Below are 288,358 nucleotides of genomic sequence, written 5' to 3'. Positions count from 1 at the left end.
TTGTGCCTGATATGTAGTCTACCTAAACTCTTGATGTATAGCATTAGAGGAACTGTCATCCTACCTCTGTGTTTAAAACTTGCATGTATCAATGAATGTGTATTTCAGGTTTCTTTTCACTTAGTGACAGAGAGCTGTCATCCTGTTTGTACACTAAGGAATTAGATTTTAAGACCCCTTTACTGGTTGCAGCCGGCCATCACAAGGTCTTGTGCATCTGCTAGTGTGGTCAGTATTCTCTGTATTCACCCAACCTTTGAACTGTGAGTAATTGGTGGTCTAAAGCCTTGTAGTCTAGGGGTGTTCATGTATGTCTGGAGTTAAGCATAGTAGACATGGTTATCTCACTTGAACAAGTGTCATTCCTTCCATTCATCCATTTCCAACATTAAGTTGAGTTTGTAATGTTCCTGAGAATCTCCGAGCTACAACCTAGGAGAGTTTATTGGGGTGATAACAATAATTGGCAGCGTTGCTGGGGAGAGGAGATTGAACCTCAGCATCCATGGGAGAACGACACAGATCCAACTTTGATGATAGACAAAGTCTAGACACATTTCTTGTTGTAATCATCTATCTGGCGACTCTACTGGAGAACCAACCTAGTGGCGACTCCACATTACAGTTCTGGCTCAGTTTTTGAGGCATACCCGGAGAAATCCTCAGAAATCACCAACTGACCCAGTGCCTAACCCTGAGAATATCACTAAGTGAGGGAAACCATCACAGAAAGGAGCATCAGGATCAGGTAAGCCTAAGAAAACTTATGCATCTCTAAAAGAGAAGGTTATAGCTGAGGACATACAGTTGAAGATTTGGAGCCTAGCATTGTTAGTAAAGAAATACCTTCCGAGATTCATAAAGCTCCTTGTTCAATCAGTTCCCCTTTGGATCTTACTCCAAGGAAAGCCTCCCATACAGTCCATCATATTCCTTTGTGTCTGTCATCTATTTCATTACTTCCTACCATTCAATCTACCAATATCCTTCCACCTACCCCAGTCATGGCAGGCCAACAAGCTCCCACAAAGATGGAAATAATCATAGCTGCTAGGTATGGACCCCTGGTCTTACCTGTTCCTTTGAATGCCATGCCTATAGGAGAATATCAGAAATATATGCCCAAATTTACTGGTACAAAGGGAGTAATAGCTGAAGAACACCTTGAGGCTTTTTATATTTATGCTGATAACTTAGATATCAGTGAAGATGATGTGTGGATGAGAGTGTTTGTCTAGAGCCTTGATGGAGAGGCTAGAAAATGGTTCAGAGAATTTCCCCACAGGTCCATAGCAGACATTGAAGCATTGGATGATGCATTCCTAAAGCAATGGGGGGATAGGAAAGATTTACTCTATTACCATACAGAGTTTGGAAACCTGAAGAGGGAGAATGGGGAATCATTGCTTGATTTTAACAAAAGATTCAATCATATGTATAGTAAGATACCAGCTGAAGTAAAGCCTACCCCCACCTCTGCCAAGCTCACTTATGCTAATGCTTTTGACTCTGACTTTTTCCTACTTTTGAGAGAAAGAAGATGTGCCACTCTAGCTGATATGCAAGATGCAGCACTGGAGGTGGAATCAAATGTCATGGCTACAGAGAAGCTTAAAAGTCATGCTGATAGAAGAAGGCAGAGAGGTGAGGCTTCCTCTTCCTCTCCTTCATCTTCAGAACCTAAATTAGATAAGATGACTAAAATGATAGAGTCATTAGCTGCTGAGATATCTAAGCTAAAATTTGAGCAAAGCTCTGGAAAAGCCAGGATACCAAACACATTCTCTCCAAGAAATCCAAATCCATTCAGAAGAGAAAATGAACAATTACAAATCATTCAAAGGGGTAAAGAAGCAAATGAAGAACAGAGAGTTAAGGCTCCTTTCCAAAATGTAGTCATGGAAGAGGAGCAGTTTGAAGAAGAGGATGAAATCCATTGCATGGAAGACAAAGGTAGTGATGCCTTTTTGACGTTGACTTCATATGAAGAATCATTACTACAGGACCAAACTAGTCAAGAGTGGGACAGAGAGGCTGTTCTGCGGACTGGTGAACAACAAAGATATAAGCTGAGGTCAAAAGCAAACAATGTCAAGGAGAATCCTGCCCAAAAAGCTGATTTCCAAACAGAGCAACAAAATATCAGATAGAAGAAGCCAGCGTCTGATCCAGTCATCCTCAAAGCACCAGCACAAGAGGTAAGAGGTCCTGATAAGTCCCCTCCCCCTTTCAATTTTGAGTAAGAAGTCCAGAAGTTAAAAATATTTGTAACTCTGATAAAACTAGCAAAGAGTGAAGTTTTTAGAAAGCCTATCCTTGATGCCCTTGAGCTGAAAGCCACACAAACCTCCACCGACTGTGTCAATTTGCAAGGTGATAAGCCTGCAGTTGTGCTTAGCCCAATGACTAAACCTACCAATGATAATTCCCCATCATTTTATGTCTCCTTGATCATTCATGACAAAATCCTCCATAATTGCCTGCTAGACACAAGGGCCAACCACAATTTGATGCCTAAAGCTGTGATGGAAGAGTTAGACCTTGATATCACTAGACCATATCATGACTTATTCTCATTTGATTCAAGAACGGTAAAATGCCTAGGATTAATCAAAGACCTTGCCATCACCCTCACTTAGTTGCCCATGAAGAGCATGATTATGGATATTGTGGTAGCAGATGTCCCTCCCAAGTTTGACATGCTATTGTCCAAAGGGTGGATTAAGATATTAGGTGGGACACTAAAAAATGATTTATCTTATGCCACTATCCTAGTCTTTGGAGGGGAAAGAAGGAGATTGTATAGAGAAGCATATCTAGCCTACATCATCAGTGATGAGAGGAATCCTTCGAACCATCCCATATATGCTATGGACATTGATTTTGGAGCTTGTATTCTCCAAATTGAAGAATCCCAGAAGGCCTCAATGTAGATCAAGAAACCAGTGAATTAGGCCAAGGGAGAGCAAGGAAGTCAGGTTTGGGAAATTTTCTTTGATGGAGCATGCTCCAGGGAAACTGTAGGAGTAGAGGTGGTGTTGATATCTCCAAAACAAGAAAGCACACATTTGTCTTTTAAGCTGGCCTTTAAAGTTACCAATAATATAGCAAAGTATGAAGCTCTGATATTGAGTCTCAGTGCAGCTAAAGACAAAGGAATTAGAAACATAAAGGTGTTTGGAGATGCTGATCTTATCATTCAGCAAGTGAATAAAACATTTCAAGCAAAGCACCCAAGGCTAAAAGCATACAAAGATGAGGTATGGAGACTTAAAGATTCTTTTGATAATTTTTGTATCTCATATATCCCTATAGTAAAAAATCAGCTTGTTGATTCCCTTACGGTGTCTGCTAGCATGTTTATCCCTCCCATGCCTCTCAGACTAGTTTATGAAGTTGAAATGAAATACAGACCATCCTTGCCTGATAATGTCCAGCATTGGAAAGTCTTTGAAGAAGATGATGAAGTGAATAGTTTTCTACAAGTCATTGATGAATTTTCTGAAATGCAAATTGACCAAGAAAATGAAGCCTTGGAAGAAAATCCCCAATCCCAGTTTAGAGAACAGAATTGGTAAAGATAGCATTGTCCAACTGTCTGGCAATCATATACCTAAGGGTCTAGTTCCTTTAGAAAAGTTGTTTGACCAAAATGATGTGCCTTAGAAGGCTTCCCAAAAAGAAGACCAATCTGCAGTCTGTAAGCATAATATAGGGAATTCAGATCATCCAGAATATATAAATCTGTCCACCCATTTATCTGCTGTGCTGCCCAAAGTTCTGAATACTGCAATTTGATTAAGAAATTTGCTGATGTCTTTGCCTGGGAATATAGTGACCTGAAAACTTATGACAAAAAGATCATTCAGCATAAAATCCCTTTAGAGAAAGACACTATCCCTTTTAAGCAGAAGCTGAGACCAATAAAGCCTTTGCTTCTTCCTTTGATTGAAAAGGAAATTAAGAAGTTACTGGCTACCAAAATCATAGTCCCTCTCAGATATTCAAAATGGGTAGCCAATTTTGTAGTGGTGAGGAAGAAAAGTGGAGAAATTAGCTATGTGTTGATTTCAGAAACTTTAATAAATGCTCTAAAAAAGACAACTATCCTCTACCCAAGAAGGAGCACTTATTGAAGAAGGTTTCAGGGGCCAAAGTGATGTCTTTCCTGGATGGATTTTCAGGGTATAATCAGGTTTCTGTACATCCAGATGACTAAGAGAAGACTGCATTCACCACTCCTTGGGGCACTTTTATGTATTCCAAGATGCCTTTTGGACTGATGAATGCTGGAGCGACCTTCCAGAGAGCTATGGATATAGCATTTGTGGGGGAGAAGGATAAGTTTGTCCTTGTTTACCTTGATGATATAACAATATACTCCAGCAGCCATCAAGACCATTTGCAGCATTTGAAAAAGGTGTTCCTGAAGTGCAGGAGGTTTGGGATTTTAGTCAATCCTAAAAAGTCACAGTTTGCTTTAGAAGAAGGAAAGCTATTAGGTCATGTTGTTTCTACTGCAAGTGTCAGAATTGACCCAGAAAGAGTAAGAGCAATACAGACTTTGTCTATCCTGAGACCAAAGAAGGATATCCATTCTTTTCTCGGCAAGATAAATTTTGTAAGGAGGTTTATTCCTAATTTTTTAGAACTTTTGAAACACATTACCTCCATGTTGAGAAAGGGGTCTGAAGTCAAATGGACTGATGCAACAAGAAGATCCTTTGAGTCCATTAAGAAAGCTATTATGGAAGCTCCCACTTTAAGAAGTCCATATTACAACAAGGAGTTCCATATATTTTCATTTGCCTCTGAAGACACCCTTGCAGTAGTTTTATTGCAAGCAGATGAAGAAGGCTGAGAGCATCCAGTGGCCTTTTTTAGAAAAACATTAAGGGATGCTGAGCTGAAGTATGATATCATTGAAAATCAGGCTTATGCTCTTGTCAAGTCTTTGAAAGCTTTCAAAATTTACATTCTGCATTCCAAGATAATTGCATATGTACCAGCTGCTTCAATAAAATATGTTCTAACGCAACCTGATGTTGATGGAAGAAGGGCTAAATGGATTGCAAAGCTTATTGAATTTAACATAGAACTGAAGCCCACTAAGCTTGTCAGAGGTCAGGGTCTTGCCAGATTAATGGTTGAAGATAATTGCAGGATGCTGGATGTAAATCTCATGGGCATGATTTTAGATAATGGTCAGGCAGAAGAAGAAACAGCTGAACCAGGAAAAAATCTGTCATTGGCAGAAAATCTAGCTTCTTGTGATTGGTACTATGCAATAGCTCAATTTTTGCTGAAGCTAGAATTTCCTCCAGGCCTTAGTTCAAGCCAAGCCAAAACTATTAAACTTAGGGCAGCTAGATATTGCATCCATCAAAATCTGCTCTACTAGAGGGACCCCTCTGGAATTCTTTTGAGGTGTCTGGACAAAGAACAATCCATAGAAGTGATGCAGCAGTTCCATTCTAGCATATGTGGAGGACACCATTATTGGAAAACTACAGCCCACAAAATCCTTAGAGCTGGGTATTATTGGCCCACCTTGTTTGCTGATGTCTTTTCATTTGTTAAATCTTGTGACAGCTGCCAAAGATTTGAAGGGAAATAGCAATTGAAGTCCCTTCCCTTAAAACCCATACATTCCAGTGGCCAACACAGATGGATCTTAGTAGCCATTGTTTACTTCACTAAGTGGATTGAAGCAATCCCTTCCAGAAAGGCTGATCATCATGTAGTCATGAGGTTATTGACAGAGAATATCTTCACCAGATTTGGTTGTCCACATAAATTGATCACAGACAATGCAGCAGCCTTCAGGGCAAAATAATTGGTGGACATGTGTGACTCAATGGGCATTAAGCTGGTTCGTTCCACCTCATATTACCCTCACAGCAATGGTCTAGCAGAATCTTTCAACAAAAGCCTGATAAGGATAATTAAAAATATATTGGAAGACAACAAAAAGAATTGGGATTATAAGCTCAAATATGCACTGTGGACTGACAGAGTTGTTGACACCTAATCCTTTGCGATTGGGTGAATTTGTGAAAATAGTTAAATTAGGAATGTGAACAGTCATCAGAAGATGAACTGAGCAGTCACATCATTTGTATATAACAATAGCTACCTAATGAAATAAATCGAATCAGTTTTCTGCCAAAGTGGAGTTACTCCTAGCCTGACATGGTATCAGAGCCAACTCCCTGTTTACCCTTTATGTCTTTGTAACTCCTGATCTGCTCCATTGCTCTCTCTATAATTCTATCTGTCATACCTACGTTCCGTCTGCCACACTTGCGCTACCCTGACATATTCTATTTATGATTTTTTTTGTGCCCTGTTCATTTGAATGCGCTCAGAATCCAAAACCGTTTCATATTCTCTGCAAACTCATCTCTGTCCATAACGTGCTACCTTTCCAGCACTGCCTCTGCTACAAACTCACTATTGAAACGTTGAATGATGGTAACACGTTGTGCTCCTCCCTTGGTTTGGCACCTTGTGTGTCATGCTTCCTGGTGCTATGTTGTTGGCTCCGTAATCAGTGAGCTTTGATGTTATCGACCGCTCAATGGATCCTGATAGCCAGTTGTATTTTCATCCAGTGGCGTTGTTGAAAGAGTAATTGCAATCATAGAGACATGTCAAGTAGTTTCCAGAGGCAATAGTCCCAAGCATCAGTTATGCTTGTCGAGCTGAGCTCTGTATTCTAATACAGTCCAGGAACCTTCTGTTTTATAATCTCTGCGGGAGCTACAGTCTTGCTTATTGCTTGTCCCATTGCTTTCAATACAATTTCTGGTGCCTTTTTTTGTTGAATGTTGAATGATCCATCGCTTCCTTAGTTGTCTAGTTGCACAATACCCTGCTGGATATGAACCAGAGACCTTCTACGTAATGGTGTGGCTGCTCTTGTTGTTGGGAAAAGTATCCAATTCGGAATGCCCCTATCCCACTCTAAGAGGTGATAGTGCCTTAGCAACAAACAAGGAAAGCTATCTGAGTATTCTTCTTTATGAGATGCAAATAGAGAAAGAAGGATGTAACTAACCAGTGTCTTCCGCTAGTTTGTCGATCCAATCACTCTCTCTTTCGTTCGTTTCCCGCTGCCTGCTCTTTCACTGGTCCAGCTTCACCCAGTTCCTGCAAGATCACAAGAGAGGAAAACTACACAAAAGATATAGATTCACATTCATAACTAGTTTAGGATCAGATATAAACTAAATATGCAAATATAACAAAACATCATTGAAATACAAGCATATAGGAGAAACTCAAGTAGCTTTATTGATATGATAACAAGGTTCAAGAGGAGATACAACCAAATGAGTCCCGATCCAGCATCTACCTCCCAGCAAAGGAATCCCTTCCTCTCCTCCAACAAAGCATAATCACCCAATGTACTAATCTCAATCTCAAACCAACAACAATTCTCTGCAAAGTACAAAATTCCAGCCTCCTAAACCTCTGGGTGAGAGATCCATATATAGATGTAAGCAGAGAGGATGGGTCATCTTATGTTTTGACTTGTGGCTTCTCTCTGTCAGTTCTTGCTTCCACTTGGAGGTTGAGAACCTCTTACTCATCACTAGTCGAATTCATTGAGGCAAGTGTCATTGAGGAAGATTCTGGAAGCTTCCAGGGTCTTTCCACCTCATTGAATGAACTTGCCATTTGTCATTTCCCACTCAGCGCACCCTGGTAGTGCTTCTACCTACGTTGCAGTGCACCTAGCCAGTGTAATCTCTGCATTTCAGCGCAGACAGCTAGTGGAGCCTCTGAATTGATCCTGAATTGACTGTTTCTGAGTGGTTTTTGGTGGAGAACTTCTGGGAGAAGCTGTCTTTGGTTGACCTTGTTCCTTTAGGGGTAGGAACAACTCATTTAGGGACTTTGGATCCCTTGGATTATGGACATTTCATGCTCAATGCTGTAAGGCACAAAAATATCTATAACAGTTGCCCCCTAAAGTATGAGGCCGTTTATCGGGTGAAATGCTTTATTAGGAGGATCCGAAGTTCTTCCAATGCTGGGAGGAGACCTGTAATAAGATACAATACAATACATTATTTTTCATACTGCTTTCATGATCTGGCTGAGGCGGGCGTTCCCATGCTTAGCTTTATAAATTCACTTTTCTGTACATAGAACAGACAATCGTCTGATGGTAGACTGATGATTTTGATGAAATCATCATCCTTTTGGCAGGATGATTATCTGCTGTAATGTTGTACATGTCAATGTCTTTATTTTTCCTGAATATATATCACAGCCCGGATGGATGAAACTAGATCCGGGGTCTTCAATCTCGTTTGATCTTCACTCTAAGTACAACTCAATCCATGTGAGAAATGTTTTGAAGTCGAACATGGAAAGACGTCGCTTGATTACCAATCAATGATGTAAACTGTTAACAAGCGCGAGAGGAATCACCGATAATGATAATGACCCTCAAGGTACTGCAGTACAATTCACGTGGTGTGAATAAAGGACTTGGCGTCGAACACCACGCAAAATCTTTCGGTCGAAGGTCATTGATGTATACCTGTCGCCGGAAGTGAGAAACTTGCCATTGAGGCATGCAAGCTTCAAAGTACTGAAGGGGGTGTTCCTAGATCAACTTCTTGGATAATGAGCTGATGTCGAAAAGAAGCGATCCGTCAAAGGAGGGCCTTAATGTATCCCACATCAGTGACACGGAACGGAGCAAATGATTTTGATGGAGGTGAAAACGATCTGATGATATATGGTTCAGGGTGGCGGTCATGAAAGAATGAAGGATAATGTATGGTAGTGGATGGGACACGGTTGACTTCTCTGGATGACTTCTCTTGAACATGTCGGCGACACTTATGTGATGGATTGGTAGCATTTACCCCAAAGGTGGATGGTATGGTGAGACCATGGTGATGTGACCGGTGAATGAAACAACCCAACCCGACTCTGGCACGGAGTGGAAGTGTCATGTTCAAGAGCGACTTGCTACCAATAAAGTTCTTTGAGTTTCTTCCCAATTTTTCCCCAGTCATTGCTGACCAGTACCTCTTTATTTTTGTCAAGCTTGAGGAGGATAACATATGCTTGTTCTATAATTTTCCCTTCGGGCAAACCCATCGCTAAGTTTTAACGAGCCTAGCGATAGTGAAACTCGTTCTCGTCTAAAGACAAGTTTGTCGCTATTAATGCTTTTTAACGAGTCTAACGACAAAGATAACTCGGTCCTTTTCAATTTTAGAGAGTCTGAAAAGGTACGTAAAGATAACTCCAAAGTTCCTTTTTCGTCATCTAATCCCTTAAGTCCGAAAAAGTATAAAACAATACAGAAGGGATGAGTTTTCGATAGTTTTAACGAACCGAACAAAACAAGCGCTCGATCTTTTTGTGCAATAATCCCTCAGGTCCAAAAAGATTAAAATCTAGAGGAGGGATAGTACTTCCGGTCGCTTTAATGAGCTAGAAGGCCAAAACTCGGCAATCTTTTCATATTTTATGAGTCAGATGAAAAGAGCTTAAAGAAGACTCGTCTTTTGAGGAACGAGTGATAAAACAGATTAGCAGCTGATTCCAGGTAAGGGTTGGAATTTTCAAATCACGGCAGTGTCACAAGGATGGCTAGTGAAATCACTCTTCGCAGCTGTTCCTCAAAATGGGTAAACAATCAAATGGAGGTGAATGATCGGCCAAATGAAAAGTGGAGGTGACAGTGCAAACATGACCAAGGCTTTAATGGCTGATAATTTACATTCACAGTGGTTATTTACCGGAGGGTAGTTCATTTTTTAACGAGCTTAAACGCAGAAAAACACTGCTCGGTCTTATGTTTATTTTTTAACGAGCATGAACTATGTGCTAAAACTGCTCGATTATCCAGTCATATGATAAGAATGTCTCATGTAAGATTCCATTTTTTATTGGGCTTGCACCTAACAAAGCTATGCCCCGCATCCTTTCGTTATGCAAGTTCGGAAACGACTAATCCTACGAGTTTAAAGGGTTAGACCTACAGGTTTAAAGGGAGGACCTAAAAATTTAAAAAATAAATAGCCGCCCCTCGCTTGCACTTCAAAAGGTTTGCATGCCCCCAGGTATAAAATAGAGTTTCGAGGTCTCCCTCTATTTGAGCTGACAAAACATTTGTTTTATCAGGAAGGGTCACCCTTTATTCGAGCTGACAAAACATTTGTTTTATCAGGAAGGGTACTACCTCTTACAGGCTACCCAAAGATTGTCTTATTCACACAGCAAACAAAACACTTCTTCGGCGATGTCCATCGAGATGAACAAAGGTGAGTGACTCTGTTCTGTCAAACACATAACTTTGACAAAAGAATCTTATTCTAGAACAACCCCTCTTCCAATCACGGACGGGGTACGGACTAGTCATATTCTCCCGCGGAAACCTACCCTATACCCAAAGTTTTCCTGCCGAAGCAGACCAGGACGCATGCCCCCTGGGTTCCAGTCATATCCCTCCGAATTACTCGCGCTCATCGGGAGGACGGACCGTGGGTTGAGACATTTCTTGCGTGAAGAGACCATTTAGGGATGGTATATGACTATTTGCGATGCGTGATCTGGGAAATGAAAGCTGGTCCACGAGCTTGACCACTATTCCTTCGTGTGGAAAACACATTACTCTAAAGAGTGAGGAGACGATGGCTCCCATGCAATATATATAGTCTCGTCCAAGGAGTAGGTTATAATCCAAGGGTCCTTGAACGACCATCACGTTCATTTGAACGGTCTTCCCTCTCAATGTTATGGGCACATTGGGGAGGATCCTTAAAGGTCGACTGGTTCCTTTATCAAAGCCTGTCAGATTTCTCATTTCAGGCAAAAGCGCTGGCGAACCAAGCACTTTCCAAGCAATAGAGGAAAGGATACTCACAGATGCCCCCTCATCAATGATGGTGCCAGCCATGACCATTCTGTATATTTGGATGATAATTCTGAATGGTATGCTTGCTGGCAAACGGGGTCTGCCTAGTTGGTTCCAGTCGAAGGAGACAACTAGGTTGCTTGGTGGTGGGACCGAGTAGACGGCCAGGTATCGCTCTGACGAACTTCCTTCCTGCGATAAAGGAATGGGGGGATTTCCCCCGTGCTCGTCGGAGTCTGTGTTGATGAAGAGAATTTGGATGGTGTCATCTTTATCCTCTTCAGTGACTGTATCATTCGAAGATAAATCCTCTAAAGGCAAGACCGGGTCAACTGCCGCCTCGACCTTTTGATTGTCGTCAGGTATGGATTCAGCTGGTTCATCTTCAATGACCAGTGCTTCAACTGACCACTTGAGTGGGCTAGCTGGATTTTCAACTAACGAAGGACTCGGCAAGAGTTTTTTATATCTAGGAGGAAGTCGTAACGGTGAAACCAGACGATCATCCAAAACTCTTTTCGCTTCGTCTAAGAAGGGACAACGGTGGATGGCGTGGTTGCCTTCGCACAGTCTACAGGGTGGTCTAGCTCTCCCTTTTTGTCCAAGGACTTCACTTTCGCTAGTTGACAGTATGCATTCAACATGGCTATCAGAGGTTGATGCCACCAGATTGTGCAAACGGGGAGACCAGTCCCTTAGTATCCGAGGGATGCAGGGACAATCTCTGTGGAAGTGGTCTCCCTTGCATATGACACATGGCGATTTAGGCCTAGTCAGTGCTGTGTGTGGATTTTTGTCAGACGACACTTGTTTGCCCCCAGTCGCTTTTGGCTCCTTCTTCTTCTTCTCTTTCTTCTTCTTTTCCTTCTTCTCCTTAGGAACTTGGTTTTTTGTTTTACCAGTTCCGTCAAGCGAAGAGGAAGGAGGAGAGGAAGAATTAGAGGACGTAGAAGGCTGGTGGGTAACTCTGGACTGGTCTAACTGTTGATTCGACTGTTCAAGAATAGTGGTGTTCTGAACGACATTGGTTGAGAAGAGCCAGACCGGCAAGCCAATTGTCAGTCCTGGAAGCGACAATGTGGCCATATGGGGCGCACCAAAATCTCCCCAAGAGGAGAAGGGACTAGGATTTCCACCAAGGGGAATTCCTTGGTTGGTGGGCTCCATTTTCTCAACCTAAAGATCAACGCAGGAAAAAGGGGTGATTGTTCTGTTTAAAATAAATTTTAATGATGCTTAGACACAACTTGCTTTTTCAATTTTAAAGAGTCGAGAAAAAGCTAAAGATGACTCTAGTCGCCTTCGATGTTTTAACGAGCCCGAAGTGACAAATGCTCAGATGGACATTTTCCGTTATAGAGTCTGAAAAAGGCCAAAAGGAACTGCTCTAGAGTTCTAGGTAGAGGGTGTGCCAAACTTTTCGCAAAACCGCAGAATACTTTTTAGGGTACGGGCGGTCAATCTTCCTGAATGCTGTGTTCAGTGCATTGCGATCAGTAGGGCGGCCTGTTATAGACATTTTTGTGCCTTACAACATGAAGCATGAAATGTCCATAATCTAAGGGATCCAAAGTCCCTAAACATGTTGTTCCTACCCCTAGAGGAACAAGGTCAGCAAACCACAGCACTGAATATCAGTTCTCCACCTGAAAACACTCAAAAACAAGCTAATTCTGGATCATGTCAACTGCTCCACTGAGCATCTGCGCTGAATGTCAAGAGCACCACTATCTACCTGGGCTGAATGTCAACTGCAAAGAAGGCTACCTGTGCTGGGCGAGTTGGGACAAGTGGCACAGTCATTCCTCAAGGTGTCAATGCCCAGGAAGCTTCCAAAATGACACTTGGATCAGGGAATTCGACTGGTGATGAGTAAGAGGGTCTAGATCTCCAAGTGGAAGCAAGAACCTCCAAGTGGACTCAAGAACTGAAGAATAACTGAAGTGGGAGAGGACACTAGTCAGCTTCATACCAAGCTCAAGCTGACTCATCCTTTCTCCAAAACTCCTATATATAGAGCTCTCTCATGAGGTCTAGGGAGGCTGGAATCTTGTGAATGTAAGGAAGTGCTGTTGGTTTGAGTATAGAACTATTGGGTGATTTGCTTTGAAGGAGGTGAAGAGGAGATTTATTTCTGCTGGGAGGTGATGCTGGATTGGGCCTCTTATGGTTGTATCACTTCCTGAACTTTACTTCTTCCATTAATAAAGCATTTGAGGTTCTTCTATATGCATGTGTCTCAATGATGTGTTGTTATACTTGTGTATTTGATTTATTCTAATCCTTGAATCAATTATGAATGTATGCTTCTTGTAGTTTCCCTCTCTTGTTATTTTGCAGGATCTTGGTGTAGCTGGGCCAGTGAAAGAGCAAGGAGCTGGGAGCAAGCAGCAAGGAGAGAAGATTGGATCAATCATTAGCGGAAGACATCGGTTAGTGGATCTCTTCCTCCTCTCTCTTACATCTCATAAAGAAGTAATCTCAAATAGCTTTGCTTTGATTGTTGCTGAGGTACTATCACCCTTAGAGTGGGATAGGGTAGTTCCGTATTGGATACTTTTCCCAACAACAAATTGGTGACTCCACTGGGGATCGTATCTTGTTGGTTGTTTGTGTTTTTGCTATTCATTTCATAAACACAGGGAGTACCGAATCGAACTGCATTTGGAAGCTTTCAAATGCAAAGTAGAGGGCAGCTACTCTAGCTCAGTTTCTGGGCCTGTTTATGATTTGAAGAGCTGATCCACAAGGACTCTGAACAGCTCTTAGTGATAGCTTTTCATCCTCCTTTTCATCCCTTAGTGTGTACTTGACTGATAGCTTCTGATTTGGCCAAAAACTGTGAATTTTTGAGCAATCTGTGACCCCGAAACTGAGAAAAACGAAAGTTTATCTCTTCAGTGCAGGCACTGTGAAGGCAGTTTGCATTTCAGCGCAGTTCCCGAAGGGGCTACCTGCGCTGAAGGTCAAACTGCCAGTGTACTACCCGCGCTGAACCAGTTTTGCCTAGTGCTACTGGGGTTCCCTCCTGTTTATTGCCCTGTTTTCACCCTTGTTTTGCAGCCTGTTATCTGTCAATGTACCTATCTGAAACCAACTTTCCTTGCCACTATTCCGCCTCTGTTGTATAAAGAAACTGTATTTGTTCTTTGTGTATTTCTTATATCATTTGCAGTTTCCCATAACGAAAGTGAACTAGTCTTGCTGTGGCCTCTTAGATCTAGACCTGTGATAAGTGTCGTTTTGATCTCAAGAGTTAGTTTGTTTGTTGTTCATAGCTGATTGAGCTTTTGCTTTCGTCATATGGTTTGAATTTATATATTTCTAGTGTCGAAACAAGTAAATCTTAAGGTGTCTTTTGATTTTGGACAAGCTTGTTTGCTTTCACTTGAAATTGAATTCAAAGTTATACAACAGCTTTCTTTTTGTATTACATCAACATTAAGAAAGAGAAAAGAAATACCTGCATTGTGCATGTGCATTTTGATAGTTTGCATGTTGATTTAGGAGAAAGTGCATTAATGTATGCTCTTTGATCTGTGTGAAAAGATGATGTCTTTCTTTTCTCTCAGTAGTTAAGATTTTCATAAGTCGAAAAGATTGAAAAGGCTTGCTTCTCATCTTAGACTGCATTTAAGAATTTGTATCAAAACATCTCGTGGTGAACCTTGAAAGGCAAACTTTAAAAAGATCAACTTAAAATATATTGAATGAACCTAACAATGCTTTGAAACATAACGCAAACACATAGAGGTCTAAGCTAGAGACGTGTTCCGGCGTCGTTAAACGTAGTGACTGTCGATCTCGAAGAAGGTGGGTGATTCCTCCTGAGAGTCGGTGGCACTAATACGGACTTGTGCTCCCACGTACCGTCGCGTATATATTGGGAGACCCCTATAGGCATATATCTTTTATCCATAGGAAGCCGTGTCGGCCGCCCTACTGATCGCAATGCAGTGAACACAGCATTCACGAAGATCGACCACCCGTACCGTAAAACGTATTCTGTGGTTTTGCGAAAGGTTTGGCACACCCTCTGCCTAGATCTCCAGAGCAGTTTCTTTTGGCCTTTTTCAAACTCTATAACTGAAAAAGTCCAACCGAGCATTTGTCACTTCGGGCTCGTTAATACATCGAAGGAGACTAGAGTCATCTTTAGCTTTTTCTCGACTCTTAAAAAGTGAAAAAGCAAGTTGTGTCTAAAAGCGTCTAATAAAATTCATTCAATTCGGAAACACAAATTTCCCCTTTTAATATTTTGGTTGATCGAGTAATCCGCAATCGTGGAAGAAAGTCAATTGAAACCCTGTCGTTCGCGGAGGCTCACGAGTCAACCGTCTTTGTCTCCGGAATTGAAAACAATACGGACAAAGCGAACTCGTTTAACCGGTTCAAAATCTCCTATAAAAGTTAGAACAAGTGTTCCAACTGCATCTGAGGTTCCAGTTACTCCAAACATTTCTGGAAACCCTGCCCCTATAGAAGAAGTTCAACAGCCACAGAAGGACAGTAATACTGATCCTAGTCCGGGGGCAACTACTTGTATAACTGAACCAGTTCCATCTGTAACCGGTCCAGAGAGTTTTGTTCCTCAAACAACTGTCACTGTCGAAGCAACCACTTCTTCGGCACCAGAAATATTTTACAGACCTAACGGTCTTCCTCTTCCACCGGGTTTGATTGCGATAGAGGAAATTGCAGAGGATCTGCAAGCAAGTACTCCAACCCATTTTGGAGTCGAGGTCACTCTATTTCCTTCATCAGAAGTTAATCCACCACAAGTGGAAGTTCTAGTAGAATCGCTAGGCAATCTATTGGATAGACTTAAGATGTCTGAACAACCGTCATCATCTAGGACTATGTCGAACGACACAGTGATAGCAGAAGCCCCTGCTGTCACTCCGACAATGTTTGCCGGCATACCAGCTGTCCCGACTAGCTCACAACAGCTAGAAGGAGTCCACCAAGGGACTATTTCGACAGTATGGTCTGTTCCAGTTTGTTCGTCCGGAGTAATACCCGGCAACTCTTATGTTGAGACTCGCCAAATTGATCCATTTGGAGGTCAGTTTGGGCAATCCAGTCCCCAAGGACAATCAATTCCCTTAAGTTCCGGATTGCTACCGTATGGGGGGCAGTATGCCCTTTCGTTACCCCCTCCGGGAGGGTACCCATACGTGAGTTCACAACAGTATTCAGGTTATACTGGAATTGCATCAAGTAGTTGGGTAACTATGCTACCTCAACAACCAAGGGTTGTATATTCTATGCAACAGTGTGTACCTATGACGAACATCCCAACCACACCGGCTATTGTAACAGTGTCACAAGTTCAAGCAATGCCTGTTGCATGTCAACCTCAGATATCTCAGGTCGTAATGCAACAACCCCTTGAACATGGGTCACAACCACAATCGCCAACTGGTGGGGTGACACAGGTCCAAACGGGTTCAATTACCCCACACCTTGGTCCAACGGTTAGCATAGCACAACAAAACATGGCTTCACAACCATGGCTTGTGCAATACCAACAACCACAATTCCAGCAGGTGTACCAAGGTTCTGAGCAGCAGATCTTTGCTAACAGTGGACAACCGTATATCCAAAATAGTCAAAACCAACCACTTTACAGTGGTCAAGTCCACCAACCGTATCAGTCATACCAACATCAATTACATTATGCTGGTATGCAAAGGCCCACTACTCAAGCGATTCCATCGTACCCTGGTTACGCTTCGCCTAACCTGAATCAACAGTTACCATTCGTGGCAACTTTAGAGTTACCCGATTTACACCGGTTAACCAACGATCCGATTGCTTATGCCCCTTGGTGGCCAACGATTCCTCATAAACTTCCATCTGACATTCCTAAATTCAATGGAAATCTAGGTGAAGACCCATCGAATCACGTGATGACTTTTCATCTGTGGTGTTCATCGAACACCCTAAACGACGATTCAATAAGGCTTCACCTTTTTCAGAGGACATTGACAGGTCCAGCGGCTAAATGGTATATTGAATTGCCAAGAGCCTCTTTCGACAATTTTAGTTCCCTAGCCATGAATTTCTTAACCCATTTTCAATTACCGATAAGGTATGAAACGGGAACGGAAATATTAACCAACTTCAAACAGACAACTGCCACCCATATATCTGATCATATACATGAGTGGCGTCGTCGTCGTAGGATGGTGAAAACATACGTTCCCCATCAGCTATTAGTTGAATGGTTTATAAAGTCGTTACTTCCTGCTATTACGGAAGATGTGTCCAAGAGGGGAGTCGTAACAGAGGAGCAAGTTATCGCTCGTGCACAGTATTTGGACTTAGTTTATACTTAGTCCGGCACGCTTTATGACAAAATACCTGACGCTCCTAGACCGGAATTTTCAATTCCTCCCCCTCCTAAATCAAATAGTGACTCTCATGCCGGTGATGGCGTGATTGGCACAGCAAACGCGAAATCGATAAAGACTTCGTCAAAGAAGGCCCGTAAGAATGCGGATCAAAATGCAAAAGAAGAAATTCTTGCTTCGGAAGTAAATGCCGTATCAGCAGATAAGGGCAAGGAAACCAATCAACCAGGAAGCAAGAAGAAGCAAAACAAAGGGCAGAAGAAGAAACAGGGTGAGTCATCTCCTGGAAAGAATTCCTCAAGCCCTCCTAGGAAGGGAAAACCAAAAAGTCCATGTTTCATATGTGACGAGGATCATTGGACAGCAGACTGTCCATACAAAGCTGAGATAAAAAGATTCTTTAAGAGTCCGAAAAATCCAGCTGTGTTGACTGATCCGTTTCCAAATCCAGGTCAAAATCTGGTTGATAATGGAAATACTTCCCCGTGCCAGGTGCTAAATTTGTCGACCTCCAAGCAGCAGAATGATGCTTTGATTTCGACAAAGAACAAAAATTACGGGAATCCGCAGTTGTCGAACGGCAAGGAAAAAGATCAACCAAGCAGTTCGACGACAACTTCGACAGAAGTTGCGCCACCATTTATTACGGGAAACATTCCAATGATCCACAGAAGGAATCATTCTCTCCAAAATATCGGAGTAATTTTCCTAAAAGACCCCACTTTAATGGGTACTTTGGCCCTACCGCCTCCGAGTAATCTAGCGGAAATGGCCACAGTGGAATATGAAACCTTCTATTTCTAATGGATCTAAAGCTTCGAGGATAGTTCCTATCTCATGTCAACCTCGTTAAAAAATGAAATAAAGAGTCAAGAGGATAGTTCTTTACTGTGTCAAGCTCATTAAAAAATGAAACGATCCCCTGAAGTCTAGGGGGCATGTGCCTCGTTTGCATTATTATGCTGGGGGCATGCAAAATTAAACGAGCAGTTTTAGCATAAAGTTCATGCTCGTTAAAAAATAAACGCAAGATTCGAGCAGTTTTACCACGGAATTTATGCTTGTTAAAAAATAGAAAAGCGAGATCCGAGCAGTTTTAGCACATAGTTCATGCTCGTTAAAAAATAAACATAAGATTGAGCAGTGTTTTGGCGCATTCAAGCTCTTTAAAAAATGAACCCAGTACCGGTAAATAACCACTGTGATCGTAAATTTATCAGCCATAAAAAGCCTTGGTCGTGTTTTGCACCTGCCACCTCCATTCCATTTGGCCGATCGTTCACCTCCATATGATTGTTTACCCATTTTTAGGAACAGCTGCGAAGAGTGATTTCACCTAGCCATCCTTGTGACACTGCCGTGATTGGAAAATTCCAACCTGTACCTGGAATCTGCTGCTATCCCTGTTTATCACTCGTTCCTCAAAAGACGAGTCTTCTTTGAGCTCTTTTCATCTGACTCGTAAAATATGGAAAGTTTGCCGAGTTTTGGCCTTCCAGCTCGTTAAAGTGACCGGAAGAGCTATCCCTCCTCTAGATTTTAATCTTTTTGGACCTGAGGGATTATTGCACAAAAAGGTCGAGCGCTTGTTTTATTCGGCTCGTTAAAGTTATCGAAAATTCATCCCTTCTGTATTGTTTTATACTTTTTCGGACTTAAGGGATTAGATGACGAAAAAGGAATTTTGGAGTTAACTTTCTGTACCTTTTCAGACTCTCTAAAAATGAAAAGGACCGAGTTTTCCTTGTCGTTAGACTCGTTAAAATGATTAAATAGCGACAAACTTGTCTTTAGACGAGAACGAGTTTCCCTATCACTAGGCTCGTTAAAACATAGCGATGGGCTTGCCCGAAGGGCAGGTTATAGAACAAGCATATGTTATCCTCCTCAAGCTTGAAAAAAATAAAGAGGTACTGGTCAGAAATGACTGGGGAAAAATTGGGGGAACCTCAAAGCTTTAATGGTAGCAAGTCGCTCTTGAACATGACACTTTTCCTCCGTATCACATCGGGTTGGGTTGTTTCATTCACCGGTCTCATCACCATGGTCTCGCCAAACCATCCACATTTGGGGTAATGCTACCGATCCGTCGCATCAGTGTCGTTATATGTTCAAGAGATGTTGTTCAGAAAGAGTCAACCGTGTCCCATCCACTGCCATACATTATCCTTCATCCACCCATGATCGCCACCCTGAGTCATATGTCACAGATTGTTTTCACCTCCACTAAAATCATTAGCTCCGTTCCGTGTCACTGATGTGGGATTCATTAAGGCCCTCCTTTGACGGATCACTTCTTGTCGACTTCAGCTCATTATCCAAGAAGTTGATCTAGGAACACGCTCCTCAGTACTTTGAAGCTTGCATGCCTCAATGGCAAGTTTCTCACTTCCGGCGACAGGTATACATCAATGACCTTCGACCAGAAGATTTTGCGTGGTGTTCGACGCCAAGTCCTTTATTCACACCACGTGAATTGTACTGCAGTACCTTGAGGGTCATTATCATTATCGGTGATTCCTCTCGCGCTTGTTAACGGTTTACATCATTGACCGGTAATCAAGCGATGTCTTTCCATGTTCGACTTCAGCGCAATTCTCACATGGATCGACTTATACTTAGAGTGAAGATCGAATGAGTTTGAAGACCCCGGATCTAGTTTCATCCATCCGGGCTGCGATATATATTCAGGAAATATAAAGACATTTGATATGTACATCATTGCAGCAGATGATCATCCTACTCAAAGGATGATAATTTCAGCAGAGAATTATCCGTCTACTATCAGACGATCGTCTGTTCTATGTACCAAAATGAATTTATAAAGCTGAGCATGGGAATGCCCGCCTCAGCTAGATCATGAAAGCAGAATGAAAAATAATGTATTGTATTGTATTTTATTACAGGTCACCTCTCAGCGATTGAATGAACTTCGGATCCTCCTGATAAAGCATTTCACCCGATAAACGACCTCATACTTTAGGGGGCAACTGTTATAGACATTTTTGTGCCTTACAACATGAAGCATGAAATGTCCATAATCTAAGGGATCCAAAGTCCCTAAACATGTTGTTCCTACCCCTAGAGGAACAAGGTCAGCAAACCACAGCACTGAATATCAGTTCTCCACCTGAAAACATTAAAAAACAAGCTAATTCTGGATCATGTCAACTGCTCCACTGAGCATCTGCGCTGAATGTCAAGAGCTCCACTGTCTACCTGCGTTGAATGTCAACTGCAAAGAAGGCTACCTGCGCTGGGCGAGTTGGGACAAGTGGCACAATCATTCCTCAAGGTGTCAATGCCCAGGAAGCTTCCAAAATGACACTTGGATCAGGGAATTTGACTGGTGATGAGTAAGAGGGTCTAGATCTCCAAGTGGAAGCAAGAACCTCCAAGTGGACTCAAGAACTGAAGAATAACTGAAGTGGGAGAGGACACTAGTAAGCTTCATACCAAGCTCAAGCTGACTCATCCTTTCTCCAAAACTCCTATATATAGAGCTCTCTCATGAGGTCTAGGGAGGCTGGAATCTTGTGAATGTAAGGAAGTGCTGTTGGTTTGAGTATAGAACTATTGGGTGATTTGCTTTGAAGGAGGTGAAGAGGAGATTTATTTCTGCTGGGAGGTGATGCTGGATTGGGCCTCTTATGGTTGTATCACTTCCTGAACTTTACTTCTTCCATTAATAAAGCATTTGAGGTTCTTCTATATGCATGTGTCTCAATGATGTGTTGTTATACTTGTGTATTTGATTTATTCTAATCCTTGAATCAATTATGAATGTATGCTTCTTGTAGTTTCCCTCTCTTGTTATTTTGCAGGATCTTGGTGTAGCTGGGCCAGTGAAAGAGCAAGGAGCTGGGAGCAAGCAGCAAGGAGAGAAGATTGGATCAATCATTAGCGGAAGACATCGGTTAGTGGATCTCTTCCTCCTCTCTCTTACATCTCATAAAGAAGTAATCTCAAATAGCTTTGCTTTGATTGTTGCTGAGGTACTATCACCCTTAGAGTGGGATAGGGTCATTCCGTATTGGATACTTTTCCCAACAACACGGCCGACACGGCTTCCTATGGATAAAGGTTATATTCCTATAGGGGTCTCCCAATATATACGCGATGGTACGTGGGAGCACAATCCGTACTGGCACTTATCGTCTCTCAGGAGGAATCACCCAACCATCAGTGAGGCGACCAATGACCAGGTTTTACGACGCCGGAACACGTCTCTAGCCTAGACCTCTATGTTGTGCGTTATGTTACAAAGCGTTGTTAAGTTCATTCAATTTATTTTAGGTTGATCTTTCTTAGAAGTTTGCCTTTTTGGATCACCACGAGATGTATGATACAATTCCTAAATGCAGTCTAAAGATGATAAGCAAGCTTTTATATCTTTTCAACAATGAAAATCCTAGCTACAAGGGGAAAAGAAAGACACCATCTTTTCTCAAAGAGCATAGAGCACACTGTAATGCAATTTTCCCTAAATCAAAGCATGCAAACTATCAAAATGCAAATGCACATATGCATGTATTTGTTTTCGATTTCTTAATATTGATGCCTAAAAAGAAAGCTGTTGTACAAATTTGAATTCGATTTCAAGTGAAAACATAAACAAGTTCCTTTTTCAAAATCAAAAAGACGATTACAACACTTTATGATTTACTTGTTTCGACACTAGAAATGCATAAATTCAAACCAAAAGACAAAAGTAAAAGCTAAATCAACTGTGAACAGCAAACAAACTCACTCCTAAGATCAAAACGACACTTACGACAGGTCTAGATCTAGGGGCGACAGTATGACTAGTTTACTTCTGTAATGGGAAACTGCAAATGATGTAACAAATACACAAAGAAAAAATACAGTTTCTTTATACAAATGAGGTGGAATTGAGGCAAAGAAAAGAGGTTTCAGATAGGTACACTGACTGATAACAGGCTGCAAAAAACAGAGATAAAACTGAGCAAAAGGAAGCAGGGAACCACAGCTGCACAAGGCAAAGACTGATCAGCGCACTCCCAACACAGAGGATTTGACATTCAGTGCAGGTAGCCTTCACGGGACCTGCGTTGAAATGCAGAACCTCTTCACAGAGTCTGCGCTGAAGCAGAAACGAGAGTTGTTTCTGGGTTCTGGGTTACGGTTTGCAGTTTGATCTACAGTTTTTGGCCGGATAAAAGCTATCAATTAGGTACAATTAGGAGGATGATTTATAGGAGGACTAAGATCTATCACAAAGGGCTGTTAGAGCACTTGTGGATCCATTGTTCAGATCATAAATAGGCCCAGTGAGTGGACTAGAGTAGCTGATCTCTACTTTGCATTTGTAAATGGCAAATGCAGTTCGATTCGACACTCTTGAGTTTATGAAATGAATAGCAATAGAAACACAAATAAACTAACAAGATACTTTCCCCAGTGGAGTCGCCATTTTGTTGTTGGGAAAAGTATCCAATTCGGAATGCCCCTATCCCACTCTAAGAGGTGATAGTGCCTTAGCAACAAACAAGGAAAGCTATCTGAGTATTCTTCTTTATGAGATGCAAATAGAGAAAGAAGGATGTAACTAACCGGTGTCTTCCGCTAGTTTGTCGATCCAATCACTCTCTCTTTCGTTCATTTCCCGCTGCCTGCTCTTTCATTGGTCCAGCTTCACCCAGTTCCTGCAAGATCACAAGAGAGGAAAAATACACAAAAGATATAGATTCACATTCATAACTAGTTTAGGATAAGATATAAACTAAATATGCAAATATAACAAAACATCATTGAAATACAAGCATATAGGAGAAACTCAAGTAGCTTTATTGATATGATAACAAGGTTCAAGAGGAGATACAACCAAATGAGTCCCGATCCAGCATCTACCTCCCAGCAAAGGAATCCCTTCCTCTCCTCCAACAAAGCATAAATCACCCAATGTACTAATCTCAATCTCAAACCAACAGCAATTCTCTGCAAAGTACAAAATTCCAGCCTCCTGAACCTCTGGGTGAGAGATCCATATATAGATGTAAGCAGAGAGGATGAGTTAGCTTATGTTTTGACTTGTGGCTTCTCTCTGTCAGTTCTTGCTTCCACTTGGAGGTTGAGAACCTCTTACTCATCACTAGTCGAATTCATTGAGGCAAGTGTCATTGAGGAAGATTCTGGAAGCTTCCAGGGTCTTTCCACCTCGTTGAATGAACTTGCCATTTGTCATTTCCCGCTCAGCGCACCCTGGTAGTGCTTCTACCTGTGTTGCAGTGCACCTAGCCAGTGTAATCTCTGCATTTCAGCGCAGACATCTAGTGGAGCCTCTGAATTGATCCTGAATTGACTGTTTCTGAGTGGTTTTTGGTGGAGAACTTCTGGGAGAAGCTGTCTTTGGTTGACCTTGTTCCTTTAGGGGTAGGAACAACTCATTTAGGGACTTTGGATCCCTTGGATTATGGACATTTCATGCTCAATGCTGTAAGGCACAAAAATGTCTATAACAGCTCTCCGCAGTGGCAGCGTAATATTCGTGTTGTGAGAGGGGCCCGGTCGCAGCATATTCGTGTTGCAATCCGTAGTATTGCAAACTACTAAAAAAAAAAAAAAGGTCGATTGCAACATAACGTTTTGTGGATGTTCTATTAACCGTGCCCGATGTATTTTAATGTCTGTCTCTACTTGCCATACTTCTTTCTTTTAAAAGTCTGGTCAATATATATGTTGAATGACAGATCGTTTTGAGTATTTTGAACTGCGGTATGAACGCTATTTGAATAGTTTAGCACTGTGCGGTTGAATTAGTATTTAAACTACGGCTTTATTAAGTGATATACACCACCTATGAACTGCATTTGAATCGGTCTAGCGAATGGTCTATGGTATATATATTGAATGGTACATATATATTGAATGATATATATATATATATATATATATATATATATATATATATATATATATATATATATATATATATTGAATGGTTTTCATTTGTGCGTGGAGCTCTTGTTTAAAAGAAAATAAAAGGGGAGGTGATATGGAAATATTATATGAGGATATTTTATATTTTTTGGAGACATTTGAGGAAAACATAGTGCATAAAGAATTTGAAATCTTTTTGCCCTTTTGAGTACATTTTCACTGTATATTAGCAGAAGTTTTTTTATCAGCAGAAGTATTTTTTTACAGAATGCATTCAATCATCTCTATGGTAGGAATAGTTCGCACTGGCAAGGAGAACTATCCTGAATGGTCCCAGATGATAAAAAACACCCTCATCTTCAATGAGTTGTGGAAAGGAGTGTGTGTCGGAGAAGCAGACAATGACCCAGTGCAACCTACATCAGAAAAAGAGCTCGTCATTTGGGAAAACAAGAATAGCAAAGCCTATGCATTAATCGCCGCAACTGTAAATGAAGAGGTGAGTCGCCATATTTCATCATATTCAACTGCCTTTGAAGCTTTACAAAAGCTGAAAGAACTCTATGACTCACATTCTGCACTTGAAGTTGTTCAGCTCATGATTAAACTCTTCACTCTTGAACTAAAAAATAATGATCCTCTTGCTCTTGCATCTGAAGTAAAATCTATAATGCATGATATCAAATCCACTAAGGTTGAGCTGGATATCCCTCTTATTTATTTTCTCAAGGCACTCTATCCTACTTACTCCAATTATCTTGAATCTTTACAAGCAAATGGAAATCTTAAAGATATAACCTTTGACTCTCTTGTGAAAAAGTTTGCTGAAAGAGAGAAAGCCTTTGGAAAGAAGACAACCCCTGAATCTTCTGAAGAGACTGTGTGCCTTGCTCATAAAGAAAAGAATCCTGCTCAAGATTCTACAAGAGGAAGAGGTGGACAAAGAGGAAGAGGAAGATACTTCAGAGGCAGGGGGGCATACATTCTCAAGGAGTAAAGGCAGACTTACATTGCATTCACTGCAAAAGAAATGGATCACATGATGCCTCTACATGCAAGCTACCATGGGACAAAATTGAGCAGAAAATAAAGCAATAGAAAGGTAAAACTGATGATACAGACAAAGGTAAAGTACCTGAATCCGCTCACTATATTGAGGCACAATGTAACATTGGAGTAAATGAAGATTTGTTTAATGCTTCACTTGCTTCTTCGAAAAATGATTGGTTGCTTGATTCAGGAGCAACCTGTCATATGACTCATAGAAAAGATTTTTTTGAAGATTTCACTGATAATGTTGATGGAGCAGTATACTTTGCAGATCAGTCAAAAATCAAGCCATCAGGGCTTGGCACAATCAGGCTTAAACTGCCTGGTCTTCCAGACTTTCTTCTAGATCATGTTCTATATCTCCCATAGCTCAAGAGAAACTTGTTGTCCTTGGTCCACATCTGCCAGCAAGGTCACTCCATTCATATGTTTGATGGTAAACTTGAGGTAAGAAAAGCTTCTGACCACTCACTTGTCATGAGGGGAATAGAAGAAGAAAGGCTTCTCAAACTGCAAGGAAACTCTGCTCATGCACAACATCTCTCATATATTTCTCATCATGAAGAAGGTACACTTCCATCAAGTATATTATGGCATGCTAGATTTGGACATTTAAACTATGACAGTCTCCGCTTATTGAAGCAAAATGGTGTTGCTGGTTTGCCTACAATTCCTAGGAAACATAAGCAATGTGATGCTTGCATTCTAGGAAAGCATAGAAAACAGTATTTTCATGATTCACATTCAAGAGCACATAGGAAGCTTGAACTCATTCATTCAGATTTATGTGGTCTAATGCCTGTTCCTTCTGCAAATGGAAATAAATATATCATGACATTTATTGATGATTACACCAGAATGTGTTGGGTTTATTTATTGAAGAACAAATCTGATGCCTTTCAAACATTCAAGAATTTTCATAAATGGATTGAAAATGATGCAAAATATCATATTGGGTCTATTCACACTGATAATGGAAAAGAATATACATCAAATGAATTTGAAAACTATCTTCGCCAACATGGGATCAAACATCAAACAACTGTGCCTTATAATCCCCAACAGAATTGTGTAGCTGAAAGAATGAATAGAACAATATTGAATATGGTACGATCCATGCTTTTCTTCAAAAATGTAAAGATAATGTTTTGGGCTGATGCTGTTCTATGTGCTGCATATATAAAGAATAGATGTCCATCTAATGCTATAAGAAACAAGACTCCTTATGAATTGTGGTATGGACATGTTCCTTCGGTAAAACATCTCAGGATCTTTGGTTCCACCTGTTATGCTTTGATACCAAAGGTACATAGAAACAAACTTGGTGATAGAAGTCATAAGTGTATCTTCCTGGGGTATTCAAACACCTCCAAAGCATACCGCCTCTATGATGAAGTAAATAAAAAGTTTGTTGTATCTAGAGACCTAATTTTTCTTGAATCATCCAAATTTGACAATGTTGTTGAGCGGCAACTTGATCGCTTGGATAGATTCGCAAAAAAAAATCATTCCAAGAATTTGATAATCAGATTCCACATCTTGAAGGGGGGGAATGTTGACACCTAATCCTCTGCGATTGGGTGAATTTGTGAAAATAGTTAAATTAGGAATGTGAACAATCATTAGAAGATGAACTGAGCAGTCACATCATTTGTATATAACAATAGCTACCTAATGAAATAAATCGAATCAGTTTTCTACCAAAGTGGAGTTACTCCTGGCCTGACAAGAGTGACCGCCAAGAAATCCACAGGGAATTCTCCATTCAAGTTGGTATATGGCACTGAAGTTGTATTCCCAATTCAGTTAACCCTCCTTGTGGCAAAATTCTTGCAAGAATAGCAGGATGAGGAAGAAGGCATGGCAAAAAGGATCACTAATTTAGCAGAGGTACTTCAAATCAGATAACAAATGGTTGAAAGGTTAGCAGCACATCAGCAGAGAATCAAGGAAGTTTTTGGTAGAAGGACAAAAACAGATAATTTTCAGGTTGAGGACTTAGTTCTTAAGTGGGATGCACTGAAAGAGAAGAAAGGAAACCATGGGAAGTTTGATGCTTTTTGGACAAGGCATTTTATCATCTCTCAGATCCACGGGAACAATACTTTCATGCTGCAAAGTTTGGAAGGGGAAACATTTTTTGGAGGCCCAGTTAATGGGCGTTTTCTGAAATTTTAAGTTATTTAAGGTCTCTGGCCTTAAATTTGTAAATATGTTGTTTTATCAGGTTAGTGTAGGCTCAGTTAGACTCCATGCCCAATGCAACACTAGGAAATTTTGTTTATTTGGTTTGACAGGCAAGGCATTGGTTTGACGTTCTTGAGACCTCATCGGGAGGATCTCATCCCCAAAAGGAGCCAGTTTTAGCTCTGCTACATATCTTGACATTTAGAGGGCTAAATACAAGCTTGGCCATGTGTTTATGCTCAAAAGAGAGCTCGCAGCAGTCATCTTCCTTCTTCTCCTTCATTCCACTTACCCTCCCTTAACCCCAGTATCTCTACTTTTCCTCCAAACCTCAGCATAAGACCCTGTTTCTTTAAGCCCCAAAGAGCTATGTTTAAAGCCACATAGCACGACCACCACATGACCCTGCGCCTCTGTAACCCACAGTCGCCTTTAAATCGCAGCTGTTGATTTCCGTACCCTGATCCAATGGTCCCCCCACCATAGTCAATGAATAACTTGCCTGTTTGTTCCCCACCGTCTGATCACCTCCGCCACGATCAGACAGCATTCGCTCTTCCCACGCCTGCGAAGTGATAGTCTGTTAACATGCGATCGAGAGCGGTTTCCACTGCCATGCATCGCCCTCCGAGTGGTATCGCATGACGTTGTACGTTTACCACCCAACCCCCGAAAGTGGTGCGAGCAATACCACTTATTACTCGAACCCATTTTCCCACTCGGTAACGCTCGGTCATCTCCGAAGTTTGATGACCGTTGGATCTACCCTCGCGAGATCCAACAGTCCGCGTTCACTCCGCCTCTGTATCTCCCAATACCCTCCACCGAGTGATTCCCGCCGTCCATCTACTCAATCTAATGACCAATCTTGTTCCTCTGTCCAGTTCGTTCACCTGCCATGTAGTATGCGACCTTTGATCATTATGTGCTCCTGAAGGACGAATATAACCAATCTTCGGTACTGATTGCAGTAGTTCCTCAACGACCACATTCAAGAGATAGTAGGGCCGAGAAGAAAAAGGACAGAACTCGATCAGGTAAATGCATTTAACAATAATGGGACTTCATCCCATATGACACTCCACCTACCCGAGAAGGACAGTAGAGCACCTGAGAAGATATAATTTGTTCACTGAAGCAGGAAAATTGCACCAGAGACTCCATCAGATAGTTAAAGCAGTTGGTGGTCTATTATGACCTCCTCATACTTAGAATGGCTGAGTGCCTTTGTATTCAAACTCTATATATACCTAGAATAAGATGTAATCAAGGGTTGATGGTTGTTGTTTTGATGTAAGGTTCAACTTCTGGAGACTGTAACTACTTTGATACTTGCAGCGTCTCATCTTCATTTTTAGCTAATACAAGCTTCTTTTGCGGTTAATTGCTCACTTTCCATTTCTATTCTGTTCCAGGCTATGCTTGATATGTAGTCTACCTGAACTCTTGATGTATAGCATTAGAGGAACTGTCATCCTACCTCTGTGTTTAAATCTTGCATGTATCAATGAATGTGTATTTCAGGTTTCTTTTCACTTAGTGACAGAGAGCTGTCATCCTGTCTGTAAACTAGGGAATTAGATTTGTAGACCCCTTTACTGGTTGCAGCCGGCCATCACAAGGTCTTGTGCATCTGCTGGTGTGGTCAGTATTCTCCGTATTCACCCAACCTCTGAACTGTGAGTAATTGGTGGTCTAAAGCCTTGTAGTCTGGGGGTGTTCACACATGTCTGGAGTTAAGCATAGTAGAAGTGGTTATCTGGCTTGAACAAGCATCGTTCCTTCCATTCATACATTTCCAACATTAATTTGAGTTTGCAATGTTCCCGAGCATCTTCGAGCTACAACCTAGGAGAGTTTCTTGGGGTGATAATAGTGGCCACCTCCATGTGAGATGTTTGCGATGATGCAGAGGTAGGGAACTCCAAGCGAACAACATCAGGTGATTCGAAGGGGCGGAAGAGGAAGCGAACAATCAATGATAGATTGGCATAAATCCATGAATAGACAGAGAACAAAATAGGAGAGAATAGAAGGAAAAAGTGAAGAAAAGATGAAAGAGCCAGTGAAGAAAGATGCAAAAAGGCAGAGAGCCGAGTTGACCTGTAGCATAAGGCAGCATCGAGAAGATAGAAGGCTTAAGAGGTTCAAGCAGTCCCTATGAGGATCTATCGGGAATTGAGTACCATATTGGGCTCCTCCCATTAAATACCATAGAGGTCGAGACTTGGTAAGGAAAAGAGTCTGTGCACTCTAGTGGCTTGGGGAATCCAAGAACCACCCTACTAAGCATCCTCTATTTCAGGAGACTCAAGTTGAGCTCCTCACTATAAATCTCTACTTTAAAGACACAATAAAAGAAGTCCACCACTGAAGCTGAACCAGAGACATAATGTTATGAAACCAACTTAAGAAAATATAGAAAAGATAGATCAACACCTTAGAATTCAGCCTCTTCGAGGGGGCAACCTCCTTTACATTACATAAATGAATAATTCTTGGATGATTCAAATGACAAAACCTCCTTTCTATATATAGGAGTCTAAGGAGTTACAATATAATCCAGCCGATCTAACAATAATAATATAAAGCCACAAAAATAACAATAGAGGGATTCTATGGGGCACAATAATAACAATATGGGGGCACTAGGGGCACAACAATATTAATAAGGGGTATAACTACAATAGTTATGGGGTAATCACTAGTATTATGGGGACCCAACATGCCCCTCTCCTTCAAAAAAGTGTTGTCCTCAACGCTTGAGTAGTTCTAGATACTTCTGCATAAAATTCTCATCCTCCTTGTTAGCACTAGAATCTACCTTAGGCTGAAGGAAGGCAAGACTCAAGGCCACATCAAACCAAGCTTAGCCTCGTAGCTAGCCCTACGAGGACAGGAGAGGGCTCTCTCCGGGTCTATCTTGGCAAAAGGTCTTCAAAGGAGCTGAGATAACTTATAATGGATATTTATTTTAGGCTAGTAAATGGATAGGTAGGTTTGATTTAAAATTTTTTGAGGTTTTGTTGGAGAAAAGGGAAAAAACAAATTTGGGCTCGGGGATGAGACCAGATCTTTGCAGAATTCGAGTTGGGGCAAGGTAGGTAGTAGCTTTAATGCTTTTGATCATATGTATGGATGGATAAGAATGACAAGTAGCTAAAAAGGGAAAGGGGAAACAGGGATCCTCTCCAGACTGGTGAAAACATATAAAACTAAAGAAATTTAAAGGCAGAGCACTGAAATCAATGGATTCAACCTCACTTACTCATTCATTTAGTTTCAGAAGAAAAAGAAGGGAATGACATACATTAAAACATTAAAGAACTTACAAATAACTGAGAGAACACACCATCAAAACTGAAAACCACATGAATCCCAACAGGTGCTACAAAACCTCTCATCTTTCCTTAGCCAAAATGCAGAAGATATGTACAATAGTGTGCCAAAACTTTCCCAATAGTCCAACCCTTGCTACTGACTGAAAATCTACATAATATAGACCATGCCAACCTATCTCCTAGCCTCTAGGGGTCGAGCTCCTCCTTCTAGGAGCAGTTTGAACTAATTCCAAACATAGAGCTGAAAACTAGGCATCCAAACAACCTGCCTCTAAAAGAAGGGAAACTGATTCATTACATTAAATTTTTGCTATTTTGTGAATGAATCATCTAGAATAGGTAAATAAGTGCCAAATTTACATCATATACATAAAATTACATCAAGATAAGTCACATACTACATCAGAAGGTGAAACTGGTGAAAACTGACCGAATTCTTGAGCTAGAAGATGAAAATTTGACCAAAAATCTCTATGCGTCGCGTGCCTGAGCTCTATGCATTGCGCACCTTTCAGCTTGCTTTTGGGTCACTTCCCGACATCCAAATCAAGCTCACAATAGCTGGTTGGAAAGCCCTGAATGTCTGCTATCCTTCCCAAGTGGAATTTCCCAATTTGGAGCTCATTTGCCTCTTCAAAATTTCATTCTCCCACAAGTACTTCCTTCTGATGCAAAAGGTGGCACAAAGGTGATTTTCATGGTGTTTTTGACCCTTTTGATCATCCAGAACTTGATGAAATTCCTTGGCCATACTAGAGCATGCATAAATTACCATGAAAAATACAAAACTATAAAGTTTTCCTCCAGCAAGTGTCCCAATCATAAGCGCGCGCGTCGACGCACTAAGTGTTGGGCTGAAAATTCTGTTTTGCAGCCCAAAAATTTCAAAATGACAAAAATTTCTCCGAATTTGCTCAAATTCAGAGCGAAGACCCTCCATCATGTATCATTCTTAGCCACCGAAGCCTCAGCCAAAATCCGAAGTGGATTAGGCCTCTTTCGCCGTTTTAGTGCTCTGCTCAACCTCCTTTTCAAAATCTTTATTTTTGCTTTGCCGATGTGCATGCGAGCCCAATAGTGATGTTTCATATGATGGAGCATGTCTTTGTCTCTATTGGCCTTCACCAACAACTCCTCCGGATGTCGATTGATTTTCTCAAGCCAAAATTGCCGCTCAAAAGGTGTCAAATCGCCAGGGCTGTTTCGGGCCAACTTTCGGTCTTCACGAATTTGTCACAGCTCTATAAGTGTGTGCTGGTCCTCTAGCTGCTTATTGCGCTGCTCCAAATATTTGATCAGACATTCTGCCTTCAGAAACTTCTCATTCAAGCTATCAATCTCAACCTTCTGCTTATGGATGACCTATTTCGGTTTCAAGCCATGATAGCTCCCATCCACATCACTGAGTGTAACATCAATATCATGGCCTCCTAATGGGCTCTCCTCATGCATCGGCCTCTTGCCTCTGTCCTGAACCTGTACCTGTGCTGAAGAAGAAGGTGAGACCCCTTCCATGCCATGTGGAGATAGTACTCATCGTGTAGCTGCAAATAAGGCCCTGTGGCCTCGTTGGTATGTCACATACACTGGAGCACTAATATGCTCGGTCTCAGGAATGTCAAACTGATGTGAAGGCTCTCCCTCATCATGAACTACCTCGGGAGGCAGCTGTAGCGCTGTGAAGAAGTCACGGGAGATGAAATCCTCCCAAGTAATGCCCTGCTGTGTGAGCTGCTGTACCACAATGATTTTGATCAGCGCGTAATGATATATACTTCTATGCTATTGTGCTGGGGTCTTCCTCTGTACAAGATATGTCATCCTCTCTATATTGTGATACATGAAGTATGGAATGCTCATCATACGTACCCTCGTGAAATGCATCAACAAACGAATATGGTACGTATAGAGGCGCGAGAATCTGCCCTCACAACTGAAATATCGAATAATAAGCTTCATCAAGGGTGAAAACTCATCCTTTAGAAATATGGATGGAAATACCCTGCTTAGCTTCCTTATAAACCCAGGTTTGATGTATGGCTCATAGTAGAATTTATCTAGCTGTTGTCTTTTGTTCCATTCCTCTCCTACATTTGGTATTCCGGTGGCCTAAGCAATGGTTTCTGGTGACAGAATGAAATCTACTCCGGCAAGATTTACATGGCCATCATGTAAGTGTATAACAAATAGACGAGCTAGCTCATGATGATGCTGAGTTTGTGAAATTAGCTCATAATAGTGGTAACATGACTGATAGCGAAAACAATCCATTACAAGCGAGCAAGCATGCAATTGAGCCAAAGAAGTAGGTTCCTCCCTGAGATTCTTACCACTTTTGCCACTTTTATGAGACCTCCGTGGTACATTAATTTCTGCTGTGGAATCACTGTCATACTCCTATTCATAAACTGAATCCATCTCTGACATTGTGCTGAAATCAGACTGTTTGCAAAATGTATGCTGATATAGGTATAGTGAAGGAAAAAATTTCAGTGTATGCTTTACTCCTCAAATGTGTCACATGTGTATCAAAGTATCATAGGAAAGCCACAACGAGAATAGTTTTGTCAAATGAGTTTGCCAAAAAAAAAACAGTGTGAAAATGACAAAGGCCATAATAATGACAACAGTGATGTAATGGCAAAGAGAGGGCGTGAGGCCAAGGTTAATAATGAGCACGAACACCACTGAAAATAGATGACACAGGCATATATTAACCCACACAACCCTAAGAAGTTTTTGGCTTCATTTGCTTCAAACCCTAAGAAGTGAATTTGGAAATCAACATAGGGTTTTACATTTCACACTTTTTTCTCCAGATTCAACACATGATAATCATGTCTAAAATTCACTGAGCAATCATAAAGAACCTACTTGCAAGCAGTTGGAGGCAATTTGGCATGAATCTAGACGAAGGAGCAAAAATTTTTGGCTCTGAATTTGTATGCGTTGCGCACTTACCCAATGCGTAGCGTGCAGTATGTGCGTAGCGCACATGCAATTTTACACAGGCCTATGAAACCCAGTGCATAGCGCACTTTTGGTGCGTAGCGCGCCTGCTCTGTGCGTAGCGCGCACTTCCACTTCAACTCCACAACCTTGAAACGCTTCCACTTTGTCTTCAACACTCTGATTTGGTTTTGCTTTGGGAAACTTGTGAAAATGATTTGTTTTCCATGATTTATATGGGTTATAAAATATCTCATATAAAATATCTCATTAAACCATAACCCACTTTTATAATGTTTGGCTTTTGGAACTTTACCATTTAATGCAATTCTGTCTTTGGCTTTTCACTCTTTTTCTGAATCTTGGACTGATGAAATGTTTTGATTTTTTGCAGAGGTTTTGGCATTTGGCTTTGGAAAACATCAGAGGCTTGTTGTGAAACTTCTTATGGTGAAACAAATACATCAATATTACAAAAACTAAATTTGACAGTTTCCAATTCAAAACAGAGTTTTGAACTAAAAATGTCTTCAAATGTTTTTGGGACTAAAAATATGGAATGGGAAACTTTCAAAACCAACCTCATGGCCTGCGAGCTTTTATCACATGTATCCAAAGACTTGAAACCCTAGACTCTAGGACTAAAGACTCTTTTTAACGAAAATAATCATTTGGGACTGTGATGACATCACCTGAACTTCAGTGATTTTTGAAGAATTTTAATTATCCCTGCAGGTACAAGCATGAGGAAAGACAAGATGACCAGACCCTCTCGTTAGTGAATGGCATGCCCCTAACGAAATGCAATGAAGTGGAATGAGCGAGACACCTAAGAATGATATGAAAAAACGCGAACAGATCTTTGATGGAGGGCTGTAAGGACCGACTCTAACATTTGCTCCAATGGGGATGGTAGCTCCAAAGAGGTGCCAAGAACGACAGATTTCTGGGATAGCTAGACAGTGCCTTTCATCCATTGGGCTATGGAGTCATTATTTCAACAGACAACACAAAATCTTTTGACATATTTATTGACTGAAAACTTAACTGAAGACTGACTGAGACCAACTCTGACTTAAAACTAAACTGACTAAATAAACTGACTTAAAACTGAAATCTTTCTTCAGAATTATAGCCTTCACTTCGGGCCCCAGACTGAAGAAAAGATCACAGCACACACTTGCAGCGAAACTGAAATAAAATGGTATTTACAATGATAATAGAACAACAGAAAAATTCAGAAAATGTACCACTTGAGCAGCCGACCATTGACCGGCCCTCTTGGACAATCTTCCCTGTTCATCTCCTTAAGAAGAAAAGCGTTCTGACCCCGAAATGCTGCAATCTTAAAAGGACCTTTCCAGAGATTTTCAAACTTGTTGTGCTTGCCCTTTTCTTCATTTCTTGCATCCCACCTCAAAACTATCTCATCCAGCTGAAATTTATCTGTTTTAGCTTTTCTGTCATAGATCTTCTTTATGCGTTCCTGTAACTTGAATGTGTTCTGAAAGACTTCCTCCCATGTTTGCTGTAAATGAATCATCTGATTAAGTCTTTGCTGCATAGGATCCTCCTCGCTGCCTGCTTCTTGAAGCAATTTGACTACCGGGACAGCCAGAGATGAAGGAAACATTGTGTCCACTCCATACACCAACTCGAAAGGAGACATCCTAATAGATTTCTTTTGACTCACTCGATCTGCCCAAAGTGCATGTACCAGCTTCTTATGCCAACTTTTCTTGTTCATTTCCAGCATTTTCTTAATGATATTAACCAAAGATTTATTGGAAGACTCCGCCAATCCATTGCCTTGTGGATGATAGGCAGTTGAGTGCCCCAAAGTAATATGATATTTACTACAAATCTCAACCATCCTCTTTGACTTGAAACTACTGCATTATTAATTATTAACTTATTCGGGCAACCAAAATGAGACAAAATATTATTCTCAAGGAATGAAACTATTACCACATTCGTAGCTTGCCTGGTGGGAATTGCTTCGATCCATTTTGTAAAGTAATCCGTTCCTGTGAGGATCCATCTATGTTGACTTGAAGAAGAAGGATGAATTTCACTAATAAAATCCAACCCCCACTGTTGAAAAGGGGCACTCACCTCAATGGGCCTAAGCAGTAAAGGCTGTAATTTTTGTTTCCCTTCAAAAATTTGGCAATTATGATAGCTCTTGACAGCCTTAAACACATCAGCAAACAATGTCGGCCAATAGTATCCAGCCCTCAAAATTTTATTTGCCGTTGTTTTCCAAAAAAGGTGACCGCCACAATCCCCTTTATGGAAATCTTCTATGACCTGCTTTGCTTCTTCTTCCACCAAACAATTTAACAAAATGCCACCAGGATCTTTCCAATAAAGTGCAGAATTTAAAACACAAAACTTAGCAGCCTTCAACTTAAGAGTTCTCGCTTTGTTTCTAGCCATACCAGGTGGTGTAGAAAAATTTTGAAGTACATATATGATATCCGAATACCACGGAGAAAGAACAAACATTTTTGATACCTGAAGTGAAGAAATTTCCTCATTTTCAACAGACAAGGCAGCAATCAGATTTATGTCTAATACGTGTAAATTTGATTCAGCCATCAATTTCACCAATCCCTGACCTTTAACAAGCTTTGCGGGCCTTATCTCCACATCATACTCCAACAAAGCTGCTATCCATTTGCCACACCTTCCCTCCGGGTCGGTCTGAACCAAAACATCTTTGACGACAGCATTAGGAACATAATCTAAAATATGAGAATGCAGAATGTACACACGGAAATCCTTCAGTGCTTTTACAAGTGCAAGGGCTTGTTTCTCGATAATGTTGTATTTCAAAGCAGCATCTCTTATGGTTCGACTGAAGAAAGCAATGGGTCTCTCATGCTCATCTTTTTTCTGCATTAACACAGTGCCATAGTATGCTCCGAAGCAAAAGAAAATAATATAAAATCCTGAGTATAATCCGGGCTGATTAGAACCGGAGCTGAAGAAAGAACCAATTTAACTAAATTGAAAGATTTCACAGCCTCTTCCATCCATGACACTTGGCTGTCCTTCTTAAGCATATTTGTAATCTCCCTAAGATGCTCAGCAAGATTAGGAACAAAACGGCGCAAAAACTTCATCTTACCATTGAACGATTGAATCTCCTCCTTATTCCGGGGCAAGCCAATTTGTTGAATTGCTTCCACACATGCTAGATCAATACGGATGCCATACTTTGAGATAATGTGCCCAAGTAGTTTGCCTTCATCCATGGCAAACAAACTCTTATTAGGATTCAGCGACACACCATATTTTTTGCACTTTTCAAAGGAAATTTTCAAATGAAGCAAGTGTTCATCATCTGATTTGGAAAACACGGTCAAATCATCAAGGTACACCACTAAGAATACATCCTTCTCATTTGCGAAAGCCAAGTCCATTGCCCGTTGAAAAGTAGCACTCGCATTTTTCAACCCGAAAGGCATTTTCGCATAATGAAAGGTTCCCCACGGAGTGGTGAACGCTGTTTTGTCTCGGTCATCTTCATGGACTAAAATTTGGTTATATCCGGAATAACCATCGAGTAGTGACATGCGTGATGCTTCGACTACTCGCTGTGGTATGTGATCCATTTTGGGTAGCGGATAATTATCCTTCAATGAAACTTTGTTGAGATTCCGGAAATCATACACAAACGAATCTCCCCGGTCTTCTTTTGCATAGGCACCAAATTAGATATCCAATCAGAAAAGCGGATGGGAAAAATAATTCCTGATTTGTATAGCCTATTTATCTCCTTCTCAATTGATGGTAGAAATTTTGGATTAAGCCTTCTTAACTTTTGTCTGAAAGGTTTTTGATTAGGCTTAATAGGAATGGTATGCTGAATTATATTTGTATCATATGTCTTCAAATCAGAATAGTCCCAAGCAAACACATTGGCATAAGATGACAAAAAACTGATATATTTGGGTTTTACCTTCGATGGCAATGTTTTGGAGAGCTTTACCATCTTCGGATGCTCGACTGTTCCAAGATTCATGTCTTCAACTCCCTTTTCTGTTGGCTGCAATGTCGGTTTGCGGGCTATGTCATCATGATCAAAGAGCTCCTCTAAAGGTATCAAGCCTTTAGGAATCACATTGTCCTTAAGCTGCAACACTTCCATTTGATTCATTTGGACCTCATCTTTACCATCATCATGCTCTACATCCATTGAAGTATCCTTGAACTTACCTTTGTTTTGCAGAAAACCATTAATTTCCTCATCATCTTGAAAAACTTGCCAATGTCTCTGATTGTCCGGGACAGTTGGACGGTGCTTCACATGGATTTCAAATTTATTGCTTGAGTTCATATGAATCTTCAAATTACTGTTTTCCTTAGCAAGTGCATCTGCAATGCTATTTTGAATACGAGGCACACACGTCAATGTATAATCTAAAAACACCTTCAGGATATCTAGAACAACGTTCTGGTATGCCCGCATCCGAGGATGTTTTGTTTGATATTCGCCTTTAACTTGCTTAATCACCAACTCGGAGTCGCCATATACTTTAATCCTCTTAGCATTCAGCTTTCTTAGAATTTTCAGGCCAGCGATCAAAGCTTCGTACTCAGCTTCATTGTTCGAACAATCAAAAGCAAGCTTGTAAGAACATACCCGCACATTACTAGGCACTTTGTCTGAGGCAGAAAAAGGACTACGTACCCAAATACCAATCCCAACACCGTCATTGCCCACTGCTCCATCAAAATCCATGGTCCACAAACCATCTTCCTCTTCTGCCAAGTGCTGAAATGCTGTTTGTTGTAATTTTTCTGCTTGCTGTCCATTACCTCCAGCTAATTGCTCAATGGTGTTTTGTTGTTCTTGTCATTCTTTCTTCAAAACTTCTCTGAAATTCTCTGCTATTTATAGAATATCATCTGCTACAACTAACTGACTATCAATATCATTGAAACTATCTGAATACAAAACAAAAGACTCTAGATTTGTATGTACATAATTAACTGGATGATTAGTTGGTTTCTCCTTGCTGGTGATCATGTATTTCATTTTCTGTTCCCGGTACAAATTTCTCATTTGGTCAATCACGAGAATCGTTGCATAGGAGAAATCAAGCTGTATTGTTCCTTGCAATTTTTCTCCCCAAGATCTGGAAAAGAGCATACCAAAGCGGGGAGGAATGTCAGCCATGACAACATCCATCAAGACATTCTTTGCGGGGATCTGATCCAAACTTACAACCAAGTCTTTAATAAGCCCAATACATCTCACCCTGCTAGAATCAAATGAGTAGAGATCATGGTATTTCCTGGTGATGTCCAAACCCAACTTCTCCATGATAGCTTTTGGCATAAGATTGTGGGAGGCGCCGGAATCAAACATAGCATTATGCAACACAAACTCATGCACTCTCAAACTGATATAAAAGGGAGGTACTTCAGACTCACCACTCAATGCTGGTCCAAAAATCAATTCCGGTTGATCATCCTCCACACTCACCATATCAGACATTGGGTCAAAATTCAGAATTTTGGAGACTTGACCTCTATAGCTGCTGTTTTTCATGAGCTCAGTCAAAGGAATGGATACCTTCAATTTAGAGTTTTCATTTTCTAAACTAAAAGCAGAAGTCTTGTCCACCTCTTTGGATGGAACATCTTTCTTTTCAGGTTTATCCTTTGATACAATGGGTTGATTTACCTTTTCATCTGCTGGTGGAGGCTTGCTAGTCATAGGATCAGCACTCTCTTTTCCTTTCTTTGGTGCGGCTGGTGTTTCATCTTTGGATGCTGGAACTTCTTTTCTTTTCTGGACTGGATTGATGAGAGCATTTCTGTTTCTAAGTGAATACTGACATTGCTGGGTGGAAAAAGCATGCATATAACCTCTCTGATACTCATCCGACTCTTCCTCGAGAACTGTATCGTTTGCCAAGATAAAATCTGCATCATGTTGTACTGCTAAACTTACTGCATTTTCATCATCTTCAGTGATAAATGTGGGCATATCATCGGGAGTAAAGAAGTGATTTTCTTCCCCAACTACAATATCTTCATCATCTGATTCTTGACCAACAAAATTCTGCTGAGGAGGTGTCTTTACTTGCTGCTGTTGTGCTGCCGTTTCTTGTGCTTGCTGCTCACGCTGTTTGATCCTAAATTGAGGCTGCTACTGGCCATGAAAATTAGGATTCTGAATCTGCTATTCAGGCTTATCAAGGACTAACCTTTCAATCATCTTTTCTACCTTGCGGAGAACTTGGTCTGATGTAGAGGCTTCTTCTTTTATTGAGACTTTCTTCTCGGCTTTCATTCTAGCTCTCTTATCATTCAAATTTTCCTCAACACTAACAACAATTTTTTGCATTTCTTCCAAGGTAGGTGGATCTCTCTCCCTTAATTGATAAGCCATGTCTGGATCAAAACCATCTGGGAACTTAAGCAACACTAATTTTCTAGTTGGTTTTAAATCATATGGAATTGCATTATACACCGCATTAAATCTAATGCAATAGTCTTGGACGAACTCTCCAATATTTCGTTTGATCTTAGTGTATTCAGATTTGATTTGCAGCGGATCTTTCTTTACTTCCCAACGTTCCAGAAACTGTCTCTTCAGATCTTCTAATGTAGGAACACTTCTGGCTGGCAAAGCTCTGAACCATTTCCTTACCTCTCCACCAAAGGTCTGCACGAATAACCTCATAGTCACATTCTCTTCATCAATCTCATGGAGATCGAAGAAATCTGTCATTTTGTCGATATGTTGCTGAGCTGTGATATTATGAGGTGTGCCATCGAACAAAGGAATTTTACTTTGATAATATACGGGCATGTCATTCAAAACTTGAGGCAGAGCGAGAGGTGAAAACCGAGTGGCCATTGCCCTTGGCGGATTTGGTCTGGGGGTTGTTGGAGGAGTGGGTGTAATTGAAGTATGAGGAGTATGAGGAGGTGTATACAGAGGAGAAGCAACGTGGGATGAAGAAGGGGAATTTACTGCAGACTTTTGATATGTAATTATAGGTTGCAGGGGAATAGTGGGAATGAAAGGCAGTTCAGTGGGAACTTTCGAGGCGGAAGCCGTGATAGAAGATCCAATATTTGCAGATGCAGATTCTAGGAAATCAACAAGATTTGAAAACTGAATGTCTCTCTAAAGGTGCCGCAAGATAAAATTTTCAATCAATTTATTGTTTCTTTCAACCTCAAGGGCTGCAACAAAGTCAGGATTTGGAACTAGAGAATCAAGTGCACTTTCGGATTTGGTTTTAAACAACGACAATTCAAACTTCTCGTCAAAATCAAGTTCTTAAAGATACTTAAAAATTGTAGGACATGAATGAGATTTAAACACAGGAGTCACAGAACTCTCTTGACGAAGGAGTCTCAGAATCAAATTGGGATTTTTGTAAACAGGAGGAGGATTAGGATCTGGATTAGCTCTGGTATATCTCTTTGAATCTAGCGTGTTATTTTCAAGAAATCAAAGGAACATAAACAACTTTTTCAGCCTATTAAACTTTAAGCTTATCATCCAGAAGCTTAGAATTTGTAGATGTACTGGGCTATTTCAAGTGTCATGATTACAAGCTAGACCAGAGATTGATTGAAGTAGCGTTTATCTACTTGCGCTAATGCAAAGCAAAAGCGTTTCGAAGGCTACTTGGCTAATCTTCAGGCTCCGTCTGTAGCTTATAAAATAAATCACATCAGCAAGCAAACCATTTTCTCCCCAGTATGGTCGCCACTATGTTAGCACTGGAATCTACCTTAAGCTGAAGGAAGGCGAGACTCAAGGCCACATCAAACCAAGCTTAGCTTCGTAGCTAGCCCTACGAGGACAGGAGAGGGCTCTCTCCGGGTCTATCTCGGCAAAAGGTATTCAAAGGAGCTGAGATAACTTATAATGGATATTGATTTTAGGCTAGTAAATGGATAGGTAGGTTTGATTTAATTTTTTTTGAGGTTTTGTTGGAGAAAAGGGAAAAAACAAATTTGGGCTCGGGGATGAGACCAGATCTTTGCAGAATTCGAGTTGGGGCAAGGTAGGTAGTAGCTTTAATGCTTTTTGATCATATGTATGGATGGATCAGAATGACAAGGAGCTGAAAAGGGCAAGGGGAAATAGGGATCCTCTCCAGACTGGTGAAAACATATAAAACTAAAGAAATTTAAAGGCAGAGCACTGAAATCAATGGATTCAACCTCACTTACTCATTCATTTAGTTTCAGAAGCAAAATAAGGGAATGGCATACATTAAAACATTAAAGAACTTACAAATAACTGAGAGAGAACACCATCAAAACTGAAAACCACATGAATCCCAACAGGTGCTGCAAAACCTCTGATCTTTCCTTAGCCAAAATGCAGAAGATATGTACAATAGTGTGCCAAAACTTTCCCAATAGTCCAACCCTTGCTACTAACTGAAAATATACATAATATAGACCATGCCAACCTATCTCCTAGCCTCTAGGGGTCGAGATCCTCCTTCTAGGAGCAGTTTGAACTAATTCCAAACATAGAGCTGAAAACTAGGCATCCAAACAACCTGCCTCTAAAAGAAGGGAAACTGATTCATTACATTAAATTTTTGCTATTTTGTGAATGAATCATCTAGAATAGGTAAATAAGTGCCAAATTTACATCATATACATAAAATTACATCAAGATAAGTCACATACTACATCAGAAGGTGAAACTGGTGAAAACTGGCCGAATTCCTGAGCTGGAAGATGAAAATTTGACCAAAAATCTCTATGCGCCGCGCGCCTGAGCTCTATGCATCACGCGCCTTTCAGCCTGCTTTTGGGGCACTTCTCGACATTGAAATCAAGCTCACAATAGCTGGTTGGAAAGCCCTGGATGTCTGCTATCCATCCCAAATGCAATTTCCTAATTTGGAGCTCATTTTCCCCTTCAAAATTTCATTCTCCAACAAGTACTTCCTGCTGATGCAAAAGGTGGCAGAAAGGTGATTTTCATGGTGTTTTTGACCCTTTTGATCATCCAGAACCTAATGAAATGCCTTGGCCATACTAGAGCATGGATAACTTACCATGAAAAATTCAAAACTATAAAGTTTTCCTCTAGCAAGTGTCCCAATCATAAGCGCACGAGTCGACGCGCTACGCGTTGGGTTGAAAAATCTGTTTTGCAAGCCAAAAATTTCAAATGAAAAAAATTTCTCTGAATTTTCTCAAATTCAGAGCGAAGACCCTCCATCATGTAGCTCAACCACTGAAGCCTCAGCCAAAATCCGAAGTGGATTAGGCCTCTTTCGCCATTTTAGTGCTCTACTCAACCTCCTTTTCAAAATCTTTATTTTTGCTTTGCTGACGTGCATGCGAGCCCAATAGTGATGTTTCATATGAAGGAGCATGTCTTTGTCTCTATTGGCCTTCTCCAACAACTCCTCCAGATGTCGATTGATTTTCTCAAGCCAAAATTTCCGCTCAAAAGGTGTCAAATCGCCAGGTCTTTTTCGGGCCAACTTTCGGTCTTCACAGATTTGTTGCAGCTCTATAAGTGTGTGCTGGTCCTCTAGCTGCTTATTGCACTGCTCCAAATATTTGATCAGACATTCTACCTTTAGCAACTTCTCATTCAAGCTGTCAATCTCAACCTTCTGCTTATGGATGACCTCTTTCAGTTTCAAGCCAGGATAGCTCCCATCCACATCACTGAGTGTAACATCAATATCATGGCCTCCTAATGGGCTCTCCTCATGCATCGGCCTCTTTCCTCTGTCCTGAACCTGTACCTGTGCTGAAGAAGAAGGCGAGACCCCTTCCATGCCATGTGGAGATAGTAATCATCGTGTAGCTGCAAATAAGGCCTTGTGGCCTTGCTGGTATGTCACATACACTGGAGCACTAATATGCTCGGTCTCAGGAATGTCAAACTGATGTGAAGGCTCTCCCTCATCATGAAGTACCTCGGGAGGTGGCTGTAGTGCTGTGAAGAAGTCACGGGAGATGAAATCCTCCCAAGTAATGCCCTGCTGTGTGAGCTGCTGTACCACAATGATTTTGATCAGCATGTAATGATATATACTTCTATGCTGCTGTGCTGGGGTCTTCCTCTGTACAAGATATGTCATCCTCTCTATATTGCGATACATGAAGTATGGAATGCTCATCATACGTACCCTCGTGAAATGCATCAACAAACGAATATGGTACATATTGAGGCGCGAGAATCTGCCCTCACAACTGAAATATCGAATAATAAGCTTCATAAAGGGTGAAAACTCATCCTTTAGAAATATGAATGGAAATACCCTGCTTAGCTGCCTTATAAACCTAGGTTTGATGTATGGCTCATAGTAGAATTTATCTAGCTGCTGTCTTTTGTTCCATTCCTCTCCTACATTTGGTATTCCAGTGGCCTGAGCAATGGTTTCTGGTGACATAATGAAATCTACTCCGGCAAGATTTAGATGGCCATCATGTAAGTGTAGAACAAATAGACGAGCTAGCTCATGATTATGTTGAGTTTGTGGTCAGCTCACAATAGTGGTAACATGACTGATAGCGAAAACAATCCATTGCAAGCGAGCAAGCATGCAATTGAGCCAAAGAAGTAGGTTCCTCCCTGAGATGCTTACCACTTTTGCCACTTTTATGAGACCTCCGTGGTACATTAATTTCTTCTGTGCAATCACTGTCATACTCCTGTTCATAAACTGAATCCATCTATGACATTGTGCTGAAATCACACTGTTTGCAAAATGTATGCTGATATAGGTATAGTGAAGGCAAAAATTTCAGTGTATGCTTTACTCCTCAAATGTGTCACATGTGTATCAAAGTATCATAGGAAAGCCATAATGAGAATAGTTTTGTCAAATGAGTTTGCCAAAAAAGAAACAGTGTGAAAATGACAAAGGCCGTAATAATGACAGCAGTGATGTAATGGCAAAGAGAGGGCGTGAGGCCAAGGTTAATAATGAGCATGAACACCACTGAAAATAGATGACACAGGCATATATTAACCCACACAGTCCCTAAGAAGTTTTTGGCTTCATTTGCTTCAAACCCTAAGAAGTGAATTTGGAAATCAACATAGGGTTTTACATTTCACACTTTTTTCTCCACATTCAACACACCATAATCATGTCTAAAATTCACTGAGAAATCATAAAGAACCTACTTGCAAGTAGTTGGAGGCAATTTGGCATGAATTTGGATGAAGGAGCAAAATTTTTTGGCTCTGAATTTGTATGCGTCGCACGCTTACCCAATGTGTAGCACGCAGTATGTTCGTAGCGCGCATGCAATTTACACAGGCTTGTGAAGCCTAGTGCGTAGCGCACTTCTGGTGCGTAGCGCGCCTGCTCTGTCCATAGCGCACACTTCCACTTCAACTCCAAAACCTTGAAACGCTTCCACTTTGTCTTCAACACTCTAATTTGGTTTTGCTTTGGAAACTTGTGAAAATGATTTGTTTTCCATGCTTTATATGGGTTATAAAATATCTCATTAAACCATAACCCACTTTTATAATGTTTGGATTTTGGAACTTTACCATTTACTGCAATTTTGTTTTTGGCTTTTCACTCTTTTTCTGAATCTTGGACTGATGAAATGTTTTGATTTTTTGCAGAGGTTTTGGCATTTGGCTTTGGCAAACATCAGAGGCTTGCTGTGAAACTTCTTATGGTGAAACAAATACATCAATATTACAAAAACTAAATTTGACAGTTTCCAATTCAAAACAGAGTTTTGAACTAAAAATGTCTTCAAATGTTTTTGGGACTAAAAATATGGAATGGGAAACTTTCGAAACCAACCTCATGGCCTGAGAGCTTTTATCACATGTATCCAAAGACTTGAAACCCTAGACTCTAGGACTAAAGACTCTTTTTAATGAAAATAATCATTTGGGACCATGATGACGTGACCTGAACTTCAGTGATTTTTGAAGCATTTTAATTAGCCCTACAGGTACAAGCATGAGGAAAGACAAGACGACCAGACCCTCTCGTCAGTCAATGGCATGCCCCTATCGAAATGCAACGAAGTGGAATGAGCGAGACACCTAAGAATGATATGCAAAAAAGCAAACAGATCTTTGACGGAGGGTTGTAAGGACCGACTCTAACACTCCCATGTGGAATCTTCAGCGAATAAGTTCTTCCACTTGATAAGATACTCTGAAATTGATCGATTTCGTAGCTGTCGAGTTCTTGTTTCTATGACTGCTTCCAGTTCCAATATAATTTTTCCTTCCTCGTCAAGTTTTGGCAATATTGTTTGAACTGGGAGATTTTCGCCTATAACCTTCTTTAAACATGAAACATGGAAAATTGGGTGCAATCGAGAAGCTGTAGGAAGCACCAATTTGTATGCCATAGTACCAATCTTTTGCAACACCTTGTACGGACCATAATAATTTGGTGATAATTTATTATCCTTCTTAGGTTGCTTGAGGGACATTTGCTTATATGGTTGTAGCCGTAGGAATACCCAATCACCTACATCAAAACTTCTTTCACTGCGATGTTGATCTACTTGTTGTTTCATTCTATTCTGTTGCCAACACGAGGTTATCCTTTAAGAGTTGGAGGACTTGTTGTTGATGTTCAATGTGATGTTCCACAGCCTGAACCTTAGAATTTTCTCTTAAATATGATGTGATGGATGGTGGTTGATACCCATAAAGTGCCATAAATGGGGTCATTTTTGTTGCTGTATGGAAGGAAGTGTTATACCACCATTCAGCCAGAGGCAACCATTTGACCCATTGTGTTTGTTTATGAGATACAAAGCAACGAAGATATCCTTCCAAACATTTTTTTACTATCTCAGTTTGCCCATCAGATTGAGGATGACAAGATGAGCTCTGAGCTAACTGAGTACCAAGACAAGAAAATAATTCTGTCCAAAAATTTCCAGTGAAAATGGGATCTCTGTCACTTACAATAATCTTTGGGTTTCCATGTAGCTTTTGAATTGTTTCCATAAATGCAGCAGAAACTGTACTGGCTTTAAATGGATGTGATAATGCACAAAAGTGTGCATACTTGGTAAGTCCATCAACTACCACCATGATGACACTCTTTCCCTCAGACTTGGGTAAAACTGTGATAAAATCCATTGAAACCTCTTCCCAACATTGGCTTGGAATGGATAAAGGTTGTAATAGACCTGGTGTCTTAATTGTTTCAACTTTATTTTGTTGGCAAACCAAACATTCTGCCACAAACTTTTGAATATCTGATTTAAGGCCATCCCAAAAAAATTCCTTCTTAACCCTGTGGTAAGTTTTTAAAAATCCTGAGTGCCCTCCTAAGGGAGAAGTGTGCAATTCCATAAGAATATTTTGTTTTAGGTGGGAATTCTTACAGAGGTATAAGCGATCTTTGTACCATAACGAATCATTTTTCCAGCTAAATGTATCAGACGTACTGGAATCTTGTTGTAACTTTTGAATAAGTGCCCACACTTCTTCGTCATTCTTCCATTCCTCCCTTGCTTCATTTATCCAATCTGGTTGGATAATAGAAATGGCGCACAACAATGCTTCCACATCCTCATCCTTTCTTGAGAGTGCATCTGCCACCACATTTTGCTTCCTTTTTTGTAGATGATTTCAAAGTCATAACCCAACATCTTTGTGACCCACTTTTGTTGCTCTTCAGAGGATAATCTTTGTTCTAAAAAGTATTTAAGGCTATCATGATCCGTTTTTACCTTGAAGTGTCTTCCCATTAGGTAGGGTCGCCATTTCTTAAGTGCATGGAGTATTGCCAACATTTCCTTCTCATAAATAGCTTTTCTTAAAAACTTTCCCTTGATTGGACGACTTTCAAAAGCAATGGGTCTTTCATCTTGCATTAGAACAACACCAATTCCATTTCCTGAAGCATCACATTCCACAATAAAGGTTTTTGTGAAGTCCGGTGTAGCTAAGACTGGTGCTTGGCACATTGCCTCTTTAAGATGTTCAAAGGCCTTTGTTGCTTCCGGAGTCCATGAAAATGCATATTTCTTCAATAATGTTGTTAGAGGTGCTGCTATTCTCCCATAATTCTTAACAAACTTGCGATAATACCCTGTCAACCCGAGAAATCCTCGCAGATGCTTTATGGATGTGGGGATTTTCCATTCCTTAATGGCTTTAATTTTGCTAGGGTCTACCTTAACTCCTTCATGAGATACAATATGACCCAGATATTCCACCTCCTGGACTCCAAAGAAACATTTGGATCTTTTTGCATATAATTGTTTCTCCTCCAATAGTTGTAGCACCCTGTCAACATGTTCAACATGATCCTTCCAAGACTTGCTGTAGATTAGTATATCATCAAAAAATACTAACACAAATTTTCTAAGGAATGGTTTGAAAATTGAATTCATCAAACCTTGAAATGTTGAAGGTGCATTGGTAAGGCCAAAAGGCATGACCAAAAATTCATAATGACCCTCATGAGTTCTAAATGCTGTTTTCGGAATGTCTTCAATCTTCATTCTGATTTGATGATATCCTGAACAAAGATCCAACTTGGTGAAGTAAATTGATCCATGCAATTCATCCAGTAATTCATCAATGACAGGAATGGGGAACTTATCTTTAATAGTGAGCTTGTTGAGCTCCCTATAATCCGAACACATGCGCCATGATCCATCCTTCTTGTGCACCAATACTACTGGAGCAGAGAAAGAACTTTGACTCGGTTGAATTATACCAGCCTCTAGAATTTCTGCAACCATACGTTCAATTTCACTCTTTTGGACATATGGATATCTGTACGACCTGATGTTTGGAGGAACACTTCCTGGAATCAGATGAATAGCATGATCATGATCACACATAGGTGGGAGACCTTTGGGAGTCTCAAATACCTTGGAATGATTGTCTAGGACTTTTTGGAGATCTGGAGAAATAGATGATTCCGATGTGGAAACATCTAGCGAACATAATTGTGCAATTACACCTCTTTGCTCCTTTTTTAGAAGCTTTGTCATACCATTAGAGCTGATTATCTTTCTTGGTTTCCCTGCAATACCCCTAATTCAACTTCCTTTCCTTCCGTAGAAAATTTGATGAAAAGTTCTTGAAAATTAAAAGCTATTGTACCCAAGGATTGTAGCCATTGGACTCCTAGTACAACATCGACACCTCCCATTGGAATGGAAAGCATTGGGCTAGTCAATACATATTCTCCCATGGATAGCTTGATATTATGGCACTTTCCAGAGCAATTTATTGTTCCTCCATTTGCAATCATCACTTGACACTCTGGTGCTGGATATAGGAAGCAATTCAATTCTTTTGCTACCTTACAATGAATAAAATTGTGGGTGCTTCCTGAATCAATCAACACTATTACCTTTTTCTTCTTGATTTGTCCTTCTATCTTGATGGTTTGAGGAGTGGTAATTCCCGCCAATGCATTACAAGATATGGTCGGATTTATTTGTTCTTCATCTAGGCTTTTTTCCTGGAGTATATCCTCTTCTTTTGACCTTTCTTGCTCCTTTTCTTCTTCCTCTTCACAATCTATGTAGAATAATTTCTTCTCAGCACACTTATGACCTTTAGTGTATTTGTTATCACAACTGTAACAAAGCCCTTTTGCTCTTTTTTCTTCCAATTGTTGTGGTGTCAACCTTATAGGTTGTGGAAGACTAGGGGCAACAACACTTCCGTCTTTATAGTTGTGAGTGGTATGCTTCCTGGTTGCCATAATTTTGCTTTCCATTTTTCTTGCTAACCTGAATGCCTTCTCTAATGAATCAGGTTCCCAAAGGTGAACATCATGTTGGATATTATCCTTTAAAGACCCTATGAACACATCAATCCTATGCTCCTCTAGAATATCTTTTACCCTTATGTTCAATTTTTGGAACTCCTCAATGTGCTCCATTATTGAACCTTTTGTTTGAGACTTATCAATTGGCTAAAAAAAGTGTTTCTTTTTGTATCGTCATAATGTGCTATCAATTCTTCCGTAAAAATTGCCCAAGTGATAAATTTTTTACGAGAGCAAAGCCATTGATACCATACAAACTGATTTGGTTCCAAATATAAAGTTGCCATATGTACCTTTTGTGTGTTTTGCACATTATTGAGATCAAAGAATTGCTCCATCTGTAATATCCATGTTGCGGGATCCTTGACATCAAACTTCCTCATATTGATTTTTGGAATATGGTGGTTCTTCGATCCAACATTAGAGTCTATGGAATCATGATTAACATTTCTTTTGTTCTCATCATGAGTTTCCTTTACTACCCTTTCACCATTAGTGACCCTTTCTTGTAGCAACTTCTTCAATTCTTCCATGTCTGTCTTCAAATCTATCTTCAAATCGTCCATCTTAGCTTCTACGCCTTTCTTTAAACCATCCATCTTAGCTTCTACATCTTTCTTTAGACCATCCATCTTAGATTCTGTTCCTTTTTGTGCAAGTGACACTTGTTGCACTTGGTCTCGTAATTTTGCTATATCATGTTGCATTTCTTCCTCTTCTTCATAAGTCATGCTAGAGCTTTCAGGTTGCTTACTAGGTGTTTGCATTTTCTTTCCTCGGGGCATCAATTACCGATAATAATGCTTTACTATGCCCTTTGAATTCCTTCAAACCAAGCTTACGTAAAAATAAAAAAAAAAAACTACACACCTTTTTTCACTTTGTAGAAGCCTGATATTGAATCTGATGTATCTCTGTAATTCCGAATCATCCAGTTCTGAAATTGTGCCCTGTAGTAGCCTTCTGTGTCCTCTTTCCAATTCCACTAGTCTGATCCAAATTGGATTCTCCAAGAAAGAGTTATGCACAATCTCCCGCAGTGACCTGATTGTAGACTAGTTCAGTAGAGCGAAATTGTATGAAGTGCCACGTGTCATTGTTTCAACCTTTGACTCTGAAAAATATATACAAGAAAACTAAAGTCCGTCCTCTTTCTGTAACTTCTTGTGAAATTTCAATCCGATGCTCAGAAAGAAAGTTATGACAATTTTCCCCAGGTCACCTGTTTGGAATGTAATTCAGGAGTCTGCAAAAAGACCAACTCAGATCATATCTTTGCAAATATAGTGCGAAAAGCTCTGAAATTCGGACCCAAGGTTCAGCACGATTTCTTCTAAAATGGGTTTTTTTTGTAACTTTTGAAATGTTGCAGAAAAAAAGTTATAGCGAAAATTCCACGATGACTTGTTTGGAGCAGCGAAACCCTAGAATCCAAAGCTCTGATACCAAATGTTATGAAACCAGCTCAAGAAAAGATAGAAAACATAGATCAACGCCTTAGAATTCAGCCTCTTCGAGGGGACAACCTCCTTTACATTACATAAATGAAAAATTATTGGATGATTCAAATGACAAAACCTCCTTTCTATATATAGGAGCCTAAGCAGTCACAATATAATCCAACCGACCTAACAATAATAATATAAAGCCACAAAAATAACAATAGAGGGATTCTATGGGTCACAGTAATAATGATATGGGGGCACTAGGGGCACAAAAATATTAATAATGGGTATAACTAAAATAGTAATGGGGTAATCACTAGTATTATGGGGACCCAACACGTAACCCTGGAGAATAGGGTGAACTCCTTATTAATTTGTTGTGTTCTTGTATTTGCTTACTGTGTTTCTCTTACTGTTTTCCATTTTCCAGTGTCTGTGTATTTTGCAATGTGATCGATCCATTGCCTAAAATAACATAGACACACACCAGCACATGAGTCTGTAATACTTTCATTCATTAATTATTTAACTGAGATCACTCACGAGTGATTTTCAGATCAAGTGGTATCAGAGCTTTAGGTTGTTAAGTTTAGACAAGCTTGTGTTGGTTTAGCTGTTGAATGCTAACTATATCAAAGCTCAAATTAGGAGAAGGAGAGTTGGTCGAAACTAATCCTGAAATTGGGAAAGTCTATCCTCAAAAGACAATGTCAGAGGAAGGTTCTATGGGGCCGACCCTCAATTCATAGATAGTTTCCTAGCCATAAAGTCCATGGTAGAAGAAATGTATAGGGACTTTAGAAAACATACGGATGAATATTCATCAGGCTCTAAACAAGACAAAGGAGAAGATGAGTCTCACTTCCATGACCACTCAAAGGGCAAAGGGAAAGAAGAAAGCTTTCTCACACCTCCTAATAGCCCTGAATACAAAAAGAAAGCATCTTTGATCAAAATAGATGTCAAATTTGATTTACCTATATATGATGAAGATTTGAATGCAGAAAAGCTGGACAATTGGATTAGACAAATTGATGTTTATTTCAGAGTACAGAATATCGATTCAGACAAGAGCAAGATTTAGCTGGCAAGCCTATGCCTTGGAGGCACTACCTTGGTTTGGTGGGAAGGCAGGACCCAAGCTGACATAAAAATACATGGTAAGACTATCTCTATCTAAAGTGAATTTGTTTCTGCAATCAAAAAGTAGTTCTATCCATTGGCCTACATGAAACAAGCCATGATGAGTTGGCAAACTCTTCGACAATTGAAAAGTGTGCAAGGGTACACTCAAGAATTTAGAAAGAGAGCATTGATTCTAGGAATCTCATTAGACTCAGACTTTGTTGAAGTACATTGGTGGTCTACACAGCTACATGAGGCACACTATCCTCATGTTTAATCCCACTAGTATAGATGAGGTATCTATACAAGCTACTCATTTAGAAGCTAGAGGAAACAATGGAAGTCCAGAAGTTGGGGGATCATCCCAACCCATTGCAAGCAAGAATAAGGAGAAAAGAAAGCAGAAATAGAAAGCAAGAAAGGCTAACATTGCACAGAAAAGCAAGGCTTCATGCGCTCATTGTAAAAAGGATGGTCATGATGATGAGCATTGTTGGATTCTACATCCAGAGCTGAGACCTAAGAAGTTTGAGGGCAAGAAGAAGAAGACTGCTACAACTATTCAGAAAGATTTAGGGTCAGACTTAGGAGATGAAACAACCATTGCAGCCACAGGTATATAAGGTAAGAATTCTAAAGCATCTTCTAGTAATTATGCAAAATCTACTATTGATGAAGAAAATGAGAGAAAAAGACATGAGCTTTTCCATATTCGAGTTATTTCCAAACATCAAAAGATTGATACTTTGTTTGATAGTGGCTCACAAGTAAATTTAATTTTTGAAGCAATTGTAAAGAAGTTGGGATTAGTAACTACACCTCACAAGAAATCATACCCATTAGGATGGTTGAATGATAAAGCATAACTGCAAGTGACTAGACAATGCAAACTCAAGTTTTCTTTTGGCTCAACATTTGTAGATGAGGTTGAGTTAGACATAATTCCTTTGGATATATGTGGAATTGTTTTAGGAAGTCTTTACTTGTATGACAGAAAATCTATTTTCTATAGAGCTGAGAACAAGTATCTACTTGTTAAAGATGGAATCAAATACTTTGTAAGAGCTCATAAGCTCAAGAATAATTATACTCTCATAAAATTAGGGCAGATGAAACGAATGATAAATTCATGTAAACAATTCTTATTGATGGTTGTAAGGAAATGAAACCTGATAAAAAAAATGTAATTGAGGGCTGTAATTCTAAACAACAAGATAATTTAGAAAAGGTTGTTTCAGAGTATGATATCTTGTTTCAAGAACCTAAAGGTCTGCCACCCAAAATGGAAATAGTGCATGATATTATTTTGCAGCAAGATGCTCCATTGCCTAACATTGGAATGTACAGGTTGTTCGCTTTAGAGAATGCTGAAATCAAGAAGTAGGTGCAGGAGTTGGTTGAGAAAGGGTTCATCAGACCTAGCACATCACCATGTGGGTCACTAATCGTTTTGGTGAGAAAGAAAGATGGTTCATGGAGAATGTGCGTTGATTACCGAGCACTGAATAAGATAACAATCAAAAATCATTATCCCCTTCCTCGCATAGATGATATTTTAGATCAACTGAAAGAAGTTGTTTATTTTTCTAAGCTAGACTTGCATAGTGGATACCATCAGGTCAGAGTTGCAGAACAAGATGCATGGAAGACTGCTTTCAAAACAAAGTAGGGATTATATGAGTGGCTGGTTATGCCTTTTGGCTTAACTAATGCTCCTGCTACTTTCATGAGGTTAATGAATGATGTACTCAGACCTTTTCTTGATGAATTTATTATTGTATATCTAGATGAAATTTTGATATTTAGCAAAATGTGGGAAAAACATTTAAAGCATGTTAAGCAGACACTAGATGGTTTGAAAAGAGAAAAAATTCATGTTAAACTCTCAAAATGTGAATTTTGCAAAACATCTCTGAATTATTTGGGTCATATAGTAGGGGGTGGTGAATTGAAGATAGATCCCTCTAAGGTGGCAGTCATTGTAAACTGGCCTAAACCAAAATCTGCTACAAAGGTTAGAAGCTTCTTAGGAGTAGCAAAATATTGGAGGAAGTTCATTTCTAACTTTTCCCTAATTGCAGCTCCCTTAAATGCTTTAACAGGATTGAACAAGGTGTTTCAGTGGGGAGGAAAACAACAGAAAGCCTTCGACACCTTGAAAGAAAAGATTAGTACAACACCTGTACTAGCACTGCCTGATCTTCAAAGACCATTTGAGATCCAAACAGATGCCAGTGACTATGCCATGGAAGAAGTGTTGACACATCATGGTAAACCCATATGTTATTATTCTGAGACATTTAATTCTGTAGTAGTTAACTATCCTACATATGATAAAGAATTGTATGCATTAGTACAAAGTGTGAAAAAGTGGAAACGTTACTTAATGGGAAAAGAGACAGTGATACATACTGATCATCAACCACTTCAATATCTACACTCCCAAACTAAGTTGCAGCAATCAAGGCAATATAGATGGATGGGTTTTCTACAATAGTTTCATTTAGTCATCAGATATAAAAAGGGCATACATAATAAAGTTGCAGACATGTTATCTAGACCCGTTATAAATGCATCTACTATACTTAAGCATAATTCTATGTTACATGAGAGCTACATTGAACAATATGCTCAAGATATAGACTTTAAAGATGTATATGCAACTCTAAGTCAAGACAAATGAGTATAAGAATTGGATTATCATGTCAAGGACCGACTCTTATACCATTGTGGGAAGTTATGCATTCCACAAACTGAAAGAGTAAAGATAATTCGAGAAGCACACACTTCTCTAATATTAGGTCACTTTGGGGTAAGTAAAACAATTGCACAGCTGCAAAGATTTTGTTATTGGCCTAAAATGAATGAGACAATTTCTAGATATGTAAGAGGGTGTACTATGTGTGCTAAAAGCAAGCCCAACAATAGAAAACTAGGCTTGTACACTCCATTACCAGTTCCTTCTCACCCTTGGGAAAGTGTTTCCATGGATTTTGTTGGAGGACTATGTTATAGACATTTTTGTGCCTTACAGCATTGAGCATGAAATGTCCATAATATAAGGGATCCAAAGTCCCTAAACATGTTGTTCCTACCCCTAGAGGAACAAGGCTAACTAACCACAGCAATTCACAGAAGTTCTCCACCTGAAACCACTCAAAAACAAGTCAATTCAGGATCATGTCAACTGCTCCACTGAGCATCTGCGCTGAATGTCAACTGCTACACTGGCTACAGGCGTTAAATGTCAACTCCAACACTAGCTACCTGCGCTGAGCGAGTTTGGACAAGTGGCAGACTCATTCCTCAAGGTGTCAATGCTCAGGAAGCTTCCAAAATGACACTTGCCTCAGGGAATTCGACTGGTGATGAGTAAGAGGTTCCAAATCTCCAAGTGGAAGCAAGAACCTCCAAGTGGACTCAAGAACTGAGAGAGGGAGAGGACACTAGTCAGATCTCAAGCTGACTCATCCTATCTCCAAAATAACTATATATAGATCTCTCCTCCATGGGATCTAGAGGTTGGAATTTTGTTATTGCAAAGAATTGCTGTTGGTTTGAGACTGGAAACATTGGGTGCTTAATGCTTTGAAGGGAGCTGAAGAAGGAATTCCATTTTGCTGGGAAGGAGATGCTGGATTGGAGCCCTCTGGGTTGTATCTCTTCCTGAACCTTGTTATCAATCAATAAAGCTATCTTGGTTTTCTCCTATATACTGGTGTATTTGTATGATTGCATTAGTGTATTTGATTTACTTCTAATCCTGAATCATTTTTGAATATGAATATCTGCCTTTGTGTTGTGTTCTTCTCTTGTCGCAAGTAGCTGTTTTCTTGTCACAGGTAGCTGTTCTCTTGTGATCTCGTGGGAATCAAGTAGTTGTTCTCTTGAACAAGCGAGGAGGCAAGTAGCTGTGAACACCCAAAGAGAAGACGATCTATATCGAGGGACAAACGGAAGACAACGGTAAGTCTATCGGTCTCCCCTCTTTCACATTTCATAAAGGAAGAAACCGGAATAGCTGTATCTGTTTGTTGCTAAGGCACTGTCACACCTTAGGTGGATAGGATCGTCCTGCATAGGCATTTTTCCCCACAAAAAATTGGCGACTCCGCTGGGGACAATTTGTTTATTCATTTCATTTGTGTTTCTGTCATTTGTTTACTTCATAGACTTGACAGAAACTATCGAACTGCATCTTTCCCGGATGTAAAGTAGAAAGTTGCTGCTTTGATCCAGTTGTTGGACTTGTCTATGATCTGAAAAATGGACTCACAAATGACTTGATGATCCTTTGTGATAGTCTTTAGTACCCTCTCAAAGCATCCCTCTGTTTATACCTTGCTTATGTTTCTGATTTGGCCTGAAACAGTTGCTTTTTGAGCATTTTGTGACCCAGAACCCAGGAGAAACGAGAGTTTCTCCTTCAGCGCAGACACTGTGAAGGCAGTCTGCATTTCAACACAGGTCCCGTGAAGGTTACCTGCGCTGAATGTCAACTCCACAGTGTTGGACTTGCGCTGAACCAGTTTAGCCTTGTGCAGCTGGGGTTCTCTGCTGTCTGTTGCCCTGTTTTGATCTCTGTTTTTTGCAGCCTTTAACCAGCATAGGTACCAGTCTGATAACTCCTTTTCTTTGCTTAGATTCCGCCTCCTTTTGTACAAAAAGACTGTGAATGTTTTTATGTGTTTGTGGCGTCATTTGCAGTTTTCCTTTGCATGAGTAAAGTAGTCATCCTGTAGCCTTTGATTCAGATCTGATTGATTGTGATCTTAGAAGAGAGTTCATTGGCTGTTTGCAGATTGATTATAGATTTACTTTTGCTTATTGGTTTGAATTTGTCTCTTTTGAAGTGTCAAAACAAGTCTTTATTTCGAAAATCGTTAAGTAGTGTGATCTCTTCTATCTTCTCTGATTTCGAAAAAGTGAACTTGTTTGTATTGATCATTTAAAAGCAAATTCAAAGTTGTACAAAAAGCTTTCTTTGTAGGCATTAACACTAAGAAAGTGGAAAACAAACACCTGCATTGTGCATTTTTCATTTGATAGTTTGCATGATTGGATTTAGGAAAAGTGCATTAGAGTGTGTTGATTTCTCTTTGAGAAAAGATAGTGTCTTTCTTTTCCCTTAGTAGCTAGGATTTTCAAAGTTGAAAAGATAATAAAGCTTGCTTATCATCTTTAGACTGCATTTAGGAATTTGTATCATACATCTCGTGGTGAACCTTGAAAGGCAAACTTTAAAAAGATCAACCTAAAATAAACTGAATGAACCTAACAACGCTTTGTAACATAACGCACAACATAGAGGTCTAGGCTAGAGACGTGTTCCGGCGTCGTTAAGCCTAGTGACTGTCGATCTCGTGGAAGGTGGGTGATACCTCCTGAGGGACGATAGCGCTAGTATGGATTGTGCTCCCACATACCATCGCGTATATATTGGGAGACCCCTATAGGCATATATCTTTTATCCTTAGGAAGCCGTGTTGGCCGCCCTACTGATCGCAATGTAGTGAACACAACATTCACGAAGATCGATCGCCCGTACCTTAAAAAGTATTCTGCGGTTTTGCGAAAAGTTTGGCACACCCTCTGCCTAGAACTCCATAGCAGTTTCTTTTGGCCGTTTTCAGACTCTATAACAGAAAAAGTCCATCCGAGCATTTGTCACTTCGGGCTCGTTAAAACATCGAAGGAGACTAGAGTCATCTTTAGCTTTTTCTCGACTCTTTAAAACTGAAAAAGCAAGTTGTGTCTAAAGCGTCGTTAAAATTTATTTTAAACGGAACAATCACCCTTTAATTCCTGCGTTGATCTTTAGGTTGAAAGATGGAGCACACCAACCAAGGAATTCCCCTTGATGGAAATCCTAGTCCTTTCTCCTCTTGGGGAGATGTTGGTGCGCCCCACATGGCCACATTGTCGCTTCCAGGACTGACAATTGGCCTACCAGTCTGGCTCTTTTCAACCAATGTCGTTCAGAATACCACCATTCCTGAACAGTCGAGTCAACAGTTAGATCAGACAAGAGTTGCCTCCCAGCCTTCCACTTCATCTTCCTCCCCTCCTTCCTCTTCGCTTGATGGAACTGGTCGAACAAAAAATCGGGTTCCTAAGGAGAAGAAGGAGAAGAAGAAGAAAGAAAAGAAGAAGAAGGAGCCTAAGGCAATTGGGGGCAAACAAGTGTCATCTAACAAAAATCCACACATAGCACTCGTAAGGCCTAAATCGCCATGCGTCATATGCAAGTGAGACCACTTCCATAGAGATTTTCCCTGTATCCCCCGGATACTAAGGGACTGGTCCCCCCGTTTGCACAATTCGGTAGCATCAACCTCTGATAGCCATGTCGACTGCTCACCGTCAACTAGTGGGAGTGAAACCCCAGGACAGAGAGGGAAAGCTAAATTTCCCTGCAGATTGTGTGAAGGCGATCATGCCATTCACCGTTGTCCCTTCTTAGACGAGGCAAAAAGAGTTCTGGAAGATCGCCCGATTTTACGAGCGCATCTCCCTCCTGGATATCAAAGACTCCTGCCAAGTCCCTCACTAGTTGAGAACCCGACTGACCTGCCTAGGTGGTCAGCCGAAGCACCTATCATTGAAGATGAACCGTCTGGATCCATGCCTGACGCAAGTCAAAAGGTTGATACGGCAGTTGACCCGGTTTTGCCTGCAGAGGCTCCATCTTCGAATGATAACATCACAGAGGAGAATAAAGACGACACCGTCCAAATTCTCTTCATTAACACTGACTTTGATGAACAAGGGGGCAATGCCACCATTCCTTTATCGTAGGAATGAAGTTCATCGGAGCGATATCCGGCTATCTATTCGGTCCCACCACCAAGCAACCTGGTTGTGTCCTTTGATTGGAACCAACTAGGCAGACTCCGGTTGCTAGCAAGCATACCGTTCAGAATTATCGTTCAAATATACAGAATGGTAATGGCTGGCACTATCATTGATGAGGGGGCATCTGTGAGTATCCTTTCCTCTATTGCTTGGAAAGCGCTTGGTTCACCAACGCTTTTACCTGAAATGAGAAGTCTATCAGGTTTTGATAAAGGAACCAGTCGACCTTTAGGGATCCTCCCCAATGTGCCTATAACATTGAAAGGGAAGACTGTTCAAATGAACGTGATGGTCGTTCAAGGACCCTTGGATTATAACCTACTCCTTGGATGAGACTATATATATTGCATGAGAGCTATAGTCTCCTCACTCTTTAGAGTAATGTGTTTTCCGCATGAAGGAAGAATGGTCAAGCTCGTGGACCAACTTTCGTTTCCCGGATCACGCATCGCAAATAGTCATGTACCATCCGTAAATGGTCTATACACGCAAGAAGTTTCTCAACCCACGGTCCATCCTCCTGATGAGCGCGAGTAATCCGGGAGGATATGACTGGAACCCAGGGTGCATGCGTCCTGGCCTGCTTCGGCAAGAAAACTTTGGGTATAGGGTAGGGTTCCGCGGGAGAATATGACTAGTCCGTACCCCGTCCGTGGTTGGAAGAGGGGTTGTTTTGGAATAAGATTCTCTTGTCAAAGTTATGTGAGAGGGCGGGTATCGTCACTCACCTCTGTCTATTTCGGTAGACATTGCCGAGGAAGTGTTTTGATTGAAAGATTAACGAGACAATCTTTGGGTAACCTGAAAGAGGTAGGCCTCTCCCGGTGAAATGAAAGTTTCGATGGAATTGAAGTAGAGGTAACTTTGAAATCGTACTTTATACCTGGGGGCATTCAAACCTTTTGGAGTGTTAGCAAGGGGCGGCTATTTTTTTTTTTTAATTTTTAGGACCTCTAACCCTTTAAACTCGTAGGATTAGTCGTTTCCAAACTTGCATAAAGAAAGGATCCGGAGCAAAGCTTAGTGAGATGAAGCTCCATAAAAAATAGAATCTTGATGAGACACTCTTATCAAATGAGTGGGTAATCGAGCAGTTTTAGCATAAAGTTCATGCTCGTTAAAAAATAAACGCAAGATCCGAGCAGTTTTAACACGGACTTCATGCTCGTTAAAAAATAAATATAAGCAGTGAGCAAGAGTTTCCTCCAGTGTTTAAGCTCATTTTAAAATAAAAAAATGAACCTACCCGGTAAATAACCACCGTGAATGTAATATCGTCAGCCATTAAAGCCTTGGTCGTGTTTGCACCTGTCACCTCCACTTTTCATTTGGCCGATTGTTCACCTCCATATGATTGTTTACCCATTTTGAGGAATAGCTGCGAAGAGTGATTTCACCTAGCCATCCTTGTGACACTGCCGTGATTGGAAAATTCCAACCTATACCTAGAATCAGCTGCTATCCCTGTTTATCACTCGTTCCTCAAAAGACGAGTCTTCTTTAAGCTCTTTTCAACTGACTCGTAAAATATGAAAAGATTGCCGAGTCTTGGCCTTCCAGCTCGTTAAAGGACAGGAAGAGCTATCTCTCCTCTAGATTTTAATATTTTTGGACCTGAGGGATTATTGCACAAAAAGATCGAGCACTTGTTTTGTTCGACTCGTTAAAATTATCGAAAACTCATCCCTTCTGTATTGTTTTATACTTTTTCAGACTTAAGGGATTAGATGACGAAAAAGGAATTTTGGAGTTAACTTTATGTACCTTTTCAGACTCTCTAAAAATGAAAAGGACCGAGTTATCCTTGTCGTTAGACTCGTTAAATTATTAAATAGCGACAAACTTGTCTTTAGACGAGAACGAGTTTCACTATCGCTAGGCTCGTTAAAACATAGCGATAGGCTTGCCCGAAGGGCAGGTTATAGAACAAGCATATGTTATCCTCCTCAAGCTTGATAAAAATAAAGAGGTACTGGTCAGCAATGACTGGGGAAAAATTGGGAGAAAATCGAGAAAACTTTGATGGTAGCAGGTCGCTCTTGAACATGACACTTTTCCTCCGTACCACAATCGGGTTGGGTTGTCTCATTCACCGGTCACATCACCATGGTCTCGCCATACCATCAATATTTGGGGTAATGCTACCGATCCATCGCATCAGTGTCACCATATGTTCAAGAGAAGTCGTTCAGAAAGAGTCAACCGGGTCCCATCCACTGCCATACATTATCCTTCATCCATTCATGACCGCCACCCTGAATCATATGTCACAGATCGTTTTCACCTCCATTAAAATCATTAGCTCCATTCCGTGTCACTGATGTGGGATTCATCAAGGCCCTCCTTTGACGGATTGCTTCTTGTCGACATCAGCTCATTATCCAAGAAGTTGATCTAGGAACAACCCCGTCAGTATTTTGAAGCTTGCATGCCTCAATGGCAAGTTTCTCACTTCCAGCGACAGGTATACATCAATGACCTTCGACCAGAAGATTTTGTGTGGTGTTCGACGCCAAGTCCTTTATTCACACCATGTGAATTGTACTGCAGTACCTTGAGGGTCATTATCATTATCGGTGATTCCTCTCGCGCTTGTTAACGGTTTACATCATTGACCGGTAATCAAGCGATGTCTTTCCATGTTCGACTTCAGCGCAATTCTCACATGGATCGACTTGTACTTAGAGTGAAGATCGAACGAGTTTGAAGACCTTGGATCTAGTTTCATCCATCCGGGCTGCGATATATATTCAGGAAAAATAAAGACATTTGACATGTAGATCATTGCAGCAGATGATCATCCTACTCAAAGGATGATAATTTCGCCAAAATTATCAGTCTACCATCAGACGATCGTCTGTTCTATGTACAAAAATGAATTTATAAAGATGAGCATGGGAATGCCCGCCTCAGCTAGATCATGAAAGCAGTATGAATCATAATGTATTGTATTGTATCTTATTACAGGTCTCCTCCCAGCAAATGGATGAACTTCGGACCCTCCTGGATAAAGCATTTCGCCCGATAAACGGCCTCATACTTTAGGGGGCAACTGTTATAGACATTTTTGGGCCTTACAGCATTGAGCATGAAATGTCCATAATCTAAGGGATCCAAAGTCCCTAAACATGTTGTTCCTACCCCTAGAGGAACAAGGCTAACTAACCACAGCAATTCACAGAAGTTCTCCACCTGAAACCACTCAAAAACAAGTCAATTCAGGATCATGTCAACTGCTCCACTGAGCATCTGCGCTGAATGTCAACTGCTACACTGGCTACCTGCGTTGAATGTCAACTCCAACACTAGCTACCTATGCTGAGCGAGTTTGGACAAGTGGCAGACTCATTCCTCAAGGTGTCAATGCTCAGGAAGCTTCCAAAATGACACTTGCCTCAGGGAATTCGACTGGTGATGAGTAAGAGGTTCCAAATCTCTAAGTGGAAGCAAGAACCTCCAAGTGGACTCAAGAACTGAGAGAGGGAGAGGACACTAGTCAGATCTCAAGCTGACTCATCCTCTCTCCAAAATAACTATATATAGATCTCTCCTCCATGGGATCTAGAGGCTGGAATTTTGTTATTGCAAAGAATTGCCGTTGGTTTGAGACTGGAAACATTGGGTGCTTAATGCTTTGAAGGGAGATGAAGAAGGAATTCCATTCTGCTGGGAAGGAGATGCTGGATTGGAGCCCTCTGGGTTGTATCTCTTCCTGAACCTTGTTATCAATCAATAAAGCTATCTTGGTTTTCTCCTATATACTGGTGTATTTGTATGATTGCATTAGTGTATTTGATTTACTTCTAATCCTGAATCATTTGTGAATATGAATATCTACCTTTGTGTTGTGTTCTTCTCTTGTCGCAAGTAGCTGTTCTCTTGTCACAGGTAGCTGTTCTCTTGTGATCTCATGGGAATCAAGTAGCTGTTCTCTTGAGCAAGCGAGGAGGCAAGTAGCTGTGAACACCCAAAGAGAAGAGGATCTAGATCGAGGGACAAACGGAAGACAACGGTAAGTCTATCGATCTCCCCTCTTTCACATTTCATAAAGGAAGAAACCGGAATAGCTGTATCTGTTTGTTGCTAAGGCACTGTCACACCTTAGGTGGATAGGATCGTCCTGCATAGGCATTTTTCCCCACAACAGACTACCTAAATCTAGGAAAGGTCATGATTATCTACATGTTGTTGTGGATAGGTTCAGCAAAATGTATATTTTGATACCTTGTAACAAACAGATTATAGCTGAACAAACTGCAAAACTGTTCTTTAAACATGTATGGGTTCATTTTAGATTACCCACTTCCATTATATCTGATCGAGACACCTAATTTGTGGGGAATTTTTGCTCCATTCTGTGGGAACTGATGGACACCAAACTGAAGAAAAGTACAAATTTTCATCCACAAACTGATGGCTAGATAAAAGTAGTTAACAGGACAATGATCCAGTTACTCAGAGGATGTTGCAGCAAGCATCCTAGGCTTTGGGATGAACATTTATGTTATGTGCAACATGCTTACAATAGAGAAAAACATTCTTCTACACAGAGATCTCCTTTTGAGACCTGTTTTGGTTTCACACCAAGGCCTCCTTTGGATTTTGTCTTTGGTAAGGCACCACAGTTGAGGGACACAGTGATGTGGACAGGGCAAGTAGGTTCATTGAACAAATCCAAGAAGTCCACCAGGCAGTACATGAACAACTAGAAAAGAGCCAAGCCAAGCACAAGCTGAGGCATAAAAAGCATCAGATGGATCATAGTTTCCAAGTTGGTGACCAAGTTTGGCTGCATATCAGCAAGGATAGGATGCAAGGTTAAGGTAAAAAGCTAAAGCCTATCAGGTATGGACCCTTCAAGATACTTGAGAAGATTGGTGAGAATGCTTTTCGCCTTTGATTTACCAGCTTACATGCACATCTACTCAGTCATAAATGCAAATTGCTTGAGATTGTTTGAACCTTCACTAATTGAAGATCCCGAAGAGCAAAGTCAATTGTCTTCTATTGATGACCTGCTACTTTAATATCTTAATGAATTGCAGGAAGACACAGTTCTATATAGGAAGGTGAGGACGACATTGTTATAGCTCCAAATCTCACTCCTATGGTGTGTGATGCTGTACTCATGGCCTAGGGCAACCCCTCCTTCCAGACCTGGTCCTAAAATTTAAAAAACAGTGTTTTATCCCTTATACGCGACATTGCCCTGAGTTAAACGCGTGTATACGCAGGTCTGTGTATACCCAACCTGCATGTATGTATTAAAACACTTAAAAAAATATAAAATTCCTTATTTTCGGGCAGAGATTGCGGGTTTTACTTGCTGATCACATGTTAGTGCCTGTGGCCCAACTGTTCCCAACCAACTCCGAACTAAAAAACTAACTTGCGAGAGGTATAAAAAGACCTCAAAGGGAAGGCCAAAGGGAGGAGAGAAGAGAGAGAAAGGTTATTATGCTGAGATTTTTCCGTTGACCAGGTCTGAAGTCCCTTGTGCCTTCTACACTTCCCCCATTTTGTACTGGAAACCTTTGTTTCCTTGTGTGTTGATGTTCATCCACCATTTATGACATCATGGAGAGAGTCATGGAAGGAGTTTGTTAGAGGCTTGAGGCTGGAACGGATCTGGAAGGAAGCTTTGCTTGGAGCCTGCTGAAGGTGACTCAGGTGAAAATATTCCTTTTTTATGTACTTTATTTGTCTATAATAAAAGAAACACATGTCTTGGTTCCCAAAATGAATCTTCTTTATGTTAATGATACTCATGTTTAGTATTAATATGTAAATGGTTGTTTGGATTTCATAACTAACTACCTTTCTTCATAACATGAAGATGGTTTCTTTATAAGTTTTTGTCCATATATTGTTGTGTTCTTTGAATTGGTTGTTTTGCAGGACAAAAGAGAAGAAGGGAACTTTAAGAAGGGTTTGGACCCTAAGGACCTTCTCAAACGTAGGACCAAAGGTACGTACCCTTATCATAGAATTTGCTTATAATAGCATAATGGCTGTGTGAATGCATGTTTCTTTGAATAGAAAACTTTCAGTCTGCTAGGGTTTCAACCCAAAAAGCCCTAGGGGAGCAATTCCCTCCAACAGAATTGGCGACTCCACTGGGGACAACACTCTTGTTGTTCCTAGTTTGGGTATTTTTCAAGCCAATCAGGGCTGAGTTGCCTTGTCTGCTTGCTATTACTGTCTGGTCTGTTCTTGAACTTTAAGCTTTGCTAGTTTCTTCAGTTTGTTTTTTATTTTTCTTGAAGCTTTTCATATACGTTGTTTTTCTTAGTTACAGAGGCGTATGTACGCATGTTTCTTTAAGTGAACCCACGTATACGCAAGTTTCCTTAGTTACAGTAGCGTATACACGCATTCTGTACATAAGTACAGTCACGTATATCTTTCAATTTTCAAGATTTGTAAATATTTGTGTCTCTGAAGGTTTGTCTGGTAGTTTGAGTCAGTCTGAAACAGTCACTTTCCAGTATCAGCCTTTGTTTTTACAGCGAGCATCTTGTTCCGAATTCTCTCTGATTATAAGGAGTATTGGTCTTGTTTTTTGTTGATTGCAAGCATCATCGTTTTTTCTAAAGCACGCAAGATTTCTTGCCAGGAATCTTGGCTGCTCTGATTCATCAGGGTAGGATGATTGATCTCAATCTTTGTGTTAACCTTGTTTTTGGTGACTTTTTGTTTGCTTGACAAAAATCGCTTTTTGTGACCATCCACTTCTTTGTTTCATGAAAGTTGTTGTTTGAAACTTTCTTGGAATTTGTCTTTTTGATCTTTTTGGTTTTCATTGCCAAAGCTTTCATTGCTACTTTTGATTGTTAAGAGCGATTTTAAACACATTTATTTTTGTTGAGTTTTCATCCATTGAGTGGTGTCGATTCGCAAAAGTGTTTGATTGCCTATTCTTCAATCACAAGTTTCAGTGTTGTTGAGAGCATTTTTTGAAAAGACTCTTTTTGTTGTTGCTTTTGAAGAAAATCTTTGTGAAAATCTTAGTTTTGCTTTCTTGAACTTGGTTTTCATTTGGTTTCCTTTTAGTGAGTGAAAGTGCTTTATGTTTGTCTTAGAACTTGTTTTTAGTGTTTAGACGAAATGAATTGTAGCATCTCATATTCCATCTAGACATTTTAAGTGGCAAGATAAAGATTGATAAGCAAGCAACCTTCATTTTTTGCTTTTAGAGTAGTTTTAAATCTTGCATCCGCATATATTTGTTGCATTAGGATAGATTTGCATATATTTTTAGGCATACATAGCTTTGTTAGCTTTTGTGAGTGTGAAGAGTGAATTAAGGAAAAGAAAAGAAAATTTTGTTTTATTAGAATTTCCTCTGAACCCTATAGAAATTGCTCTTCATCGAAAAACGAAAAAGTGCATGTGCATGTAGTTAAGTTTTTATTAATTTCTTTTGCGTCAAAAAACACCACTAGTTTCACTTCCGTTACCTTGTGACTTAAAGAACAACCTAATTTAAATCAAGCGCTAACTAAAATTCACTAGAAATTTTTTTTTTTAGTCAGTTACACCAACAAGTTTAGGATTTTAGGGCCTTGGATTAGGCAAGTGGAGAGTTAACTCTCCAAGGCCATATAAACGTCAAATGTAGGAGTCTGAATAACGAGAGAAAATCCAATAGCGTTAGGAAGACCAGGAAAGCTCCAGATCTGGGAGTTAAGAACGAGGGTCTGCGAAGACAGGGAAGAGAGATACCCCCTCTCCTACTTGTCCGAACTTACCTCACGACTGTTCTGCCTGGCTTCTCCGATGAGTTGGTATCCATAGTTGCTACTCCTAGGGATCTACACAGGTGGCTGCAGAGGGGAATCTCGTGGCACCTGAGGTTGACATTGCATCACTCTCGACAGTACTACTGGAGGGCACCCTTGCGAAGCTTGGGGGCTTGCACCGGCATAGGCTGTTGTTAGGAGGTTAGCGTAACTTCCTCTGATACCTTCGCTGATAGGACTGGGCCCTCATCACCCTAGACTATCTTTGGAAGGCCCCTTAATTTACTTTCTCATATTTTGGTGTCTGATCCTAATCACTCGGAGCGGAAATACTTGAAAGTTGCTTGACTGGCTGTATCTTTAGGGACTTTATAGTGTGTGCTCTGTGCTCTTAGTTGGCCTAGATTTCAATTTTTTGAGTCTTTAGTTAGATCATAACAAAAAATTCAAAGTGGCTGACCGATCTCCTAGACGGTCTCGAAGACTTCGTGGTATTTCACCACCAAGTTTAGAGCCTTCTCCTAGAAGGCATAGAGGTAATACTACTGGTGGGTTTCATCCCACAGCTATTGATGCATCGGGGATTGATCCTCCTCTCAGGGGCATTAGTGGCCAAGCAAGGCCTGGAACTTCTGAACAAGAGAGGGACACTCCAGTCCTTTCTCAAGTTCTATTTCAAGCAGAGAATAGAATAGAGGTAGAAGAACTCTCAGAGTCGTTAGCGGCTCCGAATTCTCCACTACCATCTAGTCATCCAGACGTATTGCAATACGTTGGGACTCCGACGCATAGACCGTCAAGTCCAGGATACGCTACGCGCTTACCATCGATGAGCACTACTGGAAGCATGGCTTCTACAAGTGCTACGACTATGCAAACTCCAACATTAGTGCAAGGAGGAGGAATGATTTCCATCTCCTCTGCTTCCTTGTTTGGATCTTTTGCTAGCACATCTTTAGTTGGGTCTACCTCCATTCCGTCCATGAGTGGAAATGCCCAAACCAATGCTTTTGGTAATGGATTCTTCCCATTTGGCACCTGCTCACAGGGTATTCCATCGGTTCCGTTTAGTGCCGCTACGTCCATGATGGGCGGATCGGCTTCATTCTAGGGTTTTCCTTTCGGAAGTGGTCATATACCACATTCCAACCCGACGATAGGATCCATGCCTTTTTCTTCTGTAGGACAAAGCAACAATCCTTTCCAAGGTTGGAATAACCTTGGGGTTAGTAGCACGGGAACTGGGTATCCGTTTTTCGGCCAATAAGGGAATAGGCCGTACTCCACGTTAGTTCGTTTCAAAGTATTCCTCCCCTAGCTTCGGCTTGGAATCCTTATCAGGGGTTATCAACTCCTTACAATCCTTTAGGAGGAAACTTTGCTGGTTATGGAGGCTATACGGCCGGAGTTGGTCAAACTCCAAATTTTGCTGGATCACCTAGGCTTGCCTTTTGGTTCAGCCGGTTCTATTGGTTACTTCTGGCAGCCTGGTGCCTCCCAAATTCCAGGACAATCTTTTCAGAACTTTGGGAGTTCTACCCAATCTGGGTGGAATCCCCAAGGTCCTCCTAGGCTTCCGTTTCTGGCAACGTTGAACTTGCCAGATCTCACTAAGTTAACAAATGACCCAATCAAGTACAATCCGGCTTGGCCTCCGGTCCCAACCAAACTCCCTTCGGACATTCCAAAATTCGAAGGGAAGAGTGGTGAAGACCCAGGCGACCATGTAACCACATGCCATTTGTGGTGCTCATCTAACTCCCTTATCAATGACTCGATTAGGTTGAGGCTATTTCAGCGCACCTTGACTGGCAATACGGCCAAATGTATATAGAGTTGCTAGGGGGCAGCTTTACATCTTTCGCTGACTTAGCCAATATTTTCTTAAATCATTTCCAGTTGCCTATCCGCTATGATGCCGGAACTGAACTTCTGGCCACTTTTCATTAGTATAAGACAACCCACATTTCTGACCATATTCAGGAATGGAGACGGAGAAAGAGGCTCATTAAAGCCAAAATCCCTCCAGAGTACCATCTCGAGTGGTTTTTGAAATCTTTACAACCCGAGATCTCCAAGGATGTCTCCATGTCTGGGGTCTATTCTGAGGAGCAAGCCATTTTTAGGGCCCAACAATTAGAATTGATCTACTCTCAGTCTGGATCCTACAAAAATACTTTCCAGATTCTCCTGGGTCTAATATTGATGTAGCTAAGTCGAAGCCAGGTCCGCACGCGGATGGTATCGTTGGGTCAGTAGACACAACTACCATGAACTTGTTTAATCAATTGCAGTAGTTGTCCTTAAAAACTGCTTCTAATAACCAAGTCACATCGTCTAATCCCCCAGCTTCCCAAACTTCTTCAATTAATGTCGTCCAATCTGATAACCCCAAAGGAAATCAAAATTCCAATGGGAGAAAGAAAGGACGAGGTAAGGAAAAGAACTAAGATGGGAAGCCTGATGCAAATAAATCTGGCAACAACACTGGTGGTGGTAGAAATGAGCCGAGAAAGAAAGTCAAGTTTCCATGCAAGTTGTGCAGTGGAGACCACTTAACTCATCTCTGCCCTAAGATTGAAGACGCTCAGTGCTTGTTAGGACAACAAGGGATTTCTAGTTCTCAAGCTGTGTTAACTAACCTGTTTCCCCAAGGGCAACAAATTCTTGCTAGCGCGAGTTCAAACCCTGGAACCTCCGCAGGGGGCAACCAGGAAGGGGAAAAATCATTGAATGTTTTCATGATGGGTTCTAACGTCCATGTGACTACTCGGTCACGTGATTATGGTGAAGTCGAAACTTCTAAGGACAAGACTGTTCCCGAAAGTACTGACCTTCATATTGAGTGACCCCCTGTTGAGACTATACCAAGGATACCGAAAGGTTCCGCTAAACGCGCGATGATTAATCCTAATGCTAGGGCTGCCCAAAATTACTCCATTGTGGAGGATCTGGCTCAGAGTCCATGTGCCATGTCTGCTTTAGAGGTTCTCCAGTCGTGTCCTGCTCAGAGGAGTGCTTTACTTTCTGCGATTGGGGCAGTCGATCCAACTAACTCTTTAGTGCTCACTTTTGACATGTTAAATGTCAAAAAGTGACTCCCTCATCATATGGTTTTACAAATAAAGTCTACATATCGGAAAATCAATATTTTTCGCACCGTTATAGATGAAGGAGCTTCCACATGCGTCATGTCGATGCCATGCTGGAAGGCCATTGGATCGCCTTCGGCTGTTCCTTCACCCACCGTCTTGACTGCATTTGATGGTCATTCTCATAAGCCGCATGGGATTATCCCGGCCTTTCCTGTATGTGTTGGAGGGAAGGTCGCAATATCGAAGTAGAGGTCATAGATGCTAACCTAGACTATAATCTCCTATTAGGAAGGAACTGGGTATATGAAATGAACGCCGTTGTTTCGACTCTATTTCGTGTCATTTGCTTTCCTCATGAGGGGAAAATCGTTAAGGTTGATAAATTGGACTATTGTCCAGTCGATCCTCAAGCAAACTCTAAATTTATTGTTCCTTTAGTGGATAACCCTCGCCCGCCTACTGAGAATTTAGGAGTCGGAATGTATTCCTCATTTGATCTTCCCTCTCCTTTCACTAAAATCAATGCCATTTCATCATCTAAGTAGTCCTCTCGAGAAGAGTTCTTCCGAACTCGTTATTTTTCAGACCCTTGGACCTTGCCTTCACCTACGACCACATTAGTTGAAGGACAAGTAAATGGAATGACATCTCCTATATCTGCAGCTGAGCTTAGATATCAGTCTATCGTAGACTCTGCAGACAACCACCCTGCTCCTTTTTCTGAAGAGGAGTTAGATGGTGATGTGGCCCCGGCTTGGAGCCTTGATTCTACCTCTGCCTTGGACTGCGTAGATACAATTTTACCTTCTGAAGAAGAAATCCTCGAAGCAATGATGGGTATAGATCGACCTTGGGAAGACTTACACCATCGTTCGTACTTTCTTCCTCCATTGCAGGAAGTAGAATATAGATTCTCTGAGCTCTTTACTAGTGATGTTTGTACGGTGTCAAACCCTTTGGCTCTAGCACACATTCGTGCCGAAGGAAATATGTCGGTGATTTCAAAAATGATACCTATAAACATCTCTAGGGACCCTAACATCATCGAGAATCTCTTCATCGGAATTGAGTGTTCCCCTGAAGAAATTCAAATTTACACCGACCTATTTAAGGAATTTCGAGATGTATTTGCTTGGTCTTATGAGGAAATGCCTGGCATTGATCCTTCTATAGTTCAGCATGAGATCAAGACGTATGAAAATGCCAAACCGGTTCGTCAAAGGCTTTGGCCGGTTAACCCTAGGAAAGAAGCAACTATCAAAGCTGAAGTTGGGAAGCTGCTAAAGGCGGGTTTTATATACCCTATTCCTCTTACTGATTGGGTTTCTAATCCAGTCCCTGTGGATAAAAAGCAAGGAACAATCCGAGTATGCATCGATTTTAGGGACCTAAACAAGGTTTGTCCGAAAGATAATTACCCCACGCCATTCATTGATCAGATTATCGACGAGTGTGTAGGTAATGAGATTTTTTCCTTCATGGATGGTTTTTCGGGTTATAATCAAATTTCTATCCGTCCTGAAGATCAACATAAGACAACCTTTATATGTCCCTAGGGTACCTTTGCATATAGAAAGATGCCTTTTGGTCTTAAAACTGCTGGAGCCACTTTTCAGCGGGCCATGTCATATGATTTCCACGACATCAAGCATGTCATCGAAGCATACTTGGATGATCTCGCTGCTCGTTCTCGAAAGAGAATTGATCACCCTAGTCATCTTTGATTGGTTTTCGAGCGATGTCGTTTTTATAAAATCCGGTTGAATCCCAACAAGTGCATTTTCGCGGTTACGTCTGGTCAGTTGTTAGGGTTCATCATGTCCAATGAAGGGATTCAGGTTGATCCCTTCAAGGTTGAGGCAATAGTTCAGTTGCCTCCCTTGTCCTCGATTCGTCAACTTCAAAGTCTTCAAGGGAAGGCTAATTTCTTAAGAAGGTTTATAGCAAACTATGCCGAGATCACTAAAGGGTTCATACGTTTGCCACGGAAAGGAGTTCCATTTGTGTGACAACTTTGCGCAGTGGTCGTTTGATGCTTTGAAAAAGGCATTTGTCTCTGCCCCGCTTTTGAGTCCACCGGATTATGGTAGAGACTTCCTTTTATATCTCGCGGCAGCAAAATCAACCATTGGTATGGTTCTCGTTTAGGAGGACGATGCTCTCACCGATCATGTGATTTATTATTTGAGCAGAGGCTTAATAGGTCCTGAACTTCACTATTCTCCGGTTGAGAAGTTGGCCTTGGCAGCTGTCCATGCTGTCTAGCGGCTCTGTCATTATATTCTGCGATGCAAAACTTTTGTCTTAGCGGCAGTCAATCCATTTCAATTTGTCCTCAGTAGGTGAGTGATTGGGGGCAAATATAATTGATGGATAGTCATTTTGCAAGAATTCGATCTCGAGTTCTTGTCTGCCAAGTCTAAGAAATCCATGGTTTTCGCGGAGCTAATTTCTGAGCTACCTTGTGGAGAGGATACTATTTATGAGGAAAGTTTTCCTGACGAACATTTATTCCTCATCTCTTCACTCGACCCTTGGTATGGAGATATCATTCTCTATCTCCAGACTTTGAAGTTTCCCTCTACTTTCTCCAAGGATGAACGTCGAAAATTACGTCACCTGGCTAAAAAATATGTTATCATTGGTGACACATTATACTGTCGAGGGGTTGATTCAATCCTTCGGCGTTGTTTAACCTTAGAGGAGGCAAAGTCAATGCTAAATGACTGCCACAGTGGGGCTTGTGGTGGTCGTCTATCAGGGCTTGCTACAGCCCAGCGCATCTTACGTGCCGCTATTTCTGGCCTTCACTCTTTAAAGACTGTGTGGAAGCGGTTAAACGTTGTCACCCATGTCAAAGTTTTACTCGGAAGATGCGCACACATCCAGCGCCTTTTTTTCCTGTTGTCACCATCGGTCCCTTTACTAAGTGGGGTATTGATTTTACGACTTGCAATCCACCTTCAGTGGTGAATCACAGGTACATTATCGTGGTTGTCGACTACTTTACGAAGTGGGCTGAGGCCATGCCTACTTATAAGAATGATAGTGACACGGCATCATTGTTTCTTTTCAATCAGGTTATCTCACGATTCGGTATCCCGAGAGAGATTGTCACTGGCCATGGCAGTCATTTCCAGAATCAACTGATGTTCGAATTGGCTCTTAAATTGGGCTTCCGCCAAGAGCATTCGTCTCCTTATTATCCTCAGGCCAATGGACAGGTCGAGGCAGTCAATAAAACTCTTAAGATGATACTCCAATGGACAATCGATAAAAATCGGTCCAATTGGCACATTATGTTGTATTCGACTCTTTGGGCATACCGAACCTCCGTCAAAACGGCTACTGGTTTTACACCTTTTCAGTTGGTTTATGGGATGGAATCTATCTTTCTAGTTGAATGTGAAATTCCATCTCTTAAGTTAGCTGTTGAGCTCCTCCCTGAGACTTCGAGTCTCAAAGAGCGCCTAGTTCACTTGGAACATCTCGATGAGCAGCGTCGAGATGCCGCCACGATGAATGAGGCTCATAAGAAAAGGGTTAAAACACAGTATGATAAGTCTGTCCGTCCTCGAGTCTTTTCTGAAGGTGACCTTGTCTTTGTCTATGACAAAGATAAAGACACCTTGGGGGCAGGAAAATTTAAGCCTATGTGGTACAGTCCTTTCATTATTAAACGAGTTTTAGAAAAAGGGTCGTATGAGTTAATCGACTTTGAAGGAAACAAGCTGGCGGAGCCCCGAAATGGGCTCTACTTAAAGAAGTACTTTGCTTAGTTTTGGCCAGGCAATGGCTTCTTTGTACTTTATGTATATTTGTACATATATCGTCGAGAGTTTTTTGATATCAGCACTTTTTGGTCTGCTGTGGCAGGTGTTGATGGATGACTTGATCTATTTTGGGTTTGCCGATGGTGCTAGTCGGCACACTCGGAATCTTGCTTCCGCAGCTTGAGTACTCTATTATCCAACTGGTCAATTGATGGCATCCAGAGGCGTATGTATCGGTCCTGCTTCAAATAATATGGCCGAATATACTGTCGTTATTAATTTATTATCTGAGGAAATCTCTCATGGGATCGACTCGTTGGTAGTGTATCTTGATTCTCAATTGATAGTGTCTCAATTAAATAACATTTATCAGGTACGGGATCCATCTTTATATCGCCAGTATTTAAGGGTGAGGTTGTTGCAAATATCATTTACTTATATTAATTATTTGCACATTCCAAGATCTCATAATTGGTTAGCTGATTCTATCTCTAATCAGACATTAGACTGGCACATCAATCATTCATCATAATAAAATCAAGCATCAAAAAGTCAAACTGTATATATATATATATATATATATATATATATATATATATATATATATATATATATATATATATATATATATCGTAAAGCATCTCGAGTGTACATATGTGTGTCCAAAAATATACAAAATTGGGACTCAAATGCCCATAATCATGTCTGACATATCTAATGCCTCGGCTCAGGATGAGCATCTAAGTATGCAACTATCGCAGTGGCCACGCGCCGAAAAGTGCGAACCCAGTCACGTGGCATGCCAACCACATGACGCTGCATATCCTCAGGAAGGTCCTCTATGACGGCCATTGGTACTCGGTAGCTCAATCTCGCCAAGTGTCGTTGGATGTTGTTTAGAGTTCGTTCTGTATTAGCATCCGCCTCTTCGGCTCCTCGACCGTGCCGTCCATGCCGCGGGAACCCATCTAGTCGTACTGGCCCAACGTCTGGAACATGATCATCATATCAGTCATTTGAATCTCATCAAAAAATATTTTTCAAAATTCATCATTATATTTGAAAAATCCAAAAAAATTATAAAATCAAAAATCTTACCAATCTCGCCCCATGTTGCATTCGGTGGTAACGCTAGATCAGGATCTCCTCGGAAATCTAGCCTAGCATAGGGGTAGTCATCCACGGTGATGATTTTCTGACCCACCAGGTGAAGAAGTCATCGTCGAAGGCAGTCGTTAGGACCTCCCCACCCCCCAGACGTTTCATCAGATCAGCCCACTGGCCCATGCGTGGATCGCGTGGGGTGCTGATGGAAACTGCTACCCTGGGGCGGAGTGCAGGAACCTTCTCAAAAAAGAAAGTACACAAGATAGTCCCATATCCAAAGTTCTTGGTCTGTCCCCTCCAGATAGAAGTGAGCTGGCTCTTCATTTTGGCCAGAAGAGGAGTACACCAGTTGAACACACTAGTGAGACAGTCAACTGCCACGCTCATGTTTAGCCGTGACGCCTGATGCAACGAGGATGATCCGTTCACTCGAGCCATGGTGAACAGGATAATCCTAAGTGATAAACTCACCACACGTGTGATGGAAATCTGGCTCCCAACCTTCTTGGGATGTCCCGGGTAGTAGATCTATACATAGTCCTCTATCGTGAGGCTACTCCGTGTCCTGCCCCGGGAATGTACTACCTCTCCCCTTCGGGAAAGGCCCGTGATAAAATAGATATCCTCCACTTCTACCCTGAGTGGCATTTGATCAATCATAAAGGCTTCCTCCTCGATGTCCCAATAATCGATGAGCATCTCAAGCAGACGCGTGTTCACTTTCATATTTGGAAATTTGAAAAATTTAAGCAAACCACATCCCCGTATTGCTTCTAAAGCTTCTGGACTGTTCATAACTTCATTTTCAACTGCTGCGTGCTCTCTTTCGCGCCACGTGGCAGGCATCCTGAGGAAAAATCGATTTAAAACCATTAGTTTTTGTTTAAAAATAGTTCGCGGCGTATACGCGGGTCCCTGTGCACACAGTCGCGTATAGGGCCCGGTGTACGTGGGTTCAGTATTACCAACCCGTGTATACACCGTGAGGAAATTTTTGACAAAAGTTCAACGGTGAAACATCAATCAAAAATCTTAAAACCTGTCCCAATCAATTGCAAGCTAAGTATAAGAGTTACCTGGAGGATTTTGACGAATTTGAACGGTTGAATCTGGCTGTGGGAAGTTTGCTCCTTTTTCTCCAAAACCTTTGCTCTCAAACTCAAATGGTAAAAATGGTGAATCCAAAATGCTTTTTATAAGTTTTGAAAATGTAATTTTTTTTCAAAATTTTATTTTGTTTGGCCTCATGTGACTTTTAACTTGGGAGCTTGGAATGTCGAGAATGGTTTTTTTTTCAGGAAATTTTGGACGTTTTTCAGTTTCGAGACGGTTCCATGACTGCTGACCCGTCATGGCAGGTATCATTTTCTCACTGGCATATAGGTTTGGGACACCATATTTTCCTTTGCATTATGCATACTAGCCTCCATTTTCCGATACATCTGCCATAGGGTCGATCCCATCGTGTTATGGTTCGTAAGCCATTTTCACTCGCCGATTCTTTAAATCATGACACGATGGTAGAGCCATCCTTTACATGGGCATCGTAGTTAGCACCTCACTGAAATTTGTTGCCCATGCTGCTCCATTGAGTAGGCTCGGGAGTCCTCTGTAGTCCCGCCATGACTTATGCATTGAAGACTCATTCCTCTTAGCTTCTCCACTTTGTTCTGGCCTTATACCCTAGAGGCTCCTTTGTGTTGAGTTGTACTACTGCATTGCATGTTGACCACTTGCACCTTTTGGCCTAGAGCTGGCTTCACTTGGACTCGTGTTTAAGCCAACTTTTGACCATGACGACTACAAAATCAACCTTGCATACCTTTGACTTATGCAGCTTAACACACCTTGACCCATGGAAGGAACACACCTTTGAGTGTCACTGACCAGTTTTCACCTCCCTGCATTGAGCATAGGAATGTTCCATTCCCAGGAACTAGATCATCTGTTTCACCGACACTCGTTCTTTCCACTGTACCATAGCATTATTTAATTCCTTTTCCGGCTTAACAGAAAAAGAAAAAAAATTAAATATTCCAAAAAGAGCGGGAACGGGACAGTATTTCCATTTATTGTTGGTAGCTAGAGTCAGTCATGTCGCCCTTGAACAAAGCACTCAAAACAAAGTCTCCTCCGCATGGGTGGGATTTAGTTTGACTTAGGTACTCCATAACCTTGTTATTGAGTCAGTTCTCCCCCGATTGGTTATCTCTTCCAATCATATGGAGGGTTCATTCGTGCCTCTTGCATGGAGAACTTATACAGAGTCATCATATGCTGCCACATAGTCACATTGAGTCGTGCTTTTGTTCAAGGGAATTTAGCCTGAGTCGGCCTTTCTGTGGTGTCTCTTGACTCATTTTTCAGTCGGCCATCCCTGGTCGTCAGTGTCATGTCTATCATCACATCAGCTATATTGGTCCTTTACTCGTGCCGGTTTGAGAAGGTCCTCATTGACTTCTTGCTGCCGGGTATTGTCCTTATCGACGACGATATCTTGCTCTGAGGACAGGCCTAGAGCTGCACCTTGGCCCTATTTTCATTATTCATAGGTCACCTTGTGCTCAGCATTGATCAATATCATGGGTCTTTGACTGAGTGGTTTCCCTTGTGTTCGACATCAGCTTACATTATCACACATTGGGATTCGTGTAGTACCTTGGTTTCCATTTGACCCTATTGGTGGATACCTCGCCTCTGTGTCAGCTTTCATTATTGGTTGGTTCAGAGGGTTTCTGTCGTGCGCTAGCCACATCTTGTGTACACCGGAAACATACTTCGGTTGGGTTACACTCGTGCTAGATTGATGAAGGATGCCTTAATGCCTTCCTTCTAGCAGATCTTTCCCTATCGACTCCGACTCATTGCTCTGGGGCAAAGATCTAGAGTCCATTTGGCAGTACCTTGGGGTTTGCAGTCATTAGTGGTAGATCCTTCACTATCGACAGTGGGAAACCATCATTGTCTCCTGATCGATAGATTCTTACAGGTGTTCGACTCCAGCTCATCTATTCACACTTGTTAGATTGTACTGGGTACCTTGACGCTCATTATCATTATCGGTGAGTAGTCTCGCGTTTGTTAATGGTATACATCAATGACTGGTAATCAAACGATTTCTCACATGGTCGACTTTAGGTCATTTATTCCCATGGTGTAGAAATGTACCGCGGCGGTCGTTGAAGACCTCAGGTTGTATCAACATTCATTGGTTCACTTGACAGTTGCTCCTATTGCTGCTAGTTGATACCACTCCACTTTATATGTTGCAGTCAGTCATGGTGACATTCTATATGTTGGCACCTGAGTTTTGCAGTGTAGTACCATCCTATTCCATCATGTTCAGTTGGTACCTTTTGGGATCAGTCTTTGATATCAGTGATCCGTTGCATCTTTCAGCATCATTGATAGTCTTATATGTGATATTCAGACATGTACTTGCTCATCATGATTAGATGATCCATTATGTATTTTTCAGTCATTTATACTTGTATACTTAGTGGATCCACTTGTACTTGATATGCGAACATGATTTACCTTTTCTGAGCATGGGTATGCCCACCTCAGGCAGTGTTTCATTCTGATCTCCTTTGGTGGCTTGGCAGGCTGGATTCTGGTGAAGTCCTCCTCGGTTTTTGACATATTTCCTTTCCATGTACTTGCATAATATATTTCGGCCATCATGTACCCCTTCTGACCTCATATATTAGGGGGCATCTGTTATAGCTCCAAATCTCACTCCTATGGTGTGTGATGCTGTACTCATGGCCTGGGGCAACCCCTCCTTCCAGACCTGGTCCTAAAATTTAAAAAACAATGTTTTATCCCTTATACGCGACATTGCCCTGAGTTAAATGCGTGTATACGCGGGTCTGTGTATACCGAACCCGTGTGTATGTATTAAAACACTTAAACATATATAAATTCCTTATTTTTGGGTGGAGATCACGAGTTTTACCTGCTGATCACCTGTTAGTTCCCGTGGCCCAACTGTTCCCAACCAACTTCGAACTAAAAAACTACTTTGGGAGAGGTATAAAAAGACCTCCAAGGGAAGGCCAAAGGGAGGAGAGAAGAGAGAGAAAGGTTATTATGCTGAGATTTTTCTGTTGACCAGGTCTGAAGTCCCTTGTGCTTTCTGCACTTCCCCCATTTTGTACTGGAAACCTTTGTTTCCTTGTGTGTTGATGTTCATCCACCATTTATGACATCATGGAGAGAGTCATGGAAGGAGTTTGTTAGAGGCTTGAGGCTGGAACGGATCTGGAAGGAAGCTTTTCTTGGAGCCTGCTGAAGGTGACTCAGGTGAAAATATTCCTTTTTTATGTACTTTATTTGTCTATAATAAAAGAAACACATGTCTTGGTTCCCGAAATGAATCTTCTTTATGTTAATGATACTCATGTTTAGAATTCATATGTAAATGGTTGTTTGGATTTCATAACTAACTACCTTTCTTTATAACATGAAGATGGTTTCTTTATAAGTTTTTGTCCATATATTGCTGTGTTCTTTGAATTGGTTATTTTGCAGGACAAAAGAGAAGAAGGGAACTCCAAGAAGGGTTTGGACCCTAAGGGCCTTCTCAAACGTAGGACCAAAGGTACATACCCTTATCATAGAATTTGCTTATAATAGCATAATGGCTGTGTGGATGCATGTTTCTTTGAATAGACAACTTTCAGTCTGCTAGGGTTTCAACCTAAAAGGCCCTAGGGGAGCAATTCCCTCCACCAGACGCACAGGGGAGATGTTGAGAACCTCAGAATTGGGCTCAAGGGTTGAAAGCCGAACAATGCAAAGTGGATTGAGATTGGACAAGTGAGACAATTGTACCCTCACTTAGTCGATGCTTGAAAACCAAATTTTGGTGGTCCAAAATATTTTTCAGTGGGAAGGCCGTGATCCGAATTGGATCCATGAAAATTATCAAAGTGCCATGGCTGTATCAAATCATGACAGATTTCAAATTTATGAACAAAGAGCTATCAGGAAGACCTCTGGATAGTGGCAGTTTTCAACCAGCAAGGAACGTCGGTCAAAGTGTGCTGACCGAGGTCCATGGAGACCACGCAAGAGGCAAAAATGGCAGTTAGGAAGCCTGGATCAGGAAGCAGAGGCCATTTCTGATGCGCAATTAGTGCTTAGCACTTATCACTAATTGCACATCGCTGGGAAAAACCCCTCGAGAAGGAAAAGCTTCGAGCGCTCGGTCGCATGGGAAGCCAGGAAACCATAGGGAAAGCGCTAAGGTGAAAGGCGGGTCCCACATTCCAAAAACCAGCCAAATTGGAGGAACTTTTGGCAGTAAGCAAATTTGGCAGAAAATGAGTGATTCCATACATTGCATGATGCGTGTCCAGTGGATGAGAGAGAAAACCACCTCTCATCGCGAGCTAACAGTCGATCAAGTCAACTGCACGATAAGAGCAAACATCGTAGGATTTGAGGGTTCCAAATCTGACGACAGAGATTGTGCCTAATGGAAAACTGGATTTGATGGGAGAATTAAGCCATGACTTATAAAATTATAAAGTCCAATTTGAATGCTGAGGTGGTGGATGAGTCATCCACAGTGTAACCGAAATACCGAACCGATGAGGAAGAGCTAGCGCAGTTCGTGAGAGGACAAGTGGCCACCTCCCTATGAGACATTGGCGATGATGCAGAGGCAAAGAACTCTAAGTGAATAGTAGTAGGTGATTTGAAGGGGTGGAAGAGGAAGGGAACAATCAAGGATAGATTGGCTTTAAGCCATGAACAGACAGAGAACAGAATGGGAGAGAAGAGAATGAAATAGTGAGGAAAATATGAAAGATCCAGTGAAGCAAGAGGTAGAAAGACAGAGAGCTAAACTAACTTGTAGCATAAGGCAGCATCAAGTAGAAAAAAGGCTTGAGAGGTTCAAGCAATCCCTGTGAGGATCTGTCGGGAATTGAGTACCATATTGGGCTCCTCCCATTAAAGACCAGAGAGGTCGAGACTTGGTAAGGAAAAGAGTCTGTGCACTCTAGTGGCTTGGGGAATCCAAGAACCACCCTACTAAGCATCCTTTGTTTTAAGAGACTCAAGTTGAGCTCCTCACTGTAAATCTCTTCTTTAAAGACACAATAAAATAAGGCCACCACCCAAGCTGGACTAGAGACGTAGCCCTAGAGAATAGGGTGAACTCCTTATTAATTTGTTGTGTTCTTGTATTTTCTTACTGTGTTTCTGTTAGGCCCCTATACTACTAGTGTAACCCCTTATTATTATTAGTACAACCCCCTTATTATATTGATGTACCCATGTAGTGCCCATATTGTTACTATTGTGCCCCATAGAAGCCCACTATTGTTATTATTGTGACCTTACATTATTATTGTTATGTCGGCCCTGATTATATTATGACCCCTTAGACTCCTATATATAGAAAGGAGGTATTTTCATTTGTATCATCCAAGAATTGTTCATTTGTGTAATGTAAATGAGGTTGCCCCCTCGAAGAGGCTAAATTCTAAGGCGTTCAACTATATTTTCTATCTTTTTGTGGGCTGGTTTCTTAATAGTTTCTCTTACTATTTTCCATTTTCTAGTGTCTGTGTATTTTGCAATCTGATTGATCTGTTGCCTAAAATAACATAGACACACACTAGCACATGAGTCTGTAATACCTTCATTCATTAATTATTTAACTGAGATCACTCACGAGTGATTTTCATATCATTCCAAGTGCAAGGTATAGGATTAAATCAGAGCTAATATCCATTCGATAAAAGCTTAAAGTAGTTCCATGCTTGTCAATTTTTGAATGGGAAAAATTGTAACGTTGAAGAAGGGCCTATGAAGATCAAATATCTTAGCTTTAGTTATGTAGCCTACTACATCAAAGTCACCTTTCCAATTAACAAATGAACAATTTGAGATCTCTAATACAGAAACTACGGTTATTTCCCTAATCTTAGAAGAAATAACATGCTTATCCCAAAGATTCAAATTTTGGTCCCCGCTCTGAAAAGAGCTCTAAAGAATGTGAAAAAGTATGGGAGGAAGAAATATTATCCGAAAACCATTCTAATTTATTTGTTTTGATTAAGTTGTATGTTATTAAAATATAGTTATGTTAGTATTCTAGTGTCGGAATTGATGTCAACAAGGTCCTAGTACAATTTTTCATGTCATTGATGTCAACCTAATGATGCTAGCACTTGTGGTTTATAGTTTGTCCCCAGATCTAATAGACATTGATTTGATGCAAAGGCTTATTGGTGCAGTGATGTTGGTCCATGAAAACATATTTGGCCAATGTTAACACAAAGAAATAGTACACACATTTTTACAATCCAGATGGCACCCAAATTTGTTCAGGACAGCATAAAGGTGAAGACTTTCCAGATGAAGAAATCATTAAAAATAAAAATCAAAGTTTTCCAAAGGTCTCCAGTATAAATTTCCCCTGCGTCGCCTATCGAAAGGATGAAATTAGCAACCGCATGAATTTTCTTCGATAGGTGTGTAGTCCAGAGAAATTTCGACTCAATAGTCCAGGACCACTCCACACACCTAGAATATGGGATTCCCTAACATGTTCCAGTCATGGGAAACTGATTTCGAGTCACCCTAGAGATATGCAGCCCCCAAGGGATCCTCTTTTCCTAGTCATAAATCATTTTCTCATTAATGCAGTAATATAGGGAAGAGGGATTCAAAATTCTATATAACATAGGCAATTGGAAGACAAAAAAAAGGCAATGTTATGCTGGAAAAATTGCTCCGAAGCAATCCTGCATTCCATTGTTGAAGAAGAAGTTGAGAATTTTATGCTAGCCAAATTGTTTCTCAAAAAATCCAACATTTTAGTGTGGAGAGGATTTCACCATTGAGAGAGCCTTCATACTTCTTTGAGAGAGAGGAGAATATTGCAAAGAGAGTGAGGAAAGGAACCTCTTTGTTGAGGATTTTGAGCACCACTACTCAAATAATTCTCTCCAAATGTTGGACATTCATCTATTGTATTCATCTTCTAATTTTAGTAGTCAATAAAGGGAGCCATTTCCCATTACTTTGGTGACTTGTTTTTTTCATCAAGCATTATTTATGTGTTTGTTTCTTAGTTTTTAGTTTATGTTGTTTATGCATTGTCTTAACCATTTACAATGCTCTGTTTACTAATGTTTGTCCACTAACAACAACCAATTCTATCTGTGATTTCTTGGCAGAGAATAAACAACTACTACGAAGGTGTCTTTTGGTACCCCATAGCAACAAATAAACTACCATAGATTTGGTGACTCCACTGGTATCTTTTCTTTACTCTAACAATTGTTTTTGAAAGACCTCCTCTCTGCATTACCAGTGTTAAGTGAGTTCATCATCTATCTGGAATTTTTTTAGGACCTTCTGGACCTATTTTCGGTCGAGAAGTTTACTTTTCACTCTTTTTCATCATCTGTGTGAATTTTTTTCAAACAGACATGCAAGCACATATGTGCACAGGAAAACCCATGCATTTACAGAGAGCAAAAAAACCATTGTAATTTTCTTTTCCTAGGTGATTGGTAGCCCTTAGTGAATTGAATTCACCTCTACATTTTTTTTCCAATTAGTTCAGATTGCGTAGTTGGTAATTAAATTATCTTTTCTTTTTATTTACATTTCTCATATAACTTAATTAGGGGGAAAAGTAAGTGGCCACATTCCACATATATTTTTCAATTTATTTTTCTTTTTTTCACAACTTACATAGTAGCTTAATTAGTAAAGGAGTAAGTGGCCCATTATCCACAAATATTGTTACTAACCAAAGCATTTTATTTCATTAATTTTTGGGACTAGGACCAAGTGTTACTATAGAAAGTAAGTAATCTCTCCTTCCCTTGCATATTTTAGGTGAGCTTGGGATTGCATATGAAAGCTTTCTTATAAAACTTGAGTTTTCCATCTCCCTTTAGGCACACATGGTGTAATACAAAAAATGTCGCTCATTATCCACACATTATTTCTTTTACATGCAAGGAACAATCCAAAATTATTGTAATTAGTGGGTATTATAAAGGATCATTGAATATCCACATCGTATCACACTTTATATGTTCACTTTTCCACTTGCACACACATTACGCATCACATAATAAGCTTCTATAATATTTAAATAAAAGGGTATCCAATTTCCAGAGATTTTTGTGCTTAGTTAATTTTGGCTTACATGATCACACCATAAGTGAAGCAAGACTCCTAAAAGCAGCCATAAATTCAAACCAACTAAATTTTCCCCATAAGGGGCAACAATAGAATTTAAAATTCAGGTTAGGACAAATGGAGGTAGGCATCCCATAATATGCCATGGTCATGTTACATATTTGAAACATATAAGTTGACTTTTAGGGTTCTTAAAATCCTTTAGCATCCCATGGAAAAGACTACTTGAGTACATTAGAGACCCAATTTAGAGGGGTTTTCGGCTTAGGTCCATTGTGTGTGGTGCTATTTGGGGATACCCAAACCATCTAGTGCTTGGTACTAGTAACTAACTACCAAGACTCTAAATACTTTACTACTCTCATGGGATGAAGGTATCAAAATGGCAAAAGTTAGGTAATCCTTTACCTATAGGTGGAGGTGTGGGCAGAACTAAAGCCTCATCCGTTACCCTGGTTGATTCTTCGACTGTGGGAAAGTGTCACATGTTCTCTCGAGAGATTTCCCCAGTACCCATAAGAAGATATATCCGCAAGTTCAAGTTACTTCGTGAGTAGTATGGATGAATAGGTCTTCCTACGATCTTTTACCATATGCAAAAACAAATAAAAACCATTCTTTTGTTTGATTAATCACATAACATAAGTGTTGGGCATGGAATCCCCCCACAACATGTTTTGGGGCTCAAAGCCCAAGTTTTGGTCAAATGTACTGTAAGACTTCGCGAATTGTAGGCACAGAGCGTGAAGTATAGGTTGAGTCATAGGGTTGTCCACCCTAAGTATTGTAAAGCAATGTAATTTCATGTTGGCCTACCCATGGTCTATGGACCATGGGATTGTATAAGTAGAGTGAGGCTCTAAGTTGTAAAAGCAGCTAAGTAGCTGAGTAGTGAAGGAGCGAAGATAGAGCATAGAGTAAGAGTCTAAGTGGATTGGGTCATAGTAGTAGGAAGAGGCTCTACAGATGAGTGCGCAGAGGCCTAGTAGATTCCACAGCTGAGTGCGCAGACCCCTGCAGTTGAGTGTGTAGGGCAGTGTCAAGTCTGTAATCTTGAACGAAGAATAATAAAGAGAAGTTGATTCCAATTTCTATGAATTTTCTTGTGTATTGCCTTCTTTACATTTATACTATTCTGTTTATTGCGTGCACTTATATGATTGCTGGATATACAGTTAATTATCACTATTCTTACACAAATAAGTTAAGTAATCAGGTAATAAGAGGTTAAATAGTAAGGAAATTGGGTATAATATGGATTGCGCCCCGGGTAGGGCTACGCGACGGCAGCATCACAGGTTGCGAGGGACTAATAGGTGTGCATAGTGACATGCACCCAGGGTCAAACTGCAGACCGCTAGAAGCTCATCAGACATCCCCAGGGTGCGGAAACCTGGTTCTAGCACCCTCCCATACTACTTCGGGTGATACCTCAGTCCGCGCTCCATAGACTATTGCTGAAAGGGCCAGTAGTACTGGGATTTTCTTGGCTAAATCACCTCTGAACCTGCGTCAGGCCTATACAAGTCAACAAATGGTTCCATTGCCGGGACCGGGATCTACATAAGGGATGTCTGATGTCGTGCCACTAGAATCCCATAAAGAAATAAATTGAAGAGTGGTTGGACAAGAAGATTCACGAGTTCACGGCGCAGGAAAATAGAAATCAGCTAGTATCTAAGGAATAGTGGTTGGAGTGCTACTTGTATACGAAAATCCACGAAATTTTCTTTGTAACCTTTCCTTATGAGTTGTATGAGCGGATCGCGAAGCTAGAAGACAGTCAGGGAAGGTGTAGGCTCAACAAACCAATCATGTGGACTCTGGAATTAGTGTACAGACTAGAAGCGTCAAGAGATAAGATCACGTGAGCTGTGGACAATTGGCTCGACCGAATTATAGGAGGATTTATCACTGAGTTTGTGGTAGACATGATCGTCAGCTACAGTGAGGCAGAGTGACGTTTCCTCAAGGGACCAAGGGGTAAGTATATTAAATCTTTGAACACTTGGATTAAGATGTTATTGTGTGAAAATAGGGTTATGTGAATAAATTAATTTTTGGGACTACGCAAAGTGGGAAGATCTACAGAAGCGGGAGTAGTGAGGAATTGGAAACCAGTCCCCTAATTTCCCCCTCATGGGAGAGCGAGGAAGAGCTCACAAAAGTCTCTCCAAGAAGCGCAGTCAGTCTAATAAGGCAATGAATTCTGTGCCTACCACCTCGACCTACACCGCTGCCCATCTCACCCTCCTCACCTCCATCTCCACCCACCCCACCTCCGCCACCACCACAGTTCAGTATGGTGAGTGTGATCAAACTACCGATATTCAGAGGAGTGGGGAATGAAGATCTAGACCAATTCTGGTTCATGGTAAGAGCAGTATGGGAAGCACAGGGTGTCATGGATGAAAATATCAAGAAGACTACAATGGTGAGTGCATTGTAGGATCGTGCATTAACATGGTACATCAAGCATTCTAATGACCATCCAAACGCAGGAATCGCAGAAATCCAAACCGCGCTGAATAGGGAATTTAGCAGGCCAAAGTTAGAAACAAAATCAATCATTGGGTTTAAGGAGATCACGATGCTCCTGGGCGAGACCCCCTGGGATCTGGACCAAATACTGAAGGGCATGATTCGCAAAGCCAACATGACATTGACAGATGGACAACACCGCACATGGTTTGTAGCATCACTGACACTGCACTTAAGGACAACGTTGTCACAGCAAAAAATTTCCACCCAGGCCGAAGCTTTGGAGATGGCGATGAGATTGCATGAGACCCCTATACAAGACCCTAGTCTAGGATTCCAAAAAATCCACGCGCAACTACAAAATCTATGTCTGGAAATGCAGAGTTTGAAACAGGACAGGACACCTCGGCTAGAGGCGCGCGAGGATGTATGGTGCATAAAATGCAAAGGCCAGGGGCATGACAGGGACCATTGTCCAGTTTTTGCGAATTACTTGGTACGAGGAGGGCCGATACCGTTAAGACCTGACGCAAAGGCAGGACCAAGCACGACACCTGCATTATGGTGTGTGATTTGTCAGATAGGAGGAAAACACACTATAGATAATTGTCATTTATTGTAGAAGTATATGCAGATGTCCCAACAATTGTTTTGTAACTTTTGCAGGTCGTTAGGCCATGATGAGCACACCTGCAGAAGCTACGAACTAATGATGGATCATATTCCTGCCTATAGTGTGCATACCAAAATGCGAGCCGTCGGCTCGAATGAAGGAATGATCCGCGCTGGATTTCAGGGGCGTGGTCGAGGTCGAGGTGGAATGGGACCAAGAAGGGGTTGCAGACAGTTAATTTGTTATAATTGCAGAGGGCCAGGGCATTATGCCCGCTACTGTACAAACCCGACAAGGACATCATGTTTGTACTGTACTTAGTTTGATCATGAGGTAGAAGATTGCCCTACATTGATAGTGAGACTGTGCGAAAAAGGGGTACTTCAGCCCCCTCTAACTTAGAATCTACAAATGATGAGGTCTAAGCCGCACGAAGAAGACCCGAATGTAAACATGATTCTCAGGAGTGGTATGACCACTAGCGATGATAAAGGTAAGTAGTCAGAAGAAAGTGCATGGGTTCGCAAGGCTCCTACAAAGGAACCTGAATTTGATTTAGAACACGTGAAGGAGACATTCATGGAAGCTAAGAAGAGCTTCACGGAGGCCTCCACTTTAGGTAGCAAGGATCAACTAGAACCAGGGATGTATTCGTCAATGCTCACTACCTTTCTAGAGACGTGCATGAGACTGCTACGTGACAGCAAGGCAGTAAAAGGACTACATGAACTTATCACTAGGTGCATGAGTCAGGAGAGCTGCGCGTGGTCCGGAAACTTGGAAAGCATGCATTACGCACAGGAAGGGAAATGAGGTTGACTACACAAATCGATGAATATGAAATGGATCAGGTAATAATGGATCTAAGATCAGACGCAAATGTACTACCCAAACAAACATGGGAATGCATGGGCAGACTTGCACTGCAGTGGTCTCCTATTCAATTACGAATGGAGAACCAACAGAAGATCTTTCCCATGGGAAGATTGCAAGGGGTAATAGTAGATATTGAAGGTGCGAGCACACAAGCGGATTTTGAAGTGATAGAGATTGTCGATGACAGTAATCCCTATCCCACGCTATTAGGAATAGACTGGGCCACTGATATGAAAGAAGTCATAAATATGAAGACGTGCAAAATGATCTTTGAGAAAAAGTCACTACGCGTAGTAGCACCACTAGATCCAGCCGAAGGAGCATGATAGACTGAACCGATGCGCGATGACAATAGTGATGATGATCTTGATTGTATTTACAAGATAACTGCATGAGAAGAGGATTGGGTGAGTTCGACTGTAGATGGAAGGATTTTGTGGGAGTGTGAAAGCTTCTGCACTTCGGATTTAGACGAAGAGATAGAGAGATGGGAGAATCAGCTACACGAATTAACAACGCTTAATTACAACATGATGGTTAGATCAATGCACTGCGTGACAACAGAAGCAAGTGATCTTTCTACATATGATGGGTTGAAAATGGTGGATGAATTCCTGAACAAGTTTGAAAGTGCAATACCAGAACAGTAACGATTCAATGCTCTGAAGTGGGCACTGCACACAACGCCCACACGATGGTGGGGTACGCATCAATGAAGTTTTAAGGACTGGTGCAGATGTTGAAGGATGATGCACTTACGCTTTAGAAAACCCCAGCTTGGAATGAGAGCTAGCCAGTAGGGGTGGGACAAATTGCACGCCCACCTTTTTCGATGGGTACAGACATATGCTGTATAGCCCGCACAAGCGCACACCACTCCCATAATAGAGAATCAAAACAAATCGTAGTAGTAGGAAAGACAATGCACACTACCAATTATCCATGGAGAGGCATTTGATAGGGTGTGTAAAGTACTGAACAGGGTTCACCAGGCCAAACACACTGACTGGGACTTGCACATACCAATGGTTCGATGGGCTTATAGGACCATGTGCAAAACCTTGACCATGGAAACGATTCCAAAGATGTGTAACAGAGTAAAAACCATCATTTCTAAATAGAATGCAAAGAGGAGTCCACTCGTAAGAGCTTTCGCAGTTGCGACAGTGCGTGAAGACTAGGATGAAGAAATCAAACATCTACGTGAGGTCGAACACATAAAGATTCAGGAAGCCATTCGATGAGGGAACCTTAGACTTTGCGAACTTGAAAAAGACAGGGTATGATTGAGGAAGAAAAGAATTTTGATGGATGTCGAGATCAAGAGGCTGGAAAGCAAGATTAAGTAAGCATGTCTCGTCGATAAACCAAGGATGACATGGCAAGGTGAGGATGATCATACCATTGAATTAGAAGACTGTCGCCGAGAATTTATGACTCTGCTGCCATGGCTACGACCACATCTCATCAAATGTGGTAATCAAGTAAGTGCACTACATAGATAGAATGCGCGATGCCGGCTATCGTGAGGGAAATTGAGGATTTTTCTCGGTTGAAAGAGAGTGTGGGACTATAAAAGAGTCTGTTTGGGAGCTGCGCGATAAGGGAGGTGGGCGCAGAATCAACATGTCTTAAGGTTCGCACCTGTGCATGGGGGGCTACGTTGTTACGCAGGTAGGCTAGGAAGTGACTGTTGGTGTCACTGTTCATGATGGGATGTCCGATTTAAGGAAAAAGGGAGCGGCTGACGGGCATTTAAGATGCGAATTAAGGGAAATATTTGGGACAATCTGCCACTAAGAAAGCATTGATGGCCCAGAATTGGGTGGAACAGTCGAATTTGAATTCAAAAGGCGATATAAAAATCTGGGGGCTAGCCATGAGACAACACTTATTCACTTGAGATTTGAGCAGTTGATTAGAGCACAGAGTGTTGAGCATCGAGCAATATTCGAGCCCCGAAGTTTGCGAACGACCATAGACAGTTCAAACAAGATGGCGGCTACCAGGAGAGTTTTGGGCTTTGCAAAAGGAATCATCGACGAGGCCGTGTAGAACCCCACGGTACACAATGTTCCCAAAGATACTGGGTTTGTGCCAGAAATCCCAAAATCACCTCGGACACCAAGGCTGAAAAAAGATAAGCAGGCAGCAGGGCCAGTTCGCATGTCAGTTCGGTAAGCTCTCAATGGAAGAAAAGGGTAAGGCTATCATGATTGAGACATATGATGAGGAGGAGGACCTACAGACTCTTATTGCTGAGGTAGAGGAAGTAAAGGACATGGAAGAGTACATCCAGCTGGTGTGCTCTATAGCAAAATTTCCCGAGTACATCCCTCCACTAAAAGGAAAAACTAAGATACCAAAGGATCTGGATGCCACCAAGAGCGCACTCTAGACCTCACTCCTCCCTAATGGAATTGTGTTTGAGGTCTCGCACCTGGGCCAAGTGCCCATAATGAAGTTTTAAGATTGGGACCTCATGGATAGCGAGAAGTTCCCACACTTAGAGACAAAGAGCCTCATGAAGCAGAGAAAAAAGGGGCCAATCACAACATTAGAGCTACGAAAATGGCTGCACAGTGTGGAGAAGGCCAGATTTCTTCATCTGCTGTGGATTCCACACTTTCACCGCATGCCCATCATTATTTTTGTCATTAGGTAGCTACTTTTACTGGTGTACAATAGGTACATATGTTTAGAGGAGAATATTCCCATCACGACAGATCTCATCCACATAATTTCTCGGCTTCCTTGTAAGGGAAGGGAACTTGTGATGATAGCAGGACAAAGTGGTGATTTGGCTCTCGCAGAAGCTATGAATAAGAAAGACAAGCTCGAGAAGAAAAAGAGGGGTTAGAATATCAGCAGTATCAAACATAAAGGGGTGCGCATAGCCACCCAACTCCTAGTCGGGGAGGTAATGAGAAAATGCCACAGCGATTAAGTACCAGCGCCACGTAGTTGCATCGGCCAAACAATGTGTAGAGGGTGTCCAATTCAACTGGGCCAAGTTCCTTTGCGAGGAATTCTTGATCAATTGTAAGGAAGCCTAGGAGCAGGGTAAGACCTTCCACTATGCGTGGTTTCTTTTATCCATTTTGTTGGTAGTAGGATAATTGCCGGAGGGCAATCAGTTCTCGAGCATTTAACATGACTTACTAGAGGCCGCAAAGTACGTGTCACTCTAGGCTACCAAGGACGCAAAGTGGATTCGTGAAACAAAGATCTTGTGGGTGCTCATGGAGGCAAGTGTTCGGATGTGGATTAATAGGCGGCCGCGCCTATCCCCCACAGTGCACAACAATATGTGAGGCTTTGTAGACTTCAAAGTGGACATGCACAATATTTACATCAAGGCATGAAAGGATCCGACGTAGCAGTGGACAAAGCTCCCCTTAATCGCCACTGATGATGCAATTTTTACAGTGTTAGAATCATGGCCTCCCAAGTGGTGCACCCCAGATTTGGTGGAGTTTGATAGGACAACAACATAGAGAAGAAAGGATGAGGCCAAGTTGCACATCACACAGTTTGCTGAAAAGAGGTGCAATGAAAAAGTGGTAGCAAAGGTAAGGGCAGTCTGTGAGGTAGCAAAGGCAGCCATAGAGCAGGCAAAGGCTGCCGAAGTAGCAACAGTAATGCAGACAATAGGGGCCACAACAATGCACGAAGAGGAGGCCCAGGAATTTTCTACAGGACAGGAGGCAGAGGACACAGATCTTGCAGAAGAAGGTGCAGACCCGAGCACAACTTCCACCCAACTTAAAAGGTTGTGCATCACAGAGAGATCAGGTCCATGGTAAAAGGTCAAGGCCTCCAAATTGGTCGTCGACCCGATCACATTAACAGAAGGCGACCTCTATGACATCGGTGACACGATTCACGAGGTCACCAGGGAATGCTCCAAGAAGCCATGTTGGATCAACAAACTGTGTTGGGGGTCCTAAGGGCGTAGCTTTAGGAACTACAGGTCTGACCCCCACAGGAAGGAATCGTAGCTACCTATGCCATAGCAGGCATATCAATAGCAGAGCAGATGCTATGTTCAAGGATGGCCAATATTGTAGTGCTACTAGAAGGGGCGCTAGCAACAGAGAATGACACCGACAGATCCGCGTTGGTAGGATCAAGGGACTTGGCCTTAATTTGGCTTCCCTTCTACGAGAAACACTGTACCAACTATAGGATGGCATAATAGGAGAGCTCCACGCCAAGGAGGGCCACGCGATTCAGGTGATGAGAGAGAAAAAGATCAGCATCGAATAGCTCAGCCTGCAGTGTTATGAACTGGTGTCACAAAACTAGCAGATAGTGCAGACAGTTGATGAAGCATGCCGGTGAGTCCCAAAGTTGTCCATTACCACATACCTACCAACAGAAATGAAGATCCACTGTCTGGAAAGTAGAGTCCAAAATGCCCATGAGGAAACAACGTGTCTGCAGCTGGAGTTGAATCTCGAGATTTCAGAGCTGCGGCTGAAGGCGCAGCCTTCCACTCCCCCGAAAGTTAGAGAGCAGCGTGTTAATGTTATCCAAATAGGGTTGGAAGAAATTGGACGGGCAGTACAGGATTGTACCAGTATGTTGGACCAAGCCTTTGGAGCCCTCACATCCTTGCAGGAGGACCCCAACATACAATGCCTAGAAACAAAGGCATGTGAGCTTCAGGAGTAGTACAACAATGTAAGGGGAACTGCACAAACAGTTTCCCTCACTCAATGGCTTGCAAAGATGCAGCAAGAAAGGGCACTGAAAGAGCACGTGGATGCCTCAAGACAAAAAGAGGCACTTCTCAAAGTGCGTGTCCATCCATGGATTTGATGAGGCCTTCGCCATTACGATAGATATTGAGGGCAAGCTCGCAGAGATGCATGGGCTCTACGTGCTAAGGCAGGGATTCAATCCTCACAAAGAAGCATCGAAAGAGCACATGTAGTAGGTCCATCAAACCGTAGAAAACTGTGCTGTGGACCTCCGAGCAGTACGGGACCAGTTAGAGGGTCTTCACGCCAAGATTGCCGTGCCGATAGAGTGACTTAGGGATGAGTCACGATGATTGTGTTGGGGGCATGTTGGGCATGGAATCCCCCCACAACATGTTTTGGGGCTCAAACCCCAAGTTTTGGTCAAATATATTGTAAGACTCCATGAATTGTGGGTGCGGAGTGCGAAGTGTAGGTTGAGTCATAGGATTGTCCACCCTAAGTATTGTAAAGTAATGTAATGTCATGTCGGCCTACCCATGGTCCGCGGACCATGGGATTGTATAAGTAGATCGATGCTCTAAGTTGTAAAAGAAACTAAGCAGATGAGTAGCGAAGGAGCAAAGATAAAGGATAGAGTAAGAGTCTAAGTGGATTGGATTGTAGTAGTAGGAAGAGGCTCTGCAGTTGAGTGCACAGAGGCCTAGTTGAGTCCGCATCTGAGTGCGCGGACCCCTGTAGCTGAGTGCACAGGGTGATGTCGAGTCTGTAATCTTGAACGAAGAATAATAAAGAGAATTGGATTCCAATTTCTGTGCATCTACTTATGTATTTCCTTATTTACATTTATACTATTCTATTTATCGCATGCACTTATATGATTGTTGGATATGTTCTTAACTATCACTAGTCTTACAAAAATAAGTTAAGTAATCAGGTAATAACAGGTTAAATAGTAAGGAACTTGGGCATAATACGGATCGCGCCCTAGGTAGGGATACGCGAAGGCAACATCACAGGTTGGGAGGGACTGATAGGTGCGCATAGTGATGTGCATGCAGGGTCAAACCATGGACCGCCAGAAGCTCATCAGATATCCCTAGGGTGTGTAAACCTGGTTCTAGGACCCTCCCATACTACTTCAGGTGAGACCTCAGTTCGCGCTCCGCAGACTATTGCCAAAAGGGCCAGTAGTACCAAGATTTTCTTGGCTAAATCACCTTTGAACCTGGGTCAGGCCTATACAAGCCAACAATAAGTTAAAAGGAAAATAATCATTTTATTTTTCGCTTTGTTTTATGTATGTTATTTAATTTCTTTGATACTTATCTCTTTCTCTCATCAAAAGAAGTGACACAAACTCTACTTAACACCATAGGGGACCCACAACTCCCCTTAAATCTAGATGTTTCCAAAACCTCCCCCCATTACCAGGAGGTGTGCTAAGTCTCTTGCCTTTTAAGTGTAGAGCACACCACATAACCACCATTATAGGATCATCCTTTATCAATGCAACTTTGATTGTGACCCCTCCTCATCAAAACACTCCTTTCACTACCCCTTAAGGGACTCCACATGCTACCCCTCAGGGGACCCCTCACATTACCCCCCAAGGAATCCCACACACCACCCCTCCAGAGAGTCCATGTGGTACCCACCAGGGTAACCCCTCTCACACTTCCCCGCAGGGAACCCCTTTACATATAATTGTTCAAAATCATTTTTTTTTATGGTGAACAACTTCCAAGTCCCATTTTTAGCTTCCTTAAATCTTCCCAATTTAAGTCAGTTAACCAATGATCCTATTGCACATGGCTAGAATTGGCCACCCATGCCAACCAAGCTACCTTTAGATGTTCCAAAATTTGAAGGGAAACAAGGAGAAGATCCAGGAAACCATGTTATGACCTTTCACCTTTGGTGTTCATCCAACAGTATCACAAAAGGCACTATTTTCCCATGATTATTTCAACCCACCCTCACTGAGCCCACAACAAAATGGTACATAGGACAATCCTCTGGGTCACATGGGAACTTCGGTTCCCTAGCCACAACATTCCTTACATTCTTCCAATTCTTGTTCTTCCAAGACTCAGGACTAGAAATCTTAACCCATTTCAGGTAAACATCTGCTACACACATATTGGACCACATCCATGAATGGAAAAGACCCCGTAATTTGTGAAAATCTCATCTGGAAGCCAAACTCCTCCTCAACTTGTTTTCACAATCTCTCACATCATAAATCTCAAAATATGTGACAAATTCATCCCCACAAAATAAGGAAGAGGCTATCAACAAAGCTCAAACATTAGAGCTCATATACATGCAATCCAGATATGTCTACCATGTATTTCCAGATGCACCCCACCTACTAACTTTTAAACCTGAGAGACCAGGTGCATATAATGTTTCATATGGGTTGATCGGGACTTTAGCCCAAAATCAACTAGGAAACACCTTCAAGTACTCTATAAATACGTACAATGGCCAACGATTTGGTGCCATTCTTGCAACACCTCCATCGCAAAACATAGGATATTAGCCCAGGAAACCTATCCCTTTGCAGAACCCTACAATGCAAGTTGGTCCATACCCTCCCATGTAGTGTAGCCAATATACCCCCACACAGGATAGCAAATATCCTCCCAGATTGGGAAACGCATATCCCTATAGGACCATGGAACAAATTTGCACTTCCCAAAGCACATATGCTAATCAAGGACATAGGAACCAATATTTTACTTTTCCAACACCTGAACAAAATAACCCACCAACACAAAATAATGCAGGGGTTAATTTTGTGTAACCTTCTCTCCCTTAATAGTAGCAATCATTTGAACAAATAAACATGAGTAATCCACCCAATGTTGCTAAGAAAAAAGAAAGAACAAGCTAAAGGTAGATCTTGGACTGGGGGGAAGCAATCAACAACAACCCCCATGGGCACTAGCTGGGGGCAAACCCAACTAGAGCCCAAATGAGGGGTAGACCAATAATAACCCAAAAAGAAAAAACAAGAACCCTTGTCTATGGACAAATCATTCTTGTTTCATTTGCATGGAATACATTCATTACACCTATCATTTCCCTCAACTCCTTGAGTTGAAGATGATGAAAGATATTTGGGGGAAAGGGGGACAACACCAACAAACTGCAGTAATGGAAAATACTTTACCCCATCAAGGAGTAGTAAATACTCACTAGGAGCCCTCCCAACAACACTATTAGAATCCTTTTTGAGGTTCCCAGAATTCCTCAAGTCATGACATTTATATGGTATGGGAAGACATTCCCCTGCAGATTCAGAACCAAGACTACAAAACTCCACCAGAAACTAACTCTTCCACCTTGACCACTGTAGCACCTACAACACCTTTGAAAATACCTCAACACCCCATAAAATCCATCCCAAATATGGTCAAATGACATTTAAAATGAAATGGACATAACTCAAAGGCTACTCACAACTACAACATAATTGATGACTTAGCTCAATCTCCTTGAACTATGTCAGCATTGGAATTCTTGCAAACATGCCCAACTGAATGGAAATCCTTACTTTTCGCATTAGGAGAAATCAACCTTATTGATTATCATTTAATAGATTTTGACTTGGATAAATCTACCCCATGTCTTCCATAAGTCGTTTCCTTCCAATTTTCAGTCTCAATCCATATTATCACCATCCACCTTTGCATAGTCAATGAGGGAGCGTCCACATGTATTATGTACAAAATAGTTTGGAAAAAACTTGGATCTCCCAAAATCAAACCATATGACATCACTCTAAGAGCATACGATAGGTGCCCTTTTATTCCCATAAGCCTATACCAAGATGTTCCAATATAACTTGATGGTAAAATGGTGCCCATTGACATAAAAGTCCTAGATGCACAGTTGGATTACAATATCCTTATTGCGCGAAGTTACATTTATGCAATGATTGCAGTGGCATGTTATGCATTTAGGATAATGATGTTCCCTCATGATGGGAAAATTGTTATAGTTGACCAACTCACATACTATGAGAATAAGGAATTAACTACCCCAGATGGTTTTCTACCTCGTGTCAAGTCTTCCCCTGAGTTGATAACAACCTACACTGAATTTAGGCCTAGACAATTTAAACCATAAATTCTCCTCGGTAGATATGCTAGAGACCCACCTTTACTTTAGACCAATCCTATAGCCATAGGAGCCCTAGTGTACATGATGAGTTCATTAAACACCCCTCAAGATTAGGAACCAGTTCCAAACACCAATTAAAATACAACTGCTAATTCTGCGTTCCTACAATATGCTATCACCCAAACACCCTTTTTATACCCTCCACATTTGTCTCATACCAAGTCTTGACAACACTCACATTACCAAATATGGCTCTCGCGATATTGGTCTAGTATCTAGCTCCTTAGGCCATGTCAGAAAAGTCATGTATCACCTCGATAGGAATCATTCCTATAGTTTCTCCTCAAGAAACCACTCCACAATGAGAAATGTATGCATCGACACCAAAGGGTTCCAACAAGAGGGATAAGGGAAAAGGAAAGAAGGTGGAAGCTTAAAAATCTTCCTCGTCCAGGACACCTCCAACATGTGGTTTGTGTTAAGTAGTTTGGCACCCTACCAACATGTTCCCAAAGTTGGAAGAGTTGAAATATCTTCTGCATTTCCCAAAAATTCCAGTGACCCCACCTCCACCTACTGGAGAAAATACAACACCAGCATGTAATAAGGAATTGTGCACCAACCATGCATGTGCTATATGCATGGAGTACGTACATTACACTCTACATTGCCCCGAAATCCCTCGATATCGAGATGCTCTAGGTGCACTTTTCTGAGCTAATACCATGGCTCCATCAATTCCTACCACACTAATGGTGGATGATGGATCCAAAACCATATTTCGTGATTTTGAGGAAGAAACATCATGCTCATATCTCCCTAACACCCATGGTTAGACAACCTCCCACCATACAAGGAGGCAACCAAAATCATCGACACCTCAACCTACCTTATTATGTGATTTATGTGATGAACTACACCATCTTATTAACTGATGTCTAGAGTTACAGGAATTTAGGACGTGGTACCCTACCCCTCAAGTTGTCCCTAAAACTAGACCTAGGTGTAGATGCCATAGTTTCCACCTTTGTAAATGAAACCATCATAGTCAGTTTTTCCCAACCCTTCCTCAATACCATGAAACATTGACTCTTATGTGCCATTTCATCATTGACACTATGCTAGTAAGGGATGATGGGTCTAGAACCATTTTTTGCGTGTTCAAAGAAGTAACATGACATGCAGTTCATCCAGGAACCCATCGACACATGCACCCCCCCAACACATGCATCTTATGCGACAAACCAAACCATTTGGTCAATCAATACTGGGAATTGAGAAAAATTAGAGACATATTTCGCTTATTGGTTCATATTCCTCAACCTACTCACTCAAATCAAGCTAGATTCTCACATGATCATTGTCACATTTTCTCCCAACCACATCATACATGGAATCGTCAATACCTTCCATGTTTCTGAGTAGCAAGAGAAGCATCAATGAAAACTAACGTTATGGGAACATAGCATGCCGATACTAAGATCAAAAGGATGCCAACACCTAGGAGTGCCCCATCTCATGACACCAACCTGGTGTCATTGTAAGACACTATAGGAAATGGTGGAACCCACACCATTTATTATGTTAGCACTAGTCTTCACGCACTGTTTATACCAATGATTCTCATAGTTTAGTGACATGTCCTCTATTACGACCATTTGGAAAACTTTTAATTCAACATCCCTAAGTTCACCATATCCCTGAACACCCACCTCTTATGTAAGAAGATACATGGGTTCCTAGGACGTCGACATTATTGTGGGAACCTACTCCCACTCACCATCAATCTTCCATTATGGAGATACTACCACCATCTAATGCTAATGACATGCAACATCACATAAGATTCATTTTATCTTTCGTAGGAACCCTGATTCGTGTTGTCTTCTCATCATTTTTTGGTGTTGAGATGGCTAAGATCTCCACAACAATGGTACCATTGCTGACTGTGTAGACCCATCCCATCTGCACATTCTCAACTTCGCTCGGTTCTACGGAATCAACCACCAAAGCATTTTCTTGCTCGTCTTCCAGCAAAACTAAGCCTGAATTACTCCTCACGACCTAACGCAACCCAATTTAACATTAGATAATATTTTTTCACTGAGATGAAGATATTCTTGATACCATGATGGAGCTCGAGTGTCCGTGGGATGCCATGCATCAGTTTTATTTATTCCTACTTGAAAAAGAATTTGTTCCTATTGATGCACCAGGCCATGATATTTTCATAATAGAGTAATAAGATTTTTGGCCAACAGGACAAGTAGATTAGTTTAAAAATCTCATCCCAGCACCAGGTGCATTTGAGGAAGGGAACATGTCAAATATCTCATCTACCATTAAGGTCAATATTTCAAACAAACCTCGCATTGTCAAAGAGATCTCATTGGGTGAAGCATGCTCCCCAGAAGAGGTGACCTCATACAAAGCCATATTTCAAGAATATAGGGATATATTCACATGAACTTACTCTAAGATGCCAAGCATCAGTCCCATCATCGTTGAGAACCATATTGATGCATGGCCTAATGTTACACTAAAAAATGTCACCTTGACTACTTACAGTTAGTATGGCTCAAATCAACAGTCATGCTACCCTCTTAGGCAAGTCTCATGCCTCTGTTATCCATCTCAAACTCAAAGAAGAGAGAAAGTCTTGTAAAAACTATGTTTATCTCTGGGGTCGCAGGTTCTCTCTAGCCTTACCTGCGGGGACGCTGACCATGTTCACAAAATCTGCGTCCATGGACGCTCTGTATGTTAAGGGACAGGTGCGTCCCTCTGTAAAAGGCAAAATGCGCGAGTTTTATCTTGAAAAAGTTACTTGTGGTTACTTCTAGAACATTCTAGAGGTCGGTTTGATGAAATGGATGCGCCTCCAGTTGGTTCATGTATCTCTATTAAGGGGGAACTTATCCCATCAATAAGGGAGCTATCCCACCCATAGAGGGGGATGATCCCATTGATAGTGGACCTGAATAACCTCTTTACAGCACTATAAATAAAGGCATTGAGCCAGAAGGAGAGGAGGTTGGAGCTATACATTTTCTTTGGGTAAATGCTGCAGGATTTAGGTCTTCCATTAGAGCCTTTGTGAGGAGAGATTGTCTTCACTTGATTCTACTTGGGAGAGGGTGAGCTTTGTCAAAGTAGAGGAAAACCCTTGATGGACCCTGGGAGGAACTTGCACAACACCAAGGCCAGGTTGTAAGAGTTTCTTTGTTTCGTTATTAATACAAACTGGTTTATTTTTCTCAATAGCTTGTGTTAATGAGTTATTTCATGTGTTCCTTGGTCTGCATGTTGAATATATGTTTTATTATATGAAATGCAAGTGCTTGGTAATTGTTTGATTGTTTGTGGTTGCAGGAATTGACTTGAAGGAGGAGCTCATCCGGATCGTCAAGAACGGACTTCAACAACAGCGTTTTGGAATAAGGTAAGCCTAAACACTTGTAGTTTTCATGTTGTAAAAGGTGTATTTAGAGAAAGATCACTCCATTTTGTCTTGTTTGTCATTAGAATGTCTTAGACTTCTAGGAAGGTCAGTCGTGTCCGCACCCTTGACAGATTCCGTGTGACAAATTGGCGACTCCGCTGGGGAATCCATTAATGAGAGAGTCTTTTCCTTTATATGAACTTTGCTTTGAGAAAATCATTTTTATTTTCTGGTTTTTGACTGTGAGAATTAGTATTTGGGTGGCTTAGCTTTAGATTTAGTTAGATTTGGTTTTTCTTCATTTTTCCAGAAGGACGCACTCTCTTAGTACTGCACAGTGCGTCTTTGGACGCGCTGTTGCCGTCTGCACAGAGCGGGGCCGCACCTGTGACAACGGGTTGCCTGCGTCTTCCTGTAAAACTTAAGAAAATTCCATTTTTGCTTTAAATTGCTTTTAGATTTTGTTTTTCCTTAGTGTTTTCTGCCCAGATCCTTTAGTACCCTGTCAAGAATTTTCACCTGAACTTGTTTTGTGAGCTTTGAGTGTTTTAGTGGTTTTCAACGAAGTTTAGACCTAGGGTTTGATTTTTGGAAAGGCTTTGTAGTGACTTTGATAGTAGAAAGTTGTCCAGCCTTAGATCTCTCTGGTTAGTCAACCTTCTTAGAAGTCGGGCCTGTCGTAAAGTCTCCTTTTGTGAGCAACTTGCCATTTGAGTTGTTTTGGGTCAAATTTCGAATTACTTGTTTATAAAGTATTGATTTCCATTTTACAAAAAGAACAAAAAGATTAGAGTTTTGTTTTGGCTAGTTTTTGATTCTGCAATAAGCTAGTCCTTGATTTGATTGTGATCAAGTAAAACACCTTAGAAATAATCATTGTTAGTTTTGGCCTCGTTAAGATTGCTTAGAGTAAATTTGCCTTTAGTTTGCTTATGAGTGCATTTTCATAGATTTTAAGAGTTGTTAAGATTGATTTTTGGTTATATTAGATTTATTTGCTTTATTAAAAGAAAAATACAAAAACATCTTCTTAAAAAGTCTTGTTTCAAGTAGCTTTTTGTTTTCAAAAGAAGAAAAGAGTTTTTTCGTGCATGTAAAGAGAAGTTATGTTTTTATGCTTGGAAAAGAAAAACGAATTGTTTCTTTGATTGTCTTCAATTAAGAAGTTGCTTTTATAAAGATTGCATTCTCTCAACTTTTTAGTTAAGCAATTCATCGAAAAAGTAAAGTAGTGGATAAATCATTTTAGGTGCATTTTGTAGTGGTTTCGAGTCGAGTCAACACACCACTAGTTTCACTTCCATCACCTTTTGACTTAAGAAACAACCTTAAAAGTAACGCTTAAATTAAAATCAATCTAGTAATCTTTATTTTTCTAGGGCTCTGAAGCACCAACATAGCTTAGGCTAGGGTCTTGGAGTAGGTGAGTACTTAACTCTCCAAGACTACAAAACCAAACAGATAGTCTATCTTGAGTAGAACAAATCCAATTGTTTCAGTTACATTCTGGGAAAGCTCCTCTTAAAGGAGAAACACGAGCTCGTGTCCGAACCAGTGAGGGGATCATTCCTCCCTCGTTGGGAACGACGCCAGGCAGTACGTATTACAAACGGTAAACCTCGGATTAACCATTGTCGAGGAGCCAGGGGTCACTTATCGGTAAACCTTGGATTGTTGTCAAGGAGCCGGTAAGGGGATTGGAGCTTGCTACTCTGCCCTTGCGTGCTGTCGGAGTTTAGACTGTTCCCCCAGGTGTAATTGTTGTGATTGGTAACCTTAGTGGCCATAATATCTAGGATTCTACCCAAGGTGACGGTGGAGGGAAGGTCCCACTGTACCTGGAGCAGACGTCGGTTATACTCACTTGGATTTTCTGGGGGGTTCGCTTCACTTCGAGACGGTTAAAGTGGAGGAACTTGGTCCAGTCTATTCATTAAGCAGGTTGCCGGGGTAACTGTTCCACCCACTATTTCTGTACTGAATCCTGCGAGGTTGGGCCTAATCACCAACTAGCGCTTTTGGTCCGGAAGACTACTGTTTGTGTGTGGTTTGACGCTCTAGATTATTTAGGCGTGTGCTTCAAATTTGATTGGTTCTTTAGAAGACTTTAGGTGGTTTGATTTGAAATTTTTTACTTTGTTTTCGTGTGTTGTAGTTAAAATCTTTAATTGTGGCGGAATTACCGAGAAGGTCCCGTCGATTGCGGGCCAGTCTCCTGAAGTTGTTTCTGTGGCCGAATTGTTGAGAAGATCCCGTGAACTTAGGGGTTCACCTCCTCGAGACGACCCCAGTAATTTAGAGGGTTTAAAGGTCCTTGTAACTCCTAGTGGCAGTAAAGTAGGTTCACCTGAAGAAGGAGAATCTTCCTTGGTAGTCCATCCAGATTACCAAAGATTAGAAACAGGTTACAATCCCGAAGCTGTTACAGTTTCCGAGCTTGCTGGTAGTTTTTCATCTGCCAGTGAAACAGGCGAAGAACCTGAAATTTCAGAACCTGTTACTCCAACTCCTAGTGTTCCTGATTCACCAAGAATAGAAAGAATTATCACCGAAAATCTTCCTGTTGGATTAATTGCTATAGAAGAACTTGTTCCAGAGGAAGAAATAGGCGTTTCTGATTCTGAAGATCTAATTACCCTTGATCTAAGGGAGCGTGAATCCATCTTTTACAGTCCTCCTAGAAGTGAATCTTGGTACCTTGCATTAACCAATTTTTTAGACAACTCAGTAGGTTTTTCTACACCTCGTACTCCGGTTCCACCTAGAGGAATTCATTCTCCTGTAAATATGTCTGGTCAGTCATCTGTGTTTTCACAAAGTCCTGAATCATTTTTACATGGCGGTCCTTCTGTTCCTACTGGGTATCAATCACTTTCTGGTACCTTTGCGGGAGCATCTCCTCAACCTGTTGATCATGGGTTATTAGTTGGAAACAGTGGTAATGTACCATTGAGTATAGGTGACGTTTATATGATGTCAGGTTCAACTCCCATTAACCAACCTCAAGGTGGCCAATTACCGCCTGGGGGGCAACCTTCGTTAATGCCTGGGGGGCAACCTCAAGGTACTTCATTCGTGACTGGGGGGCAACCTCAAGGGTATCAACCCCAAGGGTATCAACCCCAGCCTCAATATGTACCCCAAAGTCAACCTCAGTATCAATATCAACCTCAAGGATGGCAACCTCAAGGATGGCAACCCCAAGGGTATCAACCCCAAGGGTATCAACCTCAAGGATACCAACCTCAAGGTCAAGGTCAACCCCAGTATTCGTATTTACCTCAAGGTTATCAACCTACGGGTCAATACCCTGGTCAAGGTTATCAACCACCTCAAGGGCAATCATATGGGACTGCACCTTACAGTTATCAACCCTATCCTCAATACGGCTATGGATCTCAGTATCCTCAACCTGTTACGAGTCAATACCCTGGAATGTTAACATGGGATCCGTCACAGGGTCAACAGATGTCGCAACCAAGTATACAGTCGGTACCTCAAGCAGGACAACCTGCAGTTCCTGGTCCACCCCAGCAACCGCAACCTGTCCAGTCAAGTGTTCAGACCCCTGTAACTTCTGTAGTTACTCAGCCGCCAATTGCACCTAGTACTCCACCTCACACGGCTGCAGCAACTACCGCTTCATCTACCATGCTTACTTCTGGAGTATCGGCAGCTCCGGTTTCTACTGTCCCTGTAACCACTCCTCAGACATCTGTACCGTTGTCTGGACCCACGGTTCAAACCACAGTCCAGATGCCTGCAGGCCAACCTGGTACAAGTACGGTTGTTACTACTCAACCTCAATTTGTTCAACCTCCGTACCAGGGACAGTATCAACCTGGGCAAGCTGCCCAACAACCGGTTTACCAGTATCAACCGTATCCTGGGTACACTTATCAACCACCTCAGCAACCCCAGTACGGTCCGGTTAATCCTGGTTTTCCAGGAGGATATAATATCCCAAATGCGACTCCTGTTCCTAGTTATCCTGGATATCCTCCTCCTGGGGCTGGTATTGTGACTCAGAGTTTTAGAGATCCTAACCGGCAGTTACCATTTATTGCGACTTTAGATTTACCCGACTTGACGCGCCTAACGAACGATCCAATTCAATATCTTCCGTTCTGGCCGCCAATGCCAAATAAGTTGCCCAGCGATATACCCAAGTTCGAAGGTAAGTCTGGAGAGGATCCGTCTAATCACGTGATGACTTACCACCTCTGGTGTGCATCAAATTCCATCTCAGATGATTCCATCCGCTTACGTCTTTTCCAGCGTACACTCATTGGTCTCGCAGCCAAGTGGTACATTGAGTTACCACGGGCTTCTTTTTACAACTTTAGCCAGTTAGCTACCTCGTTCTTAACTCATTTTCAGTTACCAGTCAGATACGATAATGGTACAGAATTATTAACTTCGCTAAAACAATCGACATCCACGTACATTTCTGATCACATCCATGAGTGGAGACGTCGAAGAAGATTAGTGAAAGTTTTTATCCCGGACCAAATCTTAGCTGAATGGTTTGTCAAATCATTATTACCAAGAATTACTGAAGATGTAGCTAAGGCCGGAGTAGTTACTGAGGAGCAAGTCATTGCTCAGGCACAATACCTTGACTTAGTTTACACTCAGTCGGGTACGTTACACGAGAAAATTCCGGATCTTCCAAAGTCAAACCAAATCGCTGCTGCTCCTTCGGGATCTCATGCCGCTGATGGTATGATTGGTATCGTGACTACGAAGAGTAAGAAGAAGTCTTCCAAGACCTCCAATACTCCAATTATCACTTTGCCTGATTCTCCGACAGGAGAGTCTTCTCCTCCTGAACTTACCGCCGACATTCACGCTGTAGAGTCATCTACGGCCAAATCAAAAAACGGTGGAAAGAAGAAAGGAAAGAAGAAGGCTAAAGCAGACAAGGCTCCAAAGGAGAAAACGGAAAAGTCGGAAACCAATGACGAAAAGCGCAAACCTCGATATCCTTGTCTTATTTGTGAAGAAGATCATTTTACGAGAGACTGCCCTCATCGGGCCGAGGTAGTGAAAATAGTCAAAGGTTCTCCCACTCCTGCTGTGTTAAAAAATCCATTTCCCGAGCAGGAGAATAAGATGATAGGTTCTTCTTCGAATGCCAGTGAAGAACCCATTTTGATGATGTCTCATGTCAGGATTGCGACTCGATCGCAAGATTATGGTAGTAAGGCTCCTGTTGATGGTAAGGAAGCAGAATCTTCTCACTCTAACCCATCAACCTCAGCTCCTGGTTCCGATCCACTACAGATCGAAAAACCTAACCCAGACTTAGTGATTAAGCCGCCCGCCAAGGGTGTACTTCGAAGGTCTGCTTTCAATCCACATGCGAGAGCAGCCCAGAATTACAACATTGTTGAAGACTTAGCTGTTTCACCTTCAGCAATGTCGGCACTCGAAGTGCTGCAATCATGTCCAGCGCAACGAAAATTGCTTTTGTCGGCTATTGGAGCTGTCGATGTTCAGGACCCGAACCTAATGATCTTTGATCTAGAAAGTAGTACACCGCGTCTCCCCCATCAAATGGCTTTCCAAATTCCAGTGATAGTCAAAAACAGGCCTATTCATCGGACTGTGATTGATGAGGGAGCTTCTACGTGTATTATGTCGATTCAATGTTGGAGATCGCTTGGTTCTCCTTCGTTGAACCAATCCCCCACCATCCTTAAGGCCTTTGATGGCCGTGGGTTCCGTCCGTTTGGTATTCTACAAGAATTGCCTATAGGGGTCGAAGGTAAAACCGTTAGTCTGGATGTGGAAGTGGTTGATGCCCCTCTAGACTACAACCTTCTTTTGGGTCGAAGTTGGTCATATGCTATGACAGCGGTCGTTTCATCGGTCTTCAGAGTCATTAAGTTTCCACATAACGGTAAGATCGTGACTATTGATCAGCTGACATACTTTTCATCCGACCCAACCTCTTTAGAAACTATCCAGCATGTTGGTAAAACGACAATCCCTTATAGGGACATTGGTGTAGGTTTAGTTAAGGATTCCGGTTTACTGGGAACTTTTCCTCTCCCTCCACTCAATGCAGACCCTTCGTTCGCAACAATTCATATGATCACGTCAGAAAACATTATTTATGATGATCCTTGGTATGTTCCCTCTGACTCTGAGCTAGACTCACTCGGTGATGTTATGCCGTTGAGTCCGTATGAGATTGCTTATGAAGCTCTTATGTCTTTTACCGACTTTCATTCAACCGACCAAATGAATGTGGTCAGTGAAGAGTCACTTTTCACCTCACCCTTAGAACGGATAACGTTTCCCGAAGAAGTGTCATCTGACGAACAACTTCGCGAAATCCTAAGTGTAGATGATCTACCATGGGAAGATCTCCATCACAGATCTTCGTTTTTACCTAAGGATGATGCATTTGAAAATGATTTTTCATCTATCTTTACCGCTGAATATGTCAAAGACGCTCAGGATCCAACGAAACATTCTGATTCAGAGCTGAATTTAGGGAATATTTCTCGTACTATTCCCATTGATATTTCAGTGAAGCCCGGAATCGAGGAGAACATTCATATAGGTGCCGCATGTACTGAAGAAGAAATCCAAACTTACAAGGCCCTATTCCAAGAATTCCGCGACGTGTTTGCCTGGTCTTACGAGGAAATGCCGGAATTGATCCTGCCATTGTTGTTCATGAAATCAAAACCTACCCGGATGCTAAACCCATTCGGCAACGGTTGCGTCAGATTCACCCTCGAAAAGCGGCTGCGATTAAAGCAGAAGTCGAAAAGCTGTTGAAAGCAGGTTTCATTTATCCGATCCCGTTAACGGATTGGGTATCGAATATTGTTCCCGTCAATAAAAAACAAGGAACAATAAGAATCTGTATCGACTATAGGGATATCAATCGAGCTTGTCCAAAAGACAACTATCCTACGCCTTATATCGATCAAATTATTGATGATTGTGCCGGAAGTGAGATGTTTTCCTTCATGGATGGTTTCTCAGGCTATAATCAAATCAATATTCTACCTGCCGATCAACCAAAAACGGCATTCATTTGTCCATGGGGGACATTTGCTTATTGCAAATTACCTTTTGGACTTAAGAATGCCGGGGCCACTTTTCAACGGGCCATGTCTTATGCATTTCATGACATCAAGCACATTGTGCAACCCTATCTCGATGATTTGCCTGCTCATTCTTTACAACGAGCTGATCACCTTGTCCACCTACGAGCAATCTTTATGAGGTGTAGGCATTATCGAATTCGGTTGAATCCCCACAAGTGTGTTTTCTGTATAGAAACAGGTCGATTGCTGGGATTTGTTGTTTCCAAAACCGGCATTCGCGTCGATCCCTCGAAAGTCGAGGCTATCATCCAATTGCCTCCTCCTTCGAGTTTGCGCCAACTCCAAAGTTTGCAAGGGAAAGCGAACTTTTTACGCCGATTCATCCCAAACTACGCCGAGGTCACTAAAGGTTTTACACGGTTGTTGAAACAGAACGTACAATTCTTTTGGGACGAGATTGCCCAACAATCTTTTGATGCATTAAAACACGCGTTGACCCATGCACCGTTATTGCATCCTCCCAACTACAACCAGGACTACTTCTTATACCTCGCAGCTTCGCATTCCACCATTGGAATGGTGTTAGTTCAAGAAGATGAATTCAAAGCAGAGCATGTGATATATTATCTTAGTAGAACCTTAAATCCAACTGAGTTAAAATATTCGCATGTGGAGAAATTGGCCCTGGCAGCCGTTCAAGCTGTCCAGCGTTTTCGTCACTACATTCTTCTCCGCAAAACTACCGTTATTTCGGATTGCAACCCTATGATTTATATTTTGACAAAACAACTGCTAGGGGGCAAGTACTCTAAATGGATCGTCATCCTGCAAGAGTTCGACTTGGAGTTTGAGAAATCCAAGTCTAAGAAATCTTTAGTTTTTGCGGAATTAATGTGTGATTTCCCGAGTGCTGACACAGAGACTGTGGCAGAGGAGTCCATTGCCGACGAATCTTTGTTTCTTATTAGCACTGTAGATCCGTGGTATGGGGATATAATCATCTATCTCCAAACCCAAACCTTTCGGCCTGAAGCTTCCAAGGAAGACCGTCGAAAAATTCGGTTTCAATCCCAGCAATACAGAATTATTGGAGATACACTTTATCGCCTGGGGGCAGACTTAGTTTTTCGACGTTGTTTAACTCACGAAGAGGCTGAGAGAGTTTTGAATGATTGTCACTCTGGAGCATGTGGCGGTCATATGTCTGGGTATGCCACAGCTCAGAAGGTGTTGCGCGCTGGCTATTTCTGGCCGTCTATGTTTAAAGATTGTATCCTTGCCGTCAGAAAATGCCACAACTGTCAAGTGTTTGATCGCAAGATGCGCGCTCCACCTGCTCCTCTCCACCCTATAATTGCCGCTGGTCCATTCGCCAAATGGGGCATTGACTTTATTACTTGTAACCCTCACTCGGCCGGGGGGCATGCGTATATCATCCTCGCGGTTGATTATTTTACAAAATGGGCCGAGGCGATGCCTACATTCGACGCAAGCGGCAAGACAGCTGCACTTTTCGTATTCAATCATATCATAACTAGGTTTGGTGTCCCACAAGCAATCATTACTGACCATGGGAGCCATTTTCGAAACGTCATGATGACTGAGCTTACAAGCCAGCTTGGTTTGCGCCACGATAGCTCTACTCCTTATTATCCGCAAGCCAACGGTTTGGTTGAGTCAATCAACAAAGTTCTAGTCATCATGATTCGACGGATCATTGGTATCCATCGAACGAATTGGCATAACATGTTATTTTCGGCGCTATGGGCATATCGAACTTCAGTGAAAAATTCAACAGGTTTCACCCCTTTCCAGCTAGTTTATGGCTTAGAAGCTGTGTTACCTATTGAATGCGAAATCCCATCACTTCAAATGGCTGTCGAATTACTTCCAGCTACTTCCGAAGAGGAGAAACGGTTGTTATACTTGGCTAAATTAGATGAGACTCGACGTGACGCTACTTTAGCTATCGAGACTCACGCGAAACGAATGAAAGCTCAGTACGATAAAAATGTAACCCCTCGAAGTTTTTCGGAAGGAGACCTAGTACTATTATATGATCAAGCTAACGATAAGCTAGGTGCTGGAAAATTCGTTCCCATGTGGCATGGGCCCTACATTGTAAAGCGAAAGCTAGCAAAAGGGGCTTATGAGTTAGTTGATTTTGATGGGGACTCTTTGGGTAAACCCAGAAATGGACTTTACCTAAAGAGGTATTATGCTTAAAATGGTGGATGGAGAAATTTTTAGATAGGTTAGATTTCTTTTCTAGCTAGCAAGTGTGTTAAGTTTAGTCAGTGTGCTTAGCTTAGCGAGTGTGGTTTTTCGTCATTATTCTGGCTTATCTTGGTTTTACTCTTGATATTGTAGATGTCGACGCCTCTCCAAACATACATTGGATTTGCTGATGGTGCTTGTCGTAGTACACGGAATATCTCTTCCGCAGCTTGGGTTATCTATTCGCCCTCTGACGAGTTAGTTTCTATGCATGGGGTAAGCCTCGGTCAAACAACGAATAACATTGCAGAATACAGTGCAGTGGTTGAATTATTATCCGAATCTATTTCATTTGGAATTCGACGTTTGATAGTGAGGTTAGATTCTGAACTTGTTGTATTACAGCTTAATAGAGTTTATGCCATTAGAAATCCTGTGTTATTAAGGTTGTTTTTGAGAGTGCGTCTCTTGGAACGTGAATTTGATTACATTGAATATCAACATATTCCAAGGTCTTTGAATACATTAGCAGATGCAATTGCTTCTCGAGTGTTGGACAGACATTTATAATAATCATGCAAGTAAATTTAAAGACATTTCATCATACATGTTAAACAAGATAAGCCGGTAATAGTGATATATAGATATAGATAGAAGTGTGTCCAAAAATATATACATCGTCTTCGATCATAGGTTTAACACACCTTATGATCGGCAAAATGATAGTACAAAAAGTCAAAAATGTCACATGTGACTACAAAAGTGACTAGTCAATCACTGGTGGTGCTCTCTGTACGACACCACTGCGCGGGCTACCTTACGCAAAAATCTCCTAAACGGTCCAGGGACCGCGACTACGAAGCGCTGAAGCCTGATAGGAATGTCGTCCATAGTAGTCTCAGGTATATCTGCCGTGAGACGCTCTAGATCATGCTCCAACTCAGCTAGTACTTCTGCTGTCGCATCCTGTGGGGCCGGTACCGGTGCAGCTGGATGTAGTCTATCATAAGGCCGGAGGTTGGCTGGACGCTGTGGACCAACATCTGCATTTTGAAAGATTTACTATTAGTTTTGAGACGATATATATAAAAAATACAAAAAATACATAATTAGAAAACTTGTGAAAATAAAAGTACCTCTGTCGTCCCATTGTTCTCCCTGTGGAAGAACCATGTCCGGATCACCTCTGAAATCCATTCCGGCATACGGAAAGTCTGTATCACAAAAAGCTGGCCCTCTAACCAGTCGAAGTAACTGTCTGAGAATCGAACCACTGCAGCACCCTCGTCAGGATGCCGGGCCATCACCGCAACCCATCGAACAGCTTTGGCTCCCGAGGACCCAAGTCATCAACAGTGAGTTGCTGAGGGATCAGCATAGGAACTCTCTCCAAGGCAAAGCTCACGACTATAGGCCCATATCCAAAAGTCTTTAGTCGTCCGTTCTTTGCCTTGGTCAGTTGGCTCTTCATATGAGCCGACACAGCTTCACACCAGTTGAAGATGGTGCCTTGGTAACAGTCAATTGCCATCCGCATTTGGGATCCGGAAGCAATGTGCAAGGCGGCCGCGCCACAAATCCTGGTGACCGTAAATGCAATAACTCTAAGTTCCGCCAGAGCGATGTGCTTTATCTCCACGCCTTTTTTATGGTGAGTCACTGGTCTGCACCAATCCTCGCGGAGATCATCAAGGGATTGGCCACCCGGCCTGGTCCCCGCAAGGTTGAGTTGCTCACCTCTGTTTGGCAAGCCAGTGAGAAAGTATACATCCGAGGGCTCTATCTCGAGCTGGTGCCCTCCTATGTAAAAGCATTGATCTTGAACGTTCCATCGCTCAACCAGCCATTCCAAAAATCTTACCTGGCCCCTCATGCCCGGTATGGTCCAATATTTGTACAATCCACATGTTCTTAAGGCATCCAGAGAAGGTTGGTGGTTAATCGCAGCTTCATCGTCCTCTACGTGCTCTCTCTCTCTCCAGTCTAACATGTTTTATGCCCTGCACATCAAAAGAGTCAATTAGAAATTAATTTGAGAAATTTGGTGGTTTTTTGAGAGAGTTGGGGTTTTGAAATGCGCCCTTTGCGGAAGACGCACCCCGGCTTTGTAGCACAGGGCGTCCGGACGCAGCTGGCCTGAAGGCGGACTGCGTCCCCCGACCTTTTTCCCGTGTGAGAAAAAGTCGGGGGACGCAGGTCACCCGAAGGGCACCTGCGTCCGCCGAGGGGCGCATTTTGAACCCAAAACCCCCCCAAAAAATGAAACAGAGACCAAAAACAAAAAACTAAACGGATAAAAATGAAGAGTGGGATGTGTAAAATACCTCGGTGAAGCGGCGTTCGATTCCGACGGTCAGATTTTCCGCAGCAACCACGGGAAGTTTCTTGTCAAAAGCTCCTTTTTCAACCTCAACAGTGAAACGGTAAAAATGACATGGTAAAAGGTCTTTTTATAGGTTTTTTGGATGAATTAGTTCATTTTTTACCATGAAAAGATGTTTTTGAATGTATTTTTGCCTATTTTAAACAGGTATGAGTAATGTGTCGCTTTTGTGCAGGACAAAGGGATTTCGAGGGAAATTGTAATTTTTCACAAACAAAATTTCAGAGTCATCTTTTAAGCCCTTTTCTGACTCCTAAAACATGAAAAGATCGCCGAGTGTTTCTTTTTCACTCGTTAAAACGGAATTAAAAGACGGTCCCCTTTTAGCTCTTTTCTGACCGCAAAATCAGGAAAAGATTGCCGGGTTTTTGTCGTTTCAAACTCGATAAGGAAATAAAACGACGTGTCCTTGATCGCTTTTTACTTTTCAGGTCAACGACACTATTATGAAAGTACTCCTTGGTCGCAAGATCAAGCGGTTCCCCCAGGTATTATTTTATACTTTTTCGGGCTTGAGGGACACAAATATACGAAAAAGTTCAACGTGGAGTTTCCTTAAGTTTTTCAGACTCTCTAAAATTGAAAAACGCCGAGTTTCTCCTATACTGGGCTCGTTAAACTTTTACAGTAAAGGACCTGTTCAATTACAAACAGGAACGAACCACTCCTTCCTAGGGTTCGAATTTAAACTAGGTTGGACTCGTCCGAAGGATGAGCTTATAATCAAGCATATGTTATCCTCCTCAAGCTTGTTAAAAATAAAGAGGTACTTGCCAGAAATGGTGGGGGAAAAAAGAGAAGAATGAACCTATTTGTCACCTTTTGTCTCAGAAGAAACTTTATTACCGCTCTTGAACACGACACTTTTCATTCACCTGGGTTGGGAAATCTTTTACCTCACAGTTGACCAAATCACTTTGAAAGTCTTTAACCGGGTTCCGGGGATTAACTTTGAGTTATTCGTCACCAAGCCATCTGTTGTGTCGTTATGTGTTCAAGAGGTCTGCAAGCAAAACTTTCATCTGCAAAATACTTGTCATCCATTTGACCATCCCTGAGTCAGTCCTTACAGCAACATTTCTTCAACTTGAACAATGATTTCGTGTTGCGGGCTTGCCTGCAACGGGTCGCTTTCTATCGACATCGACACATTATCTAGAAAGATGACTTAGGAATCGACAGTACCTTGAAGTCTGCATGCATCAATGGCAGGTTTCTCGCCTTTGACGTCAGTTTACATCATTGACTTTCGATCAGAGGATTCCGTGAAGTGTTCGACATCAAAACATCTATTCACATTTCACGGGTTGTGCTTGGTACTTTGAGAACCATTGACATTACTGGTGGTTTCTCTCACGCTTGTTAACAGTTTACATCATTGACTGGTAATCAAGTGGTTTCTACCATGTTCGACATCGAATCATTTAATCACATGGCTAGAATCGTACCAATTCGGGAAGTAGAAGTGAAGACCCTGGATCTAGTTTCTACCATCCAGGCTGCGAGGAGTTTTGTATTCATTATCTATGTAGACTAATCATAAACAGATGGCTGCGTCCATACTGTGTCTACAAAAGTCTATAAAAATGATGTACTGCAAGATCATTCCTGTATCAGAATAGTTAGTCCATTAGTTAAAGTTTTGAATCTGAGTATGGGAATGCCTACCTCAGTGATGATATAATCTTATCCATGTATTTTGTGTTGAAAATTGCAGGTTCCAACCAGGCCATCCACAAGGCAATCCTTGAAATGATAAAGCGCTTCACCCTTCCTAGAATTACAAAACCCTATTCTATTCCAGGCTTCGCACTTTAGGGGGCAATCTGTTACACTAAAAAATGTCACCTTGACTACTTACAGTTAGTATGGCTCAAATCAACAGTCATGCTACCCTCTTAGGCAAGTCTCATGCCTCTGTTATCCATCTCAAACTCAAAGAAGAGAGAAAGTCTTGTAAAAACTATGTTTATCTCTGGGGTCGCAGGTTCTCTCTAGCCTTACCTGCGGGGACGCTGACCATGTTCACAAAATCTGCGTCCATGGACGCTCTGTATGTTAAGGGACAGGTGCGTCCCTCTGTAAAAGGCAAAATGCGCGAGTTTTATCTTGAAAAAGTTACTTGTGGTTACTTCTAGAACATTCTAGAGGTCGGTTTGATGAAATGGATGCGCCTCCAGTTGGTTCATGTATCTCTATTAAGGGGGAACTTATCCCATCAATAAGGGAGCTATCCCACCCATAGAGGGGGATGATCCCATTGATAGTGGACCTGAATAACCTCTTTACAGCACTATAAATAAAGGCATTGAGCCAGAAGGAGAGGAGGTTGGAGCTATACATTTTCTTTGGGTAAATGCTGCAGGATTTAGGTCTTCCATTAGAGCCTTTGTGAGGAGAGATTGTCTTCACTTGATTCTACTTGGGAGAGGGTGAGCTTTGTCAAAGTAGAGGAAAACCCTTGATGGACCCTGGGAGGAACTTGCACAACACCAAGGCCAGGTTGTAAGAGTTTCTTTGTTTCGTTATTAATACAAACTGGTTTATTTTTCTCAATAGCTTGTGTTAATGAGTTATTTCATGTGTTCCTTGGTCTGCATGTTGAATATATGTTTTATTATATGAAATGCAAGTGCTTGGTAATTGTTTGATTGTTTGTGGTTGCAGGAATTGACTTGAAGGAGGAGCTCATCCGGATCGTCAAGAACGGACTTCAACAACAGCGTTTTGGAATAAGGTAAGCCTAAACACTTGTAGTTTTCATGTTGTAAAAGGTGTATTTAGAGAAAGATCACTCCATTTTGTCTTGTTTGTCATTAGAATGTCTTAGACTTCTAGGAAGGTCAGTCGTGTCCGCACCCTTGACAGATTCCGTGTGACACCTAATGCTCACCTCATTCGACAAAAAAAACATTAGCTCCACCCTTCTAAAGTTGAAGAAATAAAGAAGGAAATTGACAAGCTCCACAAAGTTGGCTTCATTTATCTTATCACTTAAACTGCTTGGGCTTCCAACCTTGTACATGTCATGCAAAAATAGGGCAAGATTCATATTTCTACTGGTTTTCAAGATTTGAACAAAGCATGTCTTAAAGAAAATTACCCTAAACCATTCATTGACCAAGTTATCGATGCATGTGCTTGTCACAAAGAATTATCCTTCATGGATGGGTTCTTCAGGTATAATCAGATTCAGATTCGCCATACAGATGAATATAAAAAAACCTTCACAACCCCATATGGCACATTTGCATGCCTAGTCATTTCCTCTGGTCTTAAAAATTCGGTGCCACCTTCCAACGGGGATTGAATTACATCTTCCATGATTTGGCTTATCTCATCCTTACTTATTTGGATGAACTCACCATATGATCCAAAAGGTGGGAGATCATTTAGAGGATCTCCGCCTAGTCTTTCAGAGATGTCGACAATATAACCTATGCTTGAATCCTCTAAAGTGTGTCTTCTATGTCAATGTCAGAAGACTAATGGGATTCATTGTTTCCTAGCAAGGTATTAGAGTGAACCCTCTAAGGTTCCAGGCCACCCAAGAAGTTCCCTCTCCAAAAAATTTAAAGAATTTACAGAGTTTGCAGGGTAAGCCCAAATTCTTACGCTGATTTGTACCAAACTATGCCACTCGTGTGCATGGGTTCTTGTGTATCCTTTGTCAGGACATACCCTTCAACTAGGTTGAGTAGGCACAAATATTGTTTGAATCCCTAAAAGATGCATTATCTCAAGCTCCATTGATCAGATCCCCTGAACACAATAAGGACTACTCTCTTTACCTATCAGCATCTGATGTTGTAATTGTTGGGGTATTAGTTCAAGAAGGACCTGGTAATAGAGAGCACATAATCTATTACATAAGAAAGAACCTCTTCGGTCCTGCATTCAAGTATGAGTCAGCCGAAAAGACTGCCTTAGTACTAGTACACTTCGTACAAAATATTTGACATTACATCGTCTTATGGACCACCACTGTAATAGAAAATATCAATCCCATGAGATATTTTGTCACATGTCGCATGATGAACCACAAATATGCTTGATGGCTAGTGATCCTACAAGAATTTGACCTACAATTTGGTTCTCCCAAGAGAAAGAGGGTGCTTATCCTTTCCAATTTCATCACATCCCTACAGAGACCTAAGGGTGCCCTATTAATGATTATTTCCATGATGAACACCTATTCTTTGTGTCAATAGATTACCCTCAATATGATGACATCCACCTCTTTCTACAGACTCAAAAGTTTAGACCTCAGCTCACTCATGATGAGTGTAGGTGCATTCTCCACCAATCCCCGTGTTATGTCGTTATGGGTGATGCCCTTTATTATTGAGGCATTGACACCATCCTTTGTTGATGGCTTACTCTCAAACAAGATAAGAAGGTCTTAAATGATTGTCAGAGTGGAGCTTGCCGAGGCCACCTATCAGGGATGGAAAACACTCAGAAAATCCTCGTGCTAGTTAATGCTAGCCCACCTTGTTTAGTGACTGCATTCAAGTGGTGTATAGATGTGAGCAGTGCAAAAAATACGTTCATAAGGTTCTGTAAATGGGGCATAAACTTCATGACTTGCAACCCTCCATATTTAGGTGACCATAAATACATTGTGGTCATCGTCGACAAATTCACCAATTGGTAGAGGCCATGCCCACATATAATAACACCAGTTACACTACTGAACAATTTTTCTTTAACCACATCATAACATAGTTTGGTGTTCCCAATGAGTTGGTCTCGAATCATGGCAAACACTTCGAGAACGAGATATTTCAGGTGCTATCCCAACACCTATGTTTGGGCTTGCTTCTCCATACTACCCTTGGTTCAATGGAAAATTAGAAGTTGTCAACAAAGTCCTCAAAACAATGTTGCAGTGTATAGTGAACAATTATAAAACCAATTGGCACTGTTGTAGCTCCTAAAGACAACCTCGAGGTTGATGAGAGTTTAGTGCCTAGGACATATTAGTCTCTCCTGAAGATAAATCATTGATGCTCAAGATATAAATTAAAATGTTTTTAGGTCTAGTTCAATTACCTTTTCTCATAGGCAGATATAATATATGTAGTAAGAGGACATCATTCCTAAGAATAAATGTTTCAGGTCTAGTGGCTGATGCACAGACAATGCAGCTTAAATTTTTCATTACAGTAGAGATGGAAAGGAGAAATATAAGGGAGGAACCTAGGGCAGAGGAACAAATTCCAGATAAATTAGGAAAGAATAAGGAAATGAAATGCAGAAATTATGGAGCACATTTTAAGGTTTCCATCTCAATATTCCATGGGTACATTCTATCACAATATAACATAGTAAATCTATAATCTCACAGGTACTATTTTCTACAATATAACATAGTGAATCCATGATTTATAAGTGAATCCAACAACTACTACTTACACAATTTCTAAGAGAACCATATATGAAATGACATACAAAGGAAGAACACATACTGCATATCCAAAATTCTTGGAATCACTAGAAATTATTCACTAATCTTCCAGAATGAAAACATATGGTAGGCCTAAAATGGTGAAATTTACAAAAGAAATAATAACAACCTCAAGAATAAGAAATTAGAACCAATTTTGGAACCTCCTATGAAAACAGAGTTCAGAAGTCTTTAACACAGACTTCAGAACCTATGAGAGCATAATTTTGGAACCTTTTTAATGAGTTTCCTCCCTCCTCTAATGGGATCCATAGGACTTGGGTGCTCAACCTTGGTCTTCTCCCTTGGTTCTCTGGGCCCTCAAAACCAAATGCCAATAACACATCAGAAACCCCTCTCATCGGGATCATTTCAAAAATTCAATTTCAAAAGGGGTCTAAGATTTCCGACCTCCGATATTGAACATAGCACTTGGGTGATCCCCTTTTTCTACGCCCTTGGTCCCCTGAGTCCTCATGACCAATGTTAACAAGTTCAAAGCCCCTCCATCGAATTGGAATTTTTTATAAAATAATTTAAATAAGGGATTATGAAATATCTTTACTCCAAAATGTCGACCTCCAAAATGACATCATGTTGATGTCATCATCTCCACATGGAGATGCATTGGTGGTGACACATGTCACCCATATTTCCCCATTAGGCCCTCAAAAATGCCAAAATCAACTATCGTGTGTCCACGGCATGACCACATCATGCTAATGTCGTTTTTCCTTGTTAGATCCTTAGAGACAATTATCTACTGCCATGTGTCCTGTCTTGAGGAGGGAGAAAGCGTTCTTGGGGTTCTTTCATTTTCAACAATTTCCATTGTTTTTCCCCTTCTCAAAGATGTTGATAATTATAAAGAATTATATTTTTAAAGGTTTATGAGGTCCCGATCTTCGATGTCTCAAAATGACCGACCCTCTAGGATTCGGGTTCCAATGTGCCCTCTTCTCTAATGTTCAGCCTTCCAGTATCGGCCCCTGATATACATTTCTTCCTATTCTTCAGATATGGGGTTCCGATGTGATCGAATCCCGAATTTGGGCATTTCCCTTTTCATTTTGACCTCTCCAATATTTCGTCACTTTATTATTGTCTCTCCTCTAAATTTTGGCTCCTAGAATTTTGGGTCTCCCATCTAATATCGTCCCTCAATATGCTAAGCCTTCTCCGAAATAGTTAGTCGATGTGCTTCCTTTCCCATTTTATTTCCCTTTGAACAACAAAGATTGCACCTCTTCATTGTTGTTTCATGGATGTAAACAACAACATTTGACATAAATACAAGAAATTATTATAGATACAACATTGGCTCTAATTGGGGAAATGTATTGCAAGAAATGCATTGAGAACCTGCAGAATAGTGCCTTCTATCCATTGGGCATGGGGTCATTTTATTCAAGTACATGAAAAGAAAAAATATAAACATTAAGAACTTAAATCATTACTTGTATGTACAATGGCTCACCATTATATAAAATGGATTAAAATGAAAATCTTTAATGTTGGAAATAAAGCTTGAGAAACTACCCATTCACAGGCAGTTCAAGCACCTCACCATCCAAATTTTCTAGCAAGAAGGTGTTGTTTCCCTTTTCTTCATATATCTTGAAGGGTCCAAACCATAAGGGATCAAACTTCCCATGTTTTCCTTTGTCCTCTCTTCTGACATCCCATCTAAGTACCAAATCTCCTGGCTACAGGGATCCATCCCTTGATTTTTTGTTAAAGAGAGATTTCATTCTTCCCTCATAATTGATCAAATTATGATTTACATGTTCCCTGCTTTCTTTAATTTCTATAGCTAATTGATCCTCCTGGTTAGAAAATTTGGCTCCTCCTCAACATCCTGTAGAATTTTAGCTACTAGCATTGCTAGTTGTACAAGGAAAATTTCAACTTTCCCATACACTAATTCAAAAGGAGATTTCCTCATGGACCTCTTGGTGGTTACCCTATTATCCCATTGGGAAAAATTCAGCTATGAATCCTAGTTCCTCTGATATTCTTCTATTGTATTCTTGAGAGCCCTTACTAATGTTTTATTAGAGGATTCAATCAATCCATTTCCTTGTCACTAATAGGTAGTGGAATGGCCTACTATTATGTTGTACCTTTGGAAAAAGTCAATAAATTTGGATGAATTAAAGACCTGAGCATTGTTAGTGATGATTTTCTTTGGGAAACCAAAATTGGCAAGGATTGTTTCCTCCATAAACTTAATGAATAATGCATCAACTACATTTCTAGCTGGGATAGCTTCCACCCACTTTTTGAAATAATCAGTGGCTGTGAGTATCCATTTGTGCTGGCCACTCGAAGTTGGATGTATTTCTCCAATTGAGTCTAGCCCCCATTTCCTAAAAGGTTCTTCTACAAAAACAAGGATTAAAGGAAGGGGAGCCAACCTTTGTTTTCTTGCAAACATTTGACACTTCTCATAGACCCAAAGATAGATATGTACCTCATCAAACAACTTTGGCTAATAAAAGTCTTCTTTGAGAATTTTGTGGGTTGTAGCTATCCAACTATAATGTCCTCCACATACACAATCATGGAACTCATCAATTAGGTTATGGATCTCTTCTTCAACTAGACATAAGAGAAAAAGGCCCACTGGGTCTTTCCAATATAGTTGGCCATTTGAGATCACAAATTTTTGGGCTTGTAGCCTCAAAGACTTGTATTTAACTTTATCAAAATTATTTTTAAATAGAGGAGGAATGACGTGTTATAGAGTTTTGTGAACCCAACATTTCGGACTACCAAGTGAGTCCATTATCAGGGGTTGCGACAATAGATATTCTAGAGATATTAATGATGTATCCATGAGCTATATTTAAGGTTATATATATATATATATATATATATATATATATATATATATATATCTATATCTATATATATATATATATATATATATATATATATATATATATATATATAGATAGGTTATGAGAGAAATTAATCTAAGAAATTAGGTCGGCCAATCTCCAAATTTTTTAATTTAATTTAATTTAATTTTTTTTTTTTTTAATTTGTTTACTTAATTAATTAAGTTGTTTAGTTAATCAATTAATTTGTTTTAATTAATTAATTAATTGTTAAATTAATTAATTAATTAATGTGTTAAATTAATTAATTAATTAATGTGTTAAATTAATTAATTACTTTGTTTTAATTAATTCCCTAATTAATTAATTAATTAGTTTGAGTAATCAATTAATTAAACTAATTAACTAATTAATTTGTTTAACCATGCTATTGTAATTAATAAGTTATGATTTTAATTTATCAAATGATTAGTTATGAAATAACCAATTACTTGACTTATATGTTTATTTATGTTTATGTTTTATTGTTTAAGGAGGATGTTAGATAATGCTTCCTTGATGAATTGATTTATATTTAATTAATCTTTTAATGAGAGAGGAGGGATTAAATTATTAAACAGGATATGAGTTAATTATTGATTCTTTAGGATCTCAAGTAAGGGTTTCTAGGTGTTGCTTAGCTTTAATCTATCGTCTCGGTTCAAGTTGTTCTTTCTTTTTTCTATCTCAATGGCTTCTTTTATTTTCCTTTTAAGATAGTGGTCTTCTTTTCTAACTAGTTTGACTTCTTCCATGCAGATGTAATGAGAGGAAGAGTGAACATGTTCTTCTAAGGCTGATTTCGAGGTCCTTTCTCTTCTTAAGTCGACAGTGTGTTCTTTAATTCTGATGTCAATCTCCAATTTTGTTAATTTAATTTTAATTATTTTATTATTATTATTTTTTTAAATAATTTAATTAATTTGTTTGCTTAATTAGTTAATTAATTGTTTACTTAATTAATTAATTGTTAAATTAATTAATTAATTTGTTTTAATTGATTCCCTAAGTAATTAATTAATTAGTTTGAGTAATTAATTAATTAAATCAATTAACTAATTAATTTGTTTAACCATGCTATTGTAACCTAATTTATAACCTTAAATATAGCTCATGGATACATCATTAATATCTCTAGAATATCTATTGTTGTAGCCCCTGATGATGGAATCACTTGGTAGTCTGAAACATTAGGTTCATAAAACTCTATAATAGGTCATTCCTCCTCTATTTAAAATTTATCATTGACTGGGTAATTTAGAAAAATTAAGAATGAACAAGATGTTTATAGAAATGTGAGACAAGGTACTTCATTTGAATTCGCAGTGATGAAGTGTTGACATTATTCTGCTCCCCTTCTCTTCCTATTTATCCTTCTTTATCTATTAGTAAATTTATACCAAGGGATTGGTAGTTAGACTAGGACACCATTTTAGCCAATCCCTGCCCCTTAATCAGCTTTGTGGGTCTGATCTCCACATCACATTATTGGATTTAGGAAATCCACCTGCCCCTCTTACCTTAACTTTCTCCCTATACGAAAATGTCTTTCACAGTGGCAGTTGGAACATACGCTATTGTATTGGAATGCGATACATAAATTCATAAGTCCTTAAGGGATTTTACCAAGGAATAAGCTTGTTTCTCTAGGATTTTATACTTCAGCTGTGCATCTTGCAATACCTGAGTAAAAAATGCAATTGCTTGGTCCCATCCCTCATTATTTTTCTGCAATAGAAAAATTGCCACCATGTTAGGAGAGATGAAAGAGAAAATGAGGAATGGCCTTTGATAATCTGGTCTAGCTAAGACTCAAGCTTCTGGAAATTATTTTTTGATTATGGAGAATGATTCTTGAGCTTCTACAACCCACTTTAATTCCTTGCCTTTTTTCAACATCTTTGTGGTTTCTTTGACTATCTCGACATAATTTGGTATAAACCTTCTCAAAAAGTTGATTCTTTCCAAAAAGACTTGAATTTCTTTCCTGTTTCTTGGTAATGTAATGTTGTTGATGTATTCTACCCTTTTGGGATCAATATTTACTCCTTCCTTTGCTACAATATGGCCCAACAACTTGTCTTCACTTAAATCAAACTATGATTTCTTAGGATTTAAGGACAAGCCATACCTTCTACATTTTGCGAATGTGAGCTACAAATTCTTGAGATGCTCTTCATCTGACTCAGAGAAAATAGTTATGTCGTCTAGGTATATTACTACAAATTCATCCCGCTATCCAAAAAATTCTATATCCATAACTCTCTGAAAATTGGCTCCTTCCTTTATGAGTTCAAAGGGCATTGTTGCATACATAAATGTTCCCTAGGGTGTAGTGAAAGTAATTCTTTTATGATATTATGGGTGCACAACTTGGTTTTATCTAGAGAAGCCATCCATCATGGACATCTGAGAAAACCCTATGACCTTCTGCAAAATGTCATCCATCTTAAGCAAAGGGTAATTATATTTTAGTGAGGACTTGTTTAGATTCCTGAAGTCAACACATAACCTTATTTCTACATTATTCTTCTTGACAAGAACCAAATTTTCTACCCAATCGAAGTACCTTAACCACAAATTTATCTTAGCCTATAACAATTTCTTCATCTCATTTTCAATGGATGGGAGCAATAGAGGATTAATCTGCCTGAGCTTCTGCTTATATGGATTCAACCCATCTTTTAAAGGAATTTTTTTTTGTATGATGCTAGGATCAAAATTCTTTAAATCATCACATGACCAGGAAAACACATCCATGTACTCTTTAAAAAGTTCCAAGTACCTTTTTCTGTATTCCCTAGGAACTCCTTTTTTAAATTTGATGATTCTCGGATCTCCTTTGGGGAAAATGTTACAATATTCTACATCTTCTTTAAGATCTTGCTTAATTGGCTTAGTAGCCACATGACTTGAGTTAAAAATCCTTTCCAATGGAATCAATCCTCTAGGGATGATATTCCCTTTAGTTGCAATATCTTATGACCAACGGTGGTTTCTTCCCAACCAGTCTTCTCTTCACATGTCATCTCCTCATCTTCCTGGTCAATCACTGAGTTTGAAAATTATCTAATAACCTCCATGAAGCATTTGATTTGTTCCTCATCTTCAAACACCTACCAATACTTGACATTGTTTGGTATTGAAGGCATGTACATGAACTCAAATTTGTATATGAGAAAGGGGTTTTGTGGAGGCTTGAAGTTACTAGTGGCTAGAGGAAAGGAGTTAGCCATCTGATTTGTATCTCTGGAAAAAATTTGGATATTAGAGGCTAAGTAAAAATTCTCAATCAAATCCCACACCTCATTTCAGTAAGCCTTCAATCTTGGATGTTTATTTTGGCATTGATTTATGATTTTCTTTACCACCAGCTCTAAATATCCAAACATTGCCAAACACCCAACGTTGAGATTTCTAGTAGCTTGCATCCCTAACAACAAAGCTTCATATTCAAAAATGTCATTAGTGGCTTCAAAATCTAGCTTGAAATAGAGAGGAATCAAGCTACCTTCTTGAGGCACTAACAACACACTTGCCCCATTTACTTCCCTGGAATAAGCACCATCAAAGTATAACTTCCATATTTTATTACACTCTATTGATTGTTTATTTAGCTGGATAAAGCATTCCACCTGTGTTTCATCCATGATTTGATCATTTTCCTCTAACAACAAACAAGAGAAATCCTTCCCTTTAACATACACTAAAGCATTATTTGAACAGTCATCCCTTGTAACTATCTGTTAGGTCCCTATAATACTTGTGATTCCCCCAGTACTATTGTCATTGTAGCCCCTTATTGTTATTTTTGTGCCCTATTTGTCCCCACATTATTATTATTGTGCCCCATGGAAGCCCACTATGGTTATCGTTGTGCCCTTATATTATTATTGTTATGTCGACTTTGATTATATTGTGACCCCTTAGACTCCTATATATAGAAAGGAGGTTTTGTCATTTGAATCATCCAATGATTGTTCATTTGTGTAACTTAAATAAGGTTTCCCCCTCGAAGAGGCTGATTTTGAAGTCGTTTACCTATATTTTCTTCTATTTTGTGAATTGGTTGCATAACATTTGCTATTAGAGCTTTGGATTCTAGGGTTTCGCAGCTCCAAATAGGTCATCATGGAATTTTCGCTATAACTTTTTCTCTACAAAGTTTAAGAAGGTAAAAAAAAACCATTTGAGCTGACATCGTTATGAACCTCAGGTCTGCATTTCAGATCTTGTCTCGCTATAGGTTCGGAGATATGATCTGAGGAATTTAGGGTTTTTGCAAGCTCCATAATTTCATCTCAAATAGGTCATCGTGGAATTTTCGCTATAATTATTTTTCTACGAAGGTTCCGACTCTAAAATTAAAAATAATTTGAGCCGAATTCTTGGTGAAGCTCAGACCCAAATTTCCAATCTTGTTTCGTTGTATTTTTAGATATACTATCCAAGACATTTAGGTTTTTTGAAAGATTGCAAATTACATCCCAAATAGGTAATCTTGAGAAAATCATCATAATTATCACTCTGAGCATCAGATTGAGATTTTGTGAGAAGTTAGAGAAAGAGTATAGGCTATACTTTTCTGTGTATGGTTTTTAGGTCCGAAGGTTGAAATAGTGACACGTGGAACCTTGTACAAGTTCGCTCTACTGAAAACATGTATAATCAGGCCATCTTGGGAGATTGGACATAACTCTTTCTTGGAGAATCCAATTTCAATTAGACTAGTCTCATTGGAAAGCAGAAACAGAGGGCTACCACTATTTTCAATTTCAGACCCTTGAGATCTGAAATTTCAAAGATACATCAGATTCAATATTGAGTTCCTACAAAAAGAAAAAAAACAAGGTGTGTAGTCTTTTTAAAATTTTTCATAAGGATTTCTTGAAAACTTAGTTTGAAGTGATTAAAAGGGGAATAGTGAAGAAAATTATCATTAGTTGATGCCCCAAAGAAAGAAAATGGAAACACCTAGTAAGTAACCCAAAATCTCTACTATGACACATGAAGAAGAGGAAGAAATGAAACATGATATATCAAAATTACGAGACCAAGTGCAACAAATTTCTCTCTCACAAAAAGTAACAAAATCTAAGATGGATGGTTTGAAAGACACCATTGAATATTGGAAGAAAGACATGGCCAGTTGGAAGGAAGGTTTGAAAAAGTTTCTATAAGAAAGGTTTCCTAATGATGAAAAGGTATTAGAGAAAAATCATAATGAGAACAAAAGAAATGTTAATCATGATTCGAAGGACAATATTGAATATTTGGAGAAATACGTTGAAGGATTTAAGGAGGCTTTGACAAATTTTCTACAAGAAAGGCTTCCTAATGGTGAAAAGGTAGCAGAGGGAACTCATGATGAGAACAAAAGAAATGTTAATCATGATTTCATAGACTCTAACTTTGGAATAAAGACCCACCATGTCCCAAATATCGATATGAGGAACTTTGATGGCAAGGATCTTGTAACATGGATACTATAGATGGAACAATATTTCAATCTCCATAATGTGCAAAACACACAAAAGGTATGCATTGCAAATTTTTATTTGCAACCTAATCAGTTTGTATGGTATCTGATCCAAAATGGATTCAGTTTTACCTCTAGATCAAAAGTCTTCAAATATAGGTGGAAGTAGGCTCAAGTCAACTTGTTCGTTAATACTAATCCAACGGTGCAAACAACGTGTGAATCTGAGTCCAGATGAAGAAATTAGGGCCAATTAAAGATTTAGGTCAAAAGTCATTGCCTACTGTTTCCGGGAAAAATAGTATTTCTAAGAAATGCTAGCCCTCTAGGTTTGGTAGCTAACATAGAAACAACAATCAAAATAATTCACGATCTTTCATATGAGTGATAGATAAGAAGGATATTATGAAAGACAAACCTATAACTTCTGCTTGAATCCTCACTTGATCTACCTCTCCTTTGGCCGATATCGTAACTCCTCCTATACATAACACGCTTGGAGAGTACCTGCACAGCTACAGAAACAAATACCTGTCAAAGCATAATGATCCATCATAGCATAAACATCATAGAATCAGAAATATGATAAACAAAAGAATGCATTTACAGTTAACACAATCAATTGGGAAAAATCTTGAAGAACTTTATTGATAAAAAGGATAATTACAACCCATAAGAAGTCTGATCTAGCGCCATCCTCCTAGCTTCAAGCCTTCTTCACCTCATGAATCAGCAAGAACATACCAACTATAACACAATGCTCTCACCTCAACACTAAAACTAGTAGCACTTCCTTACAACTTAGAATAATTTAGCCTTTTGATCTCTTGGATGAGAGAGTGAGCCTAGCGACAGTGAAACTCGTTCTTGTCTGGGTGGAAAAGTTTGTCGCTATTGTTTTAATGAGTTTAATGAAAAGGATAACTCAGTCTCTTTCATGTTTAAAGAGTTTGAAAAAGGATGAAAAGGAAACTCTGTCTCGTTCCGGGATGGACGAGTTTGTCGCTATTGTTTTAACGAGTTTGACGACAAGGATAACTCGGTATTTTTCATGTTTAGACAGTTTGGAAAGGGACAAAAAGGAAACTCCAGAAGTTCTTTTTCGTAGCATAATCCCTTAGGTCTGAAAAAAGATTAAAATAATACAAAAGGGATGACTTTTCGATCACTTTAACAAGCCGAAGAAGACAAGCGCTCAAAATTTTTCGTGAGATAATCCCTCAGGTCTGAAAAATATTAAAATATACAAGAGGGATGGCATTTCCCATCACTTTAATGAGATGGAAAGGACAATTGCTCGACAATCTTTTCATATTTAATGAGTCTGAAAAGGGTTTAAAGAAAGCTCATTTTTTGAGGAACGAGTGGTGTCTAGGGTAGCAACTGGTTCCGGGTAGGTTTAGAACTTCTCAAAACATGGTGATGTGAAGAGGTTGGCTAACAAGATCACTCATCGCGATTGTTTCTCAGAAGGGTAAACAACCAAGTGGAAGCGTATGATCGACCAAAAGGATGGAGGTGATGGGCGGTACACAACCAAGGCTCAAAAAGATGATAGCATGGCAATCACAGAGGTTATTTACTGGAAGCGGGTTCATTTTTTAACGAGATTGAACCTTGTGGAAACTATGCTCGGAGGAGGCAGGTTCAGTTTTTAATGAGCTTTAACCTTGCAGAAACTATGTTCGGAGGAGGTAGGTTCATTTTTTAATGAGCTTGAACCTTGTGGAAACTATGCTCGGTGGTAGGTTCATTTTTTAACGAGCTTGAACTATGCGATAACATATGCTTGGAGTGGTTTCTATTTCTACGCAAGCTCAAAACTAAAAAGCTAGAAACAACAAAGCTAAAAAAACTAGAAAATGAAAAAGCTAGAAAGCTAGAAAATGAAAAAAGAAATGAAAAGTTTACATGCCCCCAGCATGGTGAAAAGGAGAGTCTCCAGTAGCTATATGGAAACTTACTATGGTTATGCAGGATGGTTTCGTCCACATAGTAGACAAAACACTTCCTTGACTTCGTCCGCCAAATAGACAAAGGTGAATGGTGTGTCAGACCAATCACATAACCTACAGGGAAACTTATCTTTTCAGCCGGGTTTATCTGCCAAATAGACAAGGGTGCATGCCCCCTAAGCTTTGTTACATTCACCAAACTACTGGCGGTAATTAGGTGGATGGAATGAAGGTTTGAGAGACACTGCTGATATAGAAGGACCATTTAGGGATGATGACTGACTTGGAGCTATGCTTGAACCAGGAAATGAAAGCTGGTCAATGGTGACAATTTTGCCTTCAAGCGGGAAACACATCTTTAGGAAGAGTGTTGAAACAATAGTTTCCATGTTATAAACATAGTCACGTCCAAGGAGTAGATTGTAATCTAATGGTTCCGAGACTACCATCACATTCAGGTGAACGGTTTTCCTTCCCAAAGTTATTGGTAACTTAGGAAGGATCCCTAATGATCGACTGGTTCCTTTATTAAAGCCTGACAAATTCTATGTAATAGGAATAAGTGATGGTGAAGCAAGCGCTTTCCAAGCAGTTGAGGAAAGGATACTCACTGATGCCTCTTCATCTATGATAGTGCCAGACACAATCATTTTGTAGACTTGTACTATGATCTGGAAAAGCACGTAAGATGGAAGGCAGGATCTTGCTAGTTGATTCCAATCAAAGGAATTGAATAGACTGCTTGGAGGGGGTACCGAATAAATGGTTGAATTAACCCCTTGAGTAGGGGGAACTGGGGGAGTTTCCTCCTATTGTGAAGGAATGAGCGGATTTCCCCCAAGTTCATCATAATTTGAGGTAACAAAAAGAATTTGAGTGGTATTATTCTTACTCTCTTCGGGAAGGGTATGATCTTATGAAGGTAAAACTGGGTCAACTGTCATCTTGACTTGTTGACTTTCATCAGGTATAGAATCAGAAGATTCACTTTTAGTGATAGGTGTTTCGACCGATGGTTGAGTTATGTCAATCAGTTTTTCAACTAGTAAAGGACTTTGGGAGAGTTTCCTGTATCCATCTGGAAGTTGCTATGGTGAAGCAGGATGGTTATCCAATACTCTTTTGGCTTCATCCAAAAAAGGACAACAGTGAAGGGTATGGTCTCCTTCACATAACCTACATGGAACTTTGACTTTTCCTTTCTATCCATGAACTTTGCTATCACTAGTTGATGGTGTATTATCAACATGAATCACCAGAAGTTGACGACACCTGATGGTGCGAACGGGGAGACCATTCTCTCAAGATCTGAGGAAGGCAAGGAAAGTCTCGATGAAAATGGTCTCCTCTACAAATTATGCGTGGAAATATGAGTTTAGGAGTTTTAATGTGTGGATTTTCACCAGCTGATGCACCCAAAGCATTGGTTGTTTGGTTGCCCCCTTGTTAAGTTGGCTTCTTCTTCTTCTCCTTACCTTTCTTCTTCTTCTTAGCCACCTGGTTACTAGCATCACTATTTTCTCCAAGCAAAGAGGAAGAAGGGGAGGGAGAAACTAACGAAGAATAAGGTGAAGGGTCAACTTTAGTATCAACTGGATGCTGATTCGATTGATGAGGAATCATGGCATTTTGAACCATAGAGGTTGAGAACAGCCATACTGGCAGGCCAATGGTAAGTCCCAGAAGGGACAATGTGGCATTATGAGGAGCACCAATATTCCCCAAGAACTAAAAGGACTAGGATTCCCCTTGAGAGGGATTCCTTGATTGGTGGACTCCATATATCTCAACCTAAGATAAACTAAGGAATAGGTATGTTATTCCGTATTTAATAAATTTTAATGACTCCTTGACACAACTTTGCTTTTTCAAATTTTATGAGTTGAGAAAAAGCTAAAGATGACTCTAGTCCCCTTTGATTTTTTAATGAGCCTGAAGTGACAAGTGCTCAGATGGACATTTTCTTTTAAAGATTCAAAAAGGAACGAAAGTGACTACTCTGGAAATCTAGACAGAGGGATTACCAAACCAATTGCAAAACTAAAAAATACACCTTGGTGATAAATTAAAGAGAAATTACCAAGGACTTGTGTGCGATAGTCAATCTTCCTTAATGCTGTGTTCAGTGCATTGCGATCGATAGGGTAGCAGACTTGACTTCCTATGGATAAAGGATATAAGCCTATTGTGGTCTCCCAATATATACTCGATGGTACGGGGAGCACAAGTTTGTGCTAGCACTTGTCGTATCAAAGAAGGAGAATCACCCAACCTTTGATGAAAACGATAGCTACTAGTTTTTACGACGTCGAAACACATCTCTAGCCTAGACCTTTAGATATGTTGTGTTAAGTTCCAAAGAATTGTTAAGTTCATTGAGATTTATTTTAAAGTTGATCTTGTTTAAAGTTTGCCTTTCAATGGTTCACCGCATGATGATGATTTTGAAATTCCTAAAATGCAATCTATAGTGATAAACAATCTTTGTTTATTTTGAGCAATGAAAATCCCAGCTACTAGGGAAAGAAAATTACAATTCTTTCAAACAAAGAGCAAGGAGCACACACTAGTGCATTTTCCTAAATTATATTTCGCACACAATCTAAATGAAAATGCAAATGCATTTATTTTTTTTTGTTCTCTTTATTGTGAAAATGCCAAAAAAGAAAACTAAATGTATCAAAGTCTGAAATATTTCTTTCAAAGCGACATTTTCGACAATTTCTTTTTCAAAATAGAAAGGAAGACTAAATGACACTTTTCAATTTTGAATAGAAAATTATTTCAACACTTCAAATATCAACAAATCAAATCAAATACATGACAAAAATTTCAGTCGACTATCCAGGGAAGGAAGACTTCCAAGACACTTCTATATTTGACACAAAACGACAGATACGACACTTATTGTACCAAAACAACAGATCGATTTAAGAAACTTTTCGACAAAGGATTGTAAATGATGGAAAAATACATAAAAAAATTTACTAATCCTAATCAATGGAGGCTGATCTATGTGATGCAAGCAGGCTTTAGTAATGAGGTACTGTTCACAAGCAGTAAAACAACTAAATAGAGCTAAAAACAAGGAAAAAACCCCAAATTTCAAGAATGGAAATAGGTTCAGTCAATCATCACACCTGGGCTTCACAGAAACAAGGATGCATCGCACTTTCCAGACTCGGGAGGTGTGATTCATACTGGTTGACAGTGACAGACAGTGCGATGGGCCAGGGAGAGCAACTGAAGTGGGTTTTGGTTCAAATTTGCAACAATTTTCAGTGAGTTAAGCTGAGCTATGATGGAGAGTAAAGAGAAAAGTACAGAGGAATGATCTTGGGAGGTTACTAAGCTACCAAAAGCACATCTAGAATGCTTGTAAGTCAAATGTTTAATTCATAAACTAAACCAAAGATTGACTGAAGCAGCATTCATCTACTATGAAATTGCAAAGCAAGAGTAGTTTGAAGGCTACTTGGCTGACTTTATGCTCCATCTATAGTTTACAAAACAAACAATAACAAAAAACAAACATCTATTCGATCCCCAGTGTAGCCACCAATTTGTTTCTGGGAAAACTAGTGTCTTTTCGATCGACTAGCCCTTTAGGTTTGGCAGCTACCCTAGAAACAATAGTTTAAAGCAATTCGTGATTTCTTCTATTTATAATAGATAATAGAAAGACAAAGGAACCAACCTGGATCTTCCGCTTAACTCCTTGCTTGATCTCTCTCCCCCTTGACAGAGCTTGCAACTCCTCTCCATACTTATCCTGCTTGGAGAGTACCTGTAGAAACATAGTAACAAAGAACCGTCAAAGCATCTTGATCTATTATATCATAATAATTACAGAATCAGAAATATAATGAACATACAATGGCATTCATAAATAATAACATTCAGAATTGCATAGTTATATGGAAGAAAACTCGAATAATTTTATTAAATAGAAGGGAGAATTATAACCCAGTTGTTTGATCCAGCATCAAATCTCTCTTCACCTCATGAAATAGTAAGATCACCCAACAATACAATGCTCTTTCTCAAATACAAAATATCAACACTTCCTTTCTATTCACAATATTCCAGCCTCTGGATCTCCTAGATGAAAGATCCATTTATAGATGAGTGCAAGGGTGTGAGTCATCTCCGGGTTTTGATTAGTGTCATTCTGCTTGTTACATTTGGTTCCACTTGGAGATTTCTTGAATCTCTTACTCATCCCTAGGCGAATACAGAGAGGCAAGTGTTATAGGAGAAGTTTCTAGAAGATTCCATGAGCATCCACTTAGAAAATTGTCTTGGACATTTGTCCATCCTCGCTCATCGCACCCTACAGAAGGCCTCATATGTATGCATTGCACCTGGCTAGTGTAAAAGTCAGTATGCATCACACTCTGATAGTGGAGCAGTCAGTATGGTCCAGTTTATTCCAGTTCTGGATGGTTATTCAGGTGGAAATTTTGGGGAACAATGTAATCAATTGACCATGATCTTTTAGGGTATGAAACAACACTTTTAGGGGTTGAATATCCCTATTTTATTGACATATAAGATTAGGGTTGGAGTGCCCAAATATGTATATAACAGGTTGAACACATTGCCACACAGCCTACAGATCAGGGAGTATCACTCCCCAAACAGGATGAGAGAAGCCTTGAGGAGAGTGCTACTGTATAAGAACTCTATGAAAAGTTTGAAGGCCAATTGGATTAGCCTGAAATTAAGTCCTCCATTGCTGCTAGGACTATTGGAAGGTATAAAAGAAGAAGAAGAACAAAAATAGTGGGAAGAGGTGGATAGAAAGGCAGGATTCCATGATAAAGAGGAGGATATCACCTCAGAAGCATGGGATGTCAGGGAATCCATCAAAGCCATCAAGGATGAGGAGATAGACTAGTTGCTCAAAGGATGAACAACCCATTTAGTAGGGGCGTGATGATGAACCCCAGAAATGGGTAATTATATGGGCTCATTTGGCCTCCTAACTCAGCTTAATCCATCATTCTCATTAGTTTATTGCATGTTTTTTATTATATTTATGCTAGTAGAGTGAATTGGGTTAGTCATTATGTCATGAAGTCTAATCTGTGCTTTATGCAGATTTTTTGTCAATTTTGGGACAAAGTCAAAGGATTAATGAGCATTTGGCAACCAATATTCGAGGAAAGCAAGGGAGAGGATTTGTAGGAAGGTGCCCCCCTCATTTATGACTCCCTACCTAGAATCCTCCATCAAAAACTCGGAGCACAAACAACCACATCGATGCATCCAAGGGGCAGTCGAGCAAGTCAAGAAGAACTGCTATCTATCTCTAGTTCTGGGAAGCCGAGCCCCTTGATTTTAGGAGGGTAGTTGGTGGATTCCATTTTTATAAATTGGGGGGCTTAGAGCCTTAGTAGGTTATCCAGTTATTAGTATAATTTTCACACTTTTGTGCAGCTCTTGTTAGCTCATTTTCGAGCTTATTTTTGTGAACAATTTATGTAATGTGACTTTTATTTTGATAATGGAGATGAAATATTTTCTGAACCAGCATTGATCTCTTTCAGACAGCTGAATCTCTTGGGTTAGGGCCCAACCCAATCTGCCAAGCACCTCTTGCTTTGTACTTATATGTTTTTGCTTCAGTTCATGAGTTAATTTCTATTACAAAGATTCATTTTACCTTGTTTAGAATAGGTTGCTTTTGATGGTTTGCATGGCTCATTTTTGTTTCAGTTACTGAAGTAGGTTAATACATTGATAGGCTAAGATTAAAAAAGGTCAACAATAGGCCTTGATATCCTTTCTCCCTTCCTGGGACCATGATTTGAGGTCAGCCACCAAAAACATAGTTTTGCTTCTTCCATGCAATTTCTAGTGTGATGATTTGATTTGAAAAGTTAAAGGGTTGCTTCAGCTTCATTCTGACAAGTTTGTTTCCTATTTTTGTAATAAACCTCTTTGTAAGCTTTTCTATTCATAGGGTATTGTTCAACACTTCATGTTTCTAGGTCAGAAATTAGGTTAACAAGAGATATGGTTCTATTTTCTTGGTGCAACTAGTCCTTTTCTTGCTCAGTTTCGGTAGTTAGATGTGCAGATCTCTTAAAACACACCTCAGCTCAAAATAAATCAATAAAGTAGCCAAAATCATCTCATTTCTCATAGGTTTCACAAGTCATTCACAGTCCTTCGCGAATCTTCCCTAATTTCTGCACTTTTTCCATAAGCTTCCCTCTCGTCATTTGAACAAATCCAACCATCATTTTCTTTCTTGATATTCCTTGTTAAGCCCCAGACACATCAACACATCCCTCTAGTCTTCAGCTACCATTTGCCACCATTTTTCCACTCTTAAGACCTCTAAAAATAGCTCTCGGCATCCTCCTGTAGATCCTCTTGTAGATCCCCTGCAACCTCCTGTAGAATTTCCTGTGAGTGATTTTTCGAAGTCCGATTTCAGGGAAAGTCTTTAGAAGGTTACCATAGGCTTCTTAGTACCCCTCCACACCTTATTAAACCTCTGCAAAAACCAAATCCACCCTCCGTCGCCACCAAACCTCTACCATAGTAACAAAAAGACAAAATCACATGCATAACAATTTCACATAAAACACATAAAAACACAAAACGATGTTCTTTTTTCATTTTATTCTAGGAATAGATTGAATAGATGTAGTTTACCTTTTCATTAGTTAATGGCACTCATTTCATCAGTTTTCATCTCCTTTTCTACAAAAGTAGGGTTAGTTTGAAAAATTAGGGTTTGCTTTACACTCTAGTCTTCTTTTTCTTTCTGCAAGTAGAATAGTCTTTGTAGAGTTAGCTTTATTTCATCACAGTTAAAATATTCTTCTGGAAACTCATAGAAGTTGGCTTGAGCTCCTAGTGATCTTGTGCCAGCCGACCAAGTGACAGCTTGCAGTAAGATCTATTACTTATGCATACAACACTGTCACTTCCAAGTTTGTTACGAACTACCAGGTTGATAAAAGTAAAGTAGGAAGCCCCAGGAGTTGCACCACGATTGCTACAATACTGGTGCTCACCACAGGACACATAAATGAATTCAAAGAATCACATTTTACCTCACATGGGTCACACTGTAACTTTTCCAAGGCCTCGTCCCTTACCTGCAGCTGTCGTAGCAAACTATGTTTCTCCTCTTTCTCTTCATGTAGAAGCATCTTCAATTCAGTGTATTCGGTTTGAAGATTATTTTTTTTGTGCTTCAGTACTTCCAGGACCTCTTCCATGGCTCACAACTAAAACTGCAATCGCTCCTTTTCCTTTGTCTCTTTCTTTAGAGTTACATACATTATTTCCACCTTTTTGGAAATTTTGAGCATGGTCTCGTATATCGCTTTTTCATACTCTATCACTGCACGTTCCATTGTTCACGTTGCAATTCACATCAACACAAAGACCACTTTGATACCACTTGATCCAGGTCCTGGTGTGAAGAAGGACCCTTCCAAGACCTTTTACTTTTGTGATGTGTTAAATTTCATTTTTAAAAGAACATTAATGAATACATCTGCATGCTGTAAAGAAGAGGAATAAGACAATCATCAACACATGAAAACATAAGCCGTTGATAATGGAGTTCATCTAGGAGGGACTATGTCTTTGGGCCCTGGTGTAAAGATGGTGTAGGCCACTACATTAAGTGTTGTCAATAATGATGATGTACATAGAGATGATGTCGCTATCATACAAGAAAAATGCCCTCACACAGGAGTGGCACCAAGAGATGTTCCACTACAGGAACTCTTAGTCAAAAGACTCCTATTAATATGACACAAAACTCATGCATGATGAAAATCCCACCAACATGGCATAAAAGGGATCTCAATGCAAACATGCATGGCGACACTTGAGTATCCCATCCACATACAACAAAGGGATCTCAAAACATAACATGACAAATCATGACAACAAGTACATCACATAGACGATTTCATGTCACATCAAGCATGAGTCATGAAAACAAGTAAGAAACAGGATCCCACATCAAACATCAATCAAGGACCTATGCATCATAATGCATAGCAAAAGAAGTACATGAACACTTCATATACCTCACAACCAAGGGCCATCTGAAGAAGCAGATGTCAAACTGCTAAAGTTGTTCATGCTATCGATCTCATAGCATGAATCGCATGGAAATCACTGCTCACACATAAATGCTAACACCTGCACTCCACTTAGAAAAGTGGCTGGAAAATGAAATGATCGAATGAAAAATCTGAATGCACCATCAAACTTTTGGTGTCGAATAGTGAAAAATTGACTGTCCGATTTTTGAATTCTGAGAAATTGAGAATCTGGGGCTCAAGGAATCTTTTAGATTCCCCCTAGATTCCTCAAAGATTATGCTCCAAGCATGGACTGGAAATTGGCAACTCAAAAGGTGGATCTGACCTTGCCATTGCGATCCCTACAGAAAACCATGAAAAGTGACTATGAACTTGACTATATTCCGAGATGTAGAAAAATTACCTCCTTGGGAAAATTTCAAGGATCATGGTTCCGCTCCCTATTTCTACAGCAATCATGGTTCCACCTGCATACTGAAAAATGGCCTAAAAATGCAGAAATCTGATGGAGAAATAGACATCACCATTGTGTTCATGGTGTCGAGAAGTTCTGAAACCATATAAAATTTGTCAAAACTGACAAAGTGAAAATTAGTCCCTCTTGTGAAAAGCTGCATCCAACTACGTGCACTTCCTTCCTCCACCTCAAAATCCGTGCCCACTCCTGGTTCCTCCATCTACCTGGGCGCATTGAAAAACTGCGTTTAAATAGCAAATGGGTGGCGGATTAACCAATGAGTCAGTTGGCATGTTGGCTTAAGTCGAAAATAGTGGAGGAGGGGTCGGGTGGTCAATCCCCACCCCTCTCATTTTACCACATTGTTGTTTTTTTTTAAACTGAATGAATTTCAAATGGGGGTAGGCTCCGCATTGGGCGGCCCGTCCCATGCTTCCTGCACTAACCAACATGTTGTTTTGGGCACATTAAGTTTTGGACCACCAATTTCATGTGGTTGTAATATGGTAGGTTGGTAATTGTTATAGACATTTTTGTGCCTTACAGCATGAAGCATGAAATGTCCATAATCTAAGGGATCCAAAGTCCCTAAAAATGTTGTTCCTACCCCTAGAGGAATAAGGTCAGCAAACCACAGCACTGAATAAAATTTCTCCACCTGAAAACACTCAAAAACAAGGCAATTCTGGATCATGTCAACTGCTCCACTGAGCATCTACGCTGAATGTCAACTGCTCCACTGTCTACCTGCGTTGAATGTCAACTGCAAAGAAGGCTACCTGCACTGGGCGAGTTTGGAAATGTGGCACAGTCATTCCTCAAGGTGTCAATGCCCAGGAAGCTTCCAAAATGACACTTGGATCAGGGAATTCGACTGGTGATGAGTAAGAGGTTCTAGATCTCCAAGTGGAAGCAAGAACCTCCAAGTGGACTCAAGAACTGAAGAATAACTGAAGTGAGAGAGGACACTAGTCAGCTTCATGCTAGCCTCAAGCTGACTCATCCTTTCTCCAAAACTCCTATATATAGATCTCTCTCATGAGGTCTAGGGAGGCTGGAATCTTGTGAATGTAAAGAATTGTTGTTGGTTTGAGTTTAGAACTATTGGGTGATTTGCTTTGAAGGAGGTGAAGAGGAGATTTCTTTCTGCTGGGAAGGTGATGCTGGATTGGGCCTCTTATGGTTGTATCACTTCCTGAACCTTACTTTTTCCATTAATAAAGCATTTGAGGTTCTTCTATGTGCATGTGTCTCAATGGTGTGTTGTTATACTTGTAAATTTGATTTATTCTAATCCTTGAATCAATTATGAATGTATGCTTCTTGTAGTTTCCCTCTCTTGCCATTTTGCAGGATCTTGGTGTAGCTAGGCCAGTGAAAGAGCAAGGAGCTGGGGGCAAGCAGCAAGGAGAGAAGATTGGATCAATCATTAGCGAAAGACATCGGTTAGTGGATCTCTTTCTCCCCTCTTTTACATCTCATAAAGAAGTAATCTCAGATAGCTTTGCTTTGATTGTTGCTAAGGAACTATCACCCTTAGAGTGGGATAGGGTCATTCCGTATTGGATACTTTTCCAAACAACAAATTGGCGACTCCGCTGGGGACTCGTATCTTGTTGGTTGTTTGTGTTTTTGCTATTCATTTCCTAAACACAGGGAGTACCGAATCGAACTGCATTTGGATCTTTCAAATGCAAAGTAGAGGGTAGCTACTCTAGCTTAGTTTCCGGGCATGTTTATGATTTGAAGAGCTGATCCACAAGGACTCTGAACAGCTCTTAGTGATAGCTTTTCATCCTCCTTTTCATCCTTTAGTGTGTACTTGATTGATAGCTTTTGAGTTGGCCAAAAACTGTTGATTTTTGAGCAATCTGTAACCCGGAAACCAAGAGAAACGAGAGTTTCTCTCTTCATTGCAGGCACTGTGAAGGCAGTCTGCATTTCATCGCAGGTCCCGAAGGGGCTACCTGCGCTGAATGTCAAACTGACAGTGTTCTACCTGTGCTGAACCAGTTTTTCCTTGTGCAACTGGGGTTCTCTGCTTTTTATTGCCCTGTTTTCATCCCTGTTTTTGTAGCCTGTTATCAGTCAATGTACCTATCTGAAACCACCTTTCTTTGCCACTATTCCGCCTCGGTTGTATAAAGAAACTGTATTTGTTCTTTGTGTATTTCTTATATATCATTTACAGTTTCCCATAACGAAAGTGAACTAGTCTTGCTGTGGCCTCTTAGATCTAGACCTGTGATAAGTGTCGTTCTGATCTTAAGAGTTAGTTTGTTTGCTGTTCATAGCTGATTGAGCTTTTGCTTTCGTCATATGGTTTGAATTTATGTATTTCTAGTGTTGAAACAAGTTAATCTTAAGGTGTCTTTTGATTTTGGACAAAGCTTGTTTACTTTCACTTGAAATTGAATTCAAAGTTATACAACAGCTTTCTTTTTGTAGTACACCAACATTAAGAAAGAGAAAAGAAATACCTGTATTGTGCATTTTGCATTTGATAAGTTTGCATGTTGATTTAGGAAAAAGTGCATTAGTGTATGCTCTATGATCTGTGTGAAAAGATGATGTCTTTCTTTTCCCTCAATAGTTAAGATTTTCATAAGTTGAAAAGATTGAAAAAGCTTTGCTTCTCATCTTTAGACTGCATTTAGGAGTTGTACCATACATCTCGTGGTGATCCATAAAGGCAAACTGCTAAATAAGATCAACATAAAATAAATTGAATTTACATAACAACACTTTGAAACATAACGCAAACACATAGAGGTCTAAGCTAGAGACGTGTTCCGGCGTCATTAAACGTGATATCTTAGCGTTGAGTGGTTGGGTGATTCCTCCAGGGTGAAGCGATAAGTATCAATACGGATTTGTGCTCCCACGTACCGTCGCGTATATATTGGGAGACCCCTATAGGAACAAAGCCTTTATCCATAGGAAGCTGTGTCGGCCGCCCTACTGATCGCAATGCAGTGAACACAGCATTCACGAAGATCGACCACCCGTACCGTAAAACGTATTCTGTGGTTTTGCGAAAAGTTTGGCACACCCTTTGCTTAGAACTCCAGAGTAGTTTCTTTTGGCCTTTTTCAAACTCTATAACTGAAAAAGTCCATCCGATCATTTGTCACTTCGGGCTCGTTAAAACATCGAAGGAGACTAGAGTCATCTTTAGCTTTTTCTCGACTCTTAAAAAGTGAAAAAGCAAGTTGTGTCTAAAGCGTCGTTATAAAATTTATTTTAAACGGAACATAATCACCTCCTTTTCCAGCATTGATCTGTAGGTTGAGAACATGGAACGCACCAACCAAGGAATTCCCCATGATGGGAATCCTAGTCCTTTCTCCTCTTGGGGAGAAGTTGGTGCGCCCCACATGGCCACATTGTCGCTTCCAGGACTGACAATTGGCCTGCCAATTTGGCTATTCTCAACCAATGTAGTTCAGAACACCATGGTTCCTGAACAGTCGAGTCAACAGTTAGATCAGTCTAGAGCTGCCCACCAGCCTTCTACTTCCTATAACCCTTCCTCCAATCCTTCATCTTCGCAAGGTAGAGCCGGCAAAAGCCAAGCTCCCATGGAGAAGAAGGAGAAGAAGAAGAGAGAGAAGAAGAAGAAGGAGCCTAAGGCGACTAGGGGCAAGCAAAAGACATCTGACAAAAATCCACACACAGCACAGACCGGGCCTAAATCGCCATGTGTCATATGTAGAGGAGACCACTTCCATAGAGATTGTCCCTGTATTCCCCGGATACTAAGGGACTGGTCCCCTCGTTTGCACAGTTCGGGAGCATCAACCTCTGATAGCCATGTTGAATGCTTACCGTCAACCAGCGAAAGTGAAGGTTCAAGAAAAAGACAGGGAGCAAGATCCCCCTGTAGACTGTGTGAAGGCGATCACGCCATCCACCGTTGTCCCTTCTTAGACGAAGCGAAGAGAGTTTTGGAAGATCGTCCAGTTTCACCGTTGAGACTTCCTCCTGGATACAAAAAACTCGTGCCAAGTCCTTCGTTGGTTGAGAATACAGCTGGCCCGCTCAAGTGGTCAGCTGAAGCGTCAGTCACTGAAAATGAACCTACTGAATCTAGACCGGATGAAAGTCCAAAGGTCGAAACGACAGTTGACCCGGTTCTCCCTTCAGAAGTTTCATTTTCAAATGACATCGTCACTGAAGATTCATCTTCAAATGACACCATCACTGAAGATTCATCTTCAAATGACACCCTCACTGAAGAAAATAAGGATGACACCATCCAGTTCTTTTCATCAACACAGATTCTGACGAGCATCAGGGCAATGCGCCCATTCCTTTATCGCAGGAAGGAACATCGTCAGGGTCATATCCGGCCGTGTATTCGGTCCCACCACCAAGCAACCTGGTTGTGTCCTTTGATTGGAACCAACTAGGCAGACCCCGGTTGCCAGCCAGTATACCATTCAGAATCATAGTCCAAATATACAGAATGGTAATGGCTAGCACTATCATTGATGAAGGGGCATCTGTGAGTATCCTTTCCTCTATTGCTTGGAAAGCACTGGGTTCCCCGACGCTTTTGCCTGAGATAAGAAATCTCTCGGGTTTTGATAAAGGAACCAGTCGACCATTAGGGATCCTCCCCAATGTGCCCATTACATTGAAAGGGAAGGCCGTTCAAATGAACGTGATGGTCGTTCAAGGACCCTTGGATTATAACCTACTCCTTGGACGAGACTATATATATTGCATGAGAGCAATAGTCTCCTCACTCTTTAGAGTAATGTGTTTTCCACACGAAGGAAGAATGGTCAAGCTCGTAGACCAACTTTCATTTCCGGGATCACGCATCGCAAATAGTCACATACCAACCCTGAATGGTCTATTCAAACAAGAAATGTCTCCACCCCCAATCCTTCTTCCCGATGAGTGCGAGTGATTCGGAAAGATGGGACTGGAATCCAGGGGGCATGCATCTTGGTCTGCTTCGGGCAGAGAAAACCTTGGGTATAAGGTGGAATTTCCGCGAGAGAATATGACTAGTCCGTACCCCGTCTGTGGATGGAAGAGGGGTTGTTCTAGAATAGGATTCTTTTGTCAAAGTTACGTGTCTAGCACCAGTCATTCACCCTTGTCTATTTCGGTAGACATTGCCGAGGAAATGTTTTGATTGAAAGATTAACGAGACAATCTTTGGGTAACCAGAAAGAGGTAAGCCTCCCTCAATAATACAAATGTTTTGTCTTTGAGTAGTGTTCTTCTCTTGTCGCAAGTAGTTGTTCTCTTGTCGCAAGTAGCTGTTCTCTTGCGATCTTGCGAAAAATCTGTTAAAAGTTGGGCTAACGAGAAGACAAGTATCGTATAGACCCGTTAAAAATAACGAGAAGACAAGTATCGTTAACATTAGACTAGCAAGGCGACAAGCAGCTGTGAACACCCAAAGAAAAGCGGAGGTGGGAAGGAGGAGGGGCAGCCTTGAAATTGTATTTTATACCTGGGGGCATGCAAACCTTTTGGAGGGCAAGCTAAGAGCGGTTATTTATCTATTTTTTGGGTTAGCTGTTTCCGAACTTGCATAAAGAAAGGATATGGAGTAAAGCTTAGTGAAGATGAAACTCCTTAAAAAATAGAGATCTCACAGGGGACATTTCTTATCTTATGACTGGTAATTCGAGCAGTTTTAGCATAAAGTTCATGCTCGTTAAAAAATAAACGCAAGAACCGAGCAGTTTTAACGTGGTCTTCATGCTCGTTAAAAAATAAATATAAGCAGTGAGCAATGTTTCCTCCAGATTTTAAGCTCATTTTTAAATAAAAAATGAACCTATCCCGGTAAATAACCGCTGTGATTGTAAATTTATCAGCCATAAAAGCCTTGGTTGTGTTTGCACCTGCCACCTCCACCGTCATTTGGCCGATCGTTCACCTCCATATGATTGTTTACCTATTTTGAGGAACAGCTGCGAAGAGTGATTTCACCTAGCCATCCTTGTGACACTGCCGTGATTGGAAAATTCCAACCTGTACCTGGAATCAGTTGCTATCCCTGTTTATCACTCGTTCCTCAAAAGACGAGTCTTCTTTAAGCTCTTTTCAACTGACTCGTAAAATATGAAAAGTTTGCCGAGTTTTGGCCTTCCAGCTCGTTAAAAGGACCGAAAGAGCTATCCCTCCTCTAGATTTTAATCTTTTTGGACCTGAGGGATTATTGCACAAAAAGGTCGAGCGCTTGTTTTATTCGGCTCGTTAAAGTTATCGAAAACTCATCCCTTCTGTATTGTTTTATACTTTTTTGGACTTAAGGGATTAGATGACGAAAAAGGAATTTTGGAGTTAACTTTATGTACCTTTTCAGACTCTCTAAAAATGAAAAGGACCGAGTTTTCCTTGTCGTTAGACTCGTTAAAATGATTAAATAGCGACAAACTTGTCTTTAGACGAGAACGAGTTTCCCTATCGCTAGGCTCGTTAAAACATAGCAATGGGCTTGCCCGAAGGGCAGGTTATAGAACAAGCATATGTTATCCTCCTCAAGCTTGACAAAAATAAAGAGGTACTGGTCAGAAATGACTGGGGAAAAATTGGGAGAACCTCAAAGCTTAATGGTAGCAAGTCGCTCTTGAACATGACACTTTTCCTCCGTACCACATCGGGTTGGGTTGTTTCATTCACTGGTCTCATCACCATGGTCTCGCCAAACCATCCACATTTGGGGTAATGCTACCGATCCATCGCATCAGTGTCGTTATATGTTCAAGAGATGTTGTTCGGAAAGAGTCAACCGTGTCCCATCCACTGCCATACATTATCCTTCATCCATCCATGACCGCCACCCTGAATCATATGTCACAGATTGTTTTCACCTCCATTAAAATCATTAGCTCCGTTCTGTGTCACTGATGTGGGATTCATTAAGGCCCTCCTTTGACGGATCGCTTCTTGTCGACTTCAGCTCATTATCCAAGAAGTTGATCTAGGAACAACCCCCTCAGTACTTTGAAGCTTGCATGCCTCAATGGCAAATTTCTCACTTCTAGCGACAGGTATACATCAATGACCTTCGACCAGAAGATTTTGTGTGGTGTTCGACGCCAAGTCCTTTATTCACACCACGTGAATTGTACTACAGTACCTTCAGGGTCATTCTCGTTATCGGTGATTCCTCTCGCGCTTGTTAACGGTTGACATCATTGACCGGTAATCAAGAGATGTCTTTCCATGTTCGACTTCAGCGCAATTCTCACATGGATCGACTTGTACTTAGAGTGAAGATCGAATGAGTTTGAAGACCTCGGATCTAGTTTCATCCATCCGGGCTGCGATATATATTCAGGAAATATAAAGACATTTGACATGTACATCGTTGCAGCAGCTGATCATCCTACTCAAAGGATGATAATTTTCACCAAACTTATCAGTCTACCATCAGACGATCGTCTGTTCTATGTACCAAAATGAATTTATAAAGCTGAGCATGGGAATGCCCGACTCAGCCAGATCATGAAAGCAGAATGAATCATAATGTATTGTAGTGTATTTTATTACAGGTCACCTCTCAGCGATTGAATGAACTTCGGACCCTCCTGATAAAGCATTTCACCCAATAAATGACCTCATACTTTAGGGGGCAACTGTTATAGACATTTTTGTGCCTTACAGCATGAAGCATGAAATGTCCATAATCTAAGGGATCCAAAGTCCCTAAACATGTTGTTCCTACCCCTAGAGGAACAAGGTCAGCAAACCACAACACTGAATAAAAGTTCTCCACCTGAAAACACTCAAAAACAAGGCAATTCTGGATCATGTCAACTGCTCCACTGAGCATCTACGCTGAATGTCAACTGCTCCACTGTCTACCTGCGTTGAATGTCAACTGTAAAGAAGGCTACCTGCGCTGGGCGAGTTTGGACATGTGGCACAGTCATTCCTCAAGGTGTCAATGCCCAGGAAGCTTCCAAAATGACACTTGGATCAGGGAATTCGACTGGTGATGAGTAAGAGGTTCTAGATCTCCAAGTGGAAGCAAGAACCTCCAAGTGGACTCAAGAACTGAAGAATAACTGAAGTGAGAGAGGACACTAGTCAGCTTCATGCTAGCCTCAAGATGACTCATCCTTTCTCCAAAACTCCTATATATAGATCTCTCTCATGAGGTCTAGGGAGGCTGGAATCTTGTGAATGTAAAGAATTGCTGTTGGTTTGAGTTTAGAACTATTGGGTGATTTGCTTTGAAGGAGGTGAAGAGGAGATTTCTTTCTGCTGGGAAGGTGATGCTGGATTGGGCCTCTTATGGTTGTATCACTTCCTGAACCTTACTTCTTCCATTAATAAAGCATTTGAGGTTCTTCTATGTGCATGTGTCTCAATGGTGTGTTGTTATACTTGTATATTTGATTTATTCTAATCCTTGAATCAATTATGAATGTATGATTCTTGTAGTTTCCCTCTCTTGCTATTTTGCAGGATCTTGGTGTAGCTAGGCCAGTGAAAGAGCAAGGAGCTGGGGGCAAGAAGCAAGGAGAGAAGATTGGATCAATCATTAGCGAAAGACATCGGTTAGTGGATCTATTTCTCCCCTCTTTTACATCTCATAAAGAAGTAATCTCAGATAGCTTTGCTTTGATTGTTGCTAAGGAACTATCACCCTTAGAGTGGGATAGGGTCATTCTGTATTGGATACTTTTCCCAACAACAGTAATGCATTCATGGGGAGTGTTTGGTTTGATTCAATGTGGGGCCACCGCATCGGCGGGGCCGGCCCTCCTGCCAGCCGTGGGTTCTGATGAGCCCCAGAAATGGGTAACTATATGGGCTCATTCTGCCTATTATTTTCATTTAATCACCATTCTTCATAGTTTTGTGCATGCTTTTGAATATATTTATGTCAATTGAGTGAATGGGGATAGTCACTTTACCACAAAGTCTAATGAGTGTTTATTGCATATTTTTGGACATTTTTGGACCAAAACCAAGAATTTGTGAGCAGATTGGCAGCTAAACTCGAAGAAACAAGGCTAAGGACTTATAGGAGGGATGTCTCTTGTATTAAATGACCCCTTCCTCGATTTCTCCATCAACAGCTCACAGTACAACAACCCACAAATGATGATTCCAAGGGGTAGTCGAGCATGCTTAGTGAAGTTGATGTTATCTACAGTTTTAGGTAGCCGGGTTACTAAAGTTTAGGAGGACTATTGGGAGTCCTCACTTGTATAAATAAGAAGGCTTCAAGCCTCAGGAGGTCAGCCATTTGATAGTCTATTTTCACACTTTAGTGCAGCCTTGTACTCAGCTCATTCTCGAGCTCTTTTTGTAGACAGTTTTGTGATGTAACTACTATTTTTTGATCAATGGAGATGAATCCAGCTTTGAACCAGCAATGATCTTTCCTAGGGGGCTGTAGCTCTTAGGTTTGGGCCCAACCCAAGTGCCCAACACCTCCTTTGTGTATTTATATGCTTTTTCTTACATTCATGAAATAATTTCTATTGTTTACGTTAAATCTTGCTTTGTTACTTAGGTTGTTTTTTATGATTAGAATAGTTGTCCTTGCTTCAAGTCAATTAGATAGTTTGCTACAATAACAGAAAAAGATGCACAAAAAGGCTACCAAGAAGGCCTTGATCTCCTTTCTCCCTCCTTAGGACCATGAATTGAGACCAAGGCGCTCTTGATGTCTCACTTGAAGAACACTCCAGATTATCATTCTTCCATCACACAACCTGCTCTAGTCCATCTCTCAATATTTCCTCCACTCATTCGCCATACTTTCCCAAACTGCCCTAATTTCTACATTCTTGTGCAAAATTGCTTCCTTGACCTTTGAACAAATCCAAACATCTCTTTCATATCTGATCTTCATTGACATATTCCTAGACCCTTTTACACCTCCACCTAGCCTTCATTTCCCTTTTCCCACCATTTTTCCACCTTCAAACCTCCAAAAATCACTTTCAGCCTCCTCCTGTAGAACCTCCTGTAGATCCACTGCAGCCTCCTGTAGAAGTTCATGTGAGTGATTTTTCGAAGTCTGGTCATAGTGGAAGTCTCCATAAGGGTACTAGGGACTCCTTAGGTCCTCTCCACACCTTCCTCACCTTCTACAAACACCCACTCCACCTCCCTTCACCACCAAACCTCTGCACAGTCACAAATAGTTAAAACACAAGCATGAAATAATTCTACATAAAATTGCTCAAAAGTACAAAAAGATGATTTTATCATATTTTCCTTTAGAAGTAGCTTGAATACATGCATTTTTCCCTTTTAGTAGTCAATGGCATCCATTTCAATAGTTTCATCTCTTTTCTTGCATAAGTAGAGTTAGTGGGAAAAATTAGGATTTGCGTTTCCTTTCAGTTTTCATCTTCTTTCTGCAAATAGACTAGCCTCTTTTGAGTTTGCTTTCTTCCATCATAGTTAAAATATTCTTCTAAGAACTCATAGAACTTGGCTTAAGCTCCTAGAAACTTGTGCCAGCTGATCAAGTGACAGCCTACTGTAAGAGCTAGTGCTTGTGCATAAAGCACCGTCGCTTCCAAGTTTGTTATGAACTACCAGGTTGATAAAAGTAAAGTAGGGAGTCCTAGGAGTTGCAACATCATTGCTGCAATACTGGAGCTCACCATATTTTTGGTGTTGTTGCTGGGGAAGCGTCAGAGTATTTTGTGATTACTGCTTTTCTTCTATTTTCTACTGCAACCTTCTGCTAAGTAGTTTATTTCAGCAAGAGTAGAGTAGTTGTTTCATTTCAATTCTGCAAAGTAGATTAGACATTTCCTGCTTTCATTTCAATTTTACAATTTCATTTCAGCAAGCGTAGATTAGTTATTTCCTGCTTTCATTTCAATTCCGCAATTTCATTTCAACAAAATAGATTAGTCCTTTCCTACTTTCATTTCAATTATGCAATTTCATTTCAGCAAAATAGATTAGTCCTTTTCCGCTTTCATTTCAATTCTGCATTTTCATTTTAGCAAGAAAGATTTTAGTTAGTTGCAAGTTGTTGTTCAATCCATTTTAGTTTTTGCAGGTACAAGCAGAAAAAGAAACAAAAAATTACTCAAAAAGAGATTTCCTTTCATACCTCATAGGAACAAAGACAATTTGGGAAAATTCCTACCCAACACCCCCACCACATCACTAAGTAACCCTTCTCTCTTCTTTGGTGGCAGTGATCCAGAAGAACCTATAGGTGAACCTCGAGAGATATACGAAGATCCTATAACATAAGAAGAGCAAGAAACCATTCCTCCTGAGACCATGGTTGAAAACAGAAATGTTAGAGGAAATGGGGAAAGAATAGAAGGTGCCTTTCCCATCTGAGAGACCAATGGGGACACAAAGATGAAAAACATAAGTCCCTTAGCCTTACCTCACTTCCATGGATTGAGTACTAAAGACCTTGATATCTTCTTGTTTAATTTTTTTGTCGTTTGTCAAACCTATGACTATGCAGAAGACGAGAAAAAGTTGAAACTCTTTCCCTCTACCCTCAAGGATGCAGCACTACGCTGGTTCATGGGGTTACCTAGAAAAAGTATCACAACTTGGGCTCAAATGCAACAATCTTTTAACAACAAATACTGGACTACTGTAGGTCAAAGTATACAAAGGAAGAAATCTTTCGAATGACCATAGGAAGTGATGAATCTTTAGAAGACTATGAAGAGAGGTTTCAACTCAGTTATAAAAGGGCCAGGTGCACACTTGACCCTGAATCTCTAAAGTTGGTTCTACTTAGAGGAGTCCCTGAAGACCTTCTATATACCCTCCATTTGTTGGCTGGGAGAGACATCTACCAGCTACCTTATGATGACATAAAGACTGTGTTTAGAAACCATTCTAGGGAAGCTAGAAAAAGAGGTAGGGGAAGTCAACCTTTAGCCAGTACCCCCTTATCTAGTTCATTCCTTAAAAATGAATTTGCAAATCAGATGCAAGATTTCAAAAGCGAGATGAGACAAACTATTTCCATGCAAATGGATACCTACCGAATCCAAAAGAAGCAAGAGGAAGCTGAGAGGGCTTTGGCCATATTTTGTCCCAGATGCACTAGAAAGCATCCTAGGAACGAATGTCCATTGCACTCCATTGAAGTATGTTTTGTCTGTGAAGAAGACCATCCTACAAATCAGTGCCCTTCCTTACCTGAATTTAAAGCTATGTACCAAGGGGTTGAAGGAGCCACTGAACCACTCTATTTTATGAACCAAAGGAGGCTACATGGACCCAGACCTTATGAACAGGGAATGAAAGGGACATCCTAGACTTATTACAACCCCAATCAAGCCACTCCCATGCCTTCTTGGGGTCCCACTACTCATCCTTCCTGGTCCACACCCCCTCCTTGGTCGTATCCATCTCAATACCATACTCAACCATCTTCTCATTCGTTTCATTCTCACTCTCAGCCACAACCTTAGTGGAATGCACCTCATCAGGGGTGGAGGCCCCAATACAACTCTCCTCCCACTCTTTTGCCTCCACCACATGCTCAACCACAATGATTACCTCCTTCTCCTCCAAGATAACCCCAAATACCTAGTCAACCAAACCCGAACCCCAATAACAGACAAGCCAAGTAGGTATATACTAGAGAAACAAAATTCCCTGCCTATGCTGTGGAGATTCAAGAGATCAAACTTTGATCTGGGAAGGTCCTCCCGGATAGCCAACCTCCTCCTAAGGAGGATGAGGAAGAGAAATAGGAAAGTGAACCAAAAGCCATTCCACCCTTTCCTAAGAGTCTAATTAGAACCACACAACCAACCCCAGAAGAAACTAAACTTCTAGGAGAACTAAAACAGTTATGTGTAAAAATACCACTTCTCTAGGCCATAAAAGATGTACCAACCTACAACAAGTTGACCAAAGAGAAGTGTTTTAGGCACCCAGGTAGGCACAAGAGAGATGCCCCAACTATCAATGTCATAGGACAACTATCCAACCTGATGTTGGGACAGGTAATCTGTCCAAAATATCTGGACCTTGGGAGTCCTGTAGTCGATGTCCACTTCAATGGCACCATAATACCCCACACCTTGATTGATCCAGGGGTTGCCATTAATGTAATGCCTAAGGACACTATTCTCAAACTCAACCTTCAGGGTTCCCTAAGAAAGACCTCAACAGTACTGCAGTTGGTAGACCGCTCCATTGTGACTCTTGAGGGGATGGTGGAAGATGTCATGGTCTCCATTGATTCCTGGGAGTACCCTACTGACTTCTTGGTTCTTCAGCCAAAGGCAAAGCTCACTGGGTATCTTCTCATCTTGGGAAGGCCTTGGTTAGCTACTGCAGATGCTTACATCAGTTGTCGAGCTGGGAGCATGACCATCAAGAATGGGCATATGTCCAAACAACTAGTCCTATATCTTCCTGCCCAACCTTTGCTAGAACATGACTTACCTCTTTGGTTGGAGGAGGAAGATGAGGGTGAAGTCTACTCCGCACCATTGTGCACAGTGGAAGCTACCAAGGGGGGTCCTCAAATCGAGGATGATCTTATTGAGAATTTGATTCAAAATCCACCCCCCAGTGTGTTGCCATTAGAAAAGTTGGTGGAAGAAACCTAAGCCAATGCTTTAGTTGATCTCTATGTGGCTGATCTAACCTCTCTCTGAGTTAAGAATGTGGAATTTGGCCCAGAAAGAACCTTGAAGATCAACTTATCCCTATCCACCTCTCAAGAGAAAGAGTTGTGTAGATTATTGAACAACCATTTGGATGCTTTTTCTTGGAGCTATAAGGAGATGAAGGGATTCCACCCTTCAGTATGTACTCATCACATTTACATTAAAGAGGATTGTAAACTAGTCAAGAAACCTCAAAAGAGGATGAATCCAGCCCTTAAGGATATTGTCAAATAAGAACTTCAAAAGTTGTTGGATGCAGGATTCCTCTACCCCATCTCTGACAGCGAATGGGTTTCTCCTTTGGTGCTAGTGCCAAAGAAAAACGAGAAGCGGAGAATCTGTGTAGATTATCGAGAACTTAACAAGGCCACCAAGAAGGACCATTTCCCTTTGCCTTTCATAGATTACGTGTTTGATGGCCTGTCAGGGCAGAAGTTCTTTTCCTTCCTAGATGGGTTTAGCGGGTACAACCAAATCCAAATCAGCCCGAAAGACCAAGATAAGGCCACTTTCGCTTGTCCATGGGGTACCTTTGCCTATCGAGTCCTTCCCTTTGGGTTGTGCAAGCTCCTGCCACTTTCCAGAGAGCAGTACTGAGCATATTTGTTGAGCTGGTTCATGATTTAGTGGAAATCTATATGGATGACTTTACCCCTTATGGTTCTAACTTCCAAGAAGCTTTCACTAACCTGAGGAAAGTTTTAGCTAAGTGTATTGAAACGAATCTATCCCTCAGTCCTGATAAATGTGAATTCCTAATGATTGAAGGGACCATGCTAGGTCATAGAATTTCTCATCAAGGATTACAGGTGGATCCCAACAAGATTGCTATCATCCAAAGGGTCCCAACTCCTCCAAAGATAAGAGATGTTCGGAGTTTTCTAGGCTTAGCAGGCTATTATAGAAGATTCATTAAGGATTTTAGTAAGCTATCCTCTCCATTGTTTGGTCTTTTTGGAAAAGATGTTGAGTTCAAATGGATTGAAAACTGTCAAGAGGCTCTGGATGCCTTGAAATGTAAGCTGATAACTGCCCCAATCTTGAGAGGTCCAAACTAGGCCCTACCTTTCCACATTCACAAAGATGCCTCAAACAAAACTATAGGAGAAACCTTAGGACAAGTTGAAGAGAAGCTACCATATGCCATATATTTTGTCAGTAAAAACCTATCCAAGGCAGAATCGAACTACACTGTAACTGAAAGGAGCTCCTGGCTGTAGTCCATTCCCTAAACAAGTCCATACACTACATCACTGGCTATCAAACATTCATACATACTAATCATGTTGCAAATAGATATTTTATTAATAAACCTGATGTAAATTCTCATACTATTAGATGGTTACTTTTATTGTAGCAATTTGATTTGACCATTGTTGATAAGCCAGGAAAGGAAAATGTTGTTGCTGATTTTCTATCTAGACTAGATTTGCCTGCAGGTGAAGAAGGAATGGTGGATGATCAAATGCTAGATGAACACCTGTTTGCTATTTCAGTACTCTATCCATGGTTTGCTGATATAGCAAATTTATTTGGTTTCAAAACAGTGTCCGCGACACCTGTCCTCAAAAGAGAAGAGAAAGATCATGAGGAAAAGTGCCCCATTTACTTCGATTGAGGGCAATCTTTTTAAACTTGGCCTAGATCATATTTTGAGGCGATGTGTCAGGGGGGAGGAAGTTTTTGACATCCTCCTAACCTGTCATGATGGGCCCTGCGGGGGCCACTTTGCAGCAAAGAGGACTGCCTTCAAAATTCTGCAGGTAGGTTACTATTGGCCCACTCTTCATCAAGATGTCAGGCGATACATCAACCAATGTGACTGATGTCAAAGGATGGGGAAACCTACTCCAAAGGATGAGATGCCCCTGCATCCTCAAGTGAATTTTGAGCCATTTGAGAAGTGGGGCATGAAATTTGTGGGTCCTATCAACCCTCCTTCAAAACAGAAGTCTTACATCATTATGTGCATGAATTACCTGACAAAGTGGGCAGAAACAAAGGAAATCAAAGCAGCAACAGAAGAAAAAGTAGCTGAGATTTTGAGGGAAAATATCTTCTGCAAGTTTTACTATCCAAGAGAATTAGTCATAGATAAAGGAAGTCAGCTTACCTCCAATCTGATTGAAGACCTGCTCACACATCAGAAGATTAAGCACAAAACTTCCACCCCTTATCATCTGCAAGAAAATGGACAGGTGGAAGTCACTAACAGAGCTTTGGAAGGGATTTTGACTAAGGTAGTGCGCAACAATAGAAAAGATTGGGTAGACTGATTGGTTGAGGCCACCTGGGCCTATAACACTACTTGGAAAACCACCACAGGTTTCACACCCTATGAGCTAGTCTATGGGAAGAAGGCTTTGCTGTCCATATTGTTATAAAATTATATATTACGGAGCAATGGAACACATAAAATATTTCAGAAATATAAACACAGAAAACACATAAAACAAGAGAGACATAGATATATGTGGTTCACCCAGTTTGGGCTACGTCCACCTCGAACAACCAGTCCTTCCTTTCTATTATCCAGCAAAATGAAGAGACACAACCTACAACAGATCCGTTGTAATATCCTCTGTTTTCTCTCACAGTCTCACCTCTCTGTTTCTCGCTCACTGAATACACACATATTATACAGCCTCAAATACAATGCCCTCATACAAAGAGAGGGGTTGCCTTCCAGGGAAAAAGACCCTAAAATAAACACAAGTTCTACCATCATATCATCCGCCTAATGAACGGCCTAGATTGACTAGAAATTTCTATACTTTTACAAGGAAATTTTACATATGTTTTTAGCTTCGGGGGCGCTAACCCCGAGCCCTCGCCAGGGGACCGTTGGCCCCCCGAACCCCCTAGCCAGGGGGAATCGGCCCCCTTGGACCCTCGTGGGGGGAACAAGTACCCCCCTCAGCCCCCCATGTGGAGGGGTGTACATACTTCCTTGGGTATACATCCGACTGAAACAAAGACCTCTGAATAATCATGCTCCACACACAACAATCTCCCACTTGGAGAATGACTGTAGCAACTCCACCACTGCTTCATTTGCTGGACAATGACTCCTCTTTGGACCTGGTTGTTTCTCATCTTCATCTTCATCCTTGAAGACCAATTGAAACTGAGCATGTTCTCAGTTTCTCCTTGGTTACAACTTTTGTTAGCATATCTGCAGGATTCTGGCTAGTGTGTATCTTTTCCAGCTTCAACTCTCCATCTTCCAACACTGATCGTATGAAATGGTACTTGAGTTGTATGTGTTTAGTCCTGGAATGAAATGCTGAGTTCTTTGCAAGATGAATGCCACTTTGGCTATCACTGTATAACGTGCCCATATCATGCTCCTTCCCTAATTCACCCATAAACCTTTATAACCAAATCATTTCTTTACTAGCCTCTGTAGCAGCAACATACTCTGCTTCTGTTGTTGAAAGTGCAACAACACTTTGGATTTTTGAAACCCAACTAACAGCTGTTCCACCAACAGTAAATACATATCCTATAGTTCTCCTCCTGTTATCTCTATCACCTGCCATATTTGCATCAACATATCCCTGTAGAGAAATGTTTGCACCACCAAAGCATAATGCTTGATTTGTGGTACCTTTCAAATATCTGAGAATCCATTTCACTGCCATCCAATGTTCCTTTCCTAGATTGTTCATATACCTTCTTACAACTCCCACTGCATGTGCAATATCAGGCCTTGTGCAGACCATTGCATACATTAAGCTTCCAACTGCTGATACATATGGAACTTTAGACATATAATCCATGTCTTCTTGGGTCTTTGGGCACATTTCCTTACTAAGTTTGAAATGGCTACCAAAAGGTGTACTAACTAGTTTTGCAATGTGCATATTAAATCTTTTCAACACCTTTTGTATGTACTCATTCTGAGACAATGTTAATTTGCGATTTTTCCTGTCTCTAGTGATTCTCATACCAAGGATTTGTTTTGCAGCTTCCAAATCCTTCATTGCAAATGAATTTGGAAACTTTCTTTTAAGCACATTTATTTCTTGCATGTTAGACCCTGCAACAAGCATGTCATCTACATACAATAACAATATAATATAGCTGCCATCATTTTTCCTTTTCAGATAAACACAATGATTAGAGTGACATCTAGTATAACCTTGTTCAAACATAAACTTGTCAAATTTTAGATACCACTACCTTGGAGCCTATTTTAAGCCATACAAGCTCTTCTTCAACCCGCACACTAGTTTCTCCTTCTCTTTCACTTCATATCCTTGTGGCTACTGCATATATATCTCTTCCTCCAAATCCCCATGAAGAAAGGTTGTCTTTACATCTAACTACTCAAGATGCAAATCTTCAACTGCCACTAGACTTAAAATAGTCCTGATTGAAGTCATTTTAACAACAGGAGAAAATATTTCATCAAAATCAATACCTTTCTTCTGTGCAAACCCCTTCACCACAAGTCTAGCTTCGTACCTCTGTTTTCCTCCATCTTCTTCCTTCAGCCTGTAAACCCATTTATCCTGCAATGTAGTTTTACTTGTAGGCAACCTAACTAAGTCCCAAGTCTGGTTATGCATGTTACACTAAAAAATGTCACCATGACTATTTACAGTTAGTATGGCTCAATCAACAGTCATGCTACCCTCTTAGGCAAGTCTTATGCCTCTGCTCTCCATGTCAAACTCCAAAAAAGAGAGAAAGTCTTGTATAAATGTATTTATCTCTGGGGACGCAGGTTCTCTCAACCTTACCTGCGGGGACGCTCCCAGTGTTCACAAAAGCTGCGTCCAAAGACGCTCTGTATGTAAAGGGACAGGTGCGTCCCCCTGTAAAGGTTAGAATGCGCAAGTTTCATCTTTAAAAAGTTACTTGTGGTCATTTCTAGAGCATTCTAGAAGGTTGTTCGACGTGTATTGGGCGCCTCCAGATGGTTCATGCACTCCTATCAAAGAGGAACTTATCCCATCAATAAGGGAGCTATCCCACCCAAAGAGGGGATTATCCCATTGATGGTGGACCTGATTAACCTCCTCTTGAGTACTATAAATACAGGCACTGGGCCAGAAGGAGGAGAGGTTGAAGCTATACATTTTCTAAGGGTAAATGCTGCAGGAATTAGGACTCCCATTTAGAAGCTTGTGAGGAGAGATTGCCATCTTTGCTTGTTCTATTTGGAAGTGGGTGAGCTTTGTCAAAGTAGAGGAAGACTCTTGTGGACCTTGGAAGGAGCTTGCACAACACCAAGGCTCAGGTTGTAATGGTTCCTTTTGATTACCTTTAATGCAAATTGGTCCATTCTTCTCAATAACTTGTTGTTTATGGGTTATTTCATGTACTCCTTGGTCTATATGTTGAATATGCTTTGTTTTATGTTATAATCAGGTGCTATTTAATTGTTTGACTATTGGTGATTGCAGGTTTTGGAGAAAAGGAGGAGCTCATCCAGATCAACAAAGCTTGGACTTCTACAACAGCGTTTGGACAAAGGTAAGAACGAAACACTTGATTTCTCATATCATAATGCATGTTTAGAGAAGGATAGCTCCAGTTTGTTTTGTTTGTCATTAGAATGTCTTAGACTTATAGGAAGGTCGGTTGTGTCCGCACTCTTGACTGATTCCGTGTGATAATGCATTAAGGAGTCCATCTCTTCTTCCATGGCTACCTCCCACTTCTTCCTACTTTCAACCTGCATTGCTTCTTCATAACATTCGGGTTCACTAGAATCAGTCAAAAATAAATAATATAATGAAGGAGAGTATCGTTCAGGGGGTCTACTTATCCTGGTAGATCTTCTAACACCACTTTCAGGTGTTTAGGGTGCCTGTTGCTGTTGTGGTGGTTGCTACTATTGTGGTTGTTGATTATTATTGTTTTCAAGAACCTTTACTTTTTCAGTGATTTCATCAAGAACTGCGTATTCTTTGTTTTATTTTTCCTGTTTCTTTTCCTACAACTGATTCTTATACAAGACCTTTTCATTGAATATTACATCTCTGCTCCTAATGATTTTGTGATTCTCATAATCATATAAGCGATAACCAAAATCATTAACACCATATCCAATAAAGGTACATTTTTTTGACTTTGCCTCAAGCTTTGTTCTATTTTCTTTATCAATATGGACAAAGGCCTCACAACAAAAAGGCTTTAAAAATGAGTAGTTTACTTTTTTACCTGTCCATGCTTCCTTCAGAACACCACCATCCAAGGAACTTGAAGGCCCTCTGTTTATTAGATAAATAGCAGTACCTACAGCATCTACCCAAAACTGTAAAGGCAATCCTGCATGCAATCTCATGCACCTTGCACGCTCCATGATTGTTCTATTCATCCTTTCTGACACACCATTTTCTTGTGGTGTTCTTGGAACTGTCTTCTCTTTGTGAATTCCATGCTCTGAATAGTACCTATCAAAATCTTTGCTGCAATATTCACCTCCATTATCTGATCTAAGACACTTCAATTTCTTTCCTGTCTCAATCTCAACCAAAGCTTTCCATTTCTTGAAAGTATCAATTACATCAGGTTCATTCTTAATACAATAAATCCAATTTTTTCTAGTTGCATCATCAATAGAAGTAACATAATAACGAGAGCCACCGAGAGATGATACCTGAGTAGGTCCCCATACATCTGTATGCACAAGCTCTAATTTTTCATTCTTCTTTTCTTTCCCAACTCTGAGAAATCTGATTCTCTTCTGTTTTCTATAAATGCAATTCTCACAAAAGTCCAAATCAACATTCTTCAAACCCGGTAACAAATTCCTTGAGTGAAGAATCTTCATCGCTTTTTCACTCATGTGTCCGAGCCTATGATGCCATAATGCTGCATTTGCTCCTTTGGAAGTCAAAGCATTAACAGAGTTAGAAATACCATTGCATAAATACAATGTAGCAATCTTTTCACCTTTTGCTATTACCAAGGCTCCTTTGGTGACCTTCCAAGCATTATCTGTGAAAGTCGTCACACAACCTTCACCACCTAACTACCCTGTTGAAATCATATTTTTCTTTAGATCTGGAACATGCCTTACCTCCTTTAGTAGCCATTGTTTTCCATTCTGCTATTTTACAAGAACCTTACCCATTCCAACAATTTTACAGGGTTTATCATCACCCAAATGAACTTTTCCAAAATCTCCTTGAACATAGTCATGAAATTATTTCTTATCAGGTGTGGCATGGAATTAGGCCTCTGAATCTACCACCCAGGAATCAGTGATATTTTCGAAAGAAATAATCAAAGCATCTTGTAACACCTAACCTATCACATTTGCTTCATGATTGTTTTCTTGCTATGCATCTCCTTCTTTTCCCTTCTGAGATCTATAGTCTTTCTTTACGTGTCCTATCTTATCGCATTTCCAACACACTATCCCTGATCTGGACTTGGATCTGCCTTTCCTTGATTTACTGCGATATCCTGAGCTCTTTCCTCTTTCCATTTTTCTTCCCCTAGACTCTGCACTCAAAGCATTACGTGATGTCTAACCGGAGCTTTTCCATCGCATTTCCTTGCTAAGGATAACACCGACAACATCATCAAACTTTAAAGTACTAGATCCAGAGACAGAGTTACTAATGGCCATTACTAAACCATTCCAACTTTCTGGTAATGAGCACAAGAATAACAGAGCTCGAACTTCATCTTCAAAGTTTACCCCTACAGAACTTAACTGACTTGTAACTGTATTAAAATCATTTAAATGATCTGCAACAGATCCACCTTCCGACATCTTCATATTAAATAACTGTTTCATAAGAAATACCTTGTTTAAGACCGAGGGTTTTTCATATAGTTTCGACAATGCCTGAATCAAACCCTCCGTCGTTGTTTCCTTCGAAATGTTGAAGGCAACTGACGCAGCGAGGCACAACCATATTGTTTCAAGTGCCTTCTATCGAGAAGGTTCCATTGTTCATCTGTCATAGCCGTCGCTTCTTTGTTTTTCCGCTCAATGGTAGGTACAAAGCTTTCTGATTCAGATAATCTTCCATCTGCATCTTCCATAGTGAGAAGTTTTGGCTATTAAATTTCTTGACCCTAAACTTACCATCTTCCGCCATTGCTCCCACTCGAATGAGGAACCCTTCTTTCCTGCGAGTTTATCAGCAAAATAGACCTTCGGCTCTGATACCAGTTGTTATAAAATTATATTATTATGGAGCAATGGAACACATAAAATATTTCAGAAATATAAACACAGAAAACACATAAAACAGGAGAGACACAGATATACGTGGTTCACCCAGTTTGGGCTACATCCACTCTGAACAGCCAGTCCTTCCTTTCTATTATCCAACAAAATGAAGGGACACAACCTACAACAGATCCGCTGTAATATCCTTTGTTTTCTCTCATAGTCTCACCTCTCTGTTTCTCACTCATTGAATACACACATATTACACAGCCTCAAATACAATGCCCTCATACAAAGCGAGGGATTTCCTTCTAGGGCAAAAAACCCTAAACTAAACATAAGTTGTACCGTCAGATCATCTGCCTAATGAATGGCCCAGATTGACTAGAAATTTCTATACTTTTACAAGGCAATTTTACATATGTTTTTAGCTTTGGGGGCACTGCCCCTGAGCCCCGGCCGGGGGACCACTGGCCCCCAGGACCCCCCGGCTGGGGGGGGATTGGCCCCCCCGAACCCCCTAGGGGGGGCAAGTCCCCCCCGCACCCCCTCCGCATGGAGGGGTGTACAAACTTCCTGGGGTATACATTCGACTAAAACAAAGACCTCTGAACAATCATGCTCCACACACAACACATAGAATTTGAATATAACACATTAAGGATGGTAGCTCAGTTGGACATAGATCTCAGCCATGCACAAAAGAAAAGATTACTTCAGCTAAATGGATTAGATGAACAGAGAATGTAGGCCCTTATCCACTCAAAGGTAGTCCAACTTCAAAGAAAAATATGGCATGACTGACACCTCAAAGAAAAATAATTTTAGCCAGGTGATTGGGTGCTACTGTATGATTCAAGATAGGAAGCTTTCAAGGGCAAGCTGAGGACAAGATGGTTGTGACCATATACAGTAGAAAAATGCAATGACAATGGTTCAGTCCTTATCCGGACCATTTATGAAGAAGCCATCCTGTTACAGGGAAAAGTGTCTACACAGAACTGCTTATCCCACTAAGGTGTGGTAGCTACCTTAGAAACAAACAAAGCATAACTACTTTCATTTTTCCTTTATGAAATATAGATGAGAGAAGAAAAAAGAAGACCAACCTCTATCCTGCGCTTATCTCCTAGTCCTCTCTCTCTTGATAGACTTTCGCTACTTGCTCCCTTGTACGCCCAGCTTCACAGAGTACCTGTAGGATCACAGTAGCATACCACTATACAAGAACATGGATCTATAATCATAAACAATCTAGGATCAGATGTAAATTGACCATACAAATGCATAAAACATAAATGACACAAGAGTATGGAGGAAAACTTGAATAGCTTTTATTGATAATCAAGAAAGAGCCAAGAGAGTTACAACCCGTTGTTCTGACCCAACATCATCCTCTTAGCAAGTAATCCCTTCTTCACCTCATACAAAGCTTAGATCACCCAACACTATGATGTTGTCTCAAGAAACCAACATCAATTCCTTACAAGATGCAAAATTCCAGCCTCTGGATCTCTGGGATGAGGGATCCATATATAGATATCTGTAAGGGAGATGAGTCAGCTTGTGATTTGATTAGTGTCTTCCCTCTGATAGTTCTTGCTTCCACTTGGAGATTGATGATCTCTTACTCATCCTTGGTCGAATTCAGAGAGGCAAGTGTCACAGGAGAAGTTTCTAGAAGATTCCATGCCTCTCCACCTTGCGGATTAACACTGCCATTTGTCACTTCTCACGCATCGCACCCCATAGAAGGGCTTTTTGAAATGCAACACACCCACAGAGTGTACTTAGGTGAGATGTAACGCACTTTTCCTATGGAGCAGCTGAAATGATCCTGTTTTGACCAGTTTTGAGCAGTTTTTCATGGAGAACTTCTGGGAGAAGCTGTAATCAGTTGACCTTGTTTCTTTACGGGTTAGAACAACACTTTTAGGGACTTAGGAGCCCTTGGTTTATGGAAATTTCATGCTTGGGGTTGTAGTGCCCAAAAATGTCTATAACAGTTGCCCCCTAAATCATGAGGTCGTTAATCTTTTGATGTCGGGTGAAATGCTTTATTATGAGGATCCGAAGTTCTTTCAAGGTGGGAGGAGAGCTGTAATAAGATACAATACAATACATTGTCTTCATAATATTTTCATGATCTAGCTGAGGCGAGCATTCCCATGCTCATCTTTATAAATTCATTTTCATGTACATAAGACAGAAAATCATCTGAGTGTAGACTGATGATTCTAGTAGAGCCATCATCCCTTTGATTGGATGATTATCTGTGCAGCAATGATGTACATTTGATGTCTTTATTTCTTTGAATATATATCACAGCCCAGATAGATGAAACTAGATCCGAGGTCTTCAATCTCGTTCGATCTTCACTTGAAGTATAAGTCTATCCATGTGAGAGATGTTCTAGAGTCGAACATGGAAAGACATCGCATGATTACCAGCCAATGATGTAAGCTGTTAACAGGCATGAGAGGAATCACCGATAATGATAATGACCCTCAAGGTACTACAGTACAATTCACGTGGTGTGAATAAAGGACTTGGCAACGAACACCACGCAAAATATTTCGGTCGAAGGCCATTGATGTAAACCTGTCGCCGGTAGTGACAAACTTGCCATTGAGGCATGCAAGCTTCAAAGTACTGAATGGGGTGTTCCTAGATCGACTTCTTCGATAATGAACTGATGTCAACAAGAAGTGATCCGTCATAGGAGGGCCTTAATGAATCCCACACCAATGACACGGAACGGAGCAAATGATTTTAATGGAAGTGAAAATGATTTGATGACATAAGGTTCAGGGTGGCGGTCATGAAAGAATGGAGTGTAAATGTATTGTAGCAGGTGAGACACAGGTGAATTCTCTGAATGACTTATCTTGAACATATCAGCGACACTGATGTGATGGATTGGTAGCATTAACGCAAAATGTGGATGGTGTGATGGGACCACGGTGATGTGACCGGTGAATGAAACAACCCAACCCGACTTGGATGCGAAGTGAAAGTGTCATGTTCAAGAGCAACTTGCTACCAACAAAGTTTCTTCAAGTTTTCTTCCCAATTTTTCCCCAGTCATTGCTGACCAGTACCTCTTTATTTTTTTCAAGCTTGAGGAGGATAACATATGCTTGTTCTATAATTTTCCCTTCGGGCAAACCCATCGCTATGTTTTAACGAGCCTAGCGATAATGAAACTCGTTCTTGTCTGCTATGGACAAGTTTGTCGCTATTAAGTTTTAACGAGTTTAACGACAAAGATAACTCGGTCCTTTTCAATTTCAGAGAGTCTGAAAAGGGACGTAAAGGAAACTCCAAAATTCCTTTTTCGTCATCTAATCCCTTAAGTCCGAAAAAGTATAAAACAATAGAGAAGGATGAATTTTCGATACTTTTAACGAGCCGAACAAAACAAGCGCTCGATCGTTTTGTGTAATAATCCCTCAGGTCCAAAAAGATTAAAATATAAAGGAGGGATAGCACTTCCGGTCCCTTTAACGAGCTGGAGAGACCAATGGCTCGGCAATCTTTTCATATTTTACGAGTCAATTGAAAAGAGCTTAAAGGAGACTCGTCTTTTGAGGAACGAGTGATAAAATTGGGTAGCAGCTGATTCCAGGTAAGGTTTGGAATTTTCCAATCACAGCAGTGTTACAAGGATGGCTAGTGGGATCACTCTCCGCAGTTGTTCCTCAAAAGGGGTAAGCAATCAAATGGAGGTGAATGATCGGCCAATACAGAGTGGAGGTGAGGATGAGAACACGACCAAGGCTTTAAAGGCTGAAGTACTACATTAACGATGGTTATTTACTGGGAAATAGTTCATTTTTTAATGAGCTTAAACGCGAGGAGAAACATTTGCTCATGACTTATGTTTATTTTTTAACGAGCTTGAACTATGTGCTAAAACTGCTCGATTAATCTAGTCGTATAATAAGAATGTCTCATATATGAAAGTGGCAATTTTTAGAGTTTTGCCCCACATCCTCTCTTTATGCAAGTTAGGAAACGACCAATCCTAAGAGTTTAAAGGGTTAGAGGACCTACAAATTTAAAAAATAAATAGTCGCTCTTCGCTTGCACGCCAAAAGGTTTGCATGCCCCCAGGTATAAAACAGAGTTTCAAGGTCACCTTTCAAATCTCCAACAAAACATTTGTTTTATCAGGAAAGGTCTACCTCTTTCAGGTTACCAAAGATTATTCTCTTCACAGCGCAAACAAAACACTTCTTCGACGATGTCTGCCGAAATAGACAAAGGTGAGACAATCCACTCACATAACTTTGACGAGGGAATATTATTCCAGTCTAACTCCATTTTCCAATCACAGATGGGAGTACAGACTAGTCATATATCTCTTGCGGAAACCTACCCTATACCTGAAGTTTTCCTGCCGAAGTAGACGAGGGTGCATGCCCCCTGGGTTTCAATCATGTCCTCCGAATCACTCACGCTCATCAGGTGGATGGACTGGAGATTGATGAGACATTCCTTGCGTGAAAAGACCATTCAGGGATGGCATATGACTATTTGCTCTGTGTGATCCGGGAAATGAAAGCTGGTCTACGAGCTTGACCACTCTTCCTTCGTGCGGAAAACACATTAATCTAAAGAGTGATGAGACAATGGTTCCCATGCAATAAACATAGTCTCGTCCAAGGAGTAGATTATAATCCAGGGGTCCTTGAACTACCATTACGTTCACGTGAACGGTTTTCTCTCTCAATGTTATGGGCACATTGGGAAGGATCCCTAACGGTCGACTGGTTCCTTTGTCAAAGCCTGTTAGATTTCTCATCTCAAGCAAAAGCGATGGCGAACCAAGCACTTTCCAAGTAGTCGAGGAAAGGATACTCACAGAAGCCCCTTAATCTATGATGGTACCAGCCATAACCATTCTATATATTTGAGCAATAATTCAGAATGGTACACTAGCCGGTAAACGGGGTCTGCCTAGTTGATTCCAGTCGAAGGAAACAACTAGGTTGCCTGGAGGTCGGACCAAATAGACGGCCGGGTATGACTTTGACGAACTTCCTTCCTGTGGTAAAGGAATGGGTAAATTACCCCCATGTTCATCGGAGTCTGTGCTTACGAAATGAATTTGGATGGTGTCATCCTTATTCTCTTCTGTGACTGTATCATCTAAAGATGGAACCTCTGAAGGCAAGACCGGGTCAAATACCACCTCGACCTTTTGAATTTCGTCTGGTATGGGTTCAGATGGTTTGTCTTCAATGATAGATGCTTTGGCCAACCACCTGGGCGGGTCAGCCAGATTTTCAACTAGTGACGGACTCGGTAAGAGTTTTTTATATCCAGAAGGAAGTCGTAACAGTGAAACCGGACGATCGTCCAAAACTCTTTTAGCCTCGTCTAAGAAGGGACAATGGTGGATGGCATGATCACCTTCGCACAGTTTACAAGGAAATCTATATTTTCCTTTTTGTCCTGGGGTTTCACTTTCACTAGTCGACGGTGTGTTTTCAACATGATCATCAGAGGTTGACGACACCGGGTTGTGCAAATGAGGAGACCAGTCCCTTAAGATTTGAGGGATGCAGGGACAATCTCTATGATAGTGGTCTCCTTTGCAAATGACACATGGCGATTTAGGCCTAGTCGGTGCAGTGTGAATTTTCGCTAGACGATGCTTGGTTGCCCCCTTTCGCTTTTGGCTCCTTCTTCTTCTTCTCTTTCTTCTTCTTTTCCTTCTTCTTCTTAGGTACTTGATTTTTGGCTTTACCAACCCCATCAAGCGAAGAGGAAGGAGGAGAGGATGAATTGGAGGAAGTAGAAGGTTGGTGGGTAACTGTGGATTCGTTTAGTTGATGACTCGATTATTCAGGAATTGCAGTGTTCTGAATGATAGAGGTTAAGAAGAGCCATACGGGCAAGCCAATTGTTAATCCTGGAAGTGACAATGTGGCCATATGGGGTGCACCAACATCTCCCCAAGAGGAGAAGGGACTAGGATTTCCTCCAACGGGAATTCCTTGGTTGGTGGATTCCATTTTCTCAACCTAAGATCAACGTAGGAAAGGGTGATGATTATTCTGTTTAAAATAAATTTTAGACGCTTTGACACAACTTCTTTTTTCAATTTTAAAGAGTCGAGAAAAAACAAAAGATGACTCTAGTCGCCTTCGATTTTTAATGAGCCTGAAGTGACAAGTGCTTAGATGGACCTTTTCTGTTAAGGAGTCTGAAAAGGAACGAAAGGGACTGCTCTGGAAATCTAGGTAGAGGGATTACCAAACCAATTGCAAAACTGCAGAATACTTTTTTTGGTACGGCAGTCAATCTTCCTGAATGCTGTGTTCAGTGCATTGCGATCGATAGGGCGACAGACACGGCTTCCTATGGATAAAGGATTAAGCCTATTATGGTCTCCCAAAATATACTCGACGGTACGTGGGAGCACAAGTCTGTACTGGCACTTATCGTCTCAAAGTGGAGGAATCACCCAACCATCAGTGAGAACAGTAGTTACCAGGCTTTACGACGCCAGAATGCGTCTCTAGCCTAGACTTCTAGATGTTGTGCGTTAGGTTCCAAAGCGTTGTTAGATTCATTAAATTTATTTTATAGTTGATCTTGCTTAAGAAATTTGCCTTTCAGGTTCACCGCGAGATGTAGATGTACAATTCTTAAAATGCAATCTAAGATGATAAACAATCTTTTATCTTCTTTGTGCAATGAAAATCCTAGCTACTAAGGAAAGAGAGACAGTATTCTTTCACAAAGAGCAAAGAGCACACACTAAATGCACTGTCCTAAATCAAACCAATCAAATAGTCTAAATGTAAATGCACATGCATGTATTTGTTTTCAGCTTTCTTAGTATGTGAATGGTAAAAAGAAAGCTAATTCACAAATCTGAATTACATTTCAAGCGACAATTACTAACAAGTTTCTTTTCAAAATAAAAAATGGAGACAATAACAACACTTTACGATTTGGAAATGAATACTTGCTTTCGACACTAGAAAAACTACAAATTCATACCAAATACAATAGCAACAGGGTAATCGACTATCAAGAGCAACCAAACTCTCTCCTATGACTGAAAATGACACTTGAGACACTTTCAAATCAAGGAACGACAGTACAATTACGTTACTTTTTGCAGAGGAGAACTGAAAATGACTCAACAAATACACAAAAACATTTACAGTTCTTTTGCACAATGGAGGCAGAATATCAGCAAGGAAAGGGATTTCAAACAGAGATATACTGATTACAAACAACAAAACTCATGAATAGAACTAAAAAGAACGATCACAGAAACCAAAACTGAGGAACACTGCCTAGTCTGATCAGCGCACTTGTAACACAGGGAACTTGAAATGCAGTGCACCTACTACACTTGGGAAGTGCGCTGAATTTCAGATTCACAAAACAGAGCCTGCGCTGGGCCAGAGACGAGACTTTGCTTGGGTTCCGGGTCACAGTTTGCAGTTCAGTTCAGGGGTTTTGGGCGAGAAAATGGTAATCAGTAAACCAACAATGAGGGGTAGATCTAAGGAGGTTTCAAGAGCTACCACGAGGGCAATTAGAGAGTTTGTGAATCAGTTGTTTAATTCATAAATAAATCCAGGAGATTGACTGAAGCGACATTTATCTACTTTTCATTTGCATAGCAAATGCAGTTTGAAAGCTACCTGGCTCGACTTCAGGCTTCGTCTGTAAGTTTGTAAAATAAACAACAAAGAAGATAAACAAACAACCTAGTCGCTCCCCAGTGGAGTCGCCATTTTGTTATAGGGAAAAGTGTCTACACAGAACTGCTTCTCCCACTAAGGTGTGGTAGCTACCTTAGAAACAGACAAAGTATAACTACTTTCATTTTTCCTTTATGAAATATAGATGAGAGAAGAACAAAGAAGACCAACCTCTGTCTTGGGCTTATCTCCTAGTTCGATTCCTCTCTCTCTTGATAGTCTTTCGCTACTTGCTCCCTTGTACGCCCAGCTTCACAAAGTACCTGTAGGATCACATTAGCATAACATTATATAAGAACATGGATCTATAATCATAAACAATCTAGGATCAGATGTAAATTGACCATACAAATGCATAAAACATAAATGACACAAGAGTATGGAGGAAAACTTGAATAGCTTTTATTGATAATCAAGAAAAAGCCAAGGGAGTTACAACCAGTTGTTCTGACCCAGCATCATCCTATCAGCAAGTAAGCCCTTCTTCACCTCATATAAAGCTTAGATTACCCAACACTATGCTGTTGTCTCAAGAAACCAACAACAATTCCTTATAAGATGCAAAATTTCAGCCTCTGGATCTCTGGGATGAGGGATCCATATATAGATATCTGTAAGGGAGATGAGTTAGCTTGTGATTTGATTAGTGTCTTCCCTCTGATAGTTCTTGCTTCCACTTGGAGATTGATGATCTCTTACTCATCCTTGGCCGAATTTAGAGAGGCAAGTGTCACAGGAGAAGTTTCTAGAAGATTCCATGCCTCTCCACCTCGCGGATTGACACTGCCATTTGTCACTTCTCACCCATCGCACCCCATAGAAGGGATTTTTGAAATGCAATGCACCCACAGAGTGTACTTAGGTGAGATGCAACGCACTTTTCCTATGGAGCAGCTGAAATGATCCTGTTTTGACCAGTTGTGAGCAGTTTTTCATGGAGAACTTCTGGGAGAAGCTGTAATCAGTTGACCTTGTTCGTTTAGGGGTTAGAACAACAGTTTTAGGGACTTAGGAGCCCTTGGTTTATGGAAATTTCGTGCTTGGTGTTGCAGTGCCCAAAAATGTCTATAACACATCCCCATGCTCGTCAAGTGGTATAGATTGAAGATCTACAGGAAGCCCCTTTCCAAGTAGGAGTTCATTGAGACTCTATGTAAATTAGTGTTGGTAGTGGAGTAGGTCCCTGTCTCCACTATATATATATATATATATATATATATATATATATAGAAAAAAAAACAGGAAAAACATAGAAAAAAAGAAAATGGAATAAAATATCTTTGGGTGAAAACCTCCTGGCAGCACCCCAGCTGTCTCAAAAAAAAAAAAAAAAAACCTAACTTCTTTTGAATAAATTGCAGGTTGCAGGAAGGTCATTGCAGGTTGCAGGAGGGTTGCACAAGAGGAAAAGACATGGCCAGGCTGCATGCACCCTTCACAGTCCATCACCCCATCACCATTATCCTTTCCCAAGTTTTGGTCTCATTTGTTCTGAAATTTCGCATCCTACAGTAAACTCTGTGTATTCTATAGGAGGATCCTGTAGAAACTACAGAAAGGCCAAAATCAATCTTTGAGAAGGACCCGAGGGTTGGAAATTTGTCTATGAGGTCTATGAACCTCCTTGCCACCATCCATCTTCCTATTTTTCCATTCCATGCCTGTACACCTACATTTCCACTCGTTTTTTTGTGTCCCTGCACAGCCACATAAAGAAATTCTGTTTCTTTCATTCTGGAACAAAAAGAAAAAATGATGACAAATAAAAGCAGCAACATTTTTACTCATTCCTACTTGATACCTTCCAGCTGTGATTTTTTTTCAGTCGAGACCTTCTTCAACCATTTTAGCCCTACTCAAATATTACCCTAAATTTTAGAAGGAGAAGCAGCTACAAGAAATCCTACAGGATTCCTGTAGCAGTTGATCCCTTTGAAAAACATACTCCAGAGACAGGGTTAGCGCAACAGGACGTATGAAACATGCAAGGAGCAATGTTTGAACGAGAGATCATTAGCATAAGCCCAAGGCCAAGCATGCAGAGTGCAAGCAGCAACAACAACGAGGAAATGAAGTGCCAAAGTCCAAAATATGCATAACACAGCAACGACTGAGCAGGTAAGTGCCTAAACCTATTCCTCGATTGCATGAGTATTATTCAAAATTGCATGAACTGGGGGAATGGTCACAATTAAATTGAATTGGTGGCCAACTAACTGGCCACCCTCATTTAGTTATACACCCTTGTGGAATTCAAATGGGCCCCGTAAAATTCAAACTGCTGATCAGATACGCAGCCAGCACATGTGCTATGTCAATTTGGGAAAAAACATTTGGGACTGGTAGTGGTGGCAGTGTATAACAGGAGTAAGGGAGGTGATGGCAGTTAGGCAGCATGTAGAACCATTATGACCGTGACGCAGGGCCAATGCTCCTGATGGGGATAACGTACCCATCTGGCCACCTCACCTCCTCACCACGGATTACGCCAACAGTTAAAGGACAGTGCGGTTGAAGCCTCCACCACCCTTTATTTCATTCTTCATTCACAACATTCTCGACTGCAGTACTCACCTACCACTTCCAGAGCAACAAACCAGTCGTCCTTTGCCAATTTTTTGCCAGTTTTTCAAAACTCTCCTGCTTATCAGCCTCTACAGGAGCACTACTGCATTCTATAGGAGCTAGAATATTTCTACAGGAAGGGCAGAGAACAGCTCTGCAGAAGGAAAACCTGAGATTTTTGTCAAAATTTGAGCTTGAAATGAGGTAGGCTTGGGAAACCTCTCTACATATGACTTATTTGTATAAGGTGGTGGATTAAAAACACAACATTGCGTTGAAATAAAGGAGAGTGAAGCTTAAAAGTCTGCCTGCATATTTTCTCGGAGTTCTACACAGTTTTCTATTTTCTTCTTTGCATTCAAAGTCTGTCTTCTTCTTTCTCACATTGTATTGTTAAAAAAACACATGCAACCATAGTAACCAGCCTGTGTGAAAAGAAAACCAATTTTGCATATCTGTCTACTCTCTGAAAAAACCCTATGTTATTTATCCTTTGTTTTGTAAAAAAAGAAATTCTTTCCAAGAGCAGAGAATCAAATTCAGGATAAAAGAAGTTTGAAATAGGGAAAATATTGCAATTTGATGTTGTAAGGAGAAAGCACACGGGAAATTCCTTATCTGGTTTCAGAAAAAGACAAAATTCAGTTAGCCCTCTGTTTTTAGTTTTGCCTGCTTCCTCACTTGACCATTTTTAAAAAGCACTCAACACCATGCCAGGAGGTTTCATGAGAAAATAAGCTTTGAACTCTAGCAAATTGTATGAGCACCCTGAGGTGGTGGCCCTCTTCACTAGGGAAAACGGGATACCCTTCTTTGAATGAATTTAGGGATATGATGAGGAGGTGACCAAAGAATTTTTGATGTCCCTAAGACACCATTCGAAAACACATGCTACAGGCAGTTTTAGGGGTATAACCCTAGAGATTACGCCTGATTTTATTAGCAAAATCACAGGTCTTCCACTTGGGCTCCCTCGGAGCAAGGAGGAGAAAACATTGGGATAGGTTGCTAAGAATACATTTTTTCAGCCTAAGGAGCATCCTGTAGAGGATAAAAATGGGGTCAGAAGGACAAGCTTGCCTCCTCCATGGAGTGAATTCAGCTACCAAATAATGAAGTATATCACATGTGAAGGGAGGTTCATTATAATTTATGGTTATCACTTTAGGTTTTTGCATGAATTAAGATATGGGATGGACCTACCTCAACCTAGAAAACTCAGTCTCCCATATTTCCTCCTCCAGTCTTTGATAGAATGTGGCACCAAGCTAAATGTAGGGGTCCCAAACTAGCTGGCCCACCATGGGCTCATCAAATTGTTGGTAGAAGATGCTTTACACACATATACCATCCCCATAGCTTGGGAAATTTTTAGAAATATGTCTAGAAATGATGACATCAAAACTTTCATTGAGGACATTAGCCCATCCAATAGTGAAGAGGAGCAAACTGAGGAACTTGAGAAGAATAGTAATGAGGAAGCACAAGACATTCAAACAAAAGGAAAAATAAAGGAGAAACAGAAAGAAGAGGAGAAATTTGACAAAACTACTGCTGACCCTAAGGCAAGAAAGAAGACAACCTCAAAAAAATAAAAGAGAAAAAGGACAAAGGCTGAGAAGGAAAAGCCCAAGAAATCCCAAAAGAAGACTGCCACAAGCAAGGCAGTGACTCAGCAAGAAAAAGAGAAGACACCACCAGAGATAGCAGAGACACAAGCAAAAACAGTAGACATAGGAAAGGTTGTAGGAGATGAAGGAAAAGAACAGCAGAAAGAAACATCCCCTGAAACATTGGCAAGGGAAGCAACAACTATGATTGCTGTAATAAGAACTCTAGAAAAACAAAAAGGAAAAAGAAAAAGGCAAACCTCTATGTATTTTAAAGCCAGAAGGAGCACCACGATTAAAGTGGGCAAGCCCCAGCCACCATCAAAGGAACCAATTGTCATTGAGGATACACCTACTGAAAAGAACGCAGAATCTCCCTCCAAGATTTCTATCATCTATGGGAGAGGAAGTCCCAAAACATCCACCTAGAATGAAAGAATCAAGTTGATGGACTCCAAATAAGTTCTACAGGAAGCTGAAACATCTCTACAAGAAACACTAGCAAAGCTAAAAGAAACTAAAAATTTAGAAGAGAAGGCAGCAGAACAGTGACAAGGGGAAGGCAAGGCCAAAGAAATACCTGAACCAAGCCCTCAACCTAATTTAGGCTCCTATTGCAATCTTCTAGAAGGTGGGAAGATCATCCCACAAAAATTCATTGTGCCTCTATTCTTTGAATTAGAAAAAGAAAGGGTCAGAACCCACACCTAGATGCAAATTGCTAAACCTAAAGGAGTCGAAGACATAGGGCACATGGAGGACAACCTGGAGGAATTGAGAGGGGAGTTGGCCATGGTAAGGCACATAGAGATCAGTAAAATAACCCAACTACAGGAATAAAATGAACTGCTAAAAAGGCAGTTACAACAACAAAAAATTCATAAGGAAGATAGGTTGTTGTTATCGGGAAATCTAGTGTCTATTCAGAACTACTAGTCCCACTAAGATGGGTAGCTATCTTAGAGACAAACAGATTAAAGTCACTTATTTTTTCCTTTACGAGAGAGAGATGAGAAAAAAGCAGAGAGTACCAACCTCAGTCTTCTGCTTGGCTCCTTGCTTGTTTCCTTTCCCCTTTGATAGAATCTCGTCACTGCTTCCTTACTTGTCCTGCTCCAAAGAGCACCTGTAGATTCACAGTAGCATAATACCATCAAAGCATAGAGATCTTTCATTGTATACAATATAGGATCAGATATATATTGACCATACAGATGCATATATCAACACAATATTCAGAGATACACAAGAATATGGAGGAAAACTCAAATAGATTTATTAGTAAAGTAGTAGAAGAGAGGATTACAACCACTTGTTTTGACCCAGTGCCATCCTCCTAGCTTGAAAGCCCTCTTCACCTCACACAAAGCAAGATCACCCAACAATGGCTTCAAAGAGAAACTAGTAGCACCTCTTTACAAATTACCAAATTCCAACCTTTGGATCTCTGGGATGAGGGATCCATTTATAGATATTTGCAGGGGCTGAGTCAGCTTCTGAGATTTTGATTAGTGTCATCTCTCTGATAGTTCTTGGTTCCACATGGAGATTTTAGATCTCTTAATCATCCCTCGGTGAACTTAGAGAGGTAAGTGCCAAATGAGGAGTTTCTAGAAGATTCTCTGGGTTTACACCTAGCAAACGCCTGTGCCATTTGTCTGCTCTCACTCATCGTACCCTATAGAAGGGCTTTCTAGTATGCATCACAATTTTTGCATGTGGCAGGTGAGATGCATTGCACCTTTTGCACTGGGCAGTCTGTATGGTCCTGCTTTGACTAGTTTTGAGTGGTTTTTTATGGAAAACGTCTGGGAGATGATGTAATCAGCTAAACTTGCTCCTTTAGGGTATGGAACACCACTTTTAGGGACTTAGAAGCCCTTGATTTATGGACATATGTGATTGGGGTTACAGTGCCCAAATATGTCTATAACAGTTGCCCCGTAAAGCATGAGGTCGTAATTATTTTGATGTCGGGTGAAATGCTTTATAATGAGGATCTGAGGTTTTTCACATTGGAAGGTGACATGTAACAAGATACAATACAATACATTATCTTCATAATATTTTCATGATCTAGCTGAGGCGGGTATTCCCATGCTCAGCTTGATAAATTCATTTTCATGTACATAGGACAGACAACCATCTGTGTGCAGATTGATGATTTTGGTAGAGCCATCATCCCTTAGTTTGGATGATTATCTGTGCAGCAATGATGTACATTTGATGTCTTTATTTTCCTGATTATATCACAGCCTGGATGGATGAAACTAGATCCGAGGTCTTCAAAACTCGTTCAATCTTCACTCGAAAGTATAAGTCGATCCATGTGAAAAGATGTTCTGATGTCGAACATGGAAGAACATCGCCTGATTACTAGCCAATGATGTAATTTGTTAACAAACACGAGAGGAATCACCGATGATGATGATGACCCTAAAGGTACTGTAGTACAATTCATGTGGTGTGAATGCAAGAGTTGATGTCGAACACCATGCAAAATCTTTCAGTCGAAGGCCATTGGTGTAAACCTGTCACCGGAAGTGAGAAACTTTCCATTGAGGCATGTAAGCTTCAAAGTACTGGAAGGGTTGTCCCTAGGTCAGCTTCTTGTATAATGAGCTGATGTCAACAAGAAGTGACCCGTCGTAGGAGGTCATTAAGGGATCCCACATCTATGACACAGAATGGAGAAAATGATTTTATAGAGGTGAAAACGATCTGATGATACAAGGTTCAGGGTGGCGGTCATGAAAGAATGAAGCGTGAAGGTATTATAGTGGATGAGACACAAGCTAAGTAGGTGAATTCTCTGAGCGACTTCTCTTGAACATATCGGTGACACTGAAATAGATTGGTAGCATTAACCCAAAAAGTGAATGGTACGGTGGACTAATGGTGATATGACTGGTGAACAGAATAACCCAACCCGACTCAATCATGGTGATGGAGTGAAAGTGTCATGTTCAAGAGCGACCTGCTACCAATAAAGTTTCTTCAAGTTTTCTTCCCAATTTTCCCCAGTCATTTCTAACCAGTACCTCTTCATTTTTTTCAAGCTTGAGGAGGATAACATGTGCTTGTTCTATAATTTTCCCTTCGGGCAAACCCGTTGCTATGTTTTAATGAGCCTAGTAACAGTGAAACTCGCTCTTGTCTGAATGGACAAGTTTGTCGCTATTGTTTTAACGAGTTTAACGACAAGGATAACCCAGTTCTTTTCAATTTTAGAGAGTCTGAAAAGAGATGGAAAGAAGACTCCAATATTCCTTTTTCGTAATATAATCCCTTAAGTATGAAAAAGTATAAAACAATGCGAAAGGATGACTTTTCGATAGTTTTAACGAGCTGAACAAGACAAACACTCGATCTTTTTGTGTAATAATCCCTCAGGTCCAAAAAGATTAAAATCTAGAGGAGGGATAACACTTCCAATGAGTTTAACGAGTTCGAGAGGCCAATCGCTCGAAAATCTTTTCATATTTTACGAGTCAGATGAAAAGAGATTAAAGGAGACTCGTTTTTTGAGGAACAAGTGATGTTTTTAGATAGAAGCTAGTTCCAGGTAAGGTTTGGAACTTTCCAATCACGACAGTGAAAAGAAGGTGGCTAATAGGATCACTCGTCGCAGTTGTTCCTCAAAAGGGGTAAACAATCAAATGGGGATGAATGATCGGCTAAAATAGAGTGTAGGTGATGGTAAGAACACGATCAAGGCTTAAAAGCTGATGATAATCATTCACAATGGTTATTTACTGGAGGTGGGTTCATTTTTTAATGAGCTTAAACTCTGGTGGAACATATGCTCATTGCTAGGTTTAATTTTTAACAAGCTTGAACTTCACGTAAAACTCGTGCCACTCGTATAATAAGGATGCCTCATGGATAGGTTCATTTTTTAGGGAGCTTGCACCATTCAAAATTATGCTCCGACACCTTTTATTATGTAAGCTAGGAAGGACCAATCCTACGAGTTTAAAGGGTTAAGAACCAACAAACTAAGAAAATAAATGGTCGTTTTTCACTTTCACGCAAATTTTTTTGCATGCCCCCAGGTATAGCGAAGTAGAGTTTCCCAGGTTACCCCTCAATTCGCAGACAAAAAATTTGTTCTATTGGGAAAGGCCTACCTCTTCCAAGTTACCCTTCAATTTGCAAACAAAACATTTGTTCTATCAGGAAAGGCCTACCTTCTAACAGAGGTATCTTATTCCAGTATAATCCCATTTTCCTAAATGGACGGGTGTGTCAATCTAGTCATATATCCTCTGCGAAAACCTACCCCATACCTAAAGCTTTCTTGATGAAGCAGACCAGGGTGCATGCCCCGTGGGTTTCAGTGACGACCACCAAATAACTTGTGCTCATCAAGTCGACAGACTGGAGATTGATGAGACATTCCTTATGTAAAAAGACCTGTTAGGGATGGCATTTGACTATTAGCTATGTGTGAACTGGGGAATGAAATCTGGTCTACGAGCTGGACCACTCTGCCTTCATGTGGAAAACACATTACTCGAAAGAGTGAGGAGACAATGGCTCCCATGATATAAATGTAGTCATGCCCAAGGAGTAGATTGTAATCTAAAGGTCCTTGGACTACCATTACGTTCAGATAAACGGTTTTCCTTCTTAAAGTTATCGACAAACTCAGAAGGATCCCTAATGGTCGACTGGTTCCTTTATCGCAGCCTGTCAGATTTCGCATCTTAGGTAGAAGTGATGGCAAAGCAAGCACTTTCCAAGCAGTGAAGCAAAGGATACTCATAGAAGCCCGTCCATCTATGATGGTACCAACCATGACCATTTTGTAAGTTTGCACTATGATTCAAAATGGTACATTAGATGGTAAACGGGGTGTGCATAGTAGATTCCAATTAAAGGAAATGACTAGGTTGCTTGGAGGTGGGACCGAATAAACAGTCGGATACAACTCTGACGAATTTTTTTCCTACGGTAAAGGAATGGGAAAATTTCCCCCATGTTCATCGGAGTCTGTGTTTATGAAAAGAATTTGAATGGTGTCATTCTTATTCTCTTCGGTGACTGTATCATCTGAAGGTAAACCTTTTGAAGTTAAGATGGGTTTGACTGCCATCTCAACTTGTTGACTTTGGTCCAATGTGGACTCAAAGGGTTTATCTTCAATGATAGGTGCTTCGACTGACTCGAAAGGCGGGTCAGTCAGATTTTCAACTATCAATGGATTCGACAAGAGTTTCTTGTACCCAGGAGGGAGTGACTATGGTGATGCAGGACAATTATCCAAGACTCCTTTGGATTCGTCCAGGAAGGGACAACAGTGGAGGGCATGATTGCCTTCACACAGTCTGCAGGGAAATTTAGATTTTCCTTTTTGTCCGGTGACTTCGCTTTCACTAGTTGACGGTGTGCTTTCAACATGATCATTAGAGGTTGACGACACCGGATTGTGAAAGCGGGGAGACCAGTCCCTTAGGATCCATGGGATGCAAGGACAATCTTGTGATAGTGGTCTCTGTCAGGCGGAAAGAGTCGATTGTGTGGACACAACCAACCTCCCTAGGAGCCTAAGACTCTCTAGTGACAAACAAGACAAACAAGAACAATCCTTCTCTAAACATGCATTTACTATATAAGAAATCAAGTGTTTAGATCCTACCTATAGTCCAACGCTGTTGTAGCAGTCCAGCTCCGCTGATCCGAATGAGCTCCTCCTTCACTTTGAAACCTGCATCCACTAACAATCAAACGATTAAATAGCACTTGATAATCTCATAGAATAAAACATATTTAACACATAGACCAAGGAGTACATGAAACAACTCATAAATAACAAGTTATTGAGAAGAATGGACTCATTTGCATTAATAGGTAACAAAAGGAACAAATACAACCTGAGCCTTGGTGTTGTGCAAGTCCCTCCCAGGGTCCATCAAGAGTTCTCCTTTACTTTGACAAAGCTCACCCACTTCCAAATAGAACAAGCAAAAATGGCAATCTCTCCTCATAAGCTTCTAAATGGGAGTCTTAATTCCTGCAACATCTACCCTTAGAAATGTTTGGTTTCCAACCTCTCCTCCTTCTCGCCCAATGCCTGTATTTATAGTGTTCAAGAGGAAGTTAATCAGGTCCACCATCAATGGGATAATCCCCTCTTTGGATGGGATAGCTCCCTTATTGATGGGATAAGTTCCTCTTTGGTAGGGGTACATGAACCATCTGGAGGCGCTCAATACACGTCGAACAACCTTCTAGAATGCTCTAGAAATGACCACAAGTAACTTTTTAAAGATGAAACTTGCGCATTTTGACCTTTACAGGGGGACGCACCTGCCCCTTTACATACAGAGCGTCCAAGGACGCAGCTTTTGTGAACATTGGGTGCGTACCCGCAGGTAAGGTTGAGAGAACCTGCGTACCCAGAGATAAATACATTTATAAAGACTTTCTCTCTTTTTGGAGTTTGACATGGAGAGCAGAGGCATAAGACTTGCCTAAGAGGATAGCATGACTGTTGATAGAGCCATACTAACTGTAAATAGCCATGGTGACATTTTTTAGTGTAACAGATTGCCCCCTAAAGTGCGAAGCCTGCAATAGATTAGGGTTTTGTATTATCTAGGAAGGGTGAAGCGCTTTATCATTTCAAGGATTATCTCGTGGAGAGCCTGGTCAGAACCTGCAATTTTCAACACAAAATACATGTATAAGATTATATCATCACTGAGGTAGGCATTCCCATACTCAGATCAAAACTTTAACTAACAGACTAACTACTCTGATACAGGAATGATCTTGCAGTACATCATAATCATAGACTTTTGTAGACACAGTATGGGCGCAGCCATCTGTTTATGATTAGTCTACTTAGATAATGAATACAAAACTCCTCGCAGCCTGGATGGTGGAAACTAGATCCAGGGTCTTCATTTCTACTTCCCGAATTGGTACGATTCTAGCCATGCGAATAAATGAGTTGATGTCGAACATGGTAGAAACCACTTGATTACCAGTCGATGATGTAAACTGTTAACAAGTGTGAGAGAGACCACCAGTAATGTCAATGGTTCTCAAAGTACCCAGTACAATCCATGAGATGTGAATGAATGAGTTGATGTCGAACATTTCACGGAATCCTTCGATCGAAAGTCAATGATGTAAACTGACGTCAAAGGCGAGAAACCTGCCATTGATGCATGCAGACTTCAAGGTACTGACGATTTCTAAGTCATCTCTCTAGATAATGTGCTGATGTCGATAGAAAGCGACCCGTTGCAGGCAAGCCCACAACACGAAATCATTGTTCAAGTTGAAGAAATGTTGCTGTAAGGACTGACTCAGGGATGGTCAAATGGATGACAAGTATTTTGCAGATGAAAGTTTTGCTTGCAGACCTCTTGAACACATAACGACACGACAGATGGCTTGGTGATGAATAACTCAAAGTTAATCCCCGGAACCCGGCTGAAGACTTTCAAAGTGGTTTGATCAACTGTGAGGTAAAAGATTTCCCAACCCAGGTGAATGAAAAGTGTCGTGTTCAAGAGTGGTAATAAAGTTTCTTCTGAGACAAAAGATAACAAATAGGCTCATTCTTCTCTTTTTTCCCCCACCATTTCTGGCAAGTACCTCTTTATTTTTAACAAGCTTGAGGAGGATAACATATGCTTGATTATAAGCTCATCCTTCGGATGAGTCCAACCTAGTTTTGATTCGAACCCTAGGAAGGAGTGGTTCGTTCCTGTTTGTAATTGAACAGGTCCTTTACTGTGAAATGTTTAACGAGCCCAGTATAGGAGAAACTCGGCGTTTTTCAATTTTAGAGAGTCTGAAAAACTTAAGAAGACTCCAAGTTGAACTTTTTCGTAGATTTGTGTCCCTCAAGCCCGAAAAAGTATAAAATAATACCTGGGGGAACCGCTTGATCTTGCGACCAAGGAGTACTTTCATAATTAGTGCCACTGACCTGAAAAGTAAAAAGCGATCAAGGACACGTCGTTTTATTTCCAGTATCGAGTTTGAAACGACAAAAACCCGGCAATCTTTTCCTGTTTTTACGGTCAGAAAAGGGCTATAAGGGGACCGTCTTTTAATTCCGTTTTAACGAGTGTAAAAGAAACGCTCGGCAATCTTTTCATATTTTAGGAGTCAGAAAAGGGCTTAAAAGATGACTCTGATATTTTGGTTTGTGAAAAATGACAATTTTCCTTCTAAATCCCTTTGTCCTGCACAAAAACGACACATTACTCATACCTGTTTAAGATAGGCAAAAATACATTGAAAAATATCCTTCCATGGTGAAAAATAAACAAACCTAGCATTCATTCATTCATCCAAAAAACCTATAAAAAGACTTTTTACCATGTCATTTTTACCATTTTACTGTTGAGGTTGAAAAAAGGGCTTTTGGCAAGAAACTTCCCGTGGTCGCTGCGGAGAATCCGACCGTCAGAATCGAACGCCGTCTCTTCCAGGTATTTCACAACATCCTCCTCTTCAATTTCATCCGATTAAAAGTTTGTTTTAGGTTTTAGTTTTGATTTTTGGGGGGTTTTGGGTTTCAAAAATCGCTCTGCGGGGTACGCAGGTGCCCTAAGGGTGACCTGCGTCCCCCGACTTTTTCCCACACAGGAAAAAGGTCGGGGGACGCAGCCCACCTTCAGGCCAGCTGCGTCCCGACGCTCTGTGTCCTAAACGCGGGGTGCGTCCCCCGCGAAAGGCGGAATTTGAAACCCCAAACTCCACAAACAACCATTTGAATTTTCCCAAATCAATTCTAATCTTTGTTTCTTGGTGTGTAGGGCACTCACCATGTTGGATTGGAGAGAAAGAGAGCACGAGGACGTTGATTTAGCCGCAATTAATCATCAACCTTCCATTGATGCCCTAAAAGCATGCGGACTATATAAATACTGGGCCATACCTGGCATGAGGGCTCAGGTGAGATTCTTGGAGTGGCTGGTTGAGAGATGGAACATTCATGAGCAATGCTTTTACATCGGAGGGCACCAGCTCGAGATAGAGCCCTCTGACATATACTTTCTCACTGGCTTGCCAAATAGGGGCGAGCAACTCAATCTAGCCGGGACTAGGCCGGGTGGCCAATCCCTTGCTAGTCTCCGGGCAGATTGGTGCATACCCAATGCACACCATGCGAAAGGCGTAGAAATCAAACACATCTCTCTGCGTGAACTCAATTTTATAGCTTTCACGGTTACCAGAATTTGCGGTGCAGCTGCTTTACATATTGCCACCGGGTCCCAAATGCGGATGGCGATTGACTGTTTCAAGGCACCATTTTCAACTGGTGTGATGCTGTGTCGGCCAATATGAAGGGCCAACTGACTAGGGCAAAGAACGGACAACTGAAGACCTTTGGATATGGGCCTCTAGTTGTGAGCTTTGCCTTAGAGAGAGTTCCGATGCTGATCCCTCAGCAACTCACTGTTGATATCTTGGGTCCTCGGGAGCCAAAGCTGATACGATGGGTTACGGTGATGGCCCGGCATCCTGACGAGGGCGCGGCGGTTGTTCGATTCCCTGATAGTTATTTTCACTGGTTAGAGGACCAGGTTTTTTCGATCCAGGACTTTCCGTATGCCGGAGTAGATTTTCGAGGTGATCCGGACATGGTTCTTCCACAGGGAGAACAATGGGACGATAGAGGTACTTTGTTTTTTATATATATCATCTCAAAACTGACAGTAAAAAATTTTCAAAATGCAGATGTTGGTCCACAGCGCCCAGCCAACCTCCGGCCTTTTGAGAGGAGACATCCAGTTGCACCGGTACCGGCCCCACAGGACGCGGCTGCAGAGTCACTAGCTGAGTTGGAGCAGGATCTAGAGCGTCTGACGGTGGATATACCTGAGACTACCATAGATGATATTCCTATCAGACTTCAGCGCTATGTAGTCGCAGTCCCTGGACCGTTTAGGAGATTTTTGTGTAAGGTAGCCCGTGCAGTGGTGTCGTATAGGGAGCACCACCAGTGATTGGCTAGTCACTTTTGTAGACACATATGACATTTTGGCTTTTTGTACTTATCATTTTTGCCGATCATAAGGTGTTTTTCAACCTATGATCGAAGACGATGTATATTTTTGACACACTCCTATCTATATATATATATCATTATTACCGGCTTATCTTGTTTAACATATGTGATGAAATGTTTTTAAATTTACTTGCATGATTATCGTAAATGTCTGTCCAACATTCGAGAAGCAATTGCATCTGCTAATGTATTTAAAGACCTTGGAATATGCTGATATTCAATGTAATCAAATTCACGTTCCAAGAGACGCACTCTCAAAAACAACCTTAATAACACAGGATTTCTAATGGCATATACTCTATTAAGCTGTAATACAACAAGTTCAGAATCTAACCTCACTATCAAACGTCGAATTCCAAATGAAATAGATTCGGATAATAATTCAACCACTGCACTGTATTCTGCAATGTTGTTCGTTGTTTGACCGAGGCTTACCCCATGCATAGAAACTAACTCGTCAGAGGGCGAATAGATAACCCAAGCTGCGGAAGAGATATTCCGTGTACTACGACAAGCACCATCAGCAAATCCAATGTATGTTTGGAGAGGCGTCGACATCTGCAATATCAAGAGTAAAACCAAGATAAGCCAGAATAACGACGAAAAACACACTCTCTAAGCTAAGCACACTAACTAAACTAACAAACACACTAGCTAGAAAGAAAACCTAACCTAACTAAAAATTCTCCATACCCACCATTTAAGCATAATACCTCTTTAGGTAAAGTCCATTTCTGGGTTTACCCAAAGAGTCCCCATCAAAATCTACCAGCTCATAAGCCCCTTTTGCTAGCTTTCGCTTTACAATGTAGGGTCCATGCCACATAGGAACGAATTTTCCAGCACCTAGCTTATCGTTAGCTTGATCATATAATAGCACTAGGTCTCCCTCCGAAAAACTTCGAGGGGTCACATTTCTATCATACTGAGCTTTCATTCGCTTCGCGTGAGTCTCGATTGCCAATGCAGCGTCACGTCGAGTCTCATCTAATTTAGCTAAGTATAATAAACGTTTCTCCTCTTCGGAAGTAGCTGGAAGTAATTCGACAGCCATTTGAAGTGATGGGATTTCGCATTCAATGGGTAACACAGCTTCCAAGCCATAAACTAGCTGGAAAGGAGTGAACCCTGTTGAAGTTTTCACTGAGGTTCGGTATGCCCATAGCGCTGAAAATAACATGTTGTGCCAATTCGACCGATGAATACCAATGGTTCGTCGGATCATGATAACCAGAACTTTGTTGATAGACTCAACCAAACCGTTGGCTTGCGGATAATAAGGAGTAGAGCTATCGTGGCGCAAACCAAGCTGGCTTGTAAGCTCAGTCATCATGATGTTTCGAAAATGGCTCCCATGGTCAGTAATGATTGCTTGTGGGACACCAAACCTAGTTATAATATGATTGAATACGAAAACTGCAGCTGTTTTGCCGCTTGCGTCGAATGTAGGCATCGCCTCGGCCCATTTAGTAAAATAATCAACCGCGAGGATGATATACGCATGCCCCCCGGCCGAGTGAGGGTTACAAGTAATAAAATCGATACCCCATTTGGCGAATGGACCAACGACAATTATAGGGTGGAGAGGAGCAGGTGGTGCGCGCATCTTGCGATCAAACACTTGACAGTTGTGGCACTTCCGGACTGCAATGATACAATCTTTAAACATAGATGGCCAGAAATAGCCAGCGCGCAACACCTTCTGAGCTGTGGCATACCCAGACATATGACCGCCACATGCTCCAGAGTGACAATCATTCAAAACCCTCTCAGCCTCTTCGTGAGTTAAACAACGTCGAAAAACTAAGTCTGCCCCCGGCGATAAAGTGTATCTCCAATAATTTTGTATTGCTGGGATTGAAACCGAATTTTTCGACGTTCCGACTTTGAAGCTTCAGGCCGAAAGGTTTGGGTTTGGAGATAGATGATTATATCCCCGTACCACGGATCTAAAGTACTGATAAGAAACAAAGATTCGTCCGCAATGGACTCCTCTGCCACAGTCTCTGTGTCAGCACGCGGGAAATCACACATCAATTCCGCAAAAACTAAGGATTTCTTAGACTTGGACTTCTCAAACTCCAAGTCGAACTCTTGCAGGATAACGATCCATTTAGAGTACTTGCCCCCTAGCAGTTGTTTTGTCAAAATATAAATCATAGGGTTGCAATCCGAAATAACTGTAGTTTTACGGAGAAGAATGTAGTGACGAAAACGCTGGACAGCTTGAACGGCTGCCAGGGCCAATTTCTCCACATGCGAATATTTTAGCTCAGTGGGATTTAATGTCCTACTAAGATAATATATCACATGTTCCGCTCCGAATTCATCTTCTTGAACTAACACCATTCCAATGGTGGAATGCGAAGCTGCGAGGTATAAGAAGTAGTCCTGGTTGTAGTTGGGAGGATGCAACAACGGTGCATGGGTCAACGCGTGTTTAAGTGCATCAAAAGATTGTTGGGCAATCTCGTCCCAAAAGAATTGAGCGTTCTGTTTCAACAACCGTGTAAAACCTTTAGTGACCTCGGCGTAGTTTGGAATGAATCGGCGTAAAAAGTTCGCTTTCCCTTGCAAACTTTGGAGTTGGCGCAAACTCGAAGGAGGAGGCAATTTGATGATAGCTTCGACCTTCGAGGGATCGACGCGAATGCCGGCTTTTGAAACAACAAATCCCAGCAATCGACCCGTCTCTATACAGAAAACACACTTGTGGGGATTCAACCGAATTCGATAATGCCTACACCTCATAAAGATTGCTCGTAAGTGGACAAGGTGATCAGCTCGATGTAAAGAATGAGCAGGCAAATCATCGAGGTACGGTTGCACAATGTGCTTGATGTCATGAAATGCATAAGACATCGCCCGTTGAAAAGTGGCCCCGGCATTCTTAAGCCCAAAAGGTAATTTGCAATAAGCAAATGTCCCCCATGGACAAATGAATGCCGTTTTTGGTTGGTCGGCAGGTAGAATATTGATTTGATTATAGCCCGAAAAACCATCCATAAAGGAAAACATTTCACTTCCGGCACAATCATCAATAATTTGATCGATATAAGGCGTAGGATAGTTGTCTTTTGGACAAGCTCGATTTATATCCCTATAGTCGATACAGATTCTTATTGTTCCTTGTTTCTTGTTGACCGGAACAATATTCGATACCCAATCCGTTAACGGGATTGGATAAATGAAACCTGCTTTCAACAGCTTTTCGACTTCTGCTTTAATCGCAGCCGCTTTCCGAGGGTGAATCTGACGCAACCGTTGCCGGACGGGTTTAGCATCCGGGTAGGTCTTTATTTCATGAACAACAATGGCAGGATCGATTCCCGGCATTTCCTCGTAAGACCAGGCAAACACATCGCGGAATTCTTGGAATAGGGCCTTGTAAGTTTGGATTTCATCTTCTGTACATGAGGCACCTATATGAATGTTTCCTCAATTCCGGGCTTCACTGAAATATCAATGGGAATAGTGCGAGAAATATTCCCTAAATTCAACTCTGAATCAGAATGTTTCGTTGGATTCTGAGCGTCTTTGACATATTCAGCGGTAAAGATAGATGAAAAATCATTTTCAAAAGCATCATCCTTAGGTAAAAACGAAGATCTGTGATGGAGATCTTCCCATGGTAGATCGTCTACACTTAGGATTTCGCGAAGTTGTTCGTCAGATGACACGACTTCGGGAAACGCTATCCGTTCTAAGGTTGAGGTGAAAAGTGATTCTTCACTGACCACATTCATTTGGTCGCTCGGTTGAACGCGAGTCGGTAAAAGACATGACAGCTTCATAAGCAATTTCATATGGACTCAAAGGCATAGCATCACCGAATGAGTCTATCTCAGATTCAGATGGGACGATCCAAGGATCATCATAAATAATGTTTTCTGATGTAATCATATGAATTGATGCAAATGAAGGGTCTGCGTTGATTGGAGGGAAAGGAAAAGTTCCCAGTAAACCGGAATCTTTAACTAAACCTACGCCAACGTCCCTATAAGGGATTGTCGTCTTACCGACATGCTGGATACTCTCTGAAGAGGCTGGGTCGGATGAAAAGTATGTCAGCTGATCAATGGTCACGATCTTACCGTTATATGGAAACTTTATTACTCTGAAGACCGATGAAACGACCGCTGTCATAGCATATGACCAACTTCGACCCAAAAGAAGGTTGTAGTCTAGAGGGGCATCAACCACCTCCACATCCAGACTAACGGTTTTACCTTCTACCCCTATAGGCAATTCCTGTAGAATACCAAACGGACGGAACCCACGGCCATCAAAGGCCTTAAGGATGGTCGGGGATTGGTTCAACGAAGGAGAACCAAGCGATCTCCAACATTGAATCGACATAATACACGTAGAAGCTCCCTCATCAATCACAGTCCGATGAATAGGCCTGTTTTTGACTATCACTGGAATTTGGAAAGCCATTTGATGGGGTAGACGTGGTGTACTATTTTCTAGATCGAAGATTATCAGGTTCGGGTCCTGAACATCAACAGCTCCGATAGCCGACAAAAGTAATTTTCGTTGTGCTGGGCATGATTGCAGCACTTCTAAAGCCGACATTGCTGAGGGTGAAACAGCTAAGTCCTCAACAATGTTGTAATTCTGGGCCACTCTCGCATGTGGATTGAAAGCAGACCTTCGAAGTACACCCTTGGCGGGCGGTTTAATTACTAGGTCTGGGTTAGGTTTCTCGATCTGTAGTGGATCGGAACCAGGAGCTGAGGTTGATGGGTTAGAGTGAGAAGATTCTGCTTCCTTACCATCAACAGGATTCTTACTACCATAATCTTGCGATCGAGTCGCAATCCTCACATGAGACATCATCAAAATGGGTTCTTCACTGGCAGTCGAGGAAGAACCTATCATCTTACTTTCCTGCTTTGGAAATGGATCTTTTAACACAGCAGGAGTGGGAGAACCTTTGACTATTTTCACAACCTCGGCCCGATGAGGGCAATCTCTCGTAAAATGATCCTCTTCACAAATAAGACAAGGATATCGAGGTTTGCGCTTTTCGTCATTGGTTTCCGACTTTTCCGTTTTCTCCTTCGGAGCCTTGTCTGCTTTAGCCTTCTTCTTTCCTTTCTTCTTTCCACCGTTTTTTGATTTGGCCGTAGATGACTCTACAGCGTGAATATCGGCGGAAAGTTCAGGAGAAGACTCTCCTGTCGGGGAATCAGGCAAAGTGATAATAGGAGTAGTTGAAGCCTTGGAAGACTTCTTCTTGCTCTTTGTATTCACGATACCAATCATACCATCAGCGGCATGAGATCCCGAAGGAGCAGCAGCGATTTGATTCGACTTTGGAAGATCTGGAATCTTCTCGTGTAACGTACCCGACTGAGTGTAAACTAAGTCAAGGTACTGCGCCTGAGCAATGACTTGCTCCTCAGTAACTACTCCGGCCTTAGCTACATCTTCAGTAATCTTCGGTAATAATGATTTAACAAACCATTCAGCTAAGATTTGGTCCGGGATAAAAACTTTCACTAACCTTCTTCGACGTCTCCACTCATGAATGTGATCAGAAATATACGTGGACGTTGATTGTTTTAGTGAAGTTAATAACTCCGTGCCGTTATCGTATCTGACCGGCAACTGAAAGTGAGTTAAGAACGAGGTAGCTAACTGGCTAAAATTGTAAAAAGAGGCCCGTGGTAACTCAATGTACCACTTGGCCGCGAGACCAATGAGTGTACGCTGGAAAAGACGTAAGCGGATCGAATCATCCGAGATAGAATTTGAAGCACACCAGAGGTGGTAAGTCATCACATGATTGGACGGATCCTCTCCAGACTTACCTTCGAACTTGGGTATATCACTGGGCAACTTATTTGGCATTGGCGGCCAGAATGGAAGATATTGAATTGGATCGTTCGTTAGGCGCGTCAAGTCTGGTAAATCCAAAGTTGCGATAAACGGTAACTGCCGGTTAGGATCTCTAAAACTCTGGGTCACAAGACCAGTCCCAGGAGGAGGATATCCAGGATAACTAGGAACAGGAGTCGCATTTGGGATATTATATCCTCCTGGAAAACCAGGATTAACCGGACCGTACTGGGGTTGTTGAGGTTGTTGATAAGTGTACCCAGGATACGGTTGATACTGGTAAACTGGCTGTTGGACAGCTTGCCCAGGTTGGTACTGTCCCTGGTACGGTTGTTGAACAAATTGAGGTTGAGTAGTGACAACCGTACTTATACCAGGCTGACCTGTAGGCATCTGGACCGTGGTTTGAATCGTAGATCCAGACAACGGTAAAGATGTCTGAGGAGTGGTTACAGAGACAGTAGAAACCGGAGCTGTCGATACTCCAGAAGTAAGTGCGGCAGATGTAGCGGTAGTTGCAGCAGCCGTTTGAGATGGAGTACTAGGTGCAATTGGCGGCTGAGTAACTACCGAAGTTACAGAAGTTTGAACATTTGACTGGACAGGTTGCGGTTGCTGGGGGGACCAGAAACTACGGGTTGTCCAGCTTGAGGTACCAACTGTAAACTTGGCTGCAACACCTGTTGACCTTGTGATGGATCCCACACTAACATTCCGGGGTATTGACCCGTAACAGGTTGAGGATACTGAGATCCATAACCGGATTGAGGATAGGATTGATAATTGAAAGGTGCAGTTCCCATACCTGAAACATATGACTGACCTTGAGGTGGTTGATAACCTTGACTCGAGTATTGACCTTGAGGTTGATAACCTTGAGGTAAATACAGATACTGGGGTTGACCTTGACCTTGAGGTTGATACCCTTGAGGTTGATACCCTTGGGGTTGATACCCTTGAGGTTGCCATCCTTGAGGTTGATATTGATACTGAGGTTGACCCTGGGGTACATATTGAGGCTAGGGTTGACCTTGAGGCATGTATTGCACCATAGGTACATACTGACCTTGAGGTTGCCCCACAGACACGATTTGTGTACCTTGAGGTTGCCCCCTAGGCGTTAACTGAGGTTGCCCCCCAGGCGGTAATTGGCCACCTTGAGGTTGGGAAACGGGAACTGAACCTGACATCATGTAAATGTCTCCTACACCCAATGGTATATTACCATTGTTTCCAGTAAATAACCCATGATCAATGGGTTGAGGAGATGCCCCCGCAAAGGTACCAGAAAGTGATTGATACCCGGTGGGAACAGAAGGACCGCCGTGTAAGAAAGATTCAGGACTTTGAGTAAACACGGACGACTGACCAGACATATTTACAGGAGTATAAATACCTCCAGGTGGAAAAGGAGTACGAGGTGTAGAAAAACCTACCCCTGAGTTGTCTAAATAATTGGTTAACGAAAGGTATCAAGTAGTACTTCTAGGAGGACTGTAAAAGATAGATTCACGCTCCCTTAGATCAATAGTAAGTTGATCTTCAAGGTTAGAGACGCCTATTTCTTCCTCTGGAGCAAGTTCTTCAATAGCAATCAGACCAGTAGGAAGATTTTCGGTGATAACTCATTCTACTCTCGGTGAATCTGGAACACTAGAAGTTGGAGTAACAGGTTCAGATATTTCAGGTTCTTCGCCTGTATCACTAGCAGACGAAAAACTACCAACAAGTTCAGAAACTGTAACAGCTTCGGGATTATAACCTGTCTCTAAACCTTGGTAATCTGAATGGACTACCAAGGAAGATTCTCCTTCTTCAGGTGAACCTACTCTACTGCCACTAGGAGGAGTTGCAAGGACCTTTAAACCTTCTAAATTTCTGGGGTCGTCTCGCGGAGGTTCACCCCGAAGTCTACGGGATCTTCTCAACAATTCGGCCATAGAAACAACTTCAGGAGACTGGCCCCGAAGTCTACGGGACTGTCTCGGTAATTCCGCCACAGCTAAAAACTTTTAACTACTACACACGAAAACAAAGTAAAATCTCAAATCAAACCACCTAAAGTCTCTAAAGAACCAAACAAATTTGAATCACATGCCTAAAGAATCTAGGGCATCAAACCAAGCACAAACACTAGCCTTCCAGACCAAAAACGCTAGTTGGAGATGAAACCCAACATCGCCGGATTCAGTACAGAAGTGGCGGGTGGAACAGTTACCCCGGCAACCTGCTTAATGAATAGACCGGCACAAGTTCCTCCACTTTAACCATCTCGAGTGAAGTGAACCCCCTGGAAAATCCAAGTGAGTCTAGCCGACATCTGCTCCAGGTACAGTGGGATCTTCCCTCCACCGTCACCTCGGTAGAATCCTAAAGATAATGGTCACTAAGGTTACCAACCGCAACAAATGCACCTGGGGGAACAGTCTACACTCCGACAGCACGCAAGGGCAGAGTATCAAGCTCAATCCCCTTGCCGGTTCCTTAACAATAATCCAAGGTTTACCGACAAGTGACCCCTGGCTCCTCGACAATGGTTAATCCGAGGTTTACCATTTGTAATACGTGCGTGTCTGGCGTCATTCCCAATGAGGGGGGATTGATCCCCTCACTGGTTCGGACACGAGCTCGTGCTTCTCCTTTAAGAGGAGCTTTCCCAGAGTACAAATGAGACAATTGGATTTATTCTATCACAAGATAAGCTACTTGTTTGGTTTTGTTGTCTTGGAGAGTTAATTACTCTCCTACTCCAAGACACTAGCCTGATCTAAATTGGTGTTTCAGAGCCCTAGTAAATAAAAGTTACTACGTTGATTTTACTTTAAGCGTTAATTTTATGGTTTTTCTTAAAGACAAAAGGTAGCGGAAGTGAAACCAATGGTGTGTAGACTCGACTCAAACCACTACAAAGATGCACCTAAGATGATTTACGCTACTTTCCTTTTTCAATGAAATTCCTAACTAAGAGAGTTGGGAGATGCAAATTTTATAGAAAACAACTTTCTTAGTAAAGACAATCAAAGAAACAATTCTCTTTATCTTTCCAAGCATACAAACATGACCACTCCTTACGTGCACGAAAAACTCTTTTTCTTTCAAAATGCCTCAAAGCTACTTGAAACAAAACTTTTCAAAGGAGATGTTTTTGTATTTTCTCTTATTTAATAAAGCATATAAATCTATTTTAACGAAAATCAATCTCAAAAACTATAAAATCTATGAAAACTTGACTTACAAACAAATCAAAAAGAAATTTACTCTAAGCAAACCTAACGAGGCAAAAGCCTACAAAGATGATTCTAGGTTGTTTTACTTGACCAAAATTAAGTCAAGGACCAGCTAATGCAGAATCAAAAGACTAGTCAAAACAAAACTCAAATCTTTTTGTTCTTTTTGTAAAATGGAATCCAATACTTAATCAACAAGCACTTCGAAATTTGCCAAAGAGACAACTCAATGGTAAGTTGCTCTCATAGGTAGACTTTATGACAGGTCTGACTTCTAAGAATGCTGACAAAACCAGAGAGATCTAAGGCTTGATAACTTCTACCGCCAAAGTCACTACAAGACCTACTAAAAAATCAAACCCTAGGGCTTAAACTTCTATGAAATCCACTAAAACACTCAATGCTATCGAAACAAGTTCAGGTGAAGATCTTTGACAAGAGACTAATGGATCTGGGCAGTAAAAACTAAGAAAAAGCAAAATCTAAGAGAAAAAATGCAAAAAATGGAATTTTCTTAAATTTTAGCAGGGGACGTAGGCAACCCGTTAAGACAGGTGCGGGCCCGCTCTATGCACATAGCGACAGTGCGTCCAGGGACGCACTGTGCAATACTCAGAGGGTGCATCCTACTGGAAAATTCAAGAAAAACTAAATTGAATCTAACCCTAAGCTAACCCACCCAAAAACAAAGTCACAGAGCCAAAAACCAGAAAATAAATGACTTTTCTCAGAGCAAAGTTGCATACAAAGGAAAAGACTTTCACATCAATGGAGTCCCCAGTGGAGTCGCCAATTTGTCAGGCGGAAAGAGTCGATTGTGCGGACACAACCAACCTCCCTAGGAGCCTAAGACTCTCTAGTGACAAACAAGACAAACAAGAACAATCCTTCTCTAAACATGCATTTACTATATAAGAAATCAAGTGTTTAGATCCTACCTGTAGTCCAACGCTGTGGTAGCAGTCTAGCTCCGCTGATCCGGATGAGCTCCTCCTTCACTTTGAAACCTGGATCCACTAACAATCAAATGATTAAATAGCACTTGATAATCTCATAGAATAAAACATATTTAACACATAGACCAAGGAGTACATGAAACAACTCATAAATAACAAGTTATTGAGAAGAATGGACTCATTTGCATTAATAGGTAACAAAAGGAACAAATACAACCTGAGCCTTGGTGTTGTGCAAGTCCCTCCCAGGGTCCATCAAGAGTTCTCCTTTACCTTGACAAAGCTCACCCACTTCCAAATAGAACAAGCAAAGATGGCAATCTCTCCTCACAAGCTTCTAATTGGGAGTCCTAATTCCTGCAGCATCTACCCTTAGAAATGTTTAGCTTCCAACCTCTCCTCCTTCTAGCCCAATGCCTGTATTTATAGTGCTCAAGAGGAAGTTAATCAGGTCCACCATCAATGGGATAATCCCCTCTTTGGATGGGATAGCTCCCTTATTGATGGGATAAGTTCCTCTTTGGTAGGGGTACATGAACCATCTGGAGGCGCTCAATACACGTCGAACAACCTTCTAGAATGCTCTAGAAATGACCACAAGTAACTTTTTAAAGATGAAACTTGCGCATTTTGACCTTTACAGGGGGACGCACCTGCCCCTTTACATACAAAGCATCCAAGGACGCAGCTTTTGTGAACATTGGGTGCGTACCCGCAGGTAAGGTTGAGAGAACCTGCGTACCCAGAGATAAATACATTTATAAAGACTTTCTCTCTTTTTGGAGTTTGACATGGAGAGCAGAGGCATAAGACTTGCCTAAGAGGATAGCATGACTGTTGATAGAGCCATACTAACTGTAAATAGCCATGGTGACATTTTTTGGTGTAACAGTCTCCCTTGTAGATGATACATGGGGATTTAGGTTTGGATGGTGCAGTGTGTGGATTTTCACTAGACGATGCATGGTTGCCCCTTTTTTCCATTGGCTCCTTCTTCTTCTCCTTCCCCTACTTCTTCTTCTCAGTTGCTTGGTTTTTAGTTTTACTATCTTTACCAAGTGAAGAGGAAGAAGGAGAGGGAGAGACAAACTATGTAGAAGGTTGGGGGGCACTCTGGTATCATCTAGTTGTTGATTCGATTGTTCAAGAATCATGGTGCTTTGAACGACAGAGGTTGAGAAAAGCCATACCGGCAGGCCAATTATCAGTCCTGGAAGGGACAATGTGGCCATATGAGGTCTAGCGACATCTCCCCAAGAGGAGAAAGGACTAGGATTTCCCCCAAGGGGAAATCATTGGTTGGTGGATTCTATTTTCTCAACCTAAGACCAACGAGGGAACAATGACATTATTCCGATTAAAATAAATTTTAGACGCTTTCACACAACTTGCTTTTTCAATTTTTAAAAGTCGATAAAAAGCTAAAGATGACTCTAGTCGCCTTCGATTTTTAATGAGCCTGAAGTAACAAGTGCTCAGATGGACCTTTTCCTTTAAGGAGTCTAAAAAGGAACGGAAGGGACTACTCTAGAAATCTAGATAGAGGGATTACCAAACCAATTGCAAAACTGCAGAATACTTTTTACGGTACAACAGTCAATCTTCCCGAATGTTGTGTTCAGTGCATTACGATCGATAGGGCAGCAGACACGACTTCCTAAGGATTAAGGATATAGCCTATTGTGGTCTCCCAATATATACTCGACGGTATGTGGGAGCACAAGTCCGTACTGGAACTTGTTGTCTCAAAGAGGAGGAATCACCCAACCTATGATGAAAGCGACAGTTACCAGGGTTTACGACACCGAAATACGTCTCTAGCCTAGACTTCTAGATGTTGTGCGTTAGGTTCCAAAGAGTTTTTATGTTCATTGAATTTATTTTACAATTGATCTTTCTTAAGAAATTTTCCTTTAAGGTTCACCGCATGATGTAGATATACAACTCCTAAATATGCAATCTAAGATGATAAATAGTCATTTAATCTTCTTTTTGCAATGAAAATCCTAGCTACTAAGGCAAGAGAAATGAGATTCTCTCAACATAGAGCAGAGAGCACACACTAGATGCACTGTCCTAAGTCAAAATCAACAAGCAGTCTAAATGAAAATGCACATGCATGTATTTGTTTTCCACTTTCTTAATGTGTGAATGACAAAAAGAATGCTAAATACAAATCTGAATTATCTCTTCTTTCAAAGCAATAGTACTAACGATTTTATTTTCAAAAAATGATAGAAGGCAAGACGACACTTTGTGATTTTGAATTGAAAACTGCTTTCAAAACTTGAAATACTTATAAATTCCGATTAGATACAAGAGTAATAATGTAATCGACTATCAAAAAGAGAAGTATTATTTTCTTTGACTGAAACGACACTTGTAACACAGTCAAATCAAAAGACGACTGTTCGATTAAGCTACTATTTTGTAAATGAGAACTGTGAATGGCGAAAAATACACAAAAACTTTCACAAATATTTTTACAATGGAGGTTGGATGATGCAAAGGAAGGGGGTTTCAACAATGGTGTACTGATCACAGACAGTAAAAATCCTAAATAAAGTTGAAGAGACTAAAGAAAAAACCAAAATCTGGAGGCAGATTTAGTCTTGTCTGATCATCGCACCTGTAACACATGGAAACAAGGATGCATCCCACCTACTACACAAGGGAGGTGCGATGCATCTAGATTGCCAAGAAGAAAAGGTGCGATGGTCCAGGGACGAGACTTTAACTTTGTTTTTGGTCACAGTTTGTAGTTTAGTTCAGGGATTTAGGCCGAGCAAATGATAGTCAGTAACTACAAAGTACAGGGGCTGACCTAATGAGGTTACTCAAGCTATCTCTAGGGCACTTAGGATGTTTGCAAGTAAATTGTTCAGTTCATAAACAAACCCAGAGATTGACTAAAGCAGCATTGATCTACTTTGCACTTGCATAGCAAAAGCAGTTTGAAGGTTAGCTGGCTTAACTTCAAGCTCCGTGTGTGGTTTATGAATCAAACAAATAGATACAAGCAATCAAACTAATCACTCCCGACTGGAGTCGCCATTTTGTTATCGGGAAATCTAGTGTCTATTCAGGACTGCTAGTCCCACTAAGACGAGTAGCTATCTTAGAAACAAACAGATTCAAGTCACTTGTTTTTTCATTTACGAGAGAGAGATGAGAAAAAAGCAGAGAGTACTAATTTGAGTCTTCCGCTTGGCTCCTTGCTTGTTTCCTTTCCCCTTTGACAGAATCTCGCCACTGCTTCCTTACTTGTCCCACTCCAAAGAGCACCTGTAGATTCACAGTAGCATAATACCATCAAAGCATAGAGATCTTTCACTGTAAACAATATAGGATCAGATATATATTGACCATACAAATCCATATATCAACACAATATTTAGAGATACACAAGAATATGGAGGAAAACTCAAATAGCTTTATTAGTAAAGTAGTAGAAGAGAGGATTACAACCACTTGGTTTGACCCAGTGCCATCCTCCCAGCTTGAAAGCCCTCTTCACCTCACACAAAGCAAGATCACCCAACAATGTCTTCAAAGAGAAACCAACAACACCTCTTTGCAAATTACCAAAATCCAACCTTTGGATCTCTGGGATGAGGGATCCATTTATAGATATTTGCAGGGGGGTGAGTCAGCTTCTGGGATTTTGATTAGCGTCATCTCTCCGATAGGTCTTGGTTCCACATCGAGATTTCAGATCTCTTACTCATCCTTGGGTGAACTCAGAGAGGCAAGTGTCAAATGAGCAGTTTCTAGAAGATTCTCTGGGTTTCCACTTAGCAAACTACTTGTGCCATTTGTCTCCTCTTGCTCATCGCACCCTATAGAAGGGATTTCCAGTATGCATCGCACTTTTTGCATGTGGCAGGTGAGATGCATCGCACCTTTTGCACTGGGCAGTCTGTATGGTCCTGCTTTGACCAGTTCAGAGTGGTTTTTTATGGAAAAATTCTGGGAGATGATGTAATATGCTGACCTTGATCCTTTAGGGTATGAAACAAAACTTTTAGGGACTTAGAATCCCTTGGTTTATGGACATATGTGATTGGGGTTGCAGTACCCAAATATGTCTATAACAGTTGTCCATCTTGGGAGGGCAACAACAGCAAGAAGGTCTCCTAACAGACAATGAGGCAACAGAGAAACAGTAGCAAGAGGGAGAGCCATGGGCTGATGTTGAAATGCTAAAGAAGCAGCTGCAAGAAAAAGAGTCTCAGGCAGCAGATGAAGTGCATATTTTGAAACAGCAATTGCAGGAAAAAGAGGCCCAAATGGCCTGCATGGCCAGCTGGGCAATGGAAGCCTTGAAATTTAGGCAACCAGCTAGATCCTATGCATTGTATCTTAAAGACCAATGGCTCCAATTCCAAATTAAAACATTGGACCAAAGGGGCACAATCCTATTCCAGAATTATAATCAGTTTATGCATTTATGTGATAGTAGCTCAGATGAAGATAAAGCCAAGTTAGCAGAATTATATTTACACAACCTGGCACTACCTAACATGAATCTTTGGGATCCAAATGCTGCATTAGGAGACCTACAACTCATGGCTATGGCTTCTTGGTTGAGCCATGAGGAAAAGAGAGTAGTAGAAATTTAGAAGATTATGACTAGGGAGCTAAGTGAGCCCCTCAAGATAAGGGCAGAACCAGAAGATCCCTCAACTCTCATATATGCCCACTAGCACCTTGCAGACAACCCTCAGATTTCACCTGACTATGTTGAAAGGCAAGCACAAGCTATTGCTCACTTTGAAGATATGGAGAGACTGTTTGGTGATAACTGCCTTCATGCTTGCACATGAAAATGGAATACATTGTCCCATAGCCTAAAGATAAGGGAGTATCACTCCCCAACTAGAATGAGGGAATCTATGAGGAAAGTACCCCTATACAAACAATCAATGCAAAAATTGAAAGCCAACTGGATTGGTCTTAAGTTCAGTCCTCCACTACTGCTAAGACTGTTGCAAGGGGTTAAGGAGGAGGAAGAACAGAAACAATTGGAGGAAGTGGATAGAAAAGTAGGTTTTCATGATAGAGAATAGGACATCACCTTAGAGGCCTAGGATGTCAGGGAAGCTGTTAAAGCTATCATAGATGAATAACTGGATTAGTTGCTCAGAGGATGAGCAACACATTCAGTAGGGGGTGATGATAGGCCCTAGAAATGGGTAACTATATGGGCTCATTCTACCTATTATTTTCATTTAATCCACCATTATTCATATTTTTGTGCATGTTTTTTAATATATTTATGTCAATTGAGTGAATGGAGATAGTCACTTTACCACAAAGTCTCATGAGTGTTTATTGCAGATTTTTGGACATTTTTGGACCAAGACTAGGCATTTATGAGCAAATTGGCAGCCAAACTCAAAGAAACAAGGTTGAGGACTTATAGGAGGGGTGTATTCTACATTAAATGACCCCTTCCTCAAGTTATCCATCAACAGCTCAGAGTATAACGGCCCACAAATGATGATTCCAAGGGGTAGTCGAGCAAGTCTAGTGAAGTTGTTGTTATCTGCAATTTTAGGCAGCCGAGTTCCTAAAGTTTAGGAGGACTGTTGGGAGTCCTCACTTGTATAAATAAGAAGGCTTCAAGCCTCAATAGGTTAGCCATTTGATAGTCTATTTTCACACTTTAGTGCAGCCTCGTACTCAGCTCATTTTCGAGCTCTTTTTGCAGACAGTTTTGTGATGTAACTATTATTTTTTGATCAATGAAGATGAATCCAACCTTGAACCAACACTGATATTTCCTAGGGGGATGTAACTCTTGGGGTTGGGCCCAACCCAAGTGCCCAACACCTCCTTTGTGTATTTATATATTTTTTCTTACATTCATGAAATAATTTCTATTGTTTAGGTTAAATCTTGCTTTGTTACTTAGGTTGTTTTTTATGATTAGAATAGTTGTTCTTGCTTCAAGTTGATTAGATAGTTTGCTGCAATAATAGAAAAATATCCACCAAAAGGCTACCAAGAAGGCTTTGATCTCCTTTCTCCCTCCTTGGGACCATGAATTGAGACCAAGGCACTCTTGCTGCCACCAAAACACTGCTTTTGCTTTCCAATGCAATTGATAGTGTGAGATTTTGAGTTGGAGAAGTTGGTATCAGTTGTATTTACATGTTTAGATCTATTATTGTTCAATTTCCATGGATTTCTTGCATAAATTCCCGTCCATAAAGTTCTGTTCAACACTTTCCTGGTTTTTAGGTTAGAATTAGGTCAAAATAGGTAAAACTTTGTTTTCTAGTTCTTGCTTGGGAAAATTTTGAAAAGTAAGCGTGCAGCTCACTTGAAGAACACTCTAGCTTATCATTCTTCCATCACACAACTTTCTCCAGTCCATATCTCAATATTTCCTCCACTCATTCGCCATACTCTCCCAAACTGCCGTAATTTCTACATTCTTGTGAAAAATTGCTTCCTTGACCTTTGAACAAATCCAACCATCTCTTTCATATTTGATCTTCATTGATAGAGTCTTAGACCCTTTGAAACTTCCATCCAGTCTTAATTTCCATTTTCCCACCATTTTTCCACCTTCAAACCTCCAAAAACCACTTTCGGTCTCGTCTTGTACAACCTCCTATAGAACCTCCTGTAGATCCCTTGCAACCTGCTGTAGAAGTTCATGCGAGTAATTTTTCGAAGTCTGATCATAGTGGAATTCTCTAGAAGGGTAGTAGGAACTCCTTAGGTCCTCTACACACCTTCCACACCTCTTGCAAATGCCCACTCCAATTCCCTTCACAACCAAACCTCTGCACAGTCACAAATAGTTAAAACACAAGCATAATAATTCTGCATAAAATTGCTCAAAAGTACAAAAAGACGATTATTCCATATTTTCCTTCAGAAGTAGCTTGAATACATGCATTTCCTTTTGAGTAGTCAATGGCATCCATTTTAGTAGTTTCATCTATTTTCTTGCAAAAGTAGGGTTAGTGGGTAAATTAGGGTTTGCTAGGGTTTGCGTTTCCTCTCAGTTTTCATCTTCTTTCTGCAAATAGACTAGCCTCTTTTGAGTTAGCTTTCTTCCATCACAGTTAAAAGCTTCTTCTGAGAACTCATAGAAGTTGGCTTAAGCTCCTAGTGAACTTGTACCAGCTGATCAAGTGACAGCCTGCAGTAAGAGCTAGTACTTGTGCATATAGCACCGTCGCTTCCAAGTTTGTTACGAACTACCGGGTTGTTATAGACATTTTTGTGCCTAACAGCATGAAGCATGAAATGTCAATAATCTAAGGGATCCAAAGTCCCTAAACATGTTGTTCCTACCCCTAGAGGAACAAGGTCAGCAAACCACAGCACTGAAAATCAGTTCTCCACCTGAAAACACTCAAAAACAAGCTATTTCTGGATCATGTCAGCTGCTCCACTGAGCATCTGCGCTGAATGTCAACTGCCCCACTCTGTACCTGCACTGAATTTCAAAAGCAATGAAGGCTACCTGCACTGGGCGAGATTGGCCAAGTGGCACGGTCATTCTGCAAGGTGTCAAATGCCCAGGAAGCTTCCAAAATGACACTTGGATCAGGGAATTCGCCTTGTGATGAGTAAGAGGATCTAGATCTCCAAGTGGAAGCAAGAAACTCCAAGTGGACTCAAGAACTGAAGTATAACTGAAGTGGGAGAGGACACTAGTCAGCTTCATGCCAGCCTCAAGCTCACTCATCCTTTCTCCAAATCTCCTATATATAGAGCTCTCTCATGAGGTCTAGGGAGGCTGGAATTTTGTGCAAGTAAGGAAGTGTTGTTGGTTTGAGTATAGAACTATTGGGTGATTGCTTTGAAGGAGGTGAAGAGGAGATTTCTTTCTGCTGGGAGGTGTTGCTGGATTGGGCCTATTATGGTTGTAACACTCTCAGAACTTTACTTCTTCTATTAATAAAGTATTTGAGGTTCTTCTATATGCATGTATCTCTATGGAGAATTGATGCTGTATATTTGATTTATTCTAATCCTTGAATCAGTTATGGATGTATGCTTCTTGTAGTTTCCTTTCCTTGTGCTTTTACAAGATCTTTGTGTAGCTGGGCCGGTGAAAAATCAAGGAGCTAGGAGCAAGCAGCGAAGAGGGAAGATTGGATCAACCATTAGCGGAAGATAACGGTTAGTGGATCCCTTTTTTCTTCTCTCTCTCATCTCATAAAGAAGTAATCTTGAATAGCTTTGCATTCAGTTGTTGCTGAGGTACTATCACCCTTAGAGTGGGATAGGGTCATTCCGTATTGGATACTTTTCCCAACAACAAATTGGCGACTCCGCTGGGGACCGTATCTTGTTGGTTGTTTGTGTTTTTGCTATTCATTTCATAAACAAAGGGAGTACCGAATCGAACTGTGTTTGAATCTTTCAAATGCAAAGTAGAGGGCAGCTACTCTAGCTCAGTTTCTGGGCAAGTTTATGATTTGAAGAGCTGATCCACAAGGACTCTAATAAGCTCTTAGTGATAGCTTTTCATCCTCCTTATCATCCCTTAGTGTGTCCTTGACTGATAGCTTCTGATTTGAGCAAAAACTGTGAATTTTTGAGCAATCTGTGACCCAGAAACCACTAGAAACGAAAGTTTCGTTCTTCAGTGCAGGCTGTACAAAGGCTATTTGCATTTTAGCGCAGTTCCCGAAGGGGCTACCTGTGCTGAAGGTCAAACAGGCAGTGTTCCACCTGCGCTGGATCAGTCCTGCCTTGTGCTGCTGGGGTTTCCTGCTGTTTCTTGCCCTGTTTTCACTCTTGTTTTTGCTGTTTGTTACCAGTCAGTGTGCCTATCTGAAACCAACTTTCCTTGTCACTATTCCGCCTCAGTTGTATAAAGAAACTGTGTTTGTTCTTTGTGTATTTCTTGTACATTTACAGTTTCCCATAATGAAAGTGAACTAGTCTTGCTGTGACCTCTTAGATCTAGACCTGTGATAAAGTGTCATTTTGATCTTAAGAGTTAGTTTGTTTGTTGTTCATAGCTGATTAGCTTTTACTTTCATCATATGGTTTGAATTTATATATTTCTAGTGTCGAAACAAGTAAATCTTAAGGTGTCTTTCGATTTTGGACAAGCTTGTTTGCTTTCACTTGAAATTGAATTCAAAATTATACAACAGCTTTCTTTTTGTATTGCACCAACATTAAGAAAGAGAAAATAAATACTTGCATTGTGCATTATGACAGCTTGCATGTTGATTTAGGAAAAAGTGCATTAGTGTGTGCTCTATGATCTGTGTGAAAAGGTGTTATCTTTCTTTTCCCTCAGTAGTTAAGGTTTTCAAAGTTGAAAGATTGAAAAGCTTGCTTATCATCTTAGACTGCATTTAGGAGTGTTATCATACATCTCGTGGTGATCCATAAAGGCAAACTACTAAACAAGATCAACCTTAAAATAAATTGAATTTACATAACAACGCATTGAAACATAACGCAAACACATAGAGGTCTAAGCTAGAGACGTGTTCCGGCGTTGTTAAACGTGATATCTTAGCCTTGAGTGGTTGGGTGATTCCTCCACGGTGAAGCGATAAGTATCAATACGGACTTGTGCTCCCACGTACCGTCACGTATATATTGGGAGACCCCTATAGGAATAAAGCCTTTATCCAATAGGAAACCGTGTCGGCCGCCCTACTGATCGCAATGCAGTGAACACAGCATTCACGAAGATCGACCACTCGTATCGTAAAACGTATTCTGTGGTTTTGCGAAAAGTTTGGCACACCCTCTGCCTAGAACTCCAGAGCAGTTTCTTTTGGCCTTTTTCAAACTCTATAACTGAAAAAGTCCATTCGAGCATTTGTCACTTCGGGCTCGTTAAAACATCGAAGGAGATTAGAGTCATCTTTAGCTTTTTCTCGACTCTTAAAAAGTGAAAAAGCAAGTTGTGTCTAAGCGTCGTAACTCGTTATAAAATTTATTTTAAACGGAACATAATCACCTCCTATTCCCGCGTTGATCTTAAAGTTGAGAACATGGAACGCCCCAACCAAGGAATTCCACATGATGGAAATCCTAGTCCATTCTCCTCTTGGGGAGAAGTTGGTGCGCCCCACATGGCCACATTGTCGCTTCCAGGACTGACAATTGGCCTGCCTATTTGGCTTTTCTCAACTAATGTAGTTCAGACCACCATGGTTCCTGAACAGTCGAGTCAACAGTTAGATCAGTCTAGAGCTGCCCACCAGCCTTCTACTTCTTATAACTCTTCCTCCAATCCTTCATCTTCGCAGGGTAGAGCCGGCAGAAGCCAAGCTCCCATGGAGAAGAAGGAGAAGAAGAATAAGGAGAAGAAGAAGAAGGAGAAGAAGAAGAAGGAACCTAAGGCGACTGGGGGCAGGCAAAAGACATCTGACAAAAACCGACACACAGCACAGACCGGGCCTAAATCGCCATGTATCATATGTAGAGGAGACCACTTCCATAGAGATTGTCCCTGTATTCCCCGGATACTAAGGGACTGGTCCCCTCGTTTGCACAATTCGGGAGCGTCAACCTCTGATAGCCATGTTGATTGCTTACCGTCAACCAGCGAAAGTGAAGGTTCAAGACAAAGAGGGGGAGAAAGATCCCCCTGCAGACTGTGTGAAGGCGGTCACGCCATCCACCGTTGTCCCTTCTTAGACGAGGCGAAGAGAGTTTTGGAAGATCGTCCGGTTTCACCGGTAATACTTCCTCCTGGATACAAAAAACTCGTGCCAAGTCCTTCGTTGGTTGAAAATGCGGCTGGCCCGCTCAAGTGGTCAGCTGAAGCGTCAGTCATTGAAAATGAACCTACTGAATCCAGACCAGACGAAAGTCTAAAGGTCGATACGGCAGTTGACCCGGTTCTTCCTTCAAAGGTTTCATCCTCAAATGACACCGTCACTGAAGATTCATCTTCAAATGACACCCTCATTGAAGAGAATAAGGATGACACCATCCAGATTCTTTTCGTCAACACCGACTCTGATGAGCATCAGGGCAATGCGCCCATTCCTTTATCGCAGGAAGGAACATCGTCAGGATCGTATCCGGCCGTGTATTCGGTCCCACCACCAAGCAACCTGGTTGTGTCCTTTGATTGGAACCAACTAGGCAGACCCCGGTTACCAGCCAGTATACCATTCAGAATCATAGTCCAAATCTACAGGATGGTAATGGCTGGAACTATCATTGATGAAGGGGCATCTGTGAGTATCCTTTCCTCTATTGCTTGGAAAGCACTGGGTTCCCCAGAGCTTTTACCTGAGATAAGAAATCTCTCCGGTTTTGATAAAGGAACCAGTCGACCGTTAGGGATCCTCCCCAATGTACCTGTTACATTGAAAGGGAAGACCGTTCAAATGAACGTGATGGTCGTTCAAGGACCCTTGGATTATAACCTACTCCTTGGACGAGACTATATATATTGCATGGGAGCTATAGTCTCCTCACTCTTTAGAGTAATGTGTTTTCCACACGAAGGAAGAATGGTCAAGCTCGTAGACCAACTTTCATTTCCGGGATCACGCATCGCAAATAGTCAAATACCAACCCTGAATGGTCTATTCACCCAAGAAATGTCTCCACCCCTAGTCCTCCTTCCCGATGAATGCGAGTGATTCAGAAAGATGGGACTGGAACCCAGGGGGCATGCATCCTGGTCTGCTTCGGGCAGAGGAAACCTTGGGTATAAGGTAGAATTTCCGCGAAAGAGTATGACTAGTCCGTACCCCGTCCGAAAAAGGAAGAGAGGGTTGTTCTAGAATAAGATTCTTTTGTCAAAGTTATGTGTTTGATGATTTCTAGTCATTCACCTTTGTCTAAACAGGTAGGCAATACCAAAGAAAGAGATTCCTTTGCGGCAGCAAATTGTAACCATCTTTGGGTAAAAAGGCAAGCCTCACCCATTAAAACAAATGTTTTGAAGGATAAGTAGGGGCAGCCTCCAAAGAAAGAGATTCCTTTGCTGCAACAAATTGTAACCATCTTTGAGTAACCTAATGATAGACATCACCGAAGAAAAAGTTTCATTTGCGGCAGCAAATAAAACCATTTTTTGGATAACCTGAAAGAGGCAAGCCTCACCCATCAAAACAAATGTTTTGAAGGATAAGTAGGGGGCAGCCTTGAAATTGTACTTTATACCTGGGGGCATGCGAACCTTTTGGAGTGCAAGCAAAGAGCGTTTATTTATCTGTTTTTTGGATTAGTCGTTTCCGAACTTGCATAAAAAAAGGATGTGGGGCAAAGGTCAAAATTTGCCAAATGAGGAGCATAGCTTCGTGAGATAAAGCTCCATTAAAAATAGCTATCTCACAGGAGACATTTCTTATCTTATGACTGGTATTTCGAGTAGTTTTACCGCGGAATTTATGCTCGTTAAAAAATAGAAAAGCAAAGATCCGAGCAGTTTTAGCGTCATAGTTCATGCTCGTTAAAAAATAAACATAAGCTTTTGAGCAGTGTTTTGGCGCATTCAAGCTCTTTAAAAAATGAACCCAGTACCGGTAAATAACCATTGTGATCGTAAATTTATTAGCCATAAAAGCCTTGGTCGTGTTTGCACCCGCCACCTCCATTTCATTTGGCCAATCGTTCACCTCCATATGATTGTTTACCCATTTTGAGGAACAGCTGCGAAGAGTGATTTCACTTAGCCATCCTTGTGACACTGCCGTGATTGGAAAATTCCAACCTGTACCTGGAATCCGCTGCTATCCCTGTTTATCACTCGTTCCTCAAAAGACGAGTCTTCTTTGAGCTCTTTTCTCCTGACTCGTAAAATATGAAAAGTTTGCCGAGTTTTGGCCTTCCAGCTCGTTAAAGTGACCGGAAGAGCTATCCCTCCTCTAGATTTTAATCTTTTTGGACCTGAGGGATTATTGCACAAAAAGGTCGAGCGCTTGTTTTATTCGGCTCGTTAAAGTTATCGAAAACTCATCCCTTCTGTATGGTTTTATACTTTTTCGGACGTAAGGGATTAGATGACGAAAAAGGAATTTTGGAGTTGACTTTCTGTACCTTTTCAGACTCTCTAAAAATGAAAAGGACCGAGTTTTCCTTGTCGTTAGACTCGTTAAAATGATTAAATAGCGACAAACTTGTCTTTAGACGAGAACGAGTTTCCCTGTCGCTAAGCTCGTTAAAACATAGCGATGGGCATGCCCGAAGGGCAGGTTATAGAACAAGCATATGTTATCCTCCTCAAGCTTGACAAAAATAAAGAGGTACTGGTCAGAAATGACTGGGGAAAAATTGGGAGAACCTCAAAGCTTTAATGGTAGCAAGTCGCTCTTGAACATGACACTTTGTCCTCCGTATCACATCGGGTTGGGCTGTTTCATTCACCGGTCTCATCACCATGGTCCTCGCCAAACCATCCACATTTGGGGTAATGCTACCAATCCATCACATCAGTGTCGTTATATGTTCAAGAGATGTTGTTCGGAAAGAGTCAACCGTGTCCCATCCACTGCCATACATTATCCTTCATCCACCCATGATCGCCACCTTGAATCATATTTCACAGACTGTTTTCACCTCTACTAAAATCATTAACTCCATTCCGAGTCACTGATGTGGGATTCATTAAGGCCCTCCTTTGACGGATCGCTTCTTGTCGACTTCAGCTCATTATCCAAGAAGTTGATCTAGGAACACCCCCCCAGTACTTTGAAGCTTGCATGCCTCAATGGCAAGTTTCTCACTTCCGGCGACAGGTATACATCAATGACCTTCGACCAGAAGATTTTGCGTGGTGTTTGATGCCAAGTCCTTTATTCACACCACGTGAATTTTACTGCAGTACCTTGAGGGTCATTGTCATTATTGGTGATTCCTCTCGCGCTTGTTAACGGTTTACATTATTGACCGGTAATCAAGCGATGTCTTTCCATGTTCGACTTCAACACAATTCTCACATGGATCGACTTGTACTTAGAGTGAAGATCGAACGAGTTTGAAGACCCCGGATCTAGTTTCATCCATCCGGGCTACGATATATATTCAGGATATAAAGACATTTGTTATGTACATCATTACAGCAGATGATCATCCTACTCAAAGGATGATAATTTCAGCAGAGAATTATCAGTCTACCACCAGACGATCGTCTGTTCCATGTACCAAAATGAATTTATAAAGCTGAGCAGGGGAATGCCCGCCTCAGCTAGATCATGAAAGCAGAATGAAAAATAATGTATTGTATTGTATTTTATTACAGGGCACCTCTCAGCAATTGAATGAACTTCGGATCCTCCTGATAAAGCATTTCACCCGATAAACGACCTCATACTTTAGGGGGCAACTGTTATAGACATTTTTGTGCCTAACAACATGAAGCATGAAATGTCAATAATCTAAGGGATCCAAAGTCCCTAAACATGTTGTTCCTACCCCTAGAGGAACAAGGTCAGCAAACCACAGCACTGAAAATCAGTTCTCCACCTGAAAACACTCAAAAACAAGCTATTTCTGGATCATGTCAGCTGCTCCACTGAGCATCTGCGCTGAATGTCAACTGCCCCACTCTGTACCTGCGCTGAATGTCAAAAGTAATGAAGGCTACCTGCGCTGGGCTAGATTGGCCAAGTGGCACAGTCATTCTGCAAGGTGTCAAATGCCCAGGAAGCTTCCAAAATGACACTTGGATCAGGGAATTCACCTTGTGATGAGTAAGAGGATCTAGATCTCCAAGTGGAAGCAAGAAACTCCAAGTGGACTCAAGAACTGAAGTATAACTGAAGTGGGAGAGGACACTAGTCAGCTTCATGCTAGCCTCAAGCTGACTCATCCTTTCTCCAAATCTCCTATATATAGAGCTCTCTCATGAGGTCTAGGGAGGCTGGAATTTTGTGCAAGGAAGTGCTGTTGGTTTGAGTATAGAACTATTGGGTGATTGCTTTGAAGGAGGTGAAGAGGAGATTTCTTTCTGCTGGGAGGTGTTGCTGGATTGGGCCTATTATGGTTGTAACACTCTCAGAACTTTACTTCTTCTATTAATAAAGTATTTGAGGTTCTTCTATATGCATGTATCTCTATGGCGAATTGATTCTTGTATATTTGATTTATTCTAATCCTTGAATCAGTTATGGATGTATGCTTCTTGTAGTTTCCTTTCCTTGTGCTTTTACAGGATCTTTGTGTAGCTGGGCCGGTGAAAGAGCAAGGAGCTAGGAGCAAGCAGCGAAGAGGGAAGATTGGATCAACCATTAGCGGAAGATAACGGTTAGTGGATCCCCTTTTTCTTCTCTCTCTCATCTCATAAAGAAGTAATCTTGAATAGCTTTGCATTCAGTTGTTGCTGAGGTACTATCACCCTTAGAGTGGGATAGGGTCATTCCGTATTGGATACTTTTCCCAACAACACGGGTTGATAAAAGTAAAGTAGGAGTCCCAGGAGTTGCAGCATCATTACTGCAATACTGGAGCTCACTAGGTTCAACTCCCACCAGCCCCTTTAATGTGTCATATGATATATATGAGGTGTGGGTGGTGGGGGTGTTGGCCCACAACCTCCCATACATATCTTTTTTTATTTTTCATTAGTTATAAGGCCCTTTCGAATTTTTTAAAATTTGACCGAACGAGTTGAACTAACTAGGTCACAAATTTGCTCAGAATCTAGCCCAGGTTGACCAGAATCTGGTGGTCGTATTTTTTCCAAATTGTGGCCTCCTTAAACCTACCCAATCATCAAAAGGTCAACCCAACATTGACTTCTTCTATCTCCTTCATCCAAACTTGGATTGACAAACCATTCACGCTTCCATAATCAGGACGATGAGATCTACGCTCTGGTCCGAGTTCGAGCATAATTCAAACACTTTGATTTTTGAGCTTTCCTGAGTCTCTTTGTCCTGTGTGTGTCTCTAGAGACACCTAGATCAATCCTTCCCACTGAGGAGCTTTTGATCCTCCAAAAGCATGAAAAATAATCTGCGACTTCTCTGTACCTTGTCTGCATCACATGCGTCCTGAAAGGCCTTGCTTGCATCTCCTCCACCTTTGTTCTTCGGAGCCTTAATCGATGAGCTGACACCTGCAACCTTTGCAACTTGTAGTACATTTTTTTGCAAATTACCTACTTGAATTTCATGACCAACTAATGATCCAAACATCGCACGCTTGCCATGAGTTTATAACACATACTCGGTGGTCAAGTTTACATCAAGATGGATGCAAGACCCTAACTACGACAACAAGGACAACATATCATTATTGCTCCAACAAGTGATGGAAAACACATCATCACTACAACACATGATTTACAAAAATAAGGCCAAACAATATTGCTTTTGACAAGTGATGGAAGCACGACATCACTTTTAGAGTTTAAAATGCAACTCAAAATAAAACTAGACATCATTGTTGCTGAACAAGTGATGGAAAACACGTCATCGCTTTTACATTTTAAAATGCAACAAATGATATTAAAAAGCATGACCATGAAATGAAAACATGTTTGGAAACCATTTTTCACTTATCAAGGTGAATGGGTTGCCTACTTGTGGTGATTTTGCTTGTTGAACAATCGTTTCACCTGGTTCATGCACCGACACATTGTCTTCAAGGCGATGCTCTAGATGGAGCTTCCAACAAGTGGCTCTTTGATGGAAACTTTTGCCACAATGACTGAAATACATCTTCTTTCTCCAGATCTATTTAACCTGTTGTTGAGAGGGTCTTGCATGCCTCATCCTTTTGTGTGCTCCCATTCTTTTCCAACACTTCGAAAATGTATGGTTATGTAATCCACAAAAGGTACATGTCTTTTGATTCCATGTTTTACGTTCATCATTAACAACATGATTATAATCGAAATGAGCATTCGAATGTCGAGAGTGGTTATGCCTTTCCTTTCCGTCTCTAGTGTAAGTTTGGCGATGAGAGCTGGTCTCAGCTCTTTCCTTGCAATGGAAACTACCATGCAATGATGGGGATGTGTTCCCATCATTCTCTTTCCTTGAATATTTTGACAATGTCTTGGAAGAATCTGACACCTTCGAACATTCTCCCTTGGTGTATCTCGAGCTTGCAAATTGAGGTTTCTACATAACCTCCAATGGTTGAGTTATGCCTTCGTTATTATCATTGAGTTTTTCTTCCTCCTCGTGCCTCATCCTTATAAGGAGCCTCATGTTTGTCCCTGTAATTGGGATCTCCAAATCTCCAACATGAATCATACTATGTGAAGATGAAACCGAAAGGAAATCAACATATTTTACCTCTGTCGATTTGGAAAGAACTGATGAGGGCTGCTCATTATATGTTGTTGTTGGTTCACTAGCTGTCTCAGTGCATTCCTCAACTTCCTTTCTAACATACCCAAGTCCTGCCTAATGGGGTAACTCCTCCACTTTGAAGGGATTGATAATGCCTTGGCCATTAATGCCCAAGAATTTTCCTTCATACCCCATTCTCTTAAACAATTTGGAACCAATTCCTATGATATGATTTTCAAAAACAAAGAAATCATCATCAGGACACATACATGAATTCATAGAATCACATTTTACCTCACATGGGTCATGCTGCAACTTTTCCAAGGCCTCGTCCCTTGCCTGCAGCTATCATAGCAAACTATGTTTCTCCTCTTTCTCTTCAAGTAGAAGCGTCTTTAATTCAACGTTCTCGGTTTAAATATTATGTTTGTTGTGCTTCAGTTCTTCCAGGGCCTCTTCCATGACTCGCAATTGAAGCTACAATTTCTCCTTTTCCTCCGTCTCTTTCTGTAGAGTTTCATACATTATTTCCACCCTTTTGGAAATTTTGAGCATGGTCTCGTACATCGCTTTTTCATCCTCTATCGTTGCACGTTCCATTGTTCATGCTACAATTCACATCAATGCAAAGACCGCTCTGATACGACTTGATCTAGGTCTGGGTGTGAAGAAGCACCCTTCTAAGACCTTTTAATTTCGTGATGTGTTAAATTGCATTTTTAAAAGAACATTAATGAATGCATTTGCATGTTGTAAAGAAGAGGAACAAGACAATCATCAACACATGAAAACATAAGCCATTGATAACAGAGTTCGTTCAGGAGGGACTACGTCTCCAGGCCCCAGTTTTAAGATGGTGTAGGCTGTTGCATTAAGTGCTATCAGTACTGATGATGTACATAGAGATGATGTCACTATCATACAAGGAAAATTCCCTCACATAGGAGTGGCATGAAGAGATGTTCCACTATAGGAACTCTCAGTCAAAAGACTCCTATCAATATGACACAAAACTCATACACGATGAGCATCCCACCAACATGGTATAAAAAGGTCCTCAATGAAAACATGCATGGTGACACTTGAGTATCCCATCCACATACAACAAAGGGATCTCAAAACATAACATGACAAATCATGACAACAAGTACATCACATAGACGATTATGTGTCACATCAAGTAGGAACCATGAAAATAGTTAAGAAACAAGATCCCACATCAAACATAAAGAACGTACCTGTGCAACACAATTCATAGCAAAAGAAGTACATGAACACTGCATATCCTCAAAACCAAGGGCCATCTGAAGAAGCAAATGTCAAACTGTTGAAGCTGTTCATGCCATCGATCTCACGACATCAATCACATGGAAATCGTTGCTCACATAAATGCTGACACCTACACTCCACTTATAAAAGTGGTTGGAAAATGAAATGAGCGAATGAAAAATCTGAATGCACCATCAGATTTGTGACATTGAATAGTGCAAAATTGACTGTCCGATTTTTGAATTATGAGAAATTCAGAATCTAGGGCTCAAGGAATCTTTTAAATTCCCCCTAGATTCCTCAAAGATTCTGCTCCAAGAGTGTACTGGAAATCTACAACTCAAAAGGCGGATCTGACCTTGTCATTGCGATCCCTATGGAAAACCACTGAAAGAAACTATAAACTTGACTATATTCCGACATGGAGAAAAATTACCTCAGGAAAATTTCAAGGATCATGGTTCCGCTTCCTATTTCTACAACAGTCATGGTTCCACCTGCATACTGAAAAATGGCAGAAAAATGTAGAACACTGAAGGAGAAATGGAAAGTGCCATTGTAGTTGTGGTGTTAAGAAGTGCTGAAACCATATAAAATTTGTCAAAACCCGACAAAGTGAAAATTCATCCCTCTTGCAAAATGTTGCCTCGAACTGTGTGCACTACCTTCCTCTACCTCGAAATACGTGCCCACTCCTGGTCCTTCCATCTTCCTGGGTGCACTGACAAACTGCATTTAAATATCAAATGGGTGGTAGATTAACCAATGAGTTAGTTGGCATGTTGGTTTAAGTCAAAAATAGTGGAGGAAGGGTCAGGTGGTCAATCCCCGCCCCTCTCATTTTACCACATTATTGTTTTTTTTAACTGAATGAATTTCAAATGGGGTCAAGTCCACATTGGGTGGCCTGCCGAATGCTTCCTGCACTAACCAACATGTTGTTTTGGGTGCATTAAGTTTTGGACCGCCGATTTCATGTGGTCGTAATATGGTAGGTTGGTAACGCATTAATGAGAGTGTTTGGTTTGGTTCAATGTGGGGGTGTCGTGTGGGTGGGGCCAGTCCTCCTGCCAACCGTGGGTTCAACTCTCACCGGCCCCTTTAATGTTTCATATGATATATATGAGGTGTGGGTGGTGGGCGTGGTGTCCTACCACCTCCCATATATATATATATATATATATATTTCATTAGTTATAAGGCCCTTTCAAAATTTTTAAATTTAACTGAAGGAGTCAAACTAACCAGGCCACAAATTTGCCTAGAATCTGGCCCAGGTTGGCTGGATTTTGTCCAAACTGTGGCCTCCTTAAGCCTGCCAAATCATCAAAAAGTCAACCCAACTTTGACTTCCTCTGTCTCCTTCATTCGGACTCGAATTGACAAACTGTTCACACCGTCGTGATCAGGACAACGAGATCTACGCTCTAGTCCTAATTCGAGTATAATCCAAACACTTTGATTTTTGAGCTTTCCTGAGTCGTCTTTGTCCTGTGTGTACCTTTGGAGCCACCTGGATCACCTACCATCTCCCTACATCCCTCCATTACCTAGAAAACAACTACACCCAATTCTACCCCTATCCTACAATGGTATAGGATTTTCCTAAACTAATATAGGATCGACCAAAAGTGCTACATGATTCAGACCCACTTAAGAAAAGAGGTCAAAAATCATGTTTTTCTTTGGGAAATGTTAGGAGAGGTTCATAAAACATCCTTCCCCTCTCATCCATTCCATTTAGTTAACTCCCTTCTCAAGATTCCACCTCTCACCACTAAAAAAACTCTTTTCACTAGAGTTCACCACCATCATAAGCTTATGTTCTTGTCCCTAGGCTCACCATGATTTATCGAAGTCATTGAATGCGATATGAGGCTTTTGGAAGGGGATGTGTGACTGCTATAGTAAGGAGACTAATCATGTAGACTAAACATATACAACAAAACAATAGGTAGAGGAATGTTGCAGCTCTGGAATGAATATTTGGCCACCCTGAAGCATCAATAAACCATCCTTGAGATTTAAAGAAGTCACACCATCCCTAAGAGGCAGTTGTAAGGTCACCAATCCAGTCCAACAATAATAGATAGAACACTGAAAAATACCTATATGAAAGAGAGGTTTTCTTAACAAAATACATCATCATATTGTTTTGTTTTAATGAGGACATGTGCACAAGCAAGAGTATGGAAAACAACACCTTCAAAGAGTAGTTGATGAAACATATATTCAATAGAAACATGCATGCATATGGTAGCCTCACTCTCATGTGTTTAAAAAAACTATAAGTCCAAAATAATTAAATTAATTAAAATCAAGAAAGTTGGATTAATCCTACCTTTCTATATTGACTTTGTTCCTCATGGTTAGGAGTCAATTTAGGCCTAGTTGGTTGATAGGTTCTCTCCACCTAGTTAGGCTCCTAGACTAGTGTTTGGTTGAGATATTTTCTCAACCATAGTGTCTAAGATAGACACACTATCTTGAGAAAAACTATCCTCATGTATTTATATGTATCATAAAAATTATTTGTACATTACATTGAGAGTGTGAGGAGTATAATACAGTGAGGCTTCGACCTTTTCCACAATGTTTGTTTCAGTATTTATATCTCTAGAAATTATGTGAGTTTATTTTATTTAATATTGTTCAGCAGATACATCAACTCGACATCATTGGTAGGCTCGGGTATGACACCAATCACCTCTTCCCCTATGCGCATAGTGGTTAAAAAATTCTTTTAATGAGTGAGGATAGAGTTTTTAAGGGATGGAAGTGTCCAGTAAACTTGGCCACCTCCAATTAGAAAATTTTGTTTACTCAACCACTCATGTAACGTGGAAAAGTCAAAGTAAGGGAGGTGATAGTTACGAGGAGTGGGGATAATGGCTAAAAAATTAAATATGTGTAAAGTCTTGTTGTGCTCTACAACAACCCACCATTTCATATCATTTTTTATTCACAAAACTATAATATGAAATGGGTCCCTTTTTATTTTAATTGGTATCAATTTTGTATCATTCAAAAAGGTCCACAAACAAAAAGAAAACATTACAAAACCTTTTTGACAAACCAATTATTTGGTCTTATAATATAAATGACAAAGGAGGCATAACTTAAAGGCCCATTGGTTTTCTCTGACGCGATAACATGCAATAGGCTATCGGATATTGGCAATAATAAGTTCCCATAACAAAAGTTCCTTTCGCTCCGATGCGATGCGATATCGCTATCGAAGATCGGGGATATCCCATGCATGCTTTTCAAAGTGCCCTAGTTAATACTCCCGATGTGATGCGATATCGCTATCGGCGATCGGGGATTCCAAAAGGTGCCAATATGAAGATTTAAGTTTTTCCCTGACACCCGATTGCGATAAAGAAAAAAGCGCAAACTTCAAAAATTATTAAGGCGGGGATATTACGATTAATTCGTATTAAAGGCCTTATCTTTCAAACAGTGATTCACCTGCGCTCAACCGCCAAAACATCCAGGGCACCCTTAAACAAATCATTCAGCTGATAAACGATATGATGGGCATTTAAAGGATTGGCAGGTTTTAACGACCATTTAATGAAATAGTAATCTGTAAAAATCTTTTCACAGATTGTATCCGCGGCCACTTTAAGTTAATCCTTCATCGTGCATTGATCAATATATCTCACTCGTATTTGGTTTTCGCTACCAATTCTCTGTGTTACGCTTATTTTCACTCCTGTGTAGAATTCTTCCGAAGTAATAGATTCAAGCAGAATGGGGAAGAAGTCTAAGAAAACTGCAGTCGCTTCCACTTCACCAGCCACAGGACAAGCCGTCGCTAATCCAGGAACTAAAAAGAAAGGATTGATATTTGATACTACATGTTCAGGACTCAGCAAAACTACTTGGCAAAGTACCTATAATTTGATTGAAGCCGAAGAACCAAAGGTGACAGGAGTACAAGCCACAGTGGATACCAATCGAAAATCTGATGGTACTTTAAAGGACTTAGCCGACTCTTTCCTTCATCCGATAGCGGCTTGGGAACAAATTCTACCACATATGGATGTAGTGAGGTGGGCAATTGAGGAAATCCCAATCAAAGACAGAACCTTCTGCACCAGAGATGGGAGAATCTTCGGTTCATTTCAGGCTAATGATTTAAGGCAAATGTATCATTTGCCTGAGCTAGAGAAGAAGTACAACAAGGCATTTCTAGAGAAATTCCGAAGTGAGAACGAAACTGAATTTGAACCCATTCGGGATTGGAGGCAAAATCTGGTGAAACACAAGCATGAAACTTCCGGTAAGTACTCTGCTAATTCCCTATGTTCTCTGTATTGTTATGCTGGGATAATGATGTGTAGATTATGGGGGTTGCACGATTCTACTAATTTCACTATAGAAATGGTTCCCTTGATGGAAGCGGCGTGTAACAGTGAAATAATGGATTGGGCACTTATACTGTCAGATAAGCTAGCAACAGCAGTTCTTAATTTTAGAACTAAAACCTTCGTCATCGAAAGGCTTATTCCCCCATTCTACTACAGTGCTTATATACTAGATACCCTGTGTTTTAATTCTGAATTTCCCGTGCTCAGCTGGAGGTGGACTGCACAAGACCCCACGCCTATTAACATATACCATCAGAAATTGTTGAAAACTTCCTATAAGCACCATTTATACCAAGTCTGCAATGGCTTCATGTTACCCATTCATTACTCTATTTTTAATAAACCTGGTCCCAAAATTTCTTACCAAGCAGGGATTGATTTGACATCAATAGGAAGATGGTTCGGAGAGGAAAAATTTACTTATATAAGAATTTTCAGCAGCCAAGCCAAACCTCATGTCCTTCCTTTGTACATACCTGATAAACTTCTGGCGAGGGAGATAGCATATCAGATTATTTCTGAAGGAGTTACACAAACTCTTAAGAAAAATAAGAAGCAGGTTTGGCCCTCTTTTCCTCTGAGATGTGGTGTCTACACTTTGCATGATTTCAAACATGCAGAGAAAGAAGCTACAAAGATGAAATCATTAACTCTAGAAACTCTCCCTAATAGGCGATTTGATCCCAACAAAGTCACCTATAATGCACTTGAACAGGCCAAATTGACAAAGTTTGATCATAAAGAAGATAAGTTTGATGACCTGTTCTCCTCAGCTGAATCAATGTATCAAGTTAGATCGTTGGCCATAATGGAATACAAAGATGAAGGGTTAGTTGAATTCAACAGACTTAGAGAACAGAGGTTGCGAACTCTGCCTCTAGATCTGTTAGCGACAACCCCAACAACAAGATCAAGCGAGCCTGAACAACGACATACTAAGGAACCTCCAGTTACAACTAAAGAACAGGAGAAAGTGCAAGAGGAAACCCAGACTAAAGAGCGGGAACAGAGCAACATAGAGGTAAATGTAGATACTCAAATTGATCCCAAATTGCTCCAGGAATGGCAGCAATTTGATTCAATTATCAGCAATCTTGAGTGCTCAAAGGACACCGAAACATCAAAAGTGGCAGATACATAGGAGACCACTTCAAAACAGGTTCCAAGTGGAACTAGCGACCTACCCAGTTCGAAAGAAGTAGAAATAATCCCAAAGGATCCCTTCGATCAAATTATCTTGCAGATAGAAGAAATTCCTCCCTTGGATGTCTTATATAGCCCAAGACACAAATCTGTGGTAAAATGACAGAGGAAGAGGAGAAGGAATGATCAACCTTCCCTATTCCCAGAACAAATGGTCACGGGTAATGTGGTTTGGAAGGAGGAATTTGACCCCTCTGATGACCTAAAAAAACTATCACAATATGCTAGAGCCTATTCGGCAGCAACAATAGATAAGGCATCAAAGGTGAGTCTTTTATTAAAAACAAAAGACCAGGAGATCTTTTTATTGCAAGCACAACTAACAGAAGCACAACAGAAGGCGGAGCAGGCAGAGCGGCAATTGTTAACACAACAGCAAATAAATAATCAATTAACTCAACAATTGCAGGAAGAGAAATAGAGGATTGATCACAGCGCAGTCCATGTCAGGCGGAAAGAGTCGATAGTGCGGACACAACCAACCTCCCTAGGAGCCTAAGACTCTCTAGTGACAAACAAGACAAACAAGAGCAATCCTTCTCTAAACATGCATTTACTATATAAGAAATCAAGTGTTTAGATCCTACCTGTTGTCCAACACTGTTGTAGCAGTCCACCCTCACTGATCCGGATGAGCTCCTCCTTCACTTTGAAACCTGTATCCACTAACAATCAAATGATTAAATAGCACTTGATAATCTCATAAAATAAAACATATTTAACACATAGACCAAGGAGTACATGAAACAACTCATAAATAACAGGTTATTGAGAAGAATGGACTCATTTGCATTAATAGGAAACAAAAGGAACAATTACAACCTGAGCCTTGGTGTTGTGCAAGTCCCTCCCAGGGTCCATCAAGAGTTCTCCTTTACTTTGACAAAGCTCACCCACTTCCAAATAGAACAAGCAAAGATGGCAATCTCTCATCACAAGCTTCTAAATGGGAGTCCTAATTCCAGCAGCATCTACCCTTAGAAATGTTTAGCTTCCAACCTCCCCTCCTTCTGGCCCAATGCCTGTATTTATAGTGCTCAAGAGGAAGTTAATCAGGTCCACCATCAATGGGATAATCCCCTCTTTGGATGGGATAGCTCCCTTATTGATGGGATAAGTTCCTCTTTGGTAGGGGTACATGAACCATCTGGAGGCGCTCAATACATGTCGAACAACCTTCTAGAATGCTCTAGAAATGACCACAAGTAACTTTTTAAAGATGAAACTTGCGCATTTTGACCTTTACAGGGGTACGCACCTGCCCCTTTACATACAGAGCGTACAAGTACGCAGCTTTTGTGAACATTGGGTGCGTACCCGCAGGTAAGGTTGAGAGAACCTGCATACCCAGAGATAAATACATTTACAAAGACTTTCTCTCTTTTTGGAGTTTGACATGGAGAGCAGAGGCATAAGACTTGCCTAAGAGGATAGCATGACAGTTGATAGAGCCATACTAACTGTAAATAGCCATGGTGACATTTTTTAGTGTAACAGATTGCCCCCTAAAGTGCGAAGCCTGTAATAGATTAGGGTTTTGTATTATCTAGGAAGGGTGAAGCGCTTTATCATTTCAAGGATTATCTCGTGGAGAGCCTGGTCAGAACCTGCAATTTTCAACACAAAATACATGTATAAGATTATATCATCACTGAGGTAGGCATTCCCATACTCAGATCAAAACTTTGACTAACAGACTAACTACTCTGATACAGGAATGATCTTGCAATGCATCATAATCATAGACTTTTGTAGACACAGTATGGGCGCAGCCATCTGTTTATGATTAGTCTACTTAGATAATGAATACAAAACTCCTCGCAGCCTGGATGGTGGAAACTAGATCCAGGGTCTTCATTTATGCTTCCCGAATTGGTACGATTCTAGCCATGCGAATAAATGAGTTGATGTCGAACATGGTAGAAACCACTTGATTACCAGTCGATGATGTAAACTGTTAACAAGTGTGAGAGAGACCACCAGTAATGTCAATGGTTCTCAAAGTACCCAGTACAATCCATGAGATGTGAATGAATGAGTTGATGTCGAACATTTCACGGAATCCTTCGATCGAAAGTCAATGATGTAAACTGACGTCAAAGGCGAGAAACCTGCCATTGATGCATGCAGACTTCAAGGTACTGACGATTTCTAAGTCATCTCTCTAGATAATGTGTTGATGTCGATAGAAAGCGACCCGTTGAAGGCAAGCCCACAACACGAAATCATTTGTTCAAGTTGAAGAAATGTTGCTGTAAGGACTGACTCAGGGATGGTCAAATGGATGACAAGTATTTTATAGATGAAAGTTTTGCTTGCAGACCTGTTGAACACATAACGACAAAACAGATGGCTTGGTGATAAACGACTCAAAGTTAATCCCCGGAACCCGGCTGAAGACTTTCAATGTGGTTTGATCAACTGTGAGGTAAAGGATTTCCCAACCCAGGTGAATGAAAAGTGTCGTGTCCAAGAGTGGTAATAAAGTTTCTTCCGAGACAAAAGATAACAAATAGGCTCATTCTTCTCTCTTTTCCCCCACCATTTATGGCAAGTACCTCTTTATTTTTAACAAACTTAAGGAGGATAACATATGCTTGATTATAAGCTCATCCTTCGGATGAGTCCAACCTAGTTTTGATTCGAACCCTAGGAAGGAGTGGTTCGTTCCTGTTTGTAATTGAACAGGTCCTTTACTGTGAAATTTTTAACAAGCCCAGTATAGGAGAAACTCGGCGTTTTTCAATTTTAGAGAGTCTGAAAAACTTAAGAAGGCTCCAGGTTGAACTTTTTCATAAATTTGTGTCCCCCAAGGCCGAAAAAGTATAAAATAATACCTGGGAGAACCGCTTGATCTTGCGACCAAGGAGTACTTTCATAATTAGTGCCACTGACCTGAAAAGTAAAAAGCGATCAAGGACACGTCGTTTTATTTCCGTATCGAGTTTGAAATGACAAAAACCCGGCAACCTTTTCCTGTTTTTACGGTCAGAAAAGGGCTATAAGGGGACCGTCTTTTAATTCCATTTTAACGAGTGTAAAAGAAACGCTCGGCAATCTTTTCATATTTTAGGAGTCAGAAAAGGGCTTAAAAGATGACTCTGATATTTTGGTTCGTGAAAAATGACAATTTTCCCTCTAAATCCCTTTGTCCTGCACAAAAACGACACATTACTCATACCTGTTTAAGATAGGCAAAAATACATTGAAAAATATCCTTCCATGGTGAAAAATAAACAAACCTAGCATTCATTCATCCAAAAAACCTATAAAAAGACTTTTTACCATGTCATTTTTACCTTTTTACTGTTGAGGTTGAGAAAAGGGCTTTTGGCAAGAAACTTCCCGTGGTCATTGCGGAGAATCCGACCGTCAGAATCGAACGCCGTCTCTTCCAGGTATTTCACAACATCCTCTTATTCAATTTCATCTGATTAAAATTTTGTTTTAGGTTTTAGTTTTGGTTTTTGGGGGGTTTTAGGTTTTAAAAACCGCTCTGCGGGGTACACAGGTGCCCTAAGGGTGACCTGCGTCCCCCGACCTTTTCCTACACAGGAAAAAGGTTAGGGTACGCAGCCCACCTTCAGGCTAGCTGCGTACCGGCGCTCTGTGTCCTAAACGCGGGGTGCGTACCCCGCGAAGGGCGGAATTTGAAACCCCAAACCCCAAAAATAACCATTTAAATTTTCCCAAATTAATTCTAATCTTTATTTTTTGGTGTGTAGGGCACTCACCATGTTGGATTGGAGAGAAAGAGAGCACGAGGACGTTGATTTAGCCGCAATTGGTCACCAACCTTCCATTGATGCCCTAAAAGCATGCAGACTATATAAATACTGGGCCATACCTGGCATGAGGGCTCAGGTGAGATTCTTGGAGTGGCTGGTTGAGAGATGGAACATTCATGAGAAATGCTTTTACATCGGAGGGCACCAGCTCGAGATAGAGCCCTCTGACATATACTTTCTCACTGGCTTGCCAAATAGGGGCGAGCAACTCAATCTAGCCGGGACTAGGCCGGGTGGCCAATCCCTTGCTAGTCTCCTGGCAGAGTGGTGCATACCCAATCAAAACCATGCGAAAGGCATAGAAATCAAATACATCTCTCGGCGTGAACTCATGGTTATAGCTTTCACGGTTACCAGAATTTGCGGCGCAGCCGCTTTACATATTGCCACCGGGTCCCAAATGCGGATGGCGATTGACTGTTTTCGAGGCACCATCTTCAACTGGTGTGATGCTGTGTCGGCCAACATGAAGGGCCAACTGACTAGGGCAAAGAACGGACAACTGAAGACTTTTGGATATGGGCCTCTAGTTGTGAGCTTTGCCTTAGAGAGAGTTCCGATGCTGATCCCTCAGCATCTCACTGTTGATATCTTGGGTCCTCGGGAGCCAAAGCTAATACGATGGGTTACGGTGATGTCCCGGCATCCTGATGAGGGCGCGGCAGTTGTTCGATTCCCTGCTGGTTATTTTCATTGGTTAGAGGACCAGGTTTTGCGATCCAGGACTTTCCGTATGCCGGAGTAGATTTTCGAGGTGATCCGGACATGGTTCTTCCACAGGGAGAACAATGGGACGACAGAGGTACTTTATTTTTCACGAGTTTTCAAATTATATATTTTTTTGTTTTTATATTTATCGCCTCAAACTGACAGTACAAATTTTCAAAATGCAGATGTAGGTCCACGGCGTCCAGCCAACCTTCGGGCTTTTGAGAGGAGAGCACCAGCTGTACCAGCACCAGCCCCACAGGATGCGGCCGCAGAGACCTTGGCCGAGCTGGAACAGGATCTAGAGCGTCTGACGGCGGATATACCAGAGACCACCATAGATGACATTCCCATTCAACTTCAGCGCTATGTGGTCGCAGTCCCAGGACCTTTTAGGAGGTTCTTGTGTAGGGTAGCGTGGGCAGTGGTCTCGTATAGAGAGCACCACCAGTGATTGGCTAGTCACTTTTGTAGACACATATGACATTTTTGGTTTTTTGTACTTATCATTTTTGCCGATCATAAGGTGTTTTTTCAACCTATGATCGAAGACGATGTATATTTTTTGACACACTCCTATCTATATATATATATATCATTATTACCGGCTCATTTTGTTTAACATATGTGATGAAATGTTTTTAAATTTACTTGCATGATTATCGTAAATGTCTGTCCAACATTCGAGAAGCAATTGCATCTGCTAATGTATTTAAAGACCTTGGAATATGCTGATATTCAATGTAATCAAATTCACGTTCCAAGAGACGCACTCTCAAAAACAACCTTAATAACACAGGATTTCTAATGGCATATACTCTATTAAGCTGTAATACAACAATTTCAGAATCTAACCTCACTATCAAACGTCGAATTCCAAATGAAATAGATTCAGATAATAATTCAACCACTGCACTGTATTCTGCAATGTTGTTCGTCGTTTGACCGAGGCTTACCCCATGCATAGAAACTAACTCGTCAGAGGGCGAATAGATAACCCAAGCTGTGGAAGAGATATTCCGTGTACTACGACAAGCACCATCAGCAAATCCAATGTATGTTTGGAGAGGCGTCGACATCTGCAATATCAAGAGTAAAACCAAGATAAGCCAGAATAACGACTAAAAACACACTCTCTAAACTAAGCACACTATCTAAACTAACAAACATACTAGCTAGAAAGAAAACCTAACCTAACTAAAAATTCTCCATACCCACCATTTAAGCATAATACCTCTTTAGGTAAAGTCCATTTCTGGGTTTACCCAAAGAGTCCCCATCAAAATCTACCAACTCATAGGCCCCTTTTGCTAGCTTTCGCTTTACAATGTAGGGTCCATGCCACATAGGAACGAATTTTCCAGCACCTAGCTTATCGTTAGCTTGATCATATAATAGCACTAGGTCTCCCTCCGAAAAACTTCGAGGGGTCACATTTCTATCATACTGAGCTTTCATTCACTTCGCGTGAGTCTCGATTGCCAATGCAGCGTCACGTCGAGTCTCATCTAATTTAGCTAAGTATAATAAACGCTTCTCCTCTTCGGAAGTAGCTGGAAGTAATTCGACAGCCATTTGAAGTGATGGGATTTCGCATTCAATGGGTAACATAGCTTCCAAGCCATAAACTAGCTGGAAAGGAGTGAACCCTGTTGAAGTTTTCACTGAGGTTCGGTATGCCCATAGCGCTGAAAATAACATGTTGTGCCAATTCGACCGATGAATACCAATGGTTCGTCGGATCATGATAACCAGAACTTTGTTGATAGACTCAACCAAACCGTTGGCTTGCGGATAATAAGGAGTAGAGCTATCGTGGCGCAAACCAAGCTGGCTTGTAAGCTCAGTCATCATGATGTTTCGAAAATGGCTCCCATGGTCAGTGATGATTGCTTGTGGGACACCAAACCTAGTTATAATATGATTGAATACGAAAACTGCAGCTGTTTTGCCACTTGCGTCGAATGTAGGCATCGCCTCGGCCCATTTAGTAAAATAATCAACCGCGAGGATGATATACGCATGCCCCCCGGCCGAGTGAGGGTTACAAGTAATAAAATCGATACCCCATTTGGCAAATGGACCAACGACAATTATAGGGTGGAGAGGAGCAGGTGGTGCGCGCATCTTGCGATCAAACACTTGACAGTTGTGGCACTTCCGGACCGCAATGATACAATCTTTAAACATGGACGGCCAGAAATAGCCAGCGCGCAACACCTTCTGAGCTGTGGCATACCCAGACATATGACCGCCACATGCTCCAGAGTGACAATCATTCAAAACCCTCTCAGCCTCTTGTGAGTTAAACAACGTCGAAAAACTAAGTCTGCCCCCCGGCGATAAAGTGTATCTCCAATAATCTTGTATTGCTGGGATTGAAACCGAATTTTTCGACGTTCCGACTTTGAAGCTTCAGGCCGAAAGGTTTGGGTTTGGAGATAGATGATTATATCCCCGTACCACGGATCTAAAGTACTGATAAGAAACAAAGATTCGTCCGCAATGGACTCCTCTGCCACAGTTTCTGTGTCAGCATGCGGGAAATCACACATCAATTCCACAAAAACTAAGGATTTCTTAGACTTGGACTTTTCAAACTCCAAGTCGAACTCTTGCAGGATAACGATCCATTTAGAGTACTTGCCCCCTAGCAGTTGTTTTGTCAAAATATAAATCATAGGGTTGCAATCCGAAATAACTGTAGTTTTACGGAGAAGAATGTAGTGACGAAAACGCTGGACAGCTTGAACGGCTGCCAGGGCCAATTTCTCCACATGCGAATATTTTAGCTCAGTGGGATTTAATGTCCTACTAAGATAATATATCACATGTTCTGCTCCGAATTCATCTTCTTGAACTAACACCATTCCAATGGTGAAATGCGAAGCTGCGAGGTATAAGAAGTAGTCCTGGTTGTAGTTGGGAGGATGCAACAATGGTGCATGGGTCAACGCGTGTTTAAGTGCATCAAAAGATTGTTGGGCAATCTCATCCCAAAAGAATTGAGCGTTCTGTTTCAAAAACTGTGTAAAACCTTTAGTGACCTCGGCGTAATTTGGAATGAATCGGCGTAAAAAGTTCGCTTTCCCTTGCAAACTTTGGAGTTGGCGCAAACTCGAAGGAGGAGGCAATTTGATGATAGCTTCAACCTTCGAGGGATCGACGCGAATGCCAGCTTTTGAAACAACAAATCCCATCAATCGACCTGTCTCTATACAAAACACACACTTGTGGGGATTCAACCGAATTCGATAATGCCGACACCTCATAAAGATTGCTCGTAAGTGGACAAGGTGATCAGCTCGGTGTACAGAATGAGCAAGCAAATCATCGAGGTATGGTTGCACAATGTGCTTGATGTCATGAAATGCATAAGACATATCCCGTTGAAAAGTGGCCCCGGCATTCTTAAGCCCAAAAGGTAATTTGCAATAAGCAAATGTCCCCCATGGACAAATGAATGCCGTTTTTGGTTGGTCGGCAGGTAGAATATTGATTTGATTATAGCCCGAAAAACCATCCATGAAGGAAAACATTTCACTTCCGGCACAATCATCAATAATTTGATCGATATAAGGCGTAGGGTAGTTGTCTTTTGGACAAGCTCGATTTATATCCCTATAGTCGATACAGATTCTTATTGTTCCTTGTTTCTTGTTGACCGGAACAATATTCGATACCCAATCCGTTAACGGGATTGGATAAATGAAACCTGCTTTCAACAGCTTTTCGACTTCTGCTTTAATTGCAGCCGCTTTCCAAGGGTGAATTTGACGCAACCGTTGCCGGACGGGTTTAGCGTCCGGGTAGGTCTTTATTTCATGAACAACAATGGCAGGATCGATCCCCAGCATTTCCTCATAAGACCAGGCAAACACATCGTGGAATTCTTGGAATAGGGCCTTGTATGTTTGGATTTCATCTTCTGTACATGAGGCACCTATATGAATGTTTTCCTCAATTCCGGGCTTCACTGAAATATCAATGGGAATAGTGCGAGAAATATTCCCTAAATTCAACTTTGAATCAGAATGTTTCTTTGGATTCTGAGCGTCTTTGACGTATTCAGCGGTAAAGATAGATGAAAAATCATTTTTAAAAACATCATCCTTAGGTAAAAATGAAGATCTGTGATGAAGATCTTCCCATGGTAGATCGTCTACACTTAGGATTTCGCGAAGTTGCTCGTCAGATGACACGACTTCGGGAAATGCTATCCGTTCTAAGGTTGATGTGAAAAGTGATTCTTCACTGACCACATTCATTTGGTCGATTTGGGTTGAACGCGAGTCGGTAAAAGACATGACAGCTTCATAAGCAATTTCATATGGACTAAAAGGCATAGCATCACCGAATGAGTCTTTCTCAGATTCAGATGGGACAATCCAAGGATCATCATAAATAATGTTGTCTGATGTAATCATATGAATTGATGCAAATGAAGGGTCTACGTTGATTGGAGGGAAAGGAAAAGTTCCCAGTAAACCGGAATCTTTAACTAAACCTACGCCAACGTCCCTATAAGGGATTGTCGTCTTACTGACATGCTGGATACTTTCTGAAGAGGCTGGGTCGGATGAAAAGTATGTCAGCTGATCAATGGTCATGATCTTACCGTTATATGGAAACTTTATTACTCTGAAGACCGATGAAACGACTGCTATCATAGCATATGACCAACTTCGACCCAAAAGAAGGTTGTAGTCTAGAGGGGCATCAACCACCTCCACATCCAGACTAACGGTTTTACCTTCTACCCCTATAGGTAATTCCTGTAGAATACCAAACAGACGGAACCCACGGCCATCAAAGGCCTTGAGGATGGTGGGGGATTGGTTTAACGAAGGAGAACCAAGCGATCTCCAACATTGAATCGACATAATACACGTAGAAGCTCCCTCATCAATCACAGTCCGATGAATAGGCCTGTTTTTTACTATCACTAGAATTTGGAAAGCCATTTGATGGGGTAGACGCGGTGTACTATTTTCTAGATCGAAGATTATCAGGTTCGGGTCCTGAACATCAACAGCTCCGATAGCCGACAAAAGTAATTTTCGTTGTGCTGGGCATGATTGCAGCACTTCTAAAGCTGACATTGCTGAGGGTGAAACAGCTAAGTCCTCAACAATGTTGTAATTCTGGGCTACTCTCGCATGTGGATTGAAAGCAGACCTTCGAAGTACACCCTTGGCGAGCGGTTTGATTACTAAGTCTGGGTTAGGTTTTTCAATCTGTAGTGGATCGGAACCAGGAGCTGAGGTTGATGGGTTAGAATGAGAAGATTCTGCTTCTTTACCATCAACAGGATTCTTACTACCATAATCTTGCGATCGAGTCGCAATCCTCACATGAGACATCATCAAAATGGGTTCTTCACTGGCAGTCGAGGAAGAACCTATCATCTTACTCTCCTGCTTTGGAAATGGATCTTTTAACTGTTGGCATTATGGGTAAAGTGTTGTCCTTGATGGCAACCCATTCAGGTGATATATCACAGTACTTCAAGTCAGTAGCAGAGATTGATGATCAGCTATCAAATATTGAAGAAAATAAGGGGTACACAGGTACACCTTGCATAAGGCGCGTACACGCAGGTTAGTGTTACATAAAGTGCGTACATACCCGCAGTTATCCCGTTCAGGAGGTGCGTACCCCTAGTGCACACATTTCAAGGCAAAGAAATTCACATGTGGGGTTTTCTTATGTTTTACTCTTGGTATTTAGCCGACGGTATTGTGTTATTATGGTGTCGGCTCGTGGTATTGATCCATGTTTTAAGGAAGAGCTTTCCTATATAAAGAAAAGGAGATCATTTGGCTTCAGCATGTTTTTGGTTGAATATCTTATGAGGGCTAGATCTGGTCTAGATCTAAAGAAGGCGAATCTACTGATGGACCGAGATCTCTTTGGCGCATGTTCAGATCTGTAGATCTGACTGTCTGGGTTATTTCTAAAGTCTTGAAATCATCTATGCCCGAAGGTACGCAGGTACAGTGAGAGAAAAGTGCATACATACGCAGGCACAGAAGGGTTTCAGGTGCGCCGGTATGCAGGCACAGAAGGGTTTCAGGTGCGCCGGTACGCAGGCATAGAAGGGTTGCAGGTGCGCCGGTACGCAGGCACAGAAGGGTTGCAGGTGCGGAGGTCCGTAGGTAGTTCAATGGACTCAGAGCGAGGTACGCAGGCTAGCAGTTGAGCAGGGTGTGTACATAAGCAGGCTAACAGTTGAGCAGGGTGCGTACTGTAAGCAGGCAAGCAGTTGAGCAGGGTGAGTACTGTAAGCAGGCCAGCAGTTGAGCAGGGTGCTTACGTAAGCAGGCGAGCAGTTGAGCAGGGTGCTTACTTCTCTTAAAATCTTTGTTTATCATTGTTGTGTTCTGGGTTTGGTCCTATTATTGTTGATCTGGTTACTACAGTTGACTGGGTGATTCTCTTATACTTGATGATTATTTGATGCTTATGGATCCAGTTTGAAAATTTATGAAAAGTGGTCCTTGTAAGAAAAGAAGTAGGGGGTTGTAGCTCCCTTCCAGGAGAGACTGGAAAACGAGAGAGAGAGTTGTAGCTCTCTGCAGGTTGCAGCCTGTGTACTGGTAAAGGACTGCACCAGTACAAAACCATTGTAAAAGGAGTTTCTAATTTGAAAGAAGATAGAGACATATTGCAGCAGGTGGTTTTCACCCACATTGGGTTTCCACCTTACATCTTGTGTTCTTTGGTGTGACTATCTGTTTTCTTTTGTTCATGCTCATTATTTTATGGTATTGACATGCAAAAACAATTCAAAGAACAAATAAAGAAGATTTATTAAAAGAATTAGATAATACTGATTCACCCCCCTCTCAGTATTATTTCCAACAATTGGTATCAGAGCAGGTCCTTCAAAGAAGCTTGATCGCTTGAAGGTAGATCGTTCATCATGAGCAACTACGAGAGAGAAGCATCAATCAGGCCACCGGTTTTTGATGGGACAAACTTCAATTATTGGAAGGTAAGAGTTACTGCCTATCTTCAATCTCTTGGTACAGAAGTTTGGGACATCGTAGAGACAGGCTACGCTTTTCCTTCAGCTACTCCTACAGATGCAGCTGAGAAAAAGAAGTATGAAACAAATGCGAAAGCAGTCAGTACTCTATTAGGATGTATATCTCAATCAGAATTCATGAAGGTAATGCACTGTAAATCCGCAAAAGAGATATGGGACAAAATTGTCACGAGCTATGAAGGAGATGAACAGGTAAAGCGTGCTAAACTTCAAACTCTCAGAATTCAGTATGAGACTCTCAAAATGTATAATGATGAAAGTGTGGCTAACTATTTTCTTCGGGTAGATGAGGTTGTTAACTGTATGAAAAATTTGGGTGAAGAAATAAAAGAGGCTATTGTGGTTGAAAAAGTTCTAAGATCATTGTCCCCCAAGTTTGAATCTAAAGTATCTGCAATAGAAGAAAAGGAAAATCTACGAATTCTTACTATGTCTCAGCTACATGGAATTCTAACTGCTTATGAAATGAGAAAGGGAGGTCCATCAGACAGAAGAGAAGCTGCTTTCAAGGCATCAGGCAAAGGAGATTATTATGAAGCGAGCCACGTCCCAGAAGAAGAGGAAGAAGAATCAAATTTTGTCAGAAATCTTCAAAGGGGTTCTGGAAGGTTCAGAGGTAAGTTACCTTTTAAATGCTTTTCTTGTGGAAGAGTAGGTCATTATGCTGCAAAATGTCCTTATAAGGATAAAGGAAAGGAACCTGCTAGATGGAACAAGAAACAGAATGCAAATAAGAAAAGCTACTACACTCATGAAGATAGTGATGGTCTATCAAACAGTGATGAAGATGAACAAGGTAATGAATATAAGTTGTTAATGGCATTTGAAGATGATGATTATATGGATGCTATAGATGTGGATAACCTTTATGATGAAATTACTAGACTCAAGAGATGTATAGAAGAAAAGAACATGATCATTGATACTCTACAATTTCAAATTGATGAAAAGGAAAAACATCTTGAAAAATTAGAAGGTGAAATTGTTGGTCTTAGAAAAGAGATTGAGAAAACAAAAGCTATTAATCTCAAGTTTGTCAAAGGATCTGAAACTTTGGATGAGATTATCAATGTGCAGCGGTCTCCACTAAACAAGACAGGTCTGGGCTATAATGGAGAAACTTCTCAAGCATCCACCTCAAAAAGTTATCTTGATGCAGCAAGAAGAAATGAGCAAAAGCACAATGAAGATCATCAGGTAAAGCAGGGACGAATTACAAACAGAAACTATCAGGGGCAATCCATCTTAAGGGTGAACAAAAGCTACAACCAGCCACAGGTAAAATCTTCTCAATTTGGTTCAAGAATAGATGACAATAGAAATTACAATCAATTGGCTGGTAGATTCGATAACCGCAGAAGTTTCTTCAATGGACAATGCTTTTCTTGCCATAACTTTGGTCACAAAGCAGCTCAATGTGTTGCATATAAAACGATCATGACTAGGGAAGCTCAAAAACAAAGAAGTATGACGGGGATTACAAAAAGGACCTATAACAACTTTTCGGTTCTTGAAAATGAAGTTGAATGTTCTATTTGCAATAACTTTGGTCATGAAGACTCTGAATGCAGGAGCAGGTTTCAGCAGAAAAAGGAACAAGCCTCAAGCACCAAAACATGGAGAATAAAGGAACCTCAAACAGAAAGATGTGGGATAGCATTTTATGCAGAGGGACAGGAAAATCTATGGTACATTGACAGTGGATGTTCGAAGCATATGACAGGTGATAAAGAAAAACTTGAGTCTTATTCTACTCTAGAAAAGGGAAAGAAAGTCTCTTTTGGAAATGATACTCCTGCAACTATAAAAGGAAAAGGCATTGCTCAGTTAAAAGAAAAGGTCAAGGCTGGAAATGTTTTGTATGTTGATGGATTGAAGCATAATCTTCTAAGTGTCAGCCAGATGTGTGATCAAAGAACCGAGGTTATATTCAGATCAAATGGATGTCTTGTTCGTGATCTTGATACAGGTAAAACAGTGATCAAAGGCAAAAGAACTCCAAATAATCTGTACATATTTGAAGAAGGACAACAACAATGCTATCTGAGCAAGGATGATGAGCACTGGTTATGGCATCGGAGGTTGGGACATCTAAGCTTTTCACAAATAAGGAAAGCATGCAAATATCAGGCAGTTCGCGATCTTCCAGATATCAAAATTCCTGACAACACCATATGCAAATCATGTCAGTTTGGAAAACAAACCAGAACTAACTTTCCAGAGAAAGAAGGATCAGCTAGCATGCCTCTTGAGCTAGTACATACAGATACATGCGGTCCTTTCAGGAAAAGAACACCTCGAGGAGAAGAATACTTGATATTATTCATTGACGATTTCTCCAGGTTTGTCTGGTTAGGACTTATGAAGCACAAAGATGAAGCATTCGAAAAATTCAAATCCTTCAAAGCCTTGGTTGAAAATGAATCAGGTCACAAAATTAAGTGCCTCAGATCCGACAGAGGTGGGGAATTTACTTCAAATGAATTTTTCGATTTCTGTGAAGAACATGGGATAGAAGAGAATTCTCTACAGCAAGAACTCCTCAGCAAAATGGAGTTGTGGAAAGAATGAACAGAACAGTCCAACAAATGGCTCGTGCTATGCTTGATGAGTCAGGAACTCCCGCAACTTTCTGGGGTGAAGCTGCACATGCTGCAGTTGTTATTCTCAACAAAACAAATGTCCGGGTGAACAGCACTCAAACTCCTCATGAGCTCTGGAGTGGTAGGACTCCTTCAGTAAAGCACTTCAAAATCTTTGGGAGCAAATGCTATATCAAGAATACTGATGAGCAGCTTGGCAAACTTGAACCTAGAGCAGATGAAGGCATTCTTCTTGGTTACTCTCCACATAGCAAAGCATACAAATGCTACAATAAAAGACTTGGCAGAATTGTTGACAGCATTGATGTAGTGGTTGATGAGAAGGGATACATTCCTAGGCAAGTACATCATGAAGACATCGAAGAAGATGAAGGCTACCCCCAACGACAGAATGATGAAGAAGAAGAACCTCAAGAAGAACCTCAAGAAGAACCAGAGGAGCAAACAAGAATAGAAGAAAAGACTCCATCCAGATATGTTCAGAAGAACCATCCAGAATCTCAGATTATGGGGCAGAAAGAAGCAGGTGTACAAACAAGAAGAACAGTTGCAGAAGCTTCAAGCTATTTGGCATTACTCTCCTCTACTGAACCACAAAATGTGAAAGAGGCATGCAAAGATGAATGTTGGGTGAAAGCAATGGATGAAGAACTTGAGCAGATCGAAAAGAACAACACTTGGGAGCTGGTTCCTAGACCAAAAGATAAGAATGTTATCGGGACAAAATGGGTCTTCAAAAACAAATTGAATGAAAATGGAGAAGTAATTAGAAACAAAGCCAGACTTGTTTGTAAAGGGTATGCGCAGCAAGAAGGAATAGACTTTGAAGAAACCTTTGCTCCTGTTGCAAGACTTGAGGCCATCCGAATGTTCCTTGCTCTCTCAAGTTTTCAAAACTTCAAAGTATTTCAAATGGACGTGAAATCAGCCTTTCTGAATGGAGACTTGGAAGAAGAAGTGTACATTGAACAGCCAGATGGGTTCATTCTTGGAAATGATCCAAATCTTGTATGCAGATTGAAAAAGGCTCTCTATGGTCTCAAACAAGCTCCAAGGGCTTGGTACTACCGTTTGGACAAATATCTTCATCAACAAGGCTTTTCAAAAGGATCGGCAGATAGCAATCTTTATATAAAAGTTGAAAATGACAAATTGCTAATACTTGTTGTGTATGTAGATGACATTATTTTTGGGAGCAATGAAGAAGCTATGAGTCAAAACTTTGCCTTGGTCATGCAGAAAGAATTTGAAATGTCCTTGCTAGGAGAACTGACATATTTCCTTGGTTTGCAAATCCAACAAAAAGAAGGAGGAATCTTTTTATCTCAAACCAAGTATCTCAAACAGATTTTGAAGAAATATGGTATGGAAGATGCAAAACCAGTATGTACACCCATGGTCACAGGATGTAGCCTCAGTGCAAATGATGAATCTGCAGCAGTACATCAACCAACCTACAGATCTATGATTGGAAGTTTACTTTATTTGACAGGTACCCGCCCAGACATCATGCATGCAGTTGGAATAGTTGGAAGATTTCAGGCAAATCCGAAGGAGACTCATCTTCAGGCAGTGAAGAGAATTTTCAAATATCTTCAAGGGACTCAAAATTATGGCTTATGGTATCCTAGAGATACAGATCTTACACTTCATGCTTATACAGATGCAGATTGGGCCGGAAGCGTGGATGACAGGAAAAGCACAAGTGGTGGTGCGTTCTTTATGGGTTCCAGACTGGTATCTTGGTTCAGCAAGAAACAGAGTTCGATTGCCTTGTCTACAGCTGAAGCGGAATATGTTGCTGCTGCATCTTGTTGCACCCAACTCCTTTGGATGATGCAGACTTTGCAGGATTTTCAAATCACTTGTACACCACCAATCCCCATCTTATGTGATAACACAAGTGCAATCAGCATCTCAAAGAATCATGTTATGCATTCAAAAACCAAGCACATACCAATCAAGTATCATTTTCTCCGGGAACAAGTGCTTGAACAGAAGGTCAAGTTGGAGTATGTTCCTTCTAAGGAACAAGTTGCTGATATTCTCACCAAACCATTGCCCAGGGACACTTTTGAATACCTCAGGCAAAAGCTGGGGGTTGTTGATGCATCATCTTATTGCTGAACCTCTTCTGATTGATGGTACAGGTTCAGGGGGAGCATATAATGCATTGTTGGCATTATGGAGGATGTGCAGAAGGAGATCTTGGAAGTAGCTGCAATATGTCTCTATCTCTTTCATGGTGGATTATGGTTCTTCGTTGCAGATCTAGCTCATATTCAGGGGGAGCATGTTCTTAGGGGGAGCATAACCCTTTGCCCTTGATGTCAAAGGGGGAGAATGAAGTTGAAGCTTTGAGGTTGCCATCAAATCCAAAGGGAGAGATTGTTGGCATTATGGCTAAAGTGTTGTCCTTGATGGCAACCCATTCAGGTGATATATCACAGTACTTCAAGTCAGCAGCAAAGATTGATGATCAGCTATCAAATATTGAAGAAAATAAGGGGTACGCAGGTACACCTTGCATAAGGTGCGTACACGCAGGTCAGTGTTACATAAAGTGCGTACATACCCGCAGTTATCCCGTTCAGGAGGTGTGTACCCCCAGTGCACACATTTCAAGGCAAAGAAATTCACATGTGGGGTTTTCTTATGTTTTACTCTTGGTATTTAGCCGACGATATTGTGTTATTATGGTGTCGGCTCGTGGTATTGATCCATGTTTTAAGGAAGAGCTTTCCTATATAAAGCAAAGGAGATCATTTGGCTTGAGCATGTTTTTGGTTGAATATCTTATGAGGGCTAGATCTGGTCTAGATCTAAAGAAGGCGAATCTACTGATGAACCGAGATCTCTTCGGCACATGTTCAGATCTGTAGATCTGACTGTCTGGGTTATTTCTGAAGTCTTGAAATCATCTATGCCCGAAGGTACGCAGGTACAGTGAGAGAAAAGTGCGTGCATACGCAGGCACAGAAGGGTTTCAGGTGCGCCGGTACGCAGGCACAGAAGGGTTGCAGGTGCGCCGGTACGCAGGCACAGAAGGGTTGCAGGTGCGGAGGTCCGTAGGTAGTTCAATGGACTCAGAGCGAGGTACGTAGGCTAGCAGTTGAGCAGGGTGCGTACATAAGCAGGCTAACAGTTGAGCAGGGTGCGTACTGTAAGCAGGCAAGCAGTTGAGCAGGGTGAGTACTGTAAGCAGGCCAGCAGTTGAGCAGGGTGCTTACGTAAGCAGGCAAGCAGATGAGCAAGGTGCTTACTTCTCTTAAAATCTTTGTTTATCATTGTTGTGTTCTGGGTTTGGTCCTCTTATTGTTGATCTGGTTACTACATTTGACTGGGTGATTCTCTTATACTTGATGATTATTTGATGCTTATGGATCCAGTTTGAAAATTTATGAAAAGTGGTCCTTGTAAGAAAAGAAGTAGGGGGTTGTAGCTCCCTTCCAGGAGAGACTGGAAAATGAGAGAGAGAGTTGTAGCTCTCTGCAGGTTGCAGCCTGCGTACTGGTAAAGGACTGCACCAGTACAAAACCATTGTAAAAGGAGTTTCTAATTTGAAAGAAGATAGAGACATATTGCAGCAGGTGGTTTTCACCCACATTGGGTTTCCACCTTACATCTTGTGTTCTTTGGTGTGACTATCTGTTTTCTTTTGTTCATGCTCATTATTTTATAGTACTGACGTGCAAAAACAATTCAAAGAACAAATAAAGAAGATTTATTAAAAGAATTAGATAATACTGATTCACCCCCCTCTCAGTATTATTTCCAACATTAACACAGCAGGAGTGGGAGAACCTTTGACTATTTTCACAACCTCGGCCCGATGAGGGCAATCTCTCGTAAAATGATCCTCTTCACAAATAAGACAAGGATATCGAGGTTTGCGCTTTTCGTCATTGGTTTCCAACTTTTCCGTTTTCTCCTTCGGAGCCTTGTCTGCTTTAACCTTCTTCTTTCCTTTCTTCTTTCCACCGTTTTTTGATTTGGCCGTAGATGACTCTACAGCGTGAATATCGGCGGAAAGTTCAGGAGAAGACTCTCCTGTCGGGGAATCGGGCAAAGTGATTATAGGAGTAGTTGAAGCCTTGGAAGACTTCTTCTTACTCTTTGTATTCACGATACCAATCATACCATCAGCGGCATGGGATCCCGAAGGAGCAACAGCGATTTGATTCGATTTTGGAAGATCTGGAATCTTCTCGTGTAACGTACCCGACTGAGTATAAACTAAGTCAAGGTACTGCGCCTGAGCAATGACTTGCTCCTCAGTAACTACTCCGGCCTTAGCTACATCTTCAGTAATCTTCGGTAATAATGATTTAACAAACCATTCAGCTAAGATTTGGTCCGGGATAAAAACTTTCACTAACCTTCTTCGACGTCTCCACTCATGAATGTGATCAGAAATATACGTGGACGTTGATTGTTTTAGTGAAGTTAATAGCTCCGTGCCATTTTCGTATCTGACCGGCAACTGAAAGTGAGTTAAGAACGAGGTAGCTAACTAGCTGAAATTGTAAAAAGAGGCCCGTGGTAACTCAATGTACCACTTGGCCACGAGACCAATGAGTGTACGCTGGAAAAGACGTAAGCGGATCGAATCATCCGAGATAGAATTTGAAGCACACCAGAGGTGGTAAGTCATCACATGATTGGACGGATCCTCTCCAGACTTACCTTCGAACTTGGGTATATCACTGGGCAACTTATTTGGCATTGGCTGCCAGAACGGAAGATATTGAATTGGATCGTTCGTTAGGCGCGTCAAGTCTGGTAAATCCAAAGTTGCGATAAATGGTAACTGCCGGTTAGGATCTCTAAAACTCTGGGTCATAAGACCAGTCCCAGGAGGAGGATATCCAGGATAACTAGGAACAGGAGTCGCATTAGGGATATTATATCCTCCTGGAAAACCAGGATTAACCGGACCGTACTGGGGTTGTTGAGGTTGTTGATAAGTGTACCCAGGATACGGTTGATACTGGTAAACTGGCTGTTGGACAACTTGCCCATGTTGGTACTGTCCCTGGTACGGTTGTTGAACAAATTGAGGTTGAGTAGTGACAACCGTACTTATACCAGGTTGACCTGTAGGCACCTGGACCGTGGTTTGAATTATAGATCCAGACAACGGTAAAGATGTCTGAGGAGTGGTTACAGAGACAATAGAAACCGGAGCCATCGATACTCCAGAAGTAAGTGTGGCAGATGTAGCGGTAGTTGCAGCAACCGTTTGAGATGGAGTACTAGGTGCAATCGGCGGCTGAGTAACTACCGAAGTTACAGAAGTTTGAACATTTGACTGGACAGGTTGCGGTTGCTGGGGTGGACCAGAAACTACGGGTTGTCCAGCTTGAGGTACCAACTGTATACTTGGTTGCAACACCTGTTGACCCTGTGATGGATCCCACACTAACATTCCGGGGTATTGACCCGTAACAGGTTGAGGATACTGAGATCCATAACCGGATTGAGGATAGGATTGATAATTGAAAGGTGCAGTTCCCACACCTTGAACATATGACTGAGCTTGAGGTGGTTGATAACCTTGACTTGAGTATTGACCTTGAGGTTGATAACCTTGAGGTAAATACGGATACTGGGGTTGACCTTGACCTTGAGGTTGATACCCTTGAGGTTGATACCCTTGGGGTTGATACCCTTGGGGTTGATACCCTTGAGGTAAAAATTGATACTGAGGTTGACCTTGGGGTACATATTGAGGCTGGGGTTGACCTTGAGGCATGTATTGCACCATAGGTACATACTGACCTTGAGGTTGCCCCCCAGACATGATTTGTGTACCTTGAGTTTGTCCCCCAGGCGTTAACTGAGGCTGCCCCCCAGGCGGTAATTGGCCACCTTGAGGTTGGGAAACGAGAACTGAACCTGACATCATGTAAATGTCTCCTACACCCAATGGTACATTACCATTGTTTCCAGCTAATAACCCATGATCAACGGGTTGAGGAGATGCCCCTGCAAACGTACCAGAAAGTGATTGATACCTGGTGGGAATAGAAAGACCGCCGTGTAAGAAAGATTCAGGAGTTTGAGTAAACACGGACGACTGACCAGACATATTTACAGGAGTATAAATACCTCCAGATGGAAAAGGAGTACGAGGTGTAGAAAAACCTACCCCTGAGTTGTCTAAATAATTGGTTAACGAAAGGTACCAAGTAGTACTTCTAAGAGGACTGTAAATGATAGATTCACGCTCCCTGAGCTCAATAGTAAGTTGATCTTCAAGGTTAGAGACGCCTATTTCTTCCTCTGGATCAAGTTCTTCGATAGCAATCAGACCAGTAGGAAGATTTTCGGTGATAACTCGTTCTACTCTTGGTGAATCTGGAACACTAGAAGTCGGAGTAACAGGTTCAGATATTTCAGGTTCTTCGCCTGTATCACTAGCAGACGAAAAACTACCAACCAGTTCAGAAACTGTAACAGCTTTGGGATTATAACCTGTCTCTAGACCTTGGTAATCTGAATGGACTACCAAGGAAGATTCTGCTTCTTCAGGTGAACCTACTCTACTGCCACTAGGAGGAGTTACAAGGACCTTCAAACCTTCTAGATTACTGGGGTCGTCTCGAGGAGGTTCACCCCTAAGTCTACGGGATCTTCTCAACAATTCGGCCATAGAAACAACTTCAGGAGACTGGCCCCAAAGTCTACGGGACTGTCTCGGTAATTCCGCCACAGCTAAAAACTTTTAACTACTACACACGAAAACAAAGTAAAATCTCAAATCAAACCACCTAAAGTCTCTAAAGAACCAAACAAATTTGAATCACATGCCTAAAGAATCTAGGGCGTCAAACCAAGCACAAACAGTAGCCTTCCAGACCGAAAACGCTAGTTGGAGATGAAACCCAACATCGCCGGATTCAGTACAGAAGTGGCGGGTGGAACAGTTACCCCGGCAACCTGCTTAATGAATAGACCGGCACAAGTTCCTCCACTTTAACCGTCTCGAGTGAAGTGAACCCCCCGGAAAATCCAAGTGAGTCCAGCCGACGTCTGCTCCAGGTACAGTGGGATCTTCCCTCCACCGTCACCTTGGTAGAATCCTAAAGATAATGGTCACTAAGGTTACCAACCGCAACAAATGCACCTGGGGGAACAGTCTACACTCCGACAGTACGCAAGGGCAGAGTATCAAGCTCAATCCCCTTGCCGGTTCCTTGACAATAATCCAAGGTTTACCCACAAGTGACCCCTGGCTCCTTGACAATGGTTAATCCGAGGTTTACCATTTGTAATACGTGCGTGTCTGGCGTCGTTCCCAACGAGGGAGGATTGATCCCCTCACTGGTTCGGACACGAGCTCGTGCTTCTCCTTTAAGAGGAGCTTTCCCAGAGTACAAATGAGACAATTGGATTTATTCTATCACAAGATAAGCTACTTGTTTGGTTTTGTTATCTTGGAGAGTTAATTACTCTCCTACTCCAAGACACTAGCTTGATCTAAATTGGTGTTTCAGAGCCCTAGTAAATAAAAGTTACTACGTTGATTTTACTTTAAGCGTTAATTTTATGGTTTTTCTTAAAGACAAAAGGTAGCGGAAGTGAAACCAATGGTGTGTAGACTCGACTCAAACCACTACAAAGATGCACCTAAGATGATTTACGCTACTTTTCTCTTTCAATGAAATTCCTAACTAAGAGAGTTGAGAAATGCAAATTTTATAGAAAACAACTTTCTTAGTAAAGACAATCAAAGAAACAATTCTCTTTATCTTTTCAAGCATACAAACATGACCACTCCTTATGTGCACGAAAAACTCTTTTTCTTTCAAAATCCCTCAAAGCTACTTGAAACAAAACTTTTCAAAGGAGATGTTTTTGTATTTTCTCTTATTTAATAAAGCATATAAATCTATTTTAACAAAAATCAATCTCAAAAGTTATAAAATCTATGAAAACTTGACTCACAAGCAAATCAAAAAGAAATTTACTCTAAGCAAACCTAACGAGGCAAAAGCCTACAAAGATGATTCTAGGTTGTTTTGCTTGACCAAAATCAAGTCAAGGACCAGCTAATGCAGAATCAAAAGACCAGTCAAAACAAAACTCAAATCTTTTTGTTCTTTTTGTAAAATGGAATTCAATACTCAATCAACAAGTACTTCGAAATTTGCCAAAGAGACAACTCAAAGGTAAGTTGCTCTCATAGGTAGACTTTATGACAGGTCCGACTTCTAAGAAGACTGATAAAACCAGAGAGATCTAAGGCTTGACAACTTCTACTGCCAAAGTCACTACAAGACCTACTCAAAAATCAAACCCTAGGGCTTAAACTTCTATGAAATCCACTAAAACACTCAATGCTATCGAAACAAGTTCAGGTGAAGATCTTTGACAAGAGACTAATGGATCTGGGCAGCAAAAACTAAGAAAAAGAAAAATCTAAGAGAAAAAATGCAACAAATGGAAATTTCTTAATTTTTAGCAGGGTACGCAGGCAACCAGTTAAGCCAGGTGCAGGCCCGCTCTGTGCACACAGCAACAGTGCGTACAAGTACGCACTGTGCAATACTCAGAGGGTGCGTACTACTGAAAAAACCAAGAAAAACTAAATTCAATCTAACCCTAAGCTAACCCACCCAAAAACAAAGTCACAGAGCCAAAAACCAGAAAATAAATGACTTTTCCCAGATCAAAGTCGCATACAAAGGAAAAGACTTTCACATCAATGGAGTCCCCAGTGGAGTCGCCAATTTGTCAGGCGGAAAGAGTCGATAGTGCGGACACAACCAACCTCTCTAGGAGCCTAAGACTCTCTAGTGACAAACAAGACAAACAAGAGCAATCCTTCTCTAAACATGCATTTACTATATAAGAAATCAAGTGTTTAGATCCTACCTGTAGTCCAACGCTGTTGTAGCAGTCCAGCCTCACTGATCCGGATGAGCTCCCCCTTCACTTTGAAACCTGCATCCACTAACAATCAAACGATTAAATAGCACTTGATAATCTCATAAAATAAAACATATTTAACACATAGACCAAGGAGTACATGAAACAACTCATAAATAACAAGTTATTGAGAAGAATGGACTCATTTGCATTAATAGGAAACAAAAGGAACAATTACAACCTGAGCCTTGGTGTTGTGCAAGTCCCTCCCAGGGTCCATCAAGAGTTCTCCTTTACTTTGACAAAGCTCACCCACTTCCAAATAGAACAAGCAAAGATGGCAATCTCTCCTCACAAGCTTCTAAATGGGAGTCCTAATTCCAGCAGCATCTACCCTTAGAAATGTTTAGCTTCCAACCTCCCCTCCTTCTGGCCCAATGCCTGTATTTATAGTGCTCAAGAGGAAGTTAATCAGGTCCACCATCAATGGGATAATCCCCTCTTTGGATGGGATAGCTCCCTTATTGATGGGATAAGTTCCTCTTTGGTAGGGGTACATGAACCATCTGGAGGCGCTCAATACATGTCGAACAACCTTCTAGAATGCTCTAGAAATGACCACAAGTAACTTTTTAAAGATGAAACTTGCGCATTTTGACCTTTACAGGGGTACGCACCTGCCCCTTTACATACAGAGCATACAAGTACGCAGCTTTTGTGAACATTAGGTGCGTACCCGCAGGTAAGGTTGAGAGAACCTACGTACCCAGAGATAAATACATTTACAAAGACTTTCTCTCTTTTTGGAGTTTGACATGGAGAGCAGAGGCATAAGACTTGCCTAAGAGGATAGCATGACTGTTGATAGAGCCATACTAACTGTAAATAGCCATGGTGAAATTTTTTAGTGTAACAGTCCAGAAGCAGAAAGAGTTGTCTGAGGCATTGGCACAACTGAGGGTAGCGAATGAACAAATGCTGAAGTCAAAAGATGAGCAGATTGCTCAACTATCAGCCCAGCTAGAGAAGACAAAGAATCTTCCACAGATAGCCGAATTCAAATCAGAAGCATTACAAATAAATAAGGCATTAATAATACAGATCAAGCTTTTATGTCAACAAATAGCCCAGGCGGAACCATTATGCGATTTGAAGACATCAATAAGTAAACAATCAGAAAAATCTAGAAGAGACTTGGATCAAGATGATGAAACATTAACTGAGTTTCTTGAGTGGCAAGATACCGATCAGGGACAGGCAGCAAATTTACCAAAGATTTTAGAATCACATAAGGAAATATTATTTACAGAATGGTAGTCCCAGTTAATGAAAGCAGAGAGGGAAATTTCAAGATGCAAATCAACCACAAGTAATTTGGTTGAATTGGTTAATAATACTCTCTACTTGTCTAACATGATTTCCCAATGCACTCCAGGTAAATTGACAGTGGCGAAAACATTGGAGCAGTCATGTTATCCGGATCTGGAGAAAAATGGGAGATTAATCGCTAGAATTAACAGTTTAACATGGGATGCCTATTGGTTCTTCTTAATAAAACCGCACAGCCAAAGAGCCGCCCTCAAATGCCTTACAGATGCAATTGGGTATATTATTCCCGATATTCAGGATGCCACCTATGCCGCCTAGCTCAACTCTCACCTCAACAGACCGCCCGAAGTGGAGCCAATGCTTGCGATCTGTCAACTTAGGTTTAAAGGCAAACAACCTGCATGATGATTCATGCCGCCGACTGCCAGATTGCTGAGAAGGAGATATTCAAGATCGTTCAATACCAATTAAGTAGGATTTCAGTTTCATAGATAGTTAGTTTAATTCAATATTTATAGACCCTTTCATTGTTTTGGAAAGGGTCGTAAAGTTTTTTATTTGACTTAAAAGCCTGAAGTTGCACTACTGTACTTCAGGCATATTCTTTTATAAAACTGGACCAATTATTCTAATTTTGGCAAGGAAGATTTTATGCAAATGTGCACTACTGTCTTTGTTTGAAAGTATTCCTACGTTGGAAGAAGAATCTCAAATAGCAATTGATATTGGGAGTGACTAGAAACTCATATGGTACTATTATCTATGTCTGAATTCATTCTTTTTATATGAATTGTCATTTGATTGCCTTTTCTATTATCGAATATATGTATGTGTTTTAACAACATTTCTTTATTCCCTCCACTATTGGATGTTTATGGTATGCTTTTATTTTGATCATATATGTATCGATGATATAAATGATAAGTGTAGCAATATTGCGTTAATCACTTTGTTTAACTATTTAAGCAAAGTAATCCTTGAATGAATAAATGTCCATGTCTATTAGACGGAGTCATCTATACGCCTGTCAATAAACATAGATCATTAAGCGCTATACTTCAAAGTACAATAGTTCCCAGGATTAGTAGTAGTTCTTTTATTTTTCAGATAGATTAAGTTATTCGCCTATCATTAGATTAGACAATCAATCATTCATCCATCCATTTATTCATTACTGGGAAACTGGTCCCATTATCCCCAGTCGGAGCCACCATTCCAAATGGAAAATGAGCTGTATTAAGGTCCGGACCGGGTGGTTATCCCCCAATGTTGATACAATGATTTTCGGGGCATCATCATTTCTGGCGCTAGAAGGAGGGCCATCCACTATGAATGGCAAGTAAACCCAAATCTACAAACCATTCTAAGAGTAATTCTCCCTCCGCATCACCTCGTACTTCCCAATTGCATGTTGGTTCTCCAGTATCCAAACAAGAAGAAGAGGAATCAACTACCACTACTTAAACCCATCATACTCCAGAACAACTAAGTCTTGAATCCCCTGAAGTCTAGTCTCTTATCCACAAACTTCAGAGCTTCTCGATATCACCACAGAAATCTGAAGTATCTCAAAGCAGTGCGACTTCACAGTTCAATTTACCTCACCCTCTCACCAGACTTCAGAGTGGAAATCTCGCTATTGAACCCACTGAGTTCCCTTTACCCAAAAGGAAAAAGGAAAAGAAAAACACTGAAGGATTTGACAGTGAAGAATTTTCATCCACATCCTCCATCTCACCTTCCCCCGTACGAAGTCAACCATCCACTCCCTCATCACACATTGTTGTTCATCAGGGATTAGCAACTACAACATCCCAAACTGCGCAATCCTTAATATCAACTCCTCCCCAGACTTCTGTAAGTTCAACAGTAATATCATCCACCACTGCGGTTACGGCAGATCCATGGACCAGGCCTGGGGCAGTCAATATGCCTACTCCATTGCATGCATTACCTGTTGCACCTGAGAAATGGCTACCCAAGTTTAACCCAGATGATGGAACACAAGCTGAGGAACATATTAATAACTTCATGTTGGCAGTTAATTTGAAGGGATTAACGGAGCAAGATGTTGTCGTTAGGATTTTCCCTTATACTTTGCAAGGATCAGCAGGATCCTAGTATTTTTGTTTACCTTCTGGTTCCATTACCAGTTGGACGACTTGCCAAGAATGTAGGAATTTACAGGGTAAGTTCCTCAGAAAGAACACCAAAAGGACACCGCTCACAACCAGATCACAGATCAATACACCAGTATTTTTGACGTGGTTAAAACCCTCAAAGAGGGAAACAATCCACGGCCTGCGCCAACGTGGCTACTACAGGCAATTTATTAATCAAAGAATGAAAATTTACATAAGCTTCTCTCATGCACGGATTACCCGAACAATGACCCTCCATGCGCTTTAAATAGAACTCATGGACCAATCGGGTGTCAAGCCATGGATCAAGTGTCGGTAATACCGAGGAGAGAGTGAACCGTCGGATCACTACATATCATGACCGTCGGATTGTAAGTTACAAAATGTACAACGGTAAAGTAACACACTTTACCTAACTCTATACTAGACCAAGTTGAACTTAACTATATCCTATGTGTCAGAATATCCTAACATCCCCCCTTAAGAACAACTTGGGATAGGATTGAAGGATTTACAAATATTACACAATAGGAGAAGGAAGGAGGCACTAGAGCCTATCCCCCCTTAGTGACAACTTCCTGAACTCCAAGCATATATCGAAGTTTAGTGAACTTCGCCTCTGTGAGAGCCTTTGTGAAGATGTCTGCAACCTGATCATTTGTTGAACAATATTGCACTTCAAGAACATGGTCATGAATGAGCTTTCTGATGAAGTGCATGTGTAGTTCAATGTGTTTGCTGCGCTGATGCTGGACTGGATCTTTGCATAGCTGAATGGCACTCTGATTAACACACCAAAGTGTGGTTGGATGCTGCTGCTCAAAGCCAAACTCTGATAGGATCTGACGAAGCCACAAGGCTTCCTTACTAGCTTCCATGGCACCACAATACTCTGCTTCTGCTGACGAAAGAGAAATGGAAGCCTGTTTCTTACAAGCCCATGTAATAGGTCCTGAACCAAGAGTGAAGACATAACCGGCAGTAGACTTCCGATCGTCAGGGTCACCAGCCCAATCAGAATCAGTGAAACCCACTAATAGAGGAGCTGCTTTGGCACTGTAATGAATCCCAAACTGTATTGTACCTCGAACATAACGAAGTGTTCTTTTAGTTGCTTTCCAATGACTTTCACGGGGGTTTTGCATAAAACAAGCAACAAGGCCAACAGCAAAGGAAAGGTCAGGACGAGTATGGGTTAAATACATGAGTTTTCCTACAAGTTGACGATATAAGGTAGCATCAACTTCAGGAGAAGTACAAGAGACTGAAAGTTTGACTCTAGACTGAAAGGGAGAAGGGGCTGGCTTACAGTCTTCCATGTGAAAATGACGAAGAATATCACAAGCATACTTGGACTGGGAAAGGGAAATACCCTTCTTGGATTGCAAGACTTGAAGACCGAGAAAATAGTGTAAGTGTCCTAAGTCTGTCATTTCAAATTTCTTTTTAAGGCTGGACTTCACATGGTTTATAAGGTTGGGATCACTACCAGTAAGAATAAGATCATCAACATAAATAACAAGGATGATAAGTGAGTTGCCCACTTTCTTGGTGTAGACAGTATTGTCAGAATAACACCTAGAAAAGCCAGATTCTAAAAGAAAGCTATCCATTTTGGCATACCAAGCCCGAGGAGCTTGCTTGAGACCATAAAGAGATTTCTTAAGTTGACATACAAGGCTGGAGTCTGTTTGGATGAAGCCAATGGGTTGTTCGATATAGATTTCTTCATGCAAGTCCCCATGCAAGAAGGTAGATTTAACATCCATCTGATGGACTTCCCATTTTAAAGAGGCAACAAGGGAAAGAACAAGGCAGATAGAGTTCATTTTGGAAATAGGGGAGAAGGTTTTAGTGTAGTCAATGCCTTCAACCTGTGAAAAGCCCTTAGCAACAAGACGAGCTTTATGTTTATCAACTTTCCCATCTGGTCCATACTTGGTTTTGTAAACCCATTTACATCTAACAAGTTTGCATCCCTTTGGTAGAGGAACAAGATCCCATGTATCATTTGTTAACAATGAATGATATTCTTCATTCATAGCTGCTTCCCAATGTGGATGGCCTGAAGCTTCTGCAAAAGTGTCAGGATCATGATTTACTGGAGCTTGAGCCAGTAAAGAAGAGGCTCTTTCAAACTGAGAACGTGTACGTCGTTGATCTGTAGGATCACCGGCAAGATCACCTGCTGCATCCCGAGTAGCACGGACCCATCTTGGAAGTTGAGGATCCTGAGAAAGTGGGGGAGGATTGTCATCCTCACTTTCATCATCTGAAGAAGAAATGTTTTCAAAAGTAGAAGAGATAGGAAGAGGTGGCACATCCGCTGGACTAGGCTCGCAGGCCGATTTATTTTCATCAAATTTTACATCTCTTCTAATGATAACATTTTTGGACTTAAATGGAATAAGTCTATAACCTTTTACATCTTCAGAATATCCAACAAAAGTACATTTCTCACTCTTAGGTTCTAAAGCTTTATGCTTTTCATCTGGAATATGGGCCCATGCTTCACTTCCAAAAACACGAAAGTGACTTACATCTGGTTTAATGGAACTCCAAGCTTCTTCTGGAGTGATATTCTTTAGAACCTTAGTAGGAGTGCGATTGATTATATAATTTGCAAAATTAATTGCTTTGTCCCAAAAACTAAGACTGAGTCCTTTAGATTGCAGCATACAATTAGCCATTTCCTTTAAGGTGCGATTTTTCCTTTCAGCTACACCATTTTGTTGTGGAGTGTATGGAACAGTATGTTGCATTTGAATTCCATTTTCGGTGCAAAGGTTGATGAAAGTGTTTTTAACATATTCTCCACCATTATCAGTTCTTAGCTGATCCAGATTTAAGAAGGAACGCAACAAATTACAGAGATAACCATATACACAAAGATGCAGCGGAAATAATGCTTCATTTCATTAATGGAAAATACTGACATATGCTTACAAATAGAAATGGCAATAAACTAGCTAGGGCGATGGTAGCTTATCTCTGAGAAGAGATGTGATGGCTACATGCCTCTGAACTGTTCTGAACTGTATTACAATGAGGCTCGAAGGCCTATTTATTGTTGAGAAACAATGGAAAACCCTTCACATACCGAAACCTAACCCTAGAAGATGAAACGCCAAATTGTGGGCCCCGTTTGGGTAAATTGGTACATCAATTTCCCGGGGTCGTAACTTTGGCATACGATCTCCGTTTGACGCGTACGATAGCTCGTTAGAAAGATCTATCCGAGTACTACCACTTTGGGAGGCAACAATAGGGCTCGGTTGCCCCAGAATTCCAAAAAAACGTCGTTTAGGGCCTCAAAACGGCTCCGGAAGTTCAGGACCCGAAAAACTGCTAAAAATAGTAAACTGTGCTACAATTAAGGAAACTGAAAATGCTGAGAAAGACAATGGTGGGGGTCCAGGTGGACCTGGCAGGTGGCCACCAATATCCACCTGGATCATTCCTCCCCCCTTAGGAAGCAATGGTCCCCATTGCGTTGAGCTCCTCCATGAGATGAGGAAACCTCTGCTGAACTTGTTCCCTGGTGAGCCACTTGCCCTGCTGAAGGAGTTGGCCTGCTTTGACAACTCGATACAGTTGGATATGCTGTTGGCGAGTGTTCTTGATCTGTGTGTCCATGATCCGATCAGTTGCAGCTTGTTCCATGCAATCTGGATTTAATTCTGTGGGTTTGAGCTGTTCTGCAATGTCGGATGTGTCTAGCAATGGTGGAAAGTATGGCCGAAGGCGGTCCACATTGAACACTGGGTGCAGGCCAAGGAATGGGGGAATGCTGAGCTCAAATGCATTGTCTCCCATAGCCTTAGTAATGGTGTAAGGACCATATCGAAGTGGTCTCAATTTCCGATAGGCTCCAGTAAGGCGTTCCTTTTGCAAATGCAACCAGACTTTGTCGCCCACCTGAAACTTGTGTGGCACCCGGTGTTGATCATGTCGCTGCTTGTACTTGGCATTTGATTTCTCAAGAATGTCATGGACCTGCTGGCGAATATGTTGGATGCGCTCAATGAAGCTGGTGGCCTTATCTGTTTCGGACTGGACATGAGCTGAATTCATGTGAGTAGCTGCAAGTGGCATGGCCACATCAATGGGGCATAGTGGCTGGAATCCTAAACCCACCTGAAAAGGGCTATGGCCAGTGGAGCTGTGAAGAGCTCGGTTGTAGCTGTGCTGAACATAGGGGAGGCTCTCGTCCCATGTGCGTGGATGCTTTGAGTTATACATGCGCAGAATGTGCACAATCATCCTGTTGACAACCTCTGTCTGGCCATCAGTTTGAGGATGGAAGGCTGTGGACTTCGTGAGTTTGGTGTCCAGCATTGACCAGAGACTGGACCAAAATGTGCTGAGAAACCGACTGTCCCGATCTGAGATGATAGACTGTGGGATCCCAAAGTGCACCCACACTCGTTCAAAGAAGAGTTTAGCAGTGGCTTCTGCTGTGATATTCTTCTTGCAGGCCATCATAATGGCCATCTTTGAGAACCTGTCGACGACCACAAAAACACAGTCATTTCCATGCTTAGTGGAAGGAAGGCCTGACATGTAATCCATGGAGATGGATTCCCAAGGTCGACTAGGGGTAGGCAACGGGGTATAGAGGCCTTGCTTCTTAATGGTCGGTTTGGCAATGGCACAGGCAGTACATGATCGGATGTACTTCCCAACATCCTGTCGAAGATTCGGCCAATAGAAATAGTTTTGCAGTACTGCCACTGTTTTCTCGACCCCGAAATGCCCAGCAGCCCGACTGTAGTGTGCTTCCCAAATCATCTTGGCACGCTCGCTTGAAGGAACACAAAGGTGACCGAGGTGGCATAATAGGGCATCCTGGAGGTGAAAATCTGCAACCTGCCGACCCTCCAAGAGTGTCTGGTATGTGTGGCCGAATTCTGGGTCGCTTTTGTAGAGAAGTGGCCAATCAGAAGTCTCGTGCCCGCAAGAGTTGAGCACGGTGGTTAGCGCCATGATCGGTGGTCGACTGAGGCAATCTGCAACATTATTGGTGCTGCCCTTTTTATACTTGATATTCAAGTGAAACTGTTGCAGGTATGTAGACCACTTCTGATGGCGATCATTCTGCAATTTCCCTTGGGTCTGTATGAATTGCAGAGGTCGGTGGTCTGTGTGGATGACCGTTTCCTTCCCCAAAATGTAATGCTTCCATTGTCGGCAGGCCTGTACAATGGAATACATCTCTTTATCATAAGTGGGGTACTTCCGGACTGTGTCTGAAAGTGTTTCACTGTGATATGCCACTGGATGTCCATGTTGAGTAAGGACTGCCCCAATAGCATAGTCAGAGGCATCTGTCTCGACCTCAAATGGTTGTTGTAAATCTGGTAACGCGAGCACTGGTGCCGTGCAGAGGCGATCCTTCAACTCCCTGAATGCCTTCTGTTGAGATTCAGACCAAAAGAATTTTGCTTTCGCCCCGCCCTTGGTGACTTGACTCAAGGGCCAAGAAATATGAGAAAATCCCAACACAAACCTGCGGTAGAAGTTGGCAAGACCTAGAAAGCTGCGGAGCTCTGTTAGAGTGGTTGGAGAGGGCCAATCCCGAATGACTTGGACCTTGGCTGGATCGACATGCACCCCCTGTTCATCAATGATGTATCCCAGATACTGGACCTCGGTCATGCCAAAAGTGCATTTCTCCAAATTGGCACATAGCTTGTGTTGCCGCAGTGTTTGGAGAACCTGTCGGATGTGGTGGAGGTGCTCTTCCCAACTCTGGCTGAAGATCAGAATGTCATCCAAGTATACTACTACAAAGGAGTTGGTGAATGGCCGCAAGATGTCATCCATTAGCCTCATAAAGGTTGCAGGAGCATTCGTCAATCCGAAAGGCATGACCAACCATTCGAAGAGGCCCTCCTTGGATTTGAAGGCAGTCTTCCACACATCTGAGGGTTCAATTGGTACCTGGTGATATCCTGACTTCAGATCGATCTTGCTGAAATATTTCGCCCCCTTTAGTTGGTCTAGGAGGTCATCAATCCGCGGGATCGGGTACCTATTACGGACAGTGATCTTGTTCAGCGCCCGATAGTCAATACAGAGTCTCCACGTCCCATCCTTCTTCTGTACCAACACTATCGGGCTCCCACAGGGCGAAGAACTCGGACGGATGTGACCTTTCTATAGGAGCTCCTGAATCTGCCTCTTGATTTCATTGTTCTCCAGAACGGAGCGCCGATAAATTGGTCCATTGGGTAGCGGCGCACCTGGGGTCAGATCAATGGAGTGCTTGACTTGACAGTGCAGAGGAACCCCTGCCGGGGAGGTGAAGATGTCTTTGTACTCCTCCACAATCTTGTCCATTTGTAGCTGCCGTGCAGAGGGACCTCGTTTGGAGGCCGCGGCCACTGTCTTCTTCTTCCCTTGAGGGCGTATCATCAGGAAAACAAATTTCCTGGTTTTGGAAATGATCTTACTGCATTGTTTTGCAGTAATCAAAGAGATGGCGGCAGGTGGTGGTACCTCTGGTATCCTGAACAACTTATTTCCCAATGTAATAATAACAGCACGGGGCCTTGATTCATACACAGCATGTCGCTTCCACAAGTATGGTTGTCCTAGTAATACATCACAAACTTCAAGGGGAGCAATGTCACACAATACCTCATCCGTGAAGGGCTTGATGTTGTATGGAAGGCGACACTGCTGGCTCACGCGAAGATCTCGCCCTTGGTAAAGCCACCCAATGGTGTATGGTTGTGGATGTGCTGTGGTCGGTAAGCCCAACCGCTTCACGACCTCTGCCGAAATGAGGTTCTTTTGACTCCCGCTATCAACAATGAACTGTATCGGGGAGCCCTTGACCCACATCTGGGAGTGGAAGAGACGCTCCTCCTCCTCTGGATCTTCGGGTTCATTTTTCTGGATCTTTGCGGTAGCAACAGTGGCGCTGGGATCCGCATCAATGATCTGCTTCCCTTTTTCATACCCCTTATCGGGTTCTGACTCAGAGTCGGAACATGCATCTGATTCTGAAACCTTTAGCTCAGCCACCAGTGACTGTTTGGCCCGACACTCACTTGTGTTGTGAGTGGAGCTCTTATGGAACTCGCACCATTTTCCAGTGTCCTTTCTCGGCTTCGCGGCGTTGCTCTTTGCTTGCAGCTTCAGCTGGTTGTCTTGGGCTGTCCCGCCTTGGCTTTGTCCTTTGTTCTGTGGTTTAGGGGCACCTTTCCCCTGCTTTGGATTCGCAGATCCAAAGTCTCGCTTCTTTTGTTTAAACTTCTGCTCGACTTTGACGGCATACCGGTATGCTGCGCCGAGCGAGGGGATGTTTAGGAACTGTATTTCTTCCTGGATGTACTTGTGCAGGCAGCCACGGTATTTGAGTATCAAATGTTGCTCCGAATCCTTGATACCCAACTTTGTGCGAAGGGTATGGAAAAGATTGGTGAACTCCGGCACATCTTGGTCCCTTCCCTGCCGCAGCGTGGTCCACTTTATGTATTCATCCTCATAGCTTCCGACAGGGTAGTACTGCTCCTTGATGGCATCCCGGAACGAATCCCAGGTGGGTGCGGCTGAAAATAGTGAGCCAGTACTTTCATCCTTCTGCTCGCAGTAGGTTTCCCACCAGTCCTTGACGTGGGGGGCTGCTTTGAGAAGAGCAAAAACAATCTTTTCCCGACTCGAAAATTCATGAACAGAAAAATAACCCTCTAGCAGATTTAACCATTTATCTACGGCATCGGCGTCTATCTGACCCTCGAATATGGGGATTTCAAAATTAACTTGTACCTTAAAGGGTGTGGCGTTTCCAGAGGAGCTGCTGGAAGCCGATGCGCCGCTTCTGGGTAGCCGCTAAAGGATCTGCGCAAAGCTGTCCATCATCGCGTTCCGTTGTCGCTCGAGCGCTTCTTCGAGCAAGATTTTGATGGGATCTCCTGCCCCCTCGTCTTTCTTCTCGTCCGCCATGGGAGGCCGTCGGGATTTGCGAGGCTGGTCTTGCAAAGGTTCAACCAGTTCAAGCCCTAACTCCTTATATCCCGACCTTGTTGAGGACATGCAAAGAAAAACAGAGAAAAAGCAGACCGCTCTGATACCACTGATCCAGATTTAAGAAGGAACGCAACAAATTACAGAGATAACCATATACACAAAGATGCAGCGGAAATAATGCTTCATTTCATTAATGGAAAATACTGACATATGCTTACAAACAGAAATGGCAATAAACTAGCTAGGGCGATGGTAGCTTATCTCTGAGAAGAGATGTGATGGCTACATGCCTCTGAACTGTATTACAATGAGGCTCGAAGGCCTATTTATTGTTGAGAAACAATGGAAAACCCTTCACATACCGAAACCTAACCCTAGAAGATGAAACGCCAAATTGTGGGCCCCGTTTGGGTAAATTGGTACATCAATTTCCCGGGGTCATAACTTTGGCATACGATCTCCGTTTGACGCGTACGATAGCTCGTTAGAAAGATCTATCCGAGTACTATCACTTTGGGAGGCAACAATAGGGCTCGGTCGCCCCAGAATTCCAAAAAAACGCCGTTTAGGGCCTCAAAACGGCTCCGGAAGTTCAGGACCCGAAAAACTGCTAAAAATAGTAAACTGTGCTACAATTAAGGAAACTGAAAATGCTGAGAAAGACAATGGTGGGGGTCCAGGTGGACTTGGCAGGTGGCCACCAATATCCACCTGGATCATTAGCTTAAGAATTTGATGTCCAGATTGTTTTTCAACAAAGGCTTTGAAGGCCAAAAAAGTGTTAAATACTTCGCTCTTGAGTTTTAAGAAGTATACCCAAGTGCGTCTGGAGAAATCATCAATGAAAGTTAAGAAATACTTGCAGCCAGAGAATGAAGCAATAGGAAGAGGACCACATAAATCACTGTGCACAAGCTGTAAAGGGGCTGAGGCATGCCAAGAGGCATGTTTGTCAAAACTGTCCCGATGATGTTTTCCGAGTACACATCCGGAACAAACACCATCTCTGCAAGATACCGTAGGAAGACCTGTCACCATATTTTCTTTACATAGATGCTGAAGGGAGCGATAGTTTAAGTGACCAAATCGCTCATGCCAAAGTTTGCTCACTTCATCATTATGAGCAACAAATACTGAGGGAAGATTTGATGACCCAAAGTTGTGAAACTTATACAACCTTGTGGAATCATCAGCAATACCAGTAGCTAGAATCTATTTAGGATCTCTTAGATCCTTCATGACAACATCATGAGGTGAAAATTCAACAATTTTACCTTCACCTGAATGAGTTATCTGATATACAGATAGAAGGTTGCAGGATAAGGTTGGAACACATAATACATCATTAAACTGACCATTGTCTAGATGAACAGTTCCAGTCCCTACAACATTAAGAGATCTATCATCACCAACATATATATTTTTGGTGTTACAATCATTTAAAGAAGAAAACATGGCTTGGTTTTTGGCCATGTGATAAGAGGCTCCAGAATCAATGAGCCACTCATGAGAATGAGAAGAAGAAGATACATTTAATGCATAACCAGACTGAGATGATTGACAACGACATGCAGAAAGTGCCATTCCTGAAGATGAAGTTGAAGAATGCTCCACATGGATGTTATGTTTCTTCATTGTGGCTTCCAAGGCTTCCATCTTCTTAAAGCATTTAGATTCTAAGTGGCCATCTCGATTACAAAAGTTACAATGTCTATCACTCTTCTTCCATTTGTTTTTATTGGTCCTATCATTTTGCTAAAATGATCTTTCATTTTGAGGCTGAGTTTTCTTAGGACCCTTGTTTGGTTTAGGACCATTCTTTTTAGGAAATGACTTCTTAGGATTCTTTGAATTTGGTTTCTACTGGGCGGCTAACGCTTTCTTGGAAGAGTTTCCAAGATTAAGAAGACCAAGGTGTAAGAGTTTTTCTTGTTCTCTTATTAAAGAATCACAAAAAGAGTCAAAGGAAGGGGCCTTGTAGTCTTTTCCCTGACAAATGAAAGCTTCCCTTGTAGAATGGAAGGTGGAAACAAATACAGAGTAGGTTGGTCTCAACTTAGTAAGGATGGAATAAATAAGGTTACTATCTTCTTTCTTAACCTTAACACCTTCCAAGAGATATCTAAGGGTCTTGAATTTGGACAAGAAATCTTCAATGCAAGAAAAATTATTAGGATCCAATGTAAGCAACTCATTTTCAAGTTGATGGGCTCTAATTTCATTTTTAATCCCAAAAACTTTAGTGCGTTGTTCCAATGCTTCATGAGGAGTCTCAAGTTCTGCAATATGGAATCTAAGATCAGGAGAAATAGACATCCCTATCAAACCACATGCTTGATCTTGTCTATTTTCCCATTTTGTAGCCTTGTCTTCATCTTTTGGTTTCTTCTCTTGGTCTATGGCTATTCTGTAGAGACCTTTACTTCTAAGTAAATCTTCGATGTAGGATATCCATTGGAAGTAGTTAGTGCTGTCAAGAATGACTTGGCATGGACTTTCCATTTAAAAAAAAACTGAAGCTAAAGATGCTGAAAGTAAGTGTTCCAATGGATAGATCTCGAAAAATTAGGTGGTTTAAAAAAAAATGGCTCTGAAAAAGGCTTCCGGATGAAGAAGTTATGGCTTTTTGAAACAAATTGTTGAAGTTGCCGGCAAAGTGCACGAATGTGCGGAAATGAAAAAATCCGCCCCCACAAAATGGAGACTTGAACCCAAGACCTCTACTCTCTTAAAATAGCTTTGAACCAATTGATCTATACAAAAAATTTGAGAGAGAGAGAGAGAGAGGGGGGGGGGGGGGGCCTTGGTTTGTGTGCTTGCCTTGAGAAACCTCTTTTTCCCTACAAAACACAAAACCCAACACGAACATGCAAAGAAAACGAACCTTATGGCTCGAAGTTAGCTTTAGCCAAAAAACTAGATATTTTCAAAAATGAACCTTGCGGCTAAAAGTTAGCTTTGGCCGGAAACTAAATATTTTTCTCAATGTTTCTGATTTTCCAAGATCACACTAAGGTGCAGGGAAAAGAGCATACGCATTAGAAAAAAAACTTCCTTTCTATTTCTGATTTGCCCAAATCGCACAGAGTCGCAGGGCAAAGAGCATACGCAGAAATGAAAGGTATAGATCCGGTAATAAAAATGGCTAAATAAACAGAAACTGAAATAAGCAGAGAGAAAATAACAGTAAACTGCAAATAAAGACTATATACCTCCAGATCTAAAAAATGATGCAGCTAGGCCTACCGGAAACCTTTTCGCTTGAAACGAAAGGGGTTCCTCACTGGAACAGATGCTCTGAACACAACAGAGCAGTCCTCTCGGCCCGAAAGCAGTCAGAAACAACAGATCTAGGAAACGGCAGTCGGATGCAGTTCTACTGGCTTCAGATTTGGATCACCAACGGACGTGGCCCTCAAATAGCTTTGATACCATGTAGGAATTTACAGGGTAAGCTCCTCAGAAAGAACACCAAAAGGACACCGCTCACAACCAGATCACAGATCAATACACCAGTATTTTTGACGTGGTTAAAACCCTCAAAGCGGGAAACAGTCCATGGCCTGTGCCAACGTGGCTACTACAGGCAATTTATTAATCAAAGAATGAAAATTTACATAAGCTTTTCTCATGCACGGATTACCCGAACAATGACCCTCCATGCGCTTTAAATAGAACTCATGGACCAATCGGGTGTCAAGCCACGGATCAAGTGTCGGTAATACCGAGGAGAGAGTGAACCGTCGGATCACTACATATCGTGACCGTCGGATTGTAAGTTACAAAATGTACAACGGTAAAGTAACACACTTTACCTAACTCTATACTAGACCAAGTTGAACTTAACTATATCCTATGTGTTGGAATATCCTAACAAAGAACAGTTTCTTACTAAGTATGGTGATGATAGGTCTTTGGCTACACTAATAAATGATCTCTCCAATCTTAGGATAGAGCATAGGGAACCAATTAAAGAATTTAATGCACGATTCAATAAACTCTTGAACAAAATCCCAATGGCCTCCAAACCAAGTGAGCAAATCCGAGGCGAGTGGTATATAACTGCCCTACCTGCCAATATAGCTATTTTTGTAGACAGGGTTGGAAAATCAACTTTAGCTGAAAACATGAAAGAAGCACTTGCTGTGGAGAAATGTATTAATGCTCTAGAGAAGAAAGCTGCTCTTGAAGATAGAAAACCAAAAAAGTTTCTTTTAAAGATGACTCAAAGAAGAAAACCCCTAAAGATCCATATGACATGGAGGGTCTACAAAAAAGTCCTCAAAACTATGTCAAATGAAATGATTGAAATCAAAAAACAGGTAGCTGAAACCTCAACCAAAAGACCCTTCAGGAATTACAAGAAAACTGAATCAAAACCACCAAATGTTATATCTAATGTAGATTCAGATCTTGAAGAAGGAGAAGAAGAAACAGCTTCACCAACTAATGAAGAAGAGCAAGTTGTTGAATGTCATGGAATGTGGGATTTTATATTACCTAACTCTGATACAGAAAATGAAGAAGAAGCGTTTCCTGTCACTACCAGGAGTAGAGGTACCTCCGAACCTGTTCAGACAACTTCGAAGAAAGGAAGTGCAGGTGCTGCTACAAAAAAGGAAAAGATACCCCCAAAGGAGCCACCTGTAACAATTCCACAAAACCAACCTTCAACCTCAACAATCCCATCAACACCTAAGACATTGGTAGTGTCTGATTCAATGGATTACAATATTGTTGATGACATGAAAAAGACCAAGGCAAACATTACCATGTTTGAACTTAGTAAATTGAAACATCAGCAAAAATTGCTTCTCAAAGAATTAAATGTTGTTCCTACTTCACCCCTTCCAAGTGCTAAAGCTGCAAACGATACAGGTCAACCACCTTCTGGTATGGTCGAAGCTACTGATGCAGTTCTGATAGGAGATAGATCAAATTCTCATACTCCACCTTTCCTTCTAACCTATGAGATCTACAATAGAAACCTACACAACTGTTTGATTGACTCAGGGGAATCTTCTAACATAATTCCAGCTTCAGTTTGTTCCAAACTGAACATTGAACCCCAGAACTCCGCTATTCATATTGTGCAGTTGGACAGGACTAAAGTACAGGTTTTGTGAGAAATCAATTCCGTAACTATCAGGCTATCCGCTGATCCTAGAGTAGTACAAAGAATTGATATCTTGATTGCTGATATACCTGAATTTTATGGTTTGATCTTGGGTAGGGATTGGTCTGAAAAACTACATGGGTATATTTCTACCGATTGGTCACATATGTGGCTTCCCTATAAGGGTAAGCCAAATCAAATAAAAATCGATTGGGAAAAGCATATGACCCATACAGTTACTGAATTTGAACAAGAAAACCAATCAATAGCATTTAATAACAACATTTTGGGGAATTATTCATCAGAGTCATTCTTTGGCAACTTCGTTGCCCAACCATCTCCTTTCTCAGTAAACCATTCTACATCTCAGATCGAAAATTATTCACAAACAGATAGGTCAAGATGTTTTAATGATGTTGAGGAAACTGTAAATAAAATTGTTAATACCTCTTTATTTTGGTCATTATATTTCGATGGGTCCAAATCTAGTGAGGGCTCAGGAGCAGGATGTATTTTGATTATCCCGCAAGGAGAAAAAACAATGTTGTCCTGTAGGTTAGAGTTTGAATGCACGAATAATACAACAGAATACGAAGCCTTAGTCCAAGGATAATATAAAGCTATTAGCCTCAAGGTCCAATATTTGAAAGTGTTTGGAGATTCTGAAATTATTATCAAATAGGTAAGGAATACAATTCATTGTCTTTCCACCCATCTCAAACATTATCAATCGCTAGTGCAGGAACTCACCTCCCACTTTTCAGCATTCAATATTTCTTCCATTCCCAGGTCTCAAAATTTGGCAGCTGACCTGCTAGCCAATGTTGCTTCCAAGCTCCTACCTTCCGAAGACTATAGCCCAGATAGATTTTCAGTAGAATTACTTTTTTGGCCATCAATTCCTCACAATGTCACTAATTGGAGAGTATTCAACCACGATGAAGACATTTTACAGTTTTTAACTTCCGAAAAGTCCTATGATGATCAAATCATTGAGGAAAACGAGCATGACCTTCAAATGAGAGGAAAACCCGAGGAGAATTCAATCCCAAATCCTGTGGTGAAGCTTGAGGATCTTTATGATATTAAAGACAGGTTTAAACCTGTGACCAATACAAAGCTCCAAAGTTCTACCTTAAGGTTTGAATTGATAAACCTTGGCACTGAGCAAACTCCTCAAAACATTAATTTAGGATTAGGACTTTCGTTGGAAGAGAAGGAAGCATTCATTAGACTATTATGAAAAAATAAACATGTTTTTGCTTGGAAATACGATGATTTAAAGACGTATGATACATCCATCATCCAGCATACCATTCCAATGCTTCCCGAACAGAAACCAATTCAGCATAAGTTGAGAAAATACATCCGAACTTAGAGAGTCAAATAAAATCTAAACTTAATAAACTCTTGAAAGCTAAGATTATTTTTCCCGTTCGGCACTCAAACTGGGTCTCCAATATGGTGCCAGTCAGAAAGAAAAATGGCGACATCAGGATTTGTATAGATTTCAGAAATTTGAACAAGGCAAGCCTAAAATATAATTTCCCACTATCTACTATGGAGCAGATACTCCAATCAGTAGCAGGCTCTGAATTAATGTCCTTTCTAGATGGTTTTTCAAGATATAACCAAGTCTTGGTCCATCCTAATGACCAACTCAAAACCACATTCAGAACAAAATGGGGAACATATGCGTATCAGAAAATGCCTTTCGAACTTATTAATGCAGGAGCCACATTCCAAAGAGTGATGGATATAGCTTTTAAAGGGTTGATTAATAAAATAGTAGTCATCTACTTAGACAATATTACTATATTTTCAAAAGAGAAATCCAATCATTTGCATGATTTAAATCAAATCTTTCAACGCTGCAAAAGGTATGGTATTTCACTTAACCCTAAAAAATACTTCTTCGCTCTTGACCAAGGAAAGCTCTTAGGCTTCATAGTTTCTAAAGATGGCATTTATATTGATCCCGATAGGATCAAAGAAATATCTGAAATCCCTTTCCCTCATAATAAAAAATCCATGCAGTCATTTTTAGGCCAAATTAATTTTGTCAAAAGATTCGTTCTAGACTTTTCTCAAATCATTTTTCCACTTCAAACTATGATTAAGAAAAATTCAGTCTTTAAGTGGGGATCAGCAGAAAAGGAAGCGTTTGATTTAATCAAACAATCAATAATTAATTCCCTCACCTTAAATACCCCTAATTTTTCTAATCATTTCACATTGTATACTATCGCATCCAATTTGTATTATGCAGCAGTACTCACACAGATTAACGATCACAATTCGGAAGCACCCATTTCATTCTATAGTTCAAATCTTCAGGGTGCTGAATTGAATTACTCCGAAGTAGAAAAACAAGCCTTTGCTATATATAAAGCTGTCAAACATTACAGACCCTTCCTTTTAAAAGCCCATACAAAAGTTATAGTTCCTTTCCCTGCAGTAAGGCAACTATTAATCCAAAGGGAACTAGGTGAAAAAAGGGAAAACTGGGTTACAACACTTCAAGAATATGATTTAGAAATTAAACCAGCAAAGATTGTTAGAAGCCAAGGTTTTTGTAGGTTATTGGCAGGAGCGTCCAACATTCCAGAATCAGGTGATACAGATCAAACCGAAGAAGTCAACAAGATAAGTATTGCTAATTCTGAATCACAATATGCTGACTTAATCTTTTATTTGAAAAATGGATATGCACCTCCTAACCTGTCTTACAAAAACAAAAGGGCCATTAGATTAAAAGCAAAAAATTTCACAATTATTGATGATGTGCTTTTTAGGCAAAATTATGATTCAATCTCATTAAGATGCCTAGAAAAACCTGAAGCACAAAAGGTCTTGCAGGAATTACATGATGAACCAGCAGGAGGACATTTTGGAGCTGATACAACAACCCAAAAAATCATTCATGCTGGATATTACTGGCCCACTCTATTTAGAGATGCTCATGAATATGTAAGGAAATGCCGAAATTGTCAAACTTCTAGTGGAAGACAAAGAAAACCAGCTTTCCCTTTGCAACCAGTCAACATTGAACAACCATTTGAGCAATGGGGATTGGATATCATTGGAGAAATTACTCCACAATCTTCTAAACAGCATAAGTATATCCTTACCGCTACTGATTATTTTACTAAATGGGTTGAAGCAATTCCTTTGAAGACAACAAATTCTGAGGCAATCAATGAATTCATAGATCAATTCATCATTACCAGGTTTGGTGTCCCAAATGCTCTTGTTTTTTATAATGCATCTTACTTCTCAGGCAATGCTATGTTTGATTTCACTGTTAAAAGAGGATTTAAATTAAAATATTCTGCTAATTACTATCCCAGGGTAATGGTTTAGCAGAGTCTACAAATAAAAATTTGATTAAAATTATTAAGCGAACTATCGAACAGAATCATAAAAAATGGCACAAATCCTTAATATTCGCACTATGGGCTGATAGGATAACGCAAAAGGCTTCCATAGGTTCTTCTCCGTTCAACCTTGTCTATGGAAAAGAAGTAGTGCTACCAACAAATCTTTTCCTTCCTTCTCTAGCCCTAGTGCAGTTTATTGAGGAAAGCCCTTCTTCTTCTATTCAACTTAGACATGACCAAATTTTAAAATTAGAAGAGGAAAGAGAAAAAGCCAAGGTTATTCATGTAAAACATCAGCAAATCATCAAGTCATCCTTTGATTCAGTCTCATCCGGTTCAAAACAATTTCAAGTTGGTGATTTAGTTCTGAAATGGGACAAAACCCATGAGGACAAGGGAAAACACACCAAGTTCCAGAAGATGTGGCTTGGGCCATTTCAGATCTGTGAGAAGATAGGCCATTCGGCCTTCATATTACAAGATTTATCAGGTTTGAGAGATCCTCTCCCTGTTAATGGCCTTATCTTAAAGAAATTCTTCAATTGAGAAGGTAACCCCTTCTCCCTTTTTTAGAATTTTGTAGTTTGTAGGATCATTAGAAAATAAAGTTGTGAGATATCTTCCATTGACCTTTGCTGTAGTTGAAAGTTGCTCAAAATAGGTAGGGCTGATATTTACTTTTAAAATAATAGAAGTCTTAAACAAAAGGGATAATTTCTGGGAAAATAGGTGTAATTGCATTCTGAAACAACACTCCATTTTTGTGAACGCTTCTCAAAGTTTAGAAATATTGTAAATCATTTTATGTTTTCAAATTGGTCACAAAAAAGGTTATCAATATCAAAATAGAAACTAATCCAATTTCAGCATCTTTAACTCTTGCCTTGTCATCCATTTACTCTTAAGGAGAAAATTGTCCATCCCACTCACCAAAGCCTATGATTATTCAGAGTGTAATTCTATAATATTTGATATAAAAGATAAGAGGTCTTATTACAATCTTGCTTACCATGATCATAGGGAAATAGTTTAACTGACATTACCAATACTGCATACCAAAACAGGGTAATGGCTTAGAAATATAAGACAAGGGGTCTCATCACGGGCTAGCTTGTTCGGTTAAATTACTACCAGTGAATGGCATTGTCACTTAGCTGGTCACCAAGCCAGGACAATGGCTTTTTGTCTTACAAAATAACAGACAAGCCTGTTTTGAATTCATTCTGTTAATCATACTCTGAAATGAGCGGGACAATGGACAATAGCATGGTTAGAAGGTATCCCTGTCGAAACTATGAATGTTTGCTGGCAGCAGAGGCTCTACCTATGACAAAGGAGTCAATTCTAAAAGCTGATTTGGAAAGGTTTTCTGTTTTATCACTATCAACCAATAAAGGCCAATTTAAAACTTAGAATGTATCTAATTTTAAACAAGAGAGGAAATTAGCAAAGATAGTTTCATTTTATTTGGAATGCATATATACCTAGTTATATTAGAATTTTCCCCTTTGATGAGAACTCTATTTTGAAAAAGTTTAAGTATTTCCATACTTTTCAGAGATAACTGTTTCTTCCAGTGAATCACCAATTGTTGTGCTCTACAACAACCCCCCATTTCATATCATTTTTTATTCACAAAACTATAATATGAAATGGGTCCCTTTTTATTTTAATTGGTATCAACTTTGTATCATTCAAAAAGGTCCGAAAACAAAAAGAAAACATTACAAAACCTTTTTGACAAACCAATTATTTGGTCTTATAATATAAATGATTAATCTTTTATCATTGCAATAAAGTGATCGCAAGATCGCATATCGCAATGACAAAGGAGGCATAACTTAAAGGCCCATTGGTTTTCTCCGACGCGATAACATGCAATAGGCTATCAGATATCGGCAATAATAAGTTCCCATAACAAAAGTGCCTTTCGCTCCGATACGATGCGATATCACTATCGGCGATCGGGGATATCACATGCATGCTTTTCAAAGTGCCCTAGTTAATACTCCCGATGCGATGCAATATCGCTATCGGGGATCAGGGATTCCAAAAGGTGCCAATATAAAGATTTAAGTTTTTCCCCAACGCTCGATTGCGATAAAGCAAAAAGCGCAAACTTCAAAAATTATTAAGGCTAGGATATTACGATTAATTCGTATTAAAGGCCTTATCTTTCAAATAGTGATTCACCTGCGCTCAACCGCCAAAACATCCAGGGCACGCTTAAACAAATCATTCAGCTGATAAACGATATGATGGGCATTTAAAGGATTGGCAGGTTTTAACGGCCATTTAATGAAATAGTAATCTGTAAAAATCTTTTCACAGATTGTATCTGCGGCCACTTTAAGTTAATCCTTCATCGTGCATTGATCAATATATCTCACTCGTATTTGGTTTTCACTACCAATTCTCTGTGTTACGCTTATTTTCACTCCTGTGCAGAATTCCTCCAAAGTAATAGATTCAAGTAGAATGGGGAAGAAGTCTAAGAAAACTGCAGTCGCTTCCGCTTCACCAGCCACAGGACAAGCCGTCGCTGATCCAGGAACTAAAAAGAAAGGATTGATATCTGATACTACATGTTCAGGACTCGGCAAAACTACTTGGCAAAGTACCTATAATTTGATTGAAGCCGAAGAACCAAAGGTGACAGTAGTACAAGCCACAGTGGATACCAATCGAAAATCTGATGGTACTATAAAGGACTTAGCCGACTCTTTCCTTCATCGGATAGCGTCTCGGGAACAAATTCTCCCATATACGGATGTAGTGAGGTGGGCAATTGAGGAAATTCCAATCATAGACAGAACCTTCTGCACCAGAGATGGGAGAATCTTCGGTTCATTTCAGGCTAATGATTTAAGGCAAATGTATCATTTGCTTGAGCCAGAGAAGAAGTACAACAAGGCATTTCTGGAGAAATTCCGAAGTGAGAACGAAACTGAATCCGAACCCATTCGGGATTGGAGGCAAAATCCGGCGAAACACAAGCATGAAACTTCCGATAAGTACTCTATTGATTCCCTATGTTCTCCGTATTGTTATGCTGGGATAATGATGTGTAGATTATGGGGGTTGCATGATTCCGCTAATTTCACTATAGAAATGGTTCCCTTGATGGAAGCGGCGTGTAACAGTGAAATAATGGATTGGGCACTTATACTATCAGATAAGATAGCAACAACAGTTCTTAATTTTAGAACTAAAACCTCCGTCACCGAAAGGCTTATTCCCCCATTCTACTACAGTGCTTATATACTAGATACCCTGTGTTTTAATTCTGAATTTCCCGTGCTCGGCTGGAGGTGGACTACACAAGACCCCACGCCTATTCACATATACCATCAGAAATTGTGGAAAACTTCTTATAAGCACCATTTATACCAAGTCTGCAATGGCTTCATGTTACCCATTCATTACTCTATTTTTAATAAACCTGCTCCCAAAATTTCTTACCAAGCAGGGATTGATTTGACATCAATAGGAAGATGGTTCGGAGAGGAAAAATTTACTTATATAAGAATTTTCAGCAGCCAAGCCGAACCTCATGTCCTTCCTTTGTACATACCTGATAAACTGCTGGCGAGGGAGATAACATATCAGATTATTTCTGAAGGAGTTACACAAACTCTGAAGAAAAATAAGAAGCAGGTTTGGCCCTCTTTCCCTCTGAGATGTGATGTCTACACTTTGCATGATTTCAAACATGCAGAGAAAGAAGCTACAAAGATGAAATCATTAACTCTAGCAACTCTCCCTAATAGGCGATTTGATCCCAACAAAGTCGCCTATAATGCACTTGAACAGGCCAAATTGACAAATTTTGATCATAAAGAAGATAAGTTTGATGACCTGTTCTACTCAGCTGAATCAATGTATCAAGTTAGATCACTGGCCATAATGGAATACAAAGATGAAGGGTTAGTTGAATTCAACAGACTTAGAGAACAAAGGTTGCAAACTCTGCCTCTAGATCTGTTAGCAACAACCCCAGCAACAGGATCAAGCGAGCCTGAACAACGACATACTAAGGAACCTCCGGTTACAACTAAAGAACAGGAGAAAGTGCAAGAGGAAACCCAGACTAAAGAGCGGGAACATAGCAACATAGAGGTAAATGTAGATACTCAAATTGATCCCAAATTGCTCCAGGAATGGCAGCAATTTGATTCAATTATCAGTAATCTTGAGTGCTCAAAGGACACCGAAACATCAGAAGCGGCAGATACACATGAGACCACTTCAAAACAGGTTCCAAGTGGAACCAGCGGCCTACCCAGTTTGAAAGAAGTAGAAATAATCCCAAAGGATCCCTCCAATCAAATTATCTTGTAGATAGAATAAATTCCTCCCTTGGATGTCTTCTATAGCCCAAGACACAAAGTTGTGGTAAAACGACAGAGGAAGAGGAGAAGGAATGATCAACCTTCCCTATTCCCAGAACAAACGGTCACGGGCAATGTGGTTTGGAAGGAGGAATTTGACCCCTCTGATGACCTAAAAAAACTATCACAATATGCTGGAGCCTATTCGGCAGCAACAATAAATAGGGCATCAGAGGTGAGTCTTTTATTAAAAACAAAAGACCAGGAGATATTTTTATTGCAAGCACAACTAACAGAAGCACAACAGAAGGCGGAGTAGGCAGAGTGGAAATTGTTAACACAACAGCAAATAAATAATCAATTAACTCAACAATTGCAGGAAGAGAAATAGAGGATTGATCACAGCGCAGTCCAGAAGCAGAAAGAGTTGTCTGAGGCATTGGCACAACTGAGGGTAGCGAATGAACAAATTCTAAAGTCAAAAGATGAGCAGATTGCTCAATTATCAGCCCAACTAGAGAAGACAAAGAATCTTCCACAGATAGTCGAATTCAAATAAGAAGCATTACAGATAAATAAGGCATTAATAATACAGATCAAGCTTTTATGTCAACAAATCGCCCAGGCGGAACCATTATGCGATTTGACGACATCAATAAGTAAACAATCAGAAAAAGCTAGAACAGACTTGGATCAAGCTGATGAAACATTAACTGAGTTTCTTGAGTGGAAAGATACCGATCAGGGACAGGCGGAAAATTTACCAAAGATTTTAGAATCACATCAAGAAATATTATTTACAGAATGGCAGTCCTAATTAATGAAAGCAGAGAGGGAAATTTCAAGATGCAAATCAACCACAAGTAATTTGGTTGAATTGGTTAATAATACTCTCTACTTGTCTAACATGATTTCCCAATGCACTCCAGGTAAATTGACAGCGGCGAAAACATTGGAGCAGTCATGTTATCCGGATCTGGAGAAAAATGGGAGATTAATCACTGGAATTAACAGTTTAACATGGGATGCCTATTGGTTCTTCTTAGTAAAACCGCACAGCCAAAGAGCCTCCCTCAAATGCCTTACAGATGCAATCAGGTATATTATTCCCGATATTCAGGATGCCACCTATGTCGCCCAGCTCAACTCTCGCCTCAACAGACCGCCCGAAGTGGAGCCAATGCTTGCGATATGTCAGCTGAGGTTTAAAGGCAAACAACCTACATGATGATTCATGCCGCCGACTGCCAGATTTGCTTAGAAGGAGATATTCAAGATCGTTCGATACCAATTAAGTAGGATTTCAGTTTCATAGACAGTTAGTTTAATTTAGTATTTATAGACCGTTTCATTGTTTTGGAAAGGGTCGTAAAGTTTTGTACTTGACTTAAAAGCCTGAAGTTGCACTACTATACTTCAGGCATATTCTTTTATAAAACTGGACCAATTATTCTAATTTTGGCAAGGAAGCTTTTATGCAAATGTGCACTACTGTCTTTGTTTGAAAGTATTCCTGCGTTGGAAGAAGAATCTCAAATAGCGATTGATATTGGGAGTGACTAGCAGCTCATATGGTACTATTATCTATGTCTGAATTCATTCTTTTTATATGAATTGTCATTTGATCGCCTTTGCTATTATTGAATATATGTATGTGTTTTAACAATATTTCTTTATTCCCTCCACTATTGGATGTTTATGGTATGCTTTTCTTTTGATCATATATGTATCGATGATATAACTGATAAGTGTAGCAATATTGCGTTAATCACTTTGTTTAACTATTTAAGCAAAGTAATCCTTGAATGAATAAATGTCCATGTCTATTAAATGGAGTCATCTATATGCCTGTCAATAAACATAGATCATTAAGCGCTATACTTCAAAGTACAATAGTTCCCGGGATTAGTAGTAGTTCTTTTATTTTCCAGATAGATTAAGTTATTCGCCTATCATTAGATTAGACAATCAATCATTCATCCATCCCGTTTATTCATTACTGGGAAACTGGTCCCATTATCCCTAGTCGGAGCCACCATTCCAAACGGAAAAGGAGCTGTATTAAGGTTCGGACCGGGTGGTTATCCCCCAATGTTCATACAATGATTTTTGGGGCATCAACAAGTCTATGTCACCAAGCATGCGAAGCCAATTAACCACAAAAAGGAATAAAAGGACAAGGCTCGATTTCAGTTATACCGATTCTCATTAAGACAATGAAGGTCAAGCTAGATGCTACCAAGGGCTACTTAGGGTGCTACAAAAGAGCTAAATAGTTGGTTTATAGGTGCTACAGGTGTCATCGGGAAAACTAGTGTCTATGTAGAGCTGCTAGTCCCACTAAGGCTAGTAGCTACCTTAGAAACAAACAAACTAAAACTACTTTCGTTTTCCTTTATGAGGAATAGATAAGAGGGGAATAAGGAGACCAACCTTTGTCTTGCGTTTGGTTCCTCGCTCGATTCCTCTCCCTTCTCATAGTGTTGGCATTATGTTCTCTGGTATGGCTATATGTTACAGATGTTGTACTTGATGGCAACTCCCATGACAAGGCTCTCATTTTATTGAAAAATAAGAAGGACGCAGGATATCAGTTCAGAAGGTGCGTACCCGTAGGTACACCTTGCAGGGACCGCATCTAGAGACGCAGGCCAGCCATTCAGGAGGTGCGTCCACCCAGTGCACACATTTCAAGGCAGAGAAAAGCTCACGTGGGGGTTACTTGTGTTTTACTCTTGGTATCTAGCCGACGGTATTGTGTTATTATGGTGTCGGCTCATGGTATTGTTCCATGATTTGAGGAGGAGCTTGCCTATATAAAGCAAAGGAGATCATTTGGTTTAAGCATGGTTTTGGTTGAATATCTTATGAGGGTTAGATCTGGTCTAGATCTAAACAAGGAGAATCTACTGATGGACCGAGATCTCTTCGGCGCATGTTCAGATCTATAGATCTGACTGTCTAGGTTACTTCTGAAGTCTTGAAATCATCTATGCCCGGAGGGATGCAGGTGCAGTAAGGGTTCAGGTGCGTCGGGACGCAGGCGCAGAAGGGTTCAGGTGCGTCGGGACGCAGGCGCAGAAGGGTTCAGGTGCGTCGGGACGCAGGCAGTTCAATAGACTCGGAGCGAGGGATGCAGGCTATCAGTTGAGCAAGGTGCGTCCGGGACGCAGGCTAGCAGTTGAGCAGGGTGAGTCCGGGAAGCAGGCTAGTAGTTGAGCAGGGTGAGTCCGGGAAGCAGGCTAGCAGTTGAGCAGGGTGAGTCCGGAAGCAGGCTAGCAGTGGAGCAGGGTGCTTCCTTCTCTTAAAATCTTTGTTTATCATTGTTGTGTTCTGGGTTTGGTCCTATTACTGTTGATCTAGTTACTACAGTTGATTGGGTGATTCTCTCATACTTGATGATCAATTGATGCTTATGGATCCAGTTTGAAAATTTATGAAAAGTGGTCCTTGTAAGAAAAGAAGTAGGGGGTTGTAGCTCCCTTCCAGGAGAGACTGGAAAATGAGAGAGAGTTGTAGCTCTCTGCAGGTTGCAGCCTGCGTACTGGTAAAGGACTGCACCAGTACAAAACCATTGTAAAAGAAGTTTCTAATTTGAAAGAAGATAGAGACATATTGCAGCAGGTGGTTTTCACCCACATTGGGTTTCCACCTTACATCTTGTGTTCTTTGGTGTGACTATCTGTTTTCTTTGTTCATGCACATTATTTTATGGTACTGACATGCAAATATAATTCAAAGATCAAATAAGGAAGGTTCATTAAAAGAATTAGATAATACTGATTCACCCCCCCCCCCTCTCAGTATTATTTCCAACACATAGATCTTTTCTACTCGCTTCCTCGTCTACCCAGCTTCAAAGAGCACCTATAGAATCAAAGCAGCATAACACTATCCAAGAACATAGATCTATTATCATAAAAATTATAGGACCAGATATATATTGACCACACAAATGCATATGACATCAATCATACAAGAATGTGGAGGAAAACTTGAATAGCTTTATTTGATAATCAAGAAAGAGCAAAGAAGATTACAACCAATTGTTCTGACCCAACATCATCCTCTCAGCAAGAAATCCCTTCTTCACCTCATGAAAAGCTTAGATCACCCAACACTATGATATTGCACCAAGAAACCAGCAGCACTTCCTTACAAGATACAAAATTCTAGCCTCTGGATCTCTGGGATGAGGGATCCATATATACATGTTTGTAAGGGGGGTGAGTCAGCTTTTGAGAGTTGATTAGTGTCCTCTCTCTGATAGTTCTTGATTCCACTTGGAGATTGATGATCTCTTACTCATCCCTGGGCGAATGCAGAGAGGCAAGTGTCACAAGAGAAGTTTCTAGAAGATTCCATGATCCTCCACCTTGTAGATTGACCCTGCCATTTTTCCACTCTCGCCCATCGCACCCCATAGAAGGGATTTTCAAGATGCATTGCACCTCCTGTGTGTATTTAGGTGGGATGCAGCGCACTTTGACCATAGAGCAGGTGAGATGGTCTAGTTTTGACTAGTTCTGAGCAGTTTTTCATGGAGAACTTCTGGGAGAAGATGTAATCAGTTGACCTTGTTCTTTTAGGGGTTGGAACAACACTTTTAGGGACTTAAGAGCCTTGGTTTATGGACATTTATGATTGGGGTTGCAGTGCCCAAAAATATCTTTAACAGTTGCCCCCTAAAGCATGAGGTCGTTAATTTGTTGATGTCGGGTGAAATGCTTTATCATGAGGATCTGAAGTTCTTTCAAGTTGGAAGGTGACCTGTAATAAGATACAATACAATACGTTATCTTCATAACATTTTCATGATCTAGCTGAGGCGGGCATTCCCATGCTCAGCTTTATAAATTCATTTTCATGTACATAAGACAGACAATCGTCTGACTGTAGACTGATGATTCTGGTAGAGCCATCATCCCTTAGGTTGGATGATTATCTATGCAGTAATGATGTACATTTGATGTCTTTATTTTCCTGAATATATATCGCAGCCTGGATGGATGAAACTAGATTTGAGGTCTTCAATCTCGTTCGAACTTCACTCAAAGTACAAGTCGATCCATGTGAGAGATGCTCTGGAGTCGAACATGGAAAGACATCGCCTGATTACCAGCCAATGATGTAAGCTGTTAACAGGTGCGAGAGGAATCACCGATAATGATGATGACCCTCAAGGTACTACAGTACAATTCACATGGTGTGAATAAGGGACTTGGCATCGAACACCACGCAAAATCTTTCGGTCGAAGGCCATTGATGTAAACTTGTCGCCGGATGTGAGAAACTTGCCATTGAGGCATGCAAGCTTCAAAGTATTGAAAGGGTTGTTCCTAGATCGACTTCTTAGATAATGAGATGACTTCGACAAGAAGCGATCTGTCATAGGAGGGCCTTAATGAATCCCACATCAATGACACAGAATGGAGAAAATGATTTTAATGGAGGTGAAAACGATCTGGTGATATAAGGTTTAGGATGGCGGTCATGAAAGAATGGAGTGTAAATGTATTGCAGTGGGTGAGACACAGGTGAATTCTCTAAGCAACTTCTCTTGATCATATCGGTGACACTGGCATTATGGATCGGTAGCATTAACCCCAAATATGGATGGTGTGATGGAACCATGGTGATGTGACCAGTGAATGGAACAACCCAACCTGACTCGGATGCGGAGTGAAAGTGTCATGTTGAAGAGCGGCTTGCTACCGATAAAGTTTCTTCAATTTTTCTTCCCAATTTTTCCCCGGTCATTGCTGACTAGTACCTCTTTATTTTTTTCAAGCTTGAGGAGGATAACATATGCTTGTTATATAATTTTCCCTTCGGGCAAACCCATCGCTATGTTTTAACGAGCCTAGCGATAGTGAAACTTGTTCTTGTTTGTATGGACAAGTTTGTCGCTATTTGGTTTTAACGAGTTTAACGACAAGGATAACTCGGTCCTTTTCAATTTTGGAGAGTCTGAAAAAGGGACATAAAGAAAACTCCAATAATCCTTTTTCTTCATATAATCCCTTGAGTCCAAAAATGTATAAACCAATATAAAAGGGATGAATTTTCGGTACTTTTAACGAGCCGAAAAAAACAAGCACTCGACCTTTTGTGTAATAATCCCTCAAGTCCAAAAAGATTAAAATCTAAAGGAGGGATAGCACTTCCGGTCCCTTTAATGAGCTGGAGAGGCCAATTGCTCGAAAATCTTTTCATATTTTACGAGTCAGTTGAAAAGAGCTTAAAGGAGACTCATTTTTTGAGGAACGAGTGATAAATTTGGGTAGCAGTTGATTCCAGGTAAGGTTTGGAATTTTCTAATCACAGCAGTGTCATAAGGATGGCTAACATGATCACTCTTCACAGCTGTTCCTAAAAAAGGGTAAACAATCAAATGGAGGTGAATGATCGGCCAATACAGAGTGGAGGTGATGACGAGAACACGACCAAGCCTTCAAAGGCTGATGATAATACATTCACGATGGTTATTTACCGGAAATTGGTTCATTTTTTAATGAGCTTAAACTTTGGGGGAATATTTGCTCATTGGTTATGTTTATTTTTTAACGAGCTTGAATTCCGCATTAAAACTGCTCGATCCAGTCGTATAATAAGGATGTCTCATATAAAAACGACATTTTTCCAAAGCTTTGCCCCGCATCCTTTCTTTATACAAGTTAGGAAACAACCAATCCTATGAGTTTAAAGGGTTAGAGGACCTATAAATTTAAAAAAATAAATGGTCGCTCTTCGCATGCATGCCAAAGGGTTTGCATGCCCCTAGGTATAGCGAAGTAGAGTTTCCAGGTTACCCCTCAATTTGCAGACAAAACACTTGTTTTATCAGGAAGGGCCTACCTTTTCCAGGTTACCCCTCAATTTGCATACAAAACATTTGTTCTATTGGGAAAGGCCTACCTTAATAGAAGTATCTTATTCCGGTCTAATCCCATTTTCCAAAATTGATGGGTGTGTCATCCAGTCATATATCCTCTGCGGAAACCTACCCTATACCCAAGGTTCTCCTGTTGAAACATGCCAAGGTGCATGCCCCCTGGGTTTCAGTCATATCTTCCGAATCACTCGTGGTCATCAGGAGGACGAACTAGGGACTGATGAGACATTCCTTGCATGAAAAGACCATTCAAGGTTGGTGTCTGACTATTTGCTATGTGTGAACTGGGGAATGAAAGCTGGTCTACGAGCTTGACCACTCTTCCTTCATGTGGAAAACACATTACTCTAAAGAGTGAGGAGACAATGGCTCCCATGCAATAAATATAGTCTCGTCCAAGGAGTAGATTATAATCCAGGGGTCCTTGGACTACCATTACGTTCATGTGAACAGTTTTCCTTCTCAAAAGTTATCAGCACATTGGGAAGGATCCCTAATGGTTGACTAGTTCCTTTGTCAAAGCCCGTTAGATTTCTCATCTCAAGCAAACGTGATGGCGAACCAAGCGCTTTCCAAGCAGTTGAGGAAAGGATACTCACAGAAGCCCCTTCATCTATGATGGTACCAGCCACGACCATTCTATATATTTGAACAATGATTCGAAATGGTACACTAGCCGGTAAACGGGGTCTGCCTAGTTGATTCTAATCGAAGGAAACAACCAGGTTGCTTGGAGGTGGGACCGAATAGACGGCTGGGTATGACTCTGACGAACTTCCTTCCTATGGTAAAGGAATGGGTAGACTGCCCCCATGTTCATCGGATTCTGTGCTTACGAAGAGAATTTGAACGGTGTCGTTCTTGTTTTCTTCGGTGACTGTATCATCTGAATATGGCTCCTCTTAAGGCAAGACCGGGTCGACTGTCGCCTCGACCTTTTGACTTTCCTCTGGTGTGGATTCAGATGGTTTATCTTTAGTGATAGATGCTTTGGCCGACCACAAGGGTGTGTCATACGGATTTTCAACTAGTGATGGACTCGGCAAGAGCTTCTTATATCCAGGAGGAAGCCGTAACAGTGAGACCAGACGGTTGTCCAAAACTCTTTTAGCCTTGTCTAAGAACGGACAACGGTGGACGACGTGATCGCCTTCACACAGTTTACAAGGAAATCTTCATCTTCCTTTTTGTCTAGCAGCTTCACTTTCATTCTTTGACAGTGTACTTTCAACATGACCATCAGAGGTTGATGACACCAGATTGTTCAAGCGAGGAGACCAGTCCCTTAAGATCCGAGGGATGCAAGGACAATCTTGATGAGTGGTCTCCTTTGCAAATGACACATGGTGATTTAGGCCTGGATGGTGCAGTGTGTGGATTTTCGCTAGACGACGCCTGGTCGCACCTTTTCGCCTTTGGCTCCTTCTTCTTCCTCTCTTTCTTCTTCTTCTTCTTATTCTTCTCAGTTACTTGATTTTTGGCTTTACCAGCTTCATCAAGCAAAGAGGAAGGAGGAGAGGAAGAATTGGACGAAGTAGAGGGTTGGGGGTAACTTTGGTATCGTTTAGTTGCTGACTTGATTGTTCAGGAATCACGGTGTTCTGAACGACAGAAGTTGAGAAGAGCCATACGGGCAAGCCAATTGTCAATCCTGGAAGTGACAATGTGGCCATATGGGGTGCACCAACATCCCCCCAAGAGGAGAAAGGACTAGGATTTCCTCCAAGGGGAACTCCTTGGTTGGTGGACTCCATTTTTCTCAACCTAAGACCAACGTAGGAAAGGTGATATTTATTCCGTTTAAAATAAATTTTAGACGCTTTGACACAACTTGTTTTTTCAATTTTTAAGAGTCGAGAAAAAACAAAATATGACTCTAGTTGCCTTCGATTTTTAATGAGCCTGAAGTGACAAGTGCTCAGATGGACCTTTTCCTTTAAGGAGTCTGAAAAGGAACAAAAGAGACTGCTCTGGAAATCTAGACAGAGGGATTACCAAACCAATTGCAAAACTGCAGAATACTTTTTACGGTACGGCAGTCAATCTTCCCGAATGCTATGTCCAGTGCATTGTGATTGATAGGGCGGAAGACATGGCTTCCTATGGATAAAGGATAAAGCCTATTGTGGTCTCCCAATATATACTCGATGCTATGTGGGATCACAAGTCCGTATTGGCACTTATTGTCTCAAAGTGGAGGAATCACCTAACCAACAATGAAAACAACAGTTACCAGGTTTTATGACGTCGGAATACGTCTCTAGCCTAGACTTCTAGATGTTGTACGTTAGGTTCCAAAGCGTTTTTAAATTCATTAAATTTATTTTACAGTTGATCTTGCTTAAGAAATTTGACTTTCAGGTTCACCGCGTGATGTAGATGTACAATTCCTAAAATGCAATCTAAGATGATAAACAGTCGTTTAATCATCTTTTTGCAAAGACCTAGCTACTAAGGAAAGAGAGATGGCGTTCTTTCATCATAGATCAGAGAGCACACACTATATGCACTATCCTAAATCAAACCAAAAAACAGTCTAAATGCAAATGCACGTGCATGTATTTGTTTTCATCCTTCTTAATGTGTGAATGGTAAAAATAAAGCTAAGCGCAAATCAGAATTATTTTTCAAAGCGATGTTTACTAACAAGTTTCTTTTCAAGACAAAATGAGTACAATGACGACACTTTGCGATTTGGAATTGAAAACTTGCTTTCGACACTTGAAAAACTACCAATTCATATCAAATACAAGAGTAAAAGTGTAATCGACTATCAAGAACAATCAGATTCTCTTCTATGACTAAGAAAGACCCTTGCGACACTTTCAAATCAAGAAACGACAGTACAATTACGCTACTTCTTTGTAAAAGAGAACTGAAAATGGCTCAAAATACATAAAAACATTCACAGTTCTTTGCACAATTGAGGTGGAATAATGGCAAGGAAGGGGGTTTCAATAGAGGTGTACTAATTACACGCAGCAAAACTCTTGAATAGAGCTGAAAAAAGTGAACACAGAAACCAAAATCTAGGAGCAAGAAAGGCCTTGTCTGATCAGCGCACCTGTAACACAGTGAAAAAGAGATGCAGTGCACCTACTACACTTGGGAAGTGCGATGCATCTAGAATTCACAGAAGAGACAGTGCGTTGGACCAGGGACGAGACTTTAACTGGGTTCCGGGTCACAGTTTGCAGCTCAGTTCAGGGATTTAGGCCGAGCAAGTGGTAATCAGTAAATCAATCACAGGGGTAGATCTAAAGAGGTTACTAGAGCCACCACAAGGGCAATTAGAGAGTTTGTAAATCAATTGTTCAGTTTATAAACAAAACCCGGAGATAGACTGAAGCAACATTGATCTACTTTGCACTTGCATAGAAAATGCAGTTCAAAGGCTAGTAGGCTTAACTTCAGGCTCCGTCTGTAAGTTTATAAAGGAAACAAGTGTAGATAAACAAACAATATATTCGCTCCCCAACGGAGTCGCCATTTTGTTATCGGGAAAACTAGTGTCTATGCAGAGGTGCTAGTCCCACTACAGCTGGTAGCTACCTTAGAAACAAACAAAATAAAACTACTTTCGTTTTCCTTTATGAGAAATAGAGAGGGGAATGAGGAGACCAACCTTTGTCTTGCGCTTGGCTCCTCGCTCGATTCCTCTCCCTTCTGATAGATCTTTGCTACTCACTTCCTCGTCTACCCAGCTTCAAAGAGCACCTGTAGAATCAAAGCAACATAACACTATCCAAGAACATAGGTCTATTATCATAAACAATATAGGACCAGATATATATTGACCACACAAATGCATATAACATCAATCATACAAGAATGTGGAGGAAAACTTGAATAGCTTTATTGATAATCAAGAAAGAGCAAAGAGGATTACAACCAATTGTTCTAACCCTGCATCATCCTCTCAGCAAGAAAGCCCTTCTTCACCTCATGAAAAGCTTAGATCACCCAACACTATGACATTGCACCAAGAAACCAATAGCACTTCCTTACAAGATACAAAATTCCAGCCTCTGGATCTCTGGGATGAGGGATCCATATATACATGTTTGTAAGGGGGGTGAGTCAGCTTTTGAGAGTTGATTAATCTCCTCTCTCTGATAGTTCTTGATTCCACTTGGAGATTGATGATCTCTTACTCATCCCTGGGCGAATGTAGAGAGGCAAGTGTCACAGGAGAAGTTTCTAGAACATTCCATGATCCTCCACCTTGCAAATTGACCCTGTCATTTGTCCACTCTCACCCATCGCACCCCATAGAAGGGCTTTTCAAGATGCATCATACTTCCTGTGTGTATTTAGGTGGGATGCAGTGCACTTTGACCATGGAGCAAGTGAGATGGTCTAGTTTTGACCAGTTCTGAGCAGTTTTTCATGGAGAACTTCTGGGAGAAGATGTAATTAGTTGACCTTGTTCTTTTAGGGGTTGTGTTATAGACATTTTTGTGCCCTACAAATGCAAGCATGAAATGTCCATAAACCAAGGGCTCCTAAGTCCCTAAAAGTGTTGTTCTAACCCCTAAAGGAACAAGGTCAACAGATTACAACTTCTCCCAGAAGTTCTCCACCAGAAACTGCTCAGAATTGGTCAAAACAGGATCATTTCAGCTGCTCCACTGGCTAGGTGCATTGCATTGCACCTAAATACACTGTGAGGGTGTGTTTCATTTCAAAATTCCCTTCTTTGGGGTGCGATTGGTGAGAAATGACAAATCGTAGTGTCATTCCGCGAGGTGGAGAGACAATGGAAGCTTCCAGAATCTTCTCCTGTGACACTTGCCTCACTGAATTCGACCAAGGATGAGTAAGAGGCCTTCAGTCTCCAAGTGGAAGAAAGAACTGGCAGAGAGAAGACACTAATCAAATCACAAGCCGACTCATCCTCCTTACAGATATCTATATATGGATCCCTCATCCCAGAGATCCAGAGGCTGGAATTTTGCACATTGTAAGGAATTGCTGTTGGTTTCTAGAGACAAACATCAGATTGTTGGGTGATTTATGCTTTGTTTGAGGTGAAGAGGGGCTTCTTTGCTGGGAGGTTGATGATGGGTTGGAACCATTGGTTGTAACTCCTCCTGGATCTTTTCTTGTTTATCAATAAAAACTATTTGCGTTTTCCTCCATGCTTTTGTATCATTGATGCTTGTTACATTTTGTATGGTTAACTTACATCTGATCCTAAGTTGTTTATGAATATAGATCTATGTCTTTGTATAGTGCTCTTCTTCTGTGGTCTTACAGGTACTTTGTGATGCTGGGCAAGTAAGGGAGCAGGTAGCTGGAGACTATCAAAGAAGAGAGGGATTGGATCAAAGGATTAGCGCAAGACACAGGTTGGTTCTTTCTATTCCTCTCTATCTATAGTTCATAAAGGAAATACAAAAGTAGTTTTTCTCTGTTTGTTTCTAAGGTAGCTATCACACCTTAGTGGGATAGAGCAGTTCTAAATAGACGCTTTTCCAGGTAACAAAATGGCGACTCCGCTGGGGATGTCTAATTAGTTTGTTTGTGTATCTCTTTGTTATTTGTTTCATAAACTATAAGTAGCTTTCGAACTGCATTTGCCATAACAAATGAAAAGTAGATAACTGCTGCTTCAATCCATTCACTGGATCTGTTTATGATTTAAACAACCGATTCACAAACTATCTGATTTCCCTTGTGATAGCTCTTAGATCCTCCTTAGATCTACCCCTGATTGTTGCATTACTGATTGCTTTTTACTCGGCCAAAAACCAAGGACTGAACTGCAAACTGTGACCCGTAACCCGGACAAAGTCTCGTTTCTGGCCCAGCGCAAGTACTATTAAGAGATTCTGAATTTCAATGCACTTCCTGAGTGGACAACGTGCGCTGCATTTTAGATTCTCTGTGTTACAGGTGCGCTGATCAGACTGACTCTGTGCAGTTGTGGTTCTTGTGCTTCATTCTTTCCAGTTCTATCCCTGCATTTTGCTGCCTGTAATCAGTATATGGCTGTTTGAAACCTCTTTTCCTTGCTATTATTCTGCCTCCTTTGTAGAAAAGAACTGTAGATGTTTTTGTGTGTTTGTTGAGTCGTTTACAGTTTTCCATTGCAAAAGTAGAATAGTCGTACTGTCATCCTTTGATTTGAATATGTCGCAAGTGTTGATTTCGATCATAGGAGAAAGTTTGATTGCTATTGATGGTTGATTATACTGTTACTATTGCCTTTGGTCTGAATTTGCAATTTTCTAGTGTCAAGAACGAGTGTTCATTTCAAAATCGTAAGGTGTCGTAATCATCTCTGTTTTTGATTTCGAAAAAAGAGCTTGTTTATATTTGTCGCTTGAAAAGAAATTCAGATTTGTACATCAACTTTCTTTTTAGCATCAATACTAAGAAAGTCAAAAACAAATACATGCATGTGCATTTGCATATAGACAGTCTGTTTGGCTTGATTTAGGAAAGTGCATTTACAGTGTGCTCTTTGCTCTTTGTGAAAAGATTCTGTCTTTCTTTTCCCCTTGTAGCTAGGATTTTCATTGCACAAAAGAGATAAAAGTTTGTTTATCATCTTTAGATTGCATTTGAGGAATTACATCTACATCTTGTGGTGAACCAAAAAGGCAAACTTCATAAGCAAGATCAAATTAAAATAAATTCAATGAATCTAACAACGCTTTGGAACTTAACGCACAACATTTAGAGGTCTAGGCTAGAGACGTATTCTGGCGTCGTAAAGCCTGGTAACTGTTGTCCTCACTGATGGTTGGGTTATCCCTCCACTTTGAGACGATAAGTGCCAGTACAGACTTGTGCTCCCACGTACCGTCGAGTATATTTTGGGAGACCCCTATAGGCTTAAATCCTTTATCCTTAGGAAGCCGTGTCTGCTGCCCTATCGATCACAATGCACTGAACACAACATTCGGGAAGATTGACTGCTGTACCGTAAAAATTATTCTGCAGTTTTGCGATTGGTTTGGTACTCCCTCTACCTAGATCTCCAGAGTAGTCCCTTTCGTTCCTTTTCAGACTTCTTAACGGAAAAGGTCCATCTGAGCACTTGTCACTTCAGGCTCATTAAAAATCGAAGGAGACTAGAGTCATCTTTTGTTTTTTCTCGACTCTTAAAAACTGAAAAAACAAGTTGTGTCAAAGAGTCTAAAATTTATTTTAAATGAAATATTCATTACCCCTTTCCTACGTTGATCTTTGGTTGAGAAAATGGAGTCCACCAACCAAGGAATTCCCCTTAGAGGAAATCCTAGTCCCTTCTCCTCTTGGGGAGATGTTGGTGCACCCCATATGGCCACATTGTCGCTTCCAGGAATGACAATTGGTTTTCCTGTATGGCTCTTCTCAACCTCTGTCGTTCAGAACACCACTATTCCTGAACAATTGAAGCAGCAATTAGACGAGTCCAGAGTTACCCACCAACCTTCTACTTCCTCTAATTCTTCCTCTCCTCCTTCCTCTTCGCTTGATGGGGCTACTAAAGCCAAAACTCAAGTACCTAAGGAGAAGAAGGAAAAGAAGAAGAAAGAGAAGAAGAAGAAGGAGCCAAAAGTGAATGGGGGCAAACGAGTGTCGTCTAACGGAAATCCACACACTGCACCGACCAGGCCTAAATCACCATGTGTCATTTGCAAGGGAGACCACTATCACAGAGATTGTCCTTGCATCCCTCGGATCTTAAGGGACTGGTCTCCCCGTTTGCACAACCCGGTGTCGTCAACCTTTGATGATCATGTTGAAAACACACCAACAACTAGTGAAAGTGAAGCCCCAGGACAAAAAGGAAAATATAGATTTCCTTGTAAACTGTGCGAAGGCGATCATTCCGTCCACCGTTGTCCCTTCTTAGACGAGGCTAAAAGAGTTTTGGACGATCATCTGGTTTCACTGTCACGACTTCCTCCTGGATATAAAAAACTCTTGCCGAGTCCGTCACCAGTTGAAAATCCGGCTGGCCCGCTCAGGTGGTCGGCTGAAGCACCTATCATTGAAGATAAACCATCTGAATCCATACCAGATGAAAGTCAAAAGGTCGAGGCGGCAGTTGACCCGGTCTTGCCTTCAGAGGTTTCATCTTCAGATGATACAGTCACTGAAGAGAACAAAGATGACACTGTCCAAATTCTCTTCATAAGCACAGACTCCAACGAACATGGGGGCAATTTACCCGTTCCTTTACCGCAGGAAGGAAGTTCTTTAGAGTCGTACCCGATCGTTTATTCGGTCCCACCTCCAAGCAACCTAGTTGTCTCCTTCGACTGGAACCAACTAGGCAGACCCCGTTTACCAGCTAGTGTACCATTCCGAATTATTGTTCAAATATATAGAATGGTTATGTCTGGTACCATCATAGATGAGGGGGCTTATGTGAGTATCATTTCCTCAACTACCTGGAAAGCGCTTGGTTCGCCATCGCTTTTTCCTGAGATGAGAAATCTGACAGGCTTTGATAAAGGAACTAGTCGACCGTTAGGGATCCTTCCCAATGTGCCCATAACATTGAGAGGGAAAACCGTTCACATGAACGTGATGGTAGTTCAAGTACCCCTAGATTACAATCTACTCCTTGGACAAGACTATATTTATTGCATGGGAGCAATTGTCTCCTCACTCTTTAGAGTAATGTGTTTTCCGCACGAAGGAAGAGTGGTCAAGCTCGTAGACCAGCTTTCATTTCCCGGATCACGCATAGGAAATAGTCATATACCATCCCTGAATGGTCTTTACATGCAAGAAATGTCTCAATCTCCAGTCCGTCCACCCGATGAGTGCGAGTGATTCAGGGGGACATGACTGAAACCCAGGGGGCATGCATCCTGGTCTGCTTTGGCAGGAAAACTTCGGGTATAAGGTAGGTTTCCGCGAGAGAATATGACCTCCGTACTCCCATCCATGATTGGAAGGGGGAGTTGGACTGGAACAAGATCCTCTTGTCAAAGTTATGTCAGGGACGGTCACGCCATACCATCTGCTCACCTTTGTTTATTTCGGTAGACATCGCCGAAGAAGTGTTTTGTTTGCGCTGTGAATAGAACAATCTTTGGGTAACCTGTAAGAGGTAGGCCTCTCTCGGTAAAACAAATGTTTTAACGGACTGAAGAAGGGGTAACCTTGAAACTCTGTTTTATACCTGGGGGCATGCAAACCTTTTGGAGTGCAAGCGAAGAGCGACTATTTTTTTTTTAAATTTATAGGACCTCTAACCCTTTAAACTCGTAGGATTGGTCGTCTCCTAACTTGCATAAAGAAAGGCTGTGGGGAAAAACTCTAAAAGTTGCCATTTTTATATGAGACATTCTTATCATACGACTGGATTAATCGAGAAGTTTTAGCACATAGTTCAAGTTCATTAAAAAATAAACATAAGACATGAGAAAATGTTTCCACCCGCGTTTAAGCTCATTAAAAAATGAGCTATTCCCCAGTAAATAACCATTGTGAATGTAGTACTTCAGCCGTTAAAGCCTTGGTCGTGTTTGCACCATCACCTCCACTTTTTCATTGGCCGATCATTCACCTCCATTTCATTGTTTACCCATTTTGAGGAACAGCTGCGAAGAGTGATTTCACTAGCCATCCTTGTGACACTGCTGTGATTGGAAAATTCCAAACCTTACCTGGAATCAGCTGCTACCCGTTTTATCACTTGTTCCTCAAAAGACGAGTCTACTTTAAGCTCTTTTCAACTGACTCGTAAAATATGAAAAGATTGCCGAGTCCTTGGCCTTTCCAGCTCGTTAAAGGGACAGGAAGTGTTATCCCTCCTCTAGATTTTAATCTTTTTGGACCTGAGGGATTATTACACAAAAAGATTGAGTGCTTGTTTTATTCGGCTCGTTAAAAGTATTGAAAATTCATCTCTTCTGTATTGTTTTATACTTTTCGGACTTAAGGGATTAGATGACGAAAAAGGAATTTTGGAGTTTCCTTTACGTTCCTTTTCAGACTCTCTAAAATTGAAAAGGACCGAGTTATCTTTGTCGTTAAACTCGTTAAAAATATTAATAGCGACAAACTTGTCTATAGACGAGAACGAGTTTCATTATCGCTAGGCTCATTAAAACATAGTGATGGGTTTTCCCGAAGGGTAAATTATAGAACAAGCATATGTTTTCCTCCTCAAGCTTGACAAAAATAAAGAGGTACTGGTCAGCAATGACTGGGGAAAAATTGGGAAGTAAACTCAAAGGACCTTTGTTGGTAGCAAGTAGCTCTTGAACATGACACTTCCACTCCGTGTCCGAGTCGGGTTGGGTTGTTTCATTCACCGGTCACATCACCATGGTCACGCCATACCATCCACATTTGGGGTTAATGCTACCAATCCATCACATTAGTGTCGCCGATATGTTCAAGAGAAGTCATCCAGAGAAGTCACCTGTGTCTCACCCACTACCATACATTATACTCCATTCTTTCATGACCGCCGCTCTAAACCTTATATCACCAGATCGTTTTCACCTCCATCAAAATCATTTGCTCCGTTCCATGTCATTGATGTGGGATTCATTAAGGCCCTCCTGTGACAGATCACTTCTTGTCGACATCAGCTCATTATCCAAGAAGTTGATCTAGGAACATCCCATTCAATACTTTGAAGTTTGCATGCCTCAATGGCAAGTCTCTCACTTCCGGCGACAGGTTTACATCAATGGCCTTCGACAGAAAGATTTTGCGTGGTGTTCGACGCCAAGTCCTTTATTCACACCACGTGAATTGTACTACAGTACCTTGAGGATCATTATCATTATCGGTGATCCCTCTCGCGCTTGTTAACAGTTTACATCATTGACTGGTAATCAAGCGATGTCTTTCCATGTTCGACTTCAGAACATTTCTCACATGGATCGACTTGTACTTCGAGTGAAGATCGGACGAGATTGAAGACCCCGGATCTAGTTTCATCCATCCGGGCTGTGATATATATTCAAGGAAATAAAGACATTAAATGTACATCATTGCTGCACAGATAATCATCCACTCAAAAGGATGATGGCTCTACCAGAATCATCAGTCTACACTCAGATGATTGTCTGTCCTATGTACATGGAAATGAATTTATAAAGCTAAGCATGGGAATGCCTGCATCAGCTAGATCATGAAAACAGTATGAAGATAATATATTGTATTGTATCTTATTAGTGGTCTCCTCCCAGCATTGAAAGAACTTCGGATCCTCATAATAAAGCATTTCACCCGACACCAAAAGGTTAACGGCCTCATACTTTAGGGGGCAACTGTTATAGACATTTTTGTGCCCTACAACTCCAAGCATGAAATGTCCATAAACCAAGGGCTCCTAAGTCCCTAAAAGTGTTGTTCTAACCCCTAAAGAAACAAGGTCAACAGATTACAGCTTCTCCCAGAAGTTCTCCACCAGAAACTGCTTAGAATTGGTCAAAACAGGATTATTTCAGCTGCTCCACTGGCTAGGTGCATTGCATTGCACCTAAATACACTGTGAGGGTGCGTTGCATTTCAAAAGTCCCTTCTGTGGGGTGCGATGGGCGAGAAATGACAAATGGCAGTGTCATTCTGCGAGGTGGAGAGACAATGGAAGCTTCCAGAATCTTCTCCTGTGACACTTGCCTCACTGAATTCGACCAAGGATGAGTAAGAGGCCTTCAGTCTCCAAGTGGAAGCAAGAATTGACAGAGAGAAGACACTAATCAAATCACAAGATGACTCATCCTCCTTACAGATATCTATATATGGATCCCTCATCCTAGAGATCCAGAGGCTGGAATTTTGCACATTGTAAGGAATTGTTGTTGGTTTCGAGAGACAAACATCAGATTGTTGGGTGATTTATGCTTTGTTTGAGGTGAAGAGGGGCTTCTTTGCTGGGAGGTTGATGCTGGGTCGGAACCACTGGTTGTAACTCCTCCTGGATCGTTTCTTGTTTATCAATAAAAACTATTTGAGTTTTCCTCCATGCTTTTGTATCATTGATGCTTGTTACATTTTGTATGGTTAACTTAAATCTGATCCTAAGTTGTTTATGAATATAGATCTATGTCTTTGTATAGTGCTCTTCTTCTGTGATCTTACAGGTACTTTGTGAAGCTGGGCAAGTAAGGGAGCAGGTAGCTGGAGACTATCAAAGAAGAGAGGGATTGGATCAAAGGATTAGCGCAAGACAGAGCTTGGTTCTTTCTATTCCTCTTTATATATAGTTCATAAAGGAAATACAAAAGTAGTTTTTCTCTGTTTGTTTCTAAGGTAGCTGTCACACCTTAGTGGGATAGAGCAGTTCTAAATAGACACTTTTCCCGGTAACAGGTTGGAACAACACTTTTAGGGACTTAAGAGACCTTGGTTTATAGACATTTATGATTGGGGTTGTAGTGCCCAAAAATGTCTATAACAACAGGATCAGGCACCATTACTACAAGAATACCATAATTCCTACATGATCACAGAGGAGGTTCTACAAGATTGGGCTAAGAGGTGAAAAAGGGTCTAAACCACCAAGAATTTTCCTCCAAAACCCCATAAACATCAAAATGTCATCCCAAAAAGGGTAATGATCATCCTCTCTTTATTTTCCATATAATTGTTGAGTGCATTCCTCCTGCTACAGGCATCCTATACAAAACCATTATAGAGCTAAATCCCTTAAAAAAAATATTTTCTCATAAGAAAGGAAAAGCAAGAGTAGAGGTAGCTTTTCATTTTAATAGAGGATATCATTCTTCTCCCACTCTGACTAAAAAAAGCATAAACCTCCCTATTTCCAGCTCTGCACACTAGAATGCTAGTAGCAACTAAACCTTTGAAGAAACATGCTGGCTCTTGGACCTTTCCAAGTGTACAATCATCCATATAATTACCATCATCGGTATAGTTCTAATCTCCTAAATAGGAACCCCATTTCTCACTAGCACACTGCCTAGTCTACAATGTATCTAGAAAAAGTCCGTAGTGGTCTTGGGATCATCTCGCCCTCCTATTACAATTACTCGAGCACCTCTACATGATAAACTAGTGAGGAATTAAATATGAACTCTTTCAATATAGACCTCATGATCCCCAATCCTAAACACACCCTGATTTATCCCACTGCTCAATAATCTAGCTGACAAGGTCCTCCTAACCCTTCATCATGTCAAGTCTAGCATATTTTAGCAAACCACATCTTTGCAAAGTTTCTAAAATTACCAGATCATTTAGCATTTGAAGTTCCTCACTGTCATGGGCTCTTTCCCACCATACACTCATGATGTTGGCTCCTAACCTAAATAAAAATACGCATAAATCAGTCTTTCATCCATTTAAATTCATAAAAAATCAATATGGGGGTTTCAAAAATGCGCCTAGCATGATTAACACTGCCCCATAAGGCCCATAAGATGTGATAATGCACCCCAGTGGAATGGGAAGAGCTCTTAATGCTCCCACTAGGACTGCAAGACATTGTTAGTCATGCTAGCTATTTAGGGCTTGCCCAAAAACTCATTTCTAACCCCAAACTGAACTGAAAAAGGGTAATAAAATGCAAGACCAAGGTTATATCATCTACCTGGAACAAATGGAGCATCTAATGGTTGCCTAGATTTCTCACAATAACTTGTGGAAGATCTTCTCCTTTTTTCTCCAAAACACTCTCACATAACTCAAAACAGTGAAAATGAAGGCTCTTTTCCCTTCTTATAGTCACTATGGAGGTATGACTCACCTTATTGTCATTAAAATCAATTGTTTCATTCTTAGATTGTTAATCATATACCATTTTGATATGTTATTAAATTTCACTAATGCCATGATGAAATTTTAGTGTTGAAATGCAGAATTGGCCACATTTGACTCCATATGAGCATGGTCTTTTTAGGGACCTTTTCTTGCTTTATGTGGCTCTATGCCTATATTCAGAAATATTTTTTGGTAGCATCCATTCCCTTGAACACGACACTCCCTTAGTAGACCTCCTTTTTGTCAGCATCTCTGATGAATATTACCATCCTATGAGTTTAACCTATACACTTTGATGTTCCTACATCCCTATATCCTAACACTCTTTGGTGTTACTGAGTCTAAAGCTGTCGAGTAGACCTTTGTGTCATGCCTGTTAGCTACCTATACCAATAGGTTTCATTTTTCATGATTGACAGGGGAAGTGCCAAATATGCTCTACTTTGGTGATGCAAAGATCTCATATTTTTGTGGAGACACATATCTACAGTTGTTTGATGTGGTCCTACTTATGAATGGGTGATCCAACAGTCTAAACTGGGTCATGCCATATTTCAATTTTTGTTGTAGATTAGAGAAAGAAATATGTCCAAACTATTCAATCTTGGCAGATCAGTAGTTAGGTAGAGAATGAAGGTTCCCAACTGCTTAATCTGGGGCCTTGGAAGTAATAAGGCTAGCCTTAGATAGAAAATCAAAAGAAAATGGAAAAAGAAAAGAAAAAGAGCAATTGAGGGTTTGCTAGTCTAAGTGCACCCTCCTTGAAGTAACAAAAAATGCTAGGCAATAGAATGGGTAGGTAGATGGGGTTGCAGAAGCATGATTTCTTTCATATCACTGGCCTAAGCAAAGGAAACACATGGTGGCCAGTGCAGATCTTCCTATTCAGCAATTTTGTAGCAACAAAGTGAAGCATGTCTAACTTCCCAATCATCCCCTATCAAACTTCTTTCTAACATCCCACTATCACCTTTGTTCATAAGAGAAGTCAAACTCTTTTGTTGATTCTTGTTATATAAAGAGCCACATTTCTTGTGTAAAAATCTTTTCATTTTGATCTACTCTCATAACTAAGTTTCTTCCCTAAAAAGCTTAGTGTTTGCTTCCTCTCTTCCATATCTCCCATCCAATACTAACTACTAACTCCATTATTACTTAACTCCCTATGTTCCCCTTTTCCCTATCATTATATCACTATTGTATATAAAAAACCCCAAAAATTATGTATATACCCCTTCCCCTAGGCAATATAGCCTTATAGTTCCAAAGGTCAGAGCGCAAAGAAATTAAAGCGCTAAAGGCAAAATAGCGCTAACATGATGTCTTGGGATTAAACCAAGATTCGCTTGGTTTAACAGCCCTAACCCCTTGTTGCGAATAAACAGCAATAAACTCATTTTGTCCACAAAACACTAAAAAAACCCAAAAACCCGTCGATGGCTAAAGTCCCACCCTGGCGCGTGTTATCACTTAGAACTAAAAAATTGATACATGTAATTTTCTATCCTAGCCCGATGATAAAGGTCAGTGCTAGTTTAATTTCATATTTTCATTTTTAATTTTCTTCCCGTAGGATTTGGAGTTTTTAAAAGAGTTTTTTAACTCAAGTTGTTCTCAACTCCCATTGGTTCCTCTCTACCCATCATTGTTCTATAGCCACCTCTTGTCTTATGTGAGTCACCGTACCTTTTCGTGATTTCGCAACACTATTCCAATTCGCCAATTTCGTAGCGCAATCATAACTAGCCAATTTCGCAGTGCTTCATGATTAGGCAGTTTCGTAGCGCATCATTAAAATTCAAAACTAACAGCGCTGCGAAATCATGGATTCGTACATTCCACAGCGAATCTTTCCCGAAATGTCAAGTCTGTTAGGTGAGTCATCAGCCATGTCTTCTCATGTCAGCTCATATACCTTTCTTATCACATTTTAATGCTCATTGCCACTATCACCACCACTAGATCTGTTGATATGCACAAGTTATTATTCCCAAGAAATTTTACCGTGCATAAACCATAATGATGGCCGTAAGTCCTGCATGAATGACAAATCTGCAAGATTGTATCTTGAAAGGTTTTAAATGGAAGAGTTTAAAATTCAAGCGAAGTTTAAAATTCAAGCGAGGCTGATAATCAAGCGAGGCTGAATTCAAAAAAGAAGCTGAATCACAATTCCAACCGGAGCTGGTAGTCTTTGTGTGCGAAGATTTGGAAGAATCCATGGAGAAAAAAGAGCACAGATCCGGTAAACCTCTAAGGACTGAACCTGAAGGCCTGGATATAATGCTAAGAAATGAAGAGGTGAAGAAAGCGTTTAAAAAGGCCGGGTGCTGGAACTTTTGCAAAAAGTTACGAGGAGGACATGCACAGGTAACTAAGGAATTTGCACTTAACTTCACTGGTTTGAATTCAAAGGTAGCCATGTTAGAAATGCAGGTTTCCCCAGAAGTGATATCTGCTGTGACAGAGATCCCAAGAGGACAAGAGGAATGGTTCAAAAATTTTAAATTTGACATGAATCCTTGCAAGGAGTTTTTGAAGGATGATTATGTAAATGAAGATTTAAGTAGGGGAGTGCTCAGGAATTATGTCAAAGAACATTATGCTCTCTTACTCACCTGCATACAGAAATATTTGACTTGTGAAGGAAGGTATAACAAGGTTTATTCTTACCATTTCAAACTACTTTTGCATTTCACCGGGAAGGTCTCCATAGACTTACCGTTTTATCTTTTCCGTAGTTTGAGTAAGATGTGTGATAAGGTACAACTAAGAAAAGAGGATTCTGAAACCTCTTTGTTTCATCATGGTTTGATCAAATTACTGGTTTTAGATGGGTTCCAAAAGATAGACAGGGATTGGAATTCATTCATTTTTATGGCTGGCTTCAAAAGCCAGACTAGCCTCACTCCCCAACCTGCCAGGGATTTTACAATAGCTGAGCTCCAAACAGAAGCAAGGGCTAAAAGAGTTCCAAAGTCACAAGTAAAGTCACAAGTAAGAAAACAGGTGAAGCCCCTTATCATCCAAGATCAACCTCAGCAATCAACTAAGGAAAAGGCTCAGGGTAAAAAGACTGTACCTGAAACAAGCACATCTGAAGCAGTTTCAAGGGTAAGAACAAGAAGTCAAATAAATAAGGAAAAAGGTAAAGCTATAGCAGTTGAAGAAAGTCCAATGTCCAAGGCAAGTTTAAATGATTTATTGTATGCTATTGAAATTGAGCAGTCTCTACCAGTTCAAATCGAATTGATGCAGTCAGAACAGGAAAGCGCCAAGAAATCCAAGGCCTCAAAAAGGCTTAGATTTGATGTGCCAGCTGAAGAGTTCATTTTCAAACCTAGAAGACCTATGACAAAGAGATTCCAGCAAGTACAGGAGACACTGCCAAGAATAGAGGAAACAGGGGAAGAGACACAAAAATACACGGGCAAAACAGTCATTGCATCTCAAGAAGATAATATAGCAGCCATACAGAGACAATTGGAATCAGCTAAATATGAAATTTCCAAATTAAAGAAAGCCGCTAGAAAACATGCAGCTATCCATGCAAAGTGTTATAAAACTTTATGGGAAGGAAATGCTGCTGTAGAATCTCAGCTGAATTCAGTGGTTGATGGCCATTCACAATTTCACACATGGACAGTACCAGCAATCAAAGAAGCCAAATACATAAGAAGGATCAATATGCAATTGAGAGCTGGGAATAAGGCTATGAGGAAACAGATTGAAGATCTGAAAGCACAGTTAAATCAGCTATCTGCTAAATAAGTTTACATTTCAAGTAAGATTTTGTTTTAAAGTTTTGACAAATTTGCTTGATTTTATCTTTCTGAGGAAATATAAATTCCTATTCAACATGTGGAAAATCTCAAGGAGTTTTTGGCAATCAAATACTCGGCTAATAAAGTTCTCGAGTTAAAAGCAAGCTGTTTTAAATAATTCAGCAGTTTCGTAGCGCGCTACGAAACTGCTGTAGGTGATGATTTTTACGCAATTCAAGCAGTTTGAATTATAAGCGGGAATTTTGAAAGGAAACGTCTAAAGGGTATGCAAGACATCATCTGGAGCTGTCAACAGTCAATCAGGTCAAGACAGGTGGATGCTTAAAAGGGTTGAATATTCAAATCCAATTCTAAATTTTTGGTGTAAAGCCCCTTTATCACCGTTCAAGATATATCAAACGGGTTGCCTGTAAGAAACTTTTGCTTGCACACATGTTCATGGACAAAGCTTACAACGCATCAAGAACGTGGCAGTCTTTCACATTTTGGGTAATTAAAGGCTAAAGAACATGCTTCTGTGCATTCGAATATAATGGGGAAAACTGAAGCCGAGAAGCAAGGGTAGTCTCCTAATATTTCTGAGCAGTTAAAAAGATTCAGCGTTCAAGGTCAACATGGAGCATTAAACATCACAGCTCAGCCAAACTGAAAGAGGACCAGGTGTCAAAGAACGAGGAGAAGCCATCATGCATGTAATATGGAGTTAGAGTCATAGTTGATTTAGAACTCTAAAAAAAAACTCCAGTCAGCACTTTGTTGTATTTATTAGTTAGTTAAATGGTTGATAGGTGTCATTAGAAGTATTTTTCAAATTCCCCTCATGCTGGAGGAGGAATCTTGATCAGTTAGAATAAGAACTCTATATATAGCTGAAACAGCAATGTAATGGGGGTTGGAAAACTTTATAACAGAGCATAGTATTTGGCTTATGTAAAGACTCACTTTCAGTAATATAATTTTGATTTTACTTCTCAGGATTCATGAAGAATTTTTCATATTCAGAATGTGTGATGTTGTCTTCTTCTTAGTTATGTTTACAGTGGTATGGATGTATAATCACTCAGAATTCACTGAATGTGCTCTGATTTCCTGTATGCATCTATAAACTGTGTGGTTCCTTATGAGTGTATATTCTGAATATTCAAATGCTGAATGCCCTGACTTCCATGTAAGGTCAAGATCTTTGTTGTATTGAAGTGTTGTTGACTCCATAGGCCCAATGGATACTTGTTTAATGTATTTCCAGCATTCATATTTGTCACAGTTGTTCTACAAGAGTTAGCCATCTTAGCTTTAATCAAAATCATTATTACACCCAGAGAGAGCCCTCTCATGTTGAGGAGGCTAAGCCTCAGCCAAAAGTTGGTTTGAAATAGTTACTTGAAGTCTTCCTGGTCTGCAGCCTTCCAGGGCCTGATTTTGAGTTAACAACGCGCATCCCCAAAAAACATAATTATTTATTACCCGCTCCCCGCCGTATTGTCCTATCACTTCTGCTTCCCGTCAACCGTCGGATTTGGGCCCTCCCATCCGACGGTCCTCAACAATATCGGGCTGCCTCCAATGGCAGTACTTTAGCGCCCAAAAATGTCAGAATGGTGATGTAGGGCGCTGGACACGCATCACAACTCAATTGTATTGGGCGGCCTCCTGCCGAAACCGCGCCCGTACCTTAAGCGGTCAGATATTACCGCTTACCGCCTTCTGTTTACCACCCGCCAAGTCGACCCTACGTCACCTCCACGCCATTGCCGAGTCAGCACCACATCAGCACCCGACCAGCCATCGCCCCGAGCTGTCTGCCACGTCCCCCGTCCACGTGGACCACTCACAGACCGCCATGTCATCATTTCGTACCATGACCGCACCTATGACGTCATGCTGACGTCATCCGAGAAAAGCGCGCCAAAGGCCAAATTTCCTATATTTTCACCCAAAATCACGTTTTTCCGCATTTTTGTGAAAAATTCTGTTGTGCCTCCTGCATGAAATTTCACGTCGTTCTCGCCGCCAACCTGCAAGAAATTGATTCAACGCCGTGGCCACCCAAAATTCGGCTTGGACAAGCCTCCACCCAGCGCGCCGTGACCAGGTATTTACCATTTCTTCCTGCACCTGGTTCAGTTCGTTCTTCACTGTAAAAAACGCCCAGAACTGCCATTTTCCCCTGAAACTCAAGCTTCCTTGTCCTGCTAGTGACTCAATTTCTCCCAAGAGTGACCAATTGTGCCCCTTTTACACCAGAACTGCCCTGTTTTCATTGAAAATCCTTTTTACCTCAATTCGCTGCACAAAGCCGCATTTGCCTATATTCCTAAGTGAAATTCTGCTTGACGAGCACCAAACACATGGAGACACCAGTAGCTCTAAACATTCCACCTTTAAATGCCCCACAAAGAGAGCTAGAATGGCTGCCCTTGGCTGACAGAGACTACCAAATGGCAGAGGGAATCCCAGATTACAGCAGATACCATATTCATGTAATCAATGAGTTGAAAGCCAAACATCTTAATGGAACTGATATTCTAGGGATTTGGGACTCCAATTTGCCCATCTTCAATCTTCCTCAAGTCAATATCCTCCCAGATTTAATCCATCAATGCAATGCCAACTATGATCCATGTCAGAGAGATGTCCTCAGTCCCTCAGGCTCAGTCTTGTTCCATGTCACCCCTGAGGCTATAAATCAAATGCTGCACTTTCATACTACAAAGCCATTGACTCCTCTATCCATGATGGACTTGATAAAGCAAGGAGGCAAGTTTTCCAGTGCCCAAATCATAAAGATTAATCAACTATTCATTTAATCAGGCTCTCAAACTGTGAGGACTCCTCCTATTGGAAATGTATATCTCAATGAGTTGGGCAGGACTCTTGTGGATATGATCAGTTATGTCCTGGGTTACAGGTCAACTGAGGAT

Source organism: Pinus tabuliformis, chromosome J (genome assembly GCF_031772625.1).
Source record: "Pinus tabuliformis cultivar Carrire ecotype Pingquan chromosome J, CPIR1, whole genome shotgun sequence".
Classification (NCBI taxonomy): Eukaryota; Viridiplantae; Streptophyta; class Pinopsida; order Pinales; family Pinaceae; genus Pinus; species Pinus tabuliformis.
The sequence above is the reverse complement of the archived record's forward strand: the minus strand, read 5'-3'. Positions refer to the sequence as shown.